The sequence below is a fragment of the Lithobates pipiens genome, unplaced genomic scaffold (genome assembly GCF_037356315.1).
Source record: "Lithobates pipiens isolate NorthernLeopardFrog02 unplaced genomic scaffold, aLitPip1_a1.2 Scaffold_18, whole genome shotgun sequence".
Taxonomy (NCBI): Eukaryota; Metazoa; Chordata; class Amphibia; order Anura; family Ranidae; genus Lithobates; species Lithobates pipiens.
In genome coordinates, this window is record NW_027507758.1 from 619,089,600 (window position 1) to 619,377,957 (window position 288,358).

At 46.2% G+C, this 288,358-nt stretch overlaps 5 protein-coding genes across 5 annotated transcripts in view; all 5 read right to left on the minus strand.

Moving 5' to 3' along the window:
* Nucleotides 1-13,132: 13,132 nt before the first annotated feature.
* Nucleotides 13,133-33,697, minus strand: LOC143989422 (uncharacterized). Its single transcript, XM_077489546.1, has 7 exons — nt 33,627-33,697; nt 32,367-32,480; nt 32,107-32,238; nt 31,897-32,020; nt 31,683-31,780; nt 31,452-31,593; nt 13,133-15,092 (listed from the first exon to the last, which is right to left on the minus strand). The coding sequence occupies exons 2-7, from the start codon at nt 32,460-32,462 to the stop codon at nt 13,426-13,428; spliced, it is 2,259 nt and encodes a 752-aa protein (XP_077345672.1). The 5' UTR covers nt 32,463-32,480; nt 33,627-33,697; the 3' UTR covers nt 13,133-13,425.
* A 5,879-nt stretch (nt 33,698-39,576) lies between these two features.
* Nucleotides 39,577-139,164, minus strand: LOC143986848 (uncharacterized). Its single transcript, XM_077485257.1, is given in 22 exon segments — nt 39,577-43,554; nt 53,449-53,590; nt 53,699-53,926; nt 54,011-54,145; nt 54,268-54,381; nt 67,017-67,198; nt 80,801-80,987; nt 81,094-81,150; nt 81,803-81,953; nt 85,998-87,066; nt 93,107-93,239; nt 93,523-93,723; nt 95,035-95,169; nt 95,715-95,828; nt 101,833-101,995; nt 124,633-125,081; nt 125,083-126,044; nt 129,826-129,967; nt 130,057-130,328; nt 130,445-130,789; nt 130,910-131,023; nt 139,108-139,164. Coding segments are annotated over 20 exon segments (6,015 nt in total). The 5' UTR covers nt 130,530-130,789; nt 130,910-131,023; nt 139,108-139,164; the 3' UTR covers nt 39,577-42,460.
* A 10,674-nt stretch (nt 139,165-149,838) lies between these two features.
* On the minus strand, nt 149,839-197,870 carry LOC143986849 (uncharacterized). Its single transcript, XM_077485258.1, is given in 26 exon segments — nt 149,839-151,277; nt 155,881-156,019; nt 156,109-156,336; nt 156,426-156,653; nt 156,743-156,840; nt 156,957-157,071; nt 157,158-157,292; nt 157,558-157,670; nt 161,684-161,715; nt 167,568-168,471; nt 170,238-170,379; nt 170,469-170,696; nt 170,786-170,868; nt 170,985-171,108; nt 171,195-171,329; nt 171,530-171,643; nt 174,776-174,823; nt 187,483-187,652; nt 187,655-188,716; nt 192,127-192,268; nt 192,357-192,560; nt 192,639-192,827; nt 192,917-193,014; nt 195,139-195,262; nt 195,351-195,485; nt 195,617-197,870. Coding segments are annotated over 26 exon segments (6,291 nt in total). The 5' UTR covers nt 195,779-197,870; the 3' UTR covers nt 149,839-150,138.
* A 6,274-nt stretch (nt 197,871-204,144) lies between these two features.
* Nucleotides 204,145-236,322, minus strand: LOC143989446 (uncharacterized). The gene is made up of 9 exons (XM_077489575.1): nt 236,241-236,322; nt 219,126-219,240; nt 218,871-219,005; nt 218,661-218,784; nt 218,450-218,547; nt 218,137-218,358; nt 217,858-218,058; nt 214,980-215,115; nt 204,145-205,540 (listed from the first exon to the last, which is right to left on the minus strand). Exons 2-9 carry the CDS (start codon nt 219,219-219,221, stop codon nt 204,663-204,665), a joined length of 1,890 nt encoding a protein of 629 aa, XP_077345701.1. The 5' UTR covers nt 219,222-219,240; nt 236,241-236,322; the 3' UTR covers nt 204,145-204,662.
* A 4,759-nt stretch (nt 236,323-241,081) lies between these two features.
* LOC143986850 (uncharacterized) overlaps nt 241,082-288,358 on the minus strand; it is a 60,512-nt gene continuing 13,235 nt past the window's right edge. The window contains exons 8-17 of the mRNA XM_077485259.1: nt 272,880-272,989; nt 272,591-272,726; nt 268,722-269,596; nt 257,706-257,753; nt 246,900-247,013; nt 246,644-246,778; nt 246,434-246,557; nt 246,220-246,317; nt 245,929-246,064; nt 241,082-244,523 (exon numbers count right to left, since the gene is read on the minus strand). Coding sequence (XP_077341385.1) covers nt 243,202-244,523; nt 245,929-246,064; nt 246,220-246,317; nt 246,434-246,557; nt 246,644-246,778; nt 246,900-247,013; nt 257,706-257,753; nt 268,722-269,596; nt 272,591-272,726; nt 272,880-272,989 — 3,098 coding nt within the window. The 3' untranslated portion in view covers nt 241,082-243,201. The remainder of the gene's footprint in view (nt 244,524-245,928; nt 246,065-246,219; nt 246,318-246,433; nt 246,558-246,643; nt 246,779-246,899; nt 247,014-257,705; nt 257,754-268,721; nt 269,597-272,590; nt 272,727-272,879; nt 272,990-288,358) is intronic.

The window sequence follows — 288,358 nt, forward strand, 5'->3', positions numbered from 1 at the left end:
TTCTTTAAATAATGACATTGGAGCCCCCAAAATCCACACTAGATCCTTATTCGAGCATGCAGCTTGGCAGGCTAGGAAAAGGGAGGGACGAACCAGTGGCCAACCCCCTCCTGAATCATACCAGGCTATCTGCTTTAGGTACTTTGGGGCAGGGGGGCTCTACCCTCAAAGCACCTTGTCCCCATCTTGATGGAGACAAGGGCCTCTTCCCCACAACCCTGGCCCGGTGGTTGTTGGGGTCTGCAGACAGGGGGCTTATTGGAATCTGGAAGTCCCCTTCAACAAGGTGACCCTCAGATCCCGGCTCCCCCCCATATTAATGAGTAGGGGTACATAATACCCCTACTCATTCACCAAAACATGCTCAAAGAGTTAATAAAAACACAGAAACCATTTTTTACAAGTTCTTTATTAAAAAAAAAAAAAAAAATACGAAAAACGCAGATACATCCGAATATTCAAATAACCAAAAAATTTTCCGAATTTAGATTTGGACCGAAACAAATTGCACATCTATCCTGTAGTATGTCTGCAGTCTCTGACCCTCTCCAGTATCATGTCTGCATTCTCTGACCATCTTCTGTAGTATGGCTGCATTTTCTGACCATCTTCTGTAGTATGTCTGCAGTTTCTGGTCATCTTCTATGACAGTGATGGCGAACCTTGGCAGATCAGATGTTTTGAAACTACATTTTCCATGATGCTCATGCACTCTGCAGTATAGTTGAGCATCATGGGAAATGTTGTTCCAAAACAGCTGGAGTGCCAAGGTTCGCCATCACTGTCCTATAATGTCTGCAGTCTCTGACCATCTCCTATAATATGTCTGCAGTCTATGACCATCTGCAGTCTCTGGCCATCTCCTGTAGTATGTCTGCAGTCTCTGACTGCCTCTTTTGTAACTAAGTAAGTTTTCTCCTTCACTGATGGGCACTGATAAGGCAGCACTAATATGCAGCACCGATAGGAGGCACTGATAGGCAGCATGGATGGTCACCGATAGATGGCACTGATGTACATTAATGGATGGTACTGATGGATGCCAATCAGTGCCAAACAATAATGCCTGCCAATCAGTGATGACCATTGTGGGCACTGATTGGCATCCCTGGTGGCCATGTGTGGCATACCTGGTGGTGACTAGTGGTGGGCCTCCCTGGGGGTCCTGGTGGCGTCCCTGGTGGTCCAGTGTGGGCATCCTGGGGGGGGGGGCCTGCACTGATAATCAATCAGCACAGACCCCCGTCAGAAGAGCAGCCGATCGGCTCTCCTCTGCTCGCGTCTGTCAGACAAGAATGAGGAAAAGCAGATCAACGTCTCTTCCTGTTTACACTGTGATCAGCTTGATTGGACACGGCTGATCACGTGGTAAAGAGTCTCTGTCAGAGCAGGGTTCAGAGTTGCATGGTGTACCGAGTGCAGGGTTCAGAAGTGCACTGTGTACCGAGTGCAGGGTTCAGAAGTGCACTGTGTACCGAGTGCAGGGTTCAGAAGTGCACTGTGTACCGAGTGCAGGGTTCAGAAGTGCACTGTGTACCGAGTGCAGGGTTCAGAAGTGCACTGTGTACCGAGTGCAGGGTTCAGAAGTGCACTGTGTAACGAGTGCAGGGTTCAGAAGTGCACTGTGTAACGAGTGCAGGGTTCAGAAGTGCACTGTGTAACGAGTGCAGGGTTCAGAAGTGCACTGTGTAACGAGTGCAGGGTACAGAAGTGCACTGTGTACCGAGTGCAGGGTTCAGAAGTGCACTGTGTACCGAGTGCAGGGTTCAGAAGTGCACTGTGTGCAGAGTGCAGGGTTCAGAAGTGCACTGTGTGCAGAGTGCAGGGTTCAGAAGTGCACTGTGTGCAGAGTGCAGGGTTCAGAAGTGCACTGTGTGCAGAGTGCAGGGTTCAGAAGTGCACTGTGTGCAGAGTGCAGGGTTCAGAAGTGCACTGTGTGCAGAGTGCAGGGTTCAGAAGTGCACTGTGTACAGAGTGCAGGGTTCAGAAGTGCACTGTGTACAGAGTGCAGGGTTCAGAACTGCACTGTGTACAGAGTGCAGCAAGGGATCTGTGTGGAGAGAGGGGACATTAGGGATCAGTGTGAAGAAAGGGGGACATTAGGGATCAGTGTGGAGAGAGGGGGACATTAGGGATCAGTGTGGAGAGAGGGGGACATTAGGGATCAGTGTGGAGAGAGGGGGGGTGATGTTCTGTGTATGCATGCAGTGTGCACTGTGTCCCTGGGATCGACAGCCAATCAGAAGTGGGTGAGTGCACTTTTTGTAGGCAGAAAGGCGACGTTCACATTGTAGAGGATGACTACTGGCAGTAGATCGCAGGGTAGGGATGGCTATAATAGGAGATTCAAGAGGGGTTGTTTGCTCATAGGAGACAGGAGTAGGTGTTCTCGCTCAAAATGGCAACCGCACTGAAGGATAATGAGAACGGGGAGGGTTTTGTGCCACCGGGAGAGAAGTGCTTTCACTTGTAAACAGAGAAGCTGGGCTTTTCTGTTTATAAGTGACAGCAGTGAGCAGAGGAGCGAGGGATCAGCACTGGAGGTGGTGGAACCCTGTTCCGCCAAGTTCCTGGATCCGCCTGTCTGTTTTCTGTCTGCGGCTGCATGACAGGCCCAGCCGGGAGATCGCCCAGTGCTTGCGGGTGTCCATGAGCCCAAAGCCAAATGTGGGAAACTCCCATCACTCGCAGGAGACTTGGAATGTCTGCTATAGCCACAGCTCATAGTATGTAAGGGTGATGGTCACCGGGATGAACGTCCCTTACATCAGAGGTCATTGGGAAGAATGCCCCCCCTTACAGATAACCAATAAGACCATTGTTGTCAGTGGTTTCTTGTAGAGGTGCACCAATACTGTTTTTTTTATCGGAGATTACATGTACTGATAGTTTCGGTCAATACTGAGTGCCTATACTTTGCAGTTTTTTTACACTTTTACAGAATCGCACTGCAAAGAATCATATACGGTTTAAACAGGAATGCAGTGAGATTACGGTCCAAACCGCATGCTTTTTCCCCACCACTCCTTTCTGAACACATAGGCTTGTCATAGTGATTTCAGCCTGGGTTCACTCAGGAGCAGTGTGGGAAACCGCATGCGATTTGGAACAAGAAACACACAGCTTGCATGTCATTGTTTGAAGTGCAATTTGCACCCGTTCATTTTGTATGGCACATTTTACAGCGCACACGTGCAAAAATTACATTGAATCCTGCAAAGCTAGCTAACCGCTTGCCGACCTGCCGTTATTTTACAACGGTGGCTGGTCGGCACGATCCCGCGAGCTGTCGTAGCTATACTTCAGCTCGTGGGATCAGGATAGCAGGTGCACGCTGCGGGGTTGCTGATGCTCATGGCCGTCGGTCACGATGACTGTCGGCCATGAGCGATTGAGGGCACGAGAGGCAGAACGCGGAAGTGTGTGTAAACACACAAATCCGTGTTCTGTGTGGAGTGACAGATCTTGTGTTCCTATTATCTAGGAACGACGATCCGTCACTTCCTCTAGTCAGTCCCCTCCCCCTTCAGTTAGAAACACATAGCAGGGAACACAGGTAACCCCTTGATCGGCCCCTAGTGTTAACTCCTTCCCTGCCAGTGACATTTTTACAGTAATCAGTGCATTTTTTTTATAGCACTGATCGCTGTATTAATGACAATGGTCCCAAAAATGTGTCAAAAGTGTCCGATGTGTCCACCGTAATGTTGCAGTCTTGATAAAAATCGCAGATTGCAGCCATTACTAGTAAAAATGCTATAAATCTACTCCTTATTTTGTAGACGCCATAACCTTTGTGCAAACCAATCAATATAAGCTTATTGCGATTTTTTTTTTTTTTTTTACCAAAAATATGTAGAAGAATACATATTGGCCTAAACTGAGAAAAAATTAGCTTTTTAAAAAAAAAATTAAAAAAAGAAGAAGGAGATATTTATTATAGCAAAAAGGACAAAAATTGTGTTTTTTTATTTTTTTCAAAATTGTCGCATTTTTTGTTTACAGCGCAAAAAAAAAAAAAAATAAACACCGAGGCGATCAAATACAACCAAAAGAAAGCTCGATTTGTGGGGAAAAAAGGATGTAAATTTTGTTTGGGTGCGGCACCGCAAGACCGCGCAATTGTCAGTTAAAACGACGCAGTGTCGAATCGCAAAAAGAGGCCTGGTCATTCAGCAGCTAAATCTTCTGGGGCTGAAGTGGTTAAAGCACCTGAACATATTAAGCAAAAATACTGGGGATTTATTCACACCATATGGCCATATAGTGCATAATCCCACTACTGCGTCAAAGTACCCCATTATCAGTGTGTCCTACACTATTCATAGAATGAAAGATCATGTTTCTCAACCATGGGAGAAATACACTCCTCTTGGGGGAACTAGGAGGACTTCTCCTATAACTCAGATGGACACTAATTAGAGGTAATGATGGGAGGATGGGGTGCTCCAGCCCAAGGGACCCTTATAACAGACAAAGACTTGGGGGGCACACCCTAACAATGCATTACAATAAAGATGGTTGATGCTATAAGACCATACAAACTGCAAGGCTATTTAGCCACTTCAGCCCCAGAAGATTTTACCCCCTTCCTGACCAAAGCACTTTTTGCGATCCGGCACTGCGTCGATTTAACTGACAATTGCACGGTCGGGCAACGTTGCACCCAAAAACAATTGACGTCCTTTTCTTCCCACAAATAGAGCTTTCTTTTGGTGGTATTTGATCACCTAGGCAGTTTTTATATTTTTTGCGCTATAAACAAAAAAAACGACAATTTTGGAAAAAAAAAATAAAAAGCAATATTTTTAACTTTTTGCTATAATAAAATATCCCCCCAAAAATATATTAAAAAATTAATTTCTTACGCAGTTTAGGCTGATATGTATTCTTCTACATATTTTTGTTAAAAAAAATAAAAAAAATTGCAATAGGCGTATATTGATTGGTTTGCTCAAAAGTTATAGCGTCTACAAAATTTTTATTAGTAATGTCGGCGATCTGCGATTTTTATCGTGACTGTGACATCATGGTGGACACATTGGACACTGTTTTGGAACCATTGACATTTATACAGCGATCGGTGCTATAAAAATGCACCGATTACTGTGTAAATGACACTGGCAGGGAAGGGGTTAAACACTAGGGGGCGATCAAGAGGTTACGTGTGTCCTAGGGAGTGATTCTAACTGTAGGGGGGATGGGCTCACTACATTACAGAGATCACTGCTCCAGATGACAGGGAGCAGTAGATCTCTGTCATGTTGCTAGGCAGAACAGGGAAATGCCTTGTTTACATCTCCCCGTCCTGCAGCTCCGTGACACGATCGCGGCCCCCAGCGGACATAGAGTCCGCAGGACCCACGGGCACGCTCACAGAGTACGCGGCCGGCGGGTGCCCACTATACCACGATTTAAAGGGGACGTACCTGTACGCCCATTTGCCCAGCCGTGCCATTGTGCTGACATACAATGTCTTGCGCTGGTCGGCAAGGGGTTAAAAGCACCTGAACATATTAAGCAAATAAGCAAAAATATAGCCTTGCAGGATTCAATGTCATTTTTGCATATGTGCGCTGTAAACTTTTGTTCTGTTTGTATGGTCTTATAGCAGCACCATCTTTAATGTAATGCATTGTTAGGGTGTGCCCCCCCCAAGTCTTTGCCGTTCATTTTGTATAGATACAAATCGCACCGCAAAGTATCAGTTTTGGTATTGGGAGCATTTTCAAGAGTACACATGAAAATACTCGGCATCAGTGCATCCCTAGTTTCTTGTCTATGAGGCAGAAATGACCCATTACTGAAGGAACCCCCAGCAATCTCTGGAGGAACCCCAAAATCCAGGGGTCACCACTGTGGCCTGGTCCTATGTTCCTGGGTGCTCATGAGGCCCCCCTGGTCAACTGAATAGGAGGGTGGTGGCATGTAGGGGGAACCAATCCCTCCACGTAGCCGCTGAATGCCCGCTTCTCCCTCCCGCTGCAGGAGGAACATGGAGGGCATCGGCTCCCGCCACCTTCCCATCACTGTTCTGCTGCCCCAGGCCTGTGCGTTTTCCTGGCACCATCCCCCCCGATGATGATGATGATGTGCTGCCGGGCTTTCCCCTTCCACCTCCTGCTTGCCGGCTGCTGCCGGGGATCTGTCAGATTTAAGAGCACCTTCCTTGTTTTAATGATCGGTACTGATCACTGTTTATGATTGAATGGGAAGCTCTGTACAGAACTGTTCCTGTTCATTCATTCTGTGCAGCTGAGGCTGCAGAGAAAGGGACTGATGAATCCATCCTCAGTCCATTTCTCAGTCTCAAAATTCAGAGATCAGGGGTCTGTTTAGATTCCGGATATGTCACCAAAGCACCCCAATGGTCCCAAAAAATATGTAAAAAATTAAACAAAAATAAAATTGTAAAAAAAAGTTTAATATTAATAAATATATATATATACACATATACACACACACACACACATATATATATATATATATACACACACACACACGCGCATTAGAATATAAAACAAAAATTAAAAAACAACACTGACACTAGTGGCGGAACTACCAGGGTCGCAAGGGTCACATTTATGACTAGTCTCTGGTGTTTTACGCCATTGTCATGGAACTCTAAGATGGCAGCCTGCTGTGGGACCAGTTTAGGGTCCTTCATGATTTCTTGCTCCAGGGACCTGAAGTTTCTACCGTAGTTATGCCTCTGCTAGGATTCCTTGGAACCCTGGTTGAGAAAGGCTGGAACTTCCCAGATTTGTTAACCATTTACAGCTCTACTAACTGCTCTTGAGCATACGACAATTAGTAAGATCAGATTTAATTTGGAAACCGGAAGTGCTGCTGCTTTCTGTCATTTGGTAGTATTTTGTATGGAGGATCACTTCTTGGTCTTCAGAACTGGTGAGGAGATGGTCTGAGTGGCGCAACCCAGTATTACTAGACCACACTCTTACGCGAGGTTCAGGCTCAAACTGCAGACCAAGGGCCTAATGGGACCCCGCTTATTGTGCAGCCCAAGGGCCACATGAGACCCCACTTATTTTGCAGCCCAAGGGCCACATGGGACCTCACTTATTATGCACCCCAAGGCATCATCAGCTTGTAGGCAGTCGTATGCCTTTCTAGGGATTTTCTCAGACCAGTGAAGGAAAGTCTTCATCAGATTCATTAAACCCTTTATTTTTATTATTGTTTGCCTTGCCGCCCTTTCTCATCGGTCTTCTCGTAGATGTTTACACAGATCTTTTTTAATTGATCTTGCTGCTGGGAACATCCAATCTGATGATGGAACAGTCTGGCTGTAGGCAAGACAAAATGAGGCAGCAATGATATGTGGATAGAATCTATGACCATTGATAGCAGGGGATCCTATTCCCATGGGTCCCCAATGTAAGGGACTGACCACTGCTATAAGGGGATTCTTCTCCCATTAGTCACCAACAGGGACCGACTACTACACTGACCATTGATTTAAGGAGGTCCTTCTCTCTGGTCACAAATATAAGGGACCACTACAGTGACCACTGATATGAGGGGATCCTTCTCCCATCGGTCACCAATGTAAGGGACCACTACACTGACCACTAATGATAAGCTCCAGGTTCAGTTTTTAGAGTTTAGGAATAAGCCGGTTGTTCAGACCAAACTTTAGCCTTTTGCAAGATCCGAGCATCAGACATAAAAGCTATATTTGTACCACTTCTATAATGGATAGAACAGGTTCTTGCTGTCACTGGTTTCTAATGAAGCAGTGGGTGCTTACCCAGCCATGTTCCTAGGTCCAGCTGCTGTCACCAGGAGTGCCTGCCACATAAGCAATGGGGACAAGATGGCATTGACTCCAATGCTCAAATATGGTCACTGAACAAATGTTCCTTTGTTTAGTGGTACCTTTGGGTACTATGTACCTCATACGTATTCATGTAGGGGGCAGTATCTGGGAGCCTCATTATTAAAGGAGGCAATAAGACCCCCTACCCTCAGAACCCCACAAGCACCTGCCAGCTTTGTGGAAAATATGTTTTTGTACTCATCAACATGAGAACAAAGTGTTTTGCAGAGGGGATCCACCCAGGAAAAGCACCAGGGTGGACCCAATGAAAGGGAGGGGGACACGTGGTCCCACCCTATCTGAACCATAGCAGGCAACATGCCTTCAACATGCGTATAACCCCCAGGCAAAACACCTTGTCAACATGTTGATGAGAAAATGGTGAGAAAGTAAGGATGTTAAGGTGAAATTTGTGTACGAGGAACACCTTAAAATTTACAGCCATTTTATTCTCCAGGGCCTCTGCTGTCAGAAAATATGTTTGGGAGGTTGTTGTAACTAATCTTCAGACAAAAAAATGCGCTTTTTAACATGTGTGGAAAAAATTGCAAAAAACAGATGGCATCATTCTCCTGTAGTCACACTGTAAACATTAGAGCTCCCCCTAGCTGCAGCCTGGTAATAATATTGCTAGGAGATCTATATATTTAGCTGATATGTAGCACTTACCCACGACGGGGCCACTGGATTTCCTATTCAGTGCAGAGGCAGCCAGGAACACAGCAAACAGTTCACTCACACCAGCTCAGAAAACAGTCTAGGCCCTAGACTAGAGGATGTCTTTTTGAGCTTTATTGCTGTAGAACTTGAACATAAGGATTATCCCACTTACAAGGGACAAAAAGAGGGAAATCAACAGCTTAACAGTAAATACATGATACGTTCCATGTGAATAAAGAGTTAAACAAGTACTCAACAAAACACAGCATCTGTGGATGAAGCATCATCCCTGCAAGGATGATCCTCCATCCCTAGGTCAGTAATCCTACTTAACTAGTACAATAAGACTGGTGAAATAAGCCCTGCAGTCTCACTAAAGATGCCCTTGTCAATAAACAATGATCTTGCCCAGTAGCTAATCTTCCAAGTCTCTCCATTAAAGCAAAGAGAGATACATCCTATCTAACTAAACACTAATATACTTTGAATTCAGCCTAACAGCAATAATTCCCTAACCAGGGAGTCAGTCAGGTCCCAACAATGACACAGAGTCTCTATATATATATGCAGGTTCTGGTTTTGTGATATTCAAAGTCCAAAGGGCCCAAAGTTCAACAAACCAAAGTAATCGAAAAACAAATGTCCTGCAACTGTCAGAAAAGGTACAAATGTTTAGCCTGACTGTGGATAGGCGAGGGAAATACTCCTCCTCTAAATCCAAGTGATAACACTATGTGGCTCATAGTAAACTGAAAGCCAAGTTCCCCTCTGCCTGGCAACTTAGTTTTTGTGGAGCCGCATGTGCATGATTTTTTTTTTAGTTTTCAGGATGGCCAGCTTGCTGTGGGGGTGCCTACTGTCAAACATGATATACCCAGCTCCCTGTGTAAAATTCAAGGTCAGGTACTTGAACCATGCATCTCTCAGAAACCCAATTAAATAAATTGCCCTCATCTGGGCTTTCTGGCTGGCCTTCTGAATAACCACCGTCATTGTAAATCATCTACTCTTGATGTCTAGAAATCTTTGCCAGAACTTGGTGGAGCTAGAATTTCTGTAGCGCTTGAGAACACAAAAAAGTTCTAGATTTGCTTCTTACACCAGCCCTGACACTTTTTCTCAATCTTGTCCATCATCTCCACTGGCACGTAGGGGGTAATCATATCTGTAACTCTAGGGCTACACGTTTGTGCATGATTTTCTTGAGCCTAGAGAACCTTGATAGCTTTGTTTTGTCCCCCTTTCCCAGAGGGATATAAAGATGGTCAGCCTTCCTTAGGAACTCAGCGTCATCCTAAGTTAAGCACATGCAAGAGTGCAGGATTGTGTGCGAGAATGCTTCAGCCTTCCATTCTCAGTACACGTTCTCTAGATGTAGCCCTTCAACGTCAAGTACTGATGGACTGCTGTCTGTCCTGCTTCCTCAAGGTCATTACTCGGGCAGGCCCTGTAGCTTCTACCGCTATGTCTCCCCCTCAGGACCACTCTGTATGGGACACCTTGGAAATATCCCATCCCAGTCACATCACGGTCACCAAATTCTGTGGTGAACTTTTGGGACCTAGGGTCTGACTCTGACTCCCCCTCCTCCAGAGCATGCTCTCTAGGCCCCTTGACATCTTATGGCTGCTCTGTTGTACAGGCCACTGGGACTACCACTGTTGATGCCTTCTCTATTGTGTGCTCCACCTTATTTTTTGATACGGAAGCCTCCAGCTTCTCCCTGATGGCTCATCATCCATGGCCGCAGGTATAGCTGTCAGAATTCAGTCCCGGCCCTGAGGTCCAATCACCTCTCTTTTGCTGCACAGTGCTAAAAAGGTGCTCACTGCACCATAATGCATTCTAGCCAGCTGAAATGGCTCCGGAACTTCCATGCAGTAACCAGTATGCCAGTCCACCGCATAAGTAGTAGGCGGCAAGGCACTTGGCAGCTAGTCTCCTAGAAGTTCACTACAGTGTCCACAGTGAACCCACGTTCTCACCACCACCACTGGTTGTTTACAATTGGCACATACTAAGCACAGCTACTCAGCTCCATCCACATTCCCAAGCATGAAGCAGCCTCTGTGAACAAGTCTTAATCCTGCATCTACCATTAGCTCACTTGGTTTACTGATCCACATGCACCACCGACATATCTCTCCTGGACACCATCTCCACCCAACATCCAGAAAACAAATGTACGCTACTTGTACAGTTTAAAGTGGAACAGAATTACAAAATGCCCTTGCAGCTAAGAACCACAAAAAAATCTTGAACACGTTCAGGGCTAACTGGAACATCCACTATCCACAGATGGGGCCCATGGAGACTGCAGATGAATAATCAAGCTCTTCTCACAGGCCAGTTCAGAGAAAGATCTAGGATTTGAGGGTTCTGTCCGTAGCACTGAGTAGTCCAGTAGCCAGCCCTGGATGGCTCCAGGGGCAAGAAGCCACACCCCCCCCCCACATTAGGGGGGTAAGTATGTAGGACCAGGCACCATCTTATTCCTCAGGCTTCAGCCTATGTACCCCCTTCTCTGACCACCTACTAGGCACACCTCACCAGGGTTTCAAACAAAAGTCTCCTGACATTTAGGGGTCTATTCATAAAAAAAAAAAATTGCACAAAAATTCACCTGTGAAAGTGCAAGTACAATATCTCACAAAAGTGAGTACACCCCCCACATTTTTGTAAATATTTTATTCTATCTTTTCATGTGACAACACTGAAGAAATGACACTTGTCTACAATGTAAAGTAGTGAGTGTACAGCTTGTATAACAGTGTAAATTTGCTGTCCCCTCAAAATAACTCAACACACAGCCATTAATGTCTAAACCGCTGCGAACAAAAGTGAGTACACCCCTAAGTGAATATGTCCAAACTGGGCCCAATTAGCCATTTACCCTTCCCAATGTCATGTGACTTGTTAGTGTACCAAGGTCTCAGGTGTGAATGGGGAGCAGGTGTGTTAAATTTGGTGTTATCGCTCTCCCTCTCTCGTACCGGTCACTGGAAGTTCAACATGGCCCCTTATGGCAAAGAACTTTGAGGATCTTAAAAAAAAAAATTGTTGCTCTACATAAAAGATGGCCTAGGCTATAAGAAGATTGCCAAGACCCTGAAACTGAGCTCCACCACGGTGGCCAAGACCATACTGTGGTTTAACAGGACAGGTTTCACTCAGAACAGGCCTCATAACGGTCAACCAAAGAAGTTTAGTGTACACGCTCAGCGTCATATCCAGAGCTTGTCTTTGGGAAATAGACATATGAGTGCTGCCAGCATTGCTGCAGAGGTTGAAGGGGTGGGGGATCAGCCTGTCAGTGCTCAGACCATATGCCGCACACTGCATCAAATTGCTCTGCATGGCTGTTGTCCCAGAAGGAAGCCTTTTCTAAAGATGATGCACAAGAAAGCCCGTAAACAGTTTGCTGAAGACAAGCAGATTAAGGACATGGATTACTGGAACCATGTCCTGTGGTCTGATGAGACCAAGATAAACTTATTTGGTTCAGATGGTGTCAACCGTGTGTGGCGGCAACCAGGTGAGGAGTACAAAGACAAGTGTGTCTTGTCTACAGTCAAGCATGGTGGTGAGAGTGTCATGGTCTGGGGCTGCATGAGTGCTGCTGGCACTGGGGAGCTACAGTTCATTGAGGGAACCATGAATGCCAACATGTACTGTGACATACTGAAGCAGAGCATGATCCCCTCCCTTCGGAGACTGGGCCACAGGGCAGTATTCCAACATGATAATGACCCCAAACACACCTCCAAGATGACCACTGCCTTGCTAAAGAAGCTGAGGGTAAAGGTGACAGACTGGCCAAGCAGGTCTCCAGACCTAAACCCTACTGAACATCTGTGGGGCATCCTCAAACGGAAGGTGGAGGAGCGCAAGGTCTCTAACATCCACCAACTCCATGAAGTCATCAGAGGAGTGGAAGAGAACTCCAGTGCCAACCTGTGAAGCTCTGGTGACCTCCATGCCCAAGAGAGTTAAGGCAGTGCTGGAAAATAATGGTGGCCACACAAAATATTGACACTTTTTGGCGCAATTTGGACATTTTCACTTACGGGTGTACTCACTTTTGTTGCCAGCGGTTTCAACAGTAATGGCTGTGTGTTGAGTTATTTTGAGGGGACAGCAAATTGACACTGTTATACAAGCTGTACACTCACTACTTTACATTGTAGACAAGTGTCATTTCTTCAGTGTTGTCACATGAAAAGATAGAAGAAAATATTTACAAAAATGTGAGGGGTGTACTCACTGTTGTGAGATACTGTACATTTCTCTGTGAATATAGGTGAAAAACAAATGAAAGTGGGGCATTTGCTCTGCTGGTCAAATGGTTACCATTGATTTAAAACGTAAAATGCCATATTTGGTCACTATATGAAGTTAACTTCTATGATACCTCATGCCATCTAATAGCCAAATTTTGTATTTTCTTTTAAAAAAAAATCAATGATTAGTTTAATAAACTTACTGTATGTCCTTTATGGTTTGCTGTACTCATAAGTGTGTGAACATGATCTCAGTTGTTAGAGACCACTCGACATAGTAAACTAAGGGATCCATCATTAGAACGAAAGGTTTGTGAAAGCTTACACCACAAAATTTACCAAGAAACACATAATGACTTAAATTTTTTAATTTTTCTACTGTTACCAATGGCCAACACGGTACAACACTTCATCCATGTCTCTGGTGATCTCTGATCTCCTTATGAACTGTTTCTTACATGATAAAGATCAGCCATGGAGTATATCTGAGGTGTATATCAGGGTGTGCTTCTTCCCCACATGAGAGCTGTGATGTCCAGCAACATTCATATAGAAGACATTTCCCGCACTCAAGGCACTAATACACCTCGAGGGTTGTGTGGGATCCCTGATGTACAGGAAGACAGGACTTCAGTAACAATTCCCTCACTTACAACTGGAAAGTAGCTTCTTCCTCGTGTGAGATCTGAGATGCTTGGAAACATGGGACTTCTGTGAAAAACATTTTCCGCACTCAGGACAGGGATACGGCTTTTCACCCGTGTGCGACCTCTTATGCGAGACAAGTCCTGAGTGGTGTGAAAAACCTTTCCCACACTCAGAACAGGAATACGGCTTCTCCCCGGTGTGCACTCTCTGATGACTACGAAGTTGGCACTTTTCTATAAAACATTTTCTGCACTCAAGACAAGAGTAGGGCTTTTCCCCCGTGTGAGATTTCTTATGTCTGGAAAGATGGCACATCTGTGAAAAACATTTCCCGCACTCAGGACAGGAATACGGCTTTTCCTTTGTGTGAGACCTCTGGTGTATGACAAGTTCTGGTTTTCGTATAAAACTTTTACCACACTCAGAACAGGGAAACAGATTCTCACCTGTGTGCAATTTCTGATGATTGTAAAGATAGGACATGTCTGAAAAACATTTCCCGCACTCAGGACAGGAATAGGGCTTTTCCCCCTTGTGAGATCTCTGATGTCTGTAAAGATTGGACTTCTGTGGAAAACATTTCCCACACTCAGGACAGGAATATGGCTTTTCCTCTGTGTGCATCATCTGATGTGAGACAAGTACTGATTTTAGTGCAAAACATTTCCCACACTCAGAACAGGAATACGGCTTCTCACCTGTGTGTGATCTCTGATGATTATGAAGTTTGTACTTCATTGCAAAACATTTCCCACACTCATTACAGGAATAACGTTTCTCATCTGTGTGCAATTTCCGATGATGATTGAGACCAGACTTATCTGAAAAACATTTTCCACATTCAGGACAGGAAAATGGCTTCTCCCCCGTGTGAGTTCTCTGATGTCTGATAAGCTCAAATTTGTGTACAAAAGATTTCCAGCACTCAGAACAGGAATACGGCTTCTCACCTGTGTGTGATCTCTGGTGATTACGAAGCATGTACTTCATTGTAAAACATTTCCCGCACTCATTACAGGAATGAGGTTTTTCATCTGTGTGCAATTTCCGATGATGATTGAGACCAGACTTATCTGAAAAACATTTTCCACACTCAGGACAGGAAAATGGCTTCTCCCCTGTGTGAGATCGCTGATGTGCGACAAGTGAAGATTTTTGTAAAAAAGATTTCCAGCACTCAGAACAGGAATACGGCTTCTCCCCAGTGTGAGACCTTTGATGTGTGACAAGATCTGATTTATTTACAAAACATTTCCTGCACTCCGGACAGGAAAACGGCTTCTCCTCTATATGAGTTCTCTGATGTCTGTAAAGATGGGATGTATGTGAAAAACATTTCCCGCACTCCAGGCAGGAATACGGCTTCTCACCTGTATGAGATCTTTCATGCAAATTAAGTTGGGATTTAAATTGGAATCCCTTCCCGCACTCAGTACAGGGAAACCTCATATCTGTTGGTAGGACGGCACCGTCCCTCACAGTCTGAGGTTCCTCAGGATAAGAGGAATACGATGGTCCATCTACACTGTGAGGTGCCGGATGGACATTTGAGGTAGTCGGGTTTTCTCCTGGACTATACTGTGTGATGTCCTCATCTTCCACTTTACAGTCTGGAGACAAAGTGAGACAATCCTCTGAGGTTTTCCTCATCTCCCGTCCATCTACTAAAATAGAAAAAAAAAAAAAAAAAAAAAGGGATTACTACTGAGGAATTAGAAACTGTAATGCTGCAAGCGGAAAGTGATTATGTTGCTAACCCTGACTCTCTCTCACACACGCACACACGAGGCATGGCTATATAAACACAGAGAGCATGAGCTCCGGTTATTGGACCTCACTAAAAAGAAGATGCTTTAGGCTACCAAAAAAAAAAAAATGTTAACAAGGTCACAAAGCTGGCTGTTTACTTGCCTTCTTAACTAGGCCTGAATCCATCTCCACTTCTATTCCCTGTAATCAGTTACCTACTTGGCAGTTTGGCAATGCCCCTCACTAAGGTTCTGGATGTTTTCCTGTATTTGGTTCTTCTTGTAGAAGTGGGGAATTGGGTGCACTGATTTCCATTGAGGAGACTGACCTTGCATTTTGCAACGACCTGTTCACAAATCTCCAGACGTCGATGGCTTCCTGGCTGAATGGCATGCTCCATTTAAACAATTACTGAGTCAGGGGTGTGGCCTGCACGGGCATGTGAGCTAACGCATCTCACCAGTCTCCTGCTTTCTGATACTTCCCTCCACATCACCCCAACCTGTCATCCAACATCTCAGAGGAAACCGGGGCAGTGTCTCCTGCAGCATACGACACATACGATGACCTGCAAGGGCATAGACGAAGCCGCGGCTTCAGTAGCTTTAGAATTCCAAGATAGCACCCAGCATCAGCAACGACCGCTTTGTGGGTGGGACAAGCCAAAGAGTGGCGTAGCACTCCCAAACCCACCAAGCAACTGGGGAAGGAGCAGGATATGCTCTACTACACTCAGAGACTGTCAGCAGTTGCCGGTTATTCTGCTTGGGAGGATTGTGCGTCTTCCTCTGATCAGGACATTGTGAACACTGATGAGGCCAATATATTTGAAGCTGAAGATGACACATCAGGAGGCATGCATGACTGCGCATTCAACATGGGGGCAATGAAGATTTTTCCCAACCCACTCTGGCGGATATCCTGCAGGCTATGCAGAAATGCAAGGTATCTGTGGATGACCTAAAAAGGAAAGATTTAGCCTGCGGGAGGAGGCGCCTCTTCCCCGCCAAGACCTACAAAAGATAAGGGAGCACACAACTGTGGTTGAGGGCAAAATTAGTGATCTCCACCTTCCCCGCCCTTGATGCCAGAATGACCGCGCAACAGGTGGCAGCTGCCAATGAAAAGGCGGATGATATAGAAAATTGTCACCGCTATAATAACATGCGCTTTGTGGGCTTCCCAGAGAAAGTGGAGGGCCGGGACCCCACCGCTTACTTTGAAGGATGGCTTCTGGAGCTGTTCGGCAATGAGGTCTTTACCCCTCTACTTGCAGTAGAGAGGGTTCATCTCATCCCACCCAGACCTTTGCCCCCTGGTAACCAAACAAGGTCTATGTTAGCTTGTATGCTGAACTATAGGGACTGCAAGATCATCCTGTGGCTGGCCAGAGAGAGAAAAAGCAAGCATGCAATATAATGGCATGAAAGTCTCCTTTTATCCAGATTTTTCCGTGGAGGTTCAGCACGAGAGAGCGAGGTTTCAGGATGTGAAAAAGCGCCTGATGCACCTTCAACTACCATATGTCATGCTTTACCCAGCTAGGTGGAGAGTGATCATGAGCAAAGCTTATGAAATTGCTGTGAAGCTGAGGATGAGGGCTGACCTGCCTTAATGCTTGCTATACTGGGTGCTCCATGGCTGCCTCTTTTCATTCATCTTGGATACCTACCTTTACATTTCTCTTTACCTGCAGGGCCATTTCCTTAGCCCTAAAAATGTAAACTAGATCTACAAAACCGCTTGTTACAGCATATTGTTAATGGGGGGGTGGCTACTTCTCTGCTATTATGTTTCTTTGCATGATTCGACTCGTCCTGTTGACTAAACTAAATCTGACAACCTCAGTTGGGATGGACCGGTTCAATACTACAAATGTTTGTATGACTTCCAGCGTTAGATGATACGGAGCTGCACCTGCGACCCCGAGTGCACTGTGCTATCTACTTTCTCCTTGTATCCGGTGGCTATTACCTCAGGGCCTTTACTTATGTCCTTACAGTATTCCATTGTCGATGGCATACTTCCAGGCGGCTGCCTGGGAATTTTATTATTAGGATTCTACTCCAATTCCTGACCTGACCTGGATTAGTAAAATTGGATGTGCTCATGTTAGTTTCTCCTTGTATATGAAATTAATGTTGCTCTATCATGACTGACATTCCTCTGGTGTCATGGAACATTCGGGGTGTTCATGATCCTTTGAAAAGGACCAGAATCGTCTCTTGTATTAACCTCCCTGGCGGTATTCCTGAGTCTGGCTCAGGGTGAGATTTCAGTACCAAAAGCGGTAACGCCGAGCCAGACTCGGGATCGCATCGCAGGATCCATGTAGAGCAGTGGTCTCCAAACTGCAGTCTGTTGGCCAAATCTGGCCCTTTGCTTGCTTTTGTCTGGCCCTTGTGGCATTACTTGTCCCACTTACATAAGAACCTATTCCTCCTTCTGACACCAACAATTGGCCATAATTCCAGCCACTGACATCAATGATAAAAGGAATTGTTCCTCCCACTGACATCAATAATGAGGCCTAAGTCTAGCCACCGACACCAATGACGGGGCACTAATCCTCCCACCGACACCAATGACGGGGCACTAATCCTCCCACCGACACCAATGACGGGGCACTAATCCGACGGGGCACTAATCCTCCCACCGACACCAATGACGGGGCACTAATCCTCCAACCAACACCAATGACGGGGCACTAATCCTCCCACTGACACCAAATGACAGGGCACTAATTCTCCCACCGACACTAATGATGAGGTATTGTTTTCTCACACATCAGTACATTTTCTACTCACACTGACCACAGTCCGGCCCCCCTAAACCCGAAGAACAGTAAACTGGCCCTTTGTTTAGAAAGTTTAAAGACCTCTGATGTAGAGGTTACTTACCTTGTCCCCTGGATCCTTTGATGTCTCCTCACTGTGATCTGCAAGCTGCCATGTTTCGCTTGATCTGTCACATCGCCGGGCTCCGTTCCCCACGAGCGTTTGCGATGCACGGAGACGGAGTTCGGCGCCAAATTCAAAAAGCAAAAAACACAGTATAGATACAGTACTGTAATCTGTAAGATTACAGTATACTGTATCAAATAATTACACATCCCCTTTGTCCCTAGTGGTTTGTCCAGTGTCCTGCATGAGCTTATATGTTTCCCATGATTCAGATATTTATCTGTGGCCTCTGTAGGGTAGCTTGGATATGTCTCCTCTATACTAACCCTGTAGCCAGAATAAGAGTAGAGTAAACTATCATATTACTTGCGACAGACCCAACCAGGACAGGGGCTTTTGTAGGGGACTGCAGGGTAACCTACTAACTACGGGCCCTGACATTTGAGGGAGCTACAAGCATTTTAGGAAGAGATATATAATATATATATATATATATATATATATATATATATATATATATATATTTATTGAAAAATAATTTACTTAAAGTGGTGTTGCCACCAAAAAAAATAAATAGCTCAAAATTCATAAAAAAATTACCTCTAAATGCCTGTTGCTAGGAGGTCCCTCGTAGTCTGACTTCTTCAATGCTCGGGCTGGTGACCTCACTTCCCCTCGCGTCGCACAGTTATCTGGGACCTGTCACGTGTCCCAGGTGACAGTGCGGCGTATCACGGCGCCCACAGTAAGAATGCCGGTGTTGCGAGCGGAGCGGGGAACGAGGGGGGGGGGGGGGCTTTATTCCCCTGCATCGCTGGACCATGGGACAGGAAAGTGTCCGATTATTAAAAGTTGGCAGCTGCAGTATTTGTAGCTGCTAACTTTAAATTTTTTTTTAGGGGGCACCCCACTTTAAGTGCCGATATGATACAATAAAAGCCTAATTAAGAAGTGAAAAAACGAGTTCAGCTGCAACTATTTAAATGTGCTCTGATACCACATACAAAATTAGTAATACAATAGTAATAGTGCGCTTAAACACAACTTATAAAAAATAATACACAGTGCACAATAATGTAAACCACCAATAATCCGTATGTATACAAAATAATAATATTGCTCCTTCCTCTGTGGGTAAAACGTGTACACAGTGATAAAAAAAAAAAAAAAATCACAACCTAGGTATAAAGTTCCTGCTAACCTTCACAAAATAAAAATAGATAAAAATAAAATATATGGAATAAAACCCCTGAGTCAGATATAATTTTTCAAAAACGGGATCCTCGCTACGACGAGCTTATACGTTTCCCGTGATTCAGATATTTATCTATGTTTTCTCCAAGGATGATTGAGTCTAAAGAATTCACTCTCAGCGAAGATAGAAAGACATCATTGCTTTGTATTCACAAATTCCTAATTAATTACTTAATTTATTCACTCACATTTTGTTTGATCAAAAAAACGCTGATTAAAAACGATCAGTAGTGCAAGCAGCTCTTCTCCTCACTGCACGTCCAGTATAACCAAACACTGGAAGTGACGTCACTGGCTCCTTCTGACGCGTTGCGTCACAGGTCACGTGACTGTCTCAAGATAATCTAAAGAATCGGAATCACGGGAAACATAAGCTCATCGTAACGAGGATCCCCGTTTTTGAAAAGTGATATCTGACTCAGGGGTTTTATTCCATTTTTTTTAAGGTGAGCAGGAAATTTATACCCAGGTAGTGGTGATTTTTTTTTTTTTTTTTTTTCGATGGAACTTTCTTTTCACTTTATTATCACTGTGTGTGTACACATTTTATGCCTTTACCCACAGAGGTAGAAGCAATATTATTTTACGAACTTTGATTATTTTGTATACATACGGATTATTTGTGTTTACCTTATTGTGCACTATGTATTTTTTATAAATTGGGTTTAAGCGCACCATTACTATTGTATTACTAATCTAACAAGGAAGCCATGATGGCCTCTGCCAACATAAAACTCTGAAAAAAAAGCTGGTAATTAGATTTGGACAGCTCTGGGTCTTCTTGAATACTGTTCCTGGGCAGTCTGGGATCCCCCATCAATCAAATAATTGTCTAGGTGGGAATTCTCATTGTTTCTGTCTGTGGGCCAATTTGTCTAATTCTTGGAGGTTCTTATGATGGGATTAGCCTGGTGTCAACCTTTATGTGAGGTTTTGGGTAAATATTTGGTTTCATAGCTCATGTGGTGTATAAAGACCCAGTATTTCTGTTCAATAAACAGTCATCCCTTCACCATAACATCTTGTCTGTGTATGACGATTGGGGGTAACAGGGTTTGTATTAGCTCTCGGTTTGGAGGGTAGGAGGCACCATTTGGTGGAAGCACCAAAGGGGGTGCCAAGCATTCCATCACATTTGGTGGTAATCGCCCTGCAGTCTAGGACATTCAAACCACTACCGGGATCAGACGTTCAGTTAGCAGAAGAGGAGAGACCAGCCGCCATGGAAGAGGAATTTGGAAGGAGATATGTGAGAGATATGGATACAACACAGGGGACCAGTGCCAATGCAGGTCCTGCTGGGATGGTGCGATTCTGTTCACCAGCAACTCTGGAAGGAAGCGCTAGCACGTGAGCAGTGCCAGTAGGGAAAAATTCTCCCCCTCCATCCAGGAAAGGTACTGGTCACACTACAAAGTACAAATGCGGTTATTGGGGAAACGACCACACAAGGAGTGGACAGCTGAGTTAAGCATGCTGGTCTGGGCAAAGATGCGGTTGGACAAGAGCTATAGGGCTCTCTGCTAGTACATAGCTGAAGTGTGCCCGTGGACAGCAGGCAATAGCCCGAAGGAAGGCTTCAGCTAGGGCAGCCTGGGGCTGTTGTACGGGATGCTGCCCAAGGACCCCGACTTTGGGAGCGATCTGGAGGCTGAATGTCTCGGAAGTAGGGATGCACCGAATGGGTTTTTTGGTGCCAAAACCGATACCGAAAATGAAAAATACACTAGGCCGAAAACCGAAACCGATACCGAAACAGCACTGATACCGAAAAATGACTGTTTTAAAAAAAACCAGAGTTAGACTTACCGGTAACTCTTTTTCTAGGAGTCTTCCAGGACAGCCTTTGAGATATAGGGCTCCTCCCTCCGGGACAGGAAACACGTCAAGCCAATTAAATAAAAGGTGTGGTCCTCCAGGCCCTCCTCAGTTTTACTCCAAGAACCGCCAGGAGGCTCTGAAAGACATAACACACTAACAATCACGTTAATACACATCCTCACCACTTAGTCCAATTTAAACAACTTTGGGTGGGAAGCCAGGCTGTCCTGGAAGACTCCTAGAAAAAGAGTTACCGGTAAGTCTAACTCCGGTTTTCTCATATCGTCTTCCAGGACAGCCTTTGAGATGATAAGCAAGGAGCTCACCTTGTCAGGGCGGGACCACTGCCTGGAGGACCTTACGTCCAAAAGTCTGTTCTTTATCAGACCATAAATCCAGACGGTAATGTCTTGCAAACGTTGAGTAGCTGGACCACGTTGCTGCTTTGCAGATCTCCTCCGGAGAGGCTCCAGCCCTCTCTGCCCACGATGTGGAAACCGCCCTTGTAGAGTGTGCCTTAACTAAGGGTGCCTGCTTCCCCTCTAACTCATAGGCTTTAACTATCGCCATCCGTATCCACCTGGCGATAGACGCTTTGGACGCCTTGCAGCCCTTGCGGGCGCCCGAAAAATTAACAAAAAGTGAGTCTGACTTCCTGAAGACCCTAGTGGCTTCTAGAAAAATTAATAGACTTCTCCTGACGTCTAACAAACTTAAAGATCTCGCCTCGTCCTCGTCTGAGGTTGAGAAAAAAGTTGGCAAAATAATATCCTGTGTCCTATGAAGAGTGGACACCACTTTAGGAAGAAAACTAGGGTCAGTCTTAAGTACTACCCTGTCCTCTAAGATTAACAGAAATGGCTCTCTGACCGAGAGCGCCTGCAGATCACTGACCCTTCTAGCTGACGTGATCGCTATCAAAAACACAGTCTTTAGTACCATCCACTTAAGTGATGCTCCCTCTAATGGTTCAAATGGGTCTTGGGTCAAAGCCCTAAGAACCAAGGCCAAATCCCAGGTAGGACAGGTCTTCATTCTGACAGGCCTGGATCTAGACAGAGCCTTGAAGAAGTTCCTGACAAATGGATTCTGCTGAAGGGAGGACTGAAGGAAAACGCTTAAGGCCGCCACCTGTACCTTTAGAGTGCTGATAGATAGGCCCAGCTCTACCCCTGCTTGTAGAAAGTCCAGGACTGCCGGGACCCCGGGGCTTGCAATTCCCTGTTCTCGCAACCAGGAATTAAACCTCTTTCCTACCTTGGCGTAAATTGCCCTAGCAACTGGTTTACGGCATTCTAACAAGGTCATAATCACTCTTTCTGAGAAACCCTGTGACCTTAAGATTTGTTCCTCAGATACCAGGCCGCAAGCTTGAGCCTCTTTATCTGAGGACACCGGATCGGCCCCTGGGAAAGTAAATCCTCCCTGACTGGTAGAAACAGCGGAGGATGGACGGCCAATCTCTTTATGCTGGCAAACCAGGGTCTCCTTGGCCAAAAAGGAGCTACTAAAATGAGGTCCGTAGTCTCCGAACGGAACTTCTACAGGACCTCCGCCACCATCCTTACGGGAGAAAAGGCATAACACAGGCCGAACAGCCATGGATTGGCAAGGGCGTCTATCCCCCTGGCCCGATCCTGTGGGTGAACCGAAAAAAAGTGCGTCACCTTCCTGTTGCCTTCTGTTGCAAATAGGTCTATTTCTGGCCTTCCCCAGCATGACACAATCTCCTCGAACACTTCCTTGTTGAGGGACCACTCGTCCTGGCCCATCTTCTGGCGACTGAGAAAGTCGGCCAGTAAATTCTGAGTTCCCTTTAGGTGAATGGCTGATATTGCGGACAAGTTCTTCTCTGCCCAGCAGAAGCTTCTGTCCGCCATTACCTGGAGTGCAGGGCTTTTGGTTCCCCCTTGCTTGTCCAGGTAGGCTACTGCTGCCACATTGTCTGAGCGAACTTGCAGATCCCTGCCATGTAACTGGGACTGGAAGGTTTCTATAGCCTTCCAAACTGCCAGAAGTTCCTTCTGGTTTGAGGAACGACCTGTCTCTAGGTCCGACCAGGAACCCTGGGCTAAGGTTCCCTCTAGGTGGGCACCCCAACCCAGCGTACTGGCATCGGTCGTGACCACCACCGTAGCTTGTGGGGACCAGGGGAGACCCCTGTCTAGGTTGACCTGGGCCCCCCACCACCAAAGAGACCTCCTGACTGCCGAGGATAGGGGCATAACCTGATCCAGGCTCTCCTGCCTGCCATCCCAATAACGGAGCATGAGTCTCTGTAAAGGGCGCTGATGATGCCTTGCCCAGACCACCGCTGGAAAGCATGATGTCATCAACCCCAGGACTCTCATAACCTCCCTGATCTGGGCTTCCCGACCAGATTGAAGCTGGGCTACCGCCTGCTCTAGCTTGCAGATCTTCTCCTCCGGAAGGAATACCCTCATTTCCATCGAAGAAATCCTGTATCCTAAATACAGGACCTCCTGTGAGGGGGTCAGCTGGGATTTTTCCTGGTTTATCAGAAACCCCAGTGAGTGCAGAAAAACCAAGGCCTCCTGTATGTCCCTCTGCAGCTGTTGGGCCGACTGGGCTATGAACAGTAGATCGTCCAGATATGGGATCACTGTTATAGCCTTGAGCCTTAATGGGGCCAGTGCCTCTGCCAGAACCTTTGTAAAGATTCTTGGTGAGGCTGAAAGCCCGAAGGGGAGAGCTCGAGACTGGAGGTGTAACACACCCGTGTTCAACCTCACCGCCAACCTGAGAAATCTCTGAGATTCCAGATGAATCGGGATATGCAAATATGCATCCCTGAGATCCACTGTGGCCATGTGACAGCCCTGAAACAGGAACTTGGTTACCGAGAAGATTGACCCCATCCGGAACCGCTTGTATTTTATGAATCTGTTTAGGGGGCGGAGATTCAGTATTAACCTGAACTTTCCCGAAGGTTACTTTACCACAAATACGTGGGAGTAAACCCCCAAGCCTCGCTCCTCCTGAGGCACCTGCGACATTCCTTCTTGGTCCACCAGATCCCCCAGAAGAAGAGCCAAAGCCTCTGCTTTCTCTTGGTCCCTTGGTAACCTTGTTACTTGAAAATTTGGGAGGGGAACTGAACCAAACTCCAACCTGTAGCCGTTCCTTATTATATCTCGAATGAACGCACTTTCGGTTGAAGCTTCCCAGTGTGGGAGGAACTTCCCCAGTCTTCCTCCCACCGGGACGCAGGAGTCACTGTGTTTTAGGGGAGGGTTGAGGAGGACTGAATAAGATTCCTCCTTTGCCCCTTCCCTTGCCAATGCTTTTTGGGGCGAACCTCCCGTTCCTGTAGGTTCTGCTGCCTGGGGCTTCGAAAAAGGCGCTTCCCTTCTGGTCTCTTTTTCCTTTCTGGGAAAGCTTTCTTCCTATCCTGCGTGCACTCTAACGCCTCTTGCAGGCCAGGCCCGAACAAATGGTCCCCTGAAAAGGGTAATCCACATAACCTCAATTTTGAAGCTGTGTCTCCTGACCAGGTTTTAAGCCAAACGGCCCTTCTGGCAACGTTCACTAGTGCTGCAGATCTAGCAGCCAGTTTGACTGATTCTGCAGAGGCATCAGCTAAAAAGCCCACAGCCTTGAACAGTAGCGGAAAGGACTTCAACAGCTGTTGCCTAGAAGTACCCGCAGAAATATGCGATTGTAACTGTGTAAGCCAACACTCCAAGTTTCTGGCCACACAGGTAGCTGCTAGGGCCGGTTTAAGCCCGCTGGAAGAGGCATCCTCAGGCTCTCTTAAGCAGCACATCTCCCCTCTTATCCGTAGGATCCCTGAGTGAACCCATATCATCAAAGGCCAAATCTGTCTTCTTAGAGACCTTAGCCAAGGGAGCATCTAATTTGGGAACCTTGTTCCAGGGATGCACTGCATCCGACTCAAAAGGGAACCTCCTTTTAAGGCTACTTGAAAAAAATTGCCTTTTTTCCGGTTGTTCCCACTCCGCTAGTGGAGGCGATTCTGCTGACCTATGGACGGGGAATACCCTGTCTTTCATTACAATCGACCCTTGATACATCATGTCGTGTTTTGAAAGCTGGACCTGTTGATCTCCAAAGTGTCATATATAGCCTTGAGGAGGTCACCCACCTCATCCAAAGACAGCTTGTATCTGGCAGATCTAATGGCCTCTTCCTCCCCCTCAGATTCAAAAGTAGACTCTGTCCTAGAGGAGGCTAATGACCTGGGTAACCTCTCCCTATCCACCTGACTTGGTTCGGATAAGGAAGGCAAACTCACAGCCCTGGGTAAAGAGACAGAGGGACCCTGCACCCTATCCATCATGCTTTTAAATGACTGGAAAGTGGATGCGATTTCATCCTTTACGGATGTTAAAACATTGTGACAAGCTGCCACCGAGTCCTCTTTCACCAGGCTACTGACACAATCCGGGCAAGCGGCTTCCCCCAACCGGTGCCTAACTTAGCCCACACACGGCACATTTCCTTCTGGGCAAAGGTATCTGGGCTCTGTCCTGTTTAACCTACCAACAAAGAAAAACAGGGTCCCATTAAAATACCACCCCTGACCACACCACTGTGCTTCTAGGGTCCGCCTAGGAAGTGCCCCCCTTTACCAGCAGGTTCTCCACCCCGGGAAGGTACTATAGGTCAGAGTGACCCCCCACCCCCCAGTGTAAGTCCTGGTCTGCCCTCACCAAGCTTACCTGAGAGGTACTGGAGCCTGTTGAACCGGAGTCCACCTGCACAACTGCACTCTCCATGGTTCCTGTGTCTCACTCAGTCTCTCTGAGCCTTCACACCGCTCCAGGCAACCCTGTAGTCACACTGCCGCGCCCAAAGGACTGGAACAGGTCCTGCGGCGCCCCCTGATGACGCGAATCCGGCGGAAGTGCGTCTCTCCCACTTCCGTACGCCAGAACGCAAAGTCTCCGCCCCAACGCCGAACGCACCGCTCACAGTACCCGGACGCCGGTCGGTGGAACGAACGTCTCCCGCCGCCATCCGACCGACAGGTACTAGCGGTTAGCGCTCCGAGGGGGAGATTGCCGCGCATCGGGGTCCCGTTCTCTCCGAACGTTTTAAATGGCAGCGGGGACTGAAAGCTACCCTCTCCTCCCTTCGTACGGACCGAGGGGTGCTAAGGGTCAGGTCCATCAAGGTGCTCTCCCCAGGCAAAACCCCTGAGAAGGAGCTCCCCTTACCAGTTCTAAACGTGCTCCTTCCCGTCCGGCAGGAAACACAAAAACTGAGGAGGGCCTGGAGGACCACACCTTTTATTTAATTGGCTTGACGTGTTTCCTGTCCCGGAGGGAGGAGCCCTATATCTCAAAGGCTGTCCTGGAAGACGATATGAGAAATATTTTTATACAGGAGATGGTCAGAGACTGGGGACATGGTACGGGAGGTGGTCAGAGACTGGGGACATGGTACGGGAGGTGGTCAGAGACTGGGACTGGCGACATGGTACAGGAGGTGGTCAGAGACTGGCGGAATGGTACAGGAGGTGGTCAGAGACTGGCGGCACGGTACAGGAGGTGGTCAGAGACTGGCGGCACGGTACAGGAGAGGGTCAGAGACTGGCGGCATGGTACAAGAGAGGGTCAGAGACTGGCGGCATGGTACAGGAGAGGGTCAGAGACTGGCGGCATGGTACAGGAGAGGGTCAGAGACTGGCGGCATGGTACAGGAGAGGGTCAGAGACTGGCGGCATGGTACAGGAGAGGGTCAGAGACTGGCGGCATGGTACAGGAGAGGGTCAGAGACTGGCGGCATGGTACAGGAGAGGGTCAGAGACTGGCGGCATGGTACAGGAGAGGGTCAGAGACTGGCGGCATGGTACAGGAGAGGGTCAGAGACTGGCGGCATGGTACAGGAGAGGGTCAGAGACTGGCGGCATGGTACAGGAGAGGGTCAGAGACTGGCGGCATGGTACAGGAGAGGGTCAGAGACTGGCGGCATGGTACAGGAGAGGGTCAGAGACTGGCGACATGATAAAAGAGATCAGTGTGTTTGTCCCCTGTGCAGCCAGTGTGTTTGTCCCCTGTGCAGCCAAAGATAGAGGAGAACCACCTCCGCCGTCTGGTTCAATAGAGCGCCGGGAACATCACTGCTTTAATTTCAATAGCTGTGTGTTCCCCCATCGTGCGCTGTCGCATACAGCCCCTCCCCCTTGTCCGGGGGAACTGTGATAGACAGATCACCCGTCCAATCTGGAAGGGTAATCTGTCTATCACAGTTCCCCGGACGAGGGGGAGGGGCTGTATGCGACGGCGCGCGACGGGGGCACACACAGCTATTGAAATTAAAGCTGTGATGTTCCCGGGGCTCTACTGAGCCAGGCGGCTCTCCCGTGTTATAGATCTCCCATGATGGGCGGCACCAGGGGCGGGGACGGGGCTACACCCTGCCCAGGCCCCGCCCCATTTTCGGCTCAATTATCGGCCGTTTATTCCTTTCGGCAAATTGCCAAAAAGGGCATTTTCGGCCGATATGTTTCGGCTGCCGAAATTTCGGTGCATCCCTACTCGGAAGTAATCTGGGCACAGGAAGGTTTGGGAGTTTCTAGTCGCTCAGGAATGGGAGCTGGAGAGATCACCTACAGATGGCTGCTAGATTCTGTTCAGCAGCAGAGCTGGGCTACCTTGGCCTGGGGCCATTGGGAAGTACCAGCCGACAGTTCTAAAATCTCGGCTGAAGTGTTGGCAATGGGGTAGAGTGACAGTGTGCTTTGCCCACCTCCAGCTATGGAAATGGAGCTCTTATGGCAGGTGCAGCAAGTGTTGACTCAACCTAATGAACCCGTTTCTGCACAGGGCAAGCTTGGATGGAGGAATGAGTCTGTCCTGCAGCCTGACAAGGGTACGGGAGATGGAACAGCCAGCTCATCTCTCCAACAACAGTTCAAGGACCAGGGAGGAGAGGATGCCATCTTCACTCTCCAGCCAGAAACCTCAGAAACCATGAATTTAATTTACTTTTCAGCAAAGGATCTAATACTTATTGAGCTTTCAGCTGAAGCCCTGGCACTGGGCCCAAGTGCCGCCAGCCCATGCCCTAGATTTTTTAGCAATTGCAAAGAATAGGAATTTAAAAGACTTTGCTGCTGAGACAGAACAACCCGGGGAGCCTCCAGTGGAAGAGCTGGCATCAGAGCAGCACATCACTGAGTTCTGCCCAGCACCAAAAGCAGCTTCAGCCTTCTTAAGAGAAAAAGCAGTCAGCCTTTCTCGCACACCATTGACAGACATGGGATTTCAAGTCAGCAGCATCTGTGGAGTTACAACAAACTTCCAGCCAAACCACTGGCTGCAGGGCATGGTGCTGCCCAGCTCTGCACACCCAGCAGAAGCACTGGCATCAAGGCAGAGTGCTACAGACCTCTGCCCCACACCGGCAGCAGTTCCAGGGCACCAGGGAGAGAAGGTGGCTGTCCTTTATCCCCAACGGCAGACCCACATTACAGAAGAGGTGGCAGTTCTTACTCCCCCGCAGCAGTTCAAGGACCAGGGAGGGGAGCAAGATATCCTCACTCCCCAGCAGGAGATTCATAGTCTGGGAGTGGAGGAAGCCGGCCTCCCTCCCCAACAGTTAGACGGAGCAAATAACGTGGGGTCCCCAGCAGCAGTGCTGGCATCAGGACAGAGTGCTACCAACCTCTGTCCAGCACCGGCAACAACTCCAGAGTTCCAGGGAGCCAGGGCAGGTAGCCCCTCTCCCCAGCGACAAGCTGATGCAGTGAAGCTCCTACTTCCAGCTGAAGCACCGGCAACAGGACAGAGCACCGCTGGCCTCCATCTAGGACCTACAGTGTCTCTATGGCTTCAGGGAGCTGGACAGTCAGCCCCTCTGCCCAGCAGATTAAACCCCGGACTGGTAAAGACCACCCCACTGAAGCGCTGGCAACAGGGCAGAGTGCCGCTGGCCTTTGTCTAGTGCCTTTCTGCATCTCCATGGCGCCAGGGCAGAAGGCCCCTTTCCCCAAACACCAGACCGAGCCACAGAATGGTAAAGACCACCCAGCTGAAGCTCTGGCAACAGGGCATAGATTCCACAACCTCTGTCCCACACCCACCGATGACAACTATTCCCTGCGGCCCAGAATGAAGATCCTCTGGACTGACTATGTGGATTCACTCTGCCTGACTAATGCATGTCCAGACCAGACGGAGGTCTGGGACCTGGTTAGTCTACTTTGTTTGGGGAAGATATTGTGACAGACCCAACCAGGACAGGGATTTTGGAGGGGACTGCAGGGTAGCCTCTTATAATGTTGAGAACAGCTGCGCTCATTTGAGTGCATTATAATAAAAATGATTAATGATGAATTTATTAAGATAAAAAAATTAAAATAAGAATTAACTCACAGGGTAAGGGTTAAAATGGATAGTCACAAGGGGAGGCTCGCTGTTTAGTCCTGATCCAATTGGCCAGCGGTGTGAGGTGCTGCTGCTGTCTCACTAGACGCAGGAGTTTCCAAGGCTCTGAGACAAGCTGGCAGTCATCTCCTCGTCGGCCATGACGTCACTGGATGTGGGGCACAGGGCCAGTAGGCGCGTGTTCGGAGCATGCGTGCTCCTTCTTCAGGCTGTGATTACTTGCCTACTGACTATGGGCCCTGAAAGCGCTACAAGCATTTAAGAAGATGTCCTATCATATGATGTAAAAGGACATTATTACATTTAACAGTCAAGTAAGCCATGATGGTGTCTGCTAACTTGAAACTCAGTGAGCAGATGTATGTGAAAAGGAAGCTGGTTAATGAGCTTTGGACAGCCCTGGGTCTTCTTGAGTAGTGTGGCCGGACAGCCTGTGATACCTTATAAATCAAAGCATTGTTTAGGTGTAAATTCCCATTGTTAATTAAGTCACATATTGTTTCTGTCTGTTGGCTAATTTATCAAACTCTTGTAGTTTCTTATGATGGGATTAGCCTACTGTCAACTCTACTTCGTTATCTAACCTTTGGGTGATGTTTTGGGTAAATATTTGGTTTTATTGTTCATGTGGTAACGGACCTACTTTTGAAGGGTGTAAAAACCTGTATTTCTGTTCAACAGTCATTCCTTTGGTTTCACATCAACATCTTGTCTGTGTACAATGCTTGGGGTAAAAGGGCGGGTAGTAGCTCTCAGAAAATTAATTGTGTCCCATCGTTGGTGTCACTGGGAGGAATTTTGCCCCATAATTAGGGTCATTGGGCCTCATTGTTGGTGTCATTGGGTGGAACTGTGCCCTGTCATTGGTGTTTTTGGTAGTAATTGTGCTCCATTTTTGGAGTCATTGGGAAGAATTGTGCCCTTTGTTGGCGTCAGTGGATGGAATAGTGCCCCAAGAGCTGCACAAAAGCAAGCAAAAAGGTCCACAAATGGCGGTACTGGGTGCTGTAGCGACTGCCAGCTGGATACTGGAAGCTGTACGATATGTAAATATTCACCAGCACACCAAGGATCATCAATTTCGTCCAAACTGTTTTTAACCAAGAAAGATCACATCGCAAAAGGGTGTAGTGCAACGTTTCAGAGCCACCCAGGACATCTTCGTCAGGCATGTCTGACAAAGGGGTCCTGTATTACACCATTTTGTGAGATAATCTTTCTTGAATAAAAACTGTTTGGACGAAAATTGATGATCCTTGGTGTGCTGGCAAATATTTACATATCGTACAGGTTCCAGTATCCAGCTGGCACCCATCAAATCATTCTCTGCAGCCATTACCTTTTGTACCACCACCCCCTACCTTAAGAATGCAAGTTCTACGAGCAGGGTCCTCCTGTACCTTTTGTTGGCGCTATATAAATCGCGTATAATAATATTAATAATTATTATTATACCATTTTAGGATGTGATCTTTCTTGATTAAAAAACGTTTGGACGGAATTGATGATCCTTGGCGTGCTGGTGAATATCTACATATCCCTCCACCTGGCACAGTCAGCAAACAGCAGAGCAAGTAACCCTGGGAGAATTGTTCTCTCAGAGATCTTAATAGACCCGGGAATGAGGCAGAAGACCCAAGGAACACAACCCAGGTGCCTAGGTTGAGCAATGAACATGAAGAAAAATCAACATTTCCCTGCTAGCTGAACATCATAATATCCATAAATCCAGTCCAGATACATAAATTGTGTCTGCAGCACAGAGAAGGAAGATTATCCGAGAGAAATACAGGAATACAGGACGGGGAACACAGCTCAAGTGACCAGGGGATTACAGGCTGACATCACCCAGTCCTTGCCCTACTCTGGACCAATCACTGAGCAGTATGGGTGGAGGAATGTATTAATGTTAATAACCCACCTGTGCTGATCTCTGTAGGAGTGTCCTCCTCTATAAATGTCCCCGTTATTCCATCCTCCTCCATAGACTGCTGATCATCCCTCACATACATCTCTTCTTCTTCTGCTTTACCCTCAACTTTAGAATCTCTCAGATCTCCACTCTGAATATATAATAAAAATGACATCAATGGTAACAATGCAGATAATGTACAGATCCTAATGATACTATCAGTGATTGTTCCTCATCTACCTGATGATTGTGAGGGATGGTGTGACCTTCCTGTGTGGAATCCCGGAAATACAGAGGACGGGGACATCTCTCTGGTGGGTTCCCATTACTGGATCCATCTGTAGGAAACACACACACTGACTGAATACATTGTTTCTGTGTGTTTATCAGATGATGGGGGATCTAGGTGGAGCCTCCGTACTGCTCTCTCCTTTACAATAAAGTCTCCTCTTACCCGGTGATGTGAGGGGCGGCTGATTGTCCATCATGACGTCCTTGTAGAGATCCTTGTGTCCTTCTAAATACTCCCACTCCTCCATGGAGAAATAGACAGCGACATCCTGACACCTTATAGGAACCTGACACACACAATGATACAGTCACCATCCAGACACATCCCTTGTCTGTTACTGGATAATATCCCAGAATTCCCAGCACCGCTCACCTCTCCTGTTAGCAGCTCCATCATCTTCTTGGTGACTTCTAGAATCTTCTCCATGTTGTGCCTCTCAGGTTTTATGGAGTCACATGGAGGCACTGTGATGGTCATATGATCTGACTTTGGAATTGGAAACCTCTGTATTGGAAAAACCAATAGGAATATCATGTTAGAATCCCAGAATCCTCCTCACCTCTCCGGTCAGGTAGGTGTTTTATTAATAGAGCTACCAGCGATGTCATGTGACCTCCCAGAATCCTCCTCACCTCTCCGGTCAGCAGGTAGATGATCTCCAGGGTGAGGTTTAGTATCCTTTCAGTCATGTGGCTTTGGTTGTCCTCCATCTTTATCAATGTTGTCATGTGATCTATACAGATTTTCTGTAGACAGAGAATTATCTGGACTGTATTAGTTGTACAATATTAGGATGGGGATGGAAGAGGTTAACCCAACGCTGCCAGAGTTGTTATTTTTTTTTGGGGGGGGGGGGGGGGGGGTGGGGGTTTGCACACACATATTAAAAATCATTTTAGGCCTTAGGATTACATAAAATCCCCAAACATTATATATTTTCTGAAAGCAGATACCCTAGGAAAAAAAATGGTGGTAGTTCTAATTTTTTTTATGTCACACGATATTACAGTAGGTCTAAGAAACACAAAATTTCAGAAAAATAAATAAAATAAAAAAACAGACACACACACACACACTAAAGTGAATTTTAGCGCACACATACACAATAAACTACCCGAATTGTTGGTAAAATATAAAAAAAATATGACTTGGAAAAGAGGAAATAGATAACCAACACCTCAAACCTTAAATTTCCGTGCGCCCGCGGAAAGGCGTCAGACTTCCGTACCCTATATTTTCTATAGGTGACGCTTCAAAAGCCCCCTATAAGGCATCAGTTTAGTTTTGGAGATTTTGTTCTAGAATTATTGCTCTCACTCCAGCGTGTACATGTCTCTTTAGGGCTCACCCCGTATGCTTAGGGCTCCACTGAATGTTCTGCAATGCAGATCACATTGTAAAACATTACTTTCCGGGTATGCCAGCCAGAGACACAGAGAGGCTGACCCAGAATGATGCCATAGATGTCAGTTTCCGTGGTCACAATAAGGAGGGGAGGAGAGCGGACCCTCGCCGGCACCAGCCATGTCGGTCCCAGACAGAAGTCACACTATAAGGTCCCAACACACCCACCAAAAAGTTGACCAACTTTCATGTTTTTAGTGCTGTATGTTGTCATCTCTAGGGGCTTCCCCTCAATGGTGGACGTGAGTATCAAAGAACATCCAAATCTTGTATAATAGGACTATAGTATAAAGGAGGACAATAAACAGTAATTTCCAGGACTGAAGGCTCAGCCTCTCTGGATGGTATCTGCCCCTGTAGTGTCCTGTGATTAAATATATAAAAATATGACTAATAATGTGGATAAAAGACATCACAGTGACTATGGAGGAAGAGGACGGACATGACGGGGGGTTACTGGGTGTAAATAGAAAATAAGATCTTATTACCTCCTCTGCTACCACTTCCAGCAATGTCTCTATTTGCTCTCCACTCACCTCTCACCCGGAACTTCCTATTTATACATGACATCACTTCCTGTATTCCATAGAGACTTCCTGTCTGGGTAGAAGTGAGATCACCATCTTGTGGAACTCAGAGGAACTGCAGCCCCGAGAAACGTCTCATATGGGGCTTATTTACTAAAGCTAGAGAGGGCAAAATTAGTAACAATTCTGCAGAGAAGCCGATCAGCTTCCAGGTTTTATTGCCAAAGCTCAATTGAACAAGCTGATATTAAAAGCTGATTGGTTTCTCTGCAGAATTGTGAATAATTTTGCCCTCTCTAGCTTTAGTAAATAAACCCTATAGTGTGAACACGGCCTTGTGCTGTGTGTGTATGTACTGTATATCCTTATAGATGGGGTCATCTCCACTCCCACCAAGAACACACTGATTAGCTGCACACCAGGAGAACACACCAATTAGACTTCTTGTAGACTCTGCAGCCGGAATTACACGTGAATGTTGGACAGATTGTTCCTGATCATCTTCTGCTGTTTATATTGAGCTATTTGTGTAGAGTCTTCCATGATTTGTTTGATGTTCTCATTTTATGTTGTCTTTGGAGGATATTGGCTGGTTTAGGGCTAATACAGCCTTTCTCAACCTTGAAAACAAATTGGTCCATTGACTCAATATTGGACCATTTTGTTATCGGAATTTGTTTCACATCTTCATTTTGTATATATGGAAATCCTCACCTCCCAACTTTCTGAGAAGGCAATGAGGAACCCCTACTAGCAAATGTATGTAGGCATAGGAAACGCCCCCCTGCCACACCTCCTCGAAGGAGAATTAACCAAAAAAAAGGTTAATTAAATTTTCAAGGGCTTTTTGCTTACCACCACTATTCTATTCCTTCATAGGGACTTTTAAAATTTTAGAAATGGAGCAATTTAGGAATTGTATGAAAGGTTTAGCACTGGGAAACACTTTTTGAAAGATAAAAGGTGCATTTTATATACAACTATATGGATCAGACCAAAATGAGGGACACATGAGGGGGAAAGAGGGACATTGCTCCAAATCAGGGACAGTCCCTCGAAATCAGTGACAGTTGGAAGCTATGGAAATCAGAATAGTTGGTTGTTAAGGAGCAGGCAGCCGTGGCATCCTTAACATCCAAGATTCATCTGCTCTCTGTAGGATTCCTCGCTGACAGCAGAATGTAAACAAAAAAAATGTCTGTTTAAAAGAACAAATATATAATTAGCGCATGCAGGTGCACAGCACCGCGAATCGGCGCATGTGCAATGGCGCACACACTACGTGACAGAGGCGGACACTCGCTGACCTATAAAAGACTGCTGCTGTGCTCAGCAGATTGCTGGATTATCGTTAGCCCCCTGTGTTCCTGAGCCTTTGTGAGTGTTACATTGGATTTTCTGTTGTTGACCCAGCTTGCCCTTGACCTGTCTGATCCCTGGTCCTGGCTTTGACCTCTGGCTTGTTCTACAGACTCTGCTGCTGTCTGATCACCTGTGTATTTCCCAAGCCTGCATTACGGATTCTGCTACTACTGATCTGCTCACCTGTGGCCTGTTCCTGCTACCTGCCTCCACTGTGCATGACCCTGGCCTGGCTTCCTGTTTGCCCTGTTGCCAAGTATACCTGGAGATTCTGAGGGACATCTGCCTTACAGCGCATCCTGCCTGTTCCAGCCTCCATCTGGTAGTCTGCCTCCCAGCTCTTCAGTACCCTACTAGCTGTCTGTGCTTCTTTGGGCACTGCACCTCCTGTAACATCTTCAGGGGTGCGCTGCACTTAGCCCCAATAGGAGCCCTCTTAAGGCTTGGCCTGCGACCAGGTACGTGACACCTCATCAACGTGGGGACATTATGCTTTGGGGGAGAATCTAAAGCATCCCCATCATGTTGAGGGCATGTGGCCTGGTATGGGTGCGGGGGGGGGGGGGGGCTGAATGCTCGGATATGGGTCTGGTATGGATTCTGGGGGGGTGCAGGCAAACTTTTTTTTCTGACATTTTCATTGCCAGCAATACATTCACCTGTCAGTGGGGAAGTCATTGGTATTGGTTGATAGGGATCCTGGCCCAACAGCCAGCTATTCTTCACACAGAATATGATACGGTCTATCATTTTTCGATTGACCCAAATTGTTTAGAAAATTAAAAATTTGTTAGAAAACAAACAAAATGAAACTATTTCAATACTAGAAATTCATTACTATTGTCATTTGGAGATCCAGATACATCCAAATCTCCGAATAACCAAAGATTTGTATAAATTTAGATTTGGACGGAAACAAATTGCACATGTCTATCCTGTAGTATGTCTGCAGTCTCTGACCATCTCCTGTAGTATGTATGCAGTCTCTGACACTCTCCTGTAGTGTGTCCTCATTCTCTGATCATCTCCTGTAGTGTGTCTGCAGTCTCTGACCATCTCCTGTCATATGTCTACAGTCTCTGACCATCCCCTGTAAAATGTCTGCAGTCTCTGACCATCTCATATAATATGTCTGCAGTCTCTGACCATCTCCTGTAATATGTCTGTAGTCTCTGACCATCTCCTGTAGTGTGTCCTCATTCTCTGATCATCTCCTGTAGTGTGTCTGCAGTCAACAATCATCTCCTGTACTATGTCTGCAGTCTATGACCATCTCCTGTACTATGTCTGCAGTCTCTGACCATCTCCTCTCATATGTCTGCAGTCTCTGACCATCTCCTGTAAAATGTCTGCAGTCTCTGACCATCTCCTGTAAAATGTCTGCAGTCTCTGATCATCTCATATAATATGTCTGCAGTCTCTGACCATCTCCTGTAAAATGTCTGCAGTCTCTGACCATCTCCTGTAGTATGCCTGCAGTCTCTGACCATCTCCTGTAAAATGTCTGCAGTCTCTGACCATCTCCTGTAGTATGCCTGCAGTCTCTGACATCCTGTAGTGTGTCCTCATTCTCTTGTAAACTCCTGTAGTGTATCTGCAGTCTCTGACCATCTCCTGTCATATGTCTGCAGTCTCTGACCATCTCCTGTAGTATGTCTGCGGTCTCTGATCATGTCCTGTAGTATGTCTGCAGTCTCTGATCATGTCATGTAGTGTGTTTGCAGTCTCTGACCATCTCCTGTAATATGTCTGCAGTCTCTGACCATCTCCTGTAAAATGTCTGCAGTCTCTGACCATCTCCTGTAAAATGTCTGCAGTCTCTGACCATCTCCTGTAGTATGTCTGTGGTCTCTGATCGTGTCCTGTAGTATGTCTGCGGTCTCTGATCATGTCCTGTAGTGGGTTTGCAGTCTCTGATCATCTCCTGTAATATGTCTGCAGTCTCTGATCATCTCCTGCAATATGTCTGCAGTTTCTGACCATCTCCTGTTTACGTCTACCTAAAACTAAATAATAATCACAATCATTTGGTGTGTCCGGGGATGCAGTTGAGGCCCCCAGTTTCTTAGCAGTTGACCATTACTGGGTTGCAGTTACAAACCAAGCTCTTTGTTAACAAATTAAATGGAGTGTATGAAAGTCACAACAAGCCCTTTGTGGATTAAAGTGGACCTGTCGTCATGAAGTTCTCTTTCACACATGCTGCAGTCCCTTTTTCCCCTCTATAAAAGGGTCTATGGCAGATCACTTTTCAGAGGCAGTTTGCATGCATTCATGAGGTGATACTGCTGGCTGCGTAACATTTGTTTTTTTCAGCCAAATAGGAATTCTGCATTGAAGTATTGCGTAACAAGCCAAGCGTTTGGTTGTGGCTGCGGAGCTGTCCCAATGACTTCAATAGGCAGGTTCTGACGGTGGTACCACCTATGCAACTTGACAGGTCAAGGTAAAAATGACCAATACTGGGAGGGGATCCTCCAACCATTGGTCACTAATGTAAGGGACCACTACACTGACCACTGATATAAGGGGGTACTTCTCCCGTTGGTCACCAATGTGAGGGACCACTACACTGACCACTGAATTGCCGTCCTTTTTTTCCCCACAAATAGAGCAATTAGCGATTGGTTTGCGCAAAAGTTATAGCGTTTACAAAATAGGGGATAGTTTTATAGCATTTTTATAAAAAAATTTTTACTAGTAATGGCGGACACAGACATTTTTGGGACCATTGTCATTTATACAGCAATCAGTGCTATTTAAATGCAGTGATTCCTGTGTAAATGACACTAGCAGTGAAGGACTTAACCACTAGGGGGCAGGGAGGGGTTATGTGTGACGTTGTGCGTTTTTTTTATTGTAGGGTGGCGTGGCCTGGCATGTGAGGTCACTGATCGTCTTTCCCTATAACAGGGAACAGACGATCGGTAGGAAGCACGGGGAGAGGTTTGTTTACACAGACCTCTCCTCGTTCTTCAGCTCTGTGAGCCGATCGCGGGACACCGGTGGAGATCGGGTACGCGGGTCCCGCGGCCATGGTCTCAGGACCGATTACTGGGCACTTAAAGAGCCACGTACAGGTTCGCGATTGTGCCCAGCCGTGCCATTCTGCCGACGTATATGTGCAGGAGGCGGTCCTTAAGCGGTTAAAGTGGAGGTCCGCCAAATATTTTTTTTAAAATAGTCAGCAGCTACAAATACTGCAGCCGCTGACTTTTAAAATAAGGATACTTACCTGTCCAGGGCACCTGCGATGTTGGCACACGAGGCCGAACCGTCTCTCTGTCTTTGGATGCTGCTGCCGCCACCATCTTCAATAAGGGAATCCAGTAGTGAAGCCACAAGCCTTCACTTCCTGGTTTCCTACTGCGCTGCATAATGCGGATGGTCCCTGCTGTCTCTGGGACCCAAGGATCTCCCAGCAGACAGCCAGACATTGTGTGGTAGGATGAATATTGGAGTATCTCAAACTCCAATGTAGAGACTGCTCCCAGTTCTACTGCCTGCAGGAACTATAAGCCCACCTGGCTGCTTGTCCACCAGCCCACCTGGCTGCTCCAAAGGTCTCCCAGAGAAGGGATAGGAAGGATTAAGCACCACGCTGTGCTTCTGAAAGGCTTGCCACACGTGGCAGTCGCTCCCCTTGCAAAACCCTGGGTGTGCTGATGTACCTACTCTGCTGCTCCTTAGGCAAGATTACTTTCCAAATTGTAATAATGTTAGTATTTTCCCAAGCCCAGCCGGGAGGCAGAGCCCCCCCGGACCCAGGGGTCCCCTCCTAGGCCACTGACAGTCTCCCTAGCACTCCATCTTTCACCCCATTCCCCTGTTGGCATGGTGCCTCCGTATTTAAGGGTTGACTTGGCTATCCTGCCAGATCATTTTGCCTGGGGATTGGCCAAGTTCCCCCAAGTATGCAGATCAGTCCTCCTCACTTTCGTCCACTAACTTCTAGATGTTTCTCCAAACTTCCAGATCCAGGGGGCAGTACCAGAGGCCTGCATCTGTGAGTCATCCAGCCTGACCTGCAGTAAACCCTGACCTAATTTCAGACTCACAAACTATGAGTCAGACAAAGTTTCCTATAATAATCTAGTAGCACACTAGAGGGTGCTACATAAGAAGAAAAAAAAAAAAAAAAAAGAAGGTATAAATACAATTGGTCAGGAAAATAACTTGTCTGGAAAGTGGAGATGGAGTAGTTATTAATCATTGTACAATACAATACACCATGTGTTACATTATTATAACAAAAGTATAGTAGAAAAGGCCACGACATAGAAAATGGGGGAAAAGTTGAAAATAAACCTGGATATTAACCACTTCAGCTCCGGAATATTTACCCTCCTTCCTGACAAGGCTATTTTTTTGTGATACGGCACTGCGATGCTTTAACTGACAGACAATTGTGCGGTCATGCGACGCTGTACCCAAATAAAATTTATGTCCTTTTTTCCCCACAAATATCAAAACCAGAAGTATCTCCCATGAGACTTTGTTGCAGCAATAGAAATAAAACCAGATTTTTTTTTTTATATAAAATTAGAAAATGTTTATTATACAATAGGTTAATAATTAAATCTATACAATCCATATCCTAATCTCATTTTTGAAAAAGTATCTCATGCTTGCCTCACAGGGAGCAGAGACAACAAACATTTATTCCAATGATTACATATCCACCAAAAACTCCCAACGTGTTTCAACTAAGCGTAGTCTTCCTCAGGGGACAATCCTAGATATTTAAAAAATAATGACAGCAAGTATGTATTCAACTAATTAGCAAAACAATAACAATGTCCATACAGTATTAGTGAAAACATGTTAAACTCATGAACTTGTGAATAAAGCAGATATGGAAACCTGATAGGGTATCGGTGTGGGGCGGGCCCAATGACCCATGGGGATCAGTGATGACCAGATGGGAAACGGCCAGAACAAGTCCCACCATGTAAGGCTATGTCTATGAGTAAAGATAATATATTGAGCGTTGAGTGTGCCTGTTGTGTTGGATCAGTCAGATTCAGTAATAGGTTGATCAATAAAATGAACCCACAATAAATGATGCAAGTACCGCAAAATAAAAGCATAAACGAACATAACAAAATTTTTCTAAATACAGCGAGGTATGATAATACCGTGTTTCCCCAAAAATAAGACCTACCCTGAAAATAAGACTTACTGTTATTTTCTAGGAGGGCTGCAATATAAGCCCTACTCCAAAAATAAGCCCCACTGTGTCTTTTGTTCCCAAAATTAATATAAGACCTGGGCTTATTTTCTCTGGGAAACAAGGTATGAAACATATCTGGGTTTAAAATCAATGGGCATATAGGAAGGAACTGGGTGGTGTTAGGAGGAACAAATTAGCCCCTTATAGGGCCTGTGAGGAGACAGAGGTGAAGAACAATAGTATATTCACATGTCGTTTGCAATCAAAAAATTCAAAAGCCTTAAAAAGAGAAATAAAAAAAATACTTTGGGTACTTTCATACTATGTAGCAGGAGCCTCACGCAAATAATTCTGCCAGCTAGCTTGGAAAGAGTGAGACATGCTCTATTATAGTAGACAGGGTGGGGAACTTGTGAGGCCGCTTACAGCTGACACCACTATGATTGACCACCCCCCCTCCGGCGTTCCCGACAGAGCGCCGTCACTTCCAGGAAGTGGGTGTCCGCTGCTGATGTCGCGCACCTGTGCGGTGTGGACAGGCTCAAGATGTTGAGGCTACGCATGCGCATTGGATTCGTGCATGCTCACACTGCCCGGAAGGTGGTGAGATTGGAATGAGGACACTGACAGGCCTGTGGATTTGGCTTTTACGTCCGCGCTGTCGGTGTCCCCATTCCAATCTCGCCGATTTCCTTTTCCGCACACGCAAATCCAACGCAAATGGGCAATCTCAACATATTGAGCCCGGACGCACCGCGCAGAGTCATCAGCCCCGGGAGTGGCGAGAGGACACTTCTGTCAGTACAGAAGGCATGGATTCCTGCAATGTCCACCAGCGCCCACCAAGCTTTTGTGCCCATGACCCAGAAGTGCGTGATCATGAATATATACGTAAAGCTACAATAGGGCGGTTGTAAAGTGGTTAAGGTGAAATTTGTGTATGAGGAACACCTTAATTACCAGCATTTTATTCTCCAGGGCCTCTACTGTCAGAAAATATATGTTTGGGGGTTTTAACTAATCTTCAGGCCAAAATGTGCTTTTTAACAGCTCTAGCAGTGAAATGGTTAATGCGAACTACATGGAATCATTCCCAAGTGGTCACACTCTAAAACATTAGAGCTCCCCCTAGCTGCAGCCTGATAATAACATCGCTAGGAGGTCTATTCGTTTAACTTCTACATACTTTAATTAAGGTTCCATTCACACTTGTGTGACTTGTCATGCGACTTTGATGTCCGAAGTTACATGACAAGTTGTTCCCCATGTTTTCCAATGATAACCAGTCATATACGTGCGACTTAAAGTTGTAGCAACTTCAAAAGTAGGTCATGCACTACTTTGGTCTGACTTTCATGCAACGTCAGGACAATGGACTTCAGTGTTAACCCTCAAAAGTTACGTGAAGGTCGTACCTCAATGTTATACAAAATGCCACAGTTGTCCATTATCACTGGTCAAAGCCAAAATCGTATTCCAAGTTGCGTCAAAGTTGCACTCCAAAGTCGGCGCAACTTTGGAATCGTTCAAGTGTTAATGGAGCCTAAACATCTCCTGACATTTAGGGGTCTGTTCATAAAAAATTGCATAGCCATTCATCCACTGAAAGTGCATGTATATTCCTTCCGTGTGAATGGAGGTAAAAAATAAAGTCATCGTGCCTGACATAGTAAACTAAGGGGGTCGCTAAGTAAAAAAACTTGTTGGTCGAGCGTGGTAAGCATTTGCCCAGCTATGATAAATTTGATTCATAATGTAATTAACACAGTGATTTCCTATAATAGTGAGCTCCATCTAGTGGCCGTAATGGAATATTATTCCTGAAATACCATCAGGAAAAGAATAATACCACATTATGCCTACAGATGGAGCCAATGGTCATAGGAAATCACTATATGTAATAAAAAAAATCACCAACATTTGTGATGGCTCGATTTAACATTTTAAAAAAGAAAAGAAAAAGGCTTTCGAGTGTTTGACAAAGTTGACATAGCCAGTGAAAAGGTAATGACTCTCAATGGCCAACACGGTACAACACTTCATCCATGTCTTTGGTGATCTCTGATCTCCTTATCAACTGTTTCTTACATGATGAAGATCAGCCATGGAGTATATCTGAGGTGTATATCAGGGTGTGCTTCTTCCCCACATGAGAGCTGTGATGTCCAGCAACATTCATATAGAAGACATTTCCTGCACTCAAGGCACTTATACACCTCGAGGGTTGTGTGGGATCCCTGATGTACAGGAAGACAGGGCTTCAGTGAGTAACATTTCCCGCACTCAGAACTAGAAAAGCGACTTTACCCCCATTTGCAATCTCTGATGTCTGTAAGAAGGAAATTCCCTGAAGAACATTTCCCGCACTCAGGACAGGTATGTGGCTTTCACCGGTGTGCGACCTCTGATGTGAAACAAGCTCTGATTTTAGTTCAAAACATTTCCCACACAGACAAGAATAAGACTTCTCCCCTGTGTGCAATTTCTGATGTTTGTTAAAATCAGACTTGTATGAAAAGCATTTCCCGCATTTAGGACAGGAATACGGCTTTTCTCCCGTGTGCACTCTCTGATGTGTGTGAAGATTGGTTTTCCGAGAAAAACATTTCCCGCACTCAGTACAGGAATACGGCTTCTCCCCAGTGTGAGATCTCTGATGTGTGAGAATATGAGATTTGTGTTTAAAAGATTTTTCGCAAACAGAACAGGAATACGGCTTCTCACCTGTGTGCACCCGCTGGTGCCGTTTAAGTACAGACCTGGCTGAAAAACGTTTGCCGCACTCAGGACAAGGGTACGGCTTCTCCCCCGTGTGAGATCTCTGATGTAGAACAAGTGTAGATTTTTGTACGAACCATTTGCCGCACTCGGAACAGAAATATGGCTTCTCCCCCGTGTGAAACCTCTGATGTACGGCAAGTTGTGATTTATTTACAAAAGTTTTCCTACACTCGGGACAGGGATATGGCTTTGCCCCTGTGTGAGAACTCTGATGTTTGTGAAGATTGGACTTAAGTGAAAAGCATTTCCCGCACTCGAGGCAAGAATGTGGCTTCTCACCTGTGTGAGTTCTTTTATGCAGATTAAGATGGCTTTGAAATTTGAAACTCTTCCCGCACTCAGTACAGGAAGAGCTCTTCTCCGTTGGAAGGACGGCACCATCCCTCACAGTCTGAGGTTCCTCAGGATAAGAGGAATACGATGGTCCATCTACACTGTGTGGTGCCGGATGGACATTTGAGGTAGTCGGGTTTTCTCCTGGACTATACTGTGTGATGTCCTCATCTTCTACTTTACAGTCTGGAGACAAAGTGAGACAATCCTCTGAGGTTTTCCTCATCTCCCGTCCATCTACTAAAATAGAAATACAAAGATTATTACTAGACATGAGCTGATTGGTTCCCCTAAACCAGGACTCCGCCCACATCAGGCAGCTTTGTCTCTGAGGATCTTACAATTCCACCCTCAAAGTAACTAGTAAATGGGTCCTCTGATCTCCTACCAGATCATTTCTTTATTCATGGACCTTAGTCAGAGAGTGAGGAAACAACGAGAACTGTCTTTTATAGGACTTCACTCCCATTCAGGATGGTGCTGCTATCATGGAAGGAGGGGTGAAACATTATCTCGGATCTCTATACAAGGTAACCCTCTTTTGGTTGATATAAGGCTACTTTCTAGACCGTATTTACTCTGGCAGGAGTGTTTGTTTTTTTCCCCCCCGTCTAACTGCCCGTTTATTGCCGAATCCTCTTAGCCCTTGTACACACGGTCGGACATTCCGACAACAAAATCCGTCGGATTTTGTCCGACGGATTTTTTTCCGAAACTGGTGTTGCATACACACGGTCGGACAAAGTTGTCGGAAAATCCGACCGTACGCAACGTGATGACGTTTTTTAGTTACGACTGGACTACGTTCAGGCTAGTAGCCAATAGCTTTGGTCTAGGAATTTGTTCTGAGCACGCGTGGCACTTTGTCCGATCAGAATTCTCTACAAACAATCGGACAAAGTCCGATTGGATCATGTTGTTGGAAAATTTTATATCCAGCTCTCAAACTTTGTTGGTCGGACATTCCGACTGAAAAAATCCAATGGAGCCCACACACGGTCGGATTATCCGACAACGCGGTCCGATCGGACATTTTCCGTCGGAATGTCTGACCGTGTGTACAAGGGCTTAGATTGTGTGTGGGTTATCCCTCTGTGAAGAGGACCTCTTTGATTTGACTGTGGCTTGCACCTATTTGTCTGAGCCAATTGGGCCCCATTTGGGATTTTGAATGATTGCCGATTTATGCGTCATTCATCCATCTTTCACACCTAAAAGGGTAAGCATGGTTACCATTATTTTTTTTTGAGGTGGACAAATCACTTTATTTATATGAGTGGTCCAAGCTTGGATTTTTCTCATGGCAGTATAGTGCAGTGAGCCCCTCAATCGCAGTCCATGCATTACAATCTACTTAGACTTCAACTTTGATTCACTACGATATCATATACAGTTGCAATAAAAAGTATGGGAACCCTTTTGGAATGACGATATGGATTTCTGCACAAATTGGTCATAAATTATGATCTGATCTTCATCTAAGTCACAACAATAGACAACTACCATGTTTTTATTGAACACACCATGTAAACAAACATTCACAGTGCAGGTGGAAAAAGTATGTGAACCCTTGGATTTAATAACTAGTTGAACCTCCTTTGGCAGCAATAACTTCAACCAAATGTTTCCTGTAGTTGCAGATCAGACATGCACAATGGTCAGGAGTAATTCTTGACCATTCCTCTTTACAGAACTGTTTCAGTATAGCAATATTCTTGGTATGTCTGGTGTGAATTGCTTTCTTGAGGTCATGCCACAGCATCTCAATCGGGTTGAGGTCAGGACTCTGTCTGGGCCACTCCAGAAGGTGTATTTTCTTCTGTTTAAGCCATTCTGTTGTTGATTTACTTCTATGCTTTGGGTCGTTGTCTTGTTGCAACACCCATCTTCTGTTGAGCTTCAGCTGGTGGACAGATGACCTTAAGTTCTCCTGCAAAATGTCTTGATACACTTGGGAATACATTTTTCCCTTCGATTATAGCAATCCCTCCAGGCCCTGACGCAGCAAAGCAGCCCCAAACCATGATGCCCCCACCACCATACTTCACAGTTGGGATGAGGTTTTGATGTTGGTGTGCTATGCCTCTTTTTCTCAACACAGTGTTGTGCATTTCTTCCAAACAACTCAACTTTGGTTTCACCTGTCCAAAGAATATTTTTCCAGTACTGCTGTGGAACATCCAGGTGCTCTTGTGCAAACTGTAAACGTGCAGCAATGTTTTTTTTGGACAGCAGTGGCTTCTTCTGTGGTATCCTCCCATGAAATCCATTTTTGTTTAGTGTTTTACGTATCATAGATTCGCTAACGGGGATGTTAGCATATGCCAGAGACTTTTGTAACTCTTTAGCTGACATTCTAGGATTCTTCTTCACCTCATGGAGCCGTCTGCGCTGTGCTCTTGCGGTCATCTTTACAGGACGCCCACTCCTAGGGAGAGTAGCAGCAATGCTGAACTTTCTCCATTTGTAGACAATTTGTCTTACCATGGACTGATGAAGAGCAAGGTTTTTGGAGATTCTTTTACAACCCTTTCTAGCTTTATGCAAGTCAACAATTCTTAATCGTAGGTCTTCTAAGAGCTCTTTTGTGTGAGGCATCATTCACATCAGGCAATGCTTCTTGTGAAAAGCAAACCGAGAACTGGTGTGTGTTTTTTTTTTTTTTTATAGGCCAGGGCAGCTGTAACCAACACCTCCAATCTCATCTCATTGATTGGACTTCAGTTGGCTGACACCTCACTCCAATTAGCTCTTGGAGATCTCGTTCGTCTAGGCCAGTGATGGCGAACCTTGGCACCCCAGATGATTTGGAACTACATTTCCCATGATGCTTATGCACTCTGCAGTATAGTGGAACATCATGGGAAATGTAGTTCCAAAACATCTGGGGTGCCAAGGTTCGCCATCACTGGTCTAGGGATTCACATACTATTTCCACCTGCACTGTGAATGTTTGCATGGTGTGTTCAATAAAAACATGGTAACATTTAATTCTTTTGTGTGTTATTACTTTAAGCAGACTGTGATTGTCTATTGTTGTGACATAGATGAAGATCAGATCACATTTTATGACCAATTTGTGCAGAAATCCATATCATTTCAAAAGGGTTCACATACTTTTTATTGCAACTGTACATATCAACTCAGATCTTGGGTAAGCAATTCCCCTTATTTTATATATACACAGGCTTTGATGAATAGGGGCTATGTAGTACATCTCTAGCTTGGCCTATTCTGATACAGTGATGAACCCTCTTGCTAGCTAATACCATTCCCTTTTTTTTTAGTTGATATTGTTTACCTGGCCCTGATAATTTAACCTGATGGTTGCCCTCCCACGGGCCAGCAGGCTATAATTCTGAGATCATTGACCCTTTTTTCCTTCCATGGACACCTAGTATATTATACTACATCCATTTTGGGCAAGTGTGCTTGTTTCTTCCCAAAGTGATGAATTGATATGTAATATGAAAGACATAAGCCATTTGTTGATAAAATGCTATGATCTGACCTGTACCAACACTCTAATAACATGTTTGTATTTTTTGATATGATGTATGATTTTCTTTGTTTTTGTTCTAGATCTATTTTTACATTGTCTGATTTATCAATCTCCATGTGCCCAACTCTACTGGTCCTGACAAAGCGACTGATCCGTGAAACACGTTGACCCTTCTAGCAGACTTTCTGCACAGATTTGTTTGTAATGTATTACATCGATAAGCAACATATGCTTTTTATATTGTATAAAAATAAAGTCAAAATTATTTTAGACATATTGGGGGTTATTTACGAAAGGCAAATCCACTTTGCACTAAAAGTGCACTGCAAGTGCACTTGAATGTGCACTGAAAGTGCACTTGGAAGTGCAGTCGCTGTAGATCCGAGGGGGGACATGCAAGGAAAATAAAAAATGGCATTTTAGCTTGCACATAATTGGATGATAAAATCAGCAGAGCTTCCCCTCATTTCAGATTTTCCCCTCAAATCTACAGCGACTGCACTTCCAAGTGCACTTGTAGCGCAAAGTGGATTTGCCTTTCATAAATCAACACTATTGTATGTTATTAGTATCTGTTTCTACGTTATTGTGCACATGGGGGTATATCTACCCCCAACGCCCATTCTCCCTCTGTCTTTTATAGGAGTCACCCCTGACGATGTCATGCAATGACAAAACGCGTAGGAAGGAGCTGGAACATGTGACGTGGGTACGTGCTGGGATGCGGCGGCCATCTTGCCGTTTGGAAACACTGGTCGTTTTCCACATGCGTGTGATTCTACTGTGGGAATGTGAGTTATACTTCTTTGTTTTAATAAACCTTTGTTTGGGATGTCTGCGCAATGAGATTTATTTTATTCACTTCTTGAGAGTATCGTTGTGGTGGATGTTCCTATTGGCATTCGCATGGGCTGTTGGTGGATTACATATTCAAATTGGCATCCATTACCTGCCTATTGGTGCAAGTCTAATCTCGCTCAGGAGGAAGTGATTGTTCAGGGCTGGGCTCAGCCCTTCCTTCTCTGAGATGGCCACTCAGCTATCGGCAATTGCCAGCTCCTATCTCTCCACAGTTACTCAGCTGTTGATGCTATCCTGCTCGTTAGTCCTGCCTACTTAAGCTGTCCAGTCCAGAGGAGCTCTGCCATCACCTTGGTCAACATCACAGAAATTATCTCCTGCGATCCTGTTCAAGACTGGCTTTGCCGACATCCCTTCTGGTTCCAGATCCTGCTTGCAGTTCCACTACATTGATCCCTGACTTCTGGCTTGTCTGACTATCCATTCCGGTTACTGAACTTTGGCTATGTTTTAACTACGTTTGTTCTCTTTACTTTTATTATTAAACAAGTGTGATTTAACTGTACTTCTGTCTCGGCCTGATTTCATGGTTTCTGACAGTGATATTCTTTGAGCTGAGGACTGCTGACATTGCCATGAGATGTTACCTACTGCTTAATTGTCTTTACCTTAGGGTAAGAGTCAGTGTGATTAGGTATTGGTGGTGGCTTTCAGATATCACCACAACAGTTCGGGAACATGACTTTATTTAGTACAGCGCTGCACCTTTGCCACATATCTTTTATAGGAGTGACAGTGATTATAGGACAGGTGTCCCCATCCCCTTTACCACTCATTGCCATCTTCCCACCAGAAGAAGTACTGCACTTCCTTATTTAGTCATGAATAACAGCAGGGCTGAGCCCCACCAGGAGGTCAGAGAGTGAGGATGGGGGGAGAACAACCAAGATGAAGACTGGACTGATCCTGAAGACCCCCATCATTGGGTTGACTCCTCCCTCATTATCACTTTCTGTTTAACCACTTGATGCCTATAGGACATCCATGGACGTCCTAGGGTTTCAGCGGTTATGCCGGGATGATGCCTGCACCTACAGGCATCATCCCAGTAATATTCTTTTCTGCATGAAAGAGAATCACTGACTGAAGTGATCCGAGTAGGCTAATTAGCCCTAGGGCTGAAACGATTAATCGATATTATCGATAATAATCGATAATGAAAATCGTTGTCAACGATTTTCATTATCGATTAGTTGGTCTGCACCATGTGATCCGCAGGGCCGCGGCTTTAGGAAAGACCGCGGCTTCGGCCTAGCTCCGGAGCTGGCGGCCATCTTGGTACACTCGGCGGCGGAGAGCTGCGCGCTGACGTCACCCCCAGCGCGGCATTCAGCCTGTGTCAGCCCAAGTGAATGAATTCTGGAGGGGTCACGCTGGATGCCTTGCCTGCCCTCATTCAAAACTTCTTTTATGCAGGTACCACTACATTTATTACCTAATCTAACCTAATAACTAACTACTATCTATTAGATAGTAGTTAGTTATTATCTAATCCTATCTATGCCTTTCCACTTGCTTGGCACAGCCACATTGTTGATTTAAATAAAAAGGCACAACACTATCTCCCCCCCCCCCAATAAAATGCAGCTTATGACAAGCATAAAAACATAGCAGATCACTGACGATTTGCGCCAATAGGCACCCCGGGACTCATCACGGCGGTCTGTTTGGAGGAACTTTGATCAGTGGTGAGCTTGGCGCAAATCATCAGTGATATGCTGACTATGTTTTTATGCTTGTAATAAGCTGCATTTTATTGGGGGGGGGAGATTGTTTATTTAAATAAAAGGTATAACACTATCCCCGCCCCCCACAGCCACATTGTTTTGTTTAAATAAAAGGTATAACACTATGTGGCTGTGGGGGGCGGGGATAGTGTTATTTTTTTTGCTGATCCGAAAATTAATCCGATCCGTGACTCTGATGCGAGGAACGATCCGATCCGTGAGTTTTTTGATCCGTTGCACCCCTAGTCTGCACCTTCCCCCCTGCCGGTCCGTTAGAATCCTGTGTATCCTCCCGTGTCCTACGCATGCACCACATCCATGAGCACGCAGCTACGCCTGCTTGCATTCTCCACCCAGCTGATGTCCCGCCAGCAACGCGCCTGCGCTGCTTTCGGCTGCTCCTCCCCCCTCTACCCAGCAGCCTTCCGATAGACCCGCCGCAGAGCGCAGGAGCGTTAAGCCCTCGCCGGGCCGCTTTCCAGCGCTGCCGTGATTGGAGGTTGTGCTCTGCACATGCGTGCATCCAACTCCCGGCTTCGGGGTGCCCTTCGCTCCATTTGGAGGAAAAAGAAAAAATTGGGCTAATTTTAGTTTAATTTTTCTAAATATAGGAAAGTGTTTCTCCCCCCCCCCCCCCCCCAAAAAATTGCGTTTGAAAAAATAAAAATCGCTGTGCAAATACCATGTTACATAAAATTTTTAAAACAAATTGATTTATTAAAAATACAGGCTACTCACAAATAAGAAGGAGGCAATTGCACATAGAAAACAAACGCCGACCGGTCCACTCGTGCCTGCTACGTCACACCGGAAGTGACGTAGCACGCACGAGTGGACCGATCGGCGTTTGTTTTCTATGTGCAATTGCCTCCTTCTTATTTGTGAGTAGCCTGTATTTTTAATAAATCAATTTGTTTTTAAAAAAAAATACTATACTATGGCTGGCTCCCTGTCTGTTTTTTGAGTACCCTCCCCCAGCCATCACGGACATTGTGGGTTGCCATTAGAGGAACTGGACGGTGGTTTGTGTGTCTCCTCCTTCCCATCCACTCCAGGAGTTACTATTCATGCTGTTTACCTTACAGCTGTAAGGTAATTGTTGAATTCACACACTGGTTGGTGAACACTTGTTGTGGCACTGGGATGTTTGTGGCACTGGGTTTGGCACGGATGAATAACTTCTAGCAATAACTCAAGAATTGTTTTATTGTTTGCTATATAATAATTTTCTTGCACTTTATGTGACACTGTGTTTCCTTTGCACTTTATTGGGATATATTTTACGATATATAGTTCACATTGTATTTAATTTCTACTTTCAATTTATTTATTCACTTTTGCACTTGTGTATATATATATATGTGTGTGTGTGTATATGTGTGTGTATATGTGTGTGTATATGTGTGTGTATATATATATATATATATATTTTTTTTTATCGATTTCTGGTATTTTTAGGGATATATATATATATATATATATATATATATATTTTGTTATTCTAGGTATTATGTAATTCTGGTAACATATTCTAATTTACGTTAGAGGTGATTTTTTTGATCCCTCTAAACTTTCACTCTCACGGTAGAAACGCAGCACCATTTATATTTATCACTTATGCACTTTATATGAGATTTGGTTTGGCTCATACGGTGTGTGCAGCATTTGCTTTATTTAATCATTTTATTTAATACTCCTATTAGCGCAGGAGCCACAATCACCATATTTAATGTACAATATAGAGCAGTGGTCATCAACCTTGTCCTCAGGACCCACTAACAGGCCAGGTTTGCAAGATAACTGAAGTACATGACAGGTGATATAATTTGCTGCTGAGTGATTGCAGTATTCTAGTCGGTATCTCCCCAAGGTAATACATAAAACCTGGCCTGTTAGTGGGCCCTGAAGACAGGGTTGATGACCACTGATATAGAGCATATAGAGAAGGGGTCAGGAGTATGTAACGTACAATAGAGTGTATAGTGCAGGGGTCAGGAGTATAACATAACTTATTGTACAAGACACTATAGTTAAAGTGGTTGTAAACCCTTTACAACACACTTTCACCTACAGGTAAGCCTAGATTAAGGCTTACCTGTAGGTGCTGGTAAGATCTCCTAAACCCACACGGTTTAGGAGATATTTACAATTCCCGTTCGATGAGTTGTTTTGCGTATTCGGGGCATGCGCACTTTAGAAAGGGCACGCTGTCTAGTTTCTAGCTGGGGTCATGCCGTGCAGGGAAATTTATGGGTTTTATTTCCTCTTTATATAGTATCAAAAATATGCAATGTACATGTATCAACCTGCCCTAGGCTGGATAAATTTAGTTTTTGCTCTGCTGTACTCAGTAGAGCAGCCATCTATTTTCTATATCTGAAAGAAGACAACCCGCCACTCCAGGTAAGGCAAAGAATCACAATGGAAAATGCATCGAGTGCCCAACCCGGCTCACCTCCATGTATAGCAATAAATGAAGAAAGAGCTGCACACCTAATGTGACACGCCAGGACACCAACAAGATGCATGGTTGGCAGGTTTCACACACTAAACATGTGCTTAATCATAACCCTGATGATTATGAGTAAGCACATGTTTAGCATGTGAAAGGCATCAACCATGCAGCCTGTTGGAGTTTCCCCAATGTGACACCAATAATGGATTTTTTGAACGAGCCGTGGTGCGCATCCATTTCTTCATTTATTTTCTATATCTGCTCAGATCTCTGGTTGTTGATTGCTTCTGCCTGCCTCTGGAAGAAGCTTTCAGAAAAAGGATTAGGAAGGTCAACCACTGGGTTATCAATATTCATCTAACCACAGCCATTTCCTGGGAGAGGGGTCCCAGAAGGTGGCTGGGGTGAAGATAAATGTTTAGGAGGGCTGTTCAGTCCTGGGGCCTTTGTCCTTGGGAGTCCTTTGTTGAGGACTTGATAGAACCTAGACTTAAAGACATTTGCTGAAGGACACTACAGTGTTACCTGGGCTGGAAGCCTTTACAGGTAAGGGAGACCTGTTTATTTCCAGTGACCCCTCCGGGGGTGAGCTCTACATACCATAGAGCAGGGGTCTCCAAACTTTTTAAACAGTGGGCCAGTTTACTGTCCTGCAGATTTAAGGGGGGACAGACTGTGGATATGGGGAGTAGAAAATGTCCCGGCATCAGTGGAAGTAAACAATGCCCCATCGTTAGTGGCATTGTGAGGAATTGTGCCCCATCGTTGGTGCCACTGGAAGTGAATTGTGCCCCATCATTAGTGTCATTGGGCCCAATTGTTGGTGTCATTGGGTGGAACTGTGACCATCATTGGTGTTGATAGAAATTGTGCCCCATAATTTAGTTTCATTGGGAAGAATTGTGCCCCATCATTGGTGTCAGTGGATGAAATAGTGCCCCAAGGGCCAGACAAAAGCAGGTAAAAGGGCATCAGTTTGGAGAACACTGCCATAGCGTATAAAGTGCAAGGCGTAAGACTACATAATGTCCAACGTAAATCATATATAATATAATGGTCAGGACGTGTAATGTTGGCTTTGAGTAATCATCAGTAGTCTAAATGTTTACTTAACTGAGAAAAGTTGCAGAGATCCCTCACCGCTGCCTCCCATCTCCTGAGACTGCACTCAGTAACTTGGGTCTGAGACTATACAGACATATCCCTCCACCCGGCACAGCCAGCAAACAACAGAGCAAGTAACCCTGGGAGAATTGCTCTGTCAGAGATCTTACCAGACGCGGGCATGGGGAAGAAGACCCAAGACACATGCCCCAAGTGACAAGGTCTAGCAATGAACGTGAAGAAAATCAACATTTCCCTGCTAGCCGAAACCCAGAATCAACATAAATCCAGTCTAGATACATAAATTGTGTCTGCAGCACAGAGAAGGAAGATTATCCGAGAGAAATACAGGAATATAGGACGGGGAACACAGCTCAGGAAAGTGACCAGGGGATTACAGGCTGATATCACCCAGTCCTTGCCCTACTCTGGACCAATCAGTGAGCAGTATGGGTGGAGGAATGTATTTAGTGTTAATGACCCACCTGTGCTGATCTCTGTAGGAGTGTCCTCCTCTATAAATGTCCCCATTATTCCATCCTCCTCCATAGACTGCTGATCATCCCTCACATACCTCTCTTCTTCTTCTGATTTAACCTCAACTTTTACATCTATCAGATCTTCACCCTAAACCAAGGAAGTGAGAGAATATCAATATCATCTGTAAAATACAAGCTTTAACATTTTGACATCATATAAAAAAAATCCATATTCCAGATGTTTCCTTCCAACAACCTTGTAATGGTGAGGGATGGTGTGGCCTTCCTGTGCGGAATCCCGGGAATACAGAGGACAGCGACATCTCTCTGGTGGGTTTCTGTATTTGGATGACTCCACCGTGTTGTCCTGGTACAGATCTTTGTGTCCTTTTAGAATATTAGATCCCTCCATCACCCCATCCTCATTATCCTCCTCTTTTATGTCTTCTTTAACCTCAACTTTAGAATCTCCCAGGTTTCCACTCTGAATATATAATAAAAGTGACAGAAATTGTAACAATGCAGATAATGTAATGGATAATGTCCCAGAATTCCCGGCACCACTCACCTCTCCTGTCAGCAGCTCCATCATCTTCTTGGTGGCTTCTAGAATCTTCTCCATGTTGTGTCTCTCAGGTTTTAGGGAGTCACATGGAGGCACTGTGATGGTTATATGGTCTCTATACTTCGGAATAGGAAAGCTCTGTATTGGGAACCCAATAGGAATGTTAGAATCCCAGAATCCTCCTCACCTCTCCGGTCAGGTCTGCGTTTTATTAATAGAGATAAGAGTGATGTCATGTGACCTCCCAGAATCCTCCTCACCTCTCCGGTAAGCAGGAAGATGATCTCCAGGGTGAGGTGTAGTATCTTCTCATTAATGCGACTCCGGTCCTCCTCCATCCTCATTGATGTGGTCATGTGATCTATACAGGTTTTCTGTAGAAAGAGAATTGTATTGGTTGTACAATATTAGGATGGGGATGGAAGGCGTTAATTAGCCATTTTAGACTGAGCAGATCATGACAAGTTTACCGCCCCTTTCCCACTCTCTATCTTGATGGAGGTGGGGAAGCAGCAGGGAGAGCACTGGGGGGGGGGGGGGGGGGGGAAGCAGCAGGGAGAGCACTGGGGGGGGGGGGGGGGGGGGAGGAAAGCTGCAGGGAGAGCACGGGGGGGGGGGGGAGAAAGCTGCAGGGAGAGCACGGGGGGGGGAAGCTGCAGGGAGAGCACGGGGGGGGGGGGAGGAAAGCTGCAGGGAGAGCACGGGGGGGGGGGGGGGGGGGGAAGCTGCAGGGAGAGCACGGGGGGGGAGGAGCTGCAGGGAGAGCACGGGGGGGGAGGAAAGCTGCAGGGAGAGCACGGGGGGGGGAGGAAAGCTGCAGGGAGAGCACGGGGGGGGGGGGAGGAAAGCTGCAGGGAGAGCACGGGGGGGGGGGGGGGAGGAGCTGCAGGGAGAGCACGGGGGGGGGGAAGCTGCAGGGAGAGCACGGGGGGGGGAAGCTGCAGGGAGAGCACGGGGGGGGAAGCTGCAGGGAGAGCACGGGGGGGGAAGCTGCAGGGAGAGCACGGGGGGGGGAAGCTGCAGGGAGAGCACGGGGGGGGGGAGAAAGCTGCAGGGAGAGCACGGGGGGGGGGGGGAGAAAGCTGCAGGGAGAGCACGGGGGGGGGGGGAGAAAGCTGCAGGGAGAGCACGGGGGGGGGGGGGGAAGCTGCAGGGAGAGCACGGGGGGGGAAGCTGCAGGGAGAGCACGGGGGGGGGGGAAGCTGCAGGGAGAGCACGGGGGGGGGGGGGGGAAGCTGCAGGGAGAGCACGGGGGGGGGGGGGGGGGGGAAGCTGCAGGGAGAGCACGGGGGGGGGGGGGGAAGCTGCAGGGAGAGCACGGGGGGGGGGGGAAGCTGCAGGGAGAGCACGGGGGGAGGGAAGCTGCAGGGAGAGCACGGGGGGGGGGGGGGGGAAAGCTGCAGGAAGAGCACGGGGGGGGGGGGGAAAGCTGCAGGGAGAGCACGGGGGGGGGGGGAAAGCTGCAGGGAGAGCACGGGGGGGGGGGGGAAAGCTGCAGGGAGAGCACGGGGGGGGGGGGAAGCTGCAGGGAGAGCACGGGGGGGGGGGGAAGCTGCAGGGAGAGCACGGGGGGGGGGGGGAAGCTGCAGGGAGAGCACGGGGGGGGGGGGAAGCTGCAGGGAGAGCACGGGGGGGGGGGAAGCTGCAGGGAGAGCACGGGGGGGGGGAAGCTGCAGGGAGAGCACGGGGGGGGAGAAGCTGCAGGGAGAGCACGGGGGGGGAGAAGCTGCAGGGAGAGCACGGGGGGGGAAAGCTGCAGGCAGAGGAAGCTGCAGGGAGAGCACGGGGGGGGAAAGCAAGCTGCAGGGAGAGCACGGGGGGGGGAAGCAAGCTGCAGGGAGAGCACGGGGGGGGGGGGGGGAAGCAAGCTGCAGGGAGAGCACGGGGGGGGAAAGCAAGCTGCAGGGAGAGCACGGGGGGGAAAGCAAGCTGCAGGGAGAGCACGGGGGGGGGGAAGCTGCAGGGAGAGTACAGGGGGGGGAGGGAAGCTGCAGGGAGAGCACGGGGGGGGGGGGAGGGAAGCTGCAGGGAGAGCACGGGGGGGGGAGGGAAGCTGCAGGGAGAGCAGGGGGGGGGGGGAAGCAAGCTGCAGGGAGAGCAGGGGGAGGGGAAGCTGCAGGGAGAGCACTGGGGGGGGGGAAGCTGCAGGGAGAGCACTGGGGGGGGAAGCTGCAGGGAGAGCACTGGGGGGGGGAAGCTGCAGGGAGAGCACTGGGGGGGGGGGAAGCTGCAGGGAGAGCACTGGGGGGGGGGAAGCTGCAGGGAGAGCACTGGGGGGGGTGGGGGAGCAGAAGGGAGAGCACTGGGCGGGGGGGGGGAGCAGAAGGGAGAGCACTGGGCGGGGGCAGAAAGGAGAGCACGAGGGGGGTGGGAAGCAGAAAGGAGAACACTGAGGGGGGGTGCAGAAGGGAGAGCACTGGGGTGGAGCAGAAGGGAGAGCACTGGGGGGGGCTGGCTTAGCCCTTCCTTCTCTGGCCTGGCTGCTCAGCTGTCGGCTAATTGCCAGCTCTCATCTCTCTCCACAGTTACCCAACTGTTCCTAATCCTGCTCGTCTGATCCGCCTACTTAAAGCTGTCCAGCTCACTTCATCTCTGCCTTTGCCTTGGTCACATCACAAGAAACCATCTCCTGCGGTTCTAATTTAAGACTGGTTTGCTGACATCCCTTCTGACTCCTTATCCTGCTTGCTGCTGCTCCACTTGGATCCCTGACTTCTGGCTTGGCTGATTACCCGAACTGGTTATTGAACTCTGGACTGGCTGACTACTCGATCCGGTTACTGGACTCTGGCTATGCTTTGACTACGCTTACTCTATTTACCTTTTTATTTAATAAACAAGTGTGATTTAATTGTACTTCTGTCTCTGTCCGATTCATGGTTTCTGACAGTAGGCGAAGGCCCAGGAAATGCTGCAGAGGATGTAAACCCACGGGTCGAGGCCACTGTAGGACTGCTGAAAGTTTCTCTGGGTCCATCGAAAAACCAGCAGTGGAAATGACATAGCCCAGGAATGTAACCTGTTCACGATGGAACTCACACGTCTCCAGTTTACAATAGAGATTGTTCTCTCTTAGTTTCTGAAGCACATGACAGACATCTGTGTGGCGGCTCTCCAGGGACTTGGAAAATATGAGGATATCAGCGAGATAAACCACCACACATAACTGCAACAAATCTCGGAGAACATGGTTAATAAATTCCTGGTAAACTGCCGGGGCGTTACAAAGACCAAAAGGTATTACCAGGTATTCATAATGGCCTGTTCTGGTATTAAACGCAGTTTTCCACTCGTCGCCCTCCTTAATGCGCACATGATTGTTTGCCCCTTTCAAGTCAAGCTGTCTTTCAAGTCAATGAAAACCATTGCTCCCTTGAGGCGGTCAAATAACTCTGTAATCAATGGAATCGGGTAGGCATTCTTAATCGTAACACGATTGAGACCCCTATAATCTATACAAGGTCTCAGTTCACCTCTCCTCTTCTTCACAAAGAAGAAACCAGCACCAGCAGGAGACGAGGATTTGCGGATGAAACCACGAGAAAGTGCGTCAACAACATACTCCTCAATGGCTTTATCCTCCAAGGCCGAAAAAGGGTAAACCCGGCCACAAGGAGGTATGGAACCAGGTTGAAGGTCAATTGCGCAATCATAAGACCGGTGTGGAGGCAAACTACCGGCTTGACCTTTATCAAAGACATCGCTAAAATCACGGTACTCCTCTGGTTCAGGAAGCATGTCTCACTGCATTGTGGTGACCGGGAGAGAACCTCAGCATGGAGCCAATCAAAAGAGGGGTTGTGCCTCTGTAACCAAGGATAACCAATAACCAGCGGAAACCTGGGTGAGGAAATAACTTGGAATTGGATTATCTCATGGTGAAGAGCCCCTACGGCCATGGACAATGGAACTGTCTCATGAGTCACATGGGCAGGCTGTAAAGGTCTCCTGTCAAGAGCCTCAATGGCAAGTGGAGTGTCACGCAGCTGCAGCAGAATAGAGTGCTGCGAAACAAATGCAGCATCAATGAACAGGCCTGCAGCCCCACAGTCGATTAGAGCCTGTATCTCGATGGAATACGCAGCACAAGAAAGGGTGACCGAAACCAGGGGCTTATCCTTCTGGATAACTGGGGACGAAACAACGCCACCTAAGGTCTGTCCATGATAGGACCTCAAGGTTCGGGCTTTCCCTGGATGGGTAGGACAAGACTTCAAAAAGTGACCTGCCTGGCCACAAAGTCACAATCTCTCCCTCCTCCTAAAGTCTCTCTCATCCACAGAGAGACGCGTGAAGCCCAGGTGCATGGGTTCATCTTCACTGACCGACTCGGTACCAGGACGCATGGGAGGTGAGGGAGGCATGGGTGGGACTACACAGCTCGTAGGCTTCCGCAAGTGCTCCTTAAAAGAAAGTCTTTCTCTGAGTCTGGAGTCAATGAGGATGGCAAACGAGATCAAGCTCTCCAGCTCAGTGGGTATATCTTGGGCTGCTGTCTCATCCTTGATGGAATCTGAGAGACGAGAAAAAGCAGCTACGAGGGCCTCATTGTTCCAAGCAACCTCTGCTGCCAGAGTACGGAATTCAATGGCGTAGTCGGCAACAGTTCTTGTACTCTGATGGACATGAGGCACTTGGCAGCAGAAGCGGAGTGTGCAGGAACGTCAAATACCCTTTTAAAAGGAGGCCACAAGCTCAGGGCAACTCAAGACAACAAGTTTTTGCGTCTCCCATAGAGGGTTTGCCCAGGCTAAGGCTCTCTCAGAAAGCAAAGATATCACAAAACCTACTTTGCTTCTGTCTGTGGGAAACGCCTGGGGCAGCATCTCAAAGTATATCTCAACCTGGTTGAGAAACCCTCTGCATTGAACTGGATCACCCCCAAATCTCTGGGGAAGCAGAGCAGAACCAGACATACCTCTTATAGAGGTAATACTCAAGGCGGGTGCCTGCACAGAGACTGGCGCAGCAGCAGGGACGGCCTGCAACTCACGTTGTACCAGAGCAGCCACAGTGGGGGTTTCCAGGTGAGCCATGCGACTCAGGAGCATTTGTAACACCATCGCAAACTGATCTATGCGGTGATCTTGCTCATCCAATCTGGAAAAAATATTACCAACAAGTGGATTGACTGTATCTTCTGAATTCATGGCCTTCGCCTACTACCAGGTTGGGGACAGGGTCTGGCTGCCATCTCACAACCTCCGGCTTCGTGTTCCCTCACTGAAGTTTGCACCTCGGTTTATTGGGCCTTTCCGTATCCTTCACAGGATTAACCGAGTGGCTTACGCGTTGGACCTTCCTCCTAGTATGCGCATCTCAAATGCGTTTCACGTCTCCTTATTGAAAGCGTTGGTCTATAACTGATTTACCACCATCCTCATCCTATTTAGGTTGAGAATCATGAGGAGTATGAGGTACAATCCATTGTTGACTCCCATAGGTTCCGTGGGCGCATACAGTATCTGGTGCATTGGAAGGGGTATGGTCCGGAGGAACGCTCCTGGGTTTTATCCTCGGATGTACATGCCCCTGTCCTCCTCCGCAAATTCCATAGACGTTTTCCCCTCAAGCCCGGTGGCTCTCCGAGGGAGATGAGTCATTGAGGAGGGGGGTACTGTCAAGGCTTGCTTAGCGCTTCCTTCTCTGGGCTGGCTGCTCAGCTGTCAGCTAATTGCCAGCTCTCATCTCTCTCCACAGTTACCCAGCTGTTCCTAATCCTGCTCGTCTGATCCGCCTACTTAAAGCTGTCCAGCTCACTTCATCTCTGCCTTTGCCTTGGTCACATCACAAGAAACCATCTCCTGCAGTTCTGTTTTAAGACTGGATTGCTGACATCTCTTCTAGCTCCTTATCCTGCTTGCTGTTGCTTCACCTGGATCCCTGACTTCTGGCCTGGCTGATAACCCGATCTGGTTATTGAACGCTGGACTGGCTGACTACTCGATCTGGTTACTGGATTCTGGCTATGCTTTAACTACGCTTTTTCTACTTACCTTTTTATTTTTTATTTAATAAACAAGTGTGATTTAATTGTACTTCTGTCTCTGTCTGATTCATGGTTTCTGACAAGCATAAGGGAGAGCACTGGGGGGGGGGGGGGGGGGAGCAGAAGGGAGAAGCAGAAGGGAGAGCAATGGGGGGGGGGGAAGCAGAAGGGAGAGCACTGGGGGGGGGGGAAGCAGAAGGGAGAGCACTGGGGGGGGGGAAGCAGAAGGGAGAGCACTGGGGGGGGGGAAGCAGAAGGGAGAGCACTGGGGGGGGGGAGCAGAAGGGAGAGCACTGGGGGGGGAGCAGAAGGGAGAGCACTGGGGGGGGGGGAAGCAGAAGGGAGAGCACTGGGGGGGGGGGGAAGCAGAAGGGAGAGCACTGGGGGGGGGGGGAAGCAGAAGGGAGAGCACTGGGGGGGGGGGGGAAGCAGAAGGGAGAGCACTGGGGGGGAGCAGAAGGGAGAGCACTGGGGGGGAGCAGAAGGGAGAGCACTGGGGGGGAGCAGAAGGGAGAGCACTGGGGGGGGGGGAAGCAGAAGGGAGAGCACTGGGGGGAAGCAGAAGGGAGAGCACTGGGGGGAAGCAGAAGGGAGAGCACTGGGGGGGGGAGCAGAAGGGAAAGCACTGGGGGGGGGGGAGCAGAAGGGAGAGCACTGGGGGGGGGGAGCAGAAGGGAGAGCACTGGGGGGGGAGCAGAAGGGAGAGCACTGGGGGGGGGGAAGCAGAAGGGAGAGCACTGGGGGGGAGCAGAAGGGAGAGCACTGGGGGGGGAGCAGAAGGGAGAGCACTGGGGGGGGGAGCAGAAGGGAGAGCACTGGGGGGGGGAGCAGAAGGGAGAGCACTGGGGGGGGGAGCAGAAGGGAGAGCACTGGGGGGGGAAGCAGAAGGGAGAGCACTGGGGGGGGAAGCAGAAGGGAGAGCACTGGGGGGGGAAGCAGAAGGGAGAGCACTGGGGGGGGAAGCAGAAGGGAGAGCACTGGGGGGGGAAGCAGAAGGGAGAGCACTGGGGGGGGAAGCAGAAGGGAGAGCACTGGGGGGGGAAGCAGAAGGGAGAGCACTGGGGGGGGAAGCAGAAGGGAGAGCACTGGGGGGGGAAGCAGAAGGGAGAGCACTGGGGGGGAAGCAGAAGGGAGAGCACTGGGGGGGGGAGCAGAAGGGAGAGCACTTGGGGGGGGGGGAGCAGAAGGGAGAGCACTTGGGGGGGGAGCAGAAGGGAGAGCACTGGGGGGGGAGCAGAAGGGAGAGCACTGGGGGGGGAGCAGAAGGGAGAGCACTGGGGGGGGAGCAGAAGGGAGAGCACTGGGGGGGGAGCAGAAGGGAAGAGCACTGGGGGGGGAGCAGAAGGGAGAGCACTGGGGGGGGAGCAGAAGGGAGAGCACTGGGGGGGGGGGCAGAAGGGAGAGCACTGGGGGGGGCAGAAGGGAGAGCACTGGGGGGGGCAGAAGGGAGAGCACTGGGGGGGGGGGGCAGAAGGGAGAGCACTGGGGGGGGGGCAGAAGGGAGAGCACTGGAGGGGGGAGCAGAAGGGAAAGCACTGGGGGGGGGGAGCAGAAGGGAGAGCACTGGGGGGGGGGGAGCAGAAGGGAGAGCACTGGGGGGGGGGGAGCAGAAGGGAGAGCACTGGGGGGGGAGCAGAAGGGAGAGCACTGGGGGGGGGGGGAAGCAGAAGGGAGAGCACTGGGGGGGAGCAGAAGGGAGAGCACTGGGGGGGAGCAGAAGGGAGAGCACTGGGGGGGGAGCAGAAGGGAGAGCACTGGGGGGGGAAGCAGAAGGGAGAGCACTGGGGGGGGAAGCAGAAGGGAGAGCACTGGGGGGGGAAGCAGAAGGGAGAGCACTGGGGGGGGAAGCAGAAGGGAGAGCACTGGGGGGGGAAGCAGAAGGGAGAGCACTGGGGGGGGAAGCAGAAGGGAGAGCACTGGGGGGGGAAGCAGAAGGGAGAGCACTGGGGGGGAAGCAGAAGGGAGAGCACTGGGGGGGGGGAGCAGAAGGGAGAGCACTTGGGGGGGGGGAGCAGAAGGGAGAGCACTTGGGGGGGGAGCAGAAGGGAGAGCACTTGGGGGGGGAGCAGAAGGGAGAGCACTGGGGGGGGAGCAGAAGGGAGAGCACTGGGGGGGGAGCAGAAGGGAAGAGCACTGGGGGGGGAGCAGAAGGGAAGAGCACTGGGGGGGAGCAGAAGGGAAGAGCACTGGGGGGGGAGCAGAAGGGAGAGCACTGGGGGGGGAGCAGAAGGGAGAGCACTGGGGGGGGGGCAGAAGGGAGAGCACTGGGGGGGGGGCAGAAGGGAGAGCACTGGGGGGGGCAGAAGGGAGAGCACTGGGGGGGGGGGGCAGAAGGGAGAGCACTGGGGGGGGGGGCAGAAGGGAGAGCACTGGGGGGGGGGCAGAAGGGAGAGCACTGGAGGGGGGAGCAGAAGGGAGAGCACTGGAGGGGGGAGCAGAAGGGAGAGCACTGGGGGGGGAGCAGAAGGGAGAGCACTGGGGGGGGGGCAGAAGGGAGAGCACTGGGGGGGGGGGCAGAAGGGAGAGCACTGGGGGGGGAGCAGAAGGGAGAGCACTGGGGGGGGAGCAGAAGGGAGAGCACTGGGGGGGGGAGCAGAAGGGAGAGCACTGGGGGGGGGAGCAGAAGGGAGAGCACTGGGGGGGGGGGGCAGAAGGGAGAGCACTGGGGGGGGGAGCAGAAGGGAGAGCACTGGGGGGGGGAGCAGAAGGGAGAGCACTGGGGGGGGGAGCAGAAGGGAGAGCACTGGGGGGGGGAGCAGAAGGGAGAGCACTGGGGGGGGGAGCAGAAGGGAGAGCACTGGGGGGGGGAGCAGAAGGGAGAGCACTGGGGGGGGGAGCAGAAGGGAGAGCACTGGGGGGGAGCAGAAGGGAGAGCACTGGGGGGGGGGAGCAGAAGGGAGAGCACTGGGGGGGGGGAGCAGAAGGGAGAGCACTGGGGGGGGGGAGCAGAAGGGAGAGCACTGGGGGGGGGAGCAGAAGGGAGAGCACTGGGGGGGGGAGCAGAAGGGAGAGCACTGGGGGGGGGGGGAAGCAGAAGGGAGAGCACTGGGGGGGGGGGAAGCAGAAGGGAGAGCACTGGGGGGGGGGAAGCAGAAGGGAGAGCACTGGGGGGGGGGGGAGCAGAAGGGAGAGCACTGGGGGGGGAAGCAGAAGGGAGAGCACTGGGGGGGGGGGGGGAAGCAGAAGGGAGAGCACTGGGGGGGAGCAGAAGGGAGAGCACTGGGGGGGAGCAGAAGGGAGAGCACTGGGGGGGAGCAGAAGGGAGAGCACTGGGGGGGGGGGAAGCAGAAGGGAGAGCACTGGGGGGAAGCAGAAGGGAGAGCACTGGGGGGAAGCAGAAGGGAGAGCACTGGGGGGGGGAGCAGAAGGGAAAGCACTGGGGGGGGGGAGCAGAAGGGAGAGCACTGGGGGGGGGGAGCAGAAGGGAGAGCACTGGGGGGGGAGCAGAAGGGAGAGCACTGGGGGGGGGGAAGCAGAAGGGAGAGCACTGGGGGGGAGCAGAAGGGAGAGCACTGGGGGGGGGGAGCAGAAGGGAGAGCACTGGGGGGGGGAGCAGAAGGGAGAGCACTGGGGGGGGGAGCAGAAGGGAGAGCACTGGGGGGGGGAGCAGAAGGGAGAGCACTGGGGGGGGGGAGCAGAAGGGAGAGCACTGGGGGGGGGGGGAGCAGAAGGGAGAGCACTGGGGGGGGGGAGCAGAAGGGAGAGCACTGGGGGGGGGGGAGCAGAAGGGAGAGCACTGGGGGGGGGGGAGCAGAAGGGAGAGCACTGGGGGGGGGGGGAGCAGAAGGGAGAGCACTGGGGGGGGAGCAGAAGGGAGAGCACTGGGGGGGGAGCAGAAGGGAGAGCACTGGGGGGGGGCAGAAGGGAGAGCACTGGGGGGGGGGAGCAGAAGGGAGAGCACTGGGGGGAAGCAGAAGGGAGAGCACTGGGGGGAAGCAGAAGGGAGAGCACTGGGGGGAAGCAGAAGGGAGAGCACTGGGGGGAAGCAGAAGGGAGAGCACTGGGGGGAAGCAGAAGGGAGAGCATTGTGGGAGGGCCCCGAGAGGGGCAGCAGAAAGAAGCTGAATAGGAGGAGCAGCTGAGCCGCTGCATATAGATTTATCAATCTCTCCATTTTCCTCCTGCAGCCTTTTAATACCTGTGGGAGGGAGAGGAGGCATTTAGAGGCTGCAGGAGGAAAATGCAGAGATAGATTTTTCTATATGCATTCCAGGTGCATGGGGAGCCGCGCTCCCTTTCCCTCTGGTCCAGCATCTCCTCCAGCTCGTCCCTCTTAATGGTCACAGTTTAGCTGCCCTGTAGTTTTTGCCCCCTTGGCTGAAAAGAACTGGCGGCTGGCTGAGAGGCCAGATGAGTGGCACAGGCTCTAGAAGCAGCCCTGCTGCCTTGAGCCCCAGAAAGACATGTGGCCTGGTGGCCCTGGTCCACCAGTCAAGTGCCCAGTGTGCCCTATAAAGTAACATAATAAACAGTAATTCCATACCTCCCAACCATCCCCAATTCCAGGGGATCATCCCGGAAATTGGTCCTTGTCCCAGAGTCACAGCAAATCAGGGCTGACTGGAATGTGTGCGGCGTCTCGGTGCGAGCAACACATCAAATAGCAGCCAGCATCTCTCCCTGGCACACAGTGCAGAACGGAGTGCAATTAACCCACCCCCTCCTCCTGTGTTTTCCTGTACACAGAGGAGGAGGCAGGGAGCAGCACACCACTCTACAAAGTGGCTGATTAGAGTTAAGGACAGGTTACCACAGTGTAGTGTGGAAGTGAGTGTTCATACCTCCTCCCCCGCTCCTACTCTGGGCTCTCTCCGCATTCCCGAGTCCCACCAGCAGCACCCCAGGACTCCTGCAACTGAATGTTCTCTCTCTTCCGACAGCAACCCCCCCCCGTGACTTGCAGAGGAAAGAGGCATGGGGGAGAAGGATAGAGCTGGGATGGGATCGGGGGGGGGTGGATGGAGCAGGGATGGGATCGGGGGGGTGGATGGAGCAGGGATGGGATCAGCGGGGGTGGATGGAGCAGGGATGGGATCAGCGGGGGTGGATGGAGCAGGGATGGGATCAGCGGGGGTGGATGGAGCAGGGATGGGATCAGCGGGGGTGGATGGAGCAGGGATGGGATCAGCGGGGGTGGATGGAGCAGGTATGGGATCAGCGGGCGTGGAAGGAGCAGGGATGGGATCAGCGGGCGTGGAAGGAGCAGGGATGGGATCAGCGGGCGTGGAAGGAGCAGGGATGGGATCAGCGGGCGTGGAAGGAGCAGGGATGGGATCAGCGGGCGTGGAAGGAGCAGGGATGGGATCAGCGGGCGTGGAAGGAGCAGGGATGGGATCAGCGGGCGTGGAAGGAGCAGGGATGGGATCAGCGGGCGTGGAAGGAGCAGGGATGGGATCAGCGGGCATAGAAGGAGCAGGGATGGGATCAGGGGGCGTGGAAGGAGCAGGGATGGGATCAGGGGGCATGGAAGGAGCAGGGATGGGATCAGGGGGCATGGAAGGAGCAGGGATGGGATCAGGGGGCATGGAAGGAGCAAGGATGGGATCAGCGGGAAGGATGGGATCTGGGGGAAGAATGGAGCAGTGATGGGATCATGGGGAAGGATAGAGCCGGGATGGATAGAATTGGGATGGGATCAGGATGGTGGATGGACCTGAGATGGGATCGGGGAATGGATGGAGCCGGTATGGGATTGGGGAGAAGGATAGAGCTGGGATGGGATTGGGGATGGATGGAGCCGGTATGGGACTGAGAGAATATATGGAGCCACCCCCTGCATTCTATACATTACACTCCCGTCCCCTGCATCCCATGGGTTACACATTCCTGTCCCCTGCATTTTGCACAGCACACACGCCTGTCCCCTGCGTTTTGCACAGCACACACTCCTGTCCCCTGCGTTTTGCACAGCACACACTCCTGTCCCCTGCGTTTTGCACAGCACACACTCCTGTCCCCTGCGTTTTGCACAGCACACACTCCTGTCCCCTGCGTTTTGCACAGCACACACTCCTGTCCCCTGCGTTTTGCACAGCACACACTCCTGTCCCCTGCGTTTTGCACAGCACACACTCCTGTCCCCTGCGTTTTGCACAGCACACACTCCTGTCCCCTGCGTTTTGCACAGCACACACTCCTGTCCCCTGCGTTTTGCACAGCACACACTCCTGTCCCCTGCGTTTTGCACAGCACACACTCCTGTCCCCTGCGTTTTGCACAGCACACACTCCTGTCCCCTGCGTTTTGCACAGCACACACTCCTGTCCCCTGCGTTTTGCACAGCACACACTCCTGTCCCCTGCGTTTTGCACAGCACACACTCCTGTCCCCTGCGTTTTGCACAGCACACACTCCTGTCCCCTGCGTTTTGCACAGCACACACTCCTGTACATTATATACTTCTCACCAAAATCTTTGTTGTCTCAACATTCGCTGGTTGCTATGCAGTCCCTGACTATTTTAATTAAGTTCTTTAACTGCTTCCTGACCAAACGCCTAACTGCGGTGGGCACGATGACCGCCGGGCATCTGCGATTGCTCGTGACAGAGCGAGAACAGGGATCTTTGTGTGTAAAACACACAAATCCCGGTTCTCTCAGGGAAGAGGAGACAGATTGCGTTTCATACTAAGTATGAACACCAATCTCTCTCCCCTAGTCAGTCCCACCCCCCCCCCCCCCCTACAGTTAGAACACACCTAGGGAACACAGTTAACCCCCTTGATCGCCCCCTAGTGCGTAACCCCTTCCCTGCCAGTGTAATTTATACAGTAATTAGTGCATTTTTATAGCACTGATCACTGTATAAATGTCGCTGGTCCCAAAAGTGTGTCAAAAATGTCCGATCTGTCTGCCGCAATATCGCAGTCCTGATAAAAATCGCAGATCGCTGCCATTACTAGTAAAAAAATAAAACAAATGCCATAAATCTATCCCCTATTTTGTAGATGCTATAACTTTTGGAGGGGGGGGGGGGGGGGGGGGGTTTACTGGGTGTAAATAGAAAATAACATCTTATTACCTCCTCTACTGCCACTTCCAGCAATGTCTCCTCTCTACTTCCTCCCAACTCACCTCTCACCCGAAACTTCTTATTTATACCTGACATCACTTCCTGACTGTACCTGACATCACTTCCCATCCTCCATAGAGAGTTTCTGCAGGGTGGAAGTGAGATCGCCATCTTGTGGAAGTATATAGGAACTGCAGCCCTGAGAAACATCTTGTAATGTGAAGTGTGTATATGTACTTGTAGCACTTACCCCCGAAGGAGCGGCTGGTTTTAATGGGCTTACCGTTACCTTCTCTCGCTTGCTCCTCGTGTCTAGGGATTTCCCGTGGTAGATGGCCCAGTACCTTTAGAGGCTAACGACAGATCCGCTTAAAGGGATTTTTATTTGCTAAAACGTAGTTAACAGTCTCTCAGTATCGGATCAGAGGGTTAGGTGAAAAGTCCAGGTACTCTTTGAATCAAAGTCAGTAATAAAGAACTTTCTTACTTTGAATAAATCCAGAGAATAGCCATTCACAGCTGGATGTTCACTCTAGTTGGATAGTCCATCTCTCACATGGCCTAGCAGCCAACGGGGTGCTTAAATCAGGAACAAGTCTCAGCCACAGACTTTGTTGTAGAACATGTAGAAATAAGTCTCTGCCACAGACTTTGTTGTAGAACACGTAGAAATAAGTCTCTGCCACAGACTTTGTTGTAGAACATGTAGGAATAAGTCTCTGCCACAGACTTTGTTGTAGAACATGTACAAGGAAACTAGAAACTTGTAGAACACTCGCGTGGTACCAGTATCTTTCAACCGGTCCGGCAATACCGCACAAGATAGGATTCACTTGGGTCCTTCAGCTTTACCAGGCTCTTGCTAAGAAGCCAACCCTTGCGTGGCCTTCTTCTGAAGAGTCCTCCCCTGGATAACTACGAAGTTGCTGGGCCTCTCCACAACCTGAGATGGCACCGGACCACCTCTGAATCCTTTCCTTAGTTTCCTTGCCTCGGGCTAGCCAGCCCCTAGACATAAAGTTGGGTGGATCCGCACCCCAGGCAATAGGCGTCCTGGGGGCTGGTCAGGAGGACCAGGACCATGGAGTCAGAACATACTTCTGGACTGGAACCCCCGAACCATGTGACATCCGCATCTTCAGTACCCTCTCCCAGAAAGCACAGCAAGAGTGGCACTCCCACTGGGCTGGCTCTGAGAGAAAGTAACCTTAAAGCACCCAACTAGACTGTATTTGCATGCCTGCCAGAAGAGACAGCACCCCCTATGGCCAGGCCGAACACCCTATAGTCCAGTCAGACTGATGCTGAGGTAAAAATTTGGAATAATTATACCCAAACCAAACTGCAGTTCAGGTGTAACGTTAAATTTCAAAACACATAGCTCTTCAGGAGCCGGCGCTACATACTGTATATCCTTATAGATGGGGTCATCTCCACTCCCACCAAGAACACACTGATTAGCTGCACACCAGGAGAACACACCGATTAGACTTCTTTTAAATTCTCCAGCTGGTATTATGTTGGACACATTTTTACAGATGATCTTCTGCTGTTCATATTGAGCTACACTATATTACCAAAAGTATTGGCACGTCTCTCCCTTTTTCACACGCACATGAACTTTAATGACATCCCAGTCTTAGTCTGTAGGATTCAATAATGAGTCGGCGCACTGCAGCTATAACAGCTTCAACTCTTTTGAGAAGGCTGTTCACAAGGTTTAGAAGTGTGTCTGTGGGAATGTTTGACCATTCTTCAAGAAGCACATTTGTGAGGTCAAGAAACTGATGTTAGACGAGAAGGCCTGGCTCGAAGTCTGCGCTCTAATTCATCCCAATGGTGTTCTATCAGGTTGAGGTCAGGCCAGTCAAGTTCCTCCACCCCAAACTCGCTCATGTATGTCTTTATAGACCTTACTTTGTGCACTGGTCCAAATCATTTTGGTAGAGGGGGCCTTATGGTGTGGGGATGTTTTCCAGGGGTTGGGCTTGGCCCTTTATTTCCAGTGAAGAGAACTTCTAAGGTGTCAGCATACCAAGACATTTTGAACAATTTCATGCTTTGTGGGAACAGTTTGGGGACGGCCCCTTCCTGTCCCAACATGACTGCACACCAATGTGTAAGTGTGTGTGTGCGAGCGCCCCCCATGAATCATACCAGGCCACAAGACCTCAACAGGGGGGTGCTTTGAGGCAGGGGGCTCTACCATGTCAGGGGGATCTCACCATGTCCCCATATTGATAGGGACAAGGGCCTGCTCCCCACAACCCTGGCCTGGTGGGTGTGGTGATCTTTGGGCAAGGGGCTTATTGGAAGGGGGAAGCCCCCTTTCACAAGGAGGATCCCAGATCCAGGCCCCCTCCAATGTGAATGAGTAGTACATAGTAAACCTACTTATTCACCAAAAATTGCTCAAAGAGGTAATAAGAACACAGCAACAGTTTTTAACAAGTCCTTTATAAAAAATAAAAAATAATCACAAAAACGCTGACCTGAACGAAATAAAAAAAAAAACACCACCCGCCAAACATGACTGTTGCAGTCCAGGGACACAGCCACCTGACAGGTAAACACAGGGGTAGAGGTTACCCTGTGACACAATCAGGTGACCCTGTCCCCAAGTCTACCTCTCATTGGGCGAGTGTCATTCCCAAAGGACAGATAAACATGAGGGTCGACTTACCCAGTGACATCACCGGGTGGTCCCACCCCATAATGACACTCGCCCATTGAAAGGTAGACATGGAGCAGGGCCACTCAGTTAGGTCACCAAGTAACGCCCATCCTATCTTTACCTGTTGGACAGCTGTGTCCCTGGACAGGAACAGTCATGTTTGGGCATTTTTTTTTCTTTCAGGTTGGCATTTTTATGTTTTTTTTTAAAAATAAAGGACTTGTCAAAAAAGATAAGAAAGAGGAAGTGGGCTGTACAAGCTATTTACTGGCAGAAAAAAAGGATTTACTATCCAAAGTTAAAACAACAGGGGCAGAAGATTTAATATATAGAAAGTTGAAAAAAATGACTGAAGGTTCCGCTTTAAGCATCATTGAAATCATTGTGCCTGTAAAAATGATCTTTCAAAAAAAATAATAATAATTGCATTGATACCCAGGGCAGTACCCAGGCCCCCATACCCTTTTTATGACCAATAACTTGCATATAGGCCTTTAAAATGGGCACTTTTGATTTTTAAAATTCGGGTCCCATAGACTTCAATACGGTTCTCTGGGTCAGCACTTTTCCCTGTTCGAGAGTTCTGATGCATACCGAATCAAGGGGGTGTTTGAACCCATCTCCAGAAGAGACTTATGTGAGTCTACAGAGAGGGGAGAACACTGATAAACAAAAAATTGGCAGTCATGTTCCCCAGCCACAGCATATTGCCAAGTTGGTAAAAACACCAGCCATTTTGGGTACCACATGTCTGACACAGCATTTAACCTCCCACCATTCAGCCTGTTGGCAAAAGCACCTGGAAGCTACACAGAAGAGACACAATTCTTCCCCTGACTCTTCACCTTTCATGTCTACCCCTGCTATATCTCATGACCTCTTTGCAGCCTTCACTGACAGGGATCATGTTCTAGCAAAGGGTGCCACAGGTCCATCCTACCAGCAGCACACTACCAGCTGTAGAGTACAGCAGGAAAATATCTCTGCCTAAGCTCCTGCATCGCAAAAAAATACACTCCCTGCCATCCACATGCTCAGCGTCTAAATTCTAGCTTGTCCAAATTGTTGGCTTTATGACTCCTGCTTTTCCGTCTGGTGGATTCTGCCCCTTACATGAATTTGCAGAATGTGCTGTACCACAATAGCAGATTCCCAGTCTCTATTTCTTTGCATGTAAGGCCATTCCAGCTCTGTACCATCATATGAAAGGCAATGTTTTGGCATCGTTGGGCAAGCTGCAGGGTCCATATTACTGTTGCACATGGTCCAGGAAGCATGGTCAGGGACAACATATTCAGTTCACAGCACACTGGGTAACTCTGCTTGCAACTAGAAAGGATGCAGGACAGGGCTCTGGAGCTTGTTTTGGCTTCTTCTCTTCATACAGCTGGTGGTGATGATGCAAGATGATGCTGGTCTTTCTAGGGAACTGGAGCAACATCGGAGCAGAGATTCTTTCAGCTCTGCAAGCGCAGGCCCAGAGGTGATTCAAGTTACGAAAGCTTGAGCCTGGAATGGTGTTGTGCAATAATGGTCCTAACTTTCTGTCCACCCTCCAACAGGGAAAGTTGATACATATGTCATGCCTAGCACATGTCCTCAATTTGGTGGTACAGAATTTCTTAAATAGGTACCCAGGTTTCCAAAAATTGCACCTGCCCGTAAACCGCCTGCTTTGTGACATGTCCACCAGGTAGAACTCAACTATGGCAATGCTGCAGAATGCACATGCAACAGAGGGCTGTCAATGAGTACCCATGTGAATATAGCACAATGACAGACTCAGGGTAGCTTGGCTTGTTTCCCCCACACCAATGGCTGATGATAAAGGATGCTTGCACTATACTGTCACCATTTTAGGAGGCCACAAGGAAGGTAAGCCGTGACAATGCATGCATCAGTGACACAATCCCTCTTGTGTTCCTATTGAAGCATACTCTGCGTGGTATTATGGACAGGGCACTCAAGGCAGAGCAGCGGGAGGAAGAGGAGGACTTCCTTTTCTCTCAAGTCCCACTTTATGCAGACATCATTCTTGCAATGCCAAACACACAATCGAAGAGGAGGAGGAGAATTCTAGCAATTTTGGAGGTATAGAAGCAGAGGAAGATCTACATCAAACCTTAAGAGGTGGTTTTCCGTCCCCAAAAACTTTGGGAGTAGTACGTGGCTGGGAGGAGGCAGTTCCAGATATCATAATCCTCAGTGACCCAGAGGACTCTTCTTCTCATGCCTCCACAAACTTGCGATGCATGGGCTCCCTCATTCTTCAAAGCCTGCGAAAGGACCCGAGAATTTGTAGCATCAAGGAGAGGGATCATTATTGGTTGGCAACCTTCCTTGACCACTGTTAAAAGGGGAAAGTCTCAGAACTCATCCTGTTCCCACAGAGGGAGCACAGGATGAAATATCTTGAGGACACATTAAAGAGGAAGTAAACCCTGATGAGTTTACTTCCTCTTTCATTCCCTGACACAGGAGCCAGCGACGGGAGCCGCCACTCGCGGCATATCGCCGTTGACCGCGGCGCACTGTACTTTGACAAATATCTCCTAAACCGTGTAGGTTTAGGAGATATTTCTTGGACCTACAGGTAAGCCTTAATCTAGGCTTACCTGTAGGTCAAATTTGGTTGTAAGGGTTTACAACCACTTTAACCACTTTCAGACCGGACCATTTTGCTGGTAAATGACCAGAGGTCTTTTTACACTTTGGCACTGCGCTGCTTTAACTGGTAATTGCGCGGTCATGCAATGTTGTACCCAAACAAAATTTGCGTCCTTTTCTTCCCACAAATAGAGCTTTCTTTTGATGGTATTTGATTGCCTCTGTGATTTTTATTTTTTGCGATATAAACGTAAAAAGACCGCAAATTTTGAAAAAAAATGATATTTTCTACTTTTTGTTATTAGAAAAATCCAATAAACTCAATTTTAGTCATACATTTAGGCCAAAATGTATTCAGCCACATGTCTTTGGTAAAAAAAAAGTCAATAATTGTATATTTATTGGTTTGCGCAAAAGTTGTCACATCTACAAACTAAGGTACGTTTTCTGGAATTTACGCAGCTTTTAGTTTACGACTGCCTATCTCATTTCTTGAGGTGCTAAAATGGCAGGGCAGTACAAAACCCCCCCAAATGACCCCATTTTGGAAAGTAGACCCCCTAAGGAAATTGATAAGAGGCATGTTGAGCCCATTGAATATTTTTTTTTTTTTGCCTCAAGCGATTGAATAATGACAAAAAAAAATTTTTTTTTTTTTTTTACACAAAGTTGTCACTAAATGATATATTGCTCACACATGCTATGGGCATATGTGAAATGACACCCCAAAATAAATTCTGCTGCTTCTCCTGAGTACGGGGATACCACATATGTGGGACTTTTTGGGAGCCTAGCCGCGTACGGGGCCCCGAAAACCAAGCACCGCCTTCAGGCTTTCTAAGGGCGTAAATTTTTGAGTTCACTTCTCACTACCTATTACAGTTTTGAAGGCCATAAAATGCCAAGATGGCACAAAACCCCCACAAATGACCCCATTTTAGAAAGTAGACACCCCAAGCTATTTGCTGAGAGGCATGTTGAGTTCATGGAATATTTTATATTTTGCCACAAGTTGCGGGAAATTTACAAACTTTTTTTTTTTTTTTTTTTTTTCACAAAGTTGTCACTAAATGATATATTGCTCATGCATGCCATGGGCATATGTGAAATGACACCCCAAAATAAATTCTGCTGCTTCTCCTGAGTACGGGGATACCACATGTGTGGGACTTTTTGGGAGCCTAGCCGCGTACGGGGCCCCGAAAACCAAGCACCGCCTTCAGGCTTTCTAAGGGCGTTACAGTTTTGAAGGCCATAAAATGCCAAGATGGCACAAACCCCCCCCAAATGACCCCATTTTGGAAAGTAGACACCCCTAAATTTAGGGGTACACTAGTGAGACTAGGTAATAAATGGCGGGTGCCCTGAAACTATAAAAAAATAACTAACCAACCAGCGTCACCTGTAACAGTTATATGGTGATCACTGGTGAAAGGGTTAACTAGGGGGCAATCAGGGGGCTTTATGCGGTAGTATATGGGGGTCCCTGGCGCTATAAAAAGCTGCGGCGAACCTAAATACCTACCTGCCTAACTAGTGTCACCTGTGACACTAATACAGCGATCAGAAAAACGATCGCTTATTAGGCTGGGTTCACACTGGAGCGATGCGGGAACGCCACGAATGCGCGGCGGGTTCCCGCATCGCATGCCTCCCGGCGGCAGTTCACACTGCCCTATGCGAACTGCTGGGAGTGTCAGTGAAATGTTAATGACACCCCCAGATCAGTTCGCATATCGCAGTGCGATCTGCAAACTTGGATCGCATGGTGTGAACACCCATGCGATCCGATTCTGCTGCGGACCAAAAAAAGGGTCCCGTGCGAGTTTGCGGCGGGTGCGGCGGGTGCGACACGAATTCAGCCATACTATCTGTATAGCTGAACTCGAATCGCACAGAGATCGGATGTGATTTGCACTGCAGTGCGGTGCGAATCACATCCGTTCTCATAAACCGCTGCAATGTGAACCCAGCCTTAGTGACACTGGCGACGGGGGGTGATCACGGGGTTAAACCTTTATTGGGGGGGTTAGGGGGGTACCTTAGAACTAAAGGGGGCTAACCCTAACTGCCCTAACAGTTATTAGTCACAAATGACACCCGCCGGGTGATCAGGGGGTTAAACCTTTATTAGGTAATAAATGGCGGGTTCCCGCATCGCATGCCTCCCGGCGGCAGTTCACACTGCCCTATGCGGACTGCTGGGAGTGTCAGTGAAATGTTACTGACACCCCCAGATCAGTTCGCATATCGCAGTGCGATCTGCAAACTCGGATCGCATGGTGTGAACACCCATGCGATCCGATTCTGCTGCGGGCCAAAAAAAGGGTCCCGTGCGAATTTGCGGCGGGTGCGGCGGGTGTGGCGGGTGCGGCGAATGGCTGAACTCGAATCGCACAGAGATCGGATGTGATTTGCACTGCAGTGCGGTGCGAATCACATTCGTTCTCATAAACCACTGCAATGTGAACCCAGCCTTAGTGACACTGGCGACGGGGGGTGATCACGGGGTTAAACCTTTATTGGGGGGGTTAGGGGGGTACATTAGAACTAAAGGGGGCTAACCCTAACTGCCCTAACAGTTATTACAGTCACAAATGACACCAATGCAAAAAAAAAAAATGACATTGGTGTCACTGTGACTGGGGGGCAGGGGTAATTGGGGGGATGATCGGGGGGTGTGAGTGTGCCTGGCATGTTCTACTGTGTGTGTAGAGTGTTGGTGCAACTCACCGATCCACTCTCCTCCGTGTCGGAACGAAAAATACCGACACGGAGGAGAGAATACATCACTTCCTCTCCTGTGTTTACATTACAGGAGAGGAAGTGATGTCACGGGGGATTCCTATTCGTCGGGAGCGATCGCGAGGGGGTGGCCATGAATGAATGGCCGCCCCCTCGTCCCGGATCGCTCCCGGACGAAAACCGACCGCCGCAGGCACCGGGCGGGGGCCCGATCGGGCCCCCGACCCGCGGGAGGCAAGGGACGTACATGTACGCCAATATGCCTGCCCGTGCCATGCTGTCGACGTACATCGTCGTGCGGCGGTCGGCAACTGGTTAAAGAGAAGTTTATGTAACACCTGTCCAGACTCTGGTAGGTTAAAGTCTCATAGAAATACTAGTTTTTAGGCTTCTGTTGGTTAAAGGAGAAGTGGTGGAGAAGGCTTAAACCTCATTGATGCAGTTTAAACATTTTTTTAGTCCTCTGGGCCCAGGGCTGTTAGCTTCAAGATCCCATGTACATCATATGATGGAAGTTTATCTAGGCGCATAAACAGACTTGGAAAGCTTTCCAGTAGATGGGTTTCAGGGTCATGGGAATAGCCCACTGGCCAGAACTTCATCCACCATGCTTTCCGAACAGGCATTCAGTGCTGATGGAGGTTTTGTGACAGATAAAAGGGAGCGTCTGTCCATAGACTTTGTTGACTGACATTTGTCAAAATTAATCACTCTTGAATTTTTCCACCACTGGGTAACAAGGGCATGATATTTCTTCTTTTTTTTTATTTTTTTTATTTTTTTTTTTTTTACAGCAAGGTCAATTCTTGCTTTTATCAAGAGTACCTCTGAAAGGTTATGGGGTGAAGACACCACCAACAACCACAGCCCAATTTTTCCACACCTGATACTTCTATCCAGGGCCACTGTTAGAAATCATGGGGCCCCATACAGCCTACCTGACGGGGCCCCCTTGACCCCGCCCACAACCCACCCTGGCTCCACCCACAACCCCACCCCTCGTTCCACCCCTGCCTCCACGCTGTCAGGGTGAGGGGGGGGGTGTCTGGAGGCAGGAGCTGGAACATGTAACATTTATAGCGCCCCACCATTCATAACTGCATCTGAATGGGAGAGATGTCAGTGTTTTGACATCTGTGCCCTTTCAGTTTGTGTCTTCATACACCACTGACTTGTGTCCATTTACATCAGGCTACCTCTGATCTGTCACATTTAGGTCTGGAAATATAGAAAAGGATATTCTTTTCCAATTTTTTTTTTTTCCTACCTGAATGGACACGGGGGAAGGTGGATCTAAATGCACACAAGTCAGTTCATACCTGTAAACCTACATGGAGCTTTCAATCAGGTCTGCAGTGGAGACATCCCTCTCTACTGATCAGGAGACTGGTCCCCATGTCTGCCACATCCTGCAGGAATCAATGCTCTCTGTTTGACCTTTGTAAGTATTTACAGCAGTTTGTGTGATATACAGTGTTATTATAAGATGCATGTACTTATACAGTTATATTGGTTACTGTATTGGTGTTCACTAACATTTATTTTGTATTTACATTATAGAATGTAATTCCCTGTATATATATCCCCTGAGGAAGGACTAGAATGTCTGAAACATGTTGGGGTTTTACCACAACCATCCAAGGGAGCTGACCTGTAATTGGACATGGGTAGCCTTCTGGATGATAGTTTTGTGCATAGGGTATTTAATTGTAACCTGTAAAAGGATTGGTCAACATTTGTATTGTACTATATGTCTATTTTATACTTTACAATGAGGTTTTAATTATATTGATGTATAATAAAAGTATTTTTATACAAACTTATACACCGGAGTCTGCCTCAAAGTCCCATGAGGGGTTTCTGTGCATATATGCACTCCATTTTTTGCTCTTGCTTCTTCACATAAGGCTTGCTCACAGTGGTACAAAACTTTGTTATTTCCATCCAAAGTCGGCCAAAGAGTCACCAGAACTTATCCTAAAAATCTGTAATCTTGCTTCCAGTGCACTAAATTGTGGCCTCATCATACAGACTGGCTCCCCAAGCCGTTGTATAGAAAATAAAGAAAGCTTGCAGGGAAAATCAATTTATATGTAATTTTATTTTCTCTATAAATGTCAGTTTTACTGCAGCAGGTTCTATACACAGTACAGAAGCGCCACTTTACAGGCAGACTAAGGAGACCCCCCAAGCACTATATTTAAAGGATTTTTTGTTCATTTTTATTGTTTCACTTTATTAAAATCACTGCTCCTGAAAAAATTATTATTTTTAAAAGTTTTTTTTTTTACATTGATACATGTCCCCCAGGGCAGTACCAGGGTCCCCATACCCATTTTATGCCTAATAACTTGCATATAAGCCTTCAAAATGGGGACTTTTTATTTTTCAAGTTCGGGTCCCATAGAGCGGTGTTTCAAAAAACCGTAGTATGCCTACACCTGGGGGTAATTGCACAAAGGGCAGGGGGTATGCCGCCCAGAGCCAAATGAGACTCCTCACTCTCACTGCTCCTGTGGCTGCCTCTTTTCGCATTGCACAAGCCTGCCATCCGGAGAATAACAGTCTGAGCAAGTAACTTTCTTCCATCAGTACAACCCCCCCCCCCCCCAGGACAACTAACCCCCCAAATCAGTACAAACCCCACAGGACAACACCCCCCCCCATCAGCACAACCCCCCCCAGGACAACCCACTCCCATAAGTACAACCAACCCCCCCCATCTGTACAACCCCCCCAGGAGACAATCCCCCCATCAGTACAAACACCCCCCCAGGACAACCCGCCATCCCCATCAGTACAAACCCCCCCAGGACAACCCCCCCCCCCCACCCCTCATGCACCTGAGCAGGGAGCGGAGGAGGATTCAGCGTGCAGCTGTCCGGAAAGTTGCTTGCTCAGACTGTCACAGTCTCTGGGTGGTGCGTTTGAGACAGGAGGCAGCCAGTGAGAGTGAGACAAAGCAGTCTCACTCAGGGATAGTGCCTCAAACCAGGACTCTCCATCGGGCCTCGGCGCCGCTCAGGATGCTGTGTTTGTCTCTGTGCCATTTACAGAACCAAGAGGCGGAGCCTGGGTGGCAAGAAATCGGCTGCCAATAAAAATGCTCCAGCTAGTCTTTTGTAAAATGGCAACGGAGACAGAATTGACCAGTGCCGACCTCTAGTGGTGGCGGGGAAGAAAAATAAAATAAAAAAAATATTGAGACAAATAACAATTTCCCTGGACATTTCATGGGAAAAAGTAAGACCGGGATAAAGGTCTAAATCCCGGAAATGTCCCGGGAAATTCAGGACAGTTGGCAAGTATGTTATATGTGTGTCTGCCACTGTGTTCATTTGGGATTAAGTGTGTGTCTGCAAGTGTGCTAATTTGGGATTGTGTGTGTGTGTCTACCAGTGTGTTAATTTGTGATTATGTGTGTATCTCCGAGTGTATTAATGTGGGGTTATGTGTGTCTGCCAGTGTGTTCATTTGGCAATGTGTATCTGCCAGTCTGTTAATATGGGATTTCGTGGGTATTTGTGTTTCTGCAAGTGTGTTAGTTTGGGATTCTGCTCACACCCAAACAATAGAAATCACTTTCTCAAGACAGGGGTACTTAGGAAATCTTTTTAGACCTGCAGGGGTACTTCAAAGTAAAAGGTTGAGAAACACTGCTGGAGACTTCAATGGTGTTTGCGGACAGGTCAGAACTTTTGCAATGTTTGAAAGTTCTGTCATGAACCAAGTCGGGGGGTGTTTGGCCCATCTTTAGTCACCAATATAGGGGTGTACCACACTAACCACTGATATAAGGGGTTCCTTCTCCCATTTGTCACCAATGTGAGGCACCACTACACTGACAGCTGATATGACAGTGTTCTTCTCCCATTAGTCACCAATGTAAGGGACCTCTACACTGACCATGAATATAAGGGGATCCTTCCCCCATTGGTCACCAATGTAAGGGACCACTACACTGACCACCAGGTAAAGTATAAGCTCAAGGTTCAGTTGTTAGGGGGTTCTTCTCATTCAGCATGGGGACAAGGTTTTTTACTGAGGGCGTCCACCCTGGCAACGCAGCAGGGTAAACCCAGGAAATGAAGGGGGAGGGGGTGAGCATTCAGTCCCTTCCTCCTATACCATTCCAGATGACATGCCTTCAACATAAGGGGTGCCCCACAGCAAAACACCACTGCACTCTGATGGGTGGTCTGTAAGGATGAGCCTGATGTTCGACTCGAACATTGGATGTTCACCTATTCGCTGAATTTAGAACATTATGGGGCGTTCGCAGCAAATTCGAATGCCGAGGAATGTCCCATAAAGCACTGCGAGATTGCAGTGCATTGGCATCCTATGATTGGCCAAAGCATTGGCCACATGCCCTCAACATGGGGAGGCTTTGAGGCTACCTTCGGGACGAATCCCAGCATTGGCCTGAGCACCACTCCATCCAGGAAGAAAAAGAGGAAGGGATCTTTAAACCCCAAGGCCGCTGTCTCAGACACCCTTCTGGCTGAAATTATTGCCACGAGAAATGCGGTTTTCAATGAGAGATGCACTAGCGAGACAGGAGAAACAAAGGTGTTTGATGAAAGGAAATCCAAGATTAGAGGCAAGTCCCAACCTGCACAAAAGAGGAGGATCACCGGGATCGGGGGAAAGGCATATGCTGTTCTGAAATTCCATTCCGCTTTAAAAGCATCCACCCCCATTGCTTGTGGGTGACTGGACTCGGTGAAGAACCATGGTAGTTTGGTATTGGTCAGAGAGGCAAACAGGTCCACCTCCAGAAGGAAGGCCCATGTCACCAGGCTCCGAAATAATTGTGGTGACAGGGCCCACTCGTTGTCCAAGTCCACTCTGGACAGGTGGTCTGCTTGAGTGTCCAGATGACTGGGTACATATACTGTTGTTAGTAGCTGTAAGTTGGCTTGAGCCCAATCCATGATCGGGGTCAACTCTCTCAGGAGAGCACTGCTGCGAGTGCCTCCCTGCCTGCGGATATAAGCCACTGCTGTCACATTTTCTGGCTTCAAAAGGATGGGCGCTCCTTGAATTTGACTCTTGAAGGCCAGGAGGGCCTGGTTGGCTGCCCTCAACTGCAGTATATTGGAAACTACATTGACAGCCTAAAAAGTCCAATAGCCTTGGGCCCAGTGGTCTTTGCATAGGGCTCCCCAACCCGTACCACTGGCTTCTCCGACCAAGATCCTCCAATCTTCATTGATCTAGGAGACCCATTTGGAAGAGGCGCGAGTTCCATTGAGCCCACTTGACCATTGGAGTGGTTGGGACTATTATGCCAAGAAGTCGCACGCAGTCTATTGTTGGCAGGTAAGCCTTCTTTCGAGCTTCTGACATAGTCTTCAGTATACAGGAAATCTTGTCTCTGGCCAATGCCATCTGAGTATCTATCTTCGCACCTAAGTACACCAGAGATTAAGTCGGTATGGGGTGACTCTTTTCTTGATTGATCAGCCAGCCAAAGCTCTCCAATGTCAACAAGGCGTGTCAGGAGCGTGTCCTTGTCTTGGCTTAGAAGTAAAATGTCATCCAAATAGTGGTGTATATGGATTCCCTGCAATCGTAGGTGTGCCACCAGGATCTTCGTGAATACCATGGGAGATGTGGTCAGCCCAAAGGGCAGGCATACAAATTGATAGTGAAGTTGTCCTACTGTGAACCAAAGAAACCTCTGGTAGAACGGCGCCCTGGGTACGTGGAAGTACACATCCCTGAGGTCCAAGGTCAGTAGCCAATCTCCCAGTTGACTTACCTTCAGGATCATTTGGCGTGACTTCATGCTGAATCAATCCTTCTTGATGGACCTGTTGAGGTCCCTGAGGTCTATTACTGGCATCCAAGTCCCCGACTTTTTCTGAACCAAGAACAGGAGGCAAGTAGACTCCAGAAAAACGCTCCCGTTGAGGAACTGCGACTATTGCTTTTTGCTCCAGGAGGGTCTGTATGTATTTCCAAAAGACATCCTGTTTTCCCTTTTCTGGAGGCATTTTTGTTGAGACGAAGGCTCTGCGGGGCTGTTTGAGGAATTTCTAGCTGTGCCCATACCTGATGGACGATATCACCCACGGCTCCCTTATCCTTTTTGCCCACACTTAACGGAACCTGAATAACCTGGCAAGCTGGTGGATAGTCAAAAAGGACTTCTGATGTTCTTGCCCCAAGGGAGAGAATGGTTTTCTAGATTTGCTGTTTGTCGCAGAATTACCCCACAGTCGGCAAAACTCCCTTCCTGGCCTGTAGGACCTGACTTCTCTGCCTCTAGGTCTTGCCGTATATCTGAAGGCTGTGTTTCTTATGAAGCAACCTCAGATCCTGAGGGAGAAATCCCAATTTCCTACCAGTTGCCTTTGCGATGGCCATGCCCAATTTATTCCCATAGAGGGAGTGACCCTCGAATGGTATCCTGCACCATCCCTGCTTGGATGCTGGGTCAGCCACCCAGGCCTCAGTCACAGGGCTCCACTGGCAGTTACTGTGTTTAGCATAACTTTCGCCAGAATCTTGATCAGGTCGATGGATGCCGCGACCATAAATCAAGCTGTTAGCTTCAAATTTGCTAACGAGGCTAGGACCTCAGCTTTGCCCAGGTCATTCTCCACCGGCTTTATGCATCCAGACCTCCATGACCTTAGAAATGGCGGCCAATGCCATTGACGGCCTACATGCTCCACCAGCCAGTGTGTAGATCTTTTTAAGATCTACCCTCCTATCCAGGTTCTTCTGTATCATCTTCCCACAGCAGGGTCTGCCTAACCTCTTTCACAAAAGTTTGGACTAAGGCGAAGTCGAATCCATCATACTGGGTATCCTCCTCTTCAGCAGAAGATGCATCTGAAGCAGAAGGCACTTGTGCCTCTGGGTTAACTTGAGCGGCCAGAAGTATTTGAGGTGACAGGTAGAGGGAACTGGAGCAGTTGAAGCCTACGTCTGTGTTGCAAACAACTTCAGTGTTTCCTCAAACGCCTGTTTCATTAATAATACCAGCTCCGTCTTATTAGGTTCCTGGCTCTTTGTCTCTTCTTTGAAGCAATCCACACAAGCAGTCTTAGCCACCATCGCCATTTTAGGGCAAGTCCAGTAACTTCCTGGCTTGGGCTGATCGTGATGCGAATCCCAAATTGCTTGCTCACCTCGCAGATGAGGTGTATATAAAGGCCCGGGGTAGGTGGCATCTACTGAGGAAGCCCAATCAGAGGATGGCACGCGTCTAGAGGGGAGGAGCCTAGCCCATGACATCACCCAGCCACCACGAGTGTATGCCAGTGGTGAGCGAGTGGACAAATCTATCCACATATTTGCTATTTTTAAGTATTGGTCTTGTAAGTGTGCCTTATTCTGGGGCTGTTTTAATAAAAAATAGTCAGCAGAGAGCACCATGGAGTCTGTGATTGTGATTGCATGTTCACAATGAAACTGAGAGGAGCAGAGCTGAGCTGCAGGTGGGGAGTGAAGTGGTGTGATTCCTGAAGGCTGTGGGTGCATTGTCTGCCGCCCCCCCTCCCCCAAAAATATACAACCAGCCACCACTGTAATATGACACTGGCTGGGAAGGGGTTAACATCAGGAGTGATCAAAGGGTTAACTGTGTGCCTAGCCAGTGTTTGTGTACTGTGTGGGAGGTGCTTTTATTAGGGAAAGGCATGGATCCATGCCCTTGCTTTGCAGGAACACAGGATCCATGCCTTCCCTACTTACAAAATGGCAATCTGCCTTGTTTACATAAACGGACTGCCGTTCTGCCTGTGTAACGAATGATCAGCAGGTGCCAGCAGACATTGGAGTCAGTAATGTAATTATGCACAGCGGGAGCCAATCAGCAAGTACTGCGAACTCCATGTCAGCCGGCACCTGCTGATCATTCGTTACACATGCAGAACGGCAGTCCGTCTATGTAAACAAGGCAGATTGCCATTCTGTCAGTACAGAAAATTCAAGAAAAAAAAAAAAAAAAAAACAGTGATTGCATCATGGGTTGGATAGCTGCTCCATCCCTAATGGATTAGAAACCAAAATTATCTCCCATGGGACTTTGTTGCGGCAATAGAAATCAAACAAGATATGTTTTTTTTATATAAAATTACAAAATGTTTATTATGCAATAGGTTCAAAATTCAATCTATACAATCCGTATCCTAATCTAATTTTTGAATCGGTTATCCCATGCTTGCCTCACAGCGAGCAGAGACAACAAACATTTATTCCAATGATTGCATATCCACCAAAAACTACCAACGTATTTCAACTAAGCGTAGTCTTCCTCAGGGGAACAATAGGGTAGGAGCAATCCTAGATAGGTAAAAAATAATGACAGCAAGTATGTATTCAACTAATTAGCAAACAATAACAAAATCCATACAGTATTAGTTTAAACATGTTAAGCTCACATAAGTGAATAAACCAGATGTGGAAACCAACGAAAATGACTACAGCATGTCCTAATAGGGTTCTGGTGTGGGGACGGGTCCAATGACCCAGGGGAATCAGTGGTGACCTGATGGGAAAGGGCCAGAGCAAGTACCACCATGAAAGGCTATGTCTATGAGTAAAGATAATATGTCACTGCTATATGAAGCGTTAAGTGTGCCTGTTGTGTTGGATCAGTCAGATTCAGTAATAGGTTGATATATAAAAGATGTGCTGAAATTAACCAACAATATATGATGTAAGTAACTCAAAATAAAAGCATGAATGAACATAACAAAACATTGCTCAATACAGTGAGGTATGAACATACCATGTTTCCCCAAAAATAGGAGCTACCCTGAAAATAAGACCTACTCTGCTTTTCCAGGAGGGCTGCAATATAAGCCCTACCCCAAAAATTAGCCCCACTGTCTTTTGTTGTCAAAATTCCTATAAGACCTGGGCTTATTTTCGAGGAAGCACGGTAGGAAACAAACCTGGTTCAAAATCAATGGATATATATTAAAGAATTGGGTGGTGTTAGAGGAACAAATTAGCCCCTTATAAGGACCTGCGAGGAGACAGAGGTGGAAAACAATAGTATATCCACATGCCGTTTGTCATCCAAAAATTCAAAATCTTTTTTTTTTTTTTTAAGACTATGGGGGTTATTTACTAAAGGAAAATCCACTTTGCACTGCAAGTGCATTTGGAAGTGCAATCGCTGTAGATCCGAGGGGGACATGCAAGGAAAATAAAAAACAGCATTTTAGCTTGCACATGATTGGATGATAAAATCAGCAGGGCTTACACTCATTTCAGATCTACCCCTTAGATTTAGAGTGACTGCACTTTTAAGTGCACTTGCAGTGCAAAATGGATTTGCCTTTCGTAAATAACCCCCTATGGGTTCTTTCATACTCACATGTAGCAGGAGCCTCACACAAACAACCCTGACGGCTGGCTTGGAAAGAGTGAGACATGCTCCATTTACAGTAAATCGGGTGGGGGAACTTGTGAGGCCACTCACAGCGGACACCATGTTTGATTCCCACCGGCAATCTTTACAGAGAGCCGTCACTTACGGGAAGCGTGCGGCCGCTGCTGATGACGTTGCGCACCTGCGCGGTGTGGCCGGGCTCAATATGTCGAGATTGCACAAGCGCACACTGCCATGAAGGCAACGAGATTGGAATGGAGACACCGACAGGCCTGTGTATTTGGGCAATAAGTCTGTGCTGTCGGTGTCCCCATTCCAATCTTTCCGCCTTCCAAGTGGTGTGCGCATGCGCGAATCCAACGCGCAATCTCGACATAATGAGCCCGGCCGCCCCACGCAGGGGGCGCAACATCAGCAGGGGCTGCACACCTCACGGAAGTGACAGTAGGTCACTTTTTGTCCATACAGAAGGTATGGATTCCTTCCATGTCCACGGCACCCACCCAGCGTTCGTGACCCGGAAGTGCGTGAACGCGTATATAGTGAAGCTACAATAGGGCGGTTGTAAAGTGGTTAAAGGTGAAATTTGTGTGTGTGAGAAACACCTGAACAATAACCACCATTTTGTTTTCCATGGCTTCTGCGGTCAGTAAATGTTTGGGGATTTTAACAAATTTTCAGGCCCAATGTGAGCTTTTTACGGCTCTGAAAGTGAAAGGGTTCATGAGAACTAGATGGAATCACTCTGCTGTGGCCACACTCTAAACATTAGAGCCCCCCCTAGCTGCAGCCTGGTAATAACATTGCTGGGAGGTCTATTCATTTACCTGATACATCCTTCCCATCTTTAAATTAAATGTCTCCTAACATTTAGAGGGTCTATTCATAAAAAACTGCATACCAATTTATCCAATGAAAGAGCATGTACATTACTTCTGTGTGAATGGAGGTAAAAAACGAAGAAATCATGCCCGATGTAGTAAACTAAGGGGGTCAATAAGTAGAAAAGATGTTGATCTAGCGTGATAAGCATTTGCTCAGCTGTGATAAAATTTGATTCATAATGCAATTACCACAGTGATTTCCTATAATAGTCAGCTCCATCTAGTGGCCGTAAGGGAGTATTTTTCCTGAAATACCTCCATCAGGAAAAAGATTAATACATCATTATGGCTATAGATGGAGCCAATAGTCATAGGAAATCATTGTATGAAATAAAAAAACGTTCAGCATTTGGCATTGAACTAATTAAAAAAAAAAAGGCTTCTTAGCATTTGTGAAAGTTTATACCACAAAATGTACTCCACCAGCGAAAGGTAATGACTATTTTTATTTTTCTACTGCTATCAATGGCCAACAACTTTTCATCAAATGCCTTGGTGATCTCTGATCTCCTTATCTTCTTACATGAAGATCAGCCATGGAGTATATCTGAGGTGTATATCAGGGTGTGCTTCTTTCCCACATGAGAGCTGTGATGTCCAGCAACATTCATATAGAAGACATTTCCCGCACTCAAGGCACTAATACACCTCGAGGGTTGTGTAGGATCCCTGATATAGAGGACGGCAGGACTTCACTGAGTAAAATTTCCCGCACTCAGAACTAGGAAAGCGGCTTCTCCCCCCATTTCCAATCTCTGATGTCTGTAAGATTTAAGTTCTCTGAAAAAACATTTCCTCCACTCAGGACAGGCATGTGGCTTTTACTGGTGTGCAACCTTTGATGCGAGACAAGCTCTGATTTTTCTTCAAAACATTCCCCACACTCAGAGCAGGCATAAGGCTTCTCCCCTGTGTGCAATTTCAGATGTTTGTTAAAATCAGACTTGTCTGAAAAGCGTTTTTTGCACTTGGGACAGGAATACGGTTTTTCCCCCGTGTGCACTCTCTGATGTGTGTAAAGATTGGTTTTACGCGCAAAACATTTCCCACACTCAGTACAGGAATACGGCTTCTCCCCAGTGTGAGATCTCTGATGTGTGACAACATCTGATTTTTGTTTGAAATATTTTCCGCAAACAGAACAGGAAAACGGCTTCTCACCTGTGTGCACCCGCTGGTGTTTGTTAAGTACAGACCTGTCTGAAAAACATTTCCCACACTCAGGACAGGGGTACGGCTTCTCCCCCGTGTGAGATCTCTGATGTAGGACAAGTGCAGATTTTTGTACAAAGCATTTACCGCACTCCGAACAGCAGTACGGCTTTTCCCCCGTGTGAAACCTCAGATGTGTAACAAGTTGTGATTTATGTACAAAACATTTCCTACACTCGGGACAGGAAAACGGCTTTTCCACTACATGAGAACTCTGATGTTTGTGAAGATTGGACTTAAGTGAAAAACATTTCCCGCACACAGAGCAAGAATGTGGCTTCTCACCTGTGTGAGTTATTTTATGCAGATTAAGATAGCATTGAAATTTGAAACTCTTCCCGCACTCAGTACAGGAAAACCTCTTAGCTGTTGGAAGGACAGCACCGCCCCACACAGTCTGAGGCTCCTCAGGATAAGAGGAATACGATGGTCCATCTACACTGTGTGGTGCCGGATGGACATTTGAGGTAGTCGGGTTTTCTCCTGGACTATACTGTGTGATGTCCTCATCTTCTACTTTACAGTCTGGAGACAAAGTGAGACAATCCTCTGAGGTTTTCCTCATCTCCCGTCCATCTACTAAAATAGAAATAAAAAGATTACTAGACATGAGCTGATTGGTTCCCCTAAACCAGGACTCCACCCACATCAGGCAGCTTTGTCTCTGAGGATCTTACAATTCCCCCCTCAAGGTAACTAGTAAATGGGTCCTCTGATCTCCTACCAGATCATTTCTTTATTCATGGACCTTAGTCAGAGAGTGAGGAAACAACGAGAACTGTCTTTTATAGGAGTGACAGTGATGAGGGGATTATAGGACGAGTGTCCCCTCCCCCTCTATCACTCATTGCCATCTTCCCAACACAAGAAGTCCTGCACTTCCTTATTTAGTCCATGACTTAGTCATGAATAACAGCCCCACCAGAGGTCAGAGAGTGAGGATGGGGGGAGAACAACCAAGATGAAGACTGGACTGATCCTGAAGACCACCATCATTGGGTTATTGACTCCTCCCTCATTGTCACTTTCTGTTTAAAGTCACAAAGTCTGAGGATGTTATCACATTATAATCAACAAGTAAAAAAGTCTGTGTTCCAATCAAATCATCAGATATAAAATGTCCAGATGGTATGAAAATAGGTGAAACAAAAGAGAATACATATTATGTTTATAGATAGCATTTGGTAGAAGGCAGAGAGCAGACGTCAGGACTATGTAATGTACAACATATTGTATAGGGTATAACAATTAGGACTATATAGTATCAGAATTATGTAATGTACAATGTAGGAGTATATGTAGGGGTCAGGAGTATGTAGCATACATAAGTACCTGTCCTAGGCTGGATAGATTTAGTTTTAGCTCTGCTGTACTCAGTGGAGTAGCAGTCAATTTTCTAGATCTGATCAGATCCCTCAAAGGCTGGTGGTTGATTGCTCCTGCCTGGTATCTGGAAGAAGCTTCCAGAAAAAGAGTAGGGAGGTCAACCACTGTGTTATGAATATTTATCTCACCACAGTCAATCTCTAAGAGGGGGATCCGAGAAAGTGGCTGGGGAAAGGATACATTTTTAGGAGGGCTGTTCATAAACCTCACAGTCCTTAGGCCTCTGTCCCTGGGAGTCAGCTTGTGTTACTCAAGAGCTGTTGCTGTCAGGCCTCAGCATATGCTTTGTTGAAAGGTTGATAGAACCTGGACTTAAACACACCTGCTGGAGCACACTACCCTGGTACCTGGGATGGCAGCCCCTGTATAGATAAGGTAGACCCGTTTATTTCCAGTGCCCCCTGGGGGGGGGGGGGGGTGTTAGGTGAGAGCTGCATACCATAGAGCAGGGTCTACAAATAGTTTTAAACAAAAGGGCCAGTATACTGTACTGCAGTCTTTAGGGGGCAGAGTTTCACTATCGGGGGTAGAATATACTGCAAGTCCTGGCATCAGTGGAAGTAAAGAAATCTCCATCGTTGGTGCCTTTGGGAGAAATTGTGCACCATCATTGGTTTCATTGGGCACAATTGTTGGTGTCATTGGTGAAAATTGTGCCTCATCATTGGTGTTTGTCCGGGACCATAAACTAGGCAGAGACAGAAAATGAAGTTAAAAATTCACATCTTTAATATAATAGTAAAAAATAATACAGATCCGTTTAGTCAAAAACAGAAGCCAGGGTTTGGAAGCCAAAAACGGGTAATCAGGCGAGCCAGGATCAAGAAGCCAGACGTCAGCGTTGTCAGAGGCCAAAAATCAGGATCAGGAACCAGATAAATAACGGACAGTTGAGCATTGAGATGAGAGCTGCTAGAAATAGCAAAAAGCCCAACCCTGACAGTACCCCCTTCTCAATGACCCCTCCCCCTCATGGGGGCACCAGGATTGAGGAGAAAATGTCCATGGAAAGCACAGAGGGGGAAGGGGCATGTTTGTCTCAGGATGAGACCCAAGAGCATTCCTCCGGACTGTAACCCCTGCAATGAACAAGGTACTATATGCATCCATGAAACCTATGGGAGTCAATGATATTCCTCATGGTTGTCAACCTGAACCAGGTGAGGATGTGGTACCAAGGTGGTATAGTGGTTGCACACCAAAGATTCTAATAAGGAAACATGGAATACCATAGAAATATGCATGTTGGAAGGAAAATCTAATGCATAGGTCACTGGGTTAATCTTAAAGAGAATGCGTCAGTTTAGTGAGTGAACATGGAGTTGGAGGTTATGAGAAGACAACTAGAACTTCTCCCCAATTTGAAAGGAGGGGCGAAGGTAGGTGTCAGTGGTCAGCATGAAGTCTGTACTGCTCTCTGGTGCGTTGCAAGGATTCTTGGACCTGCCCCCAAGTGTAAAAGAGTTAACGGAGATGTTCCTCTAACGCAGGAATCCCTTGAGGAACAAAATGTGCCAGACAACATGGATTACTGAAACCCATAGTTCGCCATAAACAATGGGAGTGAGAGACACACACACACACACACACACACAATCAGAAAGCGGCATTGATGGCATTATTGTGAGCAAATTTCACCCAAGGTAACAGGTCTGACCAGTTGTTATAGTGGTCAGAAATATAGCAATGCCCCACTGGAGTGCGAGGGATATGTCAAGGAGAAGGAAAGCTGAATTCCCGATTCTGCACAAAAGGCTCGCTAAAACCTGGACACAAACTGGTTACCCCGTCAGATGAAACCTTAGGTGACCCATGTAACCGAAAGACCTTCTAAACAGAAATTGATGCCAGTTCTTTGGACGTAGGCAACTTCTTTAGTGGAATACAATGAGACATTTTCGAAAACCGGTCTAACGCCGTAAGAATAACTGTGTAGCCCTGGGAGTGGAGTAAATACACAATGAAATCAATAGACAAGTGGGTCCAAGGCCTCTCTCCACTGGGTATAAGTTGTAGAAGGCCCACTGGAAGGTGTCGGGGTGTCTTTTAGGACAAGTGTCTACGAAGGTGGTTACATCAGCCCCGGGACTGGGCCACCAGAATTATTGAGACATAGACCATACGAGTTCATTCTTCCCTGGGTGCCCAGCCGCCTTAGGAGAAAAACCGGCCTGACCCTTGGCACAGACATCATTGGGTTCACGGTATTCCTCTGGCAATGAAGAGAGGGAAGATGTGCACATGACCTTAATAACTTTCTGAAAACACGTATTACTGCATTATGGAGACCATGAGAGAACCTCAGCACTACGCCAATCAAAAGAGATTGTGCCTCTGTAATCAAGGATAACCAATGACCACCAGGTAATGAGGTGAGGAAATGACTTGAAATTGGATTATCTCATTGTGAAGAGCCCCTACAGCCATGGTCAACTGAGAGGTTTCATGAGTCACATGAGCCGGCTGTAAAGGTTTCCCATCAATAGCCTCAATAGCAAGTGGGGAGGCACAAGGCTGCAGCGGTATAGAGTACTTCAATATGAAAGCAATATCTATGAGCAAGCCTGCAGCCCCAGAATCGATCTTAGTCTGGGTATCGATGGAAAACTCCGACCTGGAAAGGGTAACTGGAACTAGAGGCTTATGTGTCAGGATAGCTGGGGACGCAAAGACGTCACCTAAGGTGTGTCCCTGCAGGACCTCAGGTGCAAGAGTTTCTCGGATGGGTAGCACTAGACTTCAATAAATGACCTGTCTAGCCACAGTAAAGACACAAGCTCTCCCTTCTCCTAAAGGCCCTCACTTCAGCAGAGAGATGTGTGAAACCCAGGTGCATTGGCTCTACTTCACTGGAGGACTCAGGCCCAGGAGGCATGGGAGGTGAGGGAGGCATGAGTGGGTATGCAAAGTTTGAGGACAAACGTACAGGAGGCTACAGCAAGCGCTGCTTAAAAGGAAGGTCTCTCCCGAAATCTGGTATCAATGAAAATGGCAAACTAGATCAGCTCCTCAAGATTTCTAGGCATGTCTCGAGCTGCAATCTCATCTTTATTGTTATCCGAGAGACCATGAGAAAAAGCAGCCATGAGAGCCTCATTGTTCCAACCGACCTCTGCTGTCAGAGTATGGAATTTAATGGCACAGTCAGCAATGGATTTTTGATTCTCCAATAGAGAGAGTGTTTGCCCTAGCCAAGGCTCAAAAAGCAAAGAAATAATGAAGCCTACTTTGCTTCTTCCCATAAGAAACGCCAGGGGTAGCATCTCAAAATATATTCCAACCCGATTGAGAAACCCCCTGCAGTGAGCTGGATTACCACAAAATGCTGGGGAAGCGAAGCGGAACCACTCATACCTCTTACAGAAGTAGTATTAGAGGCAGGTGCCTGCACAGAGACTGGAGCAGCAGCAGGGATGGCTTGCAACACTGGTTGTACCAGAGCAGCTGGAGTGGGAGGATCCAGATGAGCAGTTTGAACCAGTAGCGTCTGTAATGCTATGGCAAACTGATCCATGCAGTGCTCCTCATCCAATCTGGAAACAAATATTACAACTAGGTGGATTTCCTGCATCTTCTGAATTCATGGCCCTTACATAATGTCAGGGACCATAAACCAGGCAGAGACATAAAATGCAGTTAAAAAAAATAAAATAAATCACACCTTTAATGTAATAGTAACAAATAATACAGATTAGGAACATAGTCAAAAACATTAGCCAGGTGTCACGATCAGGCATCAGGCTTGAAGACCAGTTGCTATAGCAGTTGCAGGACTACCACCGACCAGCAGGATAGGATAGGCACTCAGGCAGTCACCCTAGCAGATGACACAGGCTCACCTACAGGTGCGGAGTCTAAGAACTGACCGGTGTTCACCAGAGCTCCTGATGGTGGAGATGGATTTAGCTGCACATTAGTACCAGGTTGCAATCCTCAGGTTTGCCCCACAAGGGTGTGAGCAAGCCGGCGTCCAGCAGCGGATGAGCAGATAAGGATCAAAACAGCAGTGTGGTCAGTAAACAAGCCAAAAAGGTCCGTAACGAGTAGTTGCAGGTTGGGATCAGGCAGTAGAGTAGTCCAGGAACAAGCCCAGGGTCGATCACGAGTGGTAGCAAATACAGACGGCAGCAGTGAAGACAAGAGCAAGGCACTGGCTGAGAAGGCACAATAACATGGCAAAGAGGAAGTGCAGAGACAAGGCTTATAAAGGAAGTTCATGGGAGGCGCAAGTTTGAGTTCAAGGTTCAACAGCAATCAAGACACAAGACAGGTTTGTCCAATAGATCAGGCAGGGAGCTGTCCAGCATCCCAGATAGCTCAGTGGGAAGAGTCAACGCCGGACGCATAAGGAGGTCCCAGGTCCTGACACCAGGTTTTGGAAGCCAAAACGGGTAATCAGATGAGCTGGGATCAGGAAGCCAGAAGTCAGCATTGTCAGAAGCCAAAAGTCATGAACGGGAACCAGAAGAAACATCAGCTAGGCAAAGTCATAACAGGAGCACAGCAGAGACACACTGTTCTCGTTGAACATGCAAAGGCATGGAAGGAACGAGCGAGGGAGTTTAAATAGCAAAAAGGGTCTGGCTGTAGGATGGACTAATGAATGGTAACCAGTTGAGTAACTGTGGAAACAACGAGTGGCTGGTAATTAACTGAAAGCTGAACAGCTTTGAGCACTGAGAAGAGAGCTGCTATTAATAGTGTTATTGGGAGAAATTGTGACCCATCATTGGGGTCAGTGGATGAAATACTGACCCAAGTGTGGACAAAGGGCCGTCAGCCACAGTTTGGAGTATAAGGTGCAGGGCTTAAGACTACATAATGTGCAATATAAATAATATAGTGTAATGGTCAGGACTTGTAATGTTGGTTTTCAGTAATTATCAATAGTCTAAATGTTTACTTAACATGCCCACACCGCTGCCTCCCATCTCCTGAGACTGCACTCAGTGACTTGGATCTGAGACTATACAGACATATCCCTCCACTCGGCAGAGCCAGCAGACAACAAAGCAAGTAATCCTGAGAAAAATTCTCTGCCAGAGACATTGGTAGACCCGGGCATGCGGTAGAAGACCCAAGACACATGCCATGCCATGCCATAGGTGCCTAGGTAGAGCAATGAACGTGAAGAAAATCAACATTTCCCTGCCAACTAATCCTCAAAATCTCCATTAATTCAGTCTAGATACATAAATTGTGAGCCGTATGTGTGGAGTAATGTGTAACCCACCTGTGCTGATCTCTGTTGAAGTGTCCTCCTCTATAAATGTCCACATTATTCCATCCTCCTCCATAGACTGCTGATCATCCCTCACATACCGCTCTTCTTCCCCCTCAACTTTTATATCTATCAGATCTTCACCCTAAAACAAGAGAATGAGAAAAAAAAAATACCATTTGTAAACTAGAACTTTTAAAATTTTGATATCACATAAAAAAAAAAAATACACGTCCATGTTCTAGATCAGGGGTCTCAAACTAGCGGCCCTCCAGCTGTTGCAAAACTACAAGTCCCATCATGCCTCTGCCTGTGGTAACCATGATTGTAACTGTCAGCCTTGCAATGCCTCATGGGACTTGTAGTTTTGCAACAGCTGGAGGGCCACCAGTTTGAGATCCCTGTTCTAGATACTCAGTCCCACCAACCTTGTCATGGTACGGGATGGTGTGATCTTCCCGCGTGGATTCCCGGAAATACAGAGGACATCTCTCTGGAGGGATCCTGTTATTAATGTCCTTGTAGAGATCCTTGTGCCCTTCTGAAAACTCCTCCATCACTCCATATTCCTCATCCTCTTCTTTATACTCTTCTTTAACAACAATATTATAATCCCTGAGGTTTCCGCTCTGAAAGATATAAGACGTTCATTGTAACAAACATACATCTTTTTTTTCTGTTTTAACCTTAACTTTGGAATATTGTAATAGTACAGATCCTAATGATGCAATCAGAGATTCTCCATCATGGTGTCCTTGTAGAGATCCTTGTGTCCTTCTAAATACTCCCACTCCTCCATGGAGACAGACAGTGACATCCTGACACCTTATAGTAGGGGTGTCCAACCATTGGCTTGTGGGCCCCATGTGGCCGCGGCATCTTTTGATGTGGCCACCATCTCCTACCCTGGGATGGCGGTTTGGCTAACCCAGATCGCGGGTTTCTGACCCGCCACCCCCGAGCATCAGTGCGAAGAACGGAGCATGTGTTTGAGGAAGCAGAGCTGATGCTTCCTATATATACGGCTCCTGTACAGGCGGAGTGATACCAAATGTACACCTCCTATGGCAGGAGCGATACAGGAAGCATTGGCTCTGCTCTCTACTGCAGCCACATGCTTCCTTCAGCGCCAGCTCCTGTCACACTTATGCTTAGGGATGGCAGGTCGGGAACCCGTGATTTGGGACAGCGCACAACACTGGTACCCAGCAGTACCCACCAACAGTGCCAGCAGTACCCACCAGGGATACCCACCTACCCACCAGCAGTGCCCACCAGCTGTTCCATTCACCAGGGACACCCACCCACCAGCAAGACCCGTAGCAGTACCAGCCAGCAATACCCACCAGCAGGACCCGCAGCAGTACCAGCAACTACCAGCCATACCTGCCCTAGGGACAGCAGCAGCCACCAGTCATATCAGCCTGGGGGACAGCAGCAGCCAGTGATGCCTGCAGTAATCCTGAGGAAGAATGGAAGTTTAAAGTCAGTTGACTTTTAAGCCCCTTTCACACGATCGGATACGCCTGTCTGTTTTTCATGTGGATCCAATCAGATCCTTCATTCACTTCTATAGAGAGACAGATATAGACAGATTTGCGTCCATTTACACCCGCCTATATCCAATCCGATCCGCTTAAAAAAAAAACAGAAGGGGGATCAGTCCCCTTCTGTCTGGGCGAATAGGACTGGAGGGCCCATAGAGTAGAGGGTGCAGTGTCTGTTTTCTTTGCATATGGACAGTGGGCATGGACCTATCTGTTCGCTCCACTCATTGTGGCCCGCAACCAGTTACCAAGTCGCTAAAGTGGCCCTTGCTCTTCAAAAGGTTGGGCACCCCTTATAGGAACATTACACACACACACAATGTTACAGTCACCATCCAGACACATCCCTTTTCTGTTACCGTATAATGTCCCAAAATTCCCAGCACCGCTCACCTCTCCTGTCAGCAGATCAGTGATCTCTCTGGTGACTTCTAGAATCTTCTGCATGTTGTGTCTCTCAGGTTTTAGGGAGTCACATGGAGGCACCGTGATAGTCATATGATCTCCAGACTTCAGAAGGGGACATCTCTGTATTGGAAAACCAATAGGAATGTCATGTTAGAATCCTCCTCACCTCCATTAAGGATCAGCTCAGGCATGTTTGCATTTGCCACGTGCAGAGCCCGCCAGGAAGTCGGCACTCCGCTGATCACAGGCAGTGAGACATTTCCCAGGTGTGCGGCTGCAGAGATCGGGCAATGTCTCGCTGCCTGTGATTAGCGCAGCACCGACTTCCTGGCGGGCTCTGCGCGTGTTCCATGTGAACACGCCTGAGCTCATCCCTACTCTCCAGTAAGGATGAGCTCAGGCGTGTTCGAATACTCCATGTGCAGAGCCCGCCAGGAAGTCAGCACTGCGCTGTGCTAATCACAGGCAGCGAGACATTGCCCCGCTGCACGGCTGCTGAGATCGGGAACTGTCTCACTGCCTGTGATTAGCGCAGCGTCGACTTCCTGGCGGGCTCTGCACGTGGCGTATGCGAACACGCCGGAGCTCACCCCTACTCTCCAGTCAGGTCTGTGTTTTATTAATAGAGATAAGAGTGATGTCATGTGACCTCCCCGAATTCTCACCTCTCCGGTCAGCAGGTAGATGATCTCCAGGGTGAGGTTTAGTATCTTCTCAGTCATGTGACTCCGGTCCTCCTCCATCCTCATTGGTGTGGTCATGTGATCTATGCAGGTTTTCTGTAGACGGAGAATTATATGGACGTTATTGGTTGTACAATATTAGGGTGGGGATCTAAGGGGATAATAGTCGGGCTGCCCCCAGTAGGAATCGGCACATGTGTAGGGAGCGGCTTCCCTCTAGCGTTTGCATTTTTAGAAGCTGTTTCTTGCAAAGTTACCAAAGCTATAACAACCACTAAGAATGAAGTCACACTACAATGTATAAAGTCCCCAAAATAAAATAAAAAAATCTGACCAACACACAAGTTCTTAGTGCTGTATGTTGTCATCTCTAGGGGCTTCCCCTCAATGGTCGGCATGAGTATCAAAGAACGTCCAAATCTTGTATAATAGGACTATAGTATAAAGGAGAATAATAAACAGTAATTCCAGGACTGAAGGCTCAGCCTCTCTGGATGGTATCTGCCCCTGTAGTGTCCTGTGATTACATATATAAAAGATATGACTAATAATGTGGATAAAAGACGTCACAGTGACTATGGAGGAAGTGTCATGGATCTGCCACCTAGGGGTTAAAATAGTGCAGACTAATTTCAGCGATTGGTAACAGGCTGCCTTATTTAAACACCTCAGCAGCACTGCGTCTTTGCTGTCTGGTCTGCAGCTCATACCTGTTCCAGTGACTTCCTGTTCCTGTGATCCGATCTGTTTCCTGTGTTTGACCCGGCTTGTTTGACTACGATTTGATCTCTGCTATCCTGACCCTGGCCTGCCTTGTAACCATGCTCTGCTCTACACTGCTCAATATCCTGTTGCCAAACTTTGCCTATATCCTGACCATTCTCTGCCTGTTGTCTATATCTACATCTGATCACATGTTACCAAACTCGGCTTGTCTGACTACGTATTCAGTGTCTCCCCAGCTTACCAGCCTGCTTCCTGTTTCCTGCTGCACCAGCTGAACTGACAAGACCAAAGACGAACCAGGCACCCATACACCACCAGGCTCTTGCGGCCACTGTTGCAACATCGGTGGCCCTTGAACCGGGGGTTGTACAAGACAGCCTTCCCACTGCACGTCAGGCTCATCCGGCAGGTACGTAACAGTACCAGACAGCCATGTCTGAGCCTGCAAGTGGGAAGTCGGCCATGGATGACATTTGTCAGCATCTTGCGGCCCTTACCCAAGCAGTCAAATCTCTACAGGAGGGTTATACACAACTGGAACAACGTGTACAGACTATAGTTACACAGCAAGCGCTGCTGCGCCTTCTGCCTCAGGGACTGCCACTGCAGCAACCTCAGTGGTGATGTTGCCCCCTGAACCCAGAGTTCCAGCACCAGAGAGATTTTCAGGTGACCGGGGGAAATGTCAATCCTTCCGTAATGCATGTGAACTATATTTCGCCTTGCAACCTCAAACCTTCTCCCTTGAAGCCACCAAAGTAGGATTCATCATATCAATGCTTCAGGGTGAGCCCCAGTCCTGGGCTCATCAGATGTTGGAGAAGAACGATGTCTTGTTACAGTCCATGTCTGCCTTCTTCGGCGTGATGGCCAAATTATACGACAACCCGCAACGAACCACCACAGCAGAGGCTGCCCTTCATGCACTCCAGCAAGGCCACAGAATGGCCGAAGATTACGTTACAGACTTTAGATGCTGGAGTGCAGACACACAGTGGAATGACGCAGCCCTGCGACACCAGTTCCGCTTGGGGTTATCAGACGGTCTGAAAGACGAATTGGCACGTGTCAGAGTCCCAAATACCCTGAAAGCCCTTATCACACTGACCATTCAAATTGACCGTCGGCTCCGTGAGCGACGATCCGAAAGATCAGCTCAGCAGCCACGTCCGGTCTGGATGATGCCACGGATTCTAGCTCCTACTCACTGTGCACCTGTTTGCTTCACTCCAGTTCAGCCAGCTCCTGTTACTATTGCCACCAAAGCACCGGAGCCTATGCAAGTTGGCCTAATACGCCCCTCTCTGTCTCCGGAGGAACGCCAGAACAACCTCTGCCTATACTGTGGGGAAGCGGGCCGCTTTGTACGTTCCTGTCCAACCAAGACACGTAAGTGGCGGACGTTTTCTTCCGTTAACTTTTCTTCATCTACCAACGCCACCAACCTAACCCTTCCCATCTCTTTCCAGCTGCTAGAAAGGGAAGTGCCAGTTACCGCGATCATCGATTCCGGGGCCTGCAGTTGCTTCATCAATCTAACCTTTGCAACACAACAGCGTATCCCCTTAAGACCTAAAGCACAAGGACTTTCTGTTTTTCTAGCTGACGGGTCATGTATCAAGTCCGGACCTGTGACCCAAGAGACATTTCCCTTACCCGTGTTGGCCTCCTCCCAACATAAGGAAATTCTAAGCCTCGATGTCATCTCTTCCCACTATTCCCTGCTATTCTGGGCCTACCCTGGCTGCAGGCGCATAATCCATGAGTTGACTGGGCCACAGGGAGAAATGACTTCCACTCAGCCTATTGCCAGGAACACTGCCTTCCAAGAGCCCCTGCTTCTTCTACAACACTACTTTGTGTGGACTCTGAGTCTGAGGTGCGGCAAGTCGTACCTGAACCATACCATGAGTTCCTGGATGTCTTTAGTAAGCGAGGGGCTGACACTCTTCCCCCGCATCGGCCATACGACTGCCCAATTGAACTGCTTCCAGGGTCTGAAATCCCTTTTGGTAGAATCTTCCCCCTCGCTGAATGAGAACAGGAGGCACTAAAAGAATATATCCAAGAAAACTTGAAAAAAAAAGGGGGTTCATCCGACCCTCTACCTCCCCAGCAGGAGCAGGAATATTTTTCGTTGAGAAAAAGGACCACTCCCTGGGACCTTGTGTGGACTATCGGGAGCTCAACAAAATTACAGTTAAAAACCGGTATCCTCTCCCTCTAGTACCCAAACAAACAATTTCAGGAGATTAAGGTCGGCAACCATTTTCACCAAACTACGGGGGGCCTACAATTTAGTCCGCATCCGTCAAGGGGATGAGTGGAAGACAGCTTTTCGCAATGGCCACTATGAATACCTGGTGATGCCCTTTGGACTATGCAATGCCCCGGCTACCTTCCAACACTTTGTCAATGACATTTTCCGAGACTTCCTGGATATATTTTTGATTGTTTACTTAGATGACATCTTGTTTTTTTCCGTTTCCCTAGACTCTCACCGAGATCACGTCAAAAGGGTGCTGAGCCGGCTCCGCCAACACGGACTCTATGCTAAAGGTGAAAAATGCGAGTTTGAACGAAGCAGCATCCAATTCCTGGGACTGATAATCTCACCTGAAGGCATTAAGATGGACTCTGAAAAAGTCTCTACTATCTTAGACTGGCCTGCACCTACCGACAAGAAGGGGGTGCAGCTCTTCGTAGGATTTGCCAACTTTTACAGGAGGTTCATTAGGGGCTTCTCCGCTATCATAACCCCTATCACACAGCTGACTAAACAGAACCTCCGCTTCCATTGGACACCCGAGGCACAAGCCGCATTTTATACCTTGAAGGGACTGTTTACTTCAGCACCTGTTCTTATTCACCCAGACCAGTCTCTGCCTTATACGCTAGAAGTAGACACATCTGAAGTCGCTATTGGAGCAGTCATCTCCCAACGCCAAGGCCCTAAGGATCTGATGCATCCAGTAGCCTTTTTCTCCCTGCAGGCTGTCTCCAGCAGAGAGAAACTATGACGTTGGGGACCGAGAATTGCTGGCCATAAAGGCAGCTTTAGAAGAATGGAGGTACCTCCTGGAGGGAGCAGCGCATCCCATATTGATCTATACTGACCACAAAAATCTTGGGTACCGGAGGACTGCTAAACGCCTTAAGCCACGTCAAGCATGTTGGGCCCTGTTTTTTTCCCGATTTGTTTTCCACATTACCTACCGGCCGGGCTCGAAGAATGTCAAACCAGATGCACTGTCTCGTATGTTTGATGACCCCAAGGAACCACCAGTGGCAGATACCATCTTGTCTGAAAATAACTTCTTACTTTTATAGGGCAACCTTCTCAACCGAATGAAGCAGGCTTCGACAGATGTTCCTAGCCCTCCAGGGGTCACGCTGACACTCCAGGAAGGATTGCTGTTTAATGGAAGCAAGGCATTTGTGCCTGAATGTCTACGTATAACCATTTTGGGTCTGTGTCATGATCATCCCCTAGCAGGTCATCTCGGGGTGCACAAGACGCTTGATCTTCTGAAACGCACGTTCTGGTGGCCAGACCTGGAAGAAACCTGTAAGAGATACTTAAATTCCTGTGCAATCTGCAACCCGGAGCAAGGGTACAAAGAACCGAGCTTGGAGTCTACTTCGGCCACTGCCAGTCCCTGACAGACCATGGAGAATTATAGCCATGGATTTCATTGTGGAACTTCCCCCATCGGAAGGATGCACAGCCATCTTCGTTGTAGTGGACCGATTGTCCAAAATGGCCCATTTCTTGCCTCTGAAGAGTACTCCCTCTGCCATGGAGACGGCTAAAGTGTTTATCAGAGAGATTGTTAGGTTTCATGGAGTCCCTATGAACATTGTCTCTGATCGGGAGGTTCAGTTCACTTCCCGATTCTGGAAAACTCTGTGTGAAGCCCTTAAAAATGAAAAATCTTTGTCCTCCGCCTACCATCCCCAGACCAATGGACAGAGAGAGGACCAATCAGATGTTGGAGCAGTATATCCGATGCTTCACCACTTTTGTCCAGGATGACTGGGTATCGCTGCTACCACTGGTTGAGTTCACCTACAATAATGCCACTCACTCAGCCACAGGTCAGTCACCCTTCTTTGCAAATTATGGTTTTCACCCATCCTTCTTGTCTGACTTTATTCCAGAGACCACAGTTCCTGCTGTCCAAGACACAGTGGATTTCCTCAACCACAACAATAAGTTACTTCAAGAAGTGGTTACCAAGGCACAAGCAGCAAGCAAGAGGGCTTTTGACAAGAAAAGAAGGGGTGAACCATTTCTCCACCAGGGAGACCAGGTATGGCTGTCCACTATGAATCTCAGGTTGGCATGTCCCTCAAAGAAACTGACACCTAAATTTGTGGGACCATTCCCAGTCAAGAAGAAACTCAATGAGGTTGCTTATGAATTATCTTTACCTGATTCACTTAAGATACATCCTGTCTTCCATGTTTCTCTCTTGAAAAACCCGCAGTCCCTGACTCTTTCCCAGATAGAGTATCCAGGCCACCAGAACCTGTGACCATCAATGGCGAAGAGGAGTACGAGGTAGAGGCCATCATAGACTGTAGGAAAAGAAGGAATCGGGTACAGTACCTAGTTAAGTGGAAAGGTTATGGCCCAGAGGATAAATCTTGGGAGGCTGAAGAGGATGTGCACGCCAGAGACTTGGTTAATGCCTTTTTTCGCAGTCATCCACAGAAGAGAGACCTGTTGGGCACCCGGAGGTTGCCCGTAAGAGGGGGGCAATGTCATGGATCTGCCACCTAGGGGTTACAATAGTGCAGACTAATTTCAGTGATTGGTAACAGGCTGCCTTATTTAAACACCTCAGCAGCACTATGTCTTTGCTGTCTGGTCTGCAGCTCATACCTGTGACTGCCTGTTCCTGTGATCCGATCTGTTTCCTGTGTTTGACCCGGCTTGTTTGACTACGATTTGATCTCTGTTATCCTGACCCTGGCCTGCCTTGTAACCATGCTCTACACTACACTGCTTGATATCCTGTTGCCGAACTTGCCTGTATCCTGACTATTCTCTGCCCCGTCGTCTATATCTACATCTGATCACCCGTTACCAAACCCGGCTTGTCTGACTACGTATTCAGTGTCTCCCCAGCTTACCAGCCTGTTTCCTGCTGCACCAGCTGAACCGACAAGACCAAAGACGAACCAGGCACCCATACACCGCCAGGCTCTTGTGACCACTGTTGCAACATTGGTGGCCCTTGAACCGGGGTTGTACGAGACAGCCTTCCCACTGCACGTCAGGCTCATCCGGCAGGTACGTAACAGAAAGAGTACGGAACATGACGGGGGAGGGGTTACTGGGTGTAAATAGAAAATAAGATCTTATTACCTCCTCTACTGCCACTTCCAACAATGTCTCCTTTCCACTTTCTCCTGACTCACCTCTTACCCGGAACTTCCTGTTCATACCCGACATCACTTCCTGTCTTACTTCCATAGAGACTTCCATTCCCAGTAGAAGAGAGATCGCCACCTTGTGGTGCTCAGAGGAACTGCAGCATAGAGGAGCATCTCGTAGTGTGAACTAAAAAGAAATTTTGTTGCGCTAAAAGCAAAAGAAAATAAACAAAGAAAATACAGCAGCTAACACAAATATTGCTGGATACAATATGAAAACGGATATAAAGTATGGTGTAGCACTTTAATAAATGAAAAGTTCATAATATTGATGGATGAATTCCAGAAAAAAACGGTCAAAATAGAATCGTTATTATTCAATCCATGAAAGGGACAGGAGGAACCACCACCAACACCCGATATTACTGACTCTTACCGTCAGTGCACATAATAAATGCACATAGGATAGAATTGTAAAATATCAGATTTCCAGACTCCTCCTTATCACAATATGATTAATCCACATAGGGGGAACCATCCATAAGCAAAAAAAAAAATTCTTTGCACTTCTCAAGACTTCTTCTAATGTGTCCTCAGAAAAGTTAATTTCCCCAATGGCCACATAAAAAAAAAAAATGAAAAGAATGGTTTCATTGCGCAGACTTCATGATAAGTCAATCATTCTTTAATAAAAAATCCCAATAAAATTACACTCACATTTCAGATGAAACACAAACAGCATATAGATACTAGCTACATCCGGCATAAAGGATGGAAACCACTCTCGTGCTCCTTCACATGTCGCAGGTCCCTCTTTCACCCAACGTTTCGTCACAAATGTGCGTCATCAGGGGCATGACCGTGACAATAGAGAGAGAGCTTTATATAAAAAATGAAAAATGAAATTAAAAATTAACCTCTTCCAGGTGCTGTCTCCCACGTGTGAAGGAAAACGCCATTTCATAGTGTGTATTTCCGCCATGATTAGCGTGCGTTCCATTGCGCAGGAGTCGATAAAAATAAAATAAAAGCTTAATGCGTAACTTCTGGTCCGCCGTGCGTTCCAATGGCCGGAACTTCTGGTCCGCCGTGCGTTCCAACGGCCGGAACTAGCCTGTAAAGAGAATAGATGATAGGCCCCAAGTATATCCCACTGATAATAAACAATACCCACATCACTTCCGCCCAGAAGTGAGGTAACTATAGGCCTGATGAGGAACTTCCAGTCTACCGTGCGTTCCAACAGCTAGAACTTCCGGTCCGCCGTGCGTTCCAACTCCCCATAAAAGGAGTAATTAAAAGGCCCCAAGTGTACTCCGCTAATAGTAAACAGTGCCCACGCCCCTACCACCCAGAAGTGACGCAGGTAGAAAACAAAGGCCAGAACAATCAATTCGCTGTGCGCTCAGCGATCGGAACCCACCACAGACAGTACTATAGATGGAACGCATACTCACCCCGAAAGTGACATAAATATAGGGCCGAAACCGGAATAGTCCGTGCATCCAGCACGCAGGGGCCGAAGACTCATTACAGAGAAATATTGCAAATGGAACGCACGTGCATTCCAACGTACGCCTAGCGCACCCACAATAATATTCACTTAAAATAGACACTATTCACCACCAATATGTGTCATAAATATAGTGCCCATACATTATTAACCACTAAACCTCATCACAAGAGAAGTGGTGAAAACAAAACATTAAAGAGGAAGTAAACCCTGATGGGTTTACTTCCTCTTTCATTCCCTGCAAAGGCAAAGCATAATGGACTACTATGCATCGCATAGTAGCCCATTATGTGTCACTTACCTGACACAGGAGCCAGCGATGTCACCGCTGTCCCCTGTAGTCCGACGCATTCATCTTTTCGGTGGGGTCTCGCAGCTCCGCCGCTGTCATTCGGCGGAGCCGCGATGACGTCACTCCCGCGCATGCGCACGGGAGCCGTCACGCGCGGCAGCTCCATTATTGGAAATGCCGCGCTCAGTGCGCCTGCGCGCCGCTGTCTACGGCGCATGTATCGTAGACAGCGGTGCCTGTCTTCGGGCAAATATCTCCTAAACCGTATAGGTTTAGGAGATATTTCTTGGACCTACAGGTAAGCCTTAATCTAGGCTTACCTGTAGGTCAAAGTGGTTTGTAAGGGTTTACAACCACTTTAAAGCTGGACCCCCCCATAATGGCAGACTGTCCGCCATGTAGTCCAATCCCCCTATCGGTTTATTGTAGGGGAGAATATTTAATGCCACAGGGCGGCCACCATTATATAAATTGTCCTAATTCTAAGGAAGAGTTATACTATATAAGTTGGAGAAAAAAAAAAAAATATAGAAAAAAACTCAATTTTTAAAAATATATAACAAGCAGACAGACAGAAGAGAAAAATTATCAATAATTGATTTTCTTCACATTCCTGTCAGACAATTTTTTTATTGAATACAATAGTCCACCCAAGGGCTGAATGTATTCGGCTAAGAGGGAAGACCGGGATCATTAGTCGGAGTCGAGAGTGGTGTCCAAAAAAAATAAAAATATATAAAAAATAAAATAAAATACATACATCCTAACTGTTACTAATGAATGCATTAACATCCCATTCAATGTTCATGCCGAACGGGCGTAGCATTGAACTTGATAAATCCACTTGGTTTCCAAGCGGGAAATCTCCCGTACCATGTTACTGCCCCTCCAGTGTCCTTGAAATCTATCTATACCAATGAAGGTGGTACCCTCAGGGGTTTTATCGTGCTTAAGAGCATAGTGCTTTGATAGGCTATGCTTAGGGAAACCCCTTCTAATGTTGGCTATATGTTCCTCTAACCTGACATGTAGCATTAGTTTAGTTCTCCCTATCTATTGTTTTGAACAGGGACATTTAATCAAATATACTACATATTTAGAGGAACAAGTAATGAATGGTTTTATCTGGAAAGTTTCCTGAGTAGAGGTCGATTGAAACATCTCGGTCCTTTTGCTGTTAATGGCATTTATTTAGCAAACGGGACACTTTCTACATGGGAAGAAACCCCCCATATTTTGAAAAAAGGATGTTTGCTTAGGTGGACTGATAACATCGAGAGCAATCCGTAGTTTTAACAGGGGAACTCCCCGATATACTACTTTGGGGCATTCTGGTAGTAAAGAACTTAGAATTCTATCTCCTTTGAGTACTTTCCAATGTTTGGACATTATATCTTTTACGTCATAATGTTGGTTGGAATAGCTCGTAATAAAAGAACTTAAAGGAATTGTCCTCCCTTTTCACTTTTTTCACCAGTAGCTCATCCCTATTCTTCTGTAAGGCTAAAAGGAAGGCTCTCTCAAGTGTTTCTTCCTGGTAGCCTTTTTCCAGAAAACGGGTTCTCAACAAAGTTGCTTCTTTTGTGAAATCCTCTACATTGGTACAATTGCGTCTTAATCGCAAAACTGGCTTTTAGGAATAGATTCTAGCCAGGTCCTATGGTGACAACTATTAACACTAATAAACCCATTACGATCGGTTTCTTTGAAATAAGTCGTGGTAACTATCTTGTTGTCTATAACCTTGATGTTAAGATCCAAAAAATTGATTTTACTGCTGGCTTCAAATGTTAAAGCAATGCCCCATCATTCATATTCAGTCCTTGGATGAAATCTCTCAGGGACTGCATGCTTCCACTCCACAGGAGGAAGATGTCGTCGATGTAACGCCTCCAGAGAACCAGCTCAGGTTTGGCCTCCCAATATACGACATCCTCCTCCCATTTGGCCATAAAAGAGGTTCGCCATGCTTGGGGCGAACTTTACCCCCATGGAAACACCCCTTCTTTGAACATAGAAAGATCCATCGTACCAGAAATAGTTTAGTTCCATAGCATATTTGAGAAGTCTCATAATAAAGTCCTTCTGTTGGGAATGGAGAGTATCCTGCTGTAAAAAAAAATATTCAACCACCTCCATTCCCTGCTGATTGAATGTACTGTATGCATCGGCGGCTCCTGAAGAGCATGCGCTATGCGTTTTTTCAAAAGTTAAAATTGCCTAAACTGCAGTTTGGTTTGGGTAAAATTATCTAAAATTGGACTTCAGCATCAGTCTGACTGGACTGAAATGTTCAGCCTGGCCACAAGGGGCACTGTCTCTTCTGGCAGGCATGGAACTATGGTCTGGTTAGCTGCCTAAATTACTCTCTCTCTGAGCTAGCCCAGTGGGAGGGGCACTCTCGCTGCGTTTTCTGGGAGAGGGTATGTAAGATGCGGACGTCACGTGGTTCGGGGTTTCCGGTCCAGAATGATGTACTGACTTCATGGTCCTGGTCCTCCTGACCAGCCCCCAGGAAGGCTATGGCCTGGGGTGCAGATCCACCCGACTTTGATGTCTCGGGGCTGGCTAGCTCGAGGCAAGGAATCTAAAAGAAGGATTCTGAGGTGGCTGGGTGCCGTCTCCGGTTCGGGAGAGACCCAGTGACTTCAAGCATTCCAGGGGAGGACTTCAGAAGAAGAGCACGTACGGGTTGGTTTTAGTAAGATTCTGGAAGGGCTGAAGTAACCGAGAGAATCTGGTCTTGTGGATATCGCCAAGCTGGCTACAAGTGTATCCTACAAGCTTAGTTTTCCTATATGTTCTACAACAACGTCTGTGGCAGAGACTTGTTCTTGAGTAAGCACCTTGTTGGCTGCTAGGCCTTGTGAGAGAGGGACTGTCCAACCTGAGTGATCATCCATTTGCGAATGGCTATTCTCTGGATGCAGTCAAAGTAAGCAAGTTCTTCAACAATTTGACTTCTAAGAGTACCTGAACTTCCTTTCCAATCCTCTGATCCCAATTTAAGAGACTGTTCATTGTCTACGTTTTGCAAATAAAATCATTCAAGTGGATCTGTTGTCGGTCTCTCAAGTTACTGGGCCATCTACCACGGGAACCCCTAGACGTACAACGAGGAGAACAGAAGGCAACTGTAAGCCCAAATCTAACCAGCAGCTCCTTCGGGGGGTTAGTGCTACATGTATATCAGTGGTCATCAACCCGGTCCTCAGGACCCACTAACGGGCCAGGTTTGCAGGTTAACTGAAATACATCACAGGTGATATAATTTGCTGCTTAGTGATTGCAGTATTCTAGTCTGCATATCACCTAGGTAATACATAAAACCTGGCCTGTTAGTGGGCCCTGAGGACAGGGTTGATGTCTACTGCTGTATATCCTTATAGATGGGTCACCTCCACTCCCACCAAGAACACACCGATTAGCTGCACACTAGGAGAATACACAGATTATAAATCTTGAAATCTCTGAATCTGGTATTACATGTGAATGTTGAACAGATTGTTATTGATGATCATCGGCTGTTTATATTGAGCTCTTTGTGTAGAGTCCTGCGTTGGTCCTCCATAATATATTTGATGTTCTTCTTATATGTTGCCTTTGGAGGATTTTGGCTGGTTTCAGGCTATCGCAGCCTTTTTAAACCCTTTCAACCTTGAGGAACTCTTGAAATAACTTTCCAGATCGCAATGAACCATGCTAATAAATACTATAGCCACCGCTCACAGTATGGAAGGCTGATGGTCACTGGGATAAATGTCCCTTACATTGGCGTTCACTGGGATGAATGCAGTTTTGCCAACCGCCTGTTAATTTCAGCCCATTTTTGGGCTGCCAGTAAAATGTCCGTTAAGGGCAGCGGCGCCCATAAATAATATGGCTGCGGGCTGACAGTGAAATTGTGCATGCACCATTATGAGGCCCGTCGGGCTCAGGAAAGCTCATACACGCTCCGCCTTTTTAGAACAGGCGCATGCTCATTGATGTAATGGCACTATTTTTTTATGTAAGGCACTCGGTATCGGTGGCAGCACCTCACCACATCAGCGGGTACAGGACCGGACCCCAGACCACACCATGTCTGGAGGAGTCTGTGGGGACTCCCACCACCACAAGACTGTTCCCCTGCAACATCTGTGATTCTTGGCTGCTGGAGACTCCAACCACCACACCCCTGCAACATCAATCCATCCATCCATGGCTTGGCTGCTATCTAGGGTATGTGAGGACTGAGGAGGCACAGTAGTTACCAGACAAGATCGTCAGTGGTGAGATTTTACAGATGTTCACAATCTCTTGTTATCTCCTGTAGTATGTCCGCAGTCTCTAACCATCTCCTGTACCAAGTCCGCATCCTCTAACCATCTCCAGTACCATGTCACATTCTCTGACCATCTCCTGTCTGAAGCCTCTGACCATCTCCTGTACCATGTCCACAGCCTCTGTCCCTTCCTTCTGTACCATACCAGGCAACATGTCTTCAAAATGAGGGGTGCCCCCCGAGCAAAGCACCTTATCCCCATGTTGATGAGAAAATGGTGAAAAAGTAGAACGTAAACACGGGTATTAAGATCAAGTCTGTGTACAGGAAACATCTTGAGAATTACCACCATTTTATTCTCCAGGGCCTCTGCTGTCAGAAAATATATGTTTGGGGGTTTTAACTAATCTTCAGGCCCAAAAATCTAAGTTAGACTTACTGGTAACATGTTTTCCAATAGTCTTTCAGTATAGCACCTGAGAAATCATGGCTCTTCCCACAATAGAAACAGCCTCATCAAAGAACTTTTAAAGGAGACCTCCAGCCACTTCTCTTAAGTTATAGTAGAAAACCTCCGGCCCAAGCTGAAACACATAAGTAACAAACCATGGTAAAATACAGCAAAAGGGAGGGTTATTGCTGTCCTGAAAGGCTTTGGAAAACAAGTTACCAGTAAGTCTAACTTAGATTTTCCCAAGAAGTCTTTCAGGACAGCATCTGAGAGGATATAGGGGACTTACCTCATTAGGGTGGGACAACAGACTGTAAGACCTTTCTACCAAAGGTCTGATTCTCTGCTGTCAAGAGATCTAGTATATAATGATGGGCAAAGGTTGACAAACTTGTCCACATAACTGCTTGACAGATTTGTTTGGGGGTGGCACCATCTTTCTCTGCCCAGTTTACTGCAAGGGCTCTCATGGAATGAGCACAGATACCAACTGGACTATCCTGACCACTAAGGCTATGGGCTTCTGAGATAGTCATTCCTAACCATCTAGCAATGGATCCTCTGGTAGCCTGCTTCCCCTTCTTATCACCAGCATACTGTACCAATAAGGAATTTGAACATCTAAAGTCCTTGGTAACCTAAAATGGCCCTCTTAAAAGCGGTTGTATAGTCATTTTGGGGACTTTTACCTACAGGAAAGCCTATAATAAGGCTTACCTGTAGGTAAAAAAAAAAAATTATCTCCTAAACCTATACGGTTTAGGAGATATTCCCCTCGCAATGTGCCGCTGACTGCAGGGGCGAATGCGCACAGGGGATTCCCGGCTGGAAGCCCGGCAGACGCCGGAACCTGCCGGGAAGAAATCTCCCGTGCACATGCGCGGGAGTGACGATATCGCGGCCCTGGCCACTCACAGCGCCGGAGCCGCGATACCCGGAAGAAACGTCGAGGGAACATGTCAGCTCCCTCGGCGTGGATCAGGACAGATGTCGGGGCCTCGTTCTAAGGTAAGTATTTCATCATGAGCTAGTATGCGGTGCATACTAGCTCATTATGCCTTTTCCTTTGCAGGTGGCAAAAAATAAAAAAACACAACAGCGGGTTTACAACTGCTTTAACATACCACTTTGGAAAGAATCGGATTGCTGCTGCTCTAGATCGGTCAAAGGCCCCAAAGAATCTAGCCACTAAAGGTTCCACAGAGATTGATCTTTCCAAGAATTCCCCCAATGCAGCAACCTGAACCTTGAGGGTGCCAACTGTCAGAACTTTACCTGTGCCACAATTCAGAAATTCCATCACTGAAGAAACATCCTGCAAGGATTGGCCTGAAGCAGCGCATCACAAATGAAATACTTTCCAAACTGATGAATAAATTGATCTGGTCACCTTCTTCATGGGATTGTGACCAGCCTATCTGAGAACCATTTTTTCTTTGGAATCTGCTATTCAGAATCCAGGCTGTGAAATTTGGCTTTGCTACCCCCAGGTGGGGGATGAGCTGGAACCCCCCCAGGTTCGGTTGACAGCAGAACATGCAAACAGACAAAAAATTTGTGCGAACATGTGAACACCTTTAAAGTCTATGGGACACAATTGTGAAAAATCAAGTGTTCATTTTAAAGGCTTATATGCATGTTGTTGCCATAAAAAGAGTTTGGGGACCCAGGTACTGCCCCAGGGGACATTAAAAAAACTTTTTTTTTTTTTTATACAACAGCTGTTTTTTTCAGGAGCAGTGATTTTATTAATGCTTAAAGTGAAACAATAAAAATGAAATATTCCTTCAAGTCTGCCATGTGTTTTACTGTGCCACAGCAAAAGAAAAAAAAAATAGCAAATTCAATCAGTTACATCAGCATCAGGGGCTTGATAGCTGCTGATCCAGGACTGATTCCTTTTTATAAATGTGAGCCTATCAACAATCAATGGAATCTGTAGACGGGTGCACTCTTTGATCTGTTACAAACCCTCTAGCAGCACCGAATTTGCATTCAGAAAGCACGCTGGATGCAGGAGAGGGCAGTAGCTCGATTGCATATTTGGCAAGTTTTGGCCAGTGGTCCATCTTTAAGACCCAGTAAACCAGTGGATGCTCTGTTGGAAATGTCTCCAAGTCTGCTCTTGCCCCCTAGATATTCCTGCACAATATAGTGCAGAAGCTGGCGATGATTGCTTGAACCTATCAGACCTTGGCGCTGAGGACTGAAAAACTGTTTCAAGGCATTGGCCAGCTGGCCACCTTCTCCACCGCTCTTCCTCTGACCGAACAAAGCCTCAGAAACATGTTGTCCAGCACCAGGAAATGGTAACCTCCCAGGGTCTGGAAATGCATTACACAAACTTTTCTTCAAGGCCTCCTGAAGATGTTTCATCCTCTTCTCACTCTGAAAAGGCAGGATGAGTTCTGCAACTTTACCCTTGTAACGTGGATCAAGACGGGTCGCCAGCCAGTAATCATCCCTCTCCTTGATACCACGGATCTTACGGTCCTTTCACAGGCTTTGCAGAATCATGGCGGTCATGCAGCATAAGTTTGCAGAGGCATTCCATTCTGACTCCTCTGGGTCACTAAGGATGACATTATCTGGACCTACCTCCTCCCAGCCACGTACAACTCCTTGGGTTTCTGGGGACTGAAAACCATCCCTTGAAGACTGCTGCGTGTTATCCTCTACATCCATGCTGACACAATACTCCTCTTCTTCCTGTATAATTGGCGGCCCTGCAGGAATGTCGTCTGCATAAATGGGGCCTTGAGAAGAAAGGAAGTCCTCCTCTTCCTCCCACCTCAAGTGCCCTGTCCATGATTCCACGAAGCGTGTGCTCCAGCAGGAAGACTAGAGGGACAGTGTCACTGATGAATGCATTGTTGCTGCTCAGCATCCTTGTGGCCTCCTCAAATGTTGACAGGACAGTGCATGCACCCTTGATCAGTAGCCACTGGAGTGATGAAAAGAAGCCAAGCTCCCCTGACCCTTTCCTGGTGCCCTACTCGCACAGGTACTTATTGATGGCCCTCTGCTGTGTGTGCAGCCACTGCAGCATTGCCAATGTTGAGTTCCACCTGGTGGGCATGTCACAAATTAGGTGGTTGGTGGGCAGGTTGCATTCTCATTGAATGTCAGTCAGCCAAGCACTGGCATTGTATAACTGGCGGAAATGACCACAGAATTTTCTGGCTTGCCTCAGGAGATCTTGTAAGCCTGGGTACCTGGTCAAGAAACGCTGCACCACCAAATTCAGGATGTGTGCCAAAAATCGAACATGGATCAAGTGTCCTTGTTGGAGGACAGAGAGAAAGTTGGTGCCATTGTCACATACAACCATTCCTGGCTCAAGCTGCCATGGTGTCAACCACCTCTGAGTCTACCTCTGCAGATCTGACAGAATCTCTGCCCCAGCATGACTCCTGTCCCATAGGCAGACCAACCAAAGCACTGCATGGCATCTTTTAGCCTGACTGCTTGCGTAGCCCATTGAGCGCTTACGGAGCACTGTTGGTTCACAGGACAATTCTGCAGAAGAGTCCATAGACGAAAAAAGAAAAGGAGGGGGTGGAGCAGAGAGCTGTGGCAGAATCACCACCAGCTTTTTGGAGGCATGGTGGTGGAAAAAGTTCCAACGACACTGAACCCTGTCCTTCATCCTTCCCAGCTGCCAGCAGAGTTACTAATGAGCCGTGAAGGAAAGGTAGTGTCCCTGCCCATGCCTGCTGGACCGCGAGTCAGCGGTAATATGAACCTTGCTGCTGATGCCCTGTCAGCTTCCTACTTAGAAAAACTACGGGGTGCTCTTCCCCATTGATCACTTGAGACATGACTGCTCCTAACCCTTCATTTGAAGCATCTGTCTGTACTACAAAATCCTTAGTAAAATTCGGAGCTACGAGCACCGGATCCTGACACAATGCCGTCTTAAGCTTCTGAAAAGCTTTTTTGGCATAGTCATTCCACTTTTCCATCACAGACTTTCTGCCTTTGGTCAGGTCAGTCAATGGTGCAACAATGGTGGCAAAGTTGGAGATAAACCTCCGGTAGTAGCCAACTATGCCCAAAAACGCTCTGACCCGCTTCTTGGTTAGGGGACGGGGCCATTCCTGTATGGCTTTTACTTTACTCATTTGGGGCTTCATTAGCCCTCTACCCACAATGTACCCTAGGTACTTGGCTTCCTACACCCAAATTGCACATTTTTCTGGATTGATGGTGAATCCTGCTCTTCTCAAGGAGTCTATGACTGCCTGAACTCAGGGAAGATGACTATGTCATCCAAATAAACAGAAGCGTACCGATGACGTGGACGCAAAGTTTTGTCCATGGCCCTTTGGAACGTAGTGGGGGCAGAGTGTAAACCAAATGGCATTCTTTTGTATTGGAAGTGGCCTTCCGGGGTAGAGAAGGCTGTTTTCTCCCTAGCTTCCTTGGTCAGGGGAATCTGGCAATACCCTTTCGTGAGGTCCAGCGTGGTAATATACCTGGCAGGACCCAACCTCTCAATTAGCTCATCTACCCGTGGCATGGGATAAGCATCAAACTTGGAGATTTCATTAAGTTTTCTAAAGTCGATGCAGAAGCGGAGAGTGCCGTTGGGTTTGGTTACCAACATGATTGGACTCGACCACTCGCTCTGCGACTCCTTAATGACATCAAGCTCGAGCATTCTTTTGACCTCTTCAGACACTGCCACTATGGGCTTTTTGGATACGGTAAGGCTTTAACCAAATTTTTACATTGGGTTCAGTTACAATGTCATGCTCGATGACATTGGTGAGACCCAGCAACCCTGAAAACATGTCCCTATTTCTTTGAAGGAACTCTTTTGCTTGCTGGGTTTGGGGACTAGTTAAGGTAGCAGCCACCTACACCAAGTCGATCCCTGCATGGTCTCCTGACTGTACCGCTACCACTGCGGATACCTGTTCTCTGTCTCTCCAGGGTTTCAACAAATTTACGTCATAGATCTGGTATGGTTTTCTTTTCTCTGGCTGCTGTACCTTGTGGTTTACCTCCCCCACTTTTTCTACTACTTCAAACGGACCTTGCCACTTGGCCAAGAACTTGCTCTCCACTGTGGGTATTAGGACAGCCACCCGGTCTCCTAGATGAAACTGTCTGATTTTTGCCGATCGGTTATACACCCTTCTTTGGGCATCCTGAGCCTTCTGCATGTGCTCCCTCACCAGCGGCCTCACTTTAGCCACCCTCTCTCGCATTTGAGAGACATGCTCTACCACGGTTTTGTTCGGTGAGGATTCACTTTCCCACGTTTCCTTTACCAGATCGAGCAACCCCCGGGGCCTTCGCCCATACACTAGCTCAAATGGTGAGAAGCCCGTGGACGCTTGTGGAACCTCCCGAATGGCATACAAGAGGGCAGGGAGTAACATATCCCAATCCTTCCCGTCTTTCTGGACAACTCTTTTTAGCATGGACTTCAGAGTTTTATTAAACCTTTCAACTAGGCCATCGGTCTGCGGGTGATAGACGGACGTCCGCAACTGTTTAATCTGAAATAGTTTGCATAAGTTCACCATCACCTTTGACATAAAAGGGGTGCCCTGGTCCGTTAGTATCTCTTTGGGAAATCCAGTTTGTGAAAACATTTGAAATAATTCCCGGGCAATGGCCTTAGAGGAAGTTTTCCTCAAAAGGAACTGCTTCTGGATATCTGGTTGCGTAGTCTAGGATGACTAATATATATTGGTGCCCCCTTGCTGACTTTACCAGGGGTCCCACGAGATCCATAACGATCCGCTCGAATGGAACCTCAATAATTGGTAAGGGTACCAGAGGGCTTCTATAGTGGGGCACTGGGGCAGTTAACTGGCAAATGGGACAAGATGCACAATATATCTTTTAACCTCAGCCTTCACCCCGGCCAGTAAAACCGGTCAGTTATCCTGGCCTCTGTTTTCTCTGCCCCCAAGTGTCCTCCCAGTGCGTCGTCGTGGGCTAGGTCAAGTAGCATCCGCCTATATGGTTGGGAAACAAGCAACTGCTCTATAATTTCCCCACGGCTTTCAGTCGCTCGATAAAGCAAGTCCCCCTTCAACGTAAAATGAGGAAACCTCTGATCAGCCCTGGCATTTGTGAGACCCCATCCACAACAGAAACCTGCTCTCGAGCATTGACCAAGGAAGGATCCTGCAACTGGGCAGTGCCCAACGCACCCCTGGGTATGTCTAGGTCTGGGTGCAATGGCCTTGAGGATGTTTCCCCTTCACCCTCCTCAACCGGGAACTGCAATGGGGGGAGCTCCTCGTCATCCTCCCCCCAGCATAACCTGTAACGGGAAGACCCCCCCCCCCCCTCAGAGGTTAACTCAGTTTTGAAACCTGAAACAGCAACATCATCCTTCATCTCAACATTCTCTGCCACAACATTATCAGTAACCGGTATCTCCGTGTCAGTAGGGTGTGTTGTGGGGGTTTCAGGCCCAGGGCCCTCAGACTGTCTCTTCCAGGCCCAGTGTCCCCAGTTCTCCTGGCTGTCTTGGCAGCCCCATCTGTACCTGGCTCCACAGTTTGAAAAATAGTGGACAGTCCCACCCCACTATAATGTCATGCATTAAGCTTCTCACTACCCCAACCTCTTGTGTCACTGAGGTATGGCCATAGGACACAGTCACCGAAACCAAGGGGTACTCCTTGGTGTCCCCATGGATGCACACTACACATAGGGTTTTCCTTACAGGGCCAAGTCTACCAATCACCCTGGCATGTACAAGTGTTACCATGCTACCGGAGTCCAGTTGCGCCCTGGCAGGAAGGTGGTTCACCCACACTTCGCACTCGAACCGTCCTGCAATTGGATCCAGATAAGTGGCACAAACTATTTGCACATAGGAGCTTCTCCGACCACTCCCGCAGTCCATAGGCTCCTCCTGAAGTGGGCATTGCGCCCGGGTATGTCCCCAGGACCGTCATCGCCAAAACTGTAGGTCTCCCATTCTTGGGACAGGAACCACCCTTCGAGGTTCTGCAGAAGACGATGCAGTTTTGCGGGTCCCAACATCTGGCAGGGCTTCTCTCCTAGTTGCTATGGCTGGTCTGGTTGCCCTTGGTGTGGGTTCCCGATGCTTGGCAGGCCCAAGCAGGTCCTCCACCACGGTTTACCTTTCAACCAACTGGTCAGCGGTTGCAGGGTCTCCATGGCTTACCCAGCGCTGTAGGTCGTCTGGCAGGGACCGCAGGTACCAGTCCATCACTACTCGTTCCACCATCTGTGGGCCTGACAGTTTTTCTAGATGCAGCCATTTTTTAACCAGCTGTACCAGTTCATGCATTTGGAACCTGGGTGATCAGTCAGGTTTGTACCGCCAGCGATGCACGCTCTGAGCCCGGACGGCTGTGGTCACTCCTAGGCGGGCCAGGATCTCTGCCTTCAGACACTCATAGTCGCTGATGTGTTCTATTGGGAGGTCAAAATAGGCCTTTTGCGGGTCACCGTTGAGGAAAGGGGATATAATACCGGCCCATTGGTCATGGGGCCACCTCTCTCTCTCTCCGCTATCCTCTCAAGGGTGGTGAGAAAGGCCTCTACATCATCACTGGGTATCAGTTTTTGTAAAAAATGGCTGGCCCTCACAGACACCTGGTTGCCAGTGGCGACAGCCGCTTGTTCTCGTCCCTGAGCCAACCGCTGTACTGCCTCCTGCAAGGCAGCCACCTGTGCTTGAGTGGACTCCTGCTGAGCAGTAAACTGGGCGGCTAGCAGCCGTGTGCTTTCCTGCTGTGCAGCTATGGCCTGTGCCAGGGCCTGCTGCTGCTGAGCCATCGTTTCCTTATGGCGCCAGTTTGCGTCTGCTGAAGCTTGCTGCTGGGTCACGGTGGCTTGTGCCAAAGTCCTGATGACCTCCTCCATGTCTTTACTTGCTACTTGCAGCGTCTGAGCTGACTTCACCCAAGACATGCCATTTGTACACAGTCTCTTTTAAATGTCAGTTTTTGGTTTTTAAACGTTTTTTTTGCGGCTGCAAATGCACTTTTGCCAGCATCTAAGACACCAGTTGTAAACTTTGGGGATATTAGCTCCACGGGACCAAGTGCATAAACGGGTCAAAGGTGAAACCAAAATACTTTTAATTTATAATTAAATCCAAAATAAGGCTTTCTTCAGCACACAAATCAAAACGTAAATTAAAGTGGAGTTGCCCCCCAAAAAATAAAACTACTTAAAAATCTTTAAAAAAATCAAAAAAAAATAATTGGCAAAAAAAAAAATTTTTACTCACCTCTAAATACCGGTTGCTAGGGGGTCCCTCGTAGTCTGCCTTCTTCATTGCCCGGGCTGGTGACATCACTTCCCCTCGCGCCGCACATTCACCTGGGACCTGTCACGTGTCCCAGGTGACTGTACGGTGTATCACGGCGCCCTGCGCCGCTCGCGCATGCGCAGTGGGTGCCCGGCTGTGAAGCCACAGCCGGGTGCCCACAGTATGCATGACGGCGCCGCGAGCGGAGCGGGGAGCGAGGGGGGGGCTTCGTTCCCCCGCATCGCTGGAACCCGGGACAGGTAAGTGTCCGATTATTAAAAGCCAGCAGCTGCAGTATTTGTAGCTGCTGACTTTTAATTTTTTTTTTTTAGGGGGTACCCCACTTTAAAGTCTGCTTATCTTCAGCACAAAAAAATAAGAAAAGAAAGCACCTACAGTTCTGTAGCCGGGTCTTCAACCCAAAGTTTTCAGAGTCCTTATAGAGATCTTTTGCAGCCTCCAAAAGAGCAACACAGCTCCTCCAACAAGTGTTAATCTCCTACTCCCCACCACCTCCCTACTACTTCCTGTCTTATGAGCTGTCTTCTTGGAGACCTTTAACCCCCTGTGTGCAGGATCCCTGTGGTCAGGGAGGCTCTTTCCCACCCAATTGTCACTTCAGAGCCCCCCAAATTCCAGGTCCCAACTATCTCTCTTAATATAGAGAGGACCGCGAGTCAGTCCTCTCCTAATGACTATACCCAAAATTTCTCACCCATTTTTGGATGACCCCCTGAAGCCTACCGGGATTCCCTTAAAGGGACCGCAACCCGAATACAGATGCTACATAGCACCTGTCCAGGACCCAACCTTGGCGTCCTGTACAATATATATATATATATATATATATATATATATATATATATATATATATATATATATACATACATACATACTCTGCATTCAGTGTAGCCTATATATTCAGTGTATACTCTATATTCAGTCAATGCAGGCAGTGTAGTTTATATACCACAGTGTATTGAAGTGATTAAGGGGAACCCTGCGCCATTTTTTTAAACAAAATGGTGTGGGGGTCCCCCCAAAATACCTAACTTATTACCCTAAGTTCAAGCCCTTCAGGTCTGGTATGGATTTTAAGATCCCGCACCAATTTAAAAAAATGGCGTGGGTCCCCCCCAAAATCCATACTAGACCCTTATATGAGCATGCAACCTGGCAGGCCACAGGAAAGGGGGGGTGAAAGAGCTGTACCAGGTCACATGCCCTCAACATGGGAAGGGTGCTTTGGGGTCCCCATGTTGATGGGGACAAGGGCCTCATCCCCACAACCCTTGCCTGGTGGTTGTGGGGGTCTGCGGGCAGGGGGCTTATCAGAATCTGGAAGCCTCCTTTAATAAGTGGGCCCCCAGATCCCGCCCCCATGTGAATTTACCCCTACCCATTCACTAAAATAGTGTCAAAAAAGTAAAAATGACAGGAGACAGTTTTTGACAATTCCTTTATAAAAAGAAAATGCCCCACGATGTCCATCCAATCACGGCACCAATGGTTCAGAGAAAAAAAAAACGGAATAACCCCGCCTCCATGGGAGGCGTCCGACCAACCTCAGTCTTTTCGCAGTGACAGCTGTTATATATGACCCCGCCCCCTCTGACGTCACATGATGTCAGAAGGGGTGGGGTCACTCAGTTAAATCACTGGGTGGCCCCGTCCTTGCCTATATAACAGCTGTCACAGGCAAGAGACAGCAGTTGCTGGGAGGCCTCCCATGGAGGCGGAGCTTTTTTTTTTGTAGACGCAATATCTTTTACACAAACCAATCAATATGCGCTTATTGGGATTTTGTTTCCCAAAAATATGTAGCAGAATACATATTGGCCTAAATTAATTACATTACATTTTTTTATTGGATATGTTTTATAGCAGAAAGTAAAAAATAATGTTTTTTTTTTTTTCAAAATTGTCGGTATTTTTTTTTCTGTTGACAGCGCAAAAAATAAAAACTGCAGTGGTGATCAAATACCACCAAAAGAAAGTTCTATTGGTGGGATAAAAAGGACATACATTTTGTTTCGGTACAGCGTCAAATGAACGCACAACTGTTAGTTCTATTCCATGCATTAAGATAAAAAAACCTTCTGTGTGTGGCAGCCCCCCTAATTACCTACCAGAGCTCCTTCTCTCTCCAGCAATGTCCACGATCCCCTCTGCCATCCAATACAGTCCTGATTGGCCGAGTCAAAGCAGGGGCGCCATTGGCTCCAACAGCTTTCAATCAGCCAATCAGGGAAGAGAGTGGGTGGGGCCAGGTCAGGGCTCCATGTCTGAATGGATACCCAGAGCTCTGACTCGGCTTGGGTGCCCCCTGTAGCAAGTTTCTGGCTGAGGGGCACTCAAAGGAGGGAGGAGCTAGGAGCAGCAAAGAGGGACCTGAGAAAAGAAGGATCTGGGTTACTCTGTGCAAAACCAACTGCACAGAGGAGGCAAGTATAACATGTTTGTTATATTTTAAAACAAGCCTTTACAATCACTTTAAAGCAACGCAGTGCCGTATCGCAAAAAGTGGCCTGGTCATGAAGGGGGTGAAACCTTCTGGGGCTGAAGTGGTTAGCAGGCCGAGATCAGTTCGGGTGGAAGGCAGAGGCATGGCCAATAAACAGGCCAGGGTCAATGCAGATGGCAGGCAGAAGCATAGTTTATAAACAGGCCAGGGTCAGTTCAGGAGGCAAGCAGAGGGATGGTCAGTAAAGGCAGCAGGCTAATGATCAGCACAAAGGTCATATGAAAAGGGGGAAAGAGCAGGCTGTCAGTAGTATGTTCACCATACCTTCTCTAATATATCTTAGTCAAGGTTGATAATGTCGAAAAGCAGTCACCTATTCATAGACCTAGTTGGAAGGGACATTGGGGACAATGAAAACTGGTGTCTTGCCTAACTCTCTCTCTGCTGCATACCCAACATTTTTTTTTTGGTGTCTTCGGCCTGTGGGGATGTTAAACGTATGATAACGTGTAGTGTACTTTGTGAGCTCTGTGCCGGCCCGTCTGACCAGCAATGAGATCTCTGACAACATTGTCCAGGTGGCTATTGGTTTAGCTTAATGTTTATCGTATATGTTGGTTGTTTAGCTGTGGTAATTACATTCCTGTGTACAGTTTGTATTGTTAGGGTAATATGATCAGAAGGGGGAACGTCCTCCTGTGGGGTATAAAGGATTTGTCTGAGTTATAATAGAAGTAATTGCTTTGGTTTTTACCTCACATCTTATCTTGTGTATGTTTGGGGTAAAAAGGGCTGGTGTTAGCTCTCGATTGTTTATTGTTTCTGCTCATTCGCAGTCTTTCATATGTGATTTTCCTCATACGAAAACAGTACACATTAAGTGAAAATCGTTTGTACTGCCCACGTACAAGAACATTTCTGGAGTTCACCACTTTGGAAATTGTTGCTTGGAAAGTCTGAATTGGATGTCGAAAGTTGTGTACACTCTATATGAAAAATCGAATGGTCGTACCGCCTATGGATTTTTTCCGATTTTCTCATAGTGTGTATCCCACTTTAGATGAAGTAACTCACAGCTCCTGGTTCTCCTTCCTCTCATCCACCTTCTAACTGTGTGGGGGAAGAAAAACCAGCAACAGGAAGTTACTGATTTTTAATTACATTTTGTGATCGGCTGCGATTGGACACAGCATTCACGTGGTAAAGAGCCGCTGTCATTGGCTCTTTATCCTGATCAGTCATTAGCTTTGCCACCTTTTCTTCAAGCCAAACCTGAACACTTTAGCTGCACACTGCAAAATTGTATTTTTAACCTTAACCTCACATCAGAGTTCCCAGCATTCCCCCTTAAATTAGGGTTCCCAAAGCCCCCCTTACCTTAGTGTACTCACGTGCTTGGAGACAGTAGAAAGAAGGGAGGGGGGAGACTTTAGTTACAGACATTGGATGGTGTGCTCACCCACCCGAAGATGGAGTTTCAGGCATTGACTCCTTTCTTCCAGTATGTATCTGCCGGCTGCTGAGCTTCAAACTTCCAGCCCACATATCCCTTTCCTGAGGCCCAGAAGGCCAGGGATTGGAGTATGGGTGAGCAGACAGAGGGGGAGGGGTGGGAGGAGGAGCAGCAGATCCTGTCCGTGTATGGGGATAGGACCCATGTGCACACCTATGCACTCGGCCTTTGTGGTACTTGGTTACTTGGGGAGCCACAGTCCGCTCTGAATATTGTGTCTGGGTTTCAGGTGGTCTGGAACCCGGACACACGATTCAAAACCTGGACTGTCCCGGTGAATCCCGGACAGGTGGCAACCCAATTGAAGATGAGATTTGTCAAAGGGACACAGCTCATCACAAATCACAAAACTGTGCGCCCCCTGAGGACACGCACCAGTGGCATGTCCAGTAGGAGATTATATTACGTTCACTCTGAACCAGGAGGCTCCCGCACAGCCATCACATTACTACAGGCTGGGTGGGAATCAGGTAAATAAACGCCTGCTGAAGTATTCATTAACCACTATCCCGCCCGGCCGTCAATCTGCTATAATCTGGGCAGTAAGTGGTTAATGAATACTTGACTGGGCATTTATTTACCTGCGTCCCACCAGCCTGTAGTAATGTGATGACTGCACGAGAGCCTCCTGGTTCAGAGTGGATGTTATATGACGTCCTGCTGGACATGCCGCTGGGGCATCTCTCTGGGCGAACAGTGCTGTGATCTGTGATGAGCTGTGTCCCTTTGACAAATCTCATCTCCAATTGGGTTGCCACCTGTCCAGGAATCCGGTCATATGACGTCCAGCAGGATAACATGCTGGCATGCGCCCACGGGGCTGCTAGTGCGGCGTGTCAGTCTGACACACCGCATCTCTGATCATGGTAAGGAGCCTTTTACAAAGGCTTCTTACCACTTGATCAGCTGTGACCAATCACAGCTGATCATCGAGTGAACCAGGAAATGACGGTTCGCTGCTGACAGGGAGAGCCGATCAGCACAGCCCCTATCAGATGTGCCAATCAATGCCCAACAGATGCCAGCAATGCTCCATCAATAAAGTCTGTCCGTGCCCACCACAGTGCCAATCAGTGCCCATCAGTAACACCTGTCAGTACCTCATCAGTGCCATCTATTAGTGTCCATCAGTGCTGCCTATCAGTGCCCATCTGTGCTGCATATCAGTGCCCATCAATTGTTCATATCAGTGCCTCCTCATCAGTTCCACTTTATCAGTGCCAACTCATCAGTGAAGGAGTGTCAGGGCTGGGCTCAGCCCTTCCTTCTCTGAGCTGGCCGCTCAGCTGTCGGCTAATTGCCAGCTCCTACCTCTCTCCACAGTGACTCACCTGTTGATGATATCCTGCTTGTCAGTCCTGCTTACTTAAGCCGCCCCAGCCCAGATGATCTCTGCCTTTGCCTTAGTCAACATCACAGAAACATTCTCCTGCGCTCCTGTTAAAGACTTTCTTGGTTGACATTCCTTGTGGCTCCAGATCCTGCTTGCTGTTCCACTACGCTGATTCCTGGCTTCCTGGCTTGTCTGACTATACATTCTGGTTACCGAACTTTGGCTATGTTTTGACTACGTTTGTTCTTTTTATTATTAAATAAGTGTGATTTAACTGTACTTTTGTCTCGGTCTGATTCACGGTTTCTGACAAAGAGAAAACTACATTTTATGACAGAAACTAAGAAAACCTTCTTTTTTTTTCAAATATTTCAGTCTTTTTTAGTTTGTTTAGGAAAAAATAAAAACCCCAGAGGTGATCAAATACCACCAAAAGAAAAAAAAAATTACTGGGAAATTAAAAAAAAAATTAATTTGGGTACAGTATTGCATGACCACGCAATTGTCATTCAAAGTGCGACAGCGCTGATAGCTGAAAATTGGCCTGGGCAGGAAGGGGCAAAAGTGCCTGGTATTGAAGTGGTTAAAAATGACATAGCAATTCATCTGGTGAAAGTGCATGTACATTTATTCTGTGTGAATGGAAAAAAATGTTAAAACAAAGAAACCATGCCATAAATAGTAAAGAAAGGGGTTGATAAATAGAGAAAATGTGTTGGTCGAGTATGATAAGCATTTTCCCAGCTGTGATAAATTCAGGCCACAGTGATTTCCTACAATAGTCAGTGCCATTTAGTGGCCACAATGGTGTATATTTCCTAAAATTCATTCATCTGTAAAAATAGAGTAATACCACATTTTGGTCAAAGATGGAGCCATTGGGTCATAGGAAATCAATGTATGAAATAAAAAATAAAAATAAATCAACATTTGTCTTGGGTGGGTGAATCCTGGTCACCCAACTCATTTTTTATTAACAAACCTCTAAGTCAGGGATATTGAGTTCAAATTCAAGGAGGTCTGGTCACCAACATTTTCTTCCGGCCGGGGTCCGAATCTCAAATTTGTGCAAGGAAAGATTGTACATGTCTACTTTCCTTTTTTTGGTGCAAGCCACGCTTTCTGTCGCTTTTGTTTCCTCCGCACACTCTGGTAATAATCTGTAAATGTCCCAATTAGTGTTCCCCATTACACCAGGTAGCAGTACAAGAGTAATTCATTGATGGGGGCACCCAACGTAGACTACTCTCATTAATCAGTTGCCAACATCAGAAAACCCCCTTAAATCAGGTGTCCCCATCAGCATGCCCCCTTAAGTAATGTGTTCCCATCAGAGTGCCACCTCATTCCCGTCAGAGTGCCCACTTACATCTGCATCGGAAGGCCCCCTTACATCTGGTGTCTCCCATTATTGTGCCCTCTTACTTCATTTGTCCCCATAAGAGTGCCCCATTATATAAGGTTCCACCATCACAGTGCCCCCTTACATAGGGTGTCCCCATTAGAGTTCCTTCTTACATCAAGTGTCCCCATCACATCAGGTGTGCCCAGAGTGCCCCTTTACATCAGTTGGCCCCATCAGAGTGCTCCTTTACATCAGGCGTCCCCCATCACAGTGCCACCTTACATCAGGAATTCCAATCAGAGTGCCCCCCTTACATCAGATGTTCCCATCAGTGTGACCCTTAACATAAAATGTGCCCATCAGCGTGCACTTTAACATAAAATAAGGAGCACGCTGATGGGCACATTTTAGGATACGGGCCACTCTGATGGGTGCATTTTAGGATATGGGGCACTCTGATAGGCACATTTTAACATAAAATGTGCCCATCAGCGTGCCCCTTATTTTATGTTAAGGGGCACGCTAATGGGCACATTTTAAGTTAAGGGACACACTGATGAGCACATTTTGTTGTTCCCAGAGTCCCTCCTAACATAACATGTGCCCATCAGAGTGAAACTTAATGTAAAATGTGCCCCTTAAGATAACGTGTGCCCTTGTAAATATCATACCCCACATACCTTGAGGGCAGGAGCCCCGGCAGAGGTAGCAAGCTGCAGGGGGCAGGAGCTGTGAGATACCATACATTGCAGCTGGAAAGGAGAGAGGGCTGGGAACCGCAAGATAGAGAGCAGCAGGGGGTGGACATGTGACATTGCACCTTAACTCACAGCCCGGCAGGGTGCGAGAGCCACGAGATAGTCAGCAGCAGGGGACGGGGTGCACACGCGATGTCACTGGTTGATGGGATGCCCGCGGTCCCAGCAACCAATGACTGCTGAGCGGCAGAGATGTAGCACTACACTGGTGGCCTGATGGTCCAGAAAGGAGCGTCACTTGGTCAGTGTTCGGACCATGGGCCGCCATTTAATGGCAGCTGCTCTAAGCGTTTGTGAAAGCTTACACCACATTTACTCAGCCAATGAGGTAATGACTTCATTTTATTTCTCAACTGCATTCCATGGCCAACACGGTACAACACTTCATCTATGTCTTTGGGGATCTCTTTATGAACTGTTTCTTACAGATCAGCCGCGGAGTATATCTGAGGTGTATATCAGGGTGTGCTTCTTCCCCACATGATATAGAATGTCTTCTCATATAGAAGACATTTCCCGCACTCAAGACACTAATACACCTCGAGGGTTGTGTGGGATCCCTGATTACAGGAAGACAGGACTTCAGTGAGCAACAATTCCCTCACTCAGGACAGGTAAGTGGCTTCTTCCCCTTGTGAGATCTCTGATGTTTGGAAAGAGAGGACTTCCTTGAAAAACATTTCCCGCACTCAGGACAGGAATACGGCTTCTCTCCCGTGTGCAATCTCTTATGTGTGTAGAGATTGGCCTTTTGTGAAAAGCATTTCCCACATTCAGAACAAGAATAGGGCTTTTCCCCCGTGTGAGATCTCCGATGTGTGTAAAGACCGGACTTCTGTGAAAAACATTTCCCGCACTCAGGACAGGAATATGGCTTTTCCTCCGTGTGAGACCTCAGATGTGTGACAAGTACTGATTTGCGTAGAAAACATTTACCGCACTCAGAACAGGAAAACGGCTTCTCACCTGTGTGTGATCTCTGATGATTATGAAGATTGAATATTTCTGCAAAACATTTCCCGCACTCAGGACAGGAATAAGGCTTTTTTCCCCGTGTGAGATCTCTGGTGTCTGATAAGATTGGACTTCACTGAAAAACATTTGCCACACTCTGGGCAGGAATACGGCTTTTCCTCCGTGTGAGACCGTAGATGTAGGACAAGTTTTGATTTTCCTATAAAACATTTCCCACACTCAGAACAGGAATATGGTTTGTCACTTGTGTGAGATCTCTTATGTTTGCCAAGTTTCGACTTATCTGAAAAACATTTCTCACAATAAGGACATGAATGTGGCTTCTCCCCCATATGAGACCACTCATGTATAACCAACTCTGATTTTTGTACAAAACATTTCCCGCACTCAGGACAGGAATGCAGTTTCTCACCTGTGTGCAATCTCTGATGACTGTAAAAAATTGACTTCCTTGAAAAACATTTCCCACACTCATTACAGGAGTACTTTTCCCCTGTATGAAAACGCTGATATCTGACAAGCTCAGATTTTTTTACAAGATGCCTCCTAAATTTAGGATCGAAATACGGCTTTGCACCTGTGTGAGAACTCTGATGTTTGAAAAGTTCTGATTTTTGTACAAAGCATTTCCCACACTCAGAGCAGGAATACGGCTTTTCCCACAAGTGAGATCTCTGATGTCTGGAAAGATGGGACTTCTGTGAATACCATTTGCCGCACTCAGGACAGGAATACGGCTTCTCACCTGTGTGAGATCTTTTATGCATATTAAAAGCGGATTTAAAACGGAAGCACTTCCCGCACTCAGTACAGGAAAACCTCTTCTCCGTTGGAAGGACGGCACCGTCCCTCACAGTCTGAGGTTCCTCAGGATAAGAGGAATACGATGGTCCATCTACACTGTGTGGTGCCGGATGGACATTTGAGGTAGTCGGGTTTTCTCCTGGACTATACTGTGTGATGTCCTCATCTTCTACTTTATAGTCTGGAGACAAAGTGAGACAATCCTCTGAGGTTTTCCTCATCTCCCGTCCATCTACTAAAATAGAAATAAAAAGATTATTACTAAACATGAGCTGATTGGTTCCCCTAAACCAGGACTCCGCCCACATCAGGCAGCTTTGTCTCTGAGGATCTTACAATTCCCCCCTCAAGGTAACTAGTAAATGGGTCCTCTGATCTCCTACCAGTTCATTTCTTTATTCATGGACCTTAGTCAGAGAGTGAGGAAACAACGAGAACTGTCTTTTATAGGAGTGATGAGGGGATTATAGGACGAGTGTCCCCTCCCCCTCTATCACTCATTGCCATCTTCCCAACACAAGAAGTCCTGCACTTCCTTATTTAGTCCATGATTTAGTCATGAATAACAGCGGGGCTGAGCCCCACCAGAGGTCAGAGAGTGAGGATGGGGGGAGAACAACCAAGATGAAGACTGGACTGATCCTGAAGACCACCATCATTGGGTTATGGACTCCTCCCTTATTATCACTTTCTGTTTAACCACCTCAATACCACAATATAGTCAAAAGACAGCTACAGAGTGGTTCTGGGAGGGAGTCTATGGAGGTCTTTCTGAGAATGCGCATCAGGAAGTGTCTGTGATTGCTGTGTGGCTTAGACGCGGCGCATCACAGATCAGGGTAAAGGGCCAATCACAGCAGCCCTTTGCCATGCGATTGCTGTGTCCAATCACAAGCTATCACAAATGTAAGCAAAAAAAAGGTCATCCAGGGTTTGACAGCTCGCTTTCCCTCACACAGAGACCGAGTGTGGGGGAAGGAGACGGATCCGTTGTTGGACAGTGAGTCATACATTTTACAGTGTCCCTCAGGGCAGCTTATCAGTGCCCATCAGTGCCACCTCATCAGTGAGGCCTCACCAGCGCTTATCAGTGCCCACTAGTGCCACCTCATCAGTGAAGCCTCACCAGCGCTTATCAATACCCATCAGTGCAACCTCAACAGTGCACATCAGTGCTCATCAATTTAGCCTAATTAGTAAAAAAAAAAAACAGAAAGGGGGGGTTTTGGAGGTGCCAACTCCAGTAGTTCTATAACATAAATATATGTTGGTTTTTTAACTTGCTGGTTTTCAGGTTCATAAAGTGGTGATGTCCATCAAAGGTTAAACAATCCTGGAGTGTGTTGGTGATGGGGTGCCGGCTCCGCTGGCAGCCCTTTTGCTGTAAGGATGTTAGTCCTGGTTGTTTTAGCAGCTAGTCCGTGTTGTACATGGCGTGGGAAGCTCCACCCTAACCACCCTGGAACGCGGAAGCGACGTCAGCAGTGCTCAGCAAGCATCCAGACACGGAGTGTACAATGTACAGGCTGTGCAGCAAAAGGACTGCCAGCGGAGCCTGTACCCCATCACCAACACACTCCAGGATTTTTTAACCTTTGCTGAACATCACCACTTTATGAACCTGCAAACCAGTAAGTTAAAAAAACCAACATATATTTATGTTATAGAACTACTGGAGTTGGCGCCTCCAAAACTGCACCTTTCTGTTTTTTTTTGCTTGTATACTGAGGTTATGGGCACCCTCTGAGGATGGCTGCCTTCTCACCTGCAAATAAATAGTGACTGATTTTAATGAGCCATTTAAGCTTATATTGCACCATCCTAATAAGACATTACAAAAATTGGAGTGTCGGAATCCCTTCCCTTCTTTAATATTAGCCTAATTAGTGCCCATCAGTGCAGCCTTATCAATGCACATCAGCACCCATCAGAGCAGTCTCATCAGTGCAGCCCCACCAGTGCAGCCTCAGTAGTGCATATTAGCGCACATTAATGCAGCCTCAGCAGTACCCATCAGTGCAGCCTTATCAGCACCCATCAGTGCAGCCTTATCAGCACCCATCAGTGCAGCCTCATTAGCAACCATCAGTGCAGCCTCATTAGCACCCATCAGTGCAGCCTCAATAGTGCAGTTACATCTGTCCCAGTGTCCCATCATAGCCAGTGTACACTATGTCTAAAAAATTTTTTACCAGCGAGGAGGGATTCTAAATCCTCAGTATGACTGACACGATCAACAGAAAGCTTTCTGTATCAGTGACCCACCAAACTAGGGCATTCTGGTGAGGTGCAGGCAACCACCAGTAGTTCAGCAATTCTGTATGAAAGGCCAGGTACTAGCAGGCTGTCATGTCAGCCACAAAGGGTTAGGGCCCATGCCAGTCTCCCAGATGCACTTGAAAACCCTGTATGGCTTCCTCCTAACTCTGGAGCAGCTAATATCCCCCCTTTTACTGCACAGCCAGGTGTCCAGGCCAACATGGAAACCTTTGCAGGATCGGTGCAATCTTTATGCCCAACAATTTATTGCCAATAACCCAAATTCAAGTTATGCCCGTACGTATGAATGAAAATCGTTAACAGTCAAGGAATTCTAAATCTTTTTGGGCCTCACATTTAATATGGGACTTACAAAAAAAAAAAAAAAGTGTTACACTTTTACTGGTTCGCACCATTCCATACATCACATGCCCATTTATTTATCAGTTATGCCAAGAACACATTCGTTTATGATCATGCGCTTGCTTCATTTCAGTGTGAACGCCTAGTGCTCTCCCCCCGACATGATCCAGCATATGATAAACCTTATAAAATTTGCCTACTGCTTAATTTTTTTCTCTGATAAACGTTCCCAGTTGTATATCCCAGACAAAAACCATCTGTGCAGATGGGTTGCTTGTCCACTTCAATGGCAGGCTGGGCATCAAGCAGTTCATCTCCAGTAAAAGGGCTGGAAATGGGGTGAAACTTTACAAGTTGTAGGACAGAGCCACGGGGCACACCTACACCTTGTACGAAGGAAAGGACACCCAGCTGCATCCCCCTGACTGCCCAGAATATATTGGAACAAGTGGAAAAGTTGTTTGGGACCTTGTATTTCCATGCCTCGAAAAGGGTCATCATCTCTACATTGATAACTATTATACCAGCTTGTCCCTTTTCCGCAATTTTTGCTGGGCTTCCCGCAAAGGCTGGTGAATACAAAACAAAAAAAAAAAAAAAAAAAAAAGAGGGGAGTTGGTGAGTTTGCCAAACAAAGAAGTGTTGGCTATGAAGGAGACACCTAAGTCCACTTACCAACCGCAATACATATATATACATTGTGGTTTGCAAATGGTTTACCTGCGGTTATGACTGAAGCTATCAGTCATAACCCCAGTATTTTTTTTTTCAGCTAGCTATTCTCTGTGTCATGAATGTGGTCAGAACGGCTAATTAGCTGCTGGAGCGGCAGGAGGACAATCCGGGTTTTGAATCATGTGTCCGGATTTCAGTCCACCTGAAACCCGGATTCATTATTCAGACAGTAATGTGGTTCGGAACAGGGCTTGACATCTGTACGCAGGGGGACATCTACATATGTAATCAGGGCACTGATCATCAGTGCCCTGATTACAATATAGTGTCAGCAGTGTCACCAATCAGTGCCCACCAGTGGCAGCAATCAGTGCCCACCAGTGGCAGCAATCAGTGCCTACCACTGCCCACAAGTGCCACCAGTGCCCATTAGCGATGACAGTCAGTGCCGCCTATCAGTGCTGCCCAATGCCCATCACTGCTGTCGATCAATGCCCATCAACATTTTGCTGCCAGCTGAACCCCAGAGTCTACATAAATCCAGTCTAGATACATAAATTGTGTCTGCAGCCCAGAGAAGGAAGATTATCCAAGAGGAATACAGGATGGAGAACACAGCTCAGGAAAGTGACCAGGGGATTACAGGCAGATATCACATCACATCAGTCCTTGCCCTACTCTGGATGGGTGGAGGAATGTATTTAGTGTTAATGACCCACCTGTGCTGATCTCTGTAGGAGTGTCCTCCTCTATAAATGTCACCATTATTCCATCCTCCTCCATAGACTGCTGATCATCCCTCGCATACCTCTCTTCTTCTTCTGCTTTACCCTCAGCTTTAGAATCTCTCAGGTCTCCACTCTGAAGATATCATAAAAAGGACATCAACTGTAACAATGCAGATAATGTACAGATCCTAATGATACTATCAGTGATTGTTCCTCACCTACCTGATGATGGTGAGGGATGGTGTGACCTTCCTGTGTGGAATCCCGGGAATACAGAGGACGGGGACATCTCTCTGGTGGGTTTTTGTAGTTGTATGACTCCATCATGTTGGCCTGGTACAAATCTTTGTGTACTTTGAAAAGCTCTGCCTCCTGCATCACCCCATCCTCATCCTCCTCCTCTTTTACCTCTTCTTTAATATTGACTTGTGTGGAATCCTGGGAATACAGAGGACGGGGACATCTCTCTGGTGGGTTCCCATTACTGGATCCATCTGTAGGAAACACACACACTGACTGAATACATTGTTTCTATGTGTTTATCAGATGATGGGGGATCTAGGTGGACCCTCCGTACTGCTCTCTCCTTTACAATAAAGTCTCATCTTACCCGGTGATGTGAGGGGCGGCTGATTGTCCATCATGACGTCCTTGTAGAGATCCTTGTGTCCTTCTAAATACTCCCACTCCTCCATGGAGAAATAGACAGTGACATCCTGACACCTTATAGAAACCTGACACACACAATGATACAGTCACCATCCAGACACATCCCTTGTCTGTTACTGGATAATGTCCCAGAATTCCCAGCACCGCTCACCTCTCCTGTCAGCAGCTCCATCATCTTCTTGGTGACTTCTAGAATCTTCTTATTGCTGTTTATCTCAGGTGTCAGGGAGCGAGGTGGAGGCACTGTGATGGTCATATGATCTCCAGACTTCACAGGAGGAAATCTCTGTATTTAGGCAAAACCGTAATATCATGTCACATTCCCAGAATCCTCCCCCTGGTCTGGTCTGTGTTTTAATAATAGAGATAAGAGTGATATCATGTGACCTCCCAGAATCCTCCTCACCTCTCCAATCAGCAGGTAGATGATCTCCAGGGTGAGGTTTAGTATCCTCTCGGTCATGTGACTCCGGTCCTCCTCCATCCTCATTGGTGTGGTCATGTGATCTATGCAGGTTTTCTGTAGACAGAGAATTATTTGGACTGTATTGGTTGTACAATATTAGAATAGGGATTTAAGGCAATAATAGGTGTGCTGCCCCCAGTAGGAATTTGCGGATTTCCTCTAGTGTTTGTATTTTTGAAAGCTGTTGTTTGCAGAGTTACCAAAGCTATAATATACGCTAAGATTGATGTCATACTACATTTTATATATATATATATATATATATATATACACATATATACATACACACACACGCGTATATATATATATATATATATATATATATATACACACACACACACACACAAAAATATGGCAACATGGGATCTTCCACCTCCTCTCCTCCAGCCTAACTTGGTATTGTCACTGCTTGATTCTTGATTACTATATCATTTGTAATCAATACCATCAGCACCCAACAAAGCTTAATGCTAGGTGACCCCTGGGACTCCCTACATACTCTCCCCCTCCTTACACCTGGGACTCCTTACATACTCTCCCCCCTCCTAATGCTGGCCATACACTATATGAAAAATCGGCCACACCCATTTTAGAAGAACAGACATTTGGCCATGAGAGCCAACGATAGTGTCATTATGTAATGACTGATAAATCGTTCAGTGGAATCCATTTTTCGTTTTTTTTTTTTTTACATATACCTAGTGCAAACAGTTCAGATGGGAAACACATTAACCTTTAAATTTATCGTCTGTTCGGCAGAAAATTTCCAAACTTGTTCTTCCTTTTTTCAGCTCAAAAATGTCCCAACGATTTTGTGCCCATTAACTGGCCGAAAAAACGAACGAACTGGCTAAATGACCGAATTTTCGGACGATTTTACGTATAGTGTACGGCCAGCATAATTCTCCTATTCTTTTCTGACCTATTTTTTTCAGTAGTTAAAATTATGTGACATTCAACCTACCCTACTAGAACCTTCTCAGTAATACACTAGACTCTCAAGAAGCCGGGTCTCATTAGTGTTGCTATGAAAAATGTATACTGTTGTTTGGAATGTATACCATCGAAACATGATATTATGCACCCTTTTCCTTGCCGTTTTGTTTGCTTGTTGTGAGACTATACTGTATTAAATCCTTTAATAAAAATGACTAAGAAAGCTATTTATTGGTAAATATCAGAGTTAATTAGTTATAGAAAGAATCCCTGATTGGAGGTCTACAATATCTTATAATAAGGCGTTTTCATGAAGTAGGCACAGAATTGGACAACATGGCCTTCCATGCAGACCAGAAGCGGAGACTATTAGACAAGTGTTCCTATGTTCTAATAGTTTTACTATTGCAGCTTCTGTATGTATCTGAAGTCTGGTGACAGAAGTGTATCTGTCCTATTTTTCTTTGCTCCCATGCACAGTGGCAGATAGCTAGGTCTGTACTGTGTGTAGTGGTCATCTTGCAGTACATTATTAGGTTAACCTTTTTATTAAAGTCCAGGTTTGGGAAACTTAAAAATGATCCATTTCAGTAGGGCTGCAACCGTCTTGATTTCCTGTGTTGATTTATTTTTAGGTCTAAAGCCTCATACACACGGTCGGACTTTGTACAAACTTTTCCGTGTACTTTTGTACAAAGGGCGTGGTCCACAAGTTTGTATTGCATACACACGGTCTGACTTTTTGACAACAAACACGAACGTAATGACGTCACAAAGTACTGACGCCGCTTCAAAAGAGGACGTTCAATGACTCCAGCGCCACCTTTGGTGAACTTCTGTATTGTAGTCTGATCTTTTGCATTGGTTCTGAGCATGCGTGTTTGTACCTTGTACAAAAGTCAGATGCTTTTGCGTACACACGGTCGGAGTATCTGCAGCCCTGATCTGCAGATACTCCCTCCTGCTGTGAGGATGACATTGATGACATTAATGGCCAGGTTGGAGGCCTGGGAGAGGAGGAAACCCAGGATGATTAGTGCTTCTGGTCTGCCGAAGGTACCATAGGACTGTGCAGAGAAGGCTTGCATTAAAAGGGGCACTGTGTTGTGTTAAGGGGTTGTAAGGGCAGCACCCCTTGGGGGGTGTAAGAGCAGCACCCCTTGGTGTAAAGGAGTGTAAAAGGGCAATGTGTGGTGTAATGGGGTGTAAAGGGGCACTGTATGGTATAAAGGGGAACTGTATGGTGTAAAGGGGCACTGCATGGTGTAGCGGGGTGTGCAGGGGCGCTGTGTGGTGTAAAGGGGCGCTGCGTGGTGTAAAGGGCCACTGTTTGGTGTAAAGGGGGGGGGCAGTGTTGTGAAGGGGAACTGAGGACACTGTGGCACTGCTTTAAAGAGGGGACAGTGATGTAAAAGGGACTATGATGTGAAAAGTATGCTGAAGATGATGAGGGGGGGACTATTATGTGTTATAGTGCTTTGGACCTCTGCCGGAAGGAGATTTTGCTGACTGGGCCGTCTACTGAAGATCTGGTCTGGTATCATGTAGGAAGGTGTCTAGCTGCTCTTGGGCCTTGTGAGTACAGACACAGCTAAAGGATATTAGAGACTTTGTGCTGCTTAAACCCCCCAGGTGCTAGGAAGTCAGCTATTGGTCTAGCAAAGGGAACACCGACTGGTGTTCTGAAGAGCTTTGTCCATCTGTCCTTCCTAAAGGAACACTGCTCTCGGGCTCAAAGAGAATTACTACTACCGCCACTACTACTACTGCCTTAAAGCTGAAGTCCACTGCTTCAAGCACAGACTCCAACATAGCTTGCCCTGAAGATTAGATAAAGTCCTCAAGTGAACATAGTTCTTGTTTTTGGAATATTCAACCTAATTCTCTCAACCCTATCCAAGTTCTCCTAAAAAACAAAACAAAAAAACACAGTTAGACTGGTCATTGAAGAAATGTGTGAGTGAGCCTATTTGCATAGCTGCAGGGCAAAGCTCTCGGTGAAGACCTGGGCAGTAGTTTCTGGGACTCCTAAGGCTGCTTTCACACTGGGGCGGTATTCAGGCGTTACAGCGCTAAAAATAGCGCCTGTGTAGCGCCTGAATAAAACCGGCCCCTTTCACTCCAGTGTGAAAGCCGGAGGGCTTTCACACTGGAGCGGTGCGCTGGTAGGACAGTGAAAAAAGTCCTGCTAGCCGCATCTTTGGAGCGGTGAAGGAGCGGTGTATTCACCGCTCCTAAACCGCTCCTACCCATTGAAATCAATGGGACAGCGCGGCAATACCGTCGGCATAGCGCCGCTGCAGCGGCGCTATGCGGGCGGTTTTAACCCTTTTTCGGCCGCTAGCGGGGGTTAAAACCACCCCGCTAGCGCCCGCAGACCGCCGCTAAAACGACGGTAAAGCGCCGCTAAAAATAGCGGCGCTTTACCGCCGACGCCCACACCGCCCCAGTGTTAAAGGGGCCTTAGTGAGAGTCGCAGCAATACTGTCCAGGATTTTCAGAAAAGGTAGGTAAAATGATTTCCTGTGACCTATGGAATTGAGGGGCTACCTTGGGGAGGTACAGGGGGGTTCTTTCTCATATCAACCCTGTACTTCAAAACCAACAGCAAGGGCTCCTTAATAGACAGGGCCTGGAGATCACTAATCCTCGTGGCCTTGGTAATAGCCAGCAGGAAAGCCAAGTTAAAAGATAAAAACCTAACTGAAACATGCAACGCTGGTTCAAAGGAGGCTTTCGTCAGCGCCTCTAACAGCAGGTTCAGATTCCAAGGTGGGAACCTGTTAATCCAAACGGGAGTCAACAATAATCCTTTGACCCGAGGATCCAACAGGAACCTCCGGTCCAAAAATATAGATGGAGCTGCTACCTGAACTAGGGGTGTTTAGGGTTACCCCCTGATCTACCCCGCTTGTAAAAAAAACTCCAGAACTACTGGTACAGATAGAAAGCAGATCCTTATCCCGACACCAGTGTGAGAAAAAAACTTTCCAGACCTTTGCATATATTTTCCTAGTGACTGGGTTCCTACACAACAGAAGGGCCTTTTTCGGAGCATCCCTTCACCCGGAGGATCTCCGTCTCAAGAGCCAGACTGTCAAGCAAAAGAACCCAGGGATGGGGCGACGAACCAGTTTTTACAAAAGCAAATCCCACCTGACCGGGAGGCACAGTGGGGGAGACAATGACCATCTCATCACAAAAGGAAATCAGGCTCTTCTTGGCCACCATAGGGCCACTAAGACCTGGTTGCACTCTGAACGAGCTAACTTCTGCAGGACCCATGGACTTAACGCTAGAGGGGGAAAGGCTTATGTCAGACTGCAATCCCTCCTCCAAACTCCTGGGCCAGTACAACCACTCCCTGTGATCCCTGCTCCCAGGTGAAAGAGAAATATTGTCCCACCCTTCTATTCTTCCGGTAGGCAAAAAGGTCTATATCCAGGACCCCAAATCACAGACTTATCTGGGAGAAGACTTCCTCGTTCAACTCCCATTGCGCTTGATGGATGGGTTGTTGACTTAGAAAGTTTCCCTTTTATGTGGACTGATATCGAGGGAAGGATCTCCTCCGCCCAACCTATAACTTCCAGGGACAACTTTAGGAGATTCTGGGACCTGGTCCCCCCTGACAATTTAGGTAAGGGGCTGTGGTTATGTTGTCTGATAGGATCTGCAATTCTCACCCATAAATTCTGCCCTCAAGGCCTGTCCTACCACCAGGAACTCCCTGTAATTGGAAGAGACTTTCTTCAGCCATGATCCAGGCTCTCTGAGCTTGTAGATCCTCCAGATGGGCACCCCAACCCCAGGAATTCACGTCATTTGTTAGTCTGACTGGATTCCACTGGGCCCAAGGACAACCCGACACCAACCTGTCCTTGTCTAGCCACCATCCTGGAGAGGCTTTCACTTTTTCTGGAAGGGACACCTTCCCATCCAGGGAATCCCTCCTCCTGTCCCAGGAGGAGAGATGGAAGAACGTAAGTTCCCTGGAATGAAGCTGCACCAATGGAACTGCTGGGATGCATGAGGTCATCAGTCCTATGGCTCTCATGATCTGTCTGCGTGAACAGTCCCAGCAGGGTATTGTCCCATTGCAGGAGTTTCCTACCCTCAGGGATCCTCCCTGACTGGGGCTTTCTGGGTACAGAGGAAGTGCCCCTGGCGCGCCAGTGAACAGAGATTTCTCTCTCCTGCGTTTCATCCAGGCTGTGGGGCACTGGGGGTGAAGAGGCAGGCAGATGTAGCCACATGACACATGGGCGGGAGATTGTCAGGGCTGGGCTTAGCCCTTCCTTCTCAGAGCTGGCCGCTCAGCTGTCGGCTAATTGCCAGCTCCTATCATTCCATAGTTACTCACTTGTTGATGATATCCTGCTCGTCAGTCCTGCCTACTTAAGCCACACAGTCCAGAGGATCTCTTTCTTCCCCTTGGTCAACATCCCCTCTGGCTCCAGATCCTGCTTGCCGTTTCACTACGCTCATCTCTGGCTCCCTGACGCTTGGCTTGTCTGACTATCCGTTCCGGGTCCTGAACTCTGGCTATGTTTTGACCACGTTTGTTCTATTTATTTTTATTATTAAAACAAGAGTGATTTAACTGTAATTCTGTCTCGGTCTGATTTCATGGTTTCTGACAGAGATGAAACCATTTCCACTACCTTTCTTCTTTTTTCGTCTGGTAGGAAGAGCATTTGAACCCTGGAGTCTACGAAGTATCCCAAAAACACTTTTGTCTGGAAAGGTTCTAGGGATGACTTTTCCCAATTGACAACCCAACCCAAGAACGAGGCCTGGAGTGCTCATCATCTGCACCTGCGCGGAAGAGTTCCGCGGCGCGACTGGGAAGTTTGCCGGGCTCCATGTGTCATGCGGCTCCAGCTGCCAGCCTCTTCACCCCCAGTGCCCCACAGCCTGGATGAAACACAGGAGGGAGAAATCTCCATCCAGCGGAGCGCCAGGGGCACGTCCCCTGTACCCAGAAAGCCCCACCCAGGGAGGACGCCCGAGGGTAGGAAACTCCTGGAATGGGACAATACCCTGCTGAACCCACAGACCTGCCGGCCTTGAAGTCCAGCAGGCAGCCAGGGGAGAAACCTTCCGCCGCCCAGTTTCAGGTCAGAATAAAAACAACAAATGTGTCACTGTGCCGGGGAAACACAATCAAGAACTGAGGTGCGGGGGGAAGGGAGGTTTTTTTTTAGCCTTTGTCTGTTGATTGTGTTTCCTGTCAGGAGATCGTACAATCACTTTAAGTGTATAAATAAGCGAATACAGTGAAATTATTCCAACAATATAAGTGCAATATAAGTGTATATGTATAAAGAAAATCTACTCCATGAAAATTCACAGGGTAGCAAAAGCCTACCAGCCCTACTAACCCAATAAGTGGCAAAAAGATCCAAACGTGCAATAAATAGGAAAGTAAAAAAACAAAAATCCATTACAATTGTGACATATATAAATAAATATAATAAAATAATTAAAACAATGACTGATTTAGCAAATGTATTAAAAGTCCACAAATTATAAATATCTAATACTCACAATTCAAGGCAACATGAAGTCTAATACATAGCAATTATAGGGTAGAAAGCTAATAAATGAAAGTGACAGGGCAGCAAACAACCAACAGCCCTGCTAACCCAATGAGGTGCAAAAACAAAAATATGCAAAGAAGTCCCGCAATATATTCCCACAGTGGATTAGTTGGGCAGCAAGGTGTTTATCTGCAATAATTCACTATTTTTCATTTGCACTTTGACCTATTTGTTGCATTTGGGGTTAGAAGGTCAGCAGTATGTTCACTTTTTATGTTTTCGAGATATTACACTGAGTCTTTTAACCACTTCAGCCCTGGAAGATTTTTACCCCCTTCCTGACCAGAGCACTTTTTACAATTTGGCACTGCATCGCTTTAACTGACAATTGCGCGGTCGTGCAACATTGTACCCACACAAAATTGATGTCCTTTTTTTCCCCACAAATAGAGCTTTCTTTTGGTGGTATTTGATCACCTCTGCGGTTTTTATTTTTTGCGCTATAAACAAAAACAGAGCGTCAACAATATTTTTTACTTTTTGCTATAATAAATATCACCCAAAAATGTTTTTAAAAAACAATTTTTTTCATCAGTTTAGGCCGATATATATTCTTCTACATATTTTTGGTAAAATAATAAAAAATAAAATTCGCAATAAGAGTATATTGATTGATTTGCGCAAAAGTTATAGCGTCTACAAAATAGAGGATAGATTTATGGCATTTTTCATTTTTACTAGTAATGGCGGCGATCTATGATTTTCAGCGGTACTGCAACATCGCGGCAGACAGATGGGACACTTTTGACACTATTTTGGGACCACTGACATTTATACAGCGATCAGTGCTATAAAAATGCACTGATTACTGTGTAAATGTCACTGGCAGGGAAGGGGTTAACACTAGGGGGCGATCAAGGGGTCCAATGTGTGTTCCCTCGGTGTGTTCTAACTGTATGGGGATGGGAGTGACTGCAGGAGGAGACATATCGTTGTAGGAACAAACGATATGTCTCCTCTCCCCTGACAGAACAGGGATTTGTGCATTTACACATACAAATCCCCATGCTGGCTCTCGTGCATGCCCAGCGGCGGTCACACCAGCCGGCCACGTGCATTGGGTCCCCCGCCGTGCAGCAGGCGCATGCCCTTTGGTGGCTCTTAAAGGGAACCACTTACCCGTAGGGGGTTTTGCGCAGCCGGGCCATTCTGCCACAGTATACCTGCGCAAAGGCAGTCGGCAAGCGGTTAAGCAGTGCAGCACTTTATTATTATTTATTGCTTTATGTGGGCCCACATCTGATGCTTTTCGCAGCTTTTTATTTGTTAGTAGTGAATGCGAGTGGCGCACTTGGGTCTATTGATTGTATTGATCAAATCCTGGATATTGTAATCAAATTTCGATACAACTCGAATCCGAATTCTCATCACAAGATGCTGCTAAGGTGGGAAAGGTGACATCTCCAAAATGAAGAGAATGTTCTGGCCCCATAAGTGGGGAAATGTTCTGCCCCTGAAGGGGTTAATCTAGGTTTCCACACTATATATGTGTGTATCATCATCTGCTGGAGATAAATGACATCACAGTGACTATGGAGGAAGAGGTCGGAGCAAGACGGAGGGGTTACTGGGTGTAAATAGAAAATAAGATCTTATTACCTCCTCTACTGCCACTTCCAGCAATGTCTCCTCTGTGCTTCCTCCCGATTCACCTCTCACCCGGAACTTCCTGTTGGGTACCTGACATCACTGTGTCTGTACCCGACATCACTTCCTGCCTTCCATAGAGACCTACTATTAGGCATCATGTACGTTGAGGCAACCTCCTCCGAACGTTTTTTTTTTTTTTGCCAGCTTGAAACTGGCATTTCAGCCATTTTGTGAGACCAGCGTAAGTAGCAGCAGCTTAGAGAGCAGCAGACTACCTCAATTTCGGTGCTTTTATTATGGATCCCATAATGAGCATATGTGAGAAAATGCGCACGACGTTGCTGTTGACGAGGCTGGAAAGACGTTGGAAATTGCGTGCGAGGACCAGAGTTCGTCGCTACTGGACTCATCCATTGATTGCGCAGCACATGTCTGTAGGATATTTTTCGAAAATGTATGTACAGTTGGGTAGTTTATTTTATATATATATATATATATACACACATATATACACACACACACACACACACACACACACACACAAATTGGGGTAGGCGGAACACTCTGGTGGAGGTGGGTCAGCAACACCTCTTTACCATTGACCTCTAGGGGACCCACCTGCTGACCTTACCTGACCTGACCTTTAACCTTTGGAGGAGGTCCCTATTCCAATCCCTGGGTCCTAACCTTGTTCTTTAGGGGGAAACCCTAACTCTAAACCTAATCTTGTTCTTCAGGGGGAACCCTAAACCTAATCTTGTTCTTCAGGGGGAAACCCTAACCCTAATCTTGTTCTTCAGGGGGAAACCCTAACTATTGTTAGAGTGAGACGCCAGGGGTCGCTGAAAAAAGACAGCCAAGGCTGATATTTGTCCCTTAATGGTGCTTAAAGCCAATTTCTGGTCTACTCCTTGCTGTAGAAACAGCAGGATCCTGGATATAGAGAAGGAGCACGGACGCCATCCTTTCTCCTTACACATGGAGATGTAGGCAGTGCCGGGACAAGGTCATCCAGAGCCCAGGGCAAACATGCCAAACTGCACTCCCCACCCCCAAGGTGTATGAGCATTATGTGTCATCAAAAATCCCCCCCCCCCCCCAAAAAAAATGAGCACTAATCTTTTTCACCCCCTAAGCATAAATTGCCCCTCCTCCCAGTGCAAATCTGTCCCCCTGCTGAAATCCCCCCTCCCAGCACAAAACTTACCCCCCCCATTCCCCAAATCCCCCCAATTAAAGTGCCCCCCCCCCAAAAATCACTCCTAGCACAAATTATCTACTCCTAAAATTTCCCCTCCCAATAACCCCACTGCAAATCCCCCCTTCCAGCACAAAGCGCCCCAATCATCCCTCCTAGTACAAATCTTCATCCCCCATTCCTTCTCCCCCTAACTTTTAGCATACCCCCAAATTTCCCCTCCTAGAACAATACTTACTCCCTGCTGCCCCCAAATCTCCCTTTCCAACACAAATCCCCTCCCCCCTTTTTCCTTGTGGTGCCCCTCCACCTCACATAATACCAGTGCCCAGGGTGGCCACCCCTTGTCCCGGCCCTGGATGTAGGCCTTCCAGGTACGATGATATATCTTCCGGGAAGATTTCCATGCTCTCAGCATAGTTGGGATCACAGAGTCTGAAAGACCCCGATTCCTCAACACTCTGGCTCTCAATAGCCATGCCATTAAAGCCAGCGATGGTAAAGCAGGATGGAGAATCGGACCTTGAGACAGAAGGTCTTCTCGTAAAGGCAGTCGCTAGGGAGCATCCGCCACCAGGCGCACTAGGTCTGCATATCAGGGACGCTGGGGCCAATCTGGGGCAATCAGAATTACTGGAATTCCCTCGTCCTCCACTCTGCGAAGCAGACTTAGTAACAGTTTCAGTGGAAGAAAGGCATAGATTAGCTGGTACTGACCCCATGGAGCCACCAGCACGTCCTGGACACGAATCTCGGCACCTTCCAATTGAGATGGGAGGCCAGAAGATCCACGTCTGGTGTGCCCCATCGCAGGCACAGTAGCCTGAATACCTCCAGATGCAACGCCCATTCTCCTGGGTCCAGCATCTGGCGACTTAGATAGTCCGCCTGCCAGTTCTCCACTCCTGGGATGTAAATTGCCGACAAGGCCAGAACATGTCGCTCTGCCCACTGAAGTACGTGAGTGACCTCACATGCGGGGGCCGAGCTTCTTGTTCCTCTGTGATTGAGGTATGCCACAGCCATAGCATTGTCTGACTGGATCCTGATCGGATGCCCTTGCAGTCTTATCAACCATGTGGAGAGGCATAGCCTGATCGCTCTTAGTTTGAGCAGATTGATCGGCAACTTGGATTCCTCCGCTGACCAGAGGCCCTGGGTGGACTGAACTCCCATTACTCTACCCCAGCTGGTTAGGCTGGCATCCGTTGTGATCACTGTCCATTTCAGAGGTAGGAACGACTTCCTGGATTGAAGTTCCGGGGACCTCAGCCACCAGATCAGGGAATCCCTGACTAACTGGCTCACCTGAATCTGCCGATCCAGGGATCCTAGGTCCTTCTCCTTCACTAGGCAAAATAAAACTGATGACTGCATGGCAGGCTAGGGGGTTGTTACCTAAGGGACCACCCCTTGGGCGGAACTAAAAGTTGTGTGTTTTTCATAACATGTTATGCCTAGTCTTCTCCTAAAGGTGGCGTAACAACCTAATGGCTAAGAGAGGAGCTGCGTCAGTCGGGGAATATAAGAGAAACACTTTTTGAAATATAAAAAGTGCATTTTATATACAGCTATATGGATCAGAACAAAATGAGGGACGAATGAGGGAGAGATTGACATTGCTCCAAATCAGGGACAGTCCCTCAAAATTAAGGACAGTTGGGAGCTATGCTCTCGTCATCTACAAGAGGAGGGGATTCCAAACCCTTGGCATTCGCCTATTGTGTATCAGCAATAATTACCAAAGACATTTGCTCGTGTTGCTGTTTTTTGGGACTCAATAACCTATAGGGTTGATTCACATGCTGTCACATATGTATATTTATGTCACTCATTAGACACCTCATCTTTTACAAGTAGATGCCAGTTTCTGCTCAAAAATTATCCACACTGAGCTTAAAGTGGAGGGCCACCCTGAAAAAAAAAATACATTAAAAATTAGAAAAAAGTCAGAAAAAAATATGAATTTTTTTTTTTTTTAACTTACCAGAAATGCCTGTTGCTAGGCACATCATCCTAATCTGCCTCTTCCTCCTCCGCGGAGATCTTCTTTCTTCTCTCCTCCGTGCGGCGTCTTCTGGGTAATGGGTCGCGCTGTGTTCTGGGAACTGTGTGTCCCAGAACACAGCGTGCCTCATTCACAAAGCGCTGCGCAACTCGCGCATGCGCAGTAGGAAACGGGCAGTGAAGCCGCAAGGCTCCACTGCCTGTTTCCCTTAGATCGAATGGCGGCGCCGAGGGACGGGTTGGCCTCGGGCGGCCGACATCGTGGGCGCCCTGGACAGGTAAGTGTGCTTATTAAGTCAGCAGCTACAGCGTTTGCAGCTGCTGACTTTTAATTTATTTATTTTTTTAAACCGGCCCTCCTCTTTAATAGAAAAACAAAAAACAAACAAACAATCTCCAAAACAATAATTTAATAAATAACAATAAGTGATACCAGCGGGAATATTACAAACCACCTCAAACAAATATGCAACAGGCTAATCCCGATTAACTACTTCATCTCCAAAAGGTTTTAGCCCCTTCGTGACCAGGCCATTTTTCCGCAGTGTAGATCATTGTATAAGCAATAGCATTAGCCATCATGAATGCATTTCCCATTCATGAACAGCTTGCGTTTCCTTGTGATCTGTGATTCGCTAAGCTAATCACATGGTACAGGTAGCCAGGTGAAAAATTGAGGTAGTTGCACGTTTATATGGTGTGAAATGTGAAACTTAGAAAAACATATAATAGCGATAACTTTTTACTGCAGCTGTCACTAATGTGCTCCCACAGAAATCAGTAAAAAAAACAATATAGGTGTGACAGCGCTGTAAAAGTGAAATAAACAATTATGGTGATAAACACTGATATTGCAATAATATGAAAACAAAGTCCAAAAACCTAAAAATTTATGAATGCACGTTGTGCAAAAAAGTGTAAAAATCAAAAACAAGCTTGTAGGATATCTTCAGACAACCTCCATGAACAGAGTGCTCCCACCACCTCATGCAATGCTCGCTCACCTCATTTAAACGACCCTGCAGGGGGTCAAACATGCCTTGTACCCTGTGCAAACATTCCCTCCCAGGGATCGTCAGAGAATCTTGGTGGCTGTAAGCATGAAAGTAATCAAAAGAAGGTAGGTACTCCTTCCACTGCGCTGCTTCAAACTTTAAATCCGCAATGACTACCGGTAAGTTCAGCAACACATGACAAAAATTAGAGAAAGTGCCTCCTATAGTGCAGTATCCGAGGGGTTAAAAATGAAACCACTCCACTCCAGCTAGCATTGAACTCACATTTAATGGAATTTTAAAAGCATTAAAAATGACACGACAGTCTTACTCAGCAGTAGCAGTCCACCGCCAGGCTCCACCTCTACTAATTTTACCACCTCCCACGGGGCTTCACCTGGAGTCATACCTGATATAACTGAGATACAACTGGGGGATACCTGATGTAAGGGGAACACTACTGGGGGATGCCTGATGGTAAGGGTAACACCGCTGGGGATACCTGATGGTAAGGGGGACACCGCTAGGGGATACCTGATGTAAGGGGAACTCCGCTGGGGGATACCTGGTGTAAGGAGAACACCGCTGGGGGATACCTGATGTAAGTGGGGGCTCCACTGGGGGATACCTGATGTAAGTGGGGGCTCCACTGGGGGGATACCTGATGTAAGTGGGGTCTCCACTGGGGGATACCTGATGTAAGTGGGGTCTCCACTGGGGGATACCTGATGTAAGTGGGGTCTCCACTGGGGGATACCTGATGTAAGTGGGGGCTCCACCAGGGGATACGTGATGTAAGGGGGGCTCCACTAGGGGATACGTGATGTAAGGGGGCTCCACTGGGGGATACCTGACGTAAGGATGGCTTCACTGGGGTACACCTGATGTAAGGGGTACACCTCTGGGGGATACCTGATGTAAGGGGGGCACCGCTGGGGGATACCTGATGTAAGGGGGGCACCGCTGGGGGATACCTGATGTAAGGGGGGCACCGCTGGGGGATACCTGATGTAAGGGGGCTCCACTGGGGGATATCTGATGTAAGGGGGCTCCACTGGGGGATATCTGATGTAAAGGGGGCTCCACTGGGGGACACCTGATGTAAAGGGGGACAATGCTGTGGGAATGGCTGATGTAAAGAGGGACTCTACTGGGAATGCCTAGTGTCATGAATGGTTTCCCATTTGATAAACAACTTGCTTATTGTTGTCATCTGTGATTGGGCCACAGCAATCACATGGTACCTGGCTACCTGTACCATGTGATTAGCTTAGCGCATCACAGATCACAAGAAAAAGCAAGCCGTTCATGAATGGGAAATGCAGTCACGATGGCTAACACTATTTCTTATACAGTGATCATCAGTGCAAAAAATGGCCTGGTCCTGAAGGAGGTGAAGTGGTTAATCAGGATTAGCCTGTTGCATATGTTTGAGGTGGTCTGCAATACAGCTGCTGGTATCACTTATTATTTATTAAATTATTGTTTTGGAGATTGTTTTTATTTATTTTTTCTATTAAGCTAAGAGTGTGGATAATTTTTGGGCAGACTGCCATCTACTTGTAAAAGATAAGTCACACTGCATAGGTTCATTAGTAAATGGACAGTTCGCTGCCACATGTCAAACACTTGACATATGTGCAGTTAGGTATGCTCGACTTCCTTGGTTTGGGACACCAATTTTCATGCCTGGTATCAAGTTCTCCCTCCTGTCTCCTTGCCATGCTTACCGCGCACTTCCCCATGAACATTCTTACCGGTTGCCTAGGGAAAACAATGTCTTTTGGTGGAATGTCTGTGGTGTTGTAGGGGAGGCAACCAGGCTTTCAGCAGAAGTATTACCACTCAATGAGCTCCACTAGACTATAAGCTGACTCGGGGTCCCCTTGGCTCACCCACTTCTACAGGGGGACAGGTGGAAATCTTCAGGTAAAGGTCCATGACCCACAAGCTCCACTACTTGCAGCCCAGGCAAGGATTCTGGTTGCAGCCACTATCACACCAGGTGGAAAAGGTTGAACATCTGTGATCCTGGAGGCCTCTCAACTAGGAAGGACCAGCTGCTGACCCGCTGTGCTCGTACAGCCAAGGTAACACTTAGTCGTGCCAGAATTTCCTGCTTGACTTTTTCTTAATCCCGTACTTCCATAGCTTTCAAATCATAATAGGCCTTCTGTGATTCCCCAGTAAGTAAGGCGTCAACCAGTCCTGCCCCCTGGGTTTTAGGCCAACCTTCCATCTCAGCGGTTATTTCAAACATAACCAGAAAGGCCTCTGGGTCATCATCAGCAGTCATCTTGTGTAGGAAGTGACCCACATGGATGGCTAAAGGAGCTGTCTCCAACACCTAAGGATTTAGCAGGAGGCCTCTGTGCCAGCATTTGCACTACCACTGTCAATGCCTGTGTGTCAATTTACACAGCACTCACACATTTTTGAAACCGCATCTGTGTCTCTTCCTGAACACATCTTGATCAACTGTTGATTCTGCTGAATCTGTGACTGTTTTTGCTCCTTGTGTTGCTATGGCAATTTGTATAGTGACTTTATTGCAATAATATAGAGTTAGGTTTAATAAGAGCATATGTTTACAGAGGCTCTTCCCCCCCACATTGATATGTAAATAAACCAGTTGGATAGGTCTTGGAGCCGAGACAAGAAGTTGTTGGCAAGATGTGATTTCAGCAGGAGTTAGGGGGAGGAGCTATAGATTTTGAAAGAGACGTTTTAGCAAAAGAGACGCGTTTTTGGAAGGACAATGAGGAAAGACATGGCTACCAGGAGCTGGAGAATTTTGGAGAAGTTTTTGAGTTGGACTGAGCAAGGAACCATGAAGGACATTACATCTTAAACCCTAAGTTGAGTAACTGTTTAGTTTACTTAATGCGTACATATTGTACATGCGTATATTTGTAGGCATATTTTTGTAAGTTGTGTTTTATTGCGTATCCTACAGTTGTATGTGCAGCTTTCCTATTAGTAAAGCATTGATACACTACAGAAGTCTAAGCTTCCTTGTTTTTACCGCAAGGACTTATAGCCCTTGTACACACGGTCGGACATTCCGACAACAAAATCCGTCGGATTTTGTCGGATGGACTTTGTCCGAAACTGGTGTTGCATACACACGGTCGGACAAAGTTGTCGGATAATCCAAATGTTCGTAACGTGATGATGTTATTTTGTTACGACGGGACTACGTTCAGGCTAGTAGCCAATAGCTTTGGTCTAGGAATTTGATCTGAGCATGCGTGGCACTTTGTCCAATCGGAATTCTCTACAAACGATCGGACAATGATCGGATCATGTTGTGGGAAATTTTTTTATATCCAGCTCTCAAACTTTGTTGGTCGGACATTCCGACGGAAAAAGTCAAATGAAGCCCACTAGAGCTGCCACGACGCGTTGACGTAATCGACTACGAAAATACATCGACGTGCGTCCAGGTCGATGCGTCACAGTGGGGGCAGTGCTTAGTATTTACCGCTGCCCTCCGTGCCGCCGACCCCCTCTTCTCCCCCTCCGTGCCGCCGTCCCTAGGGGTGCAACGGATCGTCACCGATCCGTGATCTGAGCGCACATGCCGCGTTCCGCGGAGTGCTCCGCGGTCTCGGCCTTAGGAAAAGCCGTGGCTTCGGCCTAGCTCCGAAGCGGCGGCCATCTTTCTACACCCAGGCGTTTACAATGTGATCTCTCCGATGGAGCGATCACTTGTAAACAAACTGGCGTCATGACATGACGCCAGTTTCTATCTCCCCTCTCTGTACTGATCTGTGCAGTGGAGGGGAAAGGTCGGATGGAAGCAGCCATCCCTCCATACCCAGCCCGATACTCTGCCAGCCAATGCAATACTCTGCAATACAATACTCTGCCAGCCAATGCAATACTCTGCAATACAATACTCTGCCAGCCAATGCAATACTCTGCAATGCAATACTCTGCCCGCCAATACTCTGCCCTACAATGCAATACTCTGCCATGCAATACTCTGCCAGCCAATGCAATACTCTGCCATACAATACTCTGCAGCCAATGCAATACTCTGCAATACAATACTCTGCCAGCCAATGCAATACTCTGCAATACAATACTCTGCCAGCCAATGCAATACTCTGCCCGCCAATACTCTGCCCGCCAATACACTGCCCTACAATGCAATACTCTGCCATACAATACTCTGCAGCCAATGCAATACTCTGCCAGCCAATGCAATACTCTGCAATACAATACTCTGCCAGCCAATGCAATACTCTGCCCGCCAATACTCTGCCAGCCAATGCAATACTCTGCCATACAATACTCTGCCAGCCAATGCAATACTCTGCCATACAATACTCTGCCATACAATACTCTGCCAGCCAATGCAATACTCTGCCATACAATACTCTGCCAGCCAATACAATACTCTACAATACAATACTCCCAAGGTTATCCAAAGGATTAATTAGCAAATCAAAAAAAAAAACCCACTAGATTCATTAAAAAATAAAAATAAAAAAAATAATCGGATAGTCGTTGACTAATCGAAAAAATAATCGATAGATTAGTCGAAAGACAAATTAATCGTTAGTTGCAGCTCTAAAGCCCACACACGGTCGGATTATCCGACAACACGGTCCGATCAGACATTTTCCGTCGGAATGTCCGACCGTGTGTACAAGGGCTAATAGATATAGACGCAAGCATAACACACCTGCACTGTACTGCCTTGTTGCTGTAGTACAGTGTTTGTTTGCAGCTGTGCAGCATTTTCTTGATGTTGAGCGGCATTAGACAGCGCCAACTGTTTTATTATCTCTGCCATGTTTTGTCACTTAAGTTACTGGCCCGCTAAATAGCAATTCCTTGCTAAAACTGCTGGCATGCCTTCACTATATGTGAGCTGGGGAGAAGTGGAAGGTACAAAGCTCCACACTTTCAGGCACAAATACCAGTCTAGTGATGCAGTGACAAACAGTGCTGTGTAAAGGCTGTATACAGATTCTGTACAGTGTATAAACAAGGCAAAAAACCCAAAACAAAATCCTAGCCATATCCAGACACTAACTACATAAATCCATGTCCTGATATGAGGCTGAGCAAACCTAATGCTTGTATACAGTGCTTGTATACAATTTTGCAGCTTCCACCAATCTTGCAGCTCTCACAGACATGACTTGTCTGTTCCCCCAAGTTCTAGAGCACTGACTCAGGTGAGTCTAAATTGTCAATACGGAGAGTTTCAAAACACAAACTGGATATGGAATCAGAGGTATTTAAGTGTACGAGAGGAGCCTGGGTAATGTGTAAACCCTTAACTTTTTAGGCTCACTTTGAAACACTTTGCTAAACCACGCATAGGAGAACAGGGGTTCTTTAACTGCTTGCTGACCAGTGCACAACAATATATATCGGCACAATAGCAAGGCTGCGCAAATGGGCATACAGGTATGTCCCCTATAAGACGCAGCATTGTGGGCATGACTGTGCCTGCGGGACCCACAGACTTGATGTCCGCCGGTGTCCGGTGATCGTGTCATGGAGCAGCAGAACGGGGAGATGCAAACAAGGCATTTCCCCGTTCTGCCTAGTGACATGACAGAGATCTACTGCTCCCTGTCATCGGGAGCAGTGATCGCTGTCATGTCCTAGACAGCCCATCCCCCCACAGTTAGACTCACTCCCTAGGACACACTTACCCCTTGATCGCCCCCTAGTGTTTAGCCCCTTCCCTACCAGTGTCATTTATACAGTAATCACTGATCACTATATAAATGACAATGGTCCCAAAATAATGTCAAAAGTGTCCGATGTGTCCACCATAATGTCGCAGTCACAATAAAATAAAATAAAAAAAATATCGCAGATAGCCGCCATTACTAATAAAAATGCCGTAAATCTATCCCCTATTTTGTAAATGCTATAACTTTTGTGCAAACCAATCAATATACGCTTATTGTTTTTTTTCATTTTTATTTTTTACCAAAAATATGTAGAAGTATACATATCGGCCTAAAGTGAGGAAAATTTTTGTTTTTTTTATATATTTTTGGGATATTAATTATAGCAAAAAATATTGCTTTTTTTTTTCAAAATTGGTGCCCTTTTTTGTTTATAGCGCAAAAAATAAAAAACGCAGAGATGATCAAATACCATCAAAAGAAAGCTCTATTTGTGGGAAAAAAAAGGACGCCAATTTTGGTCGCACGACCGCGCAACTGTCAGTTAAAGCAACGCAGTGCCCAATCGCAAAAAGAAAGTGCTCTGGTCGGGAAGGGGGTAAATCTTTCCGGGGTTGAAGTGGTTAACACAATGATTTTCTATAATAATCAGCTTCATCTAGTGGCCATGAAGGAGATTTTTTACCTGAAATACCTCCATCAGTAAAACTAGATCAATACGGCATTAAGGCCTCAGATGGAGCCAATGGTCATAGGAAATCACTGTATGAAATACAAAAAAATGCGAATGCTGCTCACATTTGTTTAATAAAAAAAAAAAAAAAAAAGGAAGACCTATTAGTGTTTGTGGAAGCTTACACCACAAACTGTACTCAGCAAATAAAAGGTAAAAACTCAATTTTTATTTTTCTACTGCTATCAATGGCCAAGACGGTACAACACTTCATCCATGTCTTTGGTGATCTCTGATCTTGTGAACTGTTTCTTACATGATGGAGATCAGCCATGGAGTATATCTGAGGTGTATATCAGGGTGTGCTTCTTCCCCACATGAGAGCTGTGATGTCCAGCAACATTCATATAGAAGACATTTCCCGCACTCAAGGCACTAATACACCTCGAGGGTTGTGTGGGATCCCCGATGTACAGGAAGACAGGACTTCAGTGAGGAACATTCCCCTCACTCAGGACAGGAAAGTGGCTTCTCCTCCGTGTGAGATCTCTGATGTTTGTAAAGACTGGACTTCCCTGAAAAACATTTCCCACACTCAGGACAGGAATGCGGCTTCTCCCCCGTGTGAGATCTCTCATGTCTGGAAAGATGGGACTTCTGTGAAAAACATTTCCCGCATTCAGGACAGAAATATGGTTTCTCACCCGTGTGCAATCTCTGATGTGTGACGAGTTCTGATTTTCGTATAAAACATTTCCCACACTCAGTACAGGAATACGGTTTCTCCCCCGTGTGCAGTCTTTGATGGTTATAAAGACTGGACATTTCTGAAAAACATTTCCTACACTCATTACAAGAATACGGCTTTTCACCCGTGTGAGATCTTTGATGTCTGTAAAGATTGGACTTCTGTGAAAAACATTTCTCGCACTCGAGACAGGAGTACGGTTTTTCTTCTGTGTGACTCCTTTGATGTCTGACAAGTTTTGATTTATGTGTAAAACATTTTCCACACTCATTACAGGAGTACGCCTTTTCCCCCATGTGAGATCTCTGATGTATGACCATCTCTGATTTGTGTACAAAACATTTACTACAATCAGGACAGGGATACAGCTTCTCACCTGTGTGCCGTCTCTGATGTATGTAAAGACTGGACGTATGTGAAAAACATTTCCCGCACTCGTTACAGGAGTACGGCTTTACTCCTGTGTAAGGCCTCCGAGGAAGACATTTCCTGAACTCAGGACAGAAATACGGCTTCTCACCTTTGTGCGATCTCTGATGACGATAAAGATTTGACTTAACTGAAAAACATTTTCCACACTCAGGACAAGAAAATGGCTTCTCTCCTGTGTGAGACCTGTGATGCTTGACAAGTTCTGATTTTTGTACAAAACATTTCCCACACTCAGTACAGGAAAAGCTTGTATCTATTGAAAGGACGGCGCCGGCCCTAACAGTCTGAGGTTCCTCAGGATAAGAGGAATACGATGGTCCATCTACACTGTGTGGTGCCGGATGGACATTTGAGGTAGTCGGGTTTTCTCCTGGACTATACTGTGTGATGTCCTCATCTTCTACTTTACAGTCTGGAGACAAAGTGAGACAATCCTCTGAGGTTTTCCTCATCTCCCGTCCATCTACTAAAATAGAAATAAAAAGATTATTAATAGACATGAGCTGATTGGTTCCCCTAAAACAGGACTCCGCCCACATCAGACAGCTTTGTCTCTGAGGATCTTACAATTCCCCCCTCAGGCTGGGTTCACACTGCTGCGGGGGGAGATCCGGATGTGATTCGCACAGCAAATCACATCCGATCTCCGTAGCACTGCGAGTTCAGCCATACAGATAGTATGGCTGAACTCGCAGCTGTCCCGCAGCAAACTCGCACAGGACCCTTTTTTGGGTCCGCAACGGAATCGGATCGCATGGGGGTTCACACCATGCGATCCGATTCCTGTGCGAGTCGGCAGATCGCACTGCGATATGCCGACGGATCTGGGGGTGTCATTAACATAACATTGACACCCCCAGCCGTCCGCATAGGGCAGTGTGAACTGCCGGCGGGAGGTATGCGATGCGGGAAAACGCCGCGGATTCGCGGCGTTCCCGCATCGCAATAGTGTGAACCTAGCCTCAAGGTAACTAGTAAATGGGTCCTCTGATCTCCTACCAGATCATTTCTTTATTCATGGACCTTAGTCAGAGAGTGAGGAAACAACGAGAACTGTCTTTTATAGGAGTGACAGTGATGAGGGGATTATAGGACGAGTGTCCCCTCCCCCTCTATCACTCATTGCCATCTTCCCAACACAAGAAGTACTGCACTTCCTTATTTAGTCCATTATTTAGTCATGAATAACAGCGGGGCTGAGCCCCACCAGAGGTCAGAGAGTGAGGATGGGGGGAGAACAACCAAGATGAAGACTGGACTGATCCTGAAGACCCCCATCATTGGGTTATTGACTCCTCCCTCATTATCACTTTCTGTTTAAGGTTCCAAAGTCTGAGGATGTTATCACATTATTATCACCATGTAAAAGTCTGTGCTCCAATCAAATCATCAGATATAAAATGTCCAGCTAGTAGGAAATGGGTGTAACAAAAGAGAATACATATAGCAGTGGGTAGAGAGCAGAAGTAATAAATAGGTAATGTACAATATATTGTATCGGTTACTACAATTAAGACTACAGGGTATCAGAATTATGTAATGTACAACATAGCATATATAGTGCAGGGGTCGGGAGCTTCCAGAAAGAGTAGGAGGGTCAGCCACTGGGTTATGAATATTTATGTCACTGCAGCCAAACCCTGGGAGGGGGAATCCCAGAAGGTGTCTGGGGAGAAGGTAAATGTTTGAGAGGGCTGTTCAGTCCTGGGTCCTCCGCCCTGGGAGTCTTGCCTGTCTTACTCAAGAGCTGTTGCTGTCAGGCCTCAGCATGTGCTTGGATGAGGGATTGATAGAACCTGGACTTAAAGACATTTGCCGGAGGACACTACCCTGGTACCTGGGTTGGCAGTCTCTAGACAAGCAAGGGAGACCCATTTATTTCCTATGCCCTCATAGGGGGCAAGCACTACATACAACATAGAGTATAAAGTACAGGGCCTAAGGGTATGTAATGTGCCATATAAATAATATAGTGTAATGGTCAGGACCAATAATATTGGTAATTAGTAAACAATGGTAGTCTAGGGGGTTAATTTACTAAAACTGGAGCACTCAGAATCTGGTGCAGCTGTGCATAGTAACCAATCAGCTTCTAACTTCATCTTGTTCCATTAAGTTTTGACAATAACACCTGGAAGCCGATTGGTTACTATGCAGAGCTGCACCAGATTTTGCATGCACCAGTGTTAGTAAATCTCCCCCTAAATGATTACAAGACAAGCTGAAGAGGTCCTTCACCCCTGCCTCCCACCTTTAGCTGGCCCTACACCTATAGATTATCTGCAGATTTTCTATGGTTAGATGGAAAAAGTGCAACAGATTTCTCATTGTTCGCTAAACTGTGTGGATGGAGGAATCTCCCACTTTTTCCATCTAACCATAGAAAATCTGTAGATAATCTATAGGTGTATGGCCAGCTTTTCAGTGCTCAGAAGCTGCTTAGCTTTCGATTAATTACCAGTCACTCATTGTTACCACAGTGACTTACCTCATTACCATTTACCTGCCTCATTAGTCCAGTCTACAGCCAGCCCCATATTTGCTATTTAAGCAAGACGTCCTACCTCTGAGAGCTCTATGCATCCCCGTGGCTACTTTTCTAAGAAGTGGTCTCCAGCTGAATGCAATCACGAAGTTGGGGACAGAGAATTATTAGCCATAATTTTAGCTCTTAAGGACTGGAGGCATCGTCTGGAGGGTACTTCTGTGCCGGTCCTCATTTTGACTGACCATAAGAATCTCACATTTTTGTCTGAGGCTAAACGCTTATCGCCTATTAGGGCTCGTGGGCCCTTTTTTCTGTCAAGCTTCAAATTACATAGTCTCATTCTTACCCGGTATGAAGAATATAAGGGCAGATGCATTATTGTGGTAGCTTTCCTCCTCTTCCAAAATGGAGTCTGATCCTACTCCTGTGATACCTTCGGACCGCATTTTGGCCACTATTTGCCCTAGTCTCACTTTACCTTTGGGTGAGAGAATTCTGGCCTTTCGCATCCATTCTCCTCCTGAAAAACCTTGTGACCACTGCATTGTCCTTGAGAATCTCCACACTGCTTTGCTCCAGACCTACCATTCTCCTAAAGCAGCTGGGCACCCAGGGATAAAAATCAACTCATATGGTCTAGGTCTCAACAATTCTGGTGGCCTAGTCTCCGCGCTGATGTAACAGTCTTTGTAGCCGCTTCTCCCATGTGTGCCCAGAATAATACACCCTGACACTTTCCATTGGGCCTCCTACAACCCATACCCAGTGGAGAGAGGCCTTGGTCCCACTGGTCTATTGGTTTTGTTGTGGATTTACCCAACTCCCAGGGAAACACAGTTATTCTCATGGTGGTTGACTGTTTTTCAAAAAGGTCACATTATAATCCACTAAAGAAGAACTGGCATACATTTTCGCTCAGGAGGTCTTTCGGTTACATGGGTTACCTAAAGTTACCTTGGACATGGCTTGCCAGTTTGTGTCCATGTTTTGGCAAGCCTTTTGTGCACAGTTGGGAGTTCAGCTTTCCTTCTCCTCGGCAGATGACCCTTAGTCAAATGGAGCCTGCAAAACAGACTAACCAAGCCTTGGGGCAGTTCCTACGTTGTGGTTACCTTGGACAAAGTTTGCTCATAATGGCGCCATTAGTGCCACCTCCCGATAATCTCCATTTATGGTGAACTATGGGTTCCAGCCATCCATGTTGCTTGAAACATTTGTTGCGCAAGGAAATCGTGCGTTAGAAGAACAACTTTGGGAACTCCATTCCACATGGGTGCAGGTCCAAGGATCCGTGCAACGCTCCAAGGATAGATACAAACTCATTGCTGACCGCTGACGCCTACTTGCTCCCTCCTACTAAGTTGGGGAGATGGTCTGGCTGTCTTCTCCTAACCTCCGACTTTGTTTCCCCACTAAAACTGACACTATGGTATATTAGGCCTTTCTGCATTCTCTGTAAGATTAACCCAGTGGCCTATGCATTAGATCTTCCTTCCAACATGCGTATTTCTAAGGTATTCCATTATTATTATTTCCTTATTAAACCTTTGGTATGTAACCGATATCCCCTTGGTACCATGCCCTCACCCGGTTCAGGTTGACAAGCATGAGGAATATGAGATACAATATATCATTGACTCCTGTAGGTTTTATGGACGCATACAATATCTAGTTCACTGCAGGGTTACAGTTCAGAGGAACACTCTTGGGTCTGATCATCGGACATACATGCTCCTCCCCTCTTCTGTGCATTCCATATACGCTTTCCCCTCAAACCTGGTGCCCCTGAGGGGGGAGGCTCATTGAGGAGGGGGCACTGTCAGGGCTGGGCTCCTGCTACTTAATGAACAGCTCTTTTCTTTCAGTGATCAGAAGCTACTGAGCTGTCAGTTAATTACCAGCCACTCCTTGTTACCACAGTGACTCACCTGTTTACCATTTACCCGTCTCATTAGTCCAGACTATAGCCAGTACCTTTTTGCTATTTGTTCATTTCCTCTTTGCCCTTGTGTGGTCTCTAAGTGCTTTCCTTCCTATGCTCCTGTGTATGACTTCCCTTCTTATTCCTGTTCCTGATTTTTGCTCTTGACTATTTTGACTTCATGTTTTCTGATCTCGACTCGTCTGATTAACCGCTCTGGCACTCAACCCCTGGCTTCCTTTTTTTTTCTTTTTACTACATTTCTGAACTGTGTTATTTTTGTCATTTCATTAAAGGTGCGATATTTTAACTGCACTTTCTGTCTCCGTCTGGTCTATGGTTCCTAACACACTGGGAGAATTGCTCTGTTAGAGATCCTGCTAGAACCAGGACATGGAGAAGACCCATGGCCAAGCAATGGTGAAAGTCAACATTTTGCTGGCAGCTGAACCCCAGAATCTACATAAATCCAGTCTAGATACATAAATTGTGTCTGCAGCACAGAGAAGGAACATTAATCCGAGAGAAATACAGGATGGGGAACACAGCTCAGGAAAGTCACCAGGGGATTACAGACTGATATCACCCAGCCCCCGCCCTACTCTGGACCAATCAGTGAGCAGTATGGGTGGAGGAATGTATTTAGTATTAATGACCCACCTGTGCTGATCTCTGCATGAGTGTCCTCCTTTATAAATGTCATTATTCCATCCTCCTCCATAGACTGCTGATCATCCCTCACATACATCTCTTCTTCTTGTGCTTTACCTTCAACTTTATAACCTCTCAGGTTTATACTCTGAATATATAATAAAAATAACATCAATTTTAACAATGCAGATAATGTACAGATCCCAATGATACTATCAGTGATTGTTCCTCATCTACCTGATGATAGTGAGAGATGGTGTCACTTTCTTGTGTGGAATCCCGGGAATACAGAGGATGGGGACATCTCTCTGGTGGGTTCCTGTAGCTGGATGTCCCTACCCTGGTGTCCTGGTATAGATCTTTGTGCACTTCTAGAGACATTGACTTTTCCATCTTCCAATCTTCATCACCCTCCTGTTTTAACTCTTCTTTAATATCAACTTTAGAATCCCTCAGGTGTTCGCTCTGAATATATAATAAAAATTACATTAATGATAACACTGCAGATAATGTACAGATCCTAATGATACTATCAGAGATTTTTTGTCATCTACCTGATGATGGTGAGGGATGGTATATCCTTCCTGTGTGGAATCCCGGGAATACAGAGGACGGGGACATCTCTCTGGTGGGTTCCTGTAGCTGGATGACTCCACCATGGTGTCCTGGGACAGATCTTTGTGCACTTTTAGAGACTTTGACTCCTCCATCTTCCAATCTTCATCACCCTCCTGTTTTAACTCTTCTTTAATATGAACTTTAGAATCTCTCAGGTCTCCACTCTGAATAAATAATAAAAATGACATCACTAATAACAATGCAGATAATGTACAGATCCTAATGATACTATCAGTGATTGTTCCTCACCTACCTGATGATGGTGGGGGATGGTGTGATCTTCCTGTGTGGAATCCCGGGGATACAGAGGACGGGGACATCTCTCTGGTGGGTTCCCATTACTGGATCCATCTGTAGGAAACACACACACTGACTGAATACATTGTTTCTATGTGTTTATCAGATGATGGGGGATCTAGGTGGAGCCTCCGTACTGCTCTCTCCTTTACAATAAAGTCTCCTCTTACCTGGTGATGTGAGGGGCGGCTGATTGTCCATCATGATGTCCTTGTAGAGATCCTTGTGTCCTAAATCCTCACACTTCTCCATGAAGAAAGAGACATCCTGACACCTTATAGGAACCTGACACACACAATAATACAGTCACCATCCAGACACATCCCTTGTCTGTTACTGGATAATGTCCCAGAATTCCCAGCACCGCTCACCTCTCCTGTCAGCAGCTCCATCATCTTCTTGGTGACTTCTAGAATCTTCTCCATGTTGTCTCTCTCAGGTTTTAGGGAGTCACATGGAGGCACGGTGATGGTCATATGATCTCCAGACTTCGGAATTAGAAACCTCTGTATTGGAAAACCAATAGGAATGTCATGTTAGAATCCTCCTTACCTCCCCAGTCAGGTCTGTGTTTTATTAATAGAGATAAGAGTGATGTCATGTGACCTCCCAGAATCCTCCTCACCTCTCCGGTCAGGTCTGTGTTTTATTAATAGAGATAAGAGTGTTGTCATGTGACCTCCCAGAATCCTCCTCACCTCTCCGGTCAGGTCTGTGTTTTATTAATAGAGATAAGAGTGATGTCATGTGACCTCCCAGAATCCTCCTCACCTCTCCAATCAGCAGGTAGATGATCTCCAGGGCGAGGTTTAGTATCCTCTCAGTCATGTGACTCCGGTCCTCCTCCATCCTCATTGAGTAGTCATGTGATCTATACAGGCTTTCTGTAGACAGAGAATTATCTGGACTGTATTGGTTGTACAATATTAGAAGAGGGATTTAAATCAATAATGGGTTTTTTTTGCGCCCCCAAGTAGGAATTGGCACATATGTAGGGAGCAGCTTCCCTCCAGTATTCATAATTTTGAAAGCTTTTGCTTGCAGAGTTACCAAAGCTATAATACATGTTAAGATTGAAGCCACGCTACAAGATATGATACATACAGTATATATAAATATAGCAACCGTGGAATTCCCACTTCCTCCTGCCTAACATTGACATGTCGTTACTTGATTCTTGATTACTGTATCATTTGTAATCAATGCCATCAGCACCCAAAAAAGCTTAATGCTAGGTGACCCCTGAGACTCAATACATATTCTCCCCCCTCCTTACTCTCTTATTCTTTTCTTATGCATTTTCTTCAGTCGCGTTGTTAAAATGAGGTGACATTCAACCTATTAGACCATGCAAAGTAATACACCAGACCCTCAAAAAGACCTGGTATTAGTAGGGTTGCCAAGATAAACGTATATCCTCTGGAACACACTATATTACCAAAAGTATTGGGATGCCTGCTTTTACACGCACTTGACCTTTAATGACATCCCAGTCTTAGTCTGTAGGGTTCAATATTGAGTTGGCCCACCCTTTACAGCTAGAACAGCTTCAACTCTTCTGGGAAGGCCGTCCACAAGGTTTAGGAGTGTGTCTATGGGAATGTTTGACCATTCTTCCAGAAGTGCATTTGTGAGGTCAGGCACTGATAATGGACAAGAAGGCCTGGCTCACAGTCTCCACTCAAATTCATCCCAAAAGTGTCTCATCGAGTTGAGGTTGGGATTCTGTGCAGGCCAGTCATGTTCCTCCACCCCAAACTCACTCATCCATGTCCTTATGGACCTTGCTTTGTGCTCTGGTCCAAATCATTTGGTGGAGGGAGGATTACGTTGTCTTTCAGGGGTTGGGCTTGGCCCCTTAGTTCCAGTGAAGGGAAATCTTATGTCGTGTACAGACGATTGGACTTTCCGCCAACAAAACCGTGGATTTTTGTTCGAAGGTTGTTGGCTAAAACTTGTCTTGCATACACACGATGTGATGTCATAGGATTCTCTGACTCGTATGGAGGGACGTTGTAAGGGGGAGCTGTGAGGTCAGTGTAGAGTCAGTGTGATGTCATAGAATGTGCTGACTCTGGAAGGTGGGAGATTAGGAATAGGAGCTGTGTGGTCAATGTGCTGTTATAGGACTCACTGACTATGAATTACATTTTTAACTCTTTCTTTCTATTTGAATCTTTTAAAATAAAGACATACATAGAACAACCCCCCTAGAAAATAGAATTGTTAATGCTGGATATTTTAGTTCAGTTTCGGATGCATTCACTCACTAAAGAATTTGGATTCACGATATTCGTTATGTTGACCTGATTCATTTTTGGAATTCATTATGTATCGTTGGCATTTGTTTCGTACATTTGTTGGTCCAGGTGGATTCTAATTTTTTGGGGAGTTTTTCATAAGATTGCTATATATATTATATATATTTAATATTTTATCGAATCAGAAGGATTCAATATTTTCGGACGCTAGTCCAACCCCCCCAAGAGAAATGGTATGAGCTGATTGGAAAATATCTACTAGCATCATGTGCATCTGAATGAAGAAATGGAACAAAATTCAGATCCATTTGTTATCTGAATCTGAATTATCGCACAAATTAGAAAATTGAATTCATTTCTCCATGGGCTCGAACTACTATCACAATATGCAAGGTCATTTGAATGAAACAAATGCACTTATTAATTTTGTTATAACTTTTTTCATATTTGTTGACATCTCTTACTACTGTATGTCCATTTGGGGATTCATATACATCGGAGCCCTTCCACACAGTTGTGTGCCCGAGCCCCTCCACACAGTTGTGTCACCCTCAGACCATCACATCCCCCTGTGTCCCCATGAAACAAATGCACTTTTTAATTTTGTTATAACTTTTTTTTTTCATATTTGTTGACATCTCTTACTACTGTATGTCCATTTGGGGATGCATATACATCTGAGCCCCTCCACGCAGTTATGCGCCCATCGGAGCCCCCTCCACACAGTTGTGCACCATCGGAGCCCCCGCCACACAGTTGTGCACCATCGGAGCCCCCGCCACACAGTTGTGCACCATCGGAGCCCCCGCCACACAGTTGTGCACCATCGGAGCCCCCGCCACACAGTTGTGCACCATCGGAGCCCCCGCCACACAGTTGTGAGCCATCGGAGCCCCCGCCACACAGTTGTGAGCCATCGGAGCCCCCGCCACACAGTTGTGCGCCCATCGGAGGCCCACCACACAGTTGTGCGCCCATTGGAGGCCCACCACTCACTTGTGCGCCCATTGGAGGCCCACCACACAGTTGTATGCCCATCGGAGGCCCCTCCACACATTTTTGTGCCCATTGTAGCCCCTCCGTACATTTGTGTCACCCTCCGACCATCACATCCCCCTGTGTTCCCATGAAACAAATGCACTTATTAATTTTGTTATAACTTTTTTTTCATATTTGTTGACATTTCTTACTACTGTATGTCCATTTGGGGATTCATATACATCGGAGCCCCTCCACACAGTCGTGCGCCCATCGGAGGCCCCACCACACAGTCGTGCGCCCATCGGAGGCCCCACCACACAGTCGTGCGCCCATCGGAGGCCCCACCACACAGTCGTGCGCCCATCGGAGGCCCCACCACACAGTCGTGCGCCCATCGGAGGCCCCACCACACAGTCGTGCGCCCATCGGAGGCCCCACCACACAGTCGTGCGCCCATCGGAGGCCCCACCACTCAGTCGTGCGCCCATCGGAGGCCCCACCACTCAGTCGTGCGCCCATCGGAGGCCCCACCACTCAGTCGTGCGCCCATCGGAGGCCCCACCACTCAGTCGTGCGCCCATCGGAGGCCCCACCACTCAGTCGTGCGCCCATCGGAGGCCCCACCACTCAGTCGTGCGCCCATCGGAGGCCCCACCACTCAGTTGTGCTCCCATTGGAGGCCCACCACTCAGTTGTGTGCCCATCGGAGCCCCCTCCACACATTTTCGTGCCCATTGTACCCTCCATACATTTGTGTCACCCTCCGACCATCACATCCCCCTGTGTTCTCATGAAACAAATGCACTTATTAATTTTGTTATAACTTTTTTTCATATTTGTTGACACTTCTTACTACTGTATGTCCATTTGGGGATGCATATACATTGGAACCCCTCCACACAGTTGTGTGCCCATTGGAGCCCCTCCGCGCATTTGTGTCACCCTTAAACCATCACATTCCACTGTGTCCCCATCACAGCCATTAAACACTTCACAATTGTGTCCCCTTCAGTGCCATCAAACCCCTCCCGCTCACAGCTTTGTCCCCTTCCATGCTATCACCCACAACTGTGTCCCCTTCAGAGCAATCAACTACACCCCCCCCCCACTTCCACAACAATTGTGTCCCCAACATAGTCAACGAATCCCCATGCCGTACATGTTTCCTCCCCATCACTCTCGCCATACTGTGTGCCTCAAGTGCAGACTGCCCGCACCTCCCAGCTCCTGCCCTGCCGTTACACAGACACGCTGTATGGAAAATTACACTGATGTAAACAGCGGGTGCTGCCAGTCTACACTGAAATACATCATTGGTTGAGGCCGGGCGTGGTTGCGGGACCTGTACTGCATACTGCTGTGGGTGAGTGTGCATCACAGGTTTTGCAGAGTTCAATGACTCTAGCTGCGGCCCGTACTTTGGAGACCCCTGATATAGACTGGTGAGGTGAGAGAGGTGATGAAGAGAATGTTCCGGCCCCACAAGTGGGAAATGTTCTGCCCCTGAAGGGGTTAATCTAGGTTTCCACACTATATATGTGTGTATCATCATCTGCTGAAGATAAAAGACATCACAGTGACTATGGAGGAAGAGGACGGACATGACGGGGGGGGGGGGGGTTACTGGGTGTAAATAGAAAATAAGATCTTATTACCTCCTCTGCTGCCACTTCCAGCAATGTCTCCTCTCTACTTTACGTATGGAACGTCCTGTCTGTATGCGACATCACTTCCTTTTGGTGCCTGACATCACTTCCTGTTTTCCATAGAGACTTCCTGTCTGGGTAGAAGTGAGACCACCATCTTGTGGATCTCAGAGAAACTGCAGCCATGAGAAACACCTCATAGTGTACACGGCCTTGTGCTGTGTGTATATGTACTGTATATCAGTGTTGCCAACTGTCAGTATGTTTACAGGCAATTTTCTACTGCCAGTAAATGCCAGTAAAAGTGAAAGGTTGCCAGTAAAAAATATGATTCTGACCAGGGGCGTTGCTAGGTCTACAAATAATCTGGGGCTAGAGCCCATAGCAGTGTAGTAAAGAAAGTCATACTCATGGGTGGGCATACACATGTATATTCAATAATATACGTGTGTGTGTGTATATCCCCAGAGAGCCCCCAACTTACATCAGAATCCCCAGAGATCCCCCCCCCTTACATCAGGGTCCCCAGAGAGCCCCCCCTTACATCAGGGTCCCCAGAGAGCCTCCTCACTTACATCAGGGTTCCCAGAGAGCCCCCCCTACATCAGGGTCCCTAGAGAGCCTACCCCTTGCATCAGGCTACCCAGAGAGCCCCCCCCACTTACATCAGGGTTCCCAGAGAGCCCCCCTTACATTAGGGTCCCCAGAGAGCCTCCCCCTTAAATCAGGGTCCCCAGAGAGCTTCTCCCTTAAAATCAGGGTCCCCAGAGAGCCTCCCCTTTGCATCAGGGTCCCCAGCGAGCCCTCCACTTACATCAGGGTCCCCAGAGAGACCCCCCTCCCCTTGGGGACCCCTGCAGGGACTCGGGGCTATGGGCCCCAGATTCAAGGCTATAGCGCCAAAAGCTACCCCCTAGCGACGCCACTGGCTCTGACACTCGGCTTGGTCCAGATCCAGTGGAGACCTTCCTAGTGCATGCTACAGTGTGATCGGGTGGCCCTGGCGGAGGCGGTGCCTGAGCATGTCATGTGGATGTCATGCTGCAATAGAGCCAAGCAGAGCAGCCAGACCCTCGTGTGCGGGTCTGCAGTATGAAAGCAAAGCAGACTGGGACTGTGACTGTCAGTGCTGTTAAGACTGGAGGGACCACTTGGAGAGAGACTATCACTGTGACTCAGGAGGGGGACGAGTTGTGTCAGTGAGGTCTCATTATTATCTGTGCTGCTGCACACTGCTGTCAGTATCACTGTGAGAGTCAATTTTATGTGTGTGTCTGCCCATTCCAATTTCTGTCCTGTCCCTGAGATACTTACTATATCGAAAATAAAATAAGAAACATGTTTTTTGCCTTATTATCTACCTTAATTCATATTGATAATTGCATATTGTATTTGTTTGTAGCCTAAATACTCTAATTTGCACTTAAAACTAATTTTGAAACTTTTAACTTTTTGTAAAAACTTGGTTGTGCCAGTAAATTTTGGGTGTTGTGTCAGTAAATTTTAATCTGGTAGGTTGGCAACACTGCTGCATATCCTTATAGATGGGGTCATCTCCACTCTCACCAAGAACACACTGATTAGCTGCACACTGCACACCAGGAGAACACACTGATTAGACTTCTTGAAGGCTCTGCAGCCAGTGGCGTCACTAGGGTTGGTGTCACCTGGTGTGGTAAAAAAAAACATGGTGTCACCCCCTATTCCTGTCTAGACTGCCAAGCACTCTGAAGGCAGCACACGGTCACGGGGTTCACCCCAAACTGGCCCCTGTAAATGATACTATAGGTTGGTATAGTGGCAGGTTAGGGTAGTATAGGGTGGTATAGTGGCAGGTTGGGGTGGTACAGGGCAGGTTAGGGTGGTACAGGACAGGTTATGGTGGTACAGGGCAGGTTTGGAGTGGTATAGGGCAGGTTGGGGTGGTACAGGGCAGGTTGAGGTGGTATAGGGCAGGTTGGGGTGGAACAGGGCAGGTTGGCATGGTACAGGGCAGGTTGGGGTGGTACATATTTAAAAAATAAAAAATAGACCTGAATCCAATTTGCTACTGTTGAGAATAACTCAACTGGATTGAAAAAGATTCCCGATTCGTCATATTTAGACGGGATACCTGTAGAGCAATGATGAACTGTAAAATAAAAAAAACTTAGAGCAAAGAAATGCCCCAGAAATGGCCTTTGAGAATCAGCCACGGTATATCCAAAAGACGATAATAAACTTTATTTTTGTATTAAAAAAGTGCATAAGATTCCAAAAATGGTTGGATAGTACAAAATAGAAGGTGCATCCCCATTATACCCAACAATAAAAAAACATACATACAAAACTTGACAACGTTGTCACAATAGGTGCCAGACCAAAATGCCCCACTCATACACATCCCCACATACGCCCAGCTGGGGTGACTAATTGGTGCTGCTATATAAATGATATGGAAACATTAATGTGAGAAAACAGACACAGTATCAAGTACTGATTGTAGGTAAAATTGTATAGCTAAATGTCCATCACGGACTTGTTGCAAATCCTAATGTCCATATTTCAAAGATGTTTCCTGATTGATGTTTAATAAATAATTGGTGAGCCATAATCCGAGCCACCAGCATGGTATATGGCAAGTTGGTGTGGTACAGGGCAGGTTGGGGTGGTATATAGTAGGTTAGGGTGGTTCAGGGCAGGTTAGGGTGGTACAGGGCAGGCTGTGGTGGTACAGGGCAGGTTGGTGTGGTATAGGGCATGTTGGGGTGGTATATGGCAGGTTAGGGTGGTACAGGGCAGATTGGGGTGGTATATGGCAGGTTAGGGTGGTACAGGGCAGGTTGGGTGGTATATGGTAGGTTAGGGTGGTTCAGGGCAGGTTAGGGTGGTACAGGTCAGGTTAGGGTGACATAGGGCAGGTTGGGGTGGTATATGGCAGGTTGACATGGTATAGGGCAGGTTGGGGTGGTATATGGTAGGTTAGGGTGGTACAGGGCAGGTTGGGGTGGTATATGGCAGGTTAGGGTGGTACAGGGCAGGTTGGGGTGGTAGATGGCAGGTTAGGGTGGTTCAGGGCAGGTTGGGGTGGTACAGGGCAGGATGAGGTGGTACAGGGCAGGATGAGGTGGTACAGGGCAGGTTGGGGTGGTATAGGGAAAGTTAGAGTGGCACAGGCAGGTTGGAGTGGTATAGGGCAAGTTAGGGTAGCACAGAGCAGGTTGGGGTGGTATAGGGTAAGTTATGTAGTGACACTGCACTGCATTTACTTACAGCATGCTTCATGCCTGCAGATGGGCAGGGCTGCTGTGTCCTCACCGCTCATCTCCTTCACCTGCGGGATCAGCAATAGTGAAGGAGTCTGTGGGAGGAGTGGAGGAGGCAGCCACACCCCCAGATCCGCCCACCAAATCCGACTCACTCGGGGATATTAGCCTGACAGAGGAGTGTTACAGGCAGCCTCCCCCCGCATGGCTAAGTGCCGTGCTCCACTACTAGCAATAAAGTACAGTGTTTAGTGGCGGCCCCGGTGTAAACTCTGTGGTGGGTGTCACCCAGTGCGGGCTGCCCCCCCCCCTCGTACCCCCATAGCAACACCACTGTCTGCAGCTGGCATTACATGTGAATGTTGGACAGTTACTGATGATCTTCTGCTGTTTATATTGAGCTATTTGTGTAGAATTCTGTGTGGGTCTTCCATGATTTGCTTGATGTTCTCCTTTTATGTTTTCTTTGGAGGATTTCTTCTAGTTTTAGCCTAGCACAGCCTTATGCCGCGTACACACGACCAGACTTTCCGGCAGACTAGGTTCGAAGGGATTAGTCCGTCGGACAATTCGATCGTGTGTGGGCTAGTCCGATCGTTTTTCTAAAAATAAATCAGACGGGCCTAGAAATAGAACATGTTTCAAATCTATCCGATGGACTCAAATCGGGGAAACCGTTCGTCTGTGTGCTGGTCCGATGGACCAAATATGATGCAAGGGAAGCTATTGGCTACTGGCTATTGAAATTCCTTGTTTAGTTCCATTTACGCCATCACGTTCAAAATGAACGGACTTATGAACAGACTTAGTCCGTTCATGTATGGCCAAGTCCATTCGTTTGGAAAGTCCGTCAGAACTCCGCCGAAAGTCCGTCGGACATAGTCTGCCAAAAAGTCCGTTCGTGTGTACATGGCATTAGTCAACCTTTTCAACATGGAGGAACTCTTGAAATTACTTTCTAGGCTTTGGAGAACCCCTGCCAATAATTACCATAGCCACAGCTCACAGTATATAAACGTGATAGTCACTGGGATGAACACCCCTAAGCCCTTGTACACACGGTCGGACATTCCGACAACCAAATCCGTCGGATTTTGTCCGACGGATTTTGTCCGAAACTGTTGCATACACACGGTCGGACAATGTTGTCAGAAAATCCGATCTTTCAGAACGTGATGACGTTATTTCGTTACGACGGGACTACGTTCAGGCTAGTAGCCAATAGCTTTGGTCTAGGAATTTGATCTGAGCATGTGTGGCACTTTGTCTGATTGGAATTCTCTACAGATGATCGGACAAGGTCCGATCGGATCATGTTGTCGGAAAAGTTTATAGCCAAGCTGGAAAACTTGGTCCGTCGGATATACCGACGGAAACAGTCCGATGGAGCCCACACACGGTCGGATTATCCGACAACACGGCCCGATCGGACAATTTCCGTCTGAATGTCCGACCGTGTGTACAAGGGCTTACATTGGTGGTCACTAGGATGAATGCCCCTTACATTGGTGGTCACTGGGATAGACGTCCCTTAAATTGGTGGTCACTGGGAAGAATGCCCCCTTACAGATAGCTGTGAATTGACCATATGTAAGGGGTTATACAGTGTGCACATAAAATCCTTATTTCTAAGTGATAAGTAATCTATATCCACTAATAATGTATTTTGGTTTGTAATGATGAAAAAATTGCAATAAAGAAGTAATAAAAAAAAAAAAAAAAAAGAGAAACTTGGAGAATTAGGAAAAACGAAAAAAAAAACAGAAGTATTCTCCAGCGCTCGAGGGTGGTGTAATAATAATGTATGCATCACAGATTCTTGGTGATTCTAATGCCACGTACACACAACCTGACTTTCGGGCAGACTTGGTCCGGCAGACCGTAATCCGTCGGACAATTCGATCGTGTGTGGGCTCCAGTGGACTTTTTTTTTCTTGTTTCAAATCTGACGGACAAAAAAAAAACACGGGAAAACCGTTCATGTGTGTGCTGGTCCGATGGACCAAATACGACCGCAAGGGCAGCTATTGGCTACTGGCGTTTCGTTCAGAAAGTCCGTCGGACCTCTGCTGAAAGTCCGTCTGGAAGACCCATCGGACCTAGTCTGTTGAAAAGTCCGGTCATGTGTACGCGGCAAGGAAAGCACAGGTTTTGCTGCCCTCTGAGGGTTGGGGGAGAAACCCAATGAAAACACTGTAAAACAAAGGAAAGAGGACACACCAACCTTGCATATTGCCCAAGTGGTATATTTAATAATGTATAAAAAGAAAAATACTCACAAAACACATTCATGAAAAAGCATATCAAAGTCCATAGTAGATGCATAGCGGCCAGTTCCACGAGACTGTTCCCAGCAAGTTGAAGGACCTTCCAGAACACTATCAATGGCCAACACGGCACAACACTTCACCCATGTCTTTGGTGATCTCCGATCTCCTTATGAACTGTTTCTTACATGATGAAGATCAGCCATGGAGTATATCTGAGGTGTATATCAGGGTGTGCTTCTTCCCCACATGAGACCTGTGATGTCCAGCAACATTCAAGGTGCTAATACAGCTCGTTACAGTGCTAATACAGGGTTGTGGAGGATCCCCGATATACAGGAAAACAGGACTTCCGAGAGTAACATTTCCCTCACTCAGGACAGGAAAGTGGCTTCTCCCCCAGTGTGAGATCTCTGATGTTTGGAAAGCTTAGACTTCTTTGAAAAACATTTCCCACACTCAGGACAGGAATACGGCTTTTCCCCCGTGTGAGATCTTCGATGTGAGACAAGTTCTGAATTATGTTTAAAACATTTCCCACAAAAAGAACATGAATACGGCTTCTCACCTGTGTGCAATCTCTGATGTGTGTGAAGACTGGCCTTGTCAATAAAACAATTCCCGCACTCATTACAGGAATAACGTTTCTGACCTGTGTGCAATCTCTGATGATGATGATTGAGACTGGACTTATCTGAAAAACATTTTCCACACTCAGGACAGGAATACGGCTTCTCCCCCGTGTGAGATCTCTGATGTAGAACAAGTGCACATTTTTGTATAAAGCTTTTGCCGCACTCAGAACAGGAATACGGCTTCTCCCCTGTGTGAGATCTCTGATGTAGAACAAGCTTTGATTTACTTACAAAACATTTCCCACACTCAAGACAGGAAAATGGCTTTTCCCCAGTATGAGATCTCTGATGTTCTCTAAGATGGGACTTCAATGAAAAACATTTTTGGCACTCAGAGCAGGAATGTGGCTTCTCCCCTGTGTGAGTTCTTGTATGCACAATAAGCCAGGATTTAAATTTGAAACACTTCCCGCACTCAGTACAGGAAAACTTCTTATCTGTTGGAAGAACGGCCCCGTCCCTCACAGTCTGAGGTTCCTCAGGATAAGAGGAATACGATGGTCCATCTACACTGTGTGGTGCCGGATGGACATTTGAGGTAGTCGGGTTTTCTCCTGGACTATACTGTGTGATGTCCTCATCTTCTACTTTACAGTCTGGAGACAAAGTGAGACAATCCTCTGAGGTTTTCCTCATCTCCCGTCCAGCTACTAAAATAGAAATAAAAAGATTATTACTAGACATGAGCTGATTGGTTCCCCTAAACCAGGACTCCGCCCACATCAGGCAGCTTTGTCTCTGAGGATCTTACAATTCCCCCCTCAAGGTAACTAGTAAATGGGTCCTCTGATCTCCTACCAGATCATTTCTTTATTCATGGGCCTTAGTCAGAGAGTGAGGAAACAACGAGAACTGTCTTTTATAGGAGTGACAGTGATGAGGGGATTATAGGACGAGTGTCCCCCCCCCCCCTCTATCACTCATTGCCATCTTCCCAACACAAGAAGTCCTGCACTTCCTTATTTAGTCCATGATTTAGTCATGAATAACAGCGGGGCTGAGCCCCACCAGAGGTCAGAGAGTGAGGATGGGGGGAGAACAACCAAGATGAAGACTGGACTGATCCTGAAGACCCCCATCATTGGGTTATTGACTCCTCCCTCATTATCACTTTCTGTTTAAGGTTTCAATGTTTGAGGATGTTATCACATTATTATCAACATGTAAAAGTCTGTGCTCCAATCAAATCATCAGATATAAAAATGTCCAGCTGGTAGAAAATGGGTGTGACAAAAGAGAATACATATTTATATATATATAGCAGTGGGTAGAGAGCAGAAGTCAGTAATGTAATGTTGTAATGTACAACATATTGTATAAGATACAACAATTAAGACTATATAGTATAAAAATATGTAGTGTACAACATAAAATATACAGTGCAGGTGTCAGGAGCTTCCAGAAATAGAGTAGGAAGTTCAGCCACTGGGTTATGAATATTTATCTCACCTCTGCCAATCCCTGGGAGGGGGATCCCAGAAAGTGGCTGAGGAGAAGATAAATGTTTGGGTGGGCTGTTCAGACACCTCTCAGTGCTGGGGCCTCTGTCCTGGGAGTCAGCCTATGTTACTCAAGAGCTGTTGCTGTCAGGCCTCAGCATGTGCATGGATGATGGCTAAATAGAACCTGGACTTAACTGCATTTGCCGGAGGACACTACCCTGGTTCCTGGGTTAGCAGCCTCTGAACAGGTAAGGGAGACCCATTTATTTCCTGTGTCCTCTCAGGGGATGAGCACTACATACATATAGTAAAAAGTGCAAGGCTTAAGACTACATTGTTTGCTATATAAATTATATAGTGTAATGGTCAGGACCAATAATATTGGTATTCGGTAACCAGCAGTAGTCTAAGGTGATGATTTAATAAAACTGGAGCAATCAGAATCTGGTGCAGCTGTGCATAGTAACCAATCAGCTAATTTCAGCTTGCTCAATTAAGCACTGACAATAAAACCTGGAAGAAGATTGGTTACTATGTAGAGCTGCACCAGATTCTGTGTACACCAGTGTTAGTAAATATCCCCCTAATTGTTTACAAGACAAGTTGCAGAGGCCTCCCATCTCCTGAGACTATACAGACATATCCCTCCCCCTGGCACAGCCAGCAGACAACAGAGCAAGTAGTCCTGGGAGAATTGTTCCATCAGAGATCTTGCTAGACCCGGGCATGGAGAAGAAGACCCCAGGCCCAGGTGCCTTTATCTCCATAAATCCAGTCTAGATACATACAGTAAATTGTGTCAGCAGCACAGAGAAGGAAGATTATCCGAGAGAAAAACAGCAATACAGGACAGGGAACACAGCTCAGGAAAGTGACCAGGGGATTACAGGCTGATATCACCCAGTCCTTGCCCTACTCTGGACCAATCAGTGAGCAGTATGGGTGGAGGAATGTATTTAGTGTTAATGACCCACCTGTGCTGATCTCTGTAGGAGTGTCCTCCTCTATAAATGTCCCCGTTATTCCATCCTCCTCAATAGACTGCTCATCATCCCTCATGTACCTCTCTTCTTCTTCTGCTTTAATTTCAGCTTGGGAATATCTCAGGTCTCCACTCTGAATATATAATAAAAATGACACCGATTGTAACAATGCAGATAATGTACAGATCCTAATGATACTATCAGTGATTGTTCCTCATCTACCTGATGATGGTGAGGGATGGTGTGATCTTCCTGTGTGGAATCCCGGGAATACAGAGGACGGGGACATCTCTCTGGTGGGTTTCTGTAGCTGGATGACTCCATCATGGTGTCCTGGTACAGATCTTTGTGTACCTTTAGAGATTTTGACTCCTCCATCATCCCATCCTCATTATCCTCCTGTATTATCTCTTCTTTAATATCTACTTTAGAATCCCTCAAGTTTCCACTCTTAATATATAATAAAAATGACACAAATTGTAACAATGCAGATAATGTACAGATCCTATTGATACTATCAGTGATTGTTCCTCATCTACCTGATGATGGTGAGGGATGGAGTGACCTTCCTGTGTGGAATCCCAGGAATACAGAGGACGGGGACATCTCTTACTGAAACCATCTGTAGGAAAAATACACACCGACTGAAGACATTGTTTCTATGTGTTTATCAGATGATGGGGGATCTAGGTGGAGCCTCCGTACTGCTCTCTCCTTTACAATAAAGTCTCCTCTTACCCGGTGATGTGAGGGGCGGCTGATTGTCCATCATGACGTCCTTGTAGAGATCCTTGTGTCCTTCTAAATACTCCCACTCCTCCATGGAGAAATAGACAGTGACATCCTGACACCTTATAGGAACCTGACACACACAATGATACAGTCACCATCCAGACACATCCCTTGTCTGTTACTGGATAATGTCCCAGAATTCCCAGCACCGCTCACCTCTCCTGTCAGCAGCTCCATCATCTTCTTGGTGACTTCTAGAATCTTCTGCATGTTGTGTCTCTCAGGTTTTAGGGAGTCACATGGAGGCACTGTGATGGTCATATGATCTGCAGACTTCAGTATTGAAAACCTCTGTATTGGAAAACCAATAGGAATGTCATGTTAGAGTCCCAGAATACTCCTCACCTCTTCAGTCAGGTCTGTGTTTTATTAATAGAGCTAAGAGTGATGTCATGTGACCTCCCAGAACCCTCCTCACCTCTCTGGTCAGGTCTGTGTTTTATTAATAGAGATAAGAGTGATGTCATGTGACCTCCCAGAACCCTCCTCACCTCTCCAATCAGCAGGTAGATGATCTCCAGGGTGAGGTTTAGTATCCTCTCGGTCATGTGACTCCGGTCCTCCTCCATCCTCAATGGTGTGGTCATGTGATCTATACAGGTTTTCTGTAGACAGAGAATTATCTGGACTGTATTAGTTGTACAATATTAAAATAGCAGTTTAAGGCAATAATAGGTGTGTTGCCCCCAGTAGGAGTTGGCACATGTATAGGGAGCTGCTGTCTCTAGTGTTTGTATTTTTAAAAGCTTTTGATTGCAGAGTTACCAAAGCTATAATACACGCTAAAGATTGAAGCCACGCTACAAGATAGAATACATACATACACAAACACACACACCTATAAACATACATATACATATATTATACATATACACACACACACACACATACATATATATATATATATATATATAATATATAATATATAATATATATGTGTAACAGTATATATGCACACAAATATGGCACTCCCACTTCCTCCTGCCTAACTTTGACAGGTTATTACTTGATCCTTGATTACTGTTTTATTTGTATTCAATACCATTCCCACCCAACAACGGTGGCCTCCCTACATACTCTCCCCCCTCCTTACTCTCCTATTCTTGTCTTATCTATCCTACAATTGAAACATGATATCTTGCTTTTGAAATATTACCCTTTTCCTTGCTGTTTTATCAGTTTCTTATGAGAACGTACTTTACTAAATCCTTTATTAAAGTGGTTGTACACCCTGTACAACCACTTTTATTTATAGGTAAGCCTATATTAAGGCTTACCTCTAGGTGCTGGAAATATCTCCTGAACCTCCACGGTTTAGGAGATATTTACGATAAAGTCGTGCATCGATGTCTATGGCGCACGCGCACTTTAGAAAGGGCAGATCGTGCCGTTTCTAAAAGGGGGTCATGCTGTGACTGGTGGCTCCCGCGCACGGGAGTGACATCACGCGACTCCGGCCAGTCACAGAGCCGGAGTACACGGCCCCCCGGAAGGAAGAGGGGTTGAAGATCGACGTTCGCTTCCAGTGGGGACAACGGAGATATTGCAGGCTTCGTTTTCAGGTAAGTGATACACAGGGGCGGACTAACCATTGGGCCACTCGGCACTGCCCGAGGGCCCTGAGCCACTAGGGGGCCCCATCAGGGTTGCCAGCCTCAGTAAAACCAGGGACAGTATGTAAAAATCTGTGTTTTTTTTTTACATCTGTCTCTGAAATGTCCCTTACCGACATCCTTTTATCGGAAAATCCCAAGATTATAGCTGCCCCACCTCTCCAGTACCTTCTCAGCCAATAGAAACATGTCTGTGTATACTATGTGATTGTATACTGTGTTTGTGTGTATACTGTGTGGCCCCATAATCTAGGATTGCCTGGGGGCCCCATAATCTCCTATTGCCCGGGGGCCCCATGAGTTGTCAGTCAATCCCTGGTGATACATAATGGGCTACTATGTGACTTTAAAAATAATGAACAAGAAAAAAGCACAATAAAAGTACTTGTGAAAATAAAATGATATGCACATATTAAAAAAAAAAAGCTGTTTCTTCTAAATATGAGGAATAATTAGTTATAGACAGAATCCCTGATTGTAGGACTTTGATATCTTATAATAAGGAGTTTCCAGGAAGCAGACACAGAATTGGCCATCCATTGAGGAGCTGCTGATGTATTTCACTCAGACCAGAAGAGATTATTAGGCAAGCGTTTCTGTGCTCTAATAGTTAAACAACGTAACTTCTGTGTATATCTGAAGTCTGGTGACAGAAGTGCCTCTGTTCTGTCCGGGACTGTGCATCTCACATGTACAGTGCCAGATATCTAGGTCTGTGCTACTGTACTGTATGTCTGCAGTGGTCACCTTGCAATATATTGTTAGGTTAATTTCTTTCATAAAGTCCAACTTTGGGAAACTTAAAATTATCCTTTGCAGTGGGAATGTGCCCTCACTGCAAGTTGTTGGTTGCTAGTTTAGGTCTAGGGGACATAGAAAAGATGAAACACCCAAAAAATAAAAGGAATAGAGAGTTTAAAGTGATCAATTTGCAAAATTAGTTAGTGAACACCAACGTCCCTTTATGATGAAGAGGAAGAAAAGGCCCCTATCGGGGATGTATGGGACTTTCTGGGTGCTATTCATATACTCATCAACAACAGTAGAAATTAAAAAAAGTATTTCAGTTTTACACATTCGCATGAAAAAAAGAAGGTATACAATGATACATTTCTTTCATAAAAAAATCACACTTTTGTTCTACATGTTTCGCCTTACGGCTTCCTCAGGAGCATGCGTGGATATTTTTATCTAATGAATAAATATACAAAGATTATAGATGCAGTCGGCCACATAAAAGCACAGTGGCCATCTTGTTACACCCTTCCCGAACTATATATGCTGGCTTACTGCGGCTGAGTGCAGGGTGTACCAAGATGGGCATTGGGATGTCCAACCAGCGACATCAACACGGAGCCTCACTTCCGTTGTTCCGTCCACTGACTTCCAGTTGCGCCCGGTCGCTTTATTTATTTCTCCCAGGTATCGATTTGGCATTGGGAGCATTTGTGCGAGTACAAGTACTCACACAAATGCTCAGTATCGGTCCCGATACCAATACTAGTATCGGCATTGGGACAACCCTAGTATTTGCTCACCTCTGCGTTTTTTGGGGGGGTTTTTTTTGCGCTACAAACAAAAAAAGAGCGACAGTTTTGGAAAAAAAAAAAAACACAATATTTTGTACTTTTTGCTATAATAAATATCCCCAAACACACCACAGACATTATAAAAACGCACTGATTACTGTGTAAATGGCACTGTCAGGGAAGGGGTTAACACGGGGGGGTGGCAATCAAGGGGTTAAATGCATTTCCTCGGTGTGTTCTAACTGTGGGGGGGGGAGGGGGGGAGTGATTAGAGGAGATGACAGATCGTTGTTCCTAGCTAGTCTAAAATAAATCCCTCACAACTAATAAAAGCAGAATATTCTGTTAGTACAGACTGATGGGGTGAGAAGGTGATTGGTGAGAAGGTGACACATCTCCAAAATGAAGAGAATGTTCCAGCCCCATAAGTGGGGAAATGTTCTTCTGACCCTGAAGGGGTTTCCACACTATATATATATATATATGTGTGTATCATCATCTGCTGGAGATAAAAGACATCACAGTGACTATGGAGGAAGAGGACGGACATGACGGGGGGGTTACTGGGTGTAAATAGAAAATAAGATCTTATTACCTCCTCTACTGCCACTTCCAGCAATATCTTCTCTCTACTTCCTGTCTTCTCCCCAAATCACCTCTCACCTGGAACTTCCTATTTATACCTGACATCACTTCCTGCCTGTACCTGACATCACTTCTTGTCTGTACCTGACGTCATGTCCTGTCTATGTCCAAGGGGGTCTGGCTGCAGAGTGGAGCTCCACTGATCACCGGAAGCACGTGGCCTCCAATCCACTTTTTTTTTTAAACTGAGAAAATTGAGTACTGTCCGTGATACTTTTTTTATTTGCACTAACATACAATTTTTCAGGACAAGCTTTCGGGTATGTCCCCTTCTTCAAGGTCCAAGCAGTACTGCTTGGACCTTGAAGAAGGGGACATACCCGAAAGCTTGTCCTGAAAAATTGTATCTGCTTGGACCTTGAAGAAGGGGACATACCCGAAAGCTTGTCCTGAAAAATTGTATGTTAGTGCAAATAAAAAAAGTATCACGGACAGTACTCAATTTTCTCTGTCACAATTGCACTAATACGGCTACAATCGAATTAAGTTTTTTAAACTGAACTTTATTGTGAATCTCTGCTGCTGGAGCTCCACTGTCACAGAAAACCTGGGATTTTCAGAAATACAAGAAGATATTTTTGGGAGGTTTTGTACTTTCTGTTAAAGTGCAACTCATTAAAGTGACTGTAAGGTTTTTTTTTTTTTTTTTAAATAACAAACATGTCATACTTACCTCCACTGTGCAGCTCGTTTTGCACAGAGTGGCCCCGAACCTCGTCTTCTGGGGTCCCCCGGCGGCTCTCGCGTGTCCTCCCCACATCAGATAACCCTCTAGGTGAAGCGCTCTCCCGGGGGATTATATTGCGGGCGCGCTCCTGAGTCCAGCGTTTGTGCCCATAGCCGCCGAATGCTGGACTCGGCCCTGCCCCCGCATCATTAGATTTGATTGACAGCAGTGGGAGCCAATGGCTGCGCTGCTATCAATCTATCCAATCAAGAGCCGGGGCTAGGGTCGTCACCTTTTCTGCAAGCCAAACCCGAACACTTTAGCGGCACTGGGCAATTTTTTTTTGTTGCAGTAAACATTATAGGAGTATAAAAGGCCTGGGACATGTTTTGGCGTCCCAAGGAGAGTAGTAATGCAGCGAAAGGGGGGTGTGGCCAAATTGCTCTTGCTGACATCATCACCACACTCTTCAGCAATGCCAAATCTGCCCCAGACAGCCACCTGCAGCTCCCGTACAGCAACAGATTTGTGTGCGATTATCTCAGTTACTTGTGGAGCCACACCCTGGCCTGAACACAACATTCAAAACCTGGACTGTCCGGGTATATCCTGGACAGGTGGTAACCCTAACTGTATGCTGTATGTTGGGCTGTATATGACATGTTCCTGACCATTGCACTCTGCATGGTGGGCTGTATATGAAAAACTCCTGACCACCACAATCTGTACTCTGGGCTGTATATGGTATACTCCTGATACTGCACTCTGTAGTTTAGGCTGTATATGACACTCCTGACCACTACACTCTGCACGGTGAGCTGTATATGATATAATCCTGACCACTGCACTATGTATGGTGAGCTGTATATGATATACTCCTGACCACTGCACTATGCATGGTGGGCTATATATGATATACTCCTGACCACTGCACTCTGCATGATGGGCTGTATATGATATAATCCTGACCACTGCACTATGCATGGTGGGCTGTATATGATATACTCCTGACCACTGCACTATGTATGGTGGGCTGTATATGATAGATTTCTAAAAATTGCACTCTGCGTAGTGGGCTGTATATGATATACGCCTGACCACTGCACTATGTATGGTGGGCTGTATATGATATACTCCTGACCACTGCACTATGTATGGTGGGCTGTATATGATATACTCCTGACCACTGCACTGTGTATGGTGGGCTGTATATTGTGTTGCCAATGAGCCATTTTTTTGGATACAGAAATTTTTAGTCATTGCAGCCGCACACAATAAAAACATTTTTGTTCAATACATGTTTTATTACATTTTTAATTTTAACAAGATTTCAGTCATAAAATCAGGAAATGGTAAAGAAATCCGATTGGTCAGGAACATGACTTGTCTGGAATGTGGAGGCGGAGTTGTTATTAATTTGTGTACAATTTGATACACAACGTGTTACATTATTATAAAACAAAGAAATGTAGAAAAGATCACGCCACAGAAAACGGGGAAAGTAGAAAAGAAACCCAGATATTAAGGCGACATTTGTGTACGAGGAACACCTTAACAATTACCACCATTTTATTCTCCAGGAACTCTGCCACCAGAAAATATATTTCCTGGTGCCTCCATGGTAGCATACCTGTGATAGAGCTCCGCCTCTACTCCGCCTTCAGGACTAGTGAATAGCATAAATCAAAGGGCATTGTTACTCCCCCAACATTCTCCTTTTTTTCCTCATACCTCTTGACTGGTGAAGAGTAGCAGTGTCCGCCGGGTTCAGCCTCTCCCGTGCGCAGTCCCCTCGGGCTCTGTGCGCAGGAGCGATCCAGAGCTCAGAGCGGTGTGTATTTTTCCTTCCAGATCCTAGTGCGCATACGCAGTAGGTTACTGAAGCTTCGGCGCCCATCTTGGGGTAGGGAAAAAATAATAAAATTCTATATTTTTTGCCAGTAATAGGGTAGGTGATTCTAATTAAGATTTCCCTCCCTTTCGTCTTTAAATTCTTGTTCCAGATTGAAATCAGGGCTGCTCTGCATAACAAGTGTGTGCCCTGCAGTCCAAAATACTACAGCAAGTCAGGTATGTGTTATGCCGTGTAGACTTTTCGGCAGACTAGGTCCGACGGGATCAGTCCGTCGGAACAATCCGATCGCATGTGGGCTAGTCCGATCATTTTTCAGGGAAAAAAAAATCAGATGGACCTAGAAATAAAACGTGTTTCAAATCTATCCGACGGACTAAAAATCGGCAAAACCGTTGGTCTGTGTGCTAGTCCGACGGACCAAATACGACACAAGGAAAGCTTTTGGCTACTGGCTTAATTAGTCCCGTCTTACGTCATCACGTTCAAACCGAACAGACTTTTGAACGGACGTAGGCCATTCATGTGTGGCCAAGTCTGTTCGTTCAGAAAGTCCATCAGCCCTCTGTCGAAAGTCCGTCGGGAAGACAGTTGGACCTAGTCCGGCGAAAAGTCCGGTCGTGTGTACGCGGCATTACGCTTTTTATCCTGTTTTCATTACAGTAGCCTTATTTGATTCACTTTTGCAATTAGACTTCTCAGTTAGACTATTTCTTTTGTTTCTTGCTTCGCCTTCCTACAGCTGATCCTCCTGCCCATAATTCACCATGAGCCATTCGTCTCATAGCCAAGATCCTCTTGTATCCAATAGGTGTGTGGACCACCTGTACGTGAGTATTTAAAAAAAATAAAAATAAAGTGCGCCACTGACAAACAACCTTTGTTTGTTTCAGCCCTGTTCCTTCAAAGCGGTCCAGAAAGTCTGCAAGGCGCCATGACAATGACGATAGTCCTGAGCGGAGGTCACGCTCTTCTCATCATAAATCTTCTAGAAGATCAGGATCTCATAGACGTCACCATTTGCCAAAAATGCTGGGCCTGTGACGTGGTTCCACTCCCTGATAAGCTTGTATGCAGAGACGGTCTCAGGGTCTACGCCGCTTACTGGGAATTAGAAGGCTAACAGGTGGTTGACCTACGTAAACAAACCATGAAAGACTCTTTCTGAACTGATGGCCAGGATTCCCGCTCACCCGGTTTCACAAGCTGCCCAAGTATTGGATTTAGACCCTGATATTCCAGGTCCATCAGCTTTGCCTCCATCAGGAAAAACAGCTAAACAAATTCCATCGGTAGATTCATCTGAGGAGTCCTCAGATGATACTGAACCATCTGGTTTCTCCCTGGTTCAACCCTTTGTACAAGCGGTGAAGACCACCATTGCCTGGGAAGACCCGGAAGAGCCTCATCAAAATCAAAAACCTATTTCTCATTCCTCAAGAGAAAGCAAATCTTCTTCCCATTAATGGAGGAGATCATAGAGGATGAGTGGAACACAGGCATGTACTGGCCATTGGGACTACCTGGAGTTTCCCGGTGGGCCGATGGCTCAGTGGGCCACTCTGATGTAAGGGGGCTGCTCATGGGGCACTCTGATGTAAGGGGGTGCTGATGGGACACTCTGATGCAAGGGGGTGCTGATGGGACACTCTGATGCAAGGGGGTGCTGATGGGACACTCTGATGTAAGGAGGCTGGTAATGGGACACTCAGATGTAAGGGGTGCTGATGGGACACTCTGATGTAAGGGGGCTGGTGATGGGACACTCTGATGTAAGGGGGCTGGTGATGGGACACTCTGATGTAAGGGGGCTGGTAATGGGACACTCTGATGTAAGGGGTGCTGATGGGACACTCTGATGTAAGGGGGCTGGTGATGGGACACTCTGATGTAAGGGGGCTGGTAATGGGACACTCTGATGTAAGGGGTGCTGATGGGAAACTCTGATGTAAGGGGGCTGGTAATGGGACACTCTGTTGTAAGGAGGCTGGTGATGGGACAATCTCATGTAAGGGAGTGCTGATTGGACACTCAAAATGTAAGTGGGCCGGTCTGGATGAAGTCCAGGGCCAAATTTCTGTCCCAGTCCAGCCCTGGTGGAACAAAACTGATAAAAAGTTTTCTCTAACTTATCCAAACTATATCCACTGGCAGATTCGGATAACCAGTCCTTAAGCTCAATGCCTGTGGTTGATGCGGCTGTAGTGCGTCTGGCAAAAAATGTAACGTTGCCAATGGAGCAGTCAACATCTTTCAAGTATCCCCTAGATACACGTATTGACCTAGACCTCACAAGGAGCTATCTAGCGGCAGGGGTGGCTTGCAGACCAGCCATTGCGCTGACATCTGTTTTCAATGCCATCAAGTCTTGGACGGAAAATGTTGAGACATCGGTGGATTTCGTGGGAGAAGCTGCGATTGACACAATCCATTGTTTGCCCAATTCAGTGCTGCACTCAGTTATGGCAAAGCGGGCCTTATGGCTAAAACCTTGGACAGCCGATCTAGCATCAAAGCAGAATTGGTGCAAGATTCCCTTTGATGGAAAATATTTGTTTGGCGAGAAACTCGACAAAGCAATCTCCAGAGTAACGGGGCAAATCTGGCTTGCTTTCTCAGAACAGGAAGGTCCGGAGAACAAAGGCCTATTTATCCCGATTCCGGCTATCAAATTCTAGAGATTTCAGGCAGTCTCTCCCCTTTAGGGACAACAAGAAATTGTGGAGAGGCACCCAGACTTCTTTTTTGGGAGCCAGAAACAACAAGTCCCTCACCACTCCCCAGGAGGGGACAAAGTCTTTTTGATGTCAAAGGGGCGGAGAAGCCCCCAGTGGGAGCCCAGTTAAAACATTTTTTCCCCATCTGGGCCTCCAAGTGTCAAGACCCATGGGTCCTATCAATGATCCAGTACAGTCACGTCTGGACTTTCCCTTAGCAGCCTCCTCACGCATCTTTCAAAGAAGCACAGTTACCGGCCTCCCCACAGAAAGCACTGGCCCTAAACCAATGGGTTGACCCTAAACCAACCTATGGAGTCTCTGCAGCATCAAGGGGCAGCAGTACCTGTTCCCCCATCGGAACGATTTACAGGTTTTTATTCCACCCTTTTACTGGTGCAGAAAAAACAGGGGACTGGAGAACTATAATAGATCTGAAAAAGCAAAATCTATACATCCATCTCGAAAGCTTCAAGATGGAGTCACTCCAAATGATCATCCAAATCATACAACCTGGAGATTGGTTAATATAAATAGACCTGCAGGATGCTTACCTTCACGTCCCTATTCTACCATCCTTCCAAATTTCAGGCTCTGCACCTCCCCTCGGGTGTTCACAAAAGTGTTGATATCTGTCTTAGCCCCTCAGAGAGAGAGGATTAAGAATTTATCACTACCTGGATGATATCCTCTTGCTGTCAAACAGCCCAAGCCAGCTTATAGCCCACAGAGAGATTCTTCTTCAGTCCTTATCAGAGTTGGGGTGGTTGGAACCATCGCAAGAGCCAATTAGTTCCAACACAACAGATGATCTACCTAGGGGCAATGTTTGATACGCACCTAGGCACAGTCTCTTTACCCCAAATGAAGATGGAGGGCATCATTCCGAAGGTATCCAAGACCATACAGTGGTGCCTTCTCTCAGCCTCACAGTGTCTGAGCCTTATTGGTATAATGTCCTCGTTCATACCTCTAGTTCCATGGTCTCACTGGCACCTGAGAGACTTCCAGACGGGATTCTTAATACAATGGAAACGGCAACATGTTCCCCAGACAATCTGTTTAACAATGCTAATGAGCAGGAGTCTACACTGGTGGACAAATCCAGAGAATCTCTCCCGGTCCCATCATTTGGGTTCCCACTCATGGACCACAATTACTTCAGATGCGAGTGGCCAGGGGTGGGGTGCCCATTGCAGAGAATTCCGGATTCAGGGAAGATGATCCTTTCCCACCAGAAGGATAGTGTCCAATGTCTTAGAAATGAGGGCAGCCTTTCTAGCCTTAACCTCTTTTGCATCTCAGGTCAGGGGACAGAGAGTACTTCTGCATTTGGACAACAAGGCTGCAGTCTCATACCTTCAGAAACAAGAGAGCACCCACAGCAAGACACTTCTGAGGGAAGTGGAACCTGTAATTCTCTGGGCAGAGAGGAACCTGGTAGACCTCAGGGCAATATATCTCCCAGGCAAGATGAACAGGGAGGCAGATGTCTTATCGAGCAGGTTTGGGGACAACAACGAATGGTCTCTCAATCCCCATGTGTTCAACCAAATCTCCAATCTATGGCAGACCCCACAGATGGATCTCTGCTACTTTGCTACACATGAGAATTCCAAACAGATTTTTCTCTCACCTTCCACATCCACAAGTGGAGTGAGTAGATGTGCTATCTTGTCTTTGGACCTTCGAGACAGCTTACGCCTTTCCTCCTCGCCCACTCATATTGAGGTTTCTCCTCAGACTCCTGAGCGAACCAGGCCAGGTGCTGGCAGTGCTACCCTATTGGGCGAAGAGACCTTGGTTTCTACTAGCCATGCACCTCAGTGCGGATCCTCTAATCAGAATTCCTCCTTTCCCGCAGTTGTTGACCCAGGGCAGGCTGGCCCATCCAGACCCACAGAAGCTTGATCTTCGTGTATGGAGGTTGAAAGGAGGAGGTTTGAATCGTTAGGCTGTTCCTAAGAGGACATATCTACCCTGTTGAAAGCCAGAAAACCTACAACCAACACAATCTATGCAAGGATTTGGGACAGGTTCTTATCCTACGCTACAGGAAAAGGATTTGATATTATCTCTCCTTCCACTGCTGATGTTCTGAGTTTTCTGCAAACTGGTCTCGATTTGGGGCTCAGCCAGAGTTCCCTCAAGGTACGAGCATCTGCAATTTCTGCAGCAACTAACACCAGGTGGGCCAAAGACCCTTTAGTGGTTACGTTCCTCAGGGGAATATTAAAGATGTGTCCTCCATCCAGACATTCCTTCCCAAAGTGGGATCTTCCTCCAATATTGGAAGTCCTATCAACTCATCCGTTTGTGCCGGTTGAAGAGGTCTCAATTTGGAATTTAACTTTAAAAACAACTTTTCTGTTGGCTATTACATGTGGCAGGAGGATTTCGGAACTCCACTCTCTGAGCATCCGGGATGAACATATATCCTTTTTCCCAGATAGGGTAGAACTTCGCCCCCTCAGAGGGTTTACGCTTAAGGTCACCTCAACAGCAAACCTGTCAGAACCATGGGCATTATCAGTTTTCATGGACTCGGAATCAAACTCCTGTCACGAGTTAGACATATCCAAAGTCCTCAGGGTCTACTTGGAAGCCACGGCAAGTTTCAGGAACTCTGAAAGATTATTCATCATTAGGCTTGTGCAATCTGTTTCGTAACGAATCGAAATTCGGCCGAATTTTGCATCTTTCAGACATTCGGATGCATCCGAATGTCACAATAAAAAAATAACGAATTACAACGAATACGAAAGAAATATAATGAATGAATTCAAATTAATTCGACATGATTCGGTAATTCTTTAAAGATCTAATGAAACAAAAGGTCAGCTCACAGTAAATCTTATAGTCCAATCAGCTAATTAATTTTGTGCCGGAGGATGGATTACTGGCAAAGTGCATTCCTGAGAACTGAGTGAGAAGGGTGTTGTACTGTATTTGAGCCGAGACGTTGTCATTGTGTGTGTTAAAAGATTCAATAAACAAACGACTTTCCAAACTACGAATCATTATCACGAATGTCTATACATACATAAATAGTGAATTTCAACGAATATGAACGAATTAATTCGACACTCTACGAATAATAACGAATTATCCAAAAACGTATTAACGTAACATAACGAATATAATAGAATGAAATTATGTATTTTACGAATGACAACGAACTGAAACTAAACAAAATTTTCCGTTGTGCACAAGTCTATTCATCATCCCATGGGGCAAGAATAGAGGAAAGGAAGCTTCTACCAGAAACTTGGTATCCTCGGTTGTCAAGCTAATTCAGAAAGAGTACAGGGTGAAGAACTTGGAACCTCCGGCTCAGGTGAATGCTCATTCAACAAGAGCGGTGCCAGCTTCTTGGGCAGCGAGGGCAAATGTTTCTTTGGAAACAGTATGCAGGGCCGCCACTTGGTCTTCTCGACACATGTTCCTTAAATACTATTGTGTTGATTCCAGAGCTCTTACGACTGTAGAGTTCGGGAGAAGAACACTTTGTGCTGCTATGTCTGTATCTGATTAAAAAAAATGTTGCTAAAGCATTAAACCCACCTGTGAGAGCTAGTTATTTATCGCAGCTATGTTGCCATGGAGGCACCAGGAAAATTGTATCATACTTACCCAGGGGTGGACTGACAACTCATGGGGCCCCCCGGACAATAGGAGATTATGGGGCCCCCAGGCAATCAGACATTATGGGGCCACACAGTATACACAAACACACACACACACACAGCATACAATCACACAGTATACACAGACACGTTTCTATTGGCTGAGAAGGTACTGGAGAGGTGGGGCAGGTATAATCTCAGGATTTTTAGACCAAAAGGATGTCGGTAAGGGACATTTCAGAGACAGCTATAAAAAAAACACAGATTTTTACATACTGTCCCTGGTTTTACTGAGGCTGGCAACCCTGATGGGGCCCCCTAGTGGCACGGGGCCCTCGGGCAGTGCCCGAGTGGCCCAATGGTCAGTCTGCCCCTGTACTTACCGTAATTCTCCTTTCCGGTTGCCAATCCATGGCAGCATAAGCTCCCACCCTCCGTATTCTATATTATGAAGAATGTTGGGGGAGGGGCTATGCCATTTAATTTATGCTATTCACTAGTCCTGAAGGCGGAGCTCTATCACAGGTATGCTGCAATGGAGGCACCAGGAAAGGAAAATTACAGTAAGTATGATACAATTTTCCGTTATTTGGCGGTTTTAACTAATCTTCAGTCCCAAAATGTGTTGGCATGAGTGCAAAAAAGTACAAACATGTCTCTGGCAGTGAAAAACTTAGCGTCAGCTAGATGGAACCACGCTCCTGTGGTCACACTCTTAACAGAGCTCCCCCTAGCTGCAGCCTGGTAATAACATTAGTGGGAGGTCTATTAATTTATCTGCTACATACTTCCCACATTTAGGGGTCTATTCATAAGAAGGAAATGTGCACCAATATTCACTCGGTGAGCGTGCATGTACATTCCTTTTCTGCGAATAGAGGTAAAAAACAAATGTTATTAGTCTATTGCTGCCCTCCCAGCACTTGTTTATTTTTGCTTCAGCTCCCTTCAGCGGCAGCACAGAATGGATGATCAGCATGGGAGACCACATCTCCATGTCGTTCCCTGAAGCCGGTGTTCTGTCAAAAACGGATAGTGTCCGCCCCGTACTGCGCAGGCGCAGTGCTTGCACAGTACGGAGGAGAAGGAGACTCCGAAAGTCTCCGAAGAGAGAGTCCAGGTGCAAGCCCCACCATCCAAGTGGACATACGGTAGCACATAGTAACAGGGCCCCTCACGGGCTCGCTTCGCTCGGCTATTTATTTATTCTAACTCTATGTCCACTTGGATGGTGGGGCTTGAACCTGGACTCATGGCGCAGGCGCCGTTCATCTTCTGAAACTTTCGGAATCTCCTTGTACTGCGCAAGTGCAATACAGGGTGGACACTATCTGATGGGGGACACTATTCGACACATCACCGGCTCTCATAGGTTGCACAAGTGTCCTGGAAGTTTGTCCAGCAGAAGTATGCACCAGAGGGCTCTATGCAAATAAGGGAATGGGGGTGACTCGAGTGGTGCTGAGCAGGGCCGAGCCGGTGCCTGGCAGTGTGTCCTGCTTGTTAGGACATGCAGGCCTGGTGACACCCGGACCCCCGACACCATCGTCCATACTTGTGAGACACTTTATGTACACTCCTGGGTATATACGTACTCGGGAGTGTACGTAAAGTGAGTGTCCGTAAAGCGAATAGGTCTGTACCAAATTTTGGCCACAGATGGAGCCAATGGTCAAAGGGAAATGAGTATGAAATTAAAAACGACCAACATTTGTCACAAAAAATTTTTTTGATGAATGTTACAAGCATGTTAAACCATCTAGTGGCCATAGTGAGGTATTTTTCCTGAAATACCGCAATCAGGAAAAATAGATCAATACCACATTTTGGCCACAGATGGAGCCAATGGTCAAAAAGGAAATCACTGTATGAAATTAAAAATGACCAACATTTGTCATGGCTGAGTGAATTCTGATCACATTCGTTTAACTTTTTATTTTTTGTAAAATAGACCTCTAGGTTTTTTTGTGATTGTTTATACCACAACTGTAAATGGAGTTCCGAGGAGCATATAGATACCCAGGCCTGTAGGTGCTCATATAGCTGTGCGCAGGCGTGTGCATATGTGCATGCACGCACAAGCCCAGGCTTGCGTGCCTGCTGCTAATACTAGTGCCAAATTGACTATGTAAATTGAACAACTGCACCAGTCAGTTGCTGTCTGATATATAGCATTTCCTATGTATCCTGTGATTGACATAACTTCTCTGGACTATGCTTGAACACTACCTGCTCTGACCTCAGCTTGTCTCTGGACCCTGCATTACCATCCGTTCAGTCACCTGTTCTGCCGATTCTGACCTCAGCCTGTACCCTAACCATTCTCCTGTCTGTGCGTGATCTGACCCGGTTTGCCTAGCCTCACATCCTCTCCATACAGTGTCTCCTGATCAGCGCACTACTTACCCGGTCTCTGCTCTGCACCAGTGGCCAGTCACCTGCCAACCAAACATCTGCCAGTCTTGGGCCTGCTACAACTGTTGCCATCTGCTGTCCTGATCCTCTGGTTTATTTCTGATAAAGCATCAGGCTACCCATCTGCGCAGTCTGCTGGACACCTTACGGGCACTTGTACCTCACAGCACTCTTGAGGGCACCATCTCGCTACCAGTGGTCCCTAAGCTGAAGCTGTAGGAGAAGCGTTCCTCTTAACGTCAGACTCTACAACCAAGTATGTGTCAGGGTGCTGTTCAGAAAAAAAAAATTAGCAGGTGCTGAAAAGGAGTCAGAAGAATAAAGATGTGCAAGTGCTAAAGAAAAGACCTGGCATAGTTACCAATACTTTAAGTGGCCGCGTTCATTTGCGCAGAAATGCGCACCAACGTTTGCACTTGCACATGTTCACGCACACCTCCTGCCAGAACTGGCACCAAACGTCCTTTATAAGGTCAGTGGCTGCACTTAGACTTTGCTGGATGATCTTCAGCTACCAGTACTCCTTGCTCCTGTGTTTCTTGGATAACCCGTTATGGACCCGGTTTGCCTCTGGATTTCTCTGCTGCCTGATCCCTGGTTTTGATCCTGGCTTGCTCTAAGCACTCTGCTTCTCTTGCTCAACCATGTATGACCCTGGCTTGCTCCTAACTACCCTTCTGCATACTCCCTGGCTCGCCTTCCTGTGTAGGACTTTGGCTCTCACCCTGACTTCGCCTCTTCAGTCCTGTCCTGCCAGCCTGCTCCTGTTTCTTCCTCGGGTGCCACCTTCACCTTGCCTGTGGTCGCTGCCCTGGTTCAGCTACACACCAGAGGCTAAGGGGGCCCTGCCATCTGCCCTGATAGACCCGCTGACAGCTATCCAGTTCCTCTGCAGTGCAAACTGCTTCCAGTGGATCTACCTAAACGGCACCCATGCTTCTTTGAGTCTAACATTCCCTGTTCCCACCTTCAAGGGTGGTTGGCACTTAGCCGCAAGGGAAGCCCTCTGTTCAAACCAGCCTCAGACCAGATACGTGACAACATTTACCAATTGAAGGTAGTGACTCCATTTTTATTTTTTTGACTGCTATCAATGACCAACATTGCAGAAGATTTCATCCCATCCATGTACTAAAATAGAAATAAAAAGATTATAACTAGACATGAGCAGATTGGTTCCCCTAAACCAGGACTCCGCCCACATCCATGTCTTTGGTGATCTCTGATCTCCTTATGAACTGTTTCTTACATGATGAAGATCAGCCATGGAGTATATCTGAGGTGTATATCAGGGTGTGCTTCTTCCCCACATGAGAGCTGTGATGTCCAGCAACATTCATATAGAAGACATTTCCCGCACTCCAGGAACTAATACACCTCGAGGGTTGTGTGGGATCCCTGATGTACAGGAAGACAGGACTTCACTGAAAAACATTTCCCGCACTCAGAACTAAAAAAGTAGCTTGTCCCCCGTTTGCAATCTCTGACGCCTGTAAGATTGAAATTCCCTGAATAACATTTCCCACGCTCAGGACAGGAATAGGGCTTTCGCCGGTGTGCGACCTCTGATGTGAGACAAGCTCTGAGTTTTGTTCAAAACATTTTCCACACTCAGTACAGGGATGCGGCTTCTCCCCCGTGTGCAAACTCTGATGTCTGTAAAGGTCGAACTTCTGTGAAAAACATTTCCCGCACTTAGAACAGGAATACGGCTTCTTCTCAATGTGAGATCTCTGATGTCTGTAAAAACAGAACTTATCTGAAAAACACTTCCCGCACTCAGAACAGGCATACGGCTTTTCCCCTGTGTGAGTCCTCTGATGTGTGACAAGATCTGATTTTTGCACAAAACATTTCCCGCACTCTGAACAGGAATGCGGCTTTTCCCCTGTGTGCAGTCTCTGATGTCTGTAAAGACTGTACGTAGCTGCAAAGCTTTTCCCACAATAAGAACAGGAATATGGCTTTTCACCCGTGTGAGACCTCTGATGTGTGACAAGATCTGATTTTTGTATAAAACATTTCCCGCACTCGGGACAGGGATACGGCTTCTCACCTGTGTGCAATCTCTGATGTTTGTAAAAATAGGACTTGCCTGAAAAACATTTTCCGCACTCAGGACAAGAAAATGGCTTTTCCCCTATGTGAGACCTCTCGTGTCTGTAAAGATTGGTCTTCTGTGAAAAACATTTCCCACACTCAGAACAGGAATATGGTTTCTCCCCCGTGTGAGACCTTTCATGTGTAACAAGCTTTGATTTATCTGTAAAATATTTCCCGCACTCAAGACAGGAAAATTGCTTCTCCTCCGCTTGCAATCTCTGATGTCTGTATAGATGGGACTTCTGTGAAAAACATTTCCCGCACTCAGGACAGGAATAAGGCTTCTCACTTCTCACTTCTGTTGGAAGGATGGCCCCGTCCCTCACAGTCTGAGGTTCCTCAGGATAAGAGGAATACGATGGTCCATCTACACTGTGTGGTGCCGGATGGACATTTGAGGTAGTCGGGTTTTCTCCTGGACTATACTGTGTGATGTCCTCATCTTCTACTTTACAGTCTGGAGACAAAGTGAGACAATCCTCTGAGGTTTTCCTCATCTCCCGTCCAGCTACTAAAATAGAAATAAAAAGATTATTACTAGACATGAGCTGATTGGTTCCCCTAAACCAGGACTCCGCCCACATCAGGCAGCTTTGTCTCTGAGGGTCTTACAATTCCCCCCACAAGGTAACTAGTAAATGGGTCCTCTGATCTCCTACCAGATCATTTCTTTATTCATGGACCTTAGTCAGAGAGTGAGGAAACAACGAGAACTGTCTTTTATAGGAGTGACAGTGATGAGGGGATTATAGGACGAGTGTCCCCTCCCCCTCTATCACTCATTGCCATCTTCCCAACACAAGAAGTCCTGCACTTCCTTATTTAGTCCATGATTTAGTCATGAATAACAGCGGGGCTGAGCCCCACCAGAGGTCAGAGAGTGAGGATGGGGGGGAGAACAACCAAGATGAAGACTGGACTGATCCTGAAGACCCCCATCATTGGGTTATTGACTCCTCCCTCATTATCACCTTTTGCTTAATAATAATGTAGAATAGACTCCCTCAAGAGCTGGTTCTGGCCAGCTCAGTAGATTGTTTTAAAAAAAAGGCCTGGATGTTTTCCTAAATGTACATAATATAACTGGATACTGACATTTATAGGTAAAGTTGATCCAGGTAATATCCGATTGCCTTTCAGGGGATGAGGAATAAACGTTTTTCCCCTGCTGGAGCAAACTGGAGCATGCTTTGCAGTTTTTTTTTTTTTTTTGCCTTCCTCTGGATCAACTGTAGGTATAACATTGTGTATACAGGATTGCATGATTTTTTTCCCCCTTCTATTGGTTGAACTAGATGGACTTGTGTCTTTTTTCAACCAGACTAACTATGTATACACTATATTACCAAAAATATTGGGATGTCTGCCTTTACACACACATGAACTTTAATGGCATCCCAGTCTTAGTCCGTAGGGTTCAATATTGAGTTGGCCCACCCTTTGGAGGCGCTATAACAGCTTCAACTCTTCTGGGAAGGCCGTCCACAAGGTTTAGGAGTGTGTCTATGGGAATGTTTGACCATTCTTCCAGAAGTACATTTGTGAGGTCAGGCACTGATTTTGGATGAGAAGGCCCGGCTCACAGTCTCTGCTCTAAATTATCCCAAAGGTGTTCTATCGAGTTGAGGTCAGGCCAGTCAAGTTCCTCCACCCCAAACTCGCTCATCCATGTCTTTATGGACCTTGCTTTTTGCACTGGTGTGCAATCATGTTGGAACAGGAAGGGGCCATCCCCAAAATGTTCCCACAAAGTTGGGAGCATGAAGTTGTCCAATGTGTCTTGATATGCTGACACTTTAGTTCCCATCACTGAAACCAAGCCCAACCCCTGAAAAACAACCCCACACCATAATCCCCCCTCCACCAAATGATTTGGACCAGAGCACAAAGCAAGGTCCATGAGTCCTGACCTCAACCCAATAGAACACCTTTGGGATGAATTAGAGTGGAGACTACGAGCCAGGCCTTCTCGTCCACATCAGTGCCTGACCTCACAAATGTGCTTCTGGAAGAATGGTCAAATAGTCCCATAGATACACTCCTAAACCTTGTGGACAGCCTTCCCAGAAGAGTTGAAGCTGTTATAGCTGCAAAGGGTGGGCCAACTCAATATTGAACCCTACGGACTACGACTGGGATGCCATTAAAGTTCATGTGTGTGTAAAGGCAGGCGTCCCAATATTTTTGGTAATATAGTGTATACATAGTTAGTATGGTTGAAAAAAGACACAAGTTCATCTAGTTCAACCAATAGAAGGGGAGAACTGTCTACATGTGGAAGTCCCCCCCCCCCCCACACACACACACACACCTTGTTAGTCCCCAGCGGTGTTGACTACTCATTCTGTTCTCTTTTGCTCCCATGCCTCCAGGAAATATTCCTCCTGTGCATTGTAGCAGGATCCTTCCAGCACCTGATCCCCAACCCAAGACAGGTCATCCATCTTCTGAATCTCCATCTTCAACCCGACTGCCCCTGCTGACAAAGCTCATGTCTATTTATGGAGTGGTCTCAGCCCCCTGCCAGCCTACCTCTGAGGATTGGCTAAGACTCCATAAATATTCAAGGCAGTTCCTCCTTACCTCCTCCCACTAATTCTAGAAGATTCTCCAACCTTCTAGACCAAAGGGAGACACCAGAGAGCTGGCAGGATGAGTCACCCAGCCCTAAACTCCACTGAACCCTAACCCAGATTCCATAGTTCAGACTTAGCCATGAACTAAACTAAAATGTACCTACTCTACTTCTAGCACATACTAGAGGGTGCTACATAATTTACAACATATTGTATAAGATATGACAATTAGGACTATATAGTATCAGGAGTATGTAATATACAATATAGTTTGTAGTGCAGGGGCCAGGAGTATGTAACATACAGCTTATTGCGCAAGGCACTATAGTTAGGACTATATAGTTTTTAGAGTATGCAATGTACATGTATTGACCTGCCCTAGGCTGGATACATTTAGTTTTGGCTCTGCTGTACTCAGTGGAGCAGCAATCTATTTTCTATGTCTGGTCAGGTCTCCCTATGCCGGGTTGTTAATTGCACCTGCCTGCCTCTGGAAGAAACTTACATAAATAGAGTAGAAGGGTCAGCCACTGGATTAAGAATACTTACCTGGACTGAGCCAATTCCTGCGAGGGGGATCCCAGAAGGGGGCCGGGGTGAAGGTAAATGCTTGAGAGAGCCTTTCAGAGCTCTCTCAGTCTTGGTACCTCTGTCCTGGGAGGCAGACTGTTACTGAAGAGCCATTAAAAAATATAGCATCACAGATGGACTGGCTGTCACCTCCACCTCCAGCAATACGTAAGGCTGCAATTGAAGGACCATGCTTGAGAATCTGTCCTCCTCTTGTGCTTTGATGTATCCTGCACTCTCATCACTCTCAACTATTCAAGTACTGCAATAAAATTTCAAAAAGACACCCGACATGCTGTATATCCCTCCACCCGGCACAGCCAGCAAATAACACAGCAAGTAAACCTGGGCAAATTGTTCTGTCAGAGATCTTACTAGACCCGGGCATGAAGAAGAAGACCCAAGGCACATGCCCCAGGTGTCTAGGCCAAGCATTTTTTAAACGAGTTTAAATAAAATCCACATTTTCCTAGGCTATTAGGTGGAGCAACGCCTATGGTGAAAATCTACATAAAGCCCCAGAATCTCCATAAATCCAGTCTAGATAGATAAATTGTGTCTGCAGCACAGAGAAGGAAGATTATCCAGGAGAAATAAAGGAATACAGGACGGAGAAGGAAGACTATCTGGGAGGAATACAGGAATACAGGACGGGGAACACAGCTTAGGAAAGTGACCAGGGGATTACAGGCTGATATCAACCAGTCCTTGCCCTACTCTGGACCAATCAGTGATCAGTATGGGTGAAGGAATGTATTTAGTGTTAATGACCCACCTGTGCTGATCTCTGTAGGAGTGTCCTCCTCTTTAAATGTCCCCGTTATTCCATCCTCCTCCATAGACTGCTGATCATCCCTCACATACCTCTCTTCTTCTTCTGCTTTGACCTCAACTTTAGAATCTCTCAGGTTTACACTCTGAATATAACATAAAATGACATCAATTGTAACAATGCAGATAATGTACAGATCCTAATGATACTATCAGTTATTGTTCCTCATCTACCTGATGATGGTGGGGGATGGTGTGACCTTCCTGTGTGGAATCCCGGGAATACATCGGATGGGGACATCTCTCTGGTGGGTTCATGATAATGTCCATGTAGAGATCCTTGTGTCCTTCAGAATGTTCCTCCATCACTCCATACTCCTCATCCTCTTCTTTATACTCTTCTTTAACAACAATATTACCATCACTGAGGTTTTCACTCTGAATATACAATATACATTTATTATAACAAACATGTTGTATATAAATTATAACGAACAATAATTATCAATCATCTACCTGATGATGGTGAGGGATGGTGCCATTTTCCTGTGTGGAATACAGAGGACGGGGACATGTCTCTGGTTGGTTTCTGTCGCTCGATGACTGGTACAGATCTTTGTGTCCTTTTACAGATTCTGACTTCTCCATCACCCCATCCTCTATCTCTTCTTTAACCTCAGCTTTAGACTCTCTCCGGTTTCCACTCTGAATATATAATAAGAAGGACATAAATTGTAACAAAGCAGATAATGTACGGATCCTAATGATACTATCAGTGATTGTTTCTCACCTACCTGATGATGGTGAGGAATGGTGTGACCTTCCTGTGTGGAATCCCGGGAATACAGAGGACGGGGACATCTCTCTGGTGGGTTCCCATTACTGGATCCATCTGTAAGAACACACACTGACTGAATACATTATTTCTATGTGTTTGTATCAGATAGAAGGGCTGCTGGAAATATGCCCTGGGTTCTTTTTCCCAGTAAATGCCCTACAGCTAGGCATCGGATCACACTCACTCTTTGGCTCATTGACAAGACCAGGGGTGTTCTTTTTGGTGTTTTTATTTTTAGGGTAACTTAGATAGGGTTGGGGAATTGAGTGAGAGCTATGTACAAGATGAGGACAGCAAACTTCCTTCTGTAGAACCAAAGCTAAAGGCCTTGCAAAAGTGTGGACTTGGCTTTGAAGTCTCCTTTCTTTAAGAAATCAGAGCAGAGTCCCTTCACAAAGAATCAGATAGACTGAGCTCTTCTGGACACCAGCCGATGCCCCTTTACACAAATACACAGCTGACTCTCTAGCACCAAAGGGTTGGCAGCAGCACAAAAGTCTCTAAGATCTCTCATAGCAGTCTGTACTCACAAATATCCTTGGAAAGTTGGTTGCCGCCTTCTAACATCTTTATCCTCTGATACCAGACCAGATGTCAGCTCTCTTTAACTTTAGCAATGCAGGCCCTCAGGCAGCCAAGCTGAGGCCTCACGAACAGCAACCACATGGCAGGGTTTCCTAAGAGGGCAACCAGCCCCCCCTTAGGCTGCGTTCCTCTCTTGAAGGAAAAGACCTTGATGCTCTGTGTATCAGAGTGTTTATACAGACTCCCAGCAGCCTTCAGGGCCACCCTGCCTGAGATTGGCCAAGGCTGTATAAATATTCATGGTGCTCGCTTGCTTTGCTCCACACTTTTGTTGCAGAGAGATCCACAGTTCTCTGGAATAAAAGAGAGGGAAAACAAACCAGCAGCAAGTGAAACACTGAACAGACCTAACTAATCACACAGCTCCACTGATTACAGTGAGCACAACTAAATTTGCCTGACAACAAAAACAGCAGCTACACTGGATACAGTGAGCCATAACTAAATTTACCTAATCCTAACCCCTATCTAAGAGGGTGCTACATATTGTATTTATCAGATGATGGGGGATCTAGCTGAACCCTCCATACTGCTCACTTCTTTACATATTTACATAGTTGGTAAGGTTGAATAAAGACACCAGTCCATCCTGTGTGGATGTATGTGTGAATTATGTCTCTACCATTTGCCATATCCTGTATATTGTGTTTAATAAGATGCCCATCTAAGAGTTTTTTTTTAATTTGCGACATTACCTGCTGAAACCACTGATTGTGGAAGAGAGTTCCACATCCTTACCGCTCTAACAGTTGTAAAGTAAATTTGTAAGTTCTGTATATAATTGTATTCTATTTTGTATGTATTGCACAATTCCCTCACTGTGCACACGGCACTAATAATGTTTTCATTACATGTTTGCATTCTTTCGAGTCCTGATTAGAATTAGTCTGCCTATGTCACGCCCCTTGTTACCATAAACGTACAATTGTAATATTAATGTGATACCTACGTAATCATGTGTATAAAAACCTTCAATTGCGTCATAATAAAGCAGAACAGTTATGTGGAAAGATGCAGAGTGTATCTTTTGTGTCTGTTCCCTACTGCAGTAGTTATTAATGATTTGGAACCACTAATCAATATAAAGATAGGAGTTGCCCATCTATAGATTCTGATGTCACAGTAAAAAACAAAAACAAAAAAAAAACACTTGCCTACTGGGCACTTTCACCTTCATTGAGTGACCGCTTATCTTCTTGAGTGACCCGAGAATGAATGGTTTCCTCACTATGCTAGGCTCATCATTAAGATGTTTGTATATCGCTATCACATTTCCTTTTTAGCGTCTCTTCTACAGGAAGAATAGGTTTAATGTGTGTAATTGTTCTTCATAACTGAGGTCCTCCAGCCCTTTTATTCGTTTTGTTTGCTTTCTCTTGACTCTCTCCAGGTCCAGCACATTCTTCCTGAGGACCAGAACTGGATGGCATACTCAAGGTGTGGCCGAACCAGAAATGTGTAAAGTAGTAGAATTATAGTTTTATCTCTGGAATAAATTATCCTTTTTAATAAATGCGAATATTCTACTGGCCTTGCTTGCTACAACTTGGCATTGCATGCTAATCTACTAGGACCTCCAGAGTCTCATCTTACCCGGTGATGTGAGGGGCAGATGATTGTCCATCATGACGTCCTTGTAGAGATCCTTGTGTCCTTCTAAATACTCCCACTCCTCCATGGAGAAATAGACAGTGACATCCTGACACCTTATAGGAACCTGACACACACAATGATACAGTCATCATCCAGACACATCCCTTGTCTGTTACTGGATAATGTCCCAGAATTCCCAGAATCCTCCTCACCTCTCCTGTCAGCAGCTCCATCATCTTCTTGGTGACATCTAGAATCTTCTTATTGCTGTTTATGTCAGGTGTCAGGGAGTGATTTGGAGGCACTGTGATGGTCATATGATCTCCAAATTTCACTGGTGGAAAACTCTATTCAAGAAAAAAAAAACAGTAATATCATGTCACATTCCCAGAATCCTCCTCACCTTCCAGCCAGGTCTTCTCTCTATTATTAATAGAGAGAAGATTGATGTTGTACAATCTCACAAAATCCTCCTCACCTCTCCAGTCAGCAAATAGATGATCTCCAGGGTGAGGTTTAGTATCCTCTCAGTCAGGTGACTTTGGTCCTCCTCCATCCTCATTGATGTGGTCATGTGATCTACGCAAGTTGCTCTGTATACGGATAGCGGAGAATTATCTGAAGGGTATGGATTGTACATTGTTAGGATGGGGATGTAAGGGGTTAATAGTCGGGCTGCCCCCAGTAGTTATTTGCACATGTGTAGGAAGCAGTTTCCCTCTAGTGTTTGTATTTTTAAAAGCTTTTGCTTGCAGAGTTACTAAAGCTATAATACACGCTAAGATTGAAACCCCACTAGAAGATAGGCACCTCATGTATACAAAAATATGACAACTGTGGATCCACCACTTCCTCCTGCCTAATTGTGACAGATCATTACTTGATTACTGCATCATTTCTAATCAATAGCATCGCCACCCAACAAATCTTAATGCTAGGTGACCCCCAGGACTGCTTACATACCCCCCTCTTTACTCTCATATTCTTTCCTTACCTACTTTCTTCACTCAAAGTGGTTAAAATTATGTGGTATTCAACCTACCCTACTAGACCATATGCAGTAATACATCAGACTGGGTCTTAGTAGCGTTGCTGTCAGGGCTGGGCTCAGCCCTTCCTTCTCAGAGCTGGCCGCTCAGCTGTCGGCTAATTGGCAGCTCCAATCTCTCCACAGTTACTCAGCTGTTGATGATATCCTGCTCGTTAGTCCTGCCTACTTAAGCCGTTCAGCCCAGTGGATCTCTGCCTTCGTCTTGGTCAACATCACAGAAACGATCTCCTGTGATCCCGTTCAAGACTTGTTTTGCTGACATCACTTCTGGCTCCAGATCCTGCTTGCTGTTCCGCTACATTGATCCCTGACTTCTGGCTTGTCTGACTATCGGTTCCGGTTACTGAACTTTGGCTATGTTTTGACTATGTTTGTTCTTTTTACCTTTATTTTTAAACAAGTGTGATTTAACTTTACTTCTGTCTCAGCCTGATTACATGGTTTCTAAGTTAAACAGATGTCCACTTAAACTGAGGAACGGGGTTGTCAACCTCCTCGCTACATTGTTGGATGATCTTACACCCCCTTTTATATTAAGGATCACTGTTATGGGTGGGGCTTATGAAGTGACACCAAGAAACGAGAGCAGACCACACCACATTGGTGGTTGGACGTAGCTTTTATGCCATTTATGGCAAAGTTCAAAACAAGAACATGACTGATTAGTGGAGTGTCAGTGTCTGAGATAAATTATGTACAGGCAGAGAGGCACAGGCTGACAACAGGGGACTTCTGAGGGAAAACAATGATGAAAGGCTTACAGGTTGCTGGGTGTATGAAGAGATCTTTCATAGTCAGAGGATTCCAGAACTGTCCCCAATAACTGTTGTATAACATCTGGCTGGCGGAAGGAGATAGTTTAAAGGTCAGCACCCTCAGTGAGGGATCCATAAAGTGGTTGTAAAGTCAGAAGTTTTTTTATCTTAATGCATGCATTAAGATAAAAAAAACTTCTATTTGCAGCAACTTCCCCAGCACCCCCGGATACTTACCTGAGCCCCATCTCTCCCCAGTGATGTCCACGAGATTAGCTGTCCTGGACTCTCCTCCTTATTGGCTGAGACACAGCAGTAGCACCATTGGCTCCTGCTGTTTTCAAAGTCAGTTAGCCAATCAGGAGTGAGAGGGGTGGGGTCGAACCGGGGCTTCGTCTCTGAATGGACACAGGGAGACACTTGGCACGGGTGCCCCCCATAGCAAGCTGCTTTATGTGGGTTCACTCAATAGGCGGGAGGGGCCAGGAGCAATGAAGAAGAACCCGAGAAGTAAAGGATCTGGGGTGCTCTGTGCAAATCCATTTCAAGGTACAAGGCCGAGCAGGGCATTATGGATCAGCACCAAAAGTAGACTAAAATACAAATCCTGGAAATTGGGGTCATAATTCAGTAGAGGCCAAATCTGAACGTCATCCTTCGTTACAAGAGACTGGTAAAATGGTGACATCTCCAAAACTAAGGAAATTTTCCGGCCCCGTAAGTTACGAGAGACGGCTAAGGTGGGAAGGTGACACATCTCCAAAATGAAGAGAATTTCCAGGCCCCGTATGTGGGGGAAGTCCTGCCCCTAAAGGGGTTAATCTAGGTTTCCACACTATATATGTGTGTATCATCATCTGCTGGAGATAAAAGACATCCCAGTGACTATGGTGGAAGAGGACGGACATGACGGGGGGTTACTGGGTGTAAATAGAAAATAAGATCTTATTACCTCCTCTGCTGCCACTTCCAGCAATGACTCCTCTCTACTTCCCTCTGGCTCAACTTTCACCGGGAACTTCCTATTTATACCAGACATCACTTCCTGTCTGTATCTGACATTACTTCCTGTCTCTGTTTTTGTGAGATTACCACCTTCTGGAGCTCAAAGGAACTGCAGCCTCGAGAAACGTGTCTTGCAGGTTCCAGGACCCTGTAGACTAGAGAGAGTAGCAGTGAGGCGATGACTGCTGGAACACTCTCTGGGTTCCATCACCAGGCACTGCAATTATACCAGACTGTTGGGAGCCGTGATCTCCTTTCTGACAGTGAAAATATAACTCCGACATCAGCAGAGAAGCAGCGGGAATGTATAATCAGGCAGGTACCACCACTATAAAAGGAATACAGTGTAGCGCTCAAAATGATAGTGAATTAAATAGTATATATACACGTGACATATAACCAGTGTGATGAACAAACATAAAATTCAAAGTTCACTATTGTGAACTGAAGAAAAAAAAATATATATTTATAAATAAAATCAAATACAAGCAAAAATTTAAATGGTCTAGACAACTTAAAACTGGCAATGAGGCTGTAGATTATGAAGAAATCCTCTGTCATAAAAAGATATAGATGGATACTCTTACCGAATATGGTGGACCCACTTACCAGCGGTAGTGGGTCAATCGAGTTTGTGTGGGCCGAATGTCTCACGGTTTAGGTTAGCAGGAGAGAAATCACTTCAGACACGATACGACCACTCTTCAGTGGTGATGGTCCATGCTATATTCCTCAATCCTTGTAGTTCTCCAATATATGGCAAAAACCTCCACTCCGTGGGAGAGCCCTCAAGAGGTCAATTGAACCGAGGTGAGAGTAGGAAAAAAAAAGGAAAAGCTCTATATGGCGCAGGTCAAAAATGACAAAAGTTTATTTAAAATTACTGTACATCATATATAAATAAGTACATAAAAACTGGTGATCACGAGTATAAAAATGGAATGGAAAAATGGAACAAAGAGCAATATGGGGAGCAAGCGTAGCAAGCCTGACACGTTTCGTCCCAACGAACGTCACTGACCACCAGTGCTGGGATGGGGTTAGACTTTGCGCTCACTGACCCCAATGGTGGGGATTATTTTATCCCACGGATACCAATGACGGGGCTTATTTTATCTCCCTGACAGCACTGATGGGTTTTACTTTGCCTTTCACCGATATCAACAATGGAACTTATTTTGTCTTACGTTCATTGATGGACGCAGCCTCTCTTCTTAATCTTGACCAGCAAGGGTTTTATAGCGCCGCCTACAGGAGTAGGACACTAGAAAGAAAAGAACTTGGCACCTCCTATGGGCAGTCCTCACTGGTACAAACCCCTCTCTTTGCTATAGGCCAGCCAGTTAGTTACAAAGTAGCGTTAAAAGTAAAAATGTCCATAGAGGGGTGGGTTCACGGAATGCATGCTAGCGATGAGCTTAAGGTTCACAATCTCAGCAATCTTTGAACATATTTGCCTGGGACAAACCATGGTGCTCTGCATGGCCATTCAACTATGGTCAGCAGACTCGCCGGGGGTTTTGGAGAAGCCAACTTCTCATTATAACAGACAGTCACAATGTCAATGTATTAAACTTGGTTGTGGGCAAAGTAAAAAAAAAAGAGAATCTGCTTGGGTTTAATTTACAGGACTGTTCATCACACACACCCATAACTCTGCAAATTGAGAATGTTACTAGGAACCTTATTGGCATCAGTAGAAGAAGAATTTTGAAAATGAATTGTCTCCCTTTTTAAGGGTGATAAGCAAGAGGTTGGGAACATGTACCAATGCTAAATAAATAAATAAAATAGGGTTTCATATAAAACAGTGCTATTATTAAGGCTTAAAAGGAGACGTATGGAAAAAGTTTTTTTGGCCATACTTCTCCTGTGGGTTGCATGAGCGCACTTAGTTCTACGCTCCTGTGACCCAGATTCAGTTGACAGCATGCTAAAGTCCACTGTCAGCTAATATCACAGAGCTGATCCAGGCTCTGCAGGGATCCCTACAATAATGTTGGGATCTGCCCAGATGCCTGACCAGCAGCTGGCTCAGCCTCTCAGCATGTCGCTGAGAGCCTGAAACACGCTCCTGCCCCCTCATCAGCTGGAGCACTGGAGGGGGCAGGGCAGAGAGCGGTGACTGACAGTTACTACTCTCTGATCAGTGAAGACCGAGAACTGAGCGATCAGCGCTCTTTGATTGTTCAGTTCTTTGGCTGATACCCCGTAAACACGAGCGGAATTTCTGTCAGAAAAATCTTGGATGGTTTTTCAGACGGAATTACACTCAAGCATGGCTTGCATACAAACGGTCAAACAAAAGTTCTCTGAACTTTCGACCGTCAAGAACGTGGTGACGTACAACACTACGATGAGCCGAAAAAATGAAGTTCACAGTTTCCGAGGATGCGTAGGGATTTTGCGCATCGGAATCGGTACAGACGATCGGAAATTTCCGATCGTAACTTTTCCGACCGAAAAATTGAGGACCTGCTCACAATCTTTTGCTGACGGAAATGCCACCAGCAAAAGTCCGATGGAGCATACACACCGTCGCATTTTCCGACCAAAAGCTCACATCGGTCTTTTGCTGGCGGCATAACTGTTCTAAGCCTGGTCTGAAGTTATTCAAAGGAATGCATGTTGGTTTTGGCATCAAAGAACTTGGTTCTGTATATGCACTTTCAGGGTATGAAGTAACATACAAAAGGAATGTAGTTGCTTAGAATAACCAAGTAAAGGAACAAGCTACAAGCAACCAGTCGTTAGGTGTGGTACCTGGTAAGGTGAAAGGTCCTCCTATAGCAAGGGGGTCGATGTCTGGCTCCCTCCCTAGCAGTCGGTATCCAATAGCAACTGGATCTGAACTCGCATTACGAAAATCGAAGTCCTGGTCACGAGGTACAGGAATGGCGGCGTTAATGGGCACGCATGAGGTCCACGCTATGTGCCTAATGTGACACAATTCTGTTACTGGGAGGGAGGTAACAGAGATATGCTGGACTGGTGGATTGGGCACAGCCTCAGCACATCCCTCCTAATCCAACATACAAGATACAATGTGTAACGACATGGGACAAGCCACTTTTCAGAAGCGCTCTGTATTAGTACTGCACACAGTGAAGGTTCATCTCCAAGTCAGGAAAGTGCCTTAATGTTTGATTCTTCACATGACCGCAGTCTCCGCCGCCTGGTCCCAGGCATTGATTAGCATGCTGCAGGGAATCAAAAACCGTCACATCCCTATTGACAGGACAGAGCTCTTTCCTGTCTTTCTCCTCGCTGATCAGCAGGTGCCAGCATCGAATCATTGGCTGGCACCTGCTGATTGGCTTGTGTGTATGTGACTCATCAGAGCACAGCCGGTGTGCCCCCTACCTGGAAGTGCTGGATCATGTTCTAGGTACGTGATCTAGCACAGGAGGGCAGATCTACCGCCGTACTCATATGTGAGGTGGTAAGCAAGCAGTTAATGGATCAGTAGCAAACATCCCATCTGTAGGCAGGTGCTCTATGTCCCTTTCATAGAAGATAGAGAAATCACAGCTGTATGTAGGAGCGCTGTGTCCCCAGCCCACCTGGCTGTGTTGAAAAATGTCCCAGACGAAGGAATTGAGGTTAGCCGTGACGCTGTCCCATCAAAGAATTCTAAAGATCGCAACTGACAGCCTTCTCCTTTATTGGCCCTGGTGGTGATCAGGTAGAGGTATTCACACTGTCCCATGAAACCTGCTGCTGTTCTGATCTCCTGCTGGACAGATCTTTGCTTGCTGGGCAGGGTGTCTCCTGAATGAGATGATAAGTAAGCAGAGAAAGCAGAGATCATTTTGCAGCTCCTCTTCCACTCTCCTCAGTTCCAGCCTGGAGGCAGAGCCCCCCAGCCCCGGGGTCCCTCACAGGCCCTTACGACGCCAGCCTCAACACTCCATCTTCCATCCGACAACAACCCTTGCTGGCCAGGCTCTTCTATATTTGTGAGCCCATCCAACCACCTTGCCACGCCTCCTGCCCGGGCATTGGTCAGATTCTCATAAATATGCAGATCACTACCCCTTCACCTCCACCCACTAGCTTCTAGAACATTCTGGTAGTTTATGGAACCCTGGGTAGGCACCAGAAGCCTGACCTACATCTGAACTCAGCAATTACCCAGACTCACTTAAAGTGGATATAAACCCTCACCTATACCCAGTGAAGTAAACAGCCTCAGATGATACAGAGATGAAACAAATCTCTCTACATACGTTTTACATGTACAATATATCTGCTGGCTTCAAGCTGTCTACATTCTTTAGAAAACATGTTAGGAATTTTTATTCGTTTCAGCAGTGGGAGGGGAGTCTGAATGTACACCGTGTGTGAGCTGATTGGAAGAAAGGCACCCCCCCCCACCCCTTTCACACGAAGAAATGTGCAGAGCTGTACTGTGAATAGACAAGTTCTCTGCTTTTCTGTCGAAGTCCCCCCCCCCCCCCCGACACAAATTTCCATCTGCTTTTATCTCATGTGTCTGAGAGCTTGTCAGAAGTGATTATGCTGATAACAGAGGAATGGAGCAGTGGAAAGACATAGGGCTTTGGAGAGAAATAAGTAAACACTACAGCTATGTGTGCTTAGGTCAGATTTCATGAATGGAGTTTACATCCACTATGAGCTACAGCAAGTCAGCTAAATTTTCCTGTCAACTTTGTACACTTGAGGGTGCTACATCTATAAAATGTTGAGTCTCCAAGTTTGGAGCACATATATAATAGATAAAAGGGCAGGTATGCCTGGAGAGAGCCAACCTTTTCTTAAAAAAGGCATAGGAATTCACTGGACACTCAGCAAACTTACAATAGCAGAGAAGGTATCCAGTGTGCCCACTCACCATTTACCAACCGTACAAACAAATGGCAACCACCCAAACCTATAACAAGCCTTTGCAGCATGGAACACATGGAAGGGGAATGCGCTGGCTACCACTACCATTGTGCTTTTGATGGGTGTCCACTGCATCCCTATATCTTTAAGGAGGTGCTGCAAAGGATAGTTCAGGTAGTTGAGGACTGGAACCCCACAGCGAGCTCCACATAGGTACAGTGTAGTTGCAGAAGCCTCTGATAAAGCAGTCCAGGCAGCTGAGAGCAATGCTACCCTACCTGATTTGCTGTGTTGGTGAAGCTTTATGGACAATGTCCACCAACGTGACGGACGTAGGATACCTGTATGGCCTAATCAACCCTTGTTCAAAACCTTCAGATGGCCCATGGGATCCCAGAGTTGGGATATCTGCTGCTTCAGGAACTGCAAGTTTCAAGTGTTGCACCATTTACCAGACCCCAGCTGCAGAGCAACAAGCTACCAGACTCTGATGATGGCATATCCTGTAGGTTGACAGACTGCCCAAAACAAAAACAAAAAAAAGTGATGTGTCATGTAATAACGAGAAACCTCCTTTTTTGGATTTCTAAAGCACAAAGGTCCCTCATATCAACTTTGATGATCAAGTCTAAGTGGTCCAGAGGCCACTCCTTAAGGGGGGGGAGTTGTCAGGACCTGGATCACCCGCTTGTGGCATGGTGTTTGACAGAGATGAAGTGTGTAATTTTGGTGTCTGCCAGTGTGTCAGAGAATGGAGGAGGAGGGAGCAGCAATGTCTTGAAATGTATGCTGTCCACAGCAGGAGGAAGAGGAGCAGGTGAAAAACCTGCTAATGTCCCCAGGGCTGTGCCATATGCTGCTCACCTTGCCCCCCCCCCCCCCCCAAGGCTTATTCTGCCAATTGTACTGCCTTTGGGTGTCATTGCAGCTGTAGAGCCCAGTTTCAGCTTGATTGAAGAGCTCTGTGATAGCAGGAACTGTGGGAACAAGTATCTCACTGCTTAATGCACCAATCCACTCACCAGGTTTTCAATCAATCTGCTCAACCTTTTGATTTGATACCCATATCATTCGGAGGTCAAACCAAGCACGATTCACCTGATGCCAAAAATGGATGCATGTCCCCTTTAAATCAATCCTCCATGTATCACACTTCAAATGGCTCCTCTCCTGTAAAAAGGGTAGGGACTAACAGCGCTCACCGATTTCAGACAAAAAGATCAAAAACACACTTATGTAGCATAAACGGGTGTAATGTACTTTATGGCAATCGCACCTCCATGCACCACTCATCCAATGGCTGCATTCGAGCTCATTCATAGGTGTCACATTAAAAAGGAAAGGATGTATAGTGGTCAATGATCTTTATTAGATGCAAGCAAGAAGATAAAAACAGACTTACAAAGATAGCAGCACAGCCAGGTGCTAAAGAACACTTATTGCACAAATGCAGGCTAATCACTGTACCAGTCTCACCACCCAGCAATCCCTGTCTAAGAGCATGAGGACATTGTCAGCATTAGGCTCCGCCCCCATACGCATTACACCTGGAAAGCTTGGCTTCATCAGTCACGTATGATACCTTTATTGTCTGTATAGAGTGTCGCTTACCATTCCTGTAAATACTTTACATACGATTTTAGGGTGACTGATCTGTAGTTTAATGGTGTATATATCTCTCCAGTCAGTGCCCAGCTCCCCATGCCCTTTGACATTCTCTTGCTTTTTAGCCTTAAAAATGTCCTTAATTGATAAAAAAAAAAAAAAATCAGTTCCCATTGACTTTAGTGGGGCTCAGATTAACATTTCAGAACTTAGTTCAGCGAACCTCCCGCAAACTTAACCCAGGAATGCTCAACCCATCCCTATACCTCTCTGTGACATCTCCGATGTTTAACAAGTTTTGATTTCCATGAAAAACATTTCCCGCACTCAGCGCAGGAGAATGGCTTCTCCTCTTTGTGAAATATCCGATGGTTAAGAAGGTGTGATTTTTGTAAAAAACATTTCCTACACTCAGGGCAGGAATACGGCTTTTCCCCCATGTGCAATTTCTGATGTCTAAGAAGATTTGATCTCTGTATAAAACATTTCCTACACTCAGAGCAGAAATATGGCTTCTCCCCAGTGTGCAATCTCTGACCAAGGTCTGATTTATGTGTAGAACATTTTGTGTACTCAGGACAGCAATGCGGCTTCTCTCGTGTGTGAATCTTCTGATGTATGTAAAGATTGTACTTCACTGCAAAACATTTCTCACATTCGGGACAAGAATACAGCTTCTCCCCAGTGTGAAGCCTCTGGTGTCTGTAAAGACTGGACTTCTCTGAAAAAAATTTCCCACACTCAGGGCAGTAATAGGTCTTCTCTACAGTGTGAGATTTATGTTGCATTTGAAGGTCTGATTTCTGTGAAAAACATTCCCCGCACTCGGAACAGGAATGAAGCTTCTCACCCTTGTGAGATCTCTGATGTATAGTAAGACTTGATTCAGAGCTAAAACTTTCCCCACATTCGGGATAGGAACATTTCTCCTCCCCCTGAATTCCAGCCCCAACCCTCACAGTTGGAGGTTGCTCAGAGTCAGAGGCATTCAATTGTCTATCCACACTGTGAAGTCCACCATCCATAGTGGAGCTCATTCTCTTTTCTCCTGCACAATCTTCTGTGATGTCCTCATCTTGCATTTTGCAACCTGGAGATAAAGTGGGAGCATCTTTTGAGGGTTTCCCGATGACGGGTCCTAGAAATATATAGAAACACAAGAGGTATACAAAAAAGGGTTTATGCGCCTAAATCAAGATTCCATCTGAATCAGGTAGATTTGTTTTACAAATATGTTTATTTTTATACAGAAGTATACAAATGTATCAAATAGCAGGATGGGGAATACCCAACACCAATACCAGAGTACATGTACAGAGGAAAATAGTAGACATGTACAATTAATTATGAAATTTCTGAATTTTTACATTTTTCAAAATTTTGGAAATTCAGAAGTTTAGAAATTTGTAAAATTTGAAAATCCGAAAAGAAGAATGAAAATCTGAAAAATTCAAAAGAATTAAAATCCGAAAATCTGAAATAACTAATAATAACCAACTATTAAATTATAGGTATTGGAATTTCCTTTCAAAGTTGGCTGTTAGTGAACTGAACAAGTATGAATTTATCCGAAATAACGAATGCCATATCTAAACAAATGGAAATAATGATCTAATAATAATAAATAATAATAATAACCTTTTATTATTAAATTGTTCCATTCCATTTGTTTAGATGCAGCAGTCGTTATTTTGGATAATTCGTAACTTCAGATAGATTTTTATTCGTTACGTTCACAAACAGCCAAATTTGAAAGGAAATTCCAATAGCTATAATTTATTAGTTCGTTATTGTTCGTTCGTTATTTCGAATATTACTGCTTTTCTTTCAGATTTTCGAATTTCCGAAAATTTGAATTTCAAAAATCTAAATTTTCGGATTTCTGAATTTCTAAAATAAAAAATAAAAAATAAATAAATTAATGAAACGAAAACATTTTTTTTTTTATCAGTCTTTTCTTGCAAATAGGATCACATCTCTAGAGGATATTAGATAATTTGTTGGAGGTCTAATGGGCAATCAACATAAAATCTACAACCTACGCCCCATCTCCTTGCCCTCCTTTTTATCCAAACTCCTTGAACTTCTGGTCTACAACAGACTAAGTGACCACCACGGAAATAACCTTCTTGATCCCCTTCAGTCTGGATTTCACCCTCAACACTCCACAGAAACTGTCCTCCTAAAAACTAACAAATGATCTACTTACAGCCAAAACCAATGGACATTATTCTGTACTCCTACTCCTGGACCTTTCTGCTGCCTTTGATACGGTTGACCACCGCCTCCTCCCCAAATAAACTCCATGCCTTTGGTCTCCGTCACTGTACTCTTCGCTGGTTCTCTTCCTACTTCTCCAACCATACCTTTACTTACAATTCTACTGCCTCCTCTCCTCTTCCTTTTCTTTGTTGGGGTCCCCAAAAGTTCTGTTATTGGACCTCTCCTAGTCTCGATCTACACCTCCTCCCTGGGCCAGCTGATTGCCTCCCATGGCTTCCAAGACCATTGCTACGCCAACGACACTTTAAATCACTCTACCCCCCAGCTCACTCCCTCAGTCTCCTCACGTATCACTAATTTACCAAGAAACTTATCAGCCTGGATGTCAAACGCTTCCTCAAACTCAATCTATACAAAACAGAGGTCATAATTTTTCCTCCCCCCACATGCCCCAGCCCCTGATCTTTATGTCAAAATCGATGGCACAACTATCAGCTCATTCCCGCATGCCAGGGTCCTAGATGTAATCCTGCACTCTGATCTAGCCTTTCAGCCCCACATCCAATCACGGTCAAAATCTTCCAGCCTCAACCTACGTAACATCTCCAGAATACGCCCCTTCCTAACCCATGACACCACAAAGCTTCTAATTCCCTTCCTGGTCATCTCTCACCTGGACTACTGCAACTCCCTCCTCATTGGCTTACCTTTACATAGGCTATCCCCCCCTTCAGTTCACTATGAATGCTGCCACCAGGCCCATCCACCTTACCAACCTTTCCGTACCTACTACGCCTCTTTGTCAATCCCTTCATTGGCTTCCGATCACCCAACACATTTAATTCAAAATACTAACAACTTACAAAGCCATCCACAAATCAGCCCCCGGCTACATCACTAACCTAGTCTCAAAATACCAAACCACCCTTCGTTCCTCCCAAGACCTCCTGCTCTCTAGCACCCTTATCTCCTCCCATGCTCGCCTCCCTGACTTCTCCAGAACCTCTCCCATCCTATAGAACTTCCTACCACAATCTGTCCGATTATCTGTTTGGTTTTAGACAATCCCTGAAAACCCTCCTCTTTAGAGACCTATCATGCCCACACCTATCATACTTTTATTTTCTCCATCAGATCATCCCCACAGTTATTACCCTTTGTTTTAGTTGACCCTTCCTCTTAAAAAATGTAAGCTCTAACAAGCAGGGCCCTCGGATTCCTCCTGTATTGAATTGTACTGTAAGTTTACTGTCTGCCTTCATGTTGTAAAGCTCTGCGAAAACTGTTGGCACTATATAAATCCTGTATAATAATATTATAATCCTATGGGGATTCCTACGTGATGAAGCCAATGAATGGCTCTGTACCAGAAGGGGGAAGTGAAGTTTTACTTTATGTGGCACTTAAGAATCTAATGAGCGAGAGAGAAGGAGGAATGAGTATGAAGGAGGGGGGTTCTGATTAGAGAAGGGAGGGAGTAGGGGAGAGCAGGGGGTTTTCATGAGGTTCCGACCAAACAGGAGCACCCAGTTTGGCCAATATCTCAAATTACATAGAGGAGGAAGGAATGGTCCAAGTGGCTGTTCTAGTTCAACCAGGGGGTTCAAGTCTTAGGGAATTAAGCATTGGTAAGTATGCATCATGGTTCTGCGAGCCTTTGACTTGGCAAAATTTATTGATGGTGGTTTCCAAGCTTTAGTTAAAGGATTGCCAAGGCCCTAACTGGAACCCCACCAGCTTCTGCTTAGGTCTGTAAATCCCTTCCTGCTGCCTCCTCGTGGTCCTTTAAAGGGATTGTAAAGGCAGAGAGTTTTGTTTCATATTGATACATTAAGATAAAAAGCCTTCTATGTGCAGCAGCCCCCCCTCATACTTACCTGAGTTCCCTCTCTGTCCAGCAATATCCACAAGTGTCTCAGTTATCCGAAAGTCTCCTTCGTGATTGGCTGAGACACAGCAGTGGTGCCGTTGCAGTCAAAGTCAGCAAGCCAATCAGGGGAGAAAGGGGGCAGGGTCGGGTCGGGGCTCTGTGTCTGAATGGATACAAGGAGCTGTGTCTTGGCTCGGGTGTCCTCATAGCAAGTTGCTTGCTGTGGGGGCACTGAACATGAGGGAGGGGCCAGGATCACAGAAGAGGGACCAGAGAAGAGGAGGATCCAGGTTGCTCTGTGCAAAACCACTGCAACAAAGCAGGTAAGTACAACATGTTTTTTTTCCCTATAAAAATAATAAATGAGCCTTTACAATCACATCTTCTAAAAGGCGGGAGGCGGAGGCGGGATTTTGGGTCATGTGACCGCTTTGATCGGTCGTCACAATATCAGAACGCTCCCGATCGCAAGTTTACATCAGGATTTTTTCGGTCCCCCACTAGGGACTGTCTTGGAAGCGTGCGATCTCAGCAAGGAAGAGTGTTTACATAGGGCCGCATATATGCGGCCTCTCTGCATTAAAGCCCACTTGCCAAGAGGCAGCATATATGCAGCACGTCAGCGGGAAGAGGTAAAGGGCGGAGACAGGTCTGTGTAAAAACGCTCCCCATGGATTGCAAGTAAGGTTACAATTTAGTATCAAACGGATCATTTTATAAACCTGTATCCAGAAGAGGGAGGCCTTAGGGCATGACCACCAAAAACATGGAGAAGGGTACCTTGCTCTCTGCATCCTTAGAAGCAGGTCAAGGGGACTTTGAGGACAAATTTGGCTAGACGGTAAGGGAGTCGTACACTATTGTGAAACTAATTTGTAGGCATTTTCCTGAGCTAGGACCTCGTATGAACATTTTAGAGGTGGCTTGCCATATTTTTATTCCACGCTGTTTGATCAAGAGTTTCACCCAACTCCCACTTGTCCATGTTGAGGAGTTTAATTTGGACCCAAGGAGTCTGTCAGTGATGCATACAGTGCAGAAACTAAGCACCTAGAATAGGGATGAGCTGAACACCCCCCCGCGCACCATTAAAAAACGTTTTTGGGAACCCGGGTACAGTTCCAGGGGACATGTATCAATGCAAAAAAAAGTTTTAAAAATGACCGGTTTTTCAAGAGCAATGATTTTAATAATGGTGATACAATAAAAATGAAATATTCCTTTCAATTTCGTGCCTGGGCGGTGATCTTTCCCACAGGGGCCTCATTCCCACAACTCTTGCCCGGTGGTTGTGGGGGTCTGTTTGTTTATATTGTGACGGCTGTGATTGGACACAGCCGTCACGTGATCAGGAGGGCCAATCACAGCGCCCACATCCCGATCTCTGGTCAGCTGGATTCTGTGATCATAATGATCACAGGATCGAGCTGCAGTGAGCCTCGTGTCCATGCTGTGAGCACTCATTCTGAGGGACGTTCCAGAGTGGACACTCAGAACAAGGAAAGAACCACCTGGCTGTTTATGTGCAGTGCCCGGGTGGGAGGTGGTTAAAGAATTTCTTGGGATTCTTTTTTCTCTCCTCCACTACGTGTGTCTTTCGTGTTCTATCTTAGCCACCCTAATTGCACCCTTACATATCTTGTTGCATTCTTTGTAAAGTCTGAATGTTGATGAGGATACCTCAGTCTTGTATTTTTTTTAAGGCTTTCTCTTTTGCTTTTATATGCATTTTTACATTGGGGTTAAGCCACCCAGGACTTTTGCTTTCTCTTTTAAACAGAGGTGTACCTAGGGTCTCCAGCACTCTTGGCGAGAATCTGTATCAGCGCCCCCCCCCCCCCCCCCACTTCATTAAAAAGAGTTAAGATTCAGTTGTTTGTTTTTTTTTGTTTTTTATTACATCAATTTCCTTTAAATTTAGACTGAGCAGCCAATTTTTCCATGGACCGGGGAGGTTTGTGATGTCAGTCCACCATGCTGTAATGTGCAGGAGCGCTGATCTAAATATAAAGGGGACTGCACTGTAATGATTACAGTGCCCCTTTACAGTGCAGTCCCCTTTATATTAGTATCCCAGCAATCATGCGCCCCCCCCTTTTACTCTCTACTCACTGTGCAGATCTCCAGCTCCTCCCGCTCCCGGCTTCCTTACATCAGAGTCCGCACAGAGCCCCCTTACATCAGAGTCCGCACAGAGCCCCCTTACATCAGAGTCCGCAGTGAGCCCCCTTACATCAGAGTCCGCAGTGAGCCCCCTTACATCAGAGTCCGCAGTGAGCCCCCACTTACTGTAAGAGGGAGCTCTGTGGACTCTAACGTAAAGGAGAACGCTGATTTAATGGGGTCTCTGCTCACCAAAGCCCTCTTCTTGCATATGAGTCCACAGAACACCCCTTAAATTCGTTTTCTATAAACACTAGAAGGCAGGAGAGAGGGGGAGCTTACTCACCCCAGGATGAGGCTCGGAAGCAGGCTGCCTGCAGCTCTTAAAATCTTCCTTCCTTCACATCACCTCGGGAATGTGTGGGCGGGGCAGACGCAGGGGGTGTGGACGAGGCAGACAGAGTAGAGGGGCGGGAAGAGGAGGAGCAGTGGAAATGTCAGCGTAGGCTGAGCTGTGTATGAGAGAGAGACACACAGCTCAGCCTATTGTAGTTGCGCCAGAGCGCTCCCTCTCCCTCCAGCATCTGAAGCCGACACAGGAGGGAGATGAGCCGCCCCCCCGCCCCCTATCAGCGGCTCTGCAGTGCCAGCAGCAAGCAGCAGTGCTCGGCACCGCTGCCGCCAGCCCACCGCTGCTGTACAGTGTACAGTCTATCCTGCTGAAGTGATTGAGACAGCGCCCCCCCCCCCTCGGCACGCGCCCCCGGCGGGCGCCGGTCTCACCACCAGCACGGTATGGCCCTGCTTTTAAATTTATTTCTATTTTGGATGCACTGACTAATTATCTTATTTAATATGCTCTTAAAGCAAACCCATCTCTCCTTCGTGTTCTCTGTTGCTAAGATTTTATCCCAATTTATATCTTCTAGCAAGGTTCATAGTTTACCCATGTGAATGGTGTAGTATGGGTCTATATTCATATATAAAACTTTAGTTATTGAATTACAAGAAACTTAGGAATAGTTTTTATAAGTAATCACTTCCATCTATATACAATACGTTTAATGCAAGAGACATCTGCTTCATTATGCTATAGGAAGTTGGGAACCTGCCTTTTGACAATTATAGCTCTCGCAGCAGAGCACGCTGCGATTGGCCAAAGAATGCAGGTCAGGTGCATGCTTTGGCCAATCATCAGACGTCAATGCACTGCGATCCCACGGTGCATTATGGGGCATTCCGCGTCACTCAAATTTGCCGTGAAAGCCCATATGTTGCGAGCAAACGAACACCCGATGTTCAAATTGAACTTCTGTTCAACGTGAACCGCGGGCTCATCCCTAATAGGGATCCTTCCAGCAATAATTTTCAAAAGGCGTCAAGCGCGTAGGACACTCCTTTTGGTGTGAAGTTAGGCTTGAGAAATATATTTTTTTTCCAGGGCATAACAAAAGATTTGCTCCACAAGAAAGATTCAAATTTGTCCAAGGCAGGGTGCATAATTAAAATTAGAGTCGCCCCACAGAGGAGAACACTACGCTTGGCGTGAGGCAAGCAATTCCAAAAAGTGAGATAAAAAAGGGGACATTGGAGACGTTAAGCGCATATTAGCTCAGGATAGTCACCTCAACTCCTTGAAGAGCACCTTACAAGAACAGGTATCTACCTTGCAAGTCCAAGAGTTGCCCATTACAAATAAAGGAGATGCCCTTGTAGAAAGTTCCCAGCACCCCTCTGTGTTTGGTGGGAGGTAAACAGATGGGAAAAGAGGGATGAAAATGTATAGGTGTGTTGCTGGTGAAGAAATGTGTCTCTTGAAAGCAAGCCACCTCTATCCTTTGAAATTGCAGATAAAGGCTGTCGTCCTCTTATGCCGTGTACACACGATCGGAATTATGGTCGGAAAAAGCTCTGTTGGTTTTCCCGAAGGGAATTCCGCTCAAGTTGTCTTGCCTACACACGGTCACACCAAATTCTGACAGTCAAGAAAGCAGTGACATACAACATTACGACGAGCCGAGAAAAAAAAATGAAGTTCAATGCTTCCGAGCATGTGTAGGAATTTTGCGCGTCGGAATTGCTACAGACGATCGGAATTTCCGATAGAAACTTTTCCCGTTGGAAAAATTGAGAACATGCTCTCAAAATTTTTGCTGGCAGGAATTTGGCCAGATAAATTCCGTTGGAGCCTACACACGGTCACATTTTCCGATGAAAAACTCTCATCGGTATTTTGCTGGCCGAAATTCCGATCGTGTGTACGAAGCATTAGAAGGCGATTTGAAGCCCTCTACATTGAGGGTCAATAATGTAAGAACCATAAAACGTAAAGAGGAAGGGGGAAGATGAGAGAACAGAGATGTAAAAGGGGATCCTTTCAGGGACCTGGGACCTCAGCGGTGTCTGGTAGTAGCTTTTCCCCCTGTGCTGGACAGCGCCTTGTCTGATTCCTTGGACAATTTTAACCTTGTACTTTGTTTCTGGTGAACCTTGATCTCTTTGTCCCTCCCATGAACTTCCTAGGTCTTTGCACTTCCTGTTTGCCAGATTGTGCTATTTTCTGGCCAATATCTTACTGCTTACATCCATATCTTCACTACCGCATTGCTGACCTTTGGCTTGTATACCAACTAAGCTTCTGCTTGATCCCTACCTGCAATATCTGCTACTGGACCCCAGCTTGCCCACCTCCTGAGGACTGTGACCTGGTACTAGCAGCACACAACAAAATCCATTGCCACCATCAGGAGCTCTGGTTAGCACTCCCATGCCTCGGGAGAGTCCGTCATACACCAGGGTGCCCTGCTCGCACTTGTTCTGCTGACAAACTCACACAAACAAGTTTTTCTTCCCTTTAGTTATAAAATTTTGCAAATTATTTTTCTCCTTCACGGATGGGCACTGATGAAGAGGCAATGATAATCATCACTCATTGGACTGCACCGATGATCAGTGCTCACTCATGTAATGCTAATTTATATGTGATCAGCTGTGATTGGACACAGCTGATCACATGGTAGAGGGCCTCTGTGATTGGCCTGGGGGTGTGGTTCTGGGAGGACATCCATGGACTCCCTCCCAGTACTGGACAAATATGCTCTAGCCATCTTTTGGCTATTGCATGGTTGGGAAGTGGTTAAAAGATGTCAGTTGGCCAAAGAGTCAACGGATGGGTTAAGCCTTTGTGGGTTTAGGGATCTATACATAAAAGGAGTGTTCAAAACCCATGGGTTGTGAGCCATTAAGGACATTGAAGAATGGGGGGAGGAAGTAAAGTGAAAATGTCCAGCAAAGGGTGCTAGTGTCAGGGCTGGCTTAGCCCTTTCCGCCTCTGGGCTGGCCGCTCAGCTGTCGGCTAATTGCCAGCTCTCTTCTCTTTCCACAGTTACCAGCTGTTCCCGATGATGCTCATCTGACCTGCATATTTAAAGCCTTCCTGCTCACTTTTTCATTTGCCTTCGCGTTGGTCACATCACAGGGAACCATCTTCTGCTCTCCTTGGATCCCTGACTTCCGGCCTGGCCGATTACCCGATCTGGTTAATGAACTTTGGACTGACTGACTACAGGACTCTGGCTATGCTTGACTACGCTTTTTTTCTATTTACCTTTTTACTTTTATTAATAAACAAGTGTGATTTGATTGTACTTCTGTCTCTGTCTGTTTCATGGTTCCTGACAGCTAGTACATAAGCAATTGTTTACATCAGGCAACCTAGTGTTCCAAATTTAACTTAAAAAAAAAAAAAAAAAACATTAATAAATGACAAGACCATCAAGGTGTAACCAGAAGGGTATTAGCCCCAAAGGTGTTGTGAGCACCCATGTGTAAGATAAAGGAATCCCTGATGGAAATTTCACCTGTGACTCTGCCTTTGAGATTATATGCTCAAACATTAGGCATCATGCTTCTGATAAATAAAAGATAAAAAACAACCAACCAGGAGTACAAATTAGGCAACGGTTTGGGTCTTGGGCGACACTCCTCTCTGACTTGAGATGGTTCCAGGTACAAGAGTAGAAAGCTACCAACCCAAAGCTACTTTAATTTTGTCCTCCTATTTTATGTTAGTTCAGTCCTAGCTAGACCCTTCCCATTTCTTCCACGTTTCCTCAGTCACGGTTGGTATTTTGAGGACAGGGCTTAGGCAAGTCATTGTCTTATTACACTTCAAAAAGACTGGAAAAACATCCTCTGTGCTGCAATTAGCTGAAGTAAAATTGCATTGGATGCAACTTCTATGTCTTATTGAAGAGTTAAGCTGCCTGTGGATAGGGCCAAATCAGCAGGCAACCATACAGTCTGTACATACTGGGTCTCTATGAACCAATCAGCGTATAGTAACAGACCAGTGATAAACAGAAATTCTATTATGGCTCACCTGTGCTGATCTCTGTAGGAGTGTCCTCCTCTTTGAATGTCCTCGTCATTGCAGCCTCCTCCATAAATTGCTGATCATCCACCACATACATCACTTCTACTTCACACTCAACTTCAATGTTTATCAGATCTTCACCCTAAACCAACACAATGGCAGAAAAAAATATCAGGATTTTTTGTTACTCACCATAAAATCCCTATCTTTGGAGTTCAAGGGACACAGCCTTTCATCATTATCCATGACCAGAGTTTTATAGGTCCACCTACAGGAGTGGGACACTAGGCAAAAAAAAAAAAAAAAAAAAACAACTCGGGGGAGGAAGGTTGCTGCCCCTTAATTACATAGATCTGCCATCGTCTGCCGATCCAACGGCAAATAGTGGAAGAGGCCGCCGCGCCTGTCCTTTGAATGTCCCAGAGTAGAAAGAGAATCAGACCTTCAGAAAGTGGACAAACAGTGGTATACGCAATCGTGCGAAACACATCCAAGTAGGGCAAAGCCACCTCCATGGGGAGCGATGGCCGAGGACACAAGGAGGGAAGGACAAGGTCTCCATTTAAAATCGGAAATCCACATCACTCTCAGAGGAAAGGAGAAGACCAAAAAGCACCATCTTGTGTTAAATCAGGTAAGGCTTTAACACCCTCCACACAATAGGGATAGTGATGAGGAAGGTAACCTCTGTGGAGGTGTAAGCCAGGAAATATCTTGAATGATTACAAAAAGGAGGCTCATGAAAGGCCAACACCAAATTCAAGATCCGCAGCAGCAGTGGGGAACACACAGAGGGCACTATATAACGAAACCCCTGGATAAATGTACAAACCAAAAATATGTGGCCAAAAAGGACACTGAAGAAAACAGCCAGAGCAGACACTTGATCCTTGATTGTAACCAAAGCAAGCTTCTGATCAAGCCACGTTGGAGAAAGGCCAACACCCGGGCCACCGTGAAGGAGCGAGGGTGGAACCCCCAAGGTACCAGTTCTAAATTGTGAACCTGCATTAAGGCATTCAGGGTCTTGAGGTCCAGGATTGGCCAAACCCGATCCGCTCGGTGATGAGGGAGGTCCACTGGCTCAGAACCGCTGAAGGTGACCCCCCACCCTAGAAACAGGTGGGGGCAACCATCATGCTGGAGGAGGACTTCTCCGCAGGCTTGGAGGTCTTCTGGGACCAGGAGCACTTGGCTACCACCCATGGGATTCTTGAAGGATATGAATGAAGCCCTTGGTCAAGGACCTAGGGGAATTAAATATCCCCTTATGCGCTGAGAAGGCTGGCCCAGCCTTCTGATGTAGTTCTTTCCCCCTCTTGGCTAGTGGGCGGAAGACTTGCCCCACCCATAATGTACTCCATGTCAGCCAGGGTTGCACTGAGGAGACAGTCATCCTGACAGGAAGATGTCACCAGGGCCTGGCAGATGTCCAGTCAGCTGAAAACAGAAAAGGAGTATACGGAAGTGGGATTTCCGCTAGAGATGTATCACATAAGCATCAGTGAGACTTGGGCCACCAGGTCCACATACACCTAGGGCACCCAACCCAATGCCAAATCTAATTGCAACATCAGGAGTCACTCAGAAGGCATCCAAGATACTTGGGTCAGAGCCAACACAGGTCACAGTGCTACACTGGAGGTAGCAAGCACATAGTAAGTCACCAAGTCTGCTGTACCGTCCATCAGAACCAAAAAAAAGGAAGGAAATACCCCCACCAGTAACATGAAAGGTTTTTGCAACTTAGGGATGGAGGAAGCCACCACGGGAGAACCATCCACATCCTTAAAAAGGACCCCCTCACCCACGGCACTTACAAAGAGGTGCGAAGGAACCAACGGCTGTTCCTGTTAATGTATGCAACTGGCAGCCATGCAGAGCACCACAGGGTACATCCGCTGCCTATGCAGTCCCAGCTGAGGCTAAAACTAGTAAGTTGTTCAGCATCACTCTAGATGGAATGGCCATCAACTTCTACTGCTACATGGGAAATGCGAAAGGGGAGGAGTCCCCTTCAGGAGGCCAAGGCACAGCACAAACTCCAACATGCCAAAATGAGTCTGCTCCTCAAGGCAAGCTCCACTTAGAAACAGAGTCCCCCTCTTTTATCAGAGCTGTAGCCTGCCCAAGCCGCAGGGAACCACACATCCTGCATTGGTCGATCCCCACCACCTGACCAGTGGATGAGCCCTGCCGCCTCAGGGAAGGGACACAAATAACCATCTCGGTCTTCGGGAGGGTGCCACATGGTACCAAATCAACTTACCACTCAGTACAGGGGTAGGGGCAGGGTAGACAAGGCCACACAGGACATCCCAGAAGGAGAGCATGTTTATTTATTTTTATGTTACCGATTCGGTGAAGCATGCAGGTAAAGCTCCCATGGCAGATCCTCCTCTCCACCAAAGTGGGGGGGCTGTCACCCATGGGTAACACTGACACAGACTATAGCCACCCTGTCCAGGATCGGCATGTCGCGGGTGACCGAGTGGGGAGCTAGCGGTCTGCAAAAGCTCACTGGTCAGACCAGGCTGACCATTCTAGATTATCCAGCCCCACTGTTCATAGAAGATCTCCACAGGAAAAAATAAATAAAAATCGGAATAAATACGAAAGGTATAGGACCACAAGTCCCAGAAATAAAAAAAATAAAAAAATCAAATATGTCCATACCCGAGACACTTTTTTCTGCCTAGTGTACTACTCCTGAAGATGGGGCTATAAAACCCTGTTTGGCCATGGACAAACAAGTAAGGCGGTAAGAGAAAGTATTTATGATGTGAGATCACATAGAAAATATCATCTTGTAGAGTCCACACATCGTCTCCACATGTCAGAGTGTTCAATTATTTTTACATTCCAGACCCTCAACTCCACCGACCTGATGGTGAGGGATGGTGTCATCTTCCTGTGTGGAATCCCAGGAATCCAGAGGACGAAGACATATCTCTGGTGGGCTTTTGGTATTAGGTGACTCAATGATAATGTTCTTGTAGAGATCCTGGTGTCCTTCAGAAAACTCCTCTATCGCACCATACTCCTCATCCTCTTCAACAATATTATCATCCCTGAGGTTTCCACTCTGAATACATAATAAACATTAATTGTAACAAACATGCTTCGTAGAAGTTATAACTACTAAAAATTGTCACTCATCTACCTGATCAGGCCGTGCGTAGTTGTGATCTTCCAGTGTGGAATCCCAGGAATACACTGGACAAAGACTTCTCTCTGGTGAGTTTCTGTGGATAGATGACTCCACCAATTTGTCCCGGTACAGATCTTTATGTCCTTTTGGAGACTTTGACTCCTCCAACACCCCATCATCCTCCTCTTTTATCCCTTCTTTAATATCAATTTTAGAATCACTCAGGTTTTCACTCTGCATATATAATAAAAAATGATATAATGTGTAAACAATGCAGATAATGTAGAGATGCTATTGATACTATCAGTGATTGTTCCTCATCTACCTGATGATGGTGAGGGACGGTGTGATCTTCCTGTGTGGAATCCCGGGAATACAGAGGACGGGGACATCTCTCTGGTGGGTTCCCATTACTGGATCCATCTGTAGGAAACACACACACTGACTGAATACATTGTTTCTGTGTGTTTATCAGATGATGGGGGATCTAGGTGGACACCAAGTGCTCTCTCCTTTACAATAAAGTCTCCTCTTACCCGGTGATGTGAGGGGTGGCCGATTGTCCACCATGATGTCCTTGAACAGGTCCTTATGTCCTTCTAAATACTCCCACTCCTCCATGGACAAATAGACAGTGACATCCTGACACCTTATAGGAACCTGACACACACAATGATACAGTCACCATCCAGACACATCCCTTGTCTGTTACTGGATAATGTCCCAGAATTCCCAGCACCGCTCACCTCTCCTGTCAGCAGCTTAATCATCTTCTTGGTGATTTTTAGCATTTTCTTATTGCGGTTTATATCAGGTGTCAGGGAGTGAAGCGGAGGCACTGTGATGGTGATATGATCTCCAGACTTCACAGGAGGAAAACTCTGTATTCAAGCAAAAAAAAATGTGACTCTCCCAGAATCCTCCTCACCTCTATGGTCAGGTCTGTGTTTTATTAATAGAGAAAAGAGTGATGTCATGTGACCTCCCAGAATCCTCCTCACCTCTCCCGTCAGCAGACAGATGATGTCCAGAGTGAAGTTTAGTATCCTCTCAGTCATGTTACTCCAGTCCTCATCCATCCTCATTGATGTGGTCATGTGATCTAACCAGGTTTCCCTGTAGACAGAATTATTTTTTACAAAGTTAGGATGGGGAAGAAATGATTTACTAGGTGAGCAGCCCTCAAAAGGGAACTGGAATGTGTCTGTATTTGTGATATCTTATAAAAGGGAGAATTTCCAGTAAAAAGAAACAGAATTGGATCACATGACCTTCCATGCAGGAGCTGCTGCTGCCGTTTCACCCAGACCAGAAGCAGAGACTATTAGGCAACTGTCACTGTGTTCTAATATTACTTTTGCAGCTTCTGTGTGTATCTAACATCTGGTGTCAGAAGTGTCTCTGTACAGAGATCTCTGCATCACCACCAACTCAATGTTTAGCTTTTCAAAACCAGAATGAACATTGCACATGCAATAGTCTGCCTGTTATGCTTACTAGATCAATGGATATAAAAAATGATATGGGATTCTTACAGTTTGAGAAGTTTTGGCATGTTTGAAAGCTGTGTTTTCAGTTTTCTCCACGTTTGGTAATCCAGGATCAGGGCCTGGATTTAAGGTTCCAAAGGGTTTGGGTGGGACAGAACCTTCAATCCTGTGTCCAGGTCTTATTGGATGCCTGCAGGCTGTGTGAGTGCACAGGTGCACATGCTCATTATAAGCAAAACCTTAGCATTGCTCAGGGCTCCCATTAGCAGACAGCTATCTCCACACAAAGGCTCTGTTTGCTCCAGCCAGGAGAGGTGAACCACTCGGGAGAGAGTACCCCCCAATGTGGGTGAGATTTCCTTATCCACTGGACTTGGACAGTTAAGCAAGTCAGAAGACAGAGCTAAGGCAACTAGCAAGTCCAAGGGACTGGAGGGGAATGTTAAGGCCTCGTTTACACCTGCTTCAAGATGTGGCATTGGACATGCTTTTTTAAAGCACTCGGGAAGCTAATCAAAGCCCCTGTCACCAAGTAAAATGGTTACCTTACAGTCCTATTCACATTATTGCATTGCTTGAAAAATGATACCCCATGTCCCTTTCTTGGTGCTTCAAAGCATCTCCAAAGCCTCCATAGATTTCTAAAACAATCACTAACAGCACCTTCAGCCTTTGAGGAGCTTTTATTCAGAGTTCTGTAGCACCCTCTAGCTAGTGTGCTATGTGTACATAGTTTAGTTGTCAGTGTAGGTAAATTGGCTTGGCTGAGAGCCAGGTCTGAACTAAAATTGGGTCAGCGTTGAGCAACTCAGGGAGGCTGGATGACCCATGAGACAGCTCTTCTGGTGCCTCCCCAATTTCTGTAACTTTGGATAAAGTTCTAGATGTAGTGGGTGGAAGCTAGAATGGGCTGTCATGCATATTTATGAGGACTCTGGCCAATCTCCAGCAAAAAGGGCCGGCAAGGGGGCAGCTCAACTCATAGACATGAGCCATGCCAGCAGGGCAACTGGGTGGAAGATGGACATGGAGTGCTGAGCAGACATTCAAAGGCCTTCTCAGGGCACCCCATAGTCTGGGGGGGGGGTGCAGGTGGCTGCGGGTCTGGGGCTCAGGTGCTGGAAGGATCCCCCACAACACATCAAGGAACCTCTTCCTGAAGGCACGGAAGCAAGGAGAGATGACAGCAAGGGCAGGTCAACATGTCTGGGAGATTTCTTGAGAGTCAGGCGGGTGGGATGGCGAGTGTCAGTCTGGGAGGATTGTGTGGAGGAATTAGCAGGAGGGCTAGAAAAAGGGTCAGCTGCAACCAGACAGGCTGGCAGTGCCTGAAGAGGTGGTGATGGGATCAATAGCCACAGGAGTGATTATGCTGGACACTGAACTTTTTGCTACACTGAGGGACCTCAGGTTCCTGCCTACAAATGGCTATTGCTTCTATACTGACTGAGTGCTGTGTTAGATTTTTTCAAGTGTCTCAGCTGAGTTCTGCAAGCGAGTGTTGGAGGAAGCAATAGAGTGTATATATAGAGACTGTTTATAGGAAGAGTTGTCCCTGAAGTTGTTCTGAAGTCAAGTGGGCATCCCATAATCTCCGATCCCTATCCAAGATCTAAGTAGTTAATAAAACAAACAAAAACAAGTACCGGACTGTGCACCGACTATGGAGTGCCTGTGAAAATTCAGTATGCCTGGCTGTGCAAGGTGGTGGGGACCCTAGTTACTTAAAAAAAAAAAAAAAAACATGTACCGGACTGTGCACAGACTATGGAGTGCCTGTGACCTTAGTTACTTGAGGCCCTTAAGGGGTTGCACTACAGTTAGCTTTGCTTCGTTTTAGAGGTATTGCAGATATGAGATATCCCAGGATACTTGGAACTGGAAAGAGGTCATCAGCAGTCGCGTCCGGTTCATGCGTATATATTCTGGGAGTGTCTGGTGCAGACGTTACATCTGGCGTGCAGCATGGAGCAGCGGAGAGGTGAGCGTGGTCCAAAGCGGAGCAACTAGCAGACAGCATACATGATGTACAGCATGGGAACGCTATATTTTGAAATTTCGAAAGAAACTTGTAGTATGGGTCTATATTCATATATAAACTTTAGTTATTGAATTACATGAATAGTTAAAAGAGATTACTTACATATATCTATATACAACATGTTTAATGCATGAGACATCTGCTTCATTATGCTATGGAAAGTTGGGAACCTTGGACCTTTTCTTTTCATCAGTTGTAGCCATTGTCTTCACTACCATATAAATATGACTGGGAGACCAGTCTGGAGTTTGAGGTTTGATTCAAGATTAAGAGTCTGAATCATGTGTTGACTATCTTCTCCAGGTAGCTCATTTATAATGAGCTAATGACTCCCCTGGATTGAATATGCTGTATTTATCCTGCATCTTTAAAGTGGTTGTAAACCCTTACAACCAACTTTGACCTACAGGTAAGCCTAGATTAAGGCTTACCTGTAGGTCCAAGAAATATTTCCTAAACCTACACGGTTTAGGAGATATTTGCCGAAAGACAGGCACCGCTGACTACGGCGCATGCGCGGGAGTGACGTCATCGCGGCTTCGCCGAAAGACAGCGGCGGAGCAGCGAGACCCATGAGAAGATGGATGCTCCGGACTACAGGGGACAGTGGTGACATCGCTGGCTCCTGTGTCAGGTAAGTGACACATAATGGGCTACTATGCGATGCATAGTAGTCCATTATGGTTTACCTTTGCAGGGAATGAAAGAGGAAGTAAACCCATCAGGAGTCACCTAATTTTAAATGGGGTGTGATGGATAGACCCCCAGGTTTTTATTTTGTATGTTGTCATGTTGGTACATTGGCTCTCCTAAGGTCTTTTAATGTCAAGGTCTTTTGTTTTGCACAGCGAGGCTTATGGGTAAGGCTGCGTAAGTTAAGCATTTTAAATAAATATAGCAGAAGGTCAGCGGGGACCAATGAGATAGGACTAAGCGGCAGAGGATCAGCAGAGCTGGGGGACCAAAGCATGAGGAACTAGCAGCTGTCACACATGGCGAGCAGCGAAAGAAGGATCAGCAAACCAAGGGACCAGATGAAATGAGGGGTAATATTGAGTGGGGGATTAGCAGAGTTGGTGATACTACTGAGTGGGGGGGGGTCTGCTGAAAAAAAAAGGTACTAATAAGCTGAGGACTTGCTGAACAGAGGTACTAATGAGCCCCCTTCAAAAACAAATAGAAAATAAACACAAACAGGGCATTCGTAAAGCTTCATTAAGGCTGGGTTCGCACTGCTGCGGTGTACGAGATCGGATGTGATTCGCACCGCACTGCAAATCACATGCGATCTCTGTGCGATGCGATTTCAGCCATACAGATAGTATGGCTGAATTCGCATCTCACCCGGCCCAAACTCGCACAGGACCCTTTTTTTGGTCCGCAGCAGAATCGGATTGCATGGGTGTTCACACCATGCGATCCGATTCCTGTCCGAGTTTGCAGATCGCACTGCTATATGCAAACTGATTTGGAGGCGTGATCAACTTTTCACCGACGCTCCCAGCAGTTCGCATAGGGCAGTGTGAACTGCCGCCGGGAGGCATGCGATGCGGGAACCCGCAGTAGATTCGCAGAGTTCCCGCATCGCAGCAGTGTGAACCCAGCCTTAAACTTTAAAAAAAGCTTCACAGCTCCGGAAGTTTTTACCCCGTTCCTGACCAGGCAATTTTTTGCGATACGGCAGAGAAAGTAAAAATAAAAAATTATTCATCAATTTAGGCCAATTTATATTCTGCTGTAAGCAAATATTGATCCCCAGATGTGCTTGCTAACTATGTGGGGGATGGACTGACTGCAGGAAGAGAGACATCTGCGTTTCTGATTAGCAGGAATCACAGATCTCTCTTTCTCTCCCTCTGTGTGTCAGAACAGCGGTCTGCGGTGTTTACATAGGCAGACCGCCATCCTGCCTCTCCTATGAGTGGCTGTCGGACTCACTGATTGGCTCCCGCTGTGATTAGATGCACGCCCGCACAGAGTTGTACAGATATGTGATTTTGCACTTAAGCTCCGCCCCCCCCCAGTAAAATTAAACACAGGGCGGTCCTTAAGTGGTTAATGTGTGTTAAAGTCCAAGTAAGTGTAAATGAGCTCGCACATACACACGTACACACGAGCAGAAGTTCCATCGGACTTTTGTCGGCGAAATTCCAGCCAGCAAAAGACTGAGAGCGCGTTCTCAATTTTTCGGTCAGAAAAAGTTCCGATCGGAAATTCCTACACATACTCGGAAACAATTTGACGCATCTTCTCGTCTCGTCGTGGTGTTGAACGTCACCATGTTCTTGATGATCGAAAGTTCAGCGAACTTTTGTGCGACCGTGATCCAAGATTTTTCCAACGGAAACTCTGTTCGTGTGTACGCTCCATTAGTCTCTGGAAGAGTGTGAGAACCTAGTGTGCCTGGAGACCCCCATCTACAGGCCAGAAGTTGGCCTGTGCAGCGAGGTGCTGTACCCAAGACTGAGGGAGCCCGAAGAGCCTGTGGTCTGGGAGACCAGAAAGAGCATTAGTGCTGCTGACAAGAGCATGGAGGAGGTGTAGCTCTCATGGTTGATGCATTTGTAAAGCCAGTCCACAGACGAGGACTATAGTTAAGGGCTCAGCAGCACACTTTTATTACATAAAAGGCAAAAGTAAAAGTTCAACACAGACTGCCCAGGCAGGGGTTCTTCTCCAATAAATGGGGAACAATACCAAGCCACCGGGCACTTAAGGCTCACTTAGTCTCGGTTGCAGTACTTTGCTGAATGGACCCACTCTGGGCCTCTAGGTATGGGTTCTTCTGACACCATAAGGGCAGTGATGGCGAACCTTGGCACCCCAGATGTTTTGAAACTACATTTCCCATGATGCTCATACACTCTTCAGTGTAGTGAAGCATCATGGGTAATGTAGTTCCAAAACATCTGGGGTGCCAAGGTTCGCCATCACTGCCATAGGGTCTCTCACTTCTGAGATTCAGATTCCTTCATTCCTCTGGACGTTCTCCTAGTTGCCTCAGGTCTCGCAGTCTTCTAGACTCTCTCAGCTGTCCCAACTTTCTCAGTCCAACGGGCCTGGAATCTCTCCCACATGGAGTGCTATCTTTTGAGAATATCGCCCGTCAGACAGGAGCACACCTCCCTCCTGGCTGGATCTCTGAACTATTCCCAGTCCTTCATTATAAGGGCTGTGTGCACCTGGACACACAGCTAGCTGGTCTTCAGCAATATCTGGACATTGCTTTGGAGATTTCTTCCCACCTAAGACACTTTGAAACCTCCAAACTACGGAGCCCAATCTGTTAATACCAAAATCTGTCGAACGAGGTAAAAACGGCTTTCTCCACCCATAATAGATACTCTGGAGTCACGCGTATCCTGTGTCCTTTTTCCAACCATTTTGATAGCACCTTCAAAAAGCTAAAATGTTCATACACAGCAGAGATCACCAAGTGGTGGACCTCTGTCGAGACCCGGACTGAATGACTGTCCTGTCTGGACTTAGCAGCTGGGTCTCCTCTATCAGATCTACCGTCATCATCCTCACAGCAGGGCAGAGGGTGGGGGGAGATGATGCCAATATGCATAGAGAGCGGGAGTCTTCTCAAATGAACAAGTGGGTATTAATAAGTTGGGTAGCTCCCACCCTCATTCCAGACCCACTTCACCTCCAGTCCCCTGCCCTGCTGTGAGGGTGACAGCAGTGCCCAGGTGGGAGACAGGCTGATAAGTGCCTCTGCCCTGCCGTGTGTTAGGGTAAGACTGTGTAGGGGAGGTTGCCATTGGATGAGGGACTGACACAAGGGAGGAATGGGGGGCTGTGACTGGAAGGGGAACTGAAGACACTATGGGAATGCTGTAAAGGGGGGACTGATCTATAGGGGGTGAGACTGATGGGAAGAGGGTCTGTGGACACTGATGTAAAGGGGGACTAGGATGTCAAGGTTAGGCCAAAGACACGGATGTACAAAGGTCTTTGTGATGTAAATAGGGACTGATCTATAGGGGGGAGGGGGGAGACTTATATGAAGGGGGTTTGTGGACACTGATGTAAAGGGGCAGTGATGAAAAGGTTACTGATGAGGATCCGTGAATTTTAAATTCAAGGCCTCTGATATAAAGTATTGGATGTATTTTCTATTACTGATCTTTAATCATATAAAAGTTATTTCTATACTGGTGCATATCTATATTCTTGTGGTTGTTATATACTGGGTGCAGTAGTCCTCTCCTCTCTTGGATTACTGCTTCATTAATTATTGGTTAATCCCTTTATTTTTGGGTGGAAGGAGAGCTCTGTACTGGGGGTGGTTTGGATAGAATTTAGATGGATGGAGGTCATTTTTGGTTACAAACTGGTACCCGAGCAACGCACTCCTGAACCCCGCCACCCCCCTTGCGCAACGCACTCCTAAACCCTGCCCTGCCACCCACTTAAAGTGGTGTTCCACCCTAATAAAAAAAATAATAATAATTTATGTGCATAAAAAAAAAAAAATAAGATTTTTTTTTTTTTTTTACTGACCTCTAAATGCCCGCCACCCCCCGTGCACAACACACTCCTGGACCCACGCCACCCCCGTGCGCAACAAACTCCCGAACCCCGCCACCCCGTGCGCAACGCACACCCGAACCCCCGCCACCCCCCGTGCGCAACGCACACCCGAACCCCCGCCACCCCCCGTACGCAACGCACTCCCGAACCCCGCCACCCCCCGTGCGCAACGCACTCCCGAACCCCGCCACCCCCGTGCGCAACGCACTCCCGAACCCCGCCACCCCCCGTGCGCAACACACTCCCGAACCCTGCCCTGCCACCCACTTAAAGTGGAGTTCCATCCTAATAAAAAAAATAATAATAATGTATGTGCATAAAAAAAGAAAAATAGAATTTTTTTATTTTTTTTTACTGACCTCTAAATGCCCGCCACCCCCCTTGCACAACACACTCCCGAACCCTGCCCTGCCACCCACTTAAAGTGGAGTTCCATCCTAATAAAAAAAATAATAATAATGTATGTGCATAAAAAAAGAAAAATAGAATTTTTTTATTTTTTTTTACTGACCTCTAAATGCCCGCCACCCCCCTTGCACAACACACTCCCGAACCCCGCCACCCCCCCCGCGCGACGCACTCCCGAACCCCCCCGCCACCCCCCCGCGCGACGCACTCCCGAACCCCCGCCACCCCCCCGCGCGACGCACTCCCGAACCCCCGCCACCCCCCCCGCGCGACGCACTCCCGAACCCCGCCACCCCCCCCCGCGCGACGCACTCCCGAACCCCGCCACCCCCCCGCGCGACGCACTCCCGAACCCCGCCACCCCCCGCGCGCGACGCACTCCCGAACCCCGCCACCCCCCGCGCGCGACGCACTCCCGAACCACGCCACCCCCCGCGCGCGACGCACTCCCGAACCACGCCACCCCCCGCGCGCGACGCACTCCCGAACCACGCCACCCCCCGCGCGCGACGCACTCCCGAACCCTGCCCTGCCACCCCCTTCCACCCTAATAAAAAAAAATATTCATTTATGTGCATTTAAAAAAAAATAAAAAAATATTGGAGAATAATTTTTATTTTATTTTTACTGACCTCTAAATGCCTGTTGCTAGGGAGTCCCTTGTAGTCTGCCTCCTTCAGCGCCTGGGCTCTTGACATCACTTCCCCCTCGGCGCAGGAAGGGAGATCAGCTCTCCCCTCCCTCTTGTCAATCATCTGGGACACACACAGGTTCCCAGATGATTATGCGGCCAATCATGGCGTGCGGCGCCACTCGTGCAGTGGGTATCCCCCGCATCACTGGACCCTGGGACAGGTAAGTGTCCGATTATTAAAAATCGGCAGCTGCAGTATTTGTAGCTGCTGACTTTAAATTATTATTATTTTTATTTATTTTTTTTTAAGTGGAACACCGCTTTAAAGGCCATCTTTCAGGAATTTGGCCATGCCCACCCATTGATACAGCATACACAATGCATCACATCGCTACTCTCAAGTGAGGGTTCGTTCTTGCAAGGGAAGGAGGGAAGAGGGGGGGTTGAAGTAGTTGAAGATAAAGAGGGAAAAGGATGTAATATACCGTATATATCAAATTAGTATAGCGTTGTTCTGTATGTAAAAAAAAAAAAAAAACAAGCTACTTGCAAAGACAGGTAAGTGTTAACACAACCCCAGAGCTACTAACAAACACACACGATCCTGATTGCTCCAAATAATAATTACACAACAAAAATGATAATACAAAAGATAGAGAGGGGGAGAATAGAGAGGGGGAGAATAGAGAGGGGGAGAATAGAGAGGGGGAGAATAGAGAGGGGGAGAATAGAGAGGGGGAGAATAGAGAGGGGGAGAATAGAGAGGGGGAGAATAGAGAGGGGGAGAATAGAGAGAGAATATAGAAAGAGAGAAAATAGAGATAGAGATAATGGTGATAATAGAGATGGTGATAATAGAGATGGTGATAATAGATATTTCTTGATCATACATCACGGGACACAGGAGCTTCATTACATAGTGGGTTATATAGGCACCTCTGGTGATTGGACACTGGTTGACCCCAATTAAGGAGAATTCCTCCCCTATATAACCCCTCCCATCTGGGAGGCACCTCAGTTTTTTCGCCAGTGTCTATGGTGATGGTCACGTAAAAACTTAGCTCTATGCAGGTCCCTGCGAGGGCCGAAGGGCTACAACAAACCGGATCCATACCTCGGGCCGATATTTGACTCCCAAGATGGTATGGTATCCGGGCCTCGTCAGCCGAAGAAGCGAGGTTTTGCCTGTAAGTCCTCTCCATTGGAAGACTGGGCTCTGGGAAAACCAGACTTGGTGTACTGTTTATACAGAGCGCACAAAAGTTTCTGGCAGAGCTTTCTACATGGCCCAGGTGGGAGGTTCTTCCGAGAAGGAACCCCAGATAAACCTGAAGGTTGGCTAACAATACCCGCCGTGATGGGTGAAGGCTGGAATTTGTCTGGTTCAGCAATTCCTGCGGCGAGGACAGGTATGGGAAGTTATCCTGTATATTTAATTATATGAATGGATTTCTTCATTGTGAGTAGTTGTATGTCTTACCTGGTTTCCACCACTAGAGGGAGTAAGAGCAGCCTGATGCATACTTACATGCCTTTCATTACACACGCTCAGTGAAGCCTGGTTCTCCAGCTGACTCACGTCTCCATTGGAGTCCCTGCCACAAACGAAGGTAAACAGGGGTCCCACGCAGTTCAGGGGTCCCACGCAGCTCCGTTTTGGGTTCTCCTTCCCCCCTGGATTCCGCGGTCCTCGTGCACGCGCGCGGGCGTGTGCACGCGCGCCGGGCGCGCTCCCGGCCTAATGGAGGAGGGGGGGGGGTGTGGTTGCGAGCCGTGCACGTCAGTGTGCATGGCGCTGTACTGCGCAGACGCCAGGCGGCAGTCTTTTTTTTTTTTTCCAAAAGAATTTTATTAACAAATATTGCAAAGATTACAAATATCTGAGACATTCGTAGTAAGCTAGTACAAGCAGTACGAACATGGAGCAGTTCTATGAGAAAATACAACTCTTGTTATTAACATTTTGCCATAGGCGTACATGCATCATAGTTGTATAGAAAGATTAGAAAAATAAGAAAGAAATAACAAAAAGATGGGGGGAAGGCAGGTTAACCAATACAGCATAGTTATCGTAATCCGATTGATGTAAGTAGATTGAACGGATTAACATTCATCTGAAGTATTGGATTACATAGATAGAAAGCCCAAACACCCCGGGGGGGCTAATTTACGTTGTAACGATAGTTGTATGATGTGGAACTGTCACCTTAAGTGTAATAACTAAAAGCCTATGAGGTCAGGCGGCAGTCTTAAAAGCCCAGAGCGTCAGGGGGCTGTAATTGGAGACACAGGAGCTGTGGGCAGTAAGCATCCGTGGGGATTGGATCCAGGCAAACCTAGACACCTACTCAGCATCAGGTTGTGCAATTTAAGCATATATATTATTGTGAGACTTTAAGCACAACAGTGATTGCACTTGTACTAGTACCTCTGCTTTGTAGCCTAGTACTATGTCTCCTCGTAAGAGGGTCTTAGGGGGAGGTAGCAAAGGCACTGGCAAATCACCGCCTAGGTCCAGGGGTTCCAAAAGTGCCTGTAAGTTACCATCCCCCCCCTGCAAGACTGGAGCCAGCCCCTCAAGACGAGTCAGTGCCCCTGTCAGGTTTTGCAGCCTCTCCTAATGTCGCAGCCCCGGTTTATGTCACTGAGGACTCCCTTAGGGCTACATTGGAGGGTTTTGAAGGGAGAATCATGAATTTTATTTCTGCTTCCCTAAAAGATAGCAGGAAAAGGGGTAGATCCCCTCCCTCTGCTGAAATCCCTCTCTCAGATGAATCTTCTGAAAATGAGGAGGGATCCCTATCTTTGGATAGGGATCATGAGCAGTCGGATGAGTCAGAGGAAGAGGAGATAGTCCCCTCCTCCCAGGCACTCAGAAAGCAGGTGCAATATTATACTGAATTGGTGCGTACCACATTCAGAATGCCTGCTGCTGAAGTCGCTACGTCCTCTGTTTCTTCCCTGGGAGTCAGGAAAGCCCCACAGACTGCTTATTCCTTCCCAATTCATCCTTTAATGGATAAATTGATGTATGAGGATTGGGGACATCCCGATAAACTGTTTGCTCCTCCTAAAAGGTTTTCTATGCATTATCCTGTGGAGGAAAGTTTCACCAAGAAGTGGGGGGTCCCATCTGTCGATGCGGCTGTTTCTTGCGTGAATAAGAACCTAACTTGTCCATTGGATATTGCGCAGGTATTCAAGGATCCAACTGATAAAAAGCTGGAAACCTTATTAAAAGCCTCCTTTTCCATGGCTGGCACTGTGGTGCAACCTACAGTCGCAGCCGTGGGGTTGTGTCAGTTCCTCAAGGAACAGGTTAAACAGATGCTTGGGCTCCTTCCCAGTGAGGAAGTAGAAAATTATGCAGAATTGCCTCACATTCTGTGTGTCATAATTGATGCGATTTTGGATTCCGTCCAACAAGCATCACGTTTGTCTCTCATGTTGGTTCACATGCGAAGGGCCCTATGGCTAAAGAATTGGGCAGCTGAGCTGTCATGCAAGAAGCATTTGACTGGGTTCCCGTTTAAAGGGGAGCGTTTGTTTGGAGAAGAACTAGATAAGTTCGTCCAAAATATTTCAGGAGGAAAATCTACTCTCCTTCCAGTCAAAAAGAGCAAGCGTCCTTCATTCAGGCGTGCTCTCTCTCCCGAAGCATCAAGCTCTAAACAGTGGCGACGGCCTTCTCAGTCCTCCTCTACTAGAAAGGCTCAAGGCCGAGCCCAGGGACAGAAAAAGACTTGGGGGCGAAAGCCTGCCAAGCAGAGCCCAAAAACTTCCTTGTGAAGGGGCGCCCCCGCTCGGCAGAGTGGGGGGAAGGCTCCTGCAGTTTGCAGGCGCCTGGCGGGAAGAGATCCAGGACAAGTGGGTGATCTCTTCAGTATCTCTGGGTTACAAGCTAGAGTTTCAGGAGATTCCACCTTCTCGTTTCCTAAGGTCAAGGATCCCCAGGGATCCAGTAAAGCAAAAACCGCTATTTCTGGCCTTAGATCAGTTACTATCCCAGGGGGTGATAGTAGAAGTGAACCCGAAAGAACAGGGTTCAGGGTTTTACTCAAATCTCTTCACCGTTCCAAAACCAAATGGAAGTGTCAGACCTATCTTGGATCTGAAGGATCTGAACCGGTTTTTAAACATCCGGTTCTTCCGAATGCAGTCAATCCGCACTGTGGTCTCCTCCCTGCAAAGGGGAGAATTCATGGCATCAATAGATATCAAGGATGCATATCTCCATGTGCCAATTTTTCCGGCACACCAAAAATTTCTAAGGTTCGCGGTGGAGCGGCGCCATTTTCAATTTGTGGCCTTGCCGTTCAGGCTTGCTACAGCCCCTCGAATCTTCACAAAGATTCTGGACCCTCTCTTAGCAAACTTAAGAGCTCAGGGCATAGCCTTATAAGCCTTATAAGCCGTCATGGCTTATCTAGACGACTTGTTTCTCATGGAGAAAACTGCAGCGTTCCTAAGTCGCAGCGTCACCAAAACGCTAGAACATCTAGAACGCCTCGGTTGGATCATAAACCTAGAAAAGTCGTCCCTACAACCGACTACCAGGTTGGAATACCTAGGTATGATCATCGACACCGCTCAGAGCAGGGTGTTTCTTCCAAGGCTAAAGGCCTTGGCCATTGGAGATCTGGTGCGCCTGATTCTGGGCAGAAGATCTTCCTCCATTCGGTTGTGCATGAGACTATTGGGGAAGATGGTCGTCTCCTTCGAGGCCGTCCCATTCGCCCAGTTCCACTCAAGGCCTCTGCAAGCATGCATCCTTGCGGCTTGGAACAGGAAGCCCCAATCTCTGGATCTTCCTATGCGTCTATCCCCAGGGACACGCAAGAGTCTTGTCTGGTGGTTACAAACCAAGAATTTGCTGAAGGGCAAAACTTTTCTTCCTCTCTCATGGAAGATTATCACAACAGATGCCAGCCTGACAGGCTGGGGAGCTGTATTGGAGGAAACATGCTCGCAGGGGAAATGGTCTGCGACCGAGAATCTACTGCCCATAAACATCTTGGAGATCTGGGCAGTTTACATGGCACTCAGAGTGGTCTTACAGACTGCGAGGTTTCCCGGTTCGGGTTCAGTCCGACAATGCCACCGCAGTGGCTTATATCAATCACCAGGGCGGTACCAGAAGTCTGGTGGCCCAAAAAGAGGTGAATCGCATAATTGTCTGGGCAGAAAAGCATGTTCCGTGTCTTTCTGCAGTCTTCATTCCAGGAGTGGAAAATTGGCAGGCGGATTTTCTCAGCCGCCAGCAGTTGTGCCCGGGAGAATGGGCTCTGCACCCCGACGTGTTTCAGAACATATGTCACAAGTGGGGTACTCCGGACGTAGATCTGTTTGCATCCAGGTTCAACAGGAAACTGGACAAGTTTGTATCAAGGACAAGAGATGCACTTGCTCAGGGGTCAGATGCTCTGACAGTTCCCTGGGATCAGTACAATCTGATCTATGCCTTCCCCCCGAGCCCGCTTCTGTCGCGGTTCCTGGGAAGAGTCAAGAGGGAGACAAAGTCGGTCCTTTTGGTGGCCTCGGCTTGGCCCAGGCGACCATGGTTTGCAGAAATCATGAAGTTGGCAGTAGGCAGGCCATGAACCCTCCCTCTCCGGCCAGATCTGCTCTCACAGGGTCCAATCTACCATCCTGCTTTACGCAGTCTGAATTTGACGGTTTGGCTGCTGAGACCCACATTCTGAGAGACCGTGGCCTTTCGGGGCCAGTCCTTTCTACTCTGGTCAATGCCAGAAAGCCGGCCTCCAGGCGTATTTATTACAAAATCTGGAGGACATATGTTTCCTGGTGTGAACTCAGGAAATGGCATCCTAGAAAGTATGTCATTAACAGAATCTTGGCCTTTCTCCAGTCAGGCCTAGAGATGAATTTGGCCATAAGCACTATCAAAGTGCAGATTTCGGCCCTGTCAGTATTTTTTCAAAAGCCGCTTGCATCACATTCCCTGGTACGGGCTTTTATCCAAGGGGCTATGCGGACAAAACCGCCAGTTAAACCTCCGGTATGCCCATGGGATCTGAATTTGGTTCTCTCGGCCTTACAGGGGCAACCATTTGAACCTTTGCATCTGGCTTCTTTAGTTCTCCTGACTAAAAAACTGGTCTTCTTAGTAGCCATATCTACGGCTAGAAGAGTATCAGAGTTGGCAGCTCTTTCCAGCAAGGAGCCGTATTTAATTATCCATAAGGACCGGGTGGTCATGCGTCCCAACAGGTCCTTTCTACCTAAGGTGCTTTCGGGTTTCCATTTGAATCAGGATGTAATCCTACCATCCTTCTTTCCGGACCCTCAGTCCACAGAGGAAGAGTCTTTACACACTTTGGATGTGGTTAGAGCAATCAGTATTTATCTTCAAGCAACTGCTCAGATAAGGAAAACTGATTGTTTGTTTATTCTGCCGGAAGGCCCTAGAAAGGGCCAGGCGGCGTCAAAGTCCACTCTCTCAAGGTGGATCAGACAAGTTATTTCTCAGGCCTATGGCTTAAAGGGGAAGATTCCTCCTTTTCGGGTGAAGGCGCACTCTACTAGGGCTGTTAGTGCTTCTTGGGCAGTGCATCACCAGGCCTCCCTGGCTCAGATCTGTAAGGCTGCGACTTGGTCATCAGTCCACACATTCACCAGATTCTATCAGGTGGATATCAGAGGGCAAGGAGGATATCGCCTTCGGGCGCAGTGTACTGCAGGCTGCAGTTTAGGTCCTCCGGTCCCTGGCGGTCTATATTTATGATCTGTGTCTCCCTCCCCTCAATCTGAGCATTGCTATGGGACATCCCACTATGTAATGAAGCTCCTGTGTCCCGTGATGTATGATCAAGAAAATTGGATTTTTATATACAGCTTACCTGTAAAATCCTTTTCTTGAGAGTACATCACGGGACACAGGGCTCCCGCCCCTCTTGGGTTTTACGTGGTTTCTTATTGCTTTGCTACAAAACTGAGGTGCCTCCCAGATGGGAGGGGTTATATAGGGGAGGAATTCTCCTTAATTGGGGTCAACCAGTGTCCAATCACCAGAGGTGTCTATATAACCCACTATGTAATGAAGCTCCTGTGTCCCGTAATGTACTCTCAAGAAAAGGATTTTACAGGTAAGCTGTATATAAAAATCCCATTATATGCTACTACCACAACCCCAATGTTGTAAAGAATGCATTGCAGCCTACTACATTTATTAATATTAATACACTTTATGCAGAAAAACAAACAACTTTATACAAGTAATTGATACCAAAAGCACCAGTGCTACAACTGGCTGGTAATATAACCCCAGTGCTGTAAACACATTGCAAACTAACACATTACTAAGTTATAAAGTATGTGTAAAACAATAACCTTTTAAAGGCAATTGATGCCAAAACACCAGTGCTGCAAAAAACAAAAAAAAACAAAACAAAAATAAATAAAAAAAAAAAAACACACACACACACACACACACACACACAACATACCAACTTATTTGGTTGCATATAAATTAGTCAAGGTCCATATATCCCTTATCCCTGACCAATATTCCTCAATATATGGCTGCTACTACCACAACCCATGTACCAGAAAAGTGTTGTAGTCTACTTAATTGGCATGAATACACTTTATGCAGAAAACAAAAACAGCTTTATACTAAGGATGAGCTCTGGCGTGTTCGCATGCTCCACGTGCAGAGCCCGCCGGGAAGTTGGCGCAGCGCTGCGCTGCACTGCACTAATCACAGGCAGTATTTTCCGATGCACGGCTGCAGAGATCAGGGCAATGTCTCACTGTCTGTAATGAGCGCAGCGCTGCGCCGACTTCCTGGCGGGCTCTGCACGTGAAGTATTTGAACACGCCGGAGCTCATCCCTACTTTATACGTGCAATTGATACCAAAGCATCAGTGCTGCAAATGACTGGTAGTACTACAACCCCAATGCTAGAAATGTGAGTTGCAACCTGAACACATTACTAAGTTATACAATATGTCCAAAAAAACAAAAACAAACAATAATTTTAATTTTAGGTAACTGATGCCAAAACACCTGGGCTGCAAAACTGAACTTATTGTGGTGCCTATAAATTGGTCAAAGCCCATCTAGCCGTGACCAATCTTCCTCAATGGTGGTGCCACCTCCATTGTTTCACTGTAAAACAAAGTGTGCTCTACCTCTGTGCTGATTAAATGCTCATCTCAAGTATTGAGGCCCACATACAGTACAGATCTCATGCACTTGCGCCCCCCCCCCCCCCAAGATGCTCAATGGGCCTATAGTTGCCACATCATCCCTTTAAACCCGAACACATATGAATTACTCAGGTTCTGAGGCCAATTTATTGCAGATAAGGCACCGAGTGAGTTTAATTACCACCTAACTCAGCCACAGAACCCCTGTAATTCATGTGTTCAGGTTTTAAAGGAATGAGGTGGCAACCCTAAATGGGCACGGGGTACTTCCCACAAGATCAGCCATCACAGGCTTGTGGGAAGCCCCCTTTTAAGGGATCTGGTCATTCTTGGCTGGCTGGATATAGTAATTCCCCTGAGTCATGGTGGGCTGAGCAGAGACTTCCACCACCGTGAATGGGGAACCTCTGCTGGACAGAGCTGCTCACCCTCCACACTCCCTGGTGACCCCGAGAAACGCTCTCGTTGGTCTCTGGAGCCCATACGTTAATTCCCCTCCTGACAATCAGGGTGAGCCTGGAGTGCAGAGGGCGAGCGGCTCCGTCCAGCAGAGGTTCCCCATCCACTTCCAAGTTCACTGAACACTCCAACTGAACCCAGGACAGTTCTACTCATCCCGAGTGAGAAGGTGACACATCTCCAAAATGGAGAGAAGGTTTTGGCCCTGTACGTGGGGAAGTTCTACCCCTGAAGGGGGTTAATCTAGGTCTCCACACTATATATGTGTGTATCATCATCTGCTGGAGATAAATGACATCACAGTGACTATGGAGGAAGAGGACGGACATGACGGGGGATTACTGGGTGTAAATAGAATATAAGATCTTATTACCTCCTCTGCTGCCACTTCCAGCAACGTTTCCTCTCTACTCACCTCTCACCCGGAACTTCCTATTTATACCTGACATCACTTCCTGTCTGTACCTGACATCACTTCCTGTCTCAGTATAAGTGAGATGACCACCTTGTGGAGCTCAGAGGAACTGCAGCCCCCAGAAACAGCTCATAGACCCCTTTCACACCACACCACACCTTGCGTCAGCGGTAAAACGCCGCTATTTTTAGCGGCGTTTTACCGCCGGATTTGCGGCGCATTTCGGCCGCTAGCGGGGCACTTTTACCCCCCGCTAGCGGCCGCGAAAGGGTTAAAACCGCCAGCAATACGCCGCAATAGCGGCGTTTTGCCGGCGGCATTACAGCGCTGCCCCATTGATTTCAATGGGCAGCAGCGGTGGAGGAGCGGTAAACACACCGCTCCTTCACCGCTCCAAAGAAGCTGCTGGCAGGACTTTTTTCTGACGTCCTGCCAGCGCACCGCTGTAGTGTAGTGTAGTGTAGTATACCATGTTTCCAGGAGGGCTGCAATTTAAGCCCTACCCCTAAAATAAGCCCTAGTTTAAAATGCTTGTATAATCAACTATATTACACTAGTATATAATGTACAATGTGTGTGTTTCTGTAATATAATTGGGGGAAGAGAGCTCCGGCGGGTCACAGAAGCGCAGAGCGGTGCTATAACGAAGGTATTTGGCACAATTATATTACAGAAATACACACATTGTACATTATATACTACGAGAATAGAGTGGCATTTTTAGGACTTTACAAGCATTTTAAAGAGGAAGTAAACCCTGATGGATTTACTACCTCTTTGTCTCCCTGCAAAGGTAAAGCATAATGGGCTACTATGTATCACCACACTGGGGCAGAGATTCTGTCAGCTCTGTAGGGGCAGGCTCAGAGGTGGTTGATGCCACTCCAGCCAGGAAGGGTTGTATGCGACAATGGCACCAATCTGCTCTCCGCTCTCTGACAGGGATACTTGACCCATGTCCCATGTTTGGCACACGTCCTGAATTTGGCAGTGCAGCGGTTCTTGAGCAGGTACCCGGGCTTACAGAATCTCCTGAGGCAGGCCAGAAAAGTCTGTGGTCATTTCCGTCAGTCATACAATGCCAGTGCTTGGCTGGCTGACATTCAAAGGGAATGCAACCTGCCCACCAACCGCCTCATTTGTGACATGCCCACCAGGTGGAACTCAACGTTGGCAATGCTGCAGCGGCTGCACACGCAGCAGAGAGCCATCAATGAGTACGTGTATGGCACCAGGACAGGGTCAGGGGAGCTTGGCTTCTTTTTGCCACACCAGTGGCTACTGAGAAAGGATGCATGCACTGTCCTTGCACCATTTGAGGAGGCCATGGATCATGTGATCCTTAGTGACCCAGAGGACTCATAATCAAATGCCTTTGCAAACTTAGTTGCATGGCCTCCCTGATTCTGCAAAAGGACCCTAGGATTCGTGGTATCAAGGAGAGTGATTATTACTAGCTGGCAACCCTTTTTGATCCACGTTAAAAGGGTAAGGTTGCAGAACTCATCCTGCCTTCGCAGAGGGAGCAGAGGATGAAACATCTTCAGGAGGCCTTGAAGAGAGGTTTGTGGAATGCATTTCCAGACCTAGGGAGGTTACAATTTCCTGGTGCTGGACAACGTGTTGCTGAGGCTTTGTTCAGTCAGAGGAAGAACAGTGGGGAAGGTGGCCAGCTGACAGATGTCTTTAGACAATTTTTCAGTCCTCCGCGCCAAGGTCTGATCGGTTCAAGCCAGCGTCTGCATTACATGGTGCAGGAATATCTAGGGGCAAGTGCAGACTTGGAGACCTTTCCAACAGACCATCCACTGGGTCTTGAGGATGGACCACCGGCCAGAACTTGCTCAATATGCAATTGAGCTATTGGCCTGTCCTGCATCCAGTGTTCTTTCGGGATGCATATTCAGGGCTGCTGGAGGGTTTTTAACAGGTCATAGAGCACCTGTCCACAAACTCCATTGATAGGCTCACATTCATAAAAAATAATCAGTCTTGGATCAGCAGCTATCAAGCACCTGATGCTGATGTAACTGATTGATGTTTCCATGGATGTGGCATCCCTTGAAGATTGCCTATGCTGATTGACTATCTTATTCCTCCTCAATCTTGATAATGCTAGCTTCCAACAATATTTTTGGTTTAGGGCACCACCACCACTGCCCAAGGCCCAATTTTTATGGCCCTTCCTTGTCTCCTCTTTCTTTCATGAGAGGGTAGTGGGTACCTGTAAGTATGGCTTTGGCATTGTCTCAATTTTCCTGGTATCGCCTGACATACCATCCAGTCTTTATCTCCCAAATTTAGGAGAAGAGATCTGTATATGTGCACTATACCATATGTACAGTGCGAGATCTTTTCTCTCCCCTTCCCCCAACAAAACATTTCCTATCCCCTTTTTATACATATATATAAAAAAATAACCCCCCCTCCCCCCACCTGTAGCCAACCAGCTGGTGGTCCGACCATTCAATCTACAGATTGTTTACCTTACTATTCGTAGACAGTATAATTATTACATATTTTTATCTCTTAATCAGATTACTCATCGGATATGTGCACGGGTGTATGTGTGTGCATCTACCGACAATAATGTCCCAGTTTCTTCACTACCATCCCACATTAATTGTCTCTCAAGCATGTATTTTTTTCCTATATATATTCATTTTCATTTATAATATATATATATATATATATATATATATATATATATATATATATATATATATATTTTTTTTTTTTTTTTTTTTCCCTTCTCCTTTCCTCTCCCCCATTCCCCCTTAATTATGCTACCGATGATTGCCCCATGTTTTGGAGCTGGCCAATCATTGGCCTGCCACCAATTGCCTACCCCAGATTAATTGTTCAATCGATTAATGAATTTGTGATCGATCAAACCTCTGAGCAATTGTCTCTCCCCCCTCCCCTCGTGATGTGCTTGTTGTAACATTATGTATTGTCATTTATCATTATTTTCTGTTACATGCATATATGTTTATCTGTGAATGCCTCTTTTCTTCCCCCGCCCCTTTTTAACATTGTTCTTTTATTTATTTTTTGCTCTGTTATTGCATAATTTATGCTACCCACCTTTAATGATTATAATCACATTTGCTAGTGCACAGTGCTAGTTGCCGCCGTGTATGTCACACGATGTCTGGCCTATCACATTGCTTCTACACTTTGACCACTCCCCCTCCATAGACTTTATATCGTAAGCTAAAATTCCATCTGTCAGCTTGAAGAAGAAGCACGGCTGCCACGTCACTCGCAGCCCGTACGCTCAAGAAACGAGTCGCTTACCAGTGAGGTCATCTCTCCTCGTCTGCCTCACAAGTGTGCCACAAGCCTCGTTTTGAGTTTTCCTCCACCGCGGCCGGCTTCTACTATCTTGCGGTGTCCACAGCGAGCAGCAAGCGCCTCAGCAAGCAGGAATGGATAGACGAACAGGACGATCACCCCTACGATGGGTCATTTTAAATGAAACGCTTACAGATGACTTCACAAATGTGAGTTACCTGTACATATTAATTGTAAATAAAATTGTTCTATATCTACACCCAGAAGCACCTCTCCTCTTTATCTTTTTCAGAATTTTGGAACATGGTTTCAGTTCCCCCCCCCGAAGGCATCCCCTGGATGTGGAACCCTGTATCATCATCTCTCCTTCCTTTTTTGGTCCTTGGACTTTTAAATACCACTATGATTATAGACTCTTTTCACCATATTACTACTACTATGCATAATCTATATGCGTTTTAATTTAGGTATTTTAATGCTGTGGGATATTTATTGTTCCAGTCTTTTGCGCCTTTACTTGAATATTCTTGAACACGACAATGAGATCACTGTACTCCAATGGCCTCCACAGTCACCAGATCTAATCCAATACAATTGGGTGATGCTCTCATTTCACTATGGACCAAAATCTCTGAGGAATGTTTCCAACACCTTGTTGAATCTATGCCATGTTGAATTAGGGCACACAAACACACACACACACACAGGCATGCACATCTATACATATACACAGTATACATTGCAGTGCTGTGTCGTGAACTTTATAAAAATAATGACTGCATATATACGTAGTGCCTCCATCTCAAAAACCAGGAACGGGTGGAGACATTATACATGTATGCAGCCATCTCTCTTTTTTCATGGAATAAAGCTGTAATGCCCCGTACACACGAGCGGACTTTTCGACATCCAAACTCCGACGGACTGAGTCCGGCGGACTATCCGATCGTGTGTGGGCTGCAACGGACTTTAGCGAAGCTAAAGTCTGACGGACTTTAGAAATGAAGCATGCTTTAAATTTTCCCGACGGAACTCCGCCGGACCCGGTCCCCTTTGAAAAATCCGCTCGTGTGTGTGCTACTCCGACGGACTAAAACCGACGCTAGGGCAGCTATTGGCTACTGTCTAGGAACTTCCTACGTCGAATCCAGTCGTACGTCATCACGTTCGACTCCGTCGGAGTTTGGTGTGATGGTGTGTGGTCAAGTCCGTTCGGTCGAAAAGTCCGCCAGAACTCCGTCGGAACTCCGGCGGAACTCCTTTGGAGGTCTGTCAGACTTAATCCCTCTCGTGTGTACGGGGCATAAGTTGAATTTACTGCGGAGTGCAGCTCTCATCTAGTGCATATTTACTAAGTCTAATAGGGGATTTCTACTAAAAACAAGGTTAGAAACACACTCACAGCAGGAGGAGAGAGTGTACAACAGACAGCGGTGCAAGCTGCTGAATTTATTTAGTGTTGGGGCACAGTGTGTGCGGCAGCAATAACTCACAGAAACAGGTACAATAGAAAACTTGTATTGAAGTAAAACAACAGATATCAAAAAACCCAGAGAGATGCTTGCCCAATCGGGTGCACTCAAAAATTCCAACCATATGAAGATGATAGGTATCAGCCGGGTTGACAGTGTCTGTTAAGAGAGCAAGATGCAGCCTGGCTGTCCAGTGCCCAAAAGATGTTCAACTGAGATGCGTGCCACCTACTTCCTCAGAAACTTTTCCCTACTGCTAGTACTGTCCCTAACAGTCGGAGTACCTGTCCTTACACTACTAACTCTCAAAAAGTAGGCCAAGCCCGGGAGCCAGGGCCTTAAGTGGGCTCAGCCTGACCCAAGATGGCTGCTGGAGTAACATGGGGTGTCAGCATCCAATCAGCGCTTCCCCAGTGACCCAGGAAACCACAGAGCAATTGTGTTCCCCTTGGCTTCCACTCCAGCTGCGGAAGAGTGCAACCTGCAGTGGAGAAAATCAATTGCACCTGCCTACATACTAAGTGGAGAGCACAGCCCTGGCCAGGGCTAACAAAAGGTCCTAGATGGAGAAAGAAACATTTCAGTCATGAGGGAAGGTAATGTTGCTTGCTGTCAGACGGAGTCCCACCCACAGGAATGCAGTTAGTGCCATATGCAGGGACACATTTCAAGGGTTGATATTCCAGGGAGGTATTCCTTGAAATGACACCTTGCATCCAGCACTAGCTTCAATTGTGAAGTCACACCTGTGGGTGGAACTCCATTTAACAGCACCCAACATTGGCTTCCCTCGCGGCCACTTATTTTCAAAGGGGTTTTCAGATTTTTGTCTCCCCTGCAAACCCCATGACAACAAGGCCAAAGAGATGGGAAAGAGGCCCTTGTCCTCAACAGGGAGGTTCCCCATTTTATGTCATATGGCCGGGTATGTTTTAGGAGCGGGGGGCACACACTTGCTGTTCTTCCACTCCTTGGCCAGCCAGGCTGTGTGCATTGGGGTGGACACCACACATGAAGGATCTGGTATGGAATTTGGGGGAGACCACATGCCTTTTTTTTCTGGGGTCTCTCTTACAATCCACACCAGATCCTCATCAAGGATTTTATGGGGAGCTCATGCTTTTTGTTTTAGTGCAGTAGAAATGACCTGTGGACACTGGTGATGCCATCAGTTGCTCTGCTCAGATGTGGGTGGCAATCCTTCACAGCATTCCATTGTTTGCTTAGACACAAATGGCCTCAAATTATTTTACATCATTGTTTCTCCAAGGGGAGCTTTTCCTAATGTGTAATTTTATCACCCAAGTGCATAAGTTCACATTTCTGAATAATGGACCCCATCTGCATTGTGGCTGCCCAACCCTCTATTTTGGTCAGGTCTTCTTGTAATGATGGTAGATCCTGTGTCAAAGTTATTTCCTGGCATATTTTGGCATCATCAGCAAACACTGCAATTGAGCTCTTGATTGCAATGTTCAAATAAATAAAAAAACAAAGTGAACAGCAATGGCCCTAAAACAGAACCCTGGGTACCACCATTCCAACAGTGGGTCATTTATCACTACTCTCTGGACCCATTCATATCACCAGTTTCCCATCCATGTGCATACACTTTCATCAATTCCAACAGGCCTTATTTTATAGATGAATGTACAAAATCGAAATAAATTACATTCACTGGACTTCCAACATAAACATCATTCTTACTTCCTCATAGAATGATAACAGGTTGGTCTGACAAGAATGGTCTTTCAGAAATCAATGCTGGTTGTCACTTATGACACCTTTATCACAGACAAATTTCTGCATTTAGTCCCTTACCATTTCCTCAAATGCCTTACATACTATTGGTGTTAGGCTGACTGGTCTGTAGTTTCCTGATAAACATATTGATATCCCCCAGGGCAGTGCCCAGTTCCCCATGCCTTCTGACGATCTATTGCCTATTAGCCATAAACATAGCCTGAATTGATTTAAAAGATTCAGCACCCATTGACATCAGTGGGGGTTGGATTGACATGCAGAACTTAGGAGCAGTTAAGTGAACCTCCTGGGACCTGTATCCAGGAACGTTCAACTCAACTTTACACTCATATGTGAGATCTCGGATATATAACAAGGTCTGATTTCCATTTATAACAGTTTTTGCACTAAGGGTAGGAATGCGTCACCTCCCCTGTGTGAGATCTCTGATGTATAACGAGGTGAGATTTCCTTGAATAACATTTACTACACTCAGGGCAGGAATATGGCTTCTCCCCTGTGTGAGATCTCTGATGAATAACAAGGTCTGATTTCCGTGAACAACATTTGCCGCACTCTGGGCAAGAATACGGCTTCTCCCCAGTGTGAGTTCTTTGATGTCTAACAAGGTCTAATTTATCTGAAAAACATTTCCCACACTCAGGACAGGAATACGGCTTCTCTCCCGTGTGAGATCTCTGGTGTCTAACAAATTGTGATTTCCATGTAAAACACTTCCCACATTCAGGGCAGAAATGTGGCTTCTCCCCCGTGTGCAATCTCTGGTGTCTAACAAGGCTTGTTTTCTGCGAAAAAAGTTTTCCGCATTCCGGGCAGGAATTGTGCTTCTCCCCCGTGTGAGATCTCAGATGTCTAACAAGGTCGGATTTCTGTAAAAAACATTTTTTGCAATCGGGGCAGGAAAACGGCTTCTCCTCCATGTGCAATTTCTGATGTCTAACAAGGTATAATTTATTTTTAAAACATTTCCCACATTCAGGGCAGGAAGTTTGCTTCTCCTTCAAGTGCAATCTCTGATGTCTAACAAGGTCTGATTTCTTTGTAAAACATTTCCAGCATTCAGGGCAGGAACTGTGCTTCTTCTCCATGTGCAATCTCTGATGTCTAACAAGGTCTGATTTCTGTACAAAACATTTTGCGCACTCAAGGCAGGAAAACAGCCTCTCCCCCGTGTGAGATCTCTGATGTCTAACAAGCGTTGATTTCTGTGTAAAACATTTCCCACACTCAGGGCAGAAATAAGGCTTCTCCCCTCTGTGAGATCGCTGATGTATGACAAGATTTGATTTCTTTGTAAAACACTTCCCAAACTCTGTGCAGGAATTTGGCTTCTTACCCATGTGAGATCTGCAATGTATGACAAGTTCTGATTTAAGAAGGAAACATTTCTCGCACTCAGAACAGGAATGAAGCCTCTCACCCGTGTGAGATCTCCAATGTACAGTAAGACTTAATTCAGAGCTAAAACTTTCCCCACATTCAGTACAGGAAAATTTCTCCTCCTCCTGAATTCCGGCACCATCCCTCACAGTACGAAGGTGCTCAGAGTCAGAGGAACTTGTGGGTCCATCCACACTGTGAAGACCTTCATCAATAGCTGAGCTCATTGTCTTTTCTCCTGCACAATCTCTTGTGATGTCTTCATCTTCTATTTTACAGCTTAGAGATAAAGTCAGATGATCCTTTGAGGGTTTCTCAAGGGCGTGTCCTTAAAAAAAAAAATCCACAACAACACATGATCAATAGATACAAGAGGGTTTGTTTACCTAAATCTAGATTCCATCTGGATCAGGTAGATTTTAGTAAGCAGGTATTCGCTGTGGATGTCCCAACCCGCTGTGACTTCACCTCTTCAGTCAAAGAGCCTTTGGCCCTCCTCCCAGATCAATTCTACATTTACACAGCCTTGAGAGCAGGAACCAATAGGGACTGGGAGGTGCATGCTCTTTACATAACCACAAGCCTAGGCACTGGTCAAGTCATAACAGGCCTAGGATTCTGGTAACACACAGCACTAGAAGGTGTTTGAAGAAATATTTTCTGCTGAAAAGATGTGTGAAATATCTGAGGCTTTTTTTTCCTGAATAAAATATTTAAATATCTCGTCTTTTCCTATAATATGGGGGGGGGGGGGTACCCTGACAAAGCACCTATATGAGGATCTGAAAGGAAAGGATTCTGGAAGCCACCTTTAAAGTAGGGAGACCCCAGATCTCCAGCTTTCATTCATTGTGAGTGACGATATATCGCTGGACAACATGATGGACAATAGTTCTATGTGGGTCTGCATGTTTATTTTATTTATTAGGAGAGAAGGTTTTTAGGAACGACCTACAATTTCCAAGGAGGCTTCCAGATTCCAACAAGTCCCCCACCTGCAAACCTTCACAAGCAATGGGCCAGGGTTGTTGGGAAGAGGCCAATGTCCTTATCTACATGGGGACAAGTTGCTTTTGCCAAAGGGCTCCCCCTGTCAAGCCCTTTCCAGGCTAGTCGGGCTGCATACTGAAATAAAGGTCTGATATGGACTCTTTGAAGACCCCATGATTTATTTTTCTTGTATTTTGAATAGATTTCCCTCTTGAAATCCAAACCAGATCCGATTATTTAGTAGAAATTTGGGGGACCCCACACCAGTTTGTTTAAAATCCATAGCAGATCCTAAAGCCTGAGCAGTAAAGACTTAATGGCCCTACTACTTTTTATCCAAGCAAGACTGTTAAAGAAGAATTCCAGGCATGATATACTATACATAGAGTAGTTACAGCAGTCCAGCTAGGTCCAATGTTATTCTGTAAAAGTATACCATACCTGGAATCCTTCTTAAATAGAGTTTTATGTTAACATTTAGGTATAAGTCTGCTAAAAAGAAGAGGGATCAACCTCCAATAAGCACAATCTGTGTTATCATATCTGTACTACTGTGCCTAAAACTGCCAGCTGACCCCAAGATGCTACATAAATCACAAGGGAAAATAAATAATGTGCAGGATGGGACTCAGTGACTATTATCCACCTGTTATTGGCTGATATCACTCATCTTCCGCCCTACTGTGGACCAATCAGTGTGCAGTAACAGAGCAGATATAAGAGAAGAAAATATTACGGCTCACCTGTGCTGATCTCTGTAGGAATGTCCTCTTCTTTGAATGTCCTCATCATTCCAGCCTCCTCCATAGACTGCTGATCATCCCTCACATACGTCTCTTCTACTTCACCCTCAACTTTCATGTTCATCAGATCTTCACCCTAATCCAAAAGAATGTCAGAAAATAACATCTGCAAAATAGAAGTATTTATGAACTGAAATCACATAGAAAATATCATCTTGTAGAGTCCACACATCGTCTCCACATGTCAGAGTGTTCAATCACTTTATGTTCCAGACCCTCAACGCCACCTACCTGATGATGGTGAGGGATGGTGTGATCTTCCTGTGTGTAATCCCGGGAATACAGAGGACGGGGACATCTCTCTGGTGGGTTCCCATTACTGGATCCATCTGTAGGAAACACACACACTGACTGAATACATTATTTCTTTGTGTTTATCAGATGATGGGGGATCTAGGTGGAGCCTCCGTACTGCTCTCTCCTTTACAATAAAGTCTCCTCTTACCCGGTGATGTGAGGGGCGGCTGATTGTCCATCATGACGTCCTTGTAGAGATCCTTGTGTCCTTCTAAATACTCCCACTCCTCCATGGAGAAATAGACAGTGACATCCTGACACCTTATAGGAACCTGACACACACAATGATACAGTCACCATCCAGACACATCCCTTGTCTGTTACTGGATAATGTCCCAGAATTCCCGGCACCGCTCACCTCTCCTGTCAGCAGCTCCATCATCTTCTTGGTGACTTCTAGAATCTTCTTATTGCTGTTTATCTCAGGTGTCATGGAGTGAGGTGGAGGCACTGTGATGGTCAAATGATCTCCAGACTTCACAGGAGGAAAACTCTAACAAAAACAGTAATATGATGTCACATTCCCAGAATCATCCTCAACTCATCCGGTCAGGTCTGTGTTTTATTAATAGAGATAAGAGTGATGTCATGTGACCTCCCAGAATCCTCCTCACCTCTCCGATCAGCAGGTAGATGATCTCCACGGTGAGGTTTAATATTCTCTCAGTAATTTGGCTCCAGTCCTTCTCCATCTTAATAGATGTGGCCATATGATCTGTGCAGGTTTTCTGTAGACAGAGAATTATTTGGACTGTATTGGTTGTTAGGATGGGGATGTAAGGAATTAAAAGGTGAGCTGCCCTCAGTAGTAATTAGCATGTGTAGGAAACTGCTTTCATCCAGTGTCTGTATTTGTAAATAGCTGTTGCTTGGTAAATATTACAGAGATCATGTGTTAGAGATGGGTTCTTTCTGTCCCTTCTAGTGGGATCAGAAACATCAGATTAGAGGGCTATGATATATTTTAAAGGGACATTTCCAGGAAGAAGAAACTGAATTGGACCACATCCCTTTCCATGCAGGAGCTACTGCTGTATTTCATCTAGACCAGAAGCAGAGACTATTAGGCAAGTGTTCCTGTGTTTTAACAGTTTAGCAGTAGCAGCTTGTGTGTGTATCTGAAGTTTGGTGACCAAAGTGTTTCCGTCCTATTGTTATTATTTCATATACACAATGCCAGATAGCGTAGTGGTCATTTTGCAGTATACTAGGTGAACCACTTATTAAAATATAGTTTATCTGAAGCTCCTGTTAACATTTTCTGGTTGGTTAGATAAAAAAAAACAAAAAAAAACATGATACCAATAAGATGAGTCGACAATATAAACACTTGACGGATTGTTCCTCAGATGAAATCCCTGTCTATGGACAGAGACTATTGTGAAGACTCCAAGAGTTGTTTATCCAGCTGAACTGGCTAAACAGTTAGTTAAAATTAGCAAAGTCCATGTTAAGCAACTCAAAGAACTATCAGATTTTTTTTTCTTACTCAGAATTATTAAGTATACAGATCAGTGTTGTGAATAACATATACTGTATATATCGTGACCATGTCTACATAAATATATCCATATAGCATGTGTTTTTACCTAGATGAAGAAGTACTCATCGTATCTACAAGTATAACACATTTATCCATAGTTAATAATTTTATGTGATATTGATGAATACAATTATACCCTCACATTGTACTGGTTACCAGAATTCATAAATGTTATTTATTTATATATATATTATATATACACACACACATACAGTATCTCACAAAAGTGAGTACTCCCCTCACATTTCTGTAAATATTTTATTATATATTTTCATGTGACAACACTGAAGAAAGGACACTTGTCTACAATGTAAAGTAGTGAGTGTACAGCTTGTATAACAGTGTAAATTTGCTGCCCCCTCAAAATAACTCAACACACAGCCATTAATGTCTAAACCGCTGGCAACAAAAGTGAATACACTCCTTTCCAAATTGGGCCCAAAGTGTCAATATTTTGTGTGGCCGCCATTATTTTCCAGCACTGCCTTAACCCTCTTGGGCATGGAGGTCACCAGAGCTTCACAAGTCACCACTGAAGTCCTCTTCCACTCCTCCATGATGACATCACGGAGCTGGTGGAGGTTAGAGACCTTGCGCTCCTCCACCTTCCGTTTGAGGATGCCCCAAAGATGCTCAATAGGGTTTAGGTCTAGAGACATGCTTGGCCAGTCCATCACCTTTAGCCTCAGACCTTTCAGTCACATGACACCGGGGAGGGAAAATGGCTAATTGGGCCCAATTTAGACATTTTCACAGGGGTGTACTCACTTTTGTTGCCAGCAGTTCAGACATTGATGGCTGTTTGTTGAGTTACTTTGAGGAGACAGCAAATTTACACTGTTATACAAGCTGTACACTCACTACTTTACATTGTACACAAGTGTCATTTCTTCAGTGTTGTCACATGAAAAGATAGAATAAAATATTTACATAAAAAAATAAAAAATAAATAAATATATATATATATTTAAAAAAAAGTGTCAACAAAAGGCCTACAGTACACTGCTCAGCACCAAATTGTCCCAGCAATTCTGAGTTATCCATTAAAATATATGCAGGTAGAAATAAAAACAGAAGTTAATACCAGTGATAATATCCCACTATATGGTTTGGTCTAATACAGACCAGATAGCAGCTACTTGAAGTCTAGTAAAAGCTCAATACTCTTACCATACAATAATACAAACTATTAAAAATATAACAGAAAATATACAGTCTGATTAATAAACAGCCCAAATGTTAAAGCAGCGCTGATAATGGATAAGTGTCCAACTACACAATCACGTGATAAATACACTATGATGATGTATCAAGCAGAGTCTATGAAAGTGGGTGATCTTAGGTGGTGGATTGTATATACACCTTACACCAACTCCCAGTTTTCACCACGTGCAGCACTCATCATCCCAATGGCGCCCAATGGGCAGAAGGCGCCCTCTGTTGAAGTCAGGAAGTGACGAAACGCATCAGTTCGTGGCTGCAATGACGTAACCAAAAGTGACGAGTGCGCTTCACCGGCAGCTGTTCCTTACCAGGAAGTGATCAAGGATGCCGTGTCTGCAACACAGGAGGTTCCGAGGACCAGGCTAAGCAGTGATTAGACACTCATTATTAAAGTGGGGAGCCCCTAAAAAAAAAATTAAAAGTCAGCAGCTACAAATACTGCAGCTGCTGACTTTTAATAATCGGACACTTACCTGTCCAAGGGCCCTGCAATGCGGGGGAACGAAGCCCCCCCCCCCTCGTTCCCCGCACCGCTCGCGGCGCCGTCATTCGTACTGTGGGCACCCGGCTGTGGCTTCACAGCCGGGCACCCACTGCGCATGCGCGAGCGCCGTGATACGCCACACAGTCATCTGGGACATGTGACAGGTCCCAGATGACTGTGCAGCGTGAGGGGAAGTGATGTCACCAGCCCGGGCAAGGAAGAAGGCAGACTACGAGGGACTCCCTAGCAACAGGTATTTAGAGGTGAGTAAAAATTTTTTTATTTTTTTTCAAAGAATTTTTTTTAAGAATTTTAAACACTTTTTTATTTTTTGGTGGCAACACCACTTTAATGTTCTACTAACAAATACCCTAATGTACGTGTAATGTGAGTGGGGTGGGTTGTATTGGGGGGTTTTTGCATTCCTGTGTTTTTATGAACCCCTTTGGGGTACATCTTTTACCTGCCCTCTGATTTGATGATGGGAGTCTGATTGAAAGAAAAAGCTGTTATTAAGGCTTAACTTTTTCATCTGTTCGGTGAATTTGAACCCCATTGGGATGAAGAGTGCTGCACATGGAGAAAACTGGGAGTTGGTGTAAGGTGCACATACACACGGAGATACATTGTATCACTCTCTGTCCTTGCACTTTAAAAATAAATAAAAAATTTGCGTAAAAAAAAAAAATTATATTTAAAAAATACCTAGGTCAGTACCAGGGTTAGTGTCTGTGTCAAGGTCAGGCTCAAAGGTCAAGGTCAGTTTTTTTTGGGGGGTGGGGGGGGGGGGGAAAGAATTTTTTTTTTCAATTAGCATCAGTGTGTTTTAGGTAGGATAAAAAAAAAAAAAAAAGCAAAATGCACATTGATATTGATTCTGGGCTGTACTAAGGGTACATACAACGACCAGGGTTCTGGCGTGCGGTGGGCCGCCCAGTGGACAGGGGTGGCCCCCTACACATATGCGGTATCGCTGTGATCATCAGGAGCGGGAAAATTTATTTCCTGACGCATCATGGCAGCACACACACTGGGTTGTGACTCCGCCTCCACAACCTGATAGGACTGGTTAGCTATAAGATTTGAAGAGGAGTCCACCGTTGCATTCTCCTTTTTTTCCTCACCTGAATGGGACATCACATTTTGCGATCGGTTAGCAGATGGAAACCCCTTACTGCACTACCCCATCTAGGTTCAGCCTCTCCTACCTGGAAGTCCCTGTCCGTACGGTCTCTAAATGAGCCATAACGCAGGGGGCCCCACTCTGGTGGTCTCAGGGGCAAAACAACAAATCAACAGGCTTTTAAGAAACAAAACCTTAAAAAGGTTTTAATAATTTGCAGCGGTCTCCCCCCCTATCTGTTGTGGTTCCACTTACCTCCCAGGCATGCCTCCCTTTCTGCCTGCTTTCCGTTTTTTACTCTTTTCCTCCTTTTTTTTCTCCCTCTGGGCACGCCGAGCCCTGTAGTTCCACAGCGCTGTGACCTCTCCATCATGGCGGTTCCGTTCGGACGCTCGGCGCTCAGGAAGTGATGTTTTCCCCTTGCCCTCTGCATTTGCCAGCATCCAAGATGGCGCAGGACGGCGCGGCCGGCCACTGCGCATGCGCGGCGGTGACGTCACTCCTCCGGCGACGGCGGGCAATTTAAAAACTGTCATTTTCGTTTTAAAATGCTGCTTGTGCTTTCTACATCACCTACCATCCTGATCTCTGCACACAGCCTGCTGCCTTGCAAGACAAGTCCTCCTGATCTCTGGTAAGCCCTTTCTCTATCATCTTTATGTGCTTTACCATTCATTTCTGTGTCAGCACCTTCTGCCCATACTCTGCATTGGCTCTTACACTGAAAACCTCTGGTCACAGGTGTACTCTATTCTTCCCTATGGAGACCGCCGCCTTAGTAGACCATCCTAGAACTACAAGGTAAGGGGACGTATGGATTGGTAAGTAGTGAAGAGGAGAAAAAGAGAGCACTGCCACTAATACCTTTCATTTTGGTAGCTCTGGCAGGTCATCGGGGTCATCCCATTCTAAAAGAAAGGAACGTTCCCCCTCAAGACACTCTCACTCTCGGCGTAGTCGGTCAAGGTCTTCTCGTCATCGCAGAGAAGCGTCATCCTCACACCGAGAGGAGCACCATACCCGTCCTGCGGTTAATACCTGCTGGGTCTGTGGAGCGCAAGCATTACCTAGTAAGCTTGTTTGCCAAATCTGTCTGGAGGAAGCAACTCGGGACAAGGAAGCTGACGCTAGAGAAGCTTCCAATATTATAAGAGACTCGGTTAAAGAAACAATCTTACAGGTGACAGCTTATGATCCAATCAGGTCATCTAACTCAGCCTCAACTTCTCACACCCCTCAGGATCCAGATGACTCCCCAGAGGATGAGGAACCCCTGGCCCCTACAGTTTTTGACTTCGCATTAATAAACCCATTTGCGTAATCGGTCAAGGAGGCGATCGGTTGGGAAGAAGAAAGAGACGTTCCGCCTAAGTTACGGAAATATTTCCCTAACCTAAAAAGAGACCCTGAGGTCTTCCCCTTTATTGAAGAGCTAGAGGAGCTCATAAAAGATGAATGGCAAAAACCAGAAAAGAAGTCCGGTTTGAACAACAGATTAGCAAAGCTCTATCCCCTAAAAGAGCCAGCAGTGAACCCTCTTATCTCCGCTCCCGTGGTAGACTCCTCACTGATGCGTTTAGCGCGCCATGTAACCCTACCAATAGAAGACGCCGTACCCTTTAAAGATGTGATGGATCGCAAAATCGATCTCGACCTTAAGAAAGCCTATTCAGCAGCGGGGGGGGGGGGGCCTGTAGGCCAGCAATTGCTCTAGCAGCGGTCGGTAGAGCCATCACCTCCTGGACGGCTGGCGTTGAAAGATTAATTGTAGAAGCAGCAGACCAAGACAAGATTATTTCAGCACTGCAGGAACTCAGCCTTGCGGGTGATTTCGTAGCGGAGGCGGCGGTGGACATTATACGGTCCTCAGCAAGAGCGATGCTAGCCTCAGTAACTTCCAGAAGAGCTCTCTGGCTAAAACCTTGGGTTGCTGACGCAACTTCCAAATCCAGCTGGTGTAAGATCCTTTATGACGGCACTAACCTTTTTGGTTCAAAATTAGATTCCGCAATATCAAAGGTCACGGGGGGAAAATCGGGTCTAATACCGTCGGACAGAAGATCCAAACAACAGAAAAATCCGCCCTTCAGACGTCACCTGCCAGAAAGGTACCGGGACGTAAGATCTTATAGACCGGTAAAGAATTCAAACGGAATTGGCGAAGCACACAACCCTCTTTTGTGAGAGTCCAAAAATCAAAGACAACCATTCCGGGAGACCAACAAAAATCTTTTTGATGCCACGCATGCCCAGCCCGTAATAGTAGGTGCGAGGCTGAGGCTATTTGCCCAAGTTTGGATAGACAAAATAAAGGAACCCTGGACGATATCCACCGTTCAGCAAGGTCACAGGTGGAGGTTCAAGCGAAAACCGCCAAAAAACCACTACAGACCTACCAAACTACCCTTTTTGCGCCTAAAACGAAAGCTTTTGGTCAGATACATTATGGAGTTGCTCCAGAAGCAAGCAATCATAGAAGTTCCACAGGATCAGAGAGGAGAGGCGTTTTATTCTCCCCTCTTCTTGGTGTCAAAGAAAACAGGGGACCTGAGGCCCGTGTTGGACTTAAAAAAGTTAAACCAAATGATTCTAGTCGAATCGTTCAGGATGGAGAGTCTCCAATCAATATTACTAGCAATAGGGGAGAAAGATTGGATGCTCTCGGTCGATTTGTCCGACGCTTATCTACACATTCCAGTGCATCAAACTTTTCAAAAGTACCTACGCTTTGCGATAGGCAGGCAACACTTTCAATTCAAAAGCCTTCCATTTGGGATATCGACGGCACCCAGGACCTTCACAAAGGTGTTACTTCCGGTTATAGCACTATTGAGAGAGAGGGGTCTAAGAGTCCTACACTATCTCGACGATATTCTTCTTCTAGCAGACAATCGAGAAACACTTCTACGACATCGTTCAATTCTGATTTCCACACTCCAGCAGTTCAGGTGGATAGTGAATTGGAGGAAGAGCAGCCTGGCCCCAGTACAGAAAATGGTCTTCCTAGGAGCCGAATTGGACACCAGATCCAACACAGTAGGGCTTCCCCAGGAGAAACTTTATCCTCTTATCCGCAAAGTAAGAAAGCTACTGTCAGTAGACCACCTGTCTGCAAGAAAATGCTTAAGCGTTCTGGGCTCAATGTCATCAACCTTTCTAATGGTTCAGTGGTCCCAATGGAATTCAAGGGTATTCCAGAATTCGTTCCTAAAACAATGGAACGGGGTGTCAATGTCACAACAAATAACAATCATCAGGACGGTCAAGGAGTCAGTACGATGGTGGACTCAAACCAGCAATTTAGCACGCCGTCGTCCCATCGTTCATCCACTCCCAGAAATAGTAACGTCGGATGCCAGTTATCTTGGCTGGGGAGCGTATCATCTACATCGGGGAGCACAGGGCCGCTGGCCCTTCTGTCCACAAGGGATAGTCTCAAACGTTCTGGAACTCAGGGCTGCATGGCAAGCACTTCTAACTTTCAGTCCCCTCCTTTCAGGGAAGAGTGTCCTCCTGCGCATGGACAACACAGTGGCTGTGAATTATGTCCACAGGCAAGGGGGCACCAGAAGCAAGGCCCTAATGCAGGAGGTTTGACCTATAATCGAGTGGGCTCAAGTGTACCTGACGGATCTGAAGGCAGTGTACGTACCCGCGATTCACAACCAACTCGCGGACGACCTAAGTCGAATATTCATTTCAAACAACGAGTGGTCTCTCAGTCACAAGGCTTTTACTCTTCTGACACGCAAATGGGGCGTTCCCGATATGGATCTAGCAGCAACTCCAGCGAACCGCAAATGCACTCGCTTCTTAGCAAGGACCGCCTATCCAGCAGCTACAGGGATCGACTGTCTCCACCATCCTTGGGAATTTCGCCTAGGTTACATATTCCCTCCGGTGCCCCTGATAGCCAGGTTTCTGGCCAGACTGAGGACTTCGTCTTCCACAGTAATAGCAGTGTTGCCCTTCTGGCCCAGAAGACCATGGTTTCCGACCATCCTGCAATTGAACACAGAAGAGCCTCTCCCACTTCCGCTGTTCCCAGACTTGCTCTCACAAGGGAAATTCCTACACCCGTCACCAGAGCGATTACACCTGACGGCTTGGAAACTGAAAGGGAAAGGTTGCTAGATCAGGGTTGTTCATTAAGAGTAATATCCACCTTACAACAAGCAAGGAAGAAATCGACAAACAACATATATAATAAGATTTGGAAGAAATTTTCCGCAGTAGCCCAACTACAGTCCTGGAACCCCCTTTCCCCATCAGTCTCTCAGGTGTTAGAATTTCTACAACTAGGTCTAGAGAAAGGTTTAAGGTCAAGCACCTTAAAAGTTCACGTCTCTGCCATATCCGCAATGACAGGAGTCAAGTGGGATTTAAATCCCCTCATCATTCAGTTTCAGAAAGCATGCCTAAAAATAAGGCCTCCCAGAAAACCAATTTTTCCGACCTGGGACCTGTCGATCGTCCTGGAAGCTTTAACAAAAGAACCTTTCTCGCCGGGGGGATCAATATCCCTATGGGACTTGACATTAAAACTATCGTTTCTAGTTGCAATCACATCGGCCAAAAGGGTCTCCGAGCTGCAAGCTCTATTAATCAAAGAACCACACCTAGTTCTTTTCCCAGACAGGGTCGTACTCAGACCTTCGGAACAGTTCGTGCCAAAGGTAGCATCTAGCTTCCACTTTAATCCGGAGATCAATCTTCCTGTTTTTCTCAACACAGATGGAAATCCGCACCCTCTGGACGTGAAGTCTGCAATATCTGCCTACCTGGAGGCTACCGCTCCATTCAGGAAGTCAGAAAACCTCCTGGTCATTCCGCATGGCGCCAAAAAAGGTCAAGCGGCTTCTTCAAGGACAATATCTTCATGGCTGATTAAAGTCATCAAGAAAGCATACCTAGTTCAACACCTTCCAATACCGGAAAACCTGAAAGCGCATTCAACGAGGGCGATGGCGGCCTCATGGGCAGCGTTCAGCAGAGTATCACCAGAGACTATTTGCAAGGCAGCAACTTGGTCATCAAAAACCACATTCATGTCACACTATAGAATAGATCCGGCTCAATTAACTACGGTTGAGTTCGGGAGATCAATTATTCAATCAAATTCATCCATATCTTGTGCTTGAGTAAATAAAAAACTTCTGAAAGGCACCCTCCCATGTAGCGAGTTATTTCCCAGTGTGTGTGCTGCCATGATGCGTCAGGAAAACGGAAAATTGTATACTCACCTTTCCGTAATTTTCCTTTCCTGACGCATCCCATGGCAGCACACAGATCCCACCCCTCTAAGGTGATAGTTACTGAGAATGCAACGGTGGACTCCTCTTCAAATCTTATAGCTAACCAGTCCTATCAGGTTGTGGAGGCAGAGTCACAACCCAGTGTGTGTGCTGCCATGGGATGCGTCAGGAAAGGAAAATTACGGAAAGGTGAGTATACAATTTTCCGTTTTTAGGTTGTTCTTTGGTGGTAGGTTATGGCAGTACCAGGAAATATACAGCTAAATGAAAAAAAGAACATTTTTTTTTTTTTTTTTTTACTATCTTGGGCCAGTTTTTCTTTCAAAAAAAAAAAAGAAAAAAAAAAAAGCAGGAGATATCCATTACCATTTATCACTAAATGAAAGCCCAATTCGTCCTGAAAAAAACGTGGTATAATCCCCCTGGATGCACAAAGTAGTTGTGATGATATGAAAGGTTTTACTAACACATCACAAAATCGGCCTTAGGCATTTAGATTTGTTTAACCCTTAGGCACGAAGGGGGTTAAAGGAATTGGACAGTTTTAATATTTCATTTTTAAGCATTCAAAAACAAAAAAAAAAAAATGACTGATCCCGGCGGAATAGAATTCTTTAACCGCTTCAGCCCCGGAAGATTTGGCTGCTGAATGACCAGGACATTTTTTGCGATTCAGGACTGCGTCGTTTTAACTGACAATTGTGTGGTCGCGCGGCACCGCACCTAAACAAAATTGATGTCCCTTTTTTCACCCACAAATAGAGCTTTCTTTGGGTGGTATTTGATCACCTCTGCGTTTTTTATTTTTTGCGCTATAAACAAAAAGAGCAACAATTTTGAAAAAGAAAAACACTATTTTGTACTTTTTGCTATAATAAATATCCCCATTTTGTTTTTAAAAAAGCAATTTTTTTTTCAGTTTAGGCCGATATGTATTCTTCTACATATTTTTCGTAATAAAAAAAAAAAAATGCGTATATTGATTGGTTTGCACAAAAGTTATAGCGTCTACAGAATAGAGGATATATTTATAGCATTTTTATTATTATTATTATTTTTTTTACTAGTAAAGGCGCGATCTGCGATTTTCATTGGGATTGCTACATTATGGCGGACACATCAGACAATTTTGACACATTTTTGGGACCATTGTCATTTATACAGCAATCAGTGCTATTTAAATGCACTGATTCCTGTGTAAATGACACTGGCAGTGGAGTTAACACTAGGGGGTGATCAAGGGGTTAACTGTGTGCCCTTCTAACTGAAGAGGGACTGTCTAGGGGGCGATGACAGATTGCTGTTCATATTTTGTATGAACACACGATCTGTCTCTTCTCCCCTCAAAGAGCCGGGATCTGTGTGTTCACACACACAGATCCCAGTTCTCGGGGTGTCCCAAGCGATCGCAGGAGTCCAGAGGTCGTCGCGCCCGCCGGACACTCGCGTCGGGTCCAGGGGCGAGCGCACGCCCCTAGTGGCCACAGGGCGGAGCAACGTTACATAACGTAATTTAGCCCAGCCGTGCCATTCTGCCGCATTTTTTTATTTGACAGATTTTCCTCCCATTGATTTCAGTAGAAGGTGACACATCTCCAAAATGAAGAGAATGTTCCGGCCCCGTAAGTGAGGGAAATGTTTTGCCCCTAAAGGGGTTAATCTAGGTTTCCACACTATATATGTGTGTATCATCATCTGCTGGTGATAAAAGACATCACAGTGACTATGGAGGAAGAGGACAGACATGACGAGGAGGTAACTGGGTGTAAATAGAAAATAAGATCTTATTACCTCCTCTGCTGCCACTTCCAGCAATGTCTCCTCTCTACTTCCTCCCGACTCACCTCTCACCCAGAACATCCTATTTATACCTGACATCACTTCCTGTTTTTATACCATAGAGCTGTCTTATCTTGGTAGAAGTGAGAACTCCATCTTATGGTGCTCAGAGGAACTGCAGCTCTGAGAAACGTCATATTATGAGCCAAACGTTGTCTTAGATATTGCAGGACAGTCCCAAGATTTTTTTTGCTACTGTTCCATTATTTTATTTTTATTTATTTCATTTACTTATATAGCGCCATCAATGTACGCAGCACTTTACATATACATTGTACATTCACATCAGTCCCTACCCTCAAGGAGCTTACAATCTAAGGTCCCTAACTCACATTCATACATACTAGGGACAATTTAGACAGGATCTAATTAACCTACCAGCATATCTTTGGAGTGTGGGAGGAAACCGGAGTACCCGGAGGAAACCCACGCAGGCACAGGGAGAACATGCAAACTCCAGGCAGGTAGTGTTGTGGTTGAAATTCGAACCAGTGACCCTTCTTATTGCTAGGTGAAAGTGCTACCCACCACACCAGTGTGCCGCCCTATTATGTCCTTATCTTGCAGGTTCCAGGACACTGTGCGGAGTGGCAGTAAGGTGATGACTGCTGGAACGCTCTCTGTGGTCCATCACCAGGCACTTCAATTATATGAGACTGTTGGGAGCCGTCATCTCCTTTCTGACAGTGAAAGTATAACTCCGACATCATGCAGAGAGGACGAAGGAGTGTGTGATCAGGTAAGTACCCCCACTGACCACCAATTCGGGGCTGGAGTTAGACTTTGTTCTCACTGATTGTTCTTTCTTCTCAACAGAGCAGCTTATTTTATTCTACTGACACCAACAATGGCTCTTATTGTATCGCAAATATTACTTAAATTCGATGTAAACCGGATTCATGAAATTTGAGCTGGGCACATAGTGCAGTGTTTTCTTATCTTTGTCCAAAGCACTATGTGCCATGGCTTTCTCCTGCTCCGTTCTTCTGTTATCAGCATAACTTCTGACAAGTTCTCTGTCAACTGTGATAAAACCAGCCTGAAATGTGTGCCAGGGTGGGTGCTATAAATTGATTAGCAGAGAGCTGGTCTATTCACAGCACAGCTCTGAAAATCTCTGCCTATGTGGAGGGTGGCGAGGGGCGGGGGGGGGGGTTAGTTGATACATATATTCTCCCTATTTTATATATTTGCAAGGTTGTGTGCTTTCTGCCTCTGGTTTCTCTCTTTTTTTTCTCTCTACTGCATTCTATTCCTCTTTTTTATTTTTATTTTCACATTTATTCTTATCAGGAGAAGCATGGAAACGGGACTTTATAGGGGCAAAATCAATTAGGAATGATATCACATATATAAAAAATATTCCTTTATTTAAGAGATAGAGTATAAATACATTTGTTCCAAAGAACAAATGAAAAGAGGAAGGAAGGTGCAGATTAAGGCTAATGCAAATTATTTTAAAGCTTGAACAACACAGCAATAAATGATGGACTTCCCAACATGCTTTGCCCCTTAAACGGGCTTCCTCAGGGGATGCTGGTCGTTCACGGCATACGCCGCCTTCCGTGCTTCTAAAAACAAAGGGACCAGAGACTGCTGGGATACCTAGATGTATCACTACGCTAGACAAACCACGTGCCAAAGGCGGCCATAGATGTTATAGAAAGACCAGAAAAGAAGGTTCTGCAGCAGATTGATACCAGAGGTAACATACCAACCATGGTCTACTTGGAATATCTGAATGATAGCAAGCAGTGTTTGTGTGTATCCTGGCTCCCGCAGCATTTATTCTTATCATTCATATTTATTTTTTTCATTTTTATTTTCATTTAAATTTTTCCTGTTAATATGCATTTACAATATGTTTGATGTACATGACCAACAATCATTGATTGTTTCCCCCTTCTCTTGTCCATTATTTTGTATGGCGTGCTTTGTAAGGACCGCGCCCTCTAACATGCATTATGGGCTGTCTATTACCCTTGGATATTATTTGGCCAACACCCGCTTCATGTGCACCCGGCACAGCAAATGGTCTCCTGTTTAGGGCTCGTTTTGGGATATGGAGTTCACTATATTGTGGACTACCTTTTCCTTTTGTATCCTTGACGACCCTGTCATCATAGGATGCTTTGCCCTGCCAGTGGGAGGCCACTGCGTCGTGTCCCTCCATGGCACGAGGGCATGACATTGTTGCGCATGCTCCGTGTTGGTGCGCGGGTTCCGCCGCGATGTCTGTATGGCGCGTGTGCGCGGTGGCCTCTGCACATGTGCCATGTGGGGGCATTATTGCGGATCAGCTGTGTGTTTGGATCGTATTTATAGCATGTTCACTCGGGGCTAGATAGGGCAATGGAGAGGACACTTTTTGGAGCTGCTGGTGGAACTCGCTGTTGGGAACGGACTGTCTGGGTAACTTTTTTTTTACCAAATGATCTTCAATTTAATACTACTTGGTCTGTTTTCAAATGTTTGATATACAGCACCTATACTATATACACAACTTTTTTTGCCACATTTTTTACTCGCTCCTTGGGGTGTTTTCCACTCAGTTTCCATGCTGGACAGTATTTTACCACCATACCTGTCCACAGGCTCCCTATCCGCTCATCTCTCCATATTAGTCTATGATCATCTAGCATTATCTGTCAGGATGTGCGGGCTGACTACTGTAAATTTGAATTTCATAGATACTGTGAAATAAAACCAGGAGACAATTCATCTCTGAAACTTTGTTGGGTTAAGGAAGTTGTATCATTTCCCTTTGCAAATCTTTTGTATAGTCTGTTGCATCCATGATTATGTGTTATATATATATTTTTCATATATTACATTTTCAATAAATTAATTCAATTTTTTCTATAACTTCTTTCGTTTGTGGTAGTGTCTTTAAAAGTCCCACCCCTAGGAGGTTCCTCTTTTTCTCTACAGCCAGGAGACAATGTTTGGCTTTCCACCAGGAACATCAAGCTCCGGTTTCTCTATCTTAGAAATTCGACCCAAGATTCATTGACCCGTACACTATAATTTCTAAGTTAAATCCGGTTTGTTTTAAACTTCAGATCCCTAAAAGCCTCAAGATCTCAAACTCCTTTCATGTTTCCCTCCTGAAGCCTTTAGTCCTCAATAAGTTCTCTCGTTCTCTCCCTACCTCGGCTTTGATCTCTGAGGATAATCAGGAGTGCTTAGTCAAATTCTGGATTCCCGGCTCTGTAAAGACATTCTTTAGTACGTACATTGATAAGGTTTTGGTCCTATGGAGATGTCTTGGATCCCTGCATCAGATGTCTTTGCACCTCATCATTTGAGGTTTCCCCCTCAAGCCTGGGCCCAAGTGGGGGAGGCCAGGTAAGAAGGGGGTACTGTCATGAATCTGCAGTAATGTTTCATGCCCTGACTGTCTGCTTACCTCTCTGGTCTGTGTATCAGCTTCAGGGACCGTGCTCTCACACCTGTGTGTTTAAGTAATCTTCTCTCAGCATGGCTCCACCCCACCCTCTAACAGGTAACACTATTTAACCCTGCCAGTCTTGCCCGAGCAACAATTGTGTGAAGGCTTTCCTGAGTGATTCTTGCCCTGTGCTCTACGTTTGATTGCCATGTACTGACTTTGGCTTGTTCTCCTGACCATCCTTGTCTGCTTGTTGCCCCTACCTTTGGCTCCTTCTTCTAACCATTCCTGTCTGCTTGTTGACCCTTTGGTTTGTCTTCTGACTATTTCTTGTTGCCCTAGGCTGCTGCTTCTTTCCATCCACCAGAGTCAGACGCGAGCGTGAGCTGGGAGACACTGGGGGCTGCGACCTGGAGTCAGCTGCAGCTAAGTCCATCCTCATCATCAGAGGCTCTGGTGAAAACCTCCTGGCTCTTAGACTCCGCGCCCTGGGGAATCTTATGTTTTAACCACCCTGTCCAGGACTGTGGCTGTGACCCTGTGTAGCTGCTTCTAGAACCATCAAACAACCTACACTGTGTGCTTGTAGTCACTTGGTCCCACAGGTGACCTGACACCGGTACCGGTAGCAGAATATCAGGCAAGTGAGCAGGCGGCTGGCAGACTTGGCAGCAGATAGGCAGCGGTACCCCACAGGAAGCAGGAGCTTGTAGCAGGCTGGATGGCTAGGAGCAGGGTCAGATGAGCCAGGTAGACAGCAGACAGGCAGATCAAGCAAAGGCAGCAGGCAAAAGCGTAGTCAGGTCACAGGCCCGTTTGGCAACAGACAGGCAAATCAGGCATAAACAGCAGGCAGGGTCACAGGCAGGTTTGGCAACAGATGCTAAGTAACAGGAACTGGAGACAGAGATTAGTCCGTGGAAAGCCAGAGGTCAGGACAGGAAGCAGGCAGGAGTAGTCGGGAGCAAGCCGGATAGGTAACAGAAGTCAAACACACAGAAAGCAGGATTCAGGTAAATGCTGTAGATCAAGCAGCAACTAGTCCAGTGTTGAAGCTCCGTTTAAATAGGACGACTGGAACCATTCTGGTGACAGGTGCGCGCACGAACCCAAGTGCCAACGCGTGTTCACGTGTGCATGTCTGCAGAGTCATCTGTGGTTGTGGCCATTCTTGGTTGGCACCTGCGCACAGGTATGTGCCTGGAAATAGAAGCTTTACTCCGCAAACGTCTTTCCTGACAGTGAGGTTTAACCTTCCATATCCCACTTGAAGGATCTGGTATAAAATTTGAGTAAAACCACACACCTGTTTTTTTTTTTTTTGTGAGGTTTCTCTTAAAATCCACATCAGATCCTTATCTGATATTGTCAAGGCCTGGATTTAAACCCGGAACCTCTGCTGTGTCAGGCCATCTCTCTTCTTACTGAGCCCCCTGGAATGCTGGACAGTTCACTGGACAATTCCTTGAATGATTCCGCCTTGAACCTTGTTTGTCTTGAACCCTGAAGTCTTTGCTCCTCCCATGAACTTACTGATTTAAGCCACGTCTCGGCACTTTGCCAGATTATTGTGCTCTCTTCAGCCAGTATCTCACTCCTGTCTTGCCTGCTGCCATCCATAGTTTACTACCACTCGTTATCGACCCTTGGCTTGTTCGACTACGCCTCTGCCTAATCCCAATCTACAAATACATGTTACTGAGCTTTGGCTTGTTCCTTGGCTAGGCTTCTGCCTGAGCCCAACCTGCAACTGCTTGTTTCCGACTTTTGGCTTGTTTCCTGACTACTCTTCTGCTTGATCCTTACCTGCTTATCCGCTACTGGACCCCAGCCTGCCCACCTCCTGATGGGGCGTTCCTGAAGACCTTGCCCTGGTACTAAAATGCAGCCAAATCCCTCTCCATTATAAGGAGCTCTGGTGAACCCTATTTAGTACTTAGACTCTGCATCTCAGGTGAGCCCATGTCTTTCACCAGGGTAATGTTCTGTGTACCTATCCTGCTGGTTGGTGGTTGTTCCGCTACTGCTATAGCAACTGGTATTCAGGCCTGACCCGTGATCATGACAGGTATTGATTTTGTGGGGAGCCCATGCTTTTTGTTTATGGGTTTGTTTTGGTGTACCAAAACCATCAATGTCCTGTGTCCACTTGCATCCTTGCAACTGATGATGCCATCAGTTGCTCAAGATGCGGGTGGCAATCAATAACAGCATCTATTGGTTGCTGGGACACAAGTGGCCTTTTTGTGTGTATTTCTGTGGGGTACCCTTAATAATCCCCAGAGTATGGATGAAGGAAATTACATTTGATTACAAAGAGAATCTGGCCAGGAAATGTAATTTAGCAGTCAGCAATTTAAATATACATTTCGTTCTTTGCCACTTTTCATTGTTTACAAACATGTGCCACTTCGCAGGCAGCTTTAATTCATCTCCCAAGCATGTTATTTAAAGTAAATATGCATTTTTTATATTTAATTTTAGATGTAGGGATGGTGGACTAGTTATAATATTGTGCAATTTCCCCATCATTTTTTATCTATAGTTTTATACTTCTAGCGTTGGGCGACTGTGACTGCCATCATATCTGTGAGCCCAACCAAAAGGATTGTGGGACTGGTAGTCTTCCAGACTGGCGATTCTGTTGCGTGACATTACATCTGGACTACACATCCCAGGGATCCTTGCTAAAACCCGTAGAGACTTTTGGGCGGAACTATAAGAGTCAGGAGATCTGTCCCGCTCCCTCTTCTTTTTGGGCCTTGCCGAATGCACATCTATCTGTGGCGGAGAGGAGGCCTACCACTCCGTGATTCCCACCCAGGCCCAGGGGCTGGGTGGATTATGCTTGCCATTCGTCAGACATCTACACGGCACCAACCCAGCAGATCGAAACTATGATCGTCCTCACTCAGCAGCCGTGGGTCATCGCTGGTCGCTATACTGAAGGATGTCTCCTCCCAGGTCACTGTCTGCAAGGCATCCGGTGATTGGTGAGAGGGCAATTGCCCATCTTTTGCAATCCTTCCCTGGTTACTTTATTTGAACACTGTGTACAGACACCTTTACCTTGGGAACACTTTACTGTGCTTCTATTTGAACACTGGACAGAGACATATTTACCTAAAACCACTTCAAGGAGTACCACTAGCCTCTTTAAGCCATTTGGCTTGCTATTACATCACTGTGCTTTATTGGATACAATCTAATGAGCTCCAACTGCTGGCTGAAAAACTATTAGTCCTGCATCTTGGACATTGCTGTTGTTACTATTTAAAGGCCCTATGCTACCCCTATTCTGTCTGATCTCTCATTAGGATATAAAGGTTGAATAGGCCAGCCTGGGGTTCCCCTTTAGTGTGTGACTACCTACATTAAATAACTAACCCTTTACTGTCCTTACAGGTCATGCTCCAGGTGGTATTTCATAGTACATATATGTATATTGTGCTCTTGTGTTGTTGAACTGTTCCTAAGCTGTCTTTTTAGGGGAATTCTTCTCCAGAGTTTGGGCTGTTATCCAGAACTCGGTTGACCAATTACCCTCCTTTGTATATAAATACCACATTGCTTACTCCAGTAAAAGCTGAGATAATATAAACATATTTGACTTGTGTGACGTGTCATTTAAAGGTGCTGTAAAAGATGTCTGAATCCAGAGTGTCAGGTTGGTTGGAATGTTCACAGGGTCATGGCGATGCAGATGAACAGGTAAATCCAAGCAGTTCTCAAGGGGGCCGTTCTACATAGACATTAATTAAATGGAACCCATGTCCTTTCTACTGCATGAGAGTAGTCTGCTGGCTTTGTTAGCTGTGGCTAGGCATTTCTAAGTCTGTGATCTACAAGCACCCTCAGATCATTTTCCATCACTAATTCCCCAGAGTGTCCCTCCTAATGTATATGTTTGGCACCCAAGTATATAACTTTTGTAACCTGGGGGTAGCTCTGGAATAACCACAAGCCAGTTTGGTGAAAGCAAGCAGTTCATTTATTTTAATCACGGCTAAACAAAAAGACAGTTTACTTCAGCCAAAGTAAATAAACAGTCCAAATCCTGTTATCGGTAATTAAAAAGCAGGCTCGCTGCTAGTCTTCGGTCCCATACAGGGGTTAGGCTCCTCCAACTTAAGGGTGCCAGGCAGGCAAAGGCAATTTTGTTAAGGCCCTCCTGTAATGACGCTACAGTACATGCAGTGCCTAAGTTATTTCCTGGCATAATTTGGTATCATCAGCAAATGCTGCAGCTGAGCTGTTAATTCCAACTTTTATATCAATAATAAACAAATTGAACAGGATCCCCCCCCCCAAAAATTCATACCAGAACCTTATGTGAGCCTGCAGCCTGGCAGGCCAGGCCATAAGCCCCTAAAATCCATACCCCTTTATTTGCCATGGGAACTGGAGCCAGTCGTGGGTACTGACAGCTCAGGTTCCCACAGATGGTAAACAAAGGGGTGGGGGTCACCCGATGACAGGGGACATCGCCCCTTTGTTTATTTACCAGAACGAAAAGTAGACCTGGCAACTCTAATAGTCCTTACGGTAGCTTTACTTTTTACAAGATATGTTTTACATGTGAAAAACCGTCTGTTTTATTTTTTTTTACTTTTCACACTTTTTGGGTGAATGAGTAGGGGTACAACGTACCCTTACTTTTTTCACATGGGGGGAGTGGGATCTGGACACCCATGTCAATGGGTACTTTCAGATTCCGATAAGTCACCCCCAAAACCCTGGCCCTTGTCCTTATCAACATGGGGACAAGGTGCTTTGGGGGGAGCCCCCTCTTCCTAAAGCACCCCCCCATGTGGCCTGGTATGGTTCAGGAAAGGGGGTGCACTCACTCATCCCCTTTCCTGGCCTGCCATCCTGCTTGCTCAGGTAAGGGTCTAGTTTGTGTCTGGAGAGGGGGGGGGCCATTTCTTTTTTTTTTTCAGTGTGGGGTTCCTCAAAAATCCATACCAGACCTAAGGCTCTGGTATGGATTTTGGGGGCACCCCACCCCATTTTTGGAAATAAATTTGTCATTGGGTTCCCCTCAAAATATATACCACACCCAGCACTTGTGTGTTTACATTCAGCTGTCAGCGGGGAATCCTACTGACAGCAGATGAGTCGTGGCTCTTAAGGACACAGTGGCCGCCCGCTCCTTAACAACCAGCTATTCACAATGAATTTGTAGTGCATGGAACGAATTCAAAAATGTAACATCATCTAAATGAAATGTTGGGAAGATACTGGAGAGTTTAATAAAAGACCACAGACAAGCTCTTGCTGGGAAAAAATATTTTAAGCAACAGACAGCATGGATTCATGAAAGACAGAAGTCGTCAAATAAACCGATTTCTTTTTATGAGGAGGTAAGTAGAACCTTGGACAGAGGGGTGGACCTGGACGTGGTATACTTGGATTTTTCAAAAGCGTTTGACACAGTTCCCCAGGTTTCTTCACAGTAAGAGCTGTGAAAATGTGGAAATTACTCCCTCGAGAGAGGTTTCTGGCCAGCTCAGTAGATTGCTTTAAAAAAAGTCCTGGATTCCTTCCTAAATGTACACAATATAACTGGATACTAACATTTATAGGTAAAGTTGTTCCAGGGAAAATCCCATTGCCTCTCGGGGATCAGGAACCAATTTTTTTCCCCTGCTTTAGCAAGTGGAGAATGCTTGCTGGGGCTTTTCGCCTTTCTCTGGATCAACTGTGGGTGAAGGATTGTGTATACGGTGTAGTAGAATTTCATGTTATTCATATTATTATTGTTATTATATAGTAGTGGTCTTATCAATATTATTATTCAATATGTAAAGCAACAATTATTATTCTTTAATAATGTATACTATGTTTTCCATAGGTTTAGAAAGATTTAATTTTAAATGTTGAACTTTAGATGACCTTTCTGCTAATTTACTGGGTGAAAGTTCATTGTTTTAGTTTTTAAGTAAGCGCTAATTAGAAAAGAAAACACTTGACAGCACATAAATTATAAGAGATAAGATAAGCACCGTCAAAGATAAGAAAAACAGGTGGTTAAAATAATTAGGTGGAATACGGGAAAGTTATTTAAAGAACATTAAATTAAGTTTAATTAAGGGTCAAACAAAGGTCTGCTTGAGCCCTCATTAAAACTGTTAAAATGCATTGAATAAGGAAGTATATATATATGTGTATATCTATGTATGTTAATAATTAGGCAATATTGAATAAGTAATTGGCTTTGTGTATATGTGTGTGTATATTATATATATATATATATATATATATATATATATATACACACACACACACATATTGTAAGTGATACAGTACGTTTACACATAAGATTATACAGTAACACATATAACACATCTGATGGGGTTATTGAAAGTTCATTCTCTCAAGGTCGTAAATCTGTAATTCTTGAACTTAGTTAAATCTTATAAAGATAAGGAGGGTTTGATAACACAGCTGGGTGCCAGACTGTCTCTACACAGCTGTCTTTAATTGGACAAAAGCATTTATAAATCATTTTTAATGAACATATAGGAATTCTGGGACTAATTAAGTTTATCTGGTTGTAGAACAGGTGTCAGATTTATGGTTGGTTACATTGACGTAGATCTTAGCGACCAATCATATCTAGGACAGATGGCTGAGATAGGCTTGTAAAAGGGAATATAAATGCAAGCTCTACAATTGTTAGTCAGACAAGTCAGATAGGAGTCTATCAGGCTGACTGTTTGTCTATGCAGCCCTATTGCAAGGGTAGCAGATGGTCAGAACCAATAGGCAAATATCTGTCCGAAACTTGTCTCCTCGTACGAGTCAGAGAAGACTTCTTAACTTGCTCCAGAGTGTGGTCTCAGGTGAATTTCCCTCATGAACTTGGTCGAGCTGGAACCCAGAACTCTCTGAGTGGACCAGATCACTCATCAATTGACTGGTCCCTAACAGATGACGGGTTCCCAAGAATTAGCAGAAAAGATCCATTCTGGTTCAAGGTGAGAACAATTCACAATTGTTTCAATTTGGTTAGGGAATAAGAATACCTATATCTAATATTCTTGCATTGTAAGAAACTGTATAAATTAGACCTGTATGTTGTAATACTTTTGCATTGCTAAAGTTCTGCCTGGTTCGATACTTTACAATTCTACTTCAACGGGATTGTATTTTGTTTTGGTTGAGTTAGAGGAACATATGTCTTTTTTCAACCTAACTATGTAAACTATGTACGTGAACGCATTCTTTCTTTTTGTTATAACTTTTATTGGATTTGTTGCAGTCCATTTCTATTCTCATTCATAAATTTGGATACATCTGAGTTTTCTTCCGAATAACGAATCTAAATGAAACGAATTGCACGTCTTTTAGACTTCCACCATCCAATTATTCACCTCCTTCCCCACAGAGCTATAATAGGTTAGTATGAGAAGCACCGCCTTTCATAAATCCATACTGGTTTTCACCTACGATACCTTTATCACAGGCAAATTTTTTTATAGAGTCCCTTATCATTCCCTCAAATACCTTACATACTAAAAATGGCTTGAATTGATTTTAAAAGATTCTGCTCCCATTAACTTAAATGGGGTTCAGACTAACATGTGAGATTTCCGATGTATATTAAGGTTTGCTTTCCGTACAAAACGTTTCCCACACTCAGGGCAGGAGTACGGCTTCTCCCCTGTGTGAGATCTCTGATGTATAACAAGGTCTGCTTTTCGTGAATAACATTTCCCACATTCAGGGCAAGAATACGGCTTCTCGCCTGTGTGAGATCTCTGATGTCTAACACGGTATGATTTATCTGAAAAACATTTGCCGCAGTCGGGGCAAGAATACGGCTTCTCCCCTGTGTGAGATCTCCGATGTCTAACAAGGTCTGATTTATCTGAAAATCCTTTCCCACATTCAGGGCAGGGATGTAGCATCTCCCCCGTATGCAATCTGTGGTGCCTAACAAGGTTTGCTTTATGTGAAAAACATTTTCCACATACAGGGCAGGCATACGGCTTCTCCCCCGTGTGCAGTCCCTGATGTTTAACAAGAGTTGATTTCTTTGTAAAACATTTCCCACACTCAAGGCAGGAAATTGGCTTCTTGCCCGTGTGAGCTCCGCAATGTATTGCGAGTTCTGAATTAAGTAGGAAACAATTCCCGCACTCAGAACAGGGATGAAGCGTCTCACCCGTGTGAGATCTCTGATGTACAGTAAGACCTAATTCAGAGCTAAAACTTTCCCCACATTCAGGACAGGAAAACTTCTCCTCCCCCCGAATTCCAGCACCAACCCTTACAGTACGAGGTTGCTCAGACTCAGAGGGAGTTGATGGTCCATCCACACTGTGAAGTCCTCCATCCATAGCTGAGCTCATTGTCTTTTCCCCCGCACAATATCTTGTGATGTCCTCATCTTCCATTTTACAACATAAAGTGAGACGATCATGTAAAGGTTCCTTGATGGTGTGTCCTGGAAAATATAAAAATGTCATCAGTATACTGTGCCTTGAAAAAGTATTTATAACTCTTACAATTTTCCACATTTTGTCATAATACAACAAAAAACTTAAATTATTTTATTGTTTTTTTGTTGTTGTGATAGACCAACACAAAGTGGCACATAATTGTGAAATGAAAGGAAAATGATAAATGATTTTCAATTTTTTTTTACAAATAAATATGTGAAAAGTGCAGCATGCATTTGTATTCAGCCCCCTTTACTTTGATATCCCTAACTAAAATCTAGTGGAACCAATTGCCTTCAGAAGTCACCTAATTAGTACAGTCCACCTGTGTGTGTAATTTATTCTCAGTGTCAATACAGCTGTTCTGGGAAGTCCTCAGAGATTTGTTTGAGAACCTTAGTGAACAAACAGCATAATGAAGGCAAAGTAACACACCAGACCTGTCAAGGGTAAAGTTGTGGAGACGTTTAAAGCAGGGTTAGGTTATAAAAAATATCCCAAGCTTTGAACATCTCACGGCACACTGTTCAATCCATCATCCGAAAATGGAAAGAGTATGGCACAAGTGAAACCCTAACAAGGCATGGCCGTTCACCTAAACTGACAGGCCGGGCAAGAAGAGCATTAATCAGAGAAGCAGCCAAGAGGCCCATGGTAACTCTGTAGGAGCTGCAGAGATCCACAGCTCAGGTGGGAGAATCTGTTCACAGGACAACTATTAGTCGTGCTCTCCACAAATCTGGCCTGGAAGGCGAGAAGAAAGCTTTTGTTGAAAGAAAGCCATAAGAAGCCCTGTGGGGGACACAGCAAACATGTAGAAGAAGGTGCTCTGGTCAGATGAGACCAAAATGTTAAGTTTTGGCCTAAAATCAAGATGCTACATGTGGTGGAAAACTAACACTGCACATCACTCTGAACACATCATCCCCACCGTGAAAAATGGTGGTGGCGACAACATCATGTTGTGGGGATACCTTTTTTTCCAACAGGGACAGGGAAGCTGGTCTGAGTTGATGGGAAGATGGATGGAGCCAAAGAAAACCTGTTATGCCACGTTCACACAATCAGATTTTGCCAGCAAAAGTCCGATGAGAGCTTTTGGTCGGAAAATGCGATCGTGTGTGTATGCTCCATCAGACTTTTGCTGGCGGAATTTTCTTCTCAAATTTTTTGGTCGGAAAAAGTCCCGATTGGAAATTCCGATCGTCTGTACAAATTCCGACATTCAAAATTCCTACGCATGCTCAGAAACAATTCGATGCATGCTCGGAAGCATTGAACTTAATTTTCTCGCCTCTTCGTAGTGTTGTACGTCAGCGCGTTCTCGACGGTCGAAAGTTCAGAGAACTTTTGTGTGACCGTGTGTATGCAAGCCAAGCTTGAGCGGAATTCTGTCAGAAAAAACGTCCAAGATGTCAAGGTAGAGACAGCCCCAAAAAGACTTGCAGCTGTAATTGAAGCAGAAGGTGGTTCTACAAAGTATTGATTCAGGGGGGCCTTATACAAATGTACATCACACATTTCACATATTTATTTGTAAAACATTTTGAAAACCATTTATCATTTTCCTTCCACTTCACAATTATGTGCCACTTTGTGTTGGTCTATCACATAAAATCCCAATAAAATACATTTACGTTTTTGATTGTAAAATGACAAAATATGGAAAATGTCAAGGGGTGTGAATACTTTTTCAAGGCATTGTATACAAGAGGGTTAAATTTAAATCAAGATTCTATCCGGATCAGGTAAACTTAAGTGAGTAGATGTTCTCTGTTGATGTTCCAACCAGTTGGGACTATTCCCCCTTTCAGTCAAAAAGACCTTTGGTCTTCCTCCCAGATCAGGTCTACACTTACACAACCTTGAGGGCAAGAACCAATAGGAACTGGGAGGTGCATGCTCTTTACAGGCCTAGACACTGGTCAAGTAATCTCTGATAATCAAGATTTTTCACTACCAATGCTAAATGTGAGCTTCCTGCTAAGGCTGCTTGTTTGGAAGCCAGTGGCTGCCGTGTCCCAACAACTACTAATATCTCCTGGCCCATGCAGTGGTCAGCTGCCCACTGACAGATGAATGTAAACATAAAGGGAAAGATAGTATATTTAAAAAAGATAATGTTGTGCAGTCCCCTAAAATTTATACGAGTTTTTATGGTTTGGTATGAATTCTAAAAGGAAACTAAAAATTGTGAAGCCCTCCTAAAATACCAGAACCTTTGCTAAGCAGAAAAGCAAAATTGCCGCCCCTCCCCCCCGAACCATACCACACTACATGCCTTAAACATTGGGGGTACCCCGGCAAAGCACCTTGCCCCAATGTTGAAAAGCAAAAAGGATCTGCAAGGAAAGGAATCTGGAAGCTACCTTTAAAAGTGAGGAGACCCCAGATCCTATCTATCTTCCATTCAAAGTGATTGATGTGGATATGTATTGCTGGACAACATGAATGACAACAGTTCTACGTCATGGGACATGCATCTGCAGGTTTAACATTAGGGGTACTCACTGAGGGGCCAGTTTCCATTAATTTTAAAAGGGGGCTTCCAGATTTCAACAAGCCCCCCACCTGCAGACCCTCACAAACACAAGGGCCAAGATTGTGGGAAAGAGGTCCATGTCCTTTTCTACTTGGGGACATGGGGCTTTGCCAAAGGGCAGACCCCCACAAACACAAAGGCCAGGATTGTGGGGGAAGAGGTCCATGTCCTTTTCCACTTGGGGACATGGGGCTTTGCCAAAAGGTTCCTCCAGCAAGGTACACCGCTCATGCTGGCCACAGAACGTACATAAATCACGTCTGAGTACATAAATTGTGTCTGCAGCACACAGAAGGGGGTTTATCTGAGAGAGAGAAGAAGTTCTAATGTGCAGGATGGGCATCAGTGACTATTATCAACCTATTATTGGCTGATATCACTCATGTCCCACTCTACTCTGGGCCAATCAGTGTGCGGTAATAGAGCAGAGATAACAGAAGAATATATCGTGACTCACCTGCGCTGATCTCTGTAGGATTGTCCTCCACTTTGAATGTCCTCGTCATTCCAGCCTCCCCTGTATATCGCTGATCATCCCTCACACACGTCTCTTCTACTTCATCCTCAATGATCATGTTCATCAGATCTTCACCCTAAACCAACAGAATAGTAGAAAATAACAACTGTAAAATAGAAGTATTTATGATGTGAGATCACATAGACAATATCATCTTATAGCGTCCACACATTGTCTCCACATGTCAGTGTTCAAATACTTTGTATTCCAGACCCTCAACTCCACCTACCTGATGATGGTGAGGGATGGTGTGATCTTCCTGTGTGCAATCCTGGGAATACAAAGGACGGGGACATCTCTCTGGTGGGTTCCTGGTATTAGGCGACTTCTTTATAATGTCCTGGCAGAGATCCTTGTGTCCTTTTAGAGACTCCAACCCAATCATCTCGATCACCCAATCCTCCTCCTCCTCCTCCTTTATTTCTTCTTTAATAACAACTTTAGAATCTCTCAGGTTTCCACTCTGAATATATAAGACAAATCACATCAATGGTAACAATACAGATAATGTACAGATCCTAATGATACTATCAGTGATTGTTCCTCATCTACCTGATGATGGTGGGGGATGGTGTGATCTTCCTGTGTGGAATCCCGGGAATACAGAGGACGGGGACATCTCTCTGGTGGGTTCCCATTACTGGATCCATCTGTAGGAAACACACACACTGACTGAATACATTGTTTCTATGTGTTTATCAGATGATGGGGGATCTAGGTGGAGCCTCCGTACTGCTCTCTCCTTTACAATAAAGTCTCCTCTTACCCGGTGATGTGAGGGGCGGCTGATTGTCCATCATGACGTCCTTGTAGAGATCTTTGTGTCCTTCTAAATACTCCCACTCCTCCATGGAGAAATAGACAGTGACATCCTGACACCTTATAGGAACCTGACACACACAATGATACAGTCACCATCCAGACACATCCCTTGTCTGATACTGGATAATGTCCCAGAATTCCCAGCACCGCTCACCTCTCCTGTCAGCAGCTCCATCATCTTCTTGGTGACTTCTAGAATCTTCTTGTCATGGTTTTTCTTGGGTTTCATGGAGTGAGGTGAAGGCACTGTGATGATCATATGTTCACCTGACTTGACAGAAGAAAAACTCTGTATTTAAAAAAAATAGGAATATCATGTTAGAATCCCAGAAACCTCCTCACCTCTCCAGTCAGGTCTGTGTTTTATTAACAGAAAAAAGAGTGATGTCATGTGACCTCCCAGGATCCTCCTCACCTCTCTGGTCAGGTCTGTGTTTTATTAATAGGAGATAATAGTGATGTCATGTGACCCCCCAGAATCCTCCTCACCTCTCCGGTCAGCAGGTAGATGATCTCCAGGGTGAGGTTTAGTATCCTCTCAGTCATGTGACTCCGGTCCTCCTCCATCTTCATTGATGTGGTCATGTGATCTATGCAGGTTTCCCTATAGACAGAGAATAATCTGGATTGTATTGGTTGTACAATATTAGGATGGGGAAGTAAGGGATTGCACAAAAACCAAATAGGAAATTGCACATGCAATCATCTACCAGGTATTTTTGTCTAATAACAATAGATGTGTGTGTATACAGTCTATTAGTGATCTTTTATCATATAAAGTTTGTATTATTTCCATACTGGTGTGTATCTACCCTCACAGACCACTTTATTAGGTCCCCCTTGCTAGTACCAGGTTGGACCCCCCCCCCTTTGCCTTCATTCTTCGTGGCATAGATCAGCGTTTCTCAACTCCAGTCCTCAAGGCGCACCAACAGGTCATGTTTTCAGGTTTTCCATTATTTTGCACAGGTGATTTGATCAGTTTCACTGCCTTAGCAATTACCACAGCCATTTCATCTGAGGGATATCCTGAAAACATGACCTTTTGGGGCGCCTTGAGGACTGGATTTGAGAAAAACTGGCATAGATGCAACAAGGTGTTGGAAACATTCCTCAGAGGTTTTGCTCCATAGTGACATGATAACATCACGCAGTTGCTGCAGATTTGTCGGCTGCACATCCATGATGCCAATCTCCCGTTCCACCACATCCCAAAGGTGCTCTATTGGATGAGATGTGGTGAGTGTGGAGGCCATTGGAGGACAGGGACCTCATTGTCCAGTGGTGAGATGATTGGAGCTTTGTGACATGGTGCATTATCCTGTTGGAAGGAGCCATCAGAAGATGGGTACACTGTAGTCATAAAGGGATGGACATGGTCAGCAACAATACTCAGGTAGGCCGTGGGGTTTAAAACAATGCTTAATTGGTACTAAGGGGCCCATAATGTGCCAAGGAACTATTCCCCCACACCATTACACCACCAGCCTGAACCAGTGATACAAGGTAGGATGGATCCATGCTTTCATGTTGTTTACACCAGATTATGATCCTACCATCTGAATGTCGTCGCAATTGAGACTCATCAGACCAGGCAACATTATTTCCAATTTACTATTGTCCAATTTTGGTGTCCGACCCGGTGTGAATTGCAGCCTCAGTTTCCTGTTCTTAGCTGATGGGAGTGGCACCCGTGTTGTGGTCTTCGGCTAGGTTTCCCCAAAGTCGTGCGAATTACAGTGCGACTTTGCAGTGCGATTCTTGATGCGATGTCATGCGACTGGTGAGAATCGTGGTCAGATCAATATTCCTATCGCACACACGTTCCTGGTATGTACGGCTCATAAAATGGTGGGTGCTGCAGCGATTACCAGTCGGGTCCTGGAAACATCAAACAAGCTTACATATTCGCCAGCGCCCAATGGATCGGCAATTTTCGTCCAAAAATGTTAATGAAAAAGATCACATCAAAAAGGAAGGTGCAACGTTTCGGAGCCGCGGAAGACCCCTTCACATGCCTGACGAAGGGGTCCTGTGTGGCTCCGAAACATTGCACCTTCCTTTGTGATGTGATCTTTTTCATTAAAACTTTTTGGACGAAAATTGCCGATCCACTGGGCGCTGGCGAATATGTACGCTGGTGAGAATCATGGGCGAACAAGTCGCACCGAAGTTGGAACAAAGTAGTACAAAAGCCTTTTTTGGTGTTGCTACGACTCCAAAAAACGATTAGATAAGCACCTGAACGACCGAAACATACAGGGATATACAATGTAATACTGACATATAATCACACACATAGGTTGGACTTGATGGACTTGTGTCTTTTTTTCAACCTCACCTACTATAACTATGTAACTATAAGTTGCACCAATTAGAACGGGGGACCATTGAAATACATGGATTTTGACTTGCCATGCGACTTCACATATGTCAAGTTGCACAACAACTCGCAGTAGTAGAAACCGAGCCTTCTGCTGCTGTAGCCCACCTGCTTCAAGGTTCGGAGTGTTGTGTGTGTCCAGAGATGGTATTCTGCATACCTTGGTTGTAACGAATGGTTATTTAAAGTTACTGTTGCCTTTCTTTAATCTGGAACCAGGCTTCTCCTTCTCATCTGACCTCAACACGGCATTTTCCTCCACACAACATTCGCTCACTGGATATTTTCTCTTTTTTTTGGACCATGGTTGGTTGTGTGTGAAAATCCCAGTGGATCCTCAGTTTTTGAAATACTCAGACCAGCCCGGCATCAACAACCATGCCACATTCAAAGTCACTTAACCACTTCCGGACCCCCGAACGCCAACATACGTCCTTAATTCGAGGATGGATAGAATTGTTATGGCAGCAGCTAGCTGCCATAACCTTGGTATCCTCGCGTTTGGCCGGCAGTCCGCTACAAGATAAAACTGGTCTCTTTGGTGGATTCGCCACAAGATCACTTTTATTGGCGGTGGGAGAGGCTCCCTTCCAGCGCCGCAGAGCCACGGGAGGAAGTGGGAGCTGGGTGCCCGTAAAAACAGGGTACCCGCTCCTCCCCTCAAAAAATGACATGCCAAATGTGGCATGCCAGGGGGGGGTCACGTCACTTAAAGCGGAAGTTTCATTTTTGGGTGGAACTTGGCTTTAACCACCCCATAGCAGATAAACTGCTACATGGTATAAAAAGTATGAGGTCTTCGGTTAAATTTGGTGATATCGCTCTCACTCTCTCATACTGGTCACTGGACATTCAACATGGCACCTCATGGCAAAGAACTCTCTGAGGATCTGAAAAAAATAATTGTTGCTCTACATAAAGATGGCCTAGGCTATAAGAAGATTGTCAAGACCCTGAAACTGAGCTGCAGCACAGTGGCCAAGACCATACAGCGGGTTTAACAGGACAGGTTCCACTCAGAACAGGCCTCGTCATTGTCCACCAAAGAAGTTGGGTGCACATGCTCAGCGTCATATCCAGAGGTTGTCTTTGGGAAATAGATGTATGAGTGTTGCCAGCAGTGCTGCAGAGGTTGAAGGGTGGGGGGGTCAGCCTGTCAGTGCTCAGACCATACGCCGCACACTGCATCAAATTGGTCTGCATGGCTGTCGTCCCAGAAGGAAGCCTCTTCTAAAGATGATGCACAAGAAAGCCTGCAAACCGTTTGCTGAAGACAAGCAGACTAAGGACATCAATTACTGAAACCATGTCCTGTGGTCTGATGAGACCAAGATGAACTTATTTGGTTCAGATGGTGTCAAGTGTGTGTGGTGGCAACCAGGTGAGGAATACAAAGACAAGTGTGTCTGGCCTACAGTCAACCATGGTGGTGGGAGTGTCATGGCACTGACACTGGGGAGCTACAGTTCATTGAGGGAACCATGAATGCCAACATGTACTGTGACATACTGAAGCAGATCATGATCCCCTCCCTTCGGAGACTGGGCCGCAGGGCAGTATTCCAACATCATAACGACCCCAAACACACCTCCAAGACGACCACTACCCTCAGCTTCTTTATTAAGGCAAAGGTGATGGACTGACCAAGCATGTCTCCAGACCTAAACCCTATTGAGCATCTGTGGGGCATCCTCAAACAGAATGTGGTGGAGAAGCGCAAGGTCTCTAACATCCACCAGCTCTGTGATGTCGTCATGGAGGAGTGGAAGAGGACTCCAGTGGCAACCTGTGAAGCTCTGGTGAACTCCATGCCCAAGAGGGTTAAGGCAGTGCTGGAAAATAATGGCGGCCACACAAAATATTGACATTTTGGTCCCAATTTGGACATTTTCACTTAGGGGTGTACTAACTTTTGTTGTCAGACATTAATGGCTGTGTGTTGAGTTATCTTACGGCGACTATATAAAAAAGGAACACCGTTGTTATGGCATCAGCTAGCTACCATAACCCCGGCATCCTCTTCTTCAGCAGGCGGTCGGCTTTCAGATAAAAGCGGTCTCAGCAGCAGATTCGCCGCAAGATCACTTTTACTGAGGGTGCCCTCCCGCCGCTCTCTGGTCGTCTCCACTGCTTACCGGAGCTGTCGGTAGCGGCGACGATCGTGTCTGCTCTCCTCACAGCCTGGATACCAAGTGAAGGAAAGATGCCCCCCCCACTCAGCTCCATAGCATTGGAGGGCGGAAGCGACGTCAAACATCACTTCCGCCCCAATACTCTTAAGGGGATTTTTTTTTTTTAGGAAGAAAAAAAAAACGATTTTTTTTATTGCATTTTAGTGTAAATATGAGTTGTGAGGTCTTTTTGACCCCAGATCTCATATTTAAGAGGACCTGTCGTGCTTTTTTTCTAATACAAGGGATGTTTACATTCCTTGTAATAGAAATAAAAATTACCCATTTTTTTTTTTTTAAAAGAACAGTGTAAAAAATAAATAAAAAAAAGTAAAATAAACAAGAAAAAAATATATTTGAAGCGCCCCGTCCCGCCGAGCTCGCATGCAGAAGCGAACGCATACGACAACGGTGTTCAAACCACACATGTGAGGCATCGCCGCGATCGTTAGAGCGAGAGCAATAATTCTATCACTTGACCTCCTCTAAACTGGTAACCTGTAGAAATTTTTAAACGTCGCCTGTGGAGATTTTTAAGGGTCAAGTTTGTTGCCATTCCACACGAGCGGGCGCAATTTTGAAGCCTGACATGTTGGGTATCAATTTACTTGGCGTACCATTATCTTTCACAATATACAGTGGTGTGAAAAAGTGTTTGCCCCCTTCCTCATTTCCTGTTCCTTTGCATGTTTGTCACACTTAAGTGTTTCGGAACATCAAACCAATTTAAACAATAGTCAAGGACAACACAAGTAAACACAAAATGCAATTTGTAAATGAAGGTGTTTATTATTAAAGGTGAAAAAAAATCCAAGCCATCATGGCCCTGTGTGAAAAAGTGATTTCCCCCTAAACCTAATAACTGGTTGGGCCACCCTTAGCAGCAACAACTGCAACCAAGCATTTGCGATAACGTGCAATGAGGCTTTTACAGCGTCCTGGAGGAATTTTGGCCCACTCATCTTTGCAGAATTGTCCTAATTCGGTTACATTAGAGGGTTTTCGAGCATGAACGGCCTTTTTAAGGTCATACCACAACATCTCAATAGGATTCAGGACTTTGGCTAGGCCACTCCAAAGTCTTCATTTTGTTTTTCTTCAGCCATTCGGTGGTGGACTTGCTGGTGTGTTTAGGATCATTGTCCTGCTGCAGAACCCAAGTTCGTTTCAGCTTGAGTACACGAACAGATGGTCGGACATTCTCCTTCAGGATCTCTTGGTAGACAGCAGAATTCATAATTCCTTTTATCACGGCAAGTCTTCCAGGTCCTGAAGCAGCAAAACAGCCCCAGACCATCACACTACCACCACCATATTTTACTGTTGGTATAATGTTCTTTTTATGAAATGCAGTGTTCCTTCTACGCCAGATATACTTGGACACACACCTTCCAAAGAGTTCCACTTTTGTCTCATCGGTCCACAGAATGTTGTCCCAAAAGTCTTGGGGATCATCAAGATGTGCTGTGGAGAAATTGAGACGAGCTTTGATGTTCTTTTTGCTCAGCAGTGGTTTTCTCCTTGGAACTCTGCCATGCAGGCCATTTTTGCCCAGTCTTTTCCTGATGGTGGAGGCATGAACGCTGACCTTAACTGAGGCACGTGAGGCCTGCAGTTCCTTGGACGTTGTTGTGGGGTCTTTTGTGACCTCTTGGATGAGTCGTCGCTGCGCTCTTGGGGTAATTTTGGGCGGCCGGCCACTCCTGGGAAGGTTCACCACTGTTCCATGTCTTCGCCATTTGTGGATAATGGCTCTCACTGTGGTTCGCTGGATTCCCAAAGCTTTGGAAATGGCTTTATAACCCTTTCCAGACTGATAGATCTCAATTACTTTCTTTCTCAATTGTTCCTGAATTTCTTTGAGTCTCGGCATGATGTGTAGCTTTTAAGGATCTTCTGGTGGACCTTACTGTGTCAAGCAGCTCCTATTTAAGTGATGCCTTGATTGTGAACAGGCTTGGCAATAATCAGGCCTGGGTGTGGCTAGAGAAATTGAACTCAGGTGTGGACAACCACAGTTATAGTATGTTTTAACAAGGGGGGGCAATCACTTTTTCACACAGGGCCATGATGGTTTGGATTTTTTTTCACCTTTAATAATAAACACCTTCATTTACAAATTGCATTTTGTGTTTACTTGTGTTGTCCTTGACTATTGTTTAAATTGGTTTGATGTTCCGAAACACTTAAGTGTGACAAACATGCAAAGGAACAGGAAATGAGGAAGGGGGCAAACACTTTTTCACACCACTGTATAAAAAAAAAAATTGGGCTAATTTTATAGGTAAAAAATAGAAAGAAACCCCGCGCCAAAAATTATATATACTTTAAACTGAAGAATATTCTATTGCTGCTCCCCTGAAATTTTACAGGTGTCTTATTTTTCAATTAAAAAAAAGTGTATTTTTTCACAAAAAAAAAAATTGTGCTTGTGAGACCGCTACGCAAGTACGGTGTGATATAAAGTATTGCAACGATCTCCATTTTATTCTCTAGGTGCAGGGGGTCCCAAACTGGTGGCCCTCCAGCTGTTGCAGAACTACAATTCCCATGAGGCATTGCAAGGCTGATAGTTACGAGCAGGACTCTCATGGGCAGAGGCATGATGGGACTCGTAGACCCGCAACAGCTGGAGGGCCGCCAGTTTGAGATCCCTGCTCTAGGGTGTCTAAAATGAGATGATATATATATATATGTGTGTGTGTGTATATAATATATATTTTATTATGTTTGGGGGGGTTCAAACTAATTTTCGAGAAAAAAAAAACCAACGATTTTAACTTGTAAACACCAAATCTCAAAACGAGGCTCGGTCCTTAAAGCGGAGGTCCACCCTAAAGTGGACCTTCCGCTCATTGGAACCCTCCCCCCCTCCGGCGCCACAATTGCTACCTTTCAGGGGGGAGGAGGGTGCAGGTACCTGTACAGTACAGGTATCTGCACTCACTTCCGGCGTAGATTCTGCAGAAGGTACGCCCCTTTCCGCAGAATCTGCGCCCCTTTCCGAAGGTCCCCCGCTGCCTGCTGGGAAACACACAGATCCCAGAGACAGCGGGGACCATCCTTATTGCGCAGCGCGACTCGCGCATGTGCAGTAGGGAACCGGGAAATGAAGCCGCAAGGCTCCACTGCCTGATTCCCATACCCAAGATGGCGGCGGCAGCACACGAGAGACGATCGAGAGATCGGCTTCGGGTGCCGACATGGCGGGCGCGCTGGGCGGGTAAGTGTCATTATTTTAAAAGTATTTGTAGCTGCTGGCTTTAAAAAAAAAAAAAAAACGGCGGATTTCCTCTTTAAGTGGTTAAAGTTAACGCAGTGCCATAATGTAAAAAATGGACTGGTCAGTAAGGGGGGTTAATCTCCTAGATGTCACGTGTATAATAGGGTTTGGGTTTGGCATCCAAAGAGCTTTGAAGTCCACTGAACACCCCAACTGAACCCAGGACTGTTCAGCTCACCCTAAATAGCGCCCCCCAATCGCCTGCCCCTAATAAAAATCGTATAATCCGTTAGTATAGACTGATGAAGTGAGAAGGTGATTGGTGGGAAAGGTGACATCTCTAAAACGAAGAGAATTTTCCGGCCCCATAAGTGGGGGAAATGTTCTGCCCCTGAAGGGGTTAATCTAGGTTTCCACACTATATATGTGTGTATCATCATCTGCTGGAGATAAAAGACATCACAGTGATAATGGAGGAAGAGGACGGACATGACGGGGGGGGGTTACTGGGTGTAAATAGAAAATAAGATCTTATTACCTCCTCTACTGCCACTTCCAGCAATGACTCCTCTCTACTTCCTCCCGACTCACCTCTCACCCGCAACTTCCTGTCTGTACCTGACATCACTTCCTGTCTGTATTCCATAGAGTCTGTCTGTCCCATTATAAGTGAGATCACCATCTTGTGGAGCTCAGGGGGAACTGCAGCTCTGAGAAACCTGTCAAACTATGAACACGGGCCTTTTCATTGTTTCCAAGTGTCTTCGATATTGCAAAATAGTCCTGGGATTTTGGCTACTGTCCCATCATTAAGGATGAGCTCCAGCATGTTCGCACACTCCACGTGCAGAGCCCGCCAGGAAGTCGGCGCTGCGCTAATCACAGGCAGTGAAACATGCCCCGATGTGCGGCTGCTGAGATCTGGAAACGTCTCACAGCCTGTGATTAGCGCTGCGCCGACTTCCTGGCGGGCTCTATACGCGGAGTGTGTGAACACGCCGGAGCTCATCCCTACCCATCATGTCCCGATCCTGCAGATTCCAGGACTCTGTGCACAGTGGCGGTGAGGTGATGACTGCTGGAATACTCTCCGAGTTCCTTTACCAGTCACTGCAATTATATCAGACTGTTTCGGAGCAGTGATCTCCTTTCTGATAGTGAAAGTACAACTCCGACATCAGCAGAGAGGCAGCGGGAGTGTGTGATCAGGTAAGTACCACCACTGACCACCAATGCTGGACTGGGGATGCTTTCTTCTCACTGACACCAATGATGGGACTTATTTTCTCACTGACACTCAGTGTTCATTTTGACATTAAATTTCGATTATGTTTTAGTCATAGTCTTTTGACTTAAAATGCCATTTAGTTGTTAGTTGCATTTTAGTCATCTGCAATTGTTTTAGTTTTAGTCGTATTTAGTCGATTAAAATCTCCAGCAGATTTCAGTAGACTAAAATCGAATGGGTTTAGTTAAATTGTAATACATTTAGCCACTTAAGGACCGAGCCTCTTTCTGAGATTTTTAGAACCACCAAATATATATATATATATATATATACACACACACACATATATATATATACGTGTGTGTGTGTGTGTGTGTAATATATATACATAATATAATAATATATTTATTTATGTATTTATTTATTTTTGACACCCTAGAGAATAAAATGGTGGCCGTTGCAATATTTTCTGTCACACCGTATTTGCGCAGCGGTCTTACAAGCGCACTTTTTTTGGAAAAAAATACACTTTTTTTAATTAAAAAAAATAAGACAACAGTAAAGTTAGCCCAATTGTTTTTTTTTTTATATTGTGAAAGATAATGTTACGCCGAGTAAATTGATACCCAACATGTCACGCTTCAAAATTGCGCCCGCTCGTGGAATAGCGACAAACTTTTACCCTTAAAAAATATCCATTGGTAACATTTAAAAAAATTCTACCGGTTGCAGAAGAGGTCTAGGGCTAAAATTATTTATAAAATAGAAATAATAAAAAGGTAAAATAAATAAGAAAAAAAAATAGAATTTTTTTTAAACGCACCCCGTCGAGCTCGTGTGCAGAAGCGAACGCATACGTGAGTAGCGCCCGCATATGAAAATGGTGTTCAAACCACACATGTGAGGTATCACCGCGATCGGTAGAGCGAGAGCAATAATTCCAGCTCTGTAACGCAAAACATGCAACCTGTAGAATTTTTTAAATGTCTCCTATGGAGATTTTTAAGGATAAAAGTTTTATTCCCTAGGGCAGTGATGGGGAACCTTGGCACCCCAGATGTTTTGGAACTACATTTCCCATGATGCTCATGCACTCTGCAGTGTAGTTGAGCATCATGGGAAATGTAGTTCCAAAACATCTGGAGTGCCAAGGTTCGCCATCACTGCCCTAGGGTGTTAGAAAAAAAAATGTATAATGTTTGGGGGTTCTAAGTAATTTTCTAGAAAGAAAAAACTGTTTTTAATTTGTAAACAACAAATCTCAGAAAGAGGCTTGGTGTTAAAGTGGTTAAGAGCTACATACCCTGTTTCCCTGAAAATAAGACCTAGCGTGATTCTCGGTGATGGCTGCAATATAAGCTCTAGTTAAAGTCCTTGTAGGGCTTATTTTTGGGGAAACGGGGTAGGGCTTATTTGAAGTGGGTAGGGCTTATATTGCAGCCATCACCAACAATCATCCTAGGTCTTATTTTTGGGGAAACAGGGTAGTTACATAGGTAGTAAGGTTGAATAAAGACACTAGTCCATTTAGTTCAACCCGACTATGGAAGAAAGTGACATTTTAATGTCGCTTCCGCCCTGCAATAGTATAGAGAAGGGTGGGGGCCATCTTCCCCTCACTCGTCTCCATACCCAGCAAGGACAAAGATTTGATTGCCTACCGACAGCTCAGGTGAACGGTGGGAGGAAGGGGGGGCCCTCACCCGCCGCTGATTAAAAGTGATATTGCGGCGAATCCACCGAAGAGACCACTATTATAGCAAATCGAACCACCCACCGAAGATACTGGGGTTATGGCAGCTAGTGGCTGCCATAACAAAGATATACCTCTTTAAAGTTAGGACGTGTATCGGCGTGCGGTGGTCCGGAAGTGGTTAAACATTTCTCTAAAATTCCCAAACTCATTTTATACACTATATTGCCAAAAGTATTGGGACACCTGCTTTTACCCGCACATAAACTTTAATGGCATCCCAGTCTTGGTCCGCAGGGTTTAATATTGAGTTGGCCCACCCTTTGCAGCTATACCAGCTTCAACTCTTCTGGGAAGGCCGTCCACAAGGTTTAGGAGTGTGTCTAACTATGGGACCGTTTGACCATTCTTCCAGAAGAGCATTTGTGAGGTCAGGCACGAGAAGGCCTGGCTCACGGTCTCTGCTCTAATTCACCCCAAAGGTGTTCTATTGGGTACAGTTCAGGACTCTGTGCAGGCCAGTCAAGTTCCTCCGCCCCAAACTCGCTCATCCATACTATATTGCCAAAAGTATTGGGCCACCCCTCCAAATCAATTGGTGAAGGGGGGGGGATTATGGTCAGGTGTCAGAATGTCCACCGCAATATCACAGTCCCACTATAAGTTGCTAAAACCCGCCATTACTAGTATAAAAAAAATATACAAATTCCAGTATATATCCCATAGCTTGTAGACATTATACATAGTTAGTCAGGTTAAAATAAGACACAAGTCCATCTAGTTCAACCAAAAAAAACAAAACATAAAATTCTATATACACAATCCTACACCCACAGTTGATTACAACTTTTGCACAACCCAATCAATATACGCTTATTGGGATTTCTCTTTACCAAAAATACGTAGCAGGATACATATTGGCCTAAATTTATGAAGACATCTGATTTTTTTTATTATTTTTTTATGGGATATGTTTTATAGCAGAAAGCAAAAAATATTTTTTCTATTTATAGGAAAAAATGACATTTTATTTTGTCGCACGCCCATGCAATCGCCAGTTAACCACTTACCGCTCGCCCGCCGTCATTATATGGCGACTGTATGAAGAGGAATACCATTGCTATGGCAGCGGCTAGCTATCATAACCCTGGCATCCTCTTCTTCAGCGGGTGGTCGGCTTTCAGATAAAAGTGGTCTCAGCGGCAGATTCGCCGCAAGATCACTTTTACCGGGGGCGGGAGTTCCCCCCTCCCGCCGCGATCCGGGTGTCTCTGCCGCTTACCGGAGCAGTCGGTAGCGGCGGAGACGATCGTGTCTGTTCCCCTCACAGCCTGGATGCCAAGTGAAGGAAAGATGGCCCCCACTCAGCTCCATAGCATTGGAGGGCGGAAGCGACGTCAAACGTAAACATCCCATAGGAAAAAAAAAGCATGACGGGATCTCTTAAATGTGAGATCCGGGGTTTTAGGAAAAAAATTACTTTTTTTTTTTTTATTGCATTTTAGTCTTTTTGACCCCAAATCTCACATTTAAGAGGTACCGCCATGTTTTTTTTTTTCTATGGCATGTTTACATTCCTTGTAATAAATAAAATGGTTACATTTTATTCCTAAAAAAAAACATTGAAAAAAAAAGAAACGTAAAATAAATAATAACATTTTTTTTAAGTGCCCCGTCCCGCCAAGCTTGCACACAGAAGCAACTGCATACGTAAGTAGCGCCCGCAAGTGACAACAGTGTTCAAACTACTGGTGTGAGGTATCGCCGCGATTGTTAGAGCGAGAGCAATAATTCTATCACTTGACCTCCTCTAAACTGGTAACCTGTAGAAATTTTTTAAACGTCGCCTGTGGAGATTTTTTAAGGGTCAAAGTTTGTCGCCATTCCACACAAGCGGGCACAATTTTGAAGCGTGAGATGTTGGGTATCAATTTACTTGGCGTAACATTATCTTTCAAAATAAAAAAAACAAAAATTGAGCTAACTTTACTGGTGTCTTCTTTTTTCATGAAAAAATGTGTATTTTTTCCCAAAAAAAGTGCGCTTGTGAGACCGCTACGCAAGTACAGTGGGACATAAAGTATTGCAACGACCACTATTTTATTTTCTAGGGTGTCTAAAATGAAATATATATATATATATATTAAGAATGAGCTCTAGCGTGTTCGCATGCTCCACATACACAGAGCCCACCAGGAAGTCGGCGCAGCGCTGCGCTAATCACAGGCAGTGAGACATCGCCCCGATGTGCGGCTGCAGAGATAAGGCGAAGTCTCACTGCCTGTGATTGTGCGCCAACTCCCTGGAGAGATAGAGATATAGATATAGAGAGAGAGAGAGACAGATAGGGAGAGAGAGATATAAAATGTTTGGGGTTCTACGTAACTTTTGAGCAATAAAAAAAAAAAAATATTTTAACTTGTAAACACCAAATCTCAAAACGAGGTTTGGTCCTTAACCACCTCAATACCGGGCACTTTCGCCCCCTTCCTTCCCAGCCCAATTTTCAGCTTTCATCGCTCTCGCACTTTCAATGACAATTGCGCGGTCGTGCTACACTGTACCCAAATGAAATTTTTATCATTTTGTTCGCACAAATAGAGCTTTATTTTGTTGGTATTTATTCACAACTCCGTTTTTTATTTTTTGCAATATAAGCAAAAAAATAGCAGAAATTTGAAAAAAAAAAAAAAAACAATATTTTCTTCTTTCTAATTTAAAACTGTCAAGAATTGGGAATTCGAAGGATATTGGGGCAGTTGCTGAGGCTGCTCCCTTGATATCCACACCCAAAAATGTTTGTTGAGGGGACTATTGCGGTACTAAATAAATCATAAAAGACTTTGTTATAAAAAATTACAAGTAATTTAATAAGGACAAAAAAATGTAATCCATCAACACTTTCATATTGCTAAAATCATATACACCACAATTTAATAAACTACCGACGGGTAACCCCGTAAGGTTTCTATTGAAGAGGGGTACAGAAACGTTTCCTCTACCGGTTTCGCGGCGAACCGCTTCTTCAGGAGGATAGTCCACAAAGGAAGAAGCAGTAGATCACAGGACCCATCGGTTTCCTCCCACGGCAGATGCGGGGGATTGTAAAGGACTCGTTTGTGCTATATTATCCAGTGCACACCACCCATGTTCATAGAGGGAGATCGAACAGGACAACACCATAGTAGCCAAGGAATACAAATGTATATAGATTTCCCTCTATGAACATGGGTGGTGTGCACTGGATAATACAGCACAAACGAGTCCTTTACAATCCCCCGCATCTGCCGTGGGAGGAAACCGATGGGTCCTGTGATCTACTGCTTCCTCCTTTGTGGACTATCCTCCTGAAGAAGCGGTTCGCCGCGAAACCGGTAGAGGAAACGTTTCTGTACCCCTCTTCAATAGAAACCTTACGGGGTTACCCGTCGGTAGTTTATTAAATTGTGGTGTATATGATTTTAACAATATGAAAGTTTTGATGGATTACATTTTTTTGTCCTTATTAAATTACTTGTAATTTTTTATAACAAAGTCTTTTATGATTTATTTAGTACCGCAATAGTCCCCTCAACAAACATTTTTGGGTGTGGATATCAAGGGAGCAGCCTCAGCAACTGCCACAATATCCTTAGAATTCCCAATTCTTGACAATTATCAATTGGGATGATGGTATTGTTATATGTATTACGTATATTTTGTATTTGAGGCTATACTCAGTCTATTTCTAATTTAAAAGAAATCCAATAAAATCGAATTTTGTCATAAATTTAAGCCAAAATGTATTCTGCTACATGTTTGGTAAAAAAAATTGTATAATAATTGGTTTGTGTGATCACGGACAGATGTGTGCAGATAATCATTGGGACATGTGATTTTAGAAGGACATATGTGGGGGACATGTGTTTTTATTATTTGGTATATAGTGTGTTTACACTAGGTTGGTGATCAGTGAGTAAAAAGCTGTAAAAAAAAAAAAAAAACAGCTCATACTCACTGATCACCAGCCGGCTGCAGCGATCCGCTCTCCTCTCCTCATCGACAACTTGCCCGTGAGGAGAGGAGAGCCGAATGCCTAGCAACCGGGTGTTTGTTTACATCACATGATGGCTGTGATTGGACACGGCAGTCACGTGATCAGGAGGGCCAATCACAGAGCCCTCCTGCCGATCCGAGATGCGTGCGCAA

What these genes read in the sequence shown, in the direction of transcription:
- LOC143989422 (XM_077489546.1), bottom strand. Translation starts at nt 32,462, where the DNA reads ATGACAACATTGATAAAGATGGAGGACAACCAAAGCCACATGACTGAA. An exon ending in GCCGCCCCTCACATCACCGG is followed by an intron (nt 31,781 to 31,896) that starts GTAAGAGGAGAC and finishes TGTTTCCTACAG; the next exon opens with ATGGATCCAGTAATGGGAAC. An exon ending in CCATCCCTCACAATCATCAG is followed by an intron (nt 31,594 to 31,682) that starts GTAGATGAGGAA and finishes TTATATATTCAG; the next exon opens with AGTGGAGATCTGAGAGATTC.
- LOC143989446 (XM_077489575.1), bottom strand. Translation starts at nt 219,221, where the DNA reads ATGACCACATCAATGAGGATGGATGAGGACTGGAGTAACATGACTGAG. An exon ending in CCGTCCCTCACCATCATCAG is followed by an intron (nt 218,359 to 218,449) that starts GTAGATGAGGAA and finishes TTATATATGCAG; the next exon opens with AGTGAAAACCTGAGTGATTC. An exon ending in TCCTACAGAGATCAGCACAG is followed by an intron (nt 205,541 to 214,979) that starts GTGAGCCATAAT and finishes ATATATTTCTAG; the next exon opens with GACCCGTCATCGGGAAACCC.